The sequence below is a fragment of the Delphinapterus leucas genome, chromosome 1 (assembly GCF_059928025.1).
Source record: "Delphinapterus leucas isolate spDelLeu-1000000601 "Yukka" chromosome 1, BTC_Dleu_Yukka2, whole genome shotgun sequence".
NCBI classification, from domain to species: domain Eukaryota; kingdom Metazoa; phylum Chordata; class Mammalia; order Artiodactyla; family Monodontidae; genus Delphinapterus; species Delphinapterus leucas.
In genome coordinates, this window is record NC_143129.1 from 132,841,180 (window position 1) to 133,112,889 (window position 271,710).

The window sequence follows — 271,710 nt, forward strand, 5'->3', positions numbered from 1 at the left end:
CATTGTTGAAAAGTTATACCATTCGCTGATTCATTTAGCAAAAACATCTAAAGTGTGCTAGATGTCCCTGCCTCACCCAGCCCTCAATGAGCTCACTGTCAAGTGGAACAGACTGACATGTAAACATATAATTCCAGAGCCTCTATAAAGGGGATGCACAAAGATGCAGTGGGAGAAGCACAAAGGAGAGATGTCATTTCTGTGGAGGGCAAGGAGAGGCGGTGTGAAGGAAGGTGCCCAGAGAGGAGATAATATTTTGCCTAAATACTAAAAGAAAAGTAACAGTTCTTCAGGAGACAGTGGAGAGGAGGGAGAGAAAAAGCACCCCAGATGTAGGGAATATGGGAGTAAAGACACAGGAGTAAGGACACAGGAACCCACGTTATTCTTCAGGGAACTGGGTGTAGTTTGATTTAGCTGAAGCCTAGGGAGGAAAATGTAAGGACGGCAGGAGCCATGTCACCTAAGGCCTTGTGGACTGTGTTAAGAATTTCATTCTGTGTGCCAGTTTTTCCTAAGGAGCAGTCAAAGAACACAAGTGTCCCCAGGATAACATAAAATATATAAATCAAAAGATATACGTACAATGGAATATTATCTAGCCTTGAAAAGGAAAGAAATTCTGACACATGCTACATGTGGATGAACCTTGAAAATATGCTAAATGAAATAAGTCAGACACAAAAGGACAAATACTGTATGATTCTACTTATTTGAGATACCTAGAATAGTCAAATTTATAGAGACAAAGTAGAATAGCGGTTTCTAGAGGATGGAGGGAAGGAGGAATGGGGAGTTATTGTTTAGTGGTTTCATAATCTCAGTTTGAGATGACACGAAAGCTCTAGAGAAGGGTAGTGGTTAAGAGTTTCACAACAACATGAATGTACTTAACACCACTGAATTGTACACTTAAAAAGTGTTGAAATAATAAATTTTATATTATGCATATTTCACCATAATAAAAACCAGGTGACGATGGTAAATTTTGTGTTATGTATATTTTACCATAATTTTAAAATATGGAAAAATATTTTAAAGATATAGACAAAATATTTAGATAAATAATTCAAAGTTATTTTTCTGCCTTAACATTAAAATTAGATATGTCATTTCTTTGTTTAAGCTGGTAATAATGATTTGTTTCTCTTATATGACAATGTCTACTGTTTACTGAAAACCAGCTTTATATCCAGAGATGAGGAGATGTAGGCTCAGAGAGTTCAACAAACTGACCCAAGGGCACACAGCTAGTGAGGGGGCATTTCTAGGAAACCCGGAATTGGAACTCAGCTCCTAACACCTTACTGTTTCACCAACCCCCAAGCCACTTTATTATCTTGCTACTTTTTGGATATGGCAGTACAATCTCAAAGACAGTATTGTATGGTGTTTTCTGGGTTCAGAAACCGTAAGAAATCTGAGGCAACGCAGACTGAAATATTGAACAGTTGAATGTTTACTCTTGATCCACATCTGATACTTTTTAAGGGCTTAGGCCCTCTGCAAGAGAGACCAAAATAGCGTTCGAGTGAGGCTAGACGCACGCACATTGTTAACTACTCCGTCAGCCACCTGTTACCGATTGGAGGAGGGTCTGTATTTTGGTTGCGGCAGTTATCTGGAAAATACGGCTCTCAGCCCCCCCGGCCGCCAGCCTCCGCATCCCAGGTACGCGGCCCCCGAGACACCCAGCGCGGGCTTGCGCGCAGGCGTTAGCCGGTCGCTTCCTTCCGCGATTGTGCTGTGCTGCTAGGCATCCTGGTGTCCCCGAGTGGTTCCCCCTAAGCTTCTTCTCCCTCTCTGTCCGGGACTCAGGGTCGCCACTGCCCCTTCTCCGGGCCCTCTCCAAGCCCTGCCCAGGCCGAGCCAGGCGCGGCCCCTACCCTCTGACCCCGCGTTGCACAATGCCCGATCAAAGTCCCGGGGCGTGTGAACCACAGCGTCCCTGCCCCTGGGCGGGGGTGGGCGGCAGCCGCGCGGGGAGCCGAGGCGGCGGCGGCAGCCGGCCCAGTACACCGGCCCCGGTCCCGCGAGTCCCCGCGAGCTGCCGCCTCAGACCCCAGCTCTGCTCGGTCCCGCCGCCCGCCGCTCCCCTCGCAGGCCGCCGCCGCCGCCGCCGCCATGGCGGAAGTTCATAGACGTCAGCAGGCCCGGGTTAAAGGAGAAGACCCCGCGAAATCCTCCACACACAGACATGAGGAGGAGCTGGGGATGGCGTCGGCCGAAACGCTGACCGTGTTCCTGAAACTGCTGGCCGCTGGCTTTTACGGCGTGAGCTCCTTCCTCATCGTAGTGGTCAACAAGAGCGTGCTCACCAACTACAGGTAGGGCCGAGGCGGCGGCGACCCAGGCCGCGGAGAGGAGCGGGCGGCGGCGGCTGGGCGCCGGCTCCCTGGACTTTGCCTGCAAAGTTGGAGCTGAACAAAGTTGGGCGGGAGCCGGGGAGGGAGGGAGGGAGGGCGGGCGGGCGGCTGATACGCGGCCGGGGCGGCGGAGCCGGCTTGCGCGCCGGCCCGGAGTGGGGTTCCCGCTCCCGGCGCCGAGCTCGGGACTGCCGGGTGAGCGTTCGGGGCCGCGTTCGGAAAGCGCCTGCCCTGCCCGCCGTGCAGCAGCCTGGAAACGCTGCCCTTCGGAGAGACGGAGCGGAGTTGCTTCGTGACTTTTTTGACTCCTGTGCACGCCAGGCTGGGAGCCCGGAGAGGGATGCCCGGCCTTCCCCGCAGCCTGGGCTAGGTTCCGGGGCTTCAGGGTTCTCTGACTTCGCTGACAGCCTCTGGGGACCTACGCATCCTCAAGCCCATTTAAGATGATTGTGATGCTGCCACTGGGACCACAAAGGCAGAAACATTTTTTTTTTTTTTAAATGTGTGAAACTGTTCAAGAGATGTATGTCTTCACTTCCAAGACAAGTCCGTTACAGGCAGCCGACTGAAATTGTAGAATCGGACAAGAAGAGACAAGTGGCAGCCCGAGGCTACAAAATCAGCGGTGTTGCCTGACAACTGGCAGGGATTTTTCTCTGATTGTCATTTGGATGAGGGGTAGACGTTGGTGTGTTTTGTATCAAAATGCATTGTAAGGTTGCCGATGTGCAAATTGAATTCACCGAGCTCAGGTTTTTCTGACCCTGTGTTTTTTTTGTTTTCTCTACCATTTTTGTAGATTTCCCTCCTCACTATGTGTTGGACTTGGCCAGGTTAGTTGGAATCTTCAGCATTACGTGGTTTGTGTCGTTAGAACTTCTGAATGTGTCTTTATATGTAGAACAGTGAATCTGTGTTCTCTGTTTACAGATGGTGGCCACAGTGGCAGTACTCTGGGTTGGAAAGGCACTCAGAGTAGTCAAGTTTCCTGACTTTGACAGAAATGTACCTCGAAAGGTAAAAAAGAAAAAAAAAAAGTCATACTTTATGTTCTGAAAAGAAGTCACTATATATATTTTTCATCAGTGCCTTACATATTTAAAAATTGCAGCCTTGAAATCGCCCAATCCAGAGTAGGTATAATGCAGGCAAAGAATAAATATAGTAATATGTGTTTTTAAAAAGTCCCACAGTCTCTTTAAAGTTAAGAAAAAATGCCCCTAGATCTTGTGTTCTGTTTTAATTATTGAACACTTGCTGGGATTACAGTCATTTTGCATTTTCTACGTCCATCTAATCTGTGTATCCTGCATTCATTATTCTTTGGGTTTATTTTCTTATTCTTCGATCTGCCTCTGCTTGACTCCACCTGAGGATGAAATGCCTTTCATTTTTCTGCTGACATCGGAACAATGGGCTCTACATTATCATATTGTAAAGAAAGATGTTGTTGTCCCTTGTGCTTTGATCATATTCATATTTGTGTTTCTTTTTTCCCTTCCATTCTTTCTGCAGAGAGCTATTTATCCAGGAGTAATGTTGTTTGGGTGCTTCATGGGGGCCAAAATTGTGTGTGAGAACTAATCTTGTGTTTTAAGTAGAAAGAATTTGATCATATAAACAAAACTGTTTCTGTTTGAAAAGGACCTTGCTTTAGCTGTCTTTATTATTGAGTTTTGTTATCCCTTTTTAAATTTTCTAGACGTTTCCACTACCTCTACTATATTTTGGGAACCAAATCACGGGACTGTTCAGCACAAAGAAACTGAAGTATGGATAACTTTATTTTACTAGTGAGGTTAATATAATGTGTTCTTAAAATTGTACTTGAAAATGTCAAATGTTTAACACATTGTTACTGATCCTGGAAAAATGAAAGGACCAGAAACTTAATCTGTTAAGTTTGAAGAGAAAGAAGTTTTTTGTTTGTTTGGGGTTTTTTTTTCCCTTCACTTTGTTGATAGAAGTCTTAAAATGTTATAAAATACTGTGATGGGAGATTTTCATTATTTTTCCAGACCTATAATAGTGAAGGATATATGTTAGGCTTCTGAGATTTCAATTCATTAGTACAATTCATAAATAGTATATTTTAGGCAAATTCCACAAGTAAAATTAGATTGTGGATATGAGAACTTTTGTAGTTTTTCTTTTAACATGGGGTAGTTAAAATAGCATCAGATGGAACCCTGATACAAATATGATTAACATTTTACACATGGCCATATGATTTTAGAGGCAGCATTTTCACTTTTAGAAAGAAGCAGTAGCTCTCTACTCCATGACAACGCTTATTATCCTCTAACTTCCCAATTCCTGGCTTTTCCACTTAAAGAGTGTATGTATTAGGTATATGTGATGTTAAAAGTATACACATAGGGAAACCATTTAACAGAAACCCATGGCTTCACCACTGTCACGTGAGCTAAACCTCTGGCTTAATGGGTGATTGTAAAACAGAATGGAGAGATCTCTGAGGGTAGAGACCAAGCTTTTTTCATTTCCTCAGACCCAAGAAACTTGACAGAATGACCACGATGGTATTTCTGGTTAAGGTTCCATGGAAGTCAGATTTATCATGGGTGGGGCATCCTTTTACATCTCATTACCCACTTGGAAAGAAATGCAGACCTGCTGCAAAGTGCTGCTTGTATATAGAGTTTGCTCTTTTTCATCCTTTGTCATCTATCCATCTATCCATTTTTTCACACCCTATCTTTTTTTTTTTTTTTTTTTTGCGGTACGCGGGCCTCTCACTGCTGTGGGCTCTCCCGTTGCGGAGCACAGGCTGCGTACGCGCAGGCCCAGCGGCCATGGCTCACGGGCCCAGCCGCTCCGCGGCATGTGGGATCTTCCCAGACCGGGGCACGAACCCGCGTCCCCTGCATCGGCAGGCGGACTCTCAACCACTGCGCCACCAGGGAAGCCCCCTTCACACCCTATCTTTGATTGCCAGTTAAGTATAAGGCACTTTGGGGTGAGATGAGATAGATTCAGAAATAATTATGTTGCAAGAGGCTGTGTGTTTGATTAGTGCAAGCAGAATGCTCTAGGAATTTAGAGGAAGACAGGATTACTTCCACAAAAGGACAATCAAGGAATGTTTTATGGGGTAAGATTATCACTGATGTTATTTGAAAGTTAGGGGTAGGAAAGGGGTCAGTCTAGAAAAGAAAGACGAGGTCTTAAAGACTAACATGATTACCATTCAGGGTGTTTAACATAATAAGCAGGGTAAAATTAAAAGTGTCTGTTATCAGTTTTTGTTAATAGATGTATGTTTTCTACCATTTTATAATTAGTTTGGTGTTTTTCACTTCTGGTAGTTTTATAAAAGCAACCCTTTCAGGCTTTCAAATACTTTCTAGAGAGAAATAAGGATTTAATTTAGTCACAGATTAATCAGCATGGAATTTCCATAATGGAAGGAAGAGATTAGCATTATTTTAAAATACTAATTTTGGAGAATCAAATTTTATTTTACCTAAATATCTTTGCTTTTTTTCCTGCAGCTTGCCAATGTTTACAGTTCTGAGAAGGTTCTCCATCCTGTTTACAATGTTTGCTGAAGGACTTTTACTCAAGTGAGTTAAATTTCTAATATATCTAGTCTTTAACCAACTTTAATCACCCTGAAAAGGTGCCCAGCATATGTAAGATATTACAATTATTTGTGTTGTTTCTACTTAATCTTTTGAGAAGTTTAAGCAACTTTCTCCCTTTGCTGTAGGAGTTGATAGTTTATGGCTTCCTTATGGAAGCCTGGCTGAACATGAGGTATACTTTCAAGAATTCCTATACCTACTGATGCCACTGGGTGAAGCTGGGTCAGAAGATCAGTATAGGCTTTAAATAGTGTTCATGTCTTGGCTACTTTTACTACAAATGTGTGTGGCCATTTTCAACTTAAAGAAATCTGATTAGCAAAAATTCAAGCTCAATAATAATAATAACAAATGGTAAAAATAAGAAAAAATAAGTATACTTACTTATATAAGAAAGTAAGTTTTTGCTTCATCAGAGGGGTTCTTTTAAATATCCAGTTCCTTGGAATCATTTGTTTACAACTTTTTTAAAGAAAACATATATTTTTTGCCTATGTTGCAGAACGAGTCTTTGTAAATAACTAAAGCCACATGTATGTATTTTTTAATTATTTTATTTTGTAGGAAGACTTTTTCTTGGGGTATTAAGATGACTGTATTTGCAATGATTATTGGAGCCTTTGTAGCTGCCAGGTAAGATGGGGAGCCTATATAAAACCTATGAGAGTACATTAGAATTTATCAATAATTATTGATAATAAATGATCAATTACCAATAAAGAGAATTTTTTTATAGGCTAAATAAGAATCATGTTTCTGAAAAGTAAAAGACTTTTAAAAGTTAAATCTTTTTGGCTGTATGAAGATTAAGGCTAGCAAAATCAGATTCTTGGGATTCTTAAAAGTTAAATTCATTCTAAAAGTTCATTCATTCATTCAGAAGGTTGAATTAGAGTTTATTATGCTATCTTCTATTTATTGAGCATATACCATGTGCCATACAGTACGTTTGGTATTTTTACACATATTATTTATGTATTTTTCACAACCACTCTGAAAGGTATGGGTATAATTTTCCTATTTATGTTGAGAAAACTAAAATCTAGGTTCAGTAGCTTGCTCAAGGTCACACAGCTAGTAAATGGCAGAGCTGGAATTTGAATCTGTGCCTGACTCCAGAGCCTGTGTGCTTTTATAAACCATGTGACGTTCTTTTCCTTTGCATGCTGCTAAAGAAAATAGTGTCTCAGAGAAGGCAAATGATAATAAATTATTTGCCTTATGGGAAATAAATAATAGAATTGCTTTATTGGGTTTCACATTGAGGTATCACAAATGCCGTAACTTAGATATTCTATTAAAGCTTTTTTCCATTGTTCTTAAGTTTTAATTTTAAAGTGAATGGGGAAGATGTATACCCAAAGACTCAGAAAATTGAAATGATGAGTGGAAGCCTTCTACAACATTTTACTCTGCATGTGTGGGTTTGCTAATGCCGCAAATTCTGCCTGACATTGTATTTTCCATCTGGGAGTTCCAGTGTGCTTCTTGAATTGGCTCATTTACCTTCATCATATCCCTGTAGTATAGGTGGGGGGAAAGTACTATAAGTCAGTTCTATTCCACCCTAACTCTCGAAGTGAAATTTCATTCAAAAAAAAAAAATAGAGTAGTTAGTTACTAGAATTTCGTTATATAGCTGACTGCTTTTCCCTCTAGGTAACCTTCCTCCTTGGAGAAAAATTCTATACGAGCCTCCTACCTTTCTTTTTAAAGATGCCCTACTAATCTTTGAAGCATTTCATTGAAGCTGGTGCTATCTAAAACAGAGCAAAACAACAGGAGTTTCTCAGGGCTAACTCTGGCCTGCAAAAAGTTTCTGAGGCAGATTGCTATCTGGTAGAACCTTTTACTTGTGAAAAAAATTTGGAGGAAGAGAGTCTGGAGTTAGAGGTTGTCAGGCTCCTCGGAAGAGGGTTGGGTCATTAGGTAGTTCTGCCCGAAATTGCAGTGGCATAGAGCTCCTCAGAAGTCTGTCCCATGTAGTAGTTTAGCTACAAATAGATAACACCTTTGCAGAATCACAGAATGCAGGGCCCCTGTTTTAGCTAGGGTGCTAAAGTATGCTGAAGGCGTACTTAGATTTTCATTTATTCTGTTCAGTTTACTAAGGTCTTGTGCCTGGTGCTCTGCTAAATATCAGGAAACTTCAGTTTCCCTAATCCCACTAGTTATACCTGGTAGGCTCATTAGGCAATTATTTTAAGTATTTGAGTTCCCACTATGTGCTTAGACACTGATGTAGCCTGATCTCAGAACTAACCACCATCCACACTTCAGAAATTCCACCCAATGGCCCAACCACCTGTGCAAGACAGCCCTACCTTTTGTGTGAACCTTTGAAATATGACGTGTTAACAACTTCATTCTCCTTTTGTTTTCCTTATCTGTGAAATTGAGCTCTGATGCCTTCTGCTTGCTTCGGATATATTGTAATGGTGAATTTGGTTGGTTCTTTCTTGTTGTCTGACTTTGAATTCAGAGCAGTGTGCTATTAACTGACGTGGTTGATTATTGCTAATTTTTTTAAAGATTTTGTTTAAGTGTTAGTGCTTCTCATTTCTGAAGACCCCCTTACTGATTATGAAATTGCAAACTCTAACCAGGAACCAAGAAATACTAGTAGCTGATAAAATGCCTAATACTCACTAGATAAGCATATGTTCTTAGAAATATTGTAGTTCAGACTTACTTAAAATTTAATGCATGTTCTTTAAATGTTAGTTGTTATTAAAGTGTTACTTATGTTTTGCAGCTCTGACTTGGCATTCGATCTGGAAGGATATGTTTTTATTCTGATAAATGATGTCCTGACAGCAGCAAATGGTGCCTACGTAAAACAAAAATTAGATTCAAAAGTAGGTAGCAGTCTCACGCTTCTTTAAGAGATGTTTACTGTTGTTGGGAATGGTCATGTCAATTGATCAGGAGATAAAGTGGGGAATAAGGAAAAATACTTATGAAGGATGCAAAATGCCTGTACCTTGGTGCTCACGTAAGAAACTTTATTTTCTAATTAGCAGTTAGATTTTACTGTTTGCTTTTCTGGAAGGGACTGGGTGAATATTGACTTTGAGAGGGATAGTGATGTAAGTAAGGAGTGTTCATTAGAGAAAAGTGTCATAAACGTTCATGGCTGTGTTCTGGAGGACTTGGCGAGGGACCTGGACAAGAAAGAAGTATCTGGAAGCTCTTGAGCAGATTTCAGAAGTGAGTTGGAACAAGAACAAGGATGGACTTTGCATATTTGTCCTACAAATATATAGTAGTCCCTCAATATCCATGGGAGATTGGTTCTAGGAACCCCCGAGATTAACAAAGTCCTCGGATGCTCAAGTCCCTTATATAAATGGAGCAGTATTTACATGTAACCTATGCACGTCCTCCCATATACTTGAAGTCATTTCTAGATTACTTATAATACCTAATACAATATAAATGCTATGTAAATAGTTGTAATACAATGTAAATGCTGTGTAAACAGTTGCTTGTGTGGCAAATTCAAGATTTGCTTTTTGGAACTTTCTGGAATTTTTACTTTTTTTTCCGAATATTTTCCATCCACTGTTGGTTGAATCCTCAGATGCAGATATGGATATGGAGGGCCAACTGTAATGGGAAACTTAGGCAGTATTAGAATCTCTCTCTTTCAGGGGCAGCACCGAGTTTCCTGGCCTAGATCTCATACACATGAACTTCATATACCCCGCTCTTTTCCTTCAACTGCAGCATGCACATGAAGGCTTTAAAGATATTTTTATTTGTCTAATGTATATGTTGAATATAAACACACAAAATTTTATTTTGAGATCAAGCCAGACCATCAGAAAGCTGAGCACTCAAGCCATATTTTACTACATTATGGTATAAGATTGCATTATTGTAAGGAGAAGCTACATGGAACTCAGCTTTATATATCCTAGGGTTGTTATTGAAGGAGTTGTCCTTTCTATCATAATGGATCCTATGTGAAGACCCACATGAGATCGTTGTCATAGATACCGTCGTAGTTTTTCCTGAGGAGCTGGTGTATTTTTATCTAGTACTTAAGTCTTATAACTTGACCATAGCTTTATCTTATTTTCCTACCCCTGCGTTCTCATCAGTCAGATGACCATATCCGCTTAGCTTTTAGTTGGCCCTATTATATGTACAGTATTTCTGAAACTACTTCAGGTCCTTTTTTGGGGTTCAGATCATAAATACAGATGCCCTACCTGCTTGATAGTAGTATTAGTATAGAGTTTGTATCATCTTGGCTGGTGGCTTTGCCTTCTTCAGAAAGGACTGTAGAATATATGGCCATCCCAGTAGTTCTCATTATTTTGAATAATCTAGAATGTTTATTTTGAATAGCCTGGAAGAACTAGGGGCAGTATAGATCTAGTTTCAGCAAATTTTCTTTGAATATACCCTTTACGTCTTGTTCTCCGTTTATTTGCCTTGATGACTCTGTATGATGATTGCATTTTAATGGAAGCTACTATTAAAAAATTTAATCTTTGTGCAATGGCTAGAGAAAAGTGAACAGTTAGAGCTCTATTTAGTTTTACTCTCGTTTTTTGCTGCTTTGGAAATACGTAGTAATAATAACATTTCATTTCTCCAGTAGCCTCATCTGTCTAAAACAGTACTGTCGAGTACAGTTCTATAATGATGGAAATCTGTTATCTCTGCGGACCATTAATGGTAGCCACTAGCCACACGTAGCTGTTGAACACTTGATAAGTGACGGCACAACTGAGGAGCTGAACTGGTAGTTTAATGTAATTATAATTCAATTGAAATAGCTGCGTTTGGCCAGTGGTTACTGTATTGGATAGCACAATCTAGAGTACATCCTAGAACCTACGAAACAAAGCAAAGGGGGTTTCTGAGTATTTTATTCCCAGGGGAGCCTTTTAGTTCCTCACTCAGAAATGACTTATGGCTTACTTGTATTAGAACTTTTAAGCATATTGATCTGCTTTTCACAGTTCATGGATTAGGAGCAACAATCCTACCTGGAGGCAGAGGCTTATCAGCAATATAAAAGCTCAGCTAATAACAAGAGAAACAGGAAAACTATGAAAGTCAGATGGAACTACTCAAAGATGGACAACACCATATAAAAACACAATACAGTAATGCACGTTAATGATGATGCCCTAAATTAAATTGTAGTCAATGTACTCTGTTTAAGAAAACAGGGGAAAAGATATTTAAAACAGTTAACAAGTGAAAAGAAAAACAACAGTTTGGCATTTGTCGGCTGTCTGGATGGTGTGTGTGTGTGTGTGTGTGTGTAGGCCTCCTCTACTTCCCGGATAACACTCATGTCTCTTGCTGTTGGGGCACCTGATGTTAAAGGTTGTTTTGTCCTACTGTGGCTTTTTTCTTGCTGCCTTAGAAATCAGGCACACCTTTTCATTGATGCTGTGGTGGCCATAAGCAATCAGTTATTTGGTTTATCCAGCAGGCAGTAGGGCCACAATGAGATGCTTTTAATCAGGAGCTCTATTACCTATCATTTCAGAACTGCTTATAATCGTGGTCCTTTGAGCATGAATCACATGACATAAAGACTTAGTGCTGCATTTCAGACCTGAATGCAGCTACTGAATTTAAAACATTTTTAACTCAAAAGAAATCACACAAATAACATGTATTTATAATAGAATTAGTAGAAAACATAGATAAACAAGAGGAAGAAAATATAAATCTTTCTTAATTCCACCATTGAGTGAGAAGCACTGTTTTGGTAGATACCCTTTTGTAAGAATGTGTGTTTGTGTGTATGTGTGCATGTACACACTTAACTATGAGAAAAACTTAAAAGAGTGATGAAGTATAATGTTTTCTAACCTGTATTTTTCACTTAGTACTGTTTCATGAACACTTTCCTCATCAATCAGTATTAAACATTTTTAGTGGCTGCATAATATTGCATTGTATGGTTGTATCATAGTCTAATCAACTAGTTTTCTGTTGTTAGGTATTTGTTTCCAGTTTTTCAAAGCTGCTTTTGATATAGCACAGGGAACTCTGCTCAGTATTCTGTAATAACCTAAATAGATGCATAACAAAGAATAGATACATGTATATGTATAACTGAATCACTTTGCTGTACACCTGAAACTAACACAACATTGTTAATCAACTCTACTCCAATATAAAATAAAAATTAAAAAAAATATATCACTGAAAAAAAACCCTGCTTTTGAGAAGGTAGTTTGACTTTTCATATCACTTGGTGATCTTTCAGTCACAGAAGTTAGGCAGATATTATGCCCCTATCCTCACTATTCCTTTACCCCCCCTTTACCCTCCAAACTCAGGCCTACTTTTTTAGGTGACTGCTTCCTGCTGAATGTCCCAGAATTCTGTGAATCAAAGGTGGACCCACAGTTCTCATAGACTCCCTGTGTTTGAAGATGTGTGTTGCTCCCCAGTAGCTGAGGGCACAACTAGTCATACCATATTTTGGGAATTGTAGGGTAATCTTTTTTAATTTAATGTTTATTTTATTTATTTATTTTTGGCTGTGTCGGGTCTTAGTTGTGGCACGTGGGATCTTTTGTTGTGGTGCTCGGGCTCTTTGTTGTGGTGCGTGGGCTTCTCTTTAGTTGTGGCGTGTGGTCTTCAGAGCGCACAGTCTCAGTAGTCGTGACACATGGGCGCTCTAGTTGTGGTGTGCAGGCTCCAGAGCATGTGGGCTCTGTAGTTGCAGCACGTGAGATCTCTAGTTGTGACGCACAGGCTCAGTAGTTGCAGTGTGAGGGCTTAGCTGCCCCACGGCATGTGGGATCCCAGTTCCCCAACCGGGGATCGAACCCACATCCCTTGCATTGGAAGGTGGATTTTTAACCACTGGACCACCAGGGAAGTCCCTGTAGGGTAATCTTAATCTTCTTTCTTTCTTTTTTCTTTTCTTTTCTTTTTTTTTCTTTTTCTTTTCCTTTTTCTTTTTCTTTTCTTTCTTCTTAATCTTCATTGTACTTCCCGTATACATTTTCAGAAATACTTCACTGGGAAGTTATGTCTGTCTGTGTTGGTCTAGGTGTGAGTCTTTGTGTCTGTTAAATTGCACTCTATTATAGTTCTGAAAAGCCCAAGACTAACTTGGTGACTTTTATTCTGTTCTGGAAAGGGAAGGGCTCCAAGGACGTGTATGTTTGTGTTCAAAATAACCTCTTTTCTCCTTGCTGTTTTGAGGCAGCGAGTTGATGTCATTTTTATTTCTCTGATCTTAAGCACTCAAGGAATTTATTTCAAATAAACTTGAAATCTTGTAAGTTTGCATTTTTTTTTTTTTTTGGAAAGCTTAGGTCATTAATGTTTGCAAGACTTCTGACTTGACTAATTTGCTGTGTATGTTGTGGGGGAGGGGTGCATGTTTGTAATGGGGGGTGGCACTCTGTACAGGGTTGTCTTTCTCTGTCTACCAGAACCAAATGAAACACCTAATTTTTTATTCTCCTAGGAGCTGGGAAAATATGGTCTGCTCTATTACAATGCACTGTTCATGATTCTGCCCACCCTAGCCATTGCATATTTTACGGGAGATGCGCAAAAGGTAGGACTTTCTAATTATGGCTTCATGGTTTATGTTTTTGAATTTTATTTTTATTTGTATGACCAAGAGGTAGACAGTTGGGTTGTTAAAAAGTAATGTTCTTAGTAAGTGACCAAAGACTGAGAATTTACCTTTTAGCTTGCTAATGTCATGCTAACCTTTTTGGATAGTACTAAAATAGCTTAAAATAGCTCTGGCTGTCGACATAAACACAGTGCATGCCAACTAGTGTCCTTCTCTTACGTGCCAGGAGGATAGAGGAAGGGAATTTTTACATTTCTACTAAACTACAAAATAGGAATAGTAGCAAACTATCCTTGAGAAACAAAAAATCCAGAAGTAGTAGAATTCTTCAAACCTAACAAAATGCCTGTTATCTCTAGAAGCTCTCAGTTTTGGTGTACAATTGTCATCCTGGCTTAAATCCCAAGCTGTTTTTTCCCCTCAGGAGATATTTAGCCGTGTGGTGACTTAACCATATAAATAGCAACGAATATAATAGTTTACTCATTTTCTGCAAATGTTTAGCTAAATAAGTCCAGAATAAAGTAGCAAACTAAATCCAGACAAGAATTTTTCTCTGAAACACATATTCATAGGATAAAAATTGGTAACATTTTGTTAGAATTCACAGAATTTTGCAAACTTAATGGAAATCTAGAATTCTGCCAAAGATTTCGGTACCAAGATTCCTCCTAATGATTCCCCTGGCTAGTAGTTTCTTCAGAATAAATGTATTGATTGTTTATTATAATGACAGCGACAAGTTCCCCAAATCAGTGGGGACCAAAATAAAGAAGAGGTTTTTAGAAGTAGTTAGACTGTTAAAAATTGTTCTTGAATCAGAGGTAGGAGAAGACTGCTTATAAAGCTGTTTTGTTTTTTCCATCAAGAACTCTTTCTTTTAAAACTGGCAAAGAACATATGTAAATGTTTTAATGAACTGCGACCTGGCTATCAGCAGGCCTAGAAATGACTCCAAAGCAGGAAACTACTGTAGAGGTGTTGCTCTAAAAATAAAGATGTTGAATGAGTTTTTTGTGGCTGTGAAAAAAGTGGGAAGAGAAACTAACATTTATTGAGTCCCTATTATGTGCTAGTCACTTTTTATATACGATGTAATATAGTCCCCATAACAGCTGTAGGAAGTTTGAATTAACCCTGTTTTACCAAGGTGGAAATAGAGGTTCAGAGAGACTGAATAACTTGCCCAACATCAGACTGTCAGCAGGTGATAGAGTCAGGATTTAAACCCAAGCCTGACTGCAGAGGCCATGGTCTTTTCAGGCCATGGTCTTTTCTGTCTCCTCTAGCTGACTCTGGCAGAAGCACCCTTCACTCTTTAGTTTTGGGGTAAGAATGTAATGTAAAATAACCAGGTACCCCATGGCAGCGCAGATGATTCCAAATCTTGAGGCCAATCTGTACATGAGAAAGTTGGAAGAATTAATGTGATTAGGTATTCTACGGACTCGGCAAAAATGGAATTTTCATTAATTTGAAACTTTGACTAGTAGCTTGTAGCTACTTGAAAACATTGACTGAAGGAGATATTTCTTCATTCCAGAGTGATGATCGTTTAACTAGAAGTTATCTGCCAGGTTGTAGCAAAATTCATGCGTATTTTGAAGTTCACTAACACACTTTCAATTTTAAATGCTTCGATATAATTACAGGTGTTTACGCATAGTGGAAAAAATGACTTTGCCACCTATATTGGGATGAGATTTAGATTTTACTCTTTTATTCTTCTTTTCTTCTTTTTTTAAGCAGAGGAGTGGAATTTGAGTAATCTTTTTGTTTTTTCCAATGAAAATGCCAAGCAAAGGTCAAGAAAGGTTTATTTTGAAAGAACAATGTTTTTTAAGAATGACTGAATTTATCTAAATGCTTTCAAGTTGGGATGATAAACTAATTATGGAGGCTAAACTCATTGCTTTGTGATCAACCCCATCAGTGTTTTGGGTTTTACATAAATGTTTGTTCATCCTTCTTCTTATTATTAATTAATATGCTTCTTATAAAATATTTATTGGGGTACAGATGAACCTACTGGCTGGCAGGCTTACAATCTCATGCTCTTTTTCTTAACATTCTCTCCTTGACATACTCTCTCTCTAACATTCTCGAATAGTTATTAAGTGCTATTGTGTGTCTCACAGTGCTAAGCTCAGGTGATAAGAAAGAAGGATGAATTAGGTGGTATTCTTGCCTTTGAGGACCATTTAATTGTCTTGGGGAGCAGACCTGTCAACATCAGGGTCGTAATTGTTACCGGTTCTGTGGGAAAGGTGTTGGGGTCATTGTGGGTTGGAAAATGGAAGTGGTCAATTCCATCTCCTTGTTGGAGAGGGAATGCCTATCTCATGGAGCTTTGCCTACAGAATGAAAATACAAATGATATGAATAATCAGTATTTTTTGGTAGGTTATGAATTAAATTTGGAACTTAGGAACTCCAAGAATTCTGAGTTTTATTCTGTTCCTAAATTCCTTTCTTCCTAAATTCCTTGTGTGCTTACTACAATTTTATTTTAAGTTCATTTCAGATTCAGTCAATTCAGTATTACTGAGCATCTTCCTTGTGGTAAGAAAGCCCTGTGCTAAGTTCTTTGGGGAATATATGAGAAATACAACATAGTCCTTGCCACACAAGAAAGACATTTGACATGCTACAGAGATGGTGTAAGATCCAGCACCAAAGTGCATGCCCGTCAGTCAGTCAGTACTGTAAGTATTCAGGTTAGGAAGAAACTGGTGTGGGTTAAATATCAAGCTTGGATTTTTAGAGGAGATAGGGCTTGGTTTTCTTACCCACCAACTGCAACAAGTAATGCTAACCTGTTCTGGGGGTTGTTGTTAGAGATATAACTTACAGAAGTGGTTGAATGGTTTGCTTTTATTAATCAGCACAGAAGCAGTCGGTGGAAGCCATAGATGCCCTAGTGCATCCTAGAGGCTCATAGTATCCTACGAGAGGTTGCAGTTGATTTCTTCCACTGGAAGGTTCAGTTTCATAGTAGTCAGTGGGTTGTTTGTCTGAAGTTCTGGCAAAAAGGGTTCACATTATAGAGTGGAATATGTGGCAGGATTTCAGGTAAGTGTTTTCTAGTAAGTCAGGTTCATATTCATTTTGTCTTTTAGGCTTGGGTTTTCCCTTCAAAATACGTGTACATATAAGTGGACAAACATTCATGTATGTGCATGTATTTTTTTAAAGAATGGACACTTTTCTGGCGTGACAATTTATCTTTTTTTTAAAAATTTTTATTTATTTATTTGGTTGTGTTGGGTCTTAGTTGCAGCAGGCAGGCTCCTTAGTTGTGGCATGCAAACTCTTAGTTGCAGCATGCATGTGAGAGCTAGTTCCCAGACCAGGGATTGAACCCGGGTCCCCTGCTTCGGTAGCGCAGAGTCTTAACCACTGTGTGCCACCAGGGAAGTCCCAACAGTTTATCTTTAAATAAAGCTGTTCCCATGTTAACAATTTCAGCCTACTTCTGACCTTCAAGTAATACTTCACCTATAGGGTATGATGCCTTGCACAATGCCTGATAAGATGCTTCCACATTAATCATTTTCCCTAATCCTCATTGTGTACCTGTGTGGTAGGTTGTTATCTGATATATAGAGGTTAAGGACATGCTTGAGGTTACATGGTGGCTGAGTTCAGCACTAGAACCAGTCTTTCTTTTTTTTTGGCCGCATCCTGTGGCTTGTGGGATCTTACTTCCCTGACCAGGGATCGAGCCCGTGCCCTCGACAGTGAAAGCACAGAGTCCTAACCACTGGACTGCCAGGGAATTTCCCTAAAACCAGCCTCTCTGACTCCAGGGAGATCTCTTGCTGTTTGCCTGACCACATCTATCTCCCAAAGCCACTTGCTGCATCCCTGACTTGTTTTTTCCCCCCGTTCAGGACTTGCGTGCATACAGAACAAGCTACTGAATGGGAGAAATATCTCAGATTAGTATTAGAAGTGGAGTCCCTGAAGCTTGGCTTTCTTGTTACTTAATTGTTTACAAATAATTATTTATTTCACTCAGTGAATATTTATTGAGTGCTTATTACGTGTCAGGTGCTGTTCTAAGTTAAAAAAAAAAAGACATGTCTTTGCTTCAAAGGAGCTTGCATTCCAATGGGGTAAGATATACTAAGCATAAATTGTGTGATAAGAGCTATGAAGAGAGATAAAACGAGGAGAAGAGTGATTGGGGAAGTGCTGTTTTGGATAAGATGATTAGGGAAAGCATCTTTATAAGCTTCGTTTGAGCAGACACTGAACTGAGTGGACTGAGAGACCAGTTTGTGTGGCTCTTTGGAGGGAGTAGTCTAGGCCGAGGGAAGAGCAGGCTCTAATGACTGAGGTAGGAGCTTGTTCACAAGGAGCATTTTCTGGAGTGGCAAATATCAGGAGACGTCAGAGTGGGCCTTGGAAGGCGTGGAGGCAGAAAAACAAAAGGTACGTTCCAGGTGGAATTAATAGCGTGGGCACAGGCCCAGCCGCAAGGACCAGACTCTTCCACGTGGTTAGAAGGTAGAAGTCAACGACTTTGGAGCCCTTAGAGGATTCCTTGGAGAGCATGTGGTTCCAGACCCTTATTTCACAAATGAGGGAACTGGGTCCAAAGAGGGCTCAGGGCGAGAGCCCAGGTTTTCTGACTCTATGACTAGTGTCTCCTTCTTCCTGCCGTCCCACAGCCTGCTTCCTTCCAAGTTGGGACTAGTGCCAGACACAGGAATTTGCAAGCTACTCTGCAGACAGTGACACGTCCCTAAGAGTTTGTGACATAAGTGGTACAGTGGAGAGGACTTGGGGCCAGAATGCAAAAGACCAGCAAACTCCAGTTCTGTCTGTGACCACTCTCTGACTTTGGATGAGTCCCTTCTGCTCTCCAGGCCCACTTCGTCATGTGGTAACCGAGTAGGCTGGGTCCACTGAGTCGGCTGGTTCTCTAGGTAGGGCGTGCTTCGGGACTGAGACAGTGTTTCTGAGGAGTAGGACGCACGCCAGTGTGGAGACTGGGCTGCTGTTCTGACAGCTGGCACGAGCCCAGCTGCCTCCTGATAACCTGCGCTGATAAACTGCTCTCATCTGTTGCGCTCTTGGCTTTCCTGACCCAGAGCTTTTTTGATTGTAAGCTCTCTGTGTACTGAATGAAAAGATCTCCAAGATAAGTTGTTGAATGAAGAAGCACAGTGTAAAACAGTGCATGTGGTTTACTAACTTTTGAGTAAAATAAAAAGGGAAAAATAAGAATATATATACACATTCATTTAATTTACTTACTATTTAAGTAAAGAAACTGTGGAAGAATATGCATGAAACTAATAAAGTAACCACCAATTTGTGTGTGTGTGTGAGAGAGAGAGAGAACAGGGTAAGTGTAGAATAGAAGTGGGAGGGAGACTTTTCATTATTTGTCTTCTTATATTTTTTTGATTGTAGAACCATATGAATGTATGTTAAATTACATTTTATAAAAGGAAAATAAGAAAAAGATAAAGGTTTTTTCTATAAGTAATGACTATCCTGTGATGAATTATAAATTTTAAAATAACTGGGGGAGGTGGGACAAATTAATTTGTTCTCATTGTTCAGAGTTGCAGACTCTTGACCCAGGATTCAAACTGAAGCAAAATCAGATCCAAATTATTTTTCTCAAAATCCCACTGTTAACCTTAGTAGGGAGAGGAGGGAAAACTTCCCTCTGTTAGGGCAGGAATCCAATAAGAGGGCTCTGAAAGATCAGCTCCCCAGGGAAGCAGGAGTTACATAAAGCAGTTGATGAGCTGGCACAGCCTTTAAGCAAGAATTGAAGGCCAAGGAAGAAAAAACTAAATTACCATAAAAATTGAAAGGCAAGATGCAATTGAACAACTCATCCTAATGAGCACTAAGGTCCTTGGCAAAGCATTCTGAGAAACCAAATATGTGCGTGTAATTTTTCAAAAAGTTTAAGTTCTCAACGTCCCAGGTTTACCAGAAACGAAGGAACCAGTATATCCAGCATTTAGTTTTTTTAGACACATGTCTTCTAACTTTAAAACATTCTCCTTTTAAAAAAAACCATGGGACTTCCCTGGTGGTGCAGTGGTTAAGAATCTGCCTGCTAATGCGGGGGACATGGGTTTGATCCCTGGTCCAGGAAGATCCCACATGCTGTGGAGCAACTAAGCCCGTGTGCCACAACTACTGAGCCCACAAGCCACAACTACTGAAGCCTGCACGCCCTAGAGCCCACAAGCTGCAACTACTGAGCCCACGCACTCTAGGGTCCCTGTGCCACAACTACTGAGCCTGCATACTGCAACTACTGAAGCCCACATGCCTAGAGCCCATACTCTGCATCAAGGGAAGCCACTGCAATGAGAAGCCTGCACACCTCAACGAAGAGTAGCCACAACTAGAGAAAGCCCACGCGCAGCAACGAAGGCCCAACACAGCCAAAAAAAAACAAAACAAAACTATGTATCACGCAAAAGCCAGCTTACTGTTAACCAAAGATATCTATTTAACATAGATAAAGGCAGAACAAGCATCAATTGACTAATGACTTTCCAAAGGACAGACTGTGTTTAAACTTGTTAGTCGCTGCCTCCAAAAGGGAATGTCTGTAGCACAAAGCCAGTGATTCAGAGTCTCAGGAATTGGAGTCTGACTTTCTGACAGCACACCCTGCTAGGTGTTCTCATGTAGGGATGGGAGAACAGACCCCTTGCTGTAGCTCTCACAAGGCCAGCACTGTAGGCACTGGCACACTGTATAATGTCTTCATTATATCACTGGTTAGATTACACGGCTCAGATGAGTTTTACAGGAAAAATTCCTGCACAGATCATCTACCAGGAGGTGTCTTACTAAGCATTACTACTAAATAATGAATTTTTAGGCTGTTGCTTTAGCCTGTCTAGAGTTATTAATCTTTTCTGGGTCCCTTTGTGGATCATTACAGACTGATTCTCAACCCTGAAGTGTTCTTTCCACATAGAGACAGGACCTTCCGGCTTTCTGGGCCTTGGTATTCTCAAATGTAATACAGGTGGGTTGGATCAGTTATTTTTTTATTTGTGAATGACTAGATCTTTCTCTTTGCCTTTATATTGTTTGACTGACAAAGTAATGTTTTTAGCCATTCTTACCTTTGAGGATATGCTTTTTTCAAATAAGAGTAAGTGACCCCATTGACACTAGTACTGGAGTATGTAGTTTTGACATGGTATGTAGGTTTTAACATAGGCAGTAGAACCTAGCAAGAAGGGGTATTGAAGATCTGTGGGTTCTTATTCCTTTTCTCAACTAGGAGCAGGAGGCAGGCAGATGGTTACAGTAGTGCAGAAGATGGGTTGCTAACTAGGACCACTGGTTGCATGAACTTGTCTAACTTTTCCGAGGTGGGGGGAACCATGCAGATCATTTACACCACTGACATTACCTTCTGCCTTAGCAGGTGTCCTGGCAGTTTACTTTCTAGGCTAAGGATTCAGTTCCTTTCTCAAGAGTTTTTTGGGGAATGAATTTTCAAAATAGAATTCATTAACCTTTTTTTTTCTTTTAACCATGAAGTCCAAAGACTAAGTGGTTTGTTTAATTTTAGTCTTTATAGTAAGCAGGGAGGTATCCAAACATAAGAAAATGTCTCAGTGATGCTTTGGATTTTATTTCACATCTCAAGTAAATTGGCAACAGATTTTCCTGGGAGTGAGAATGGTTGCATCTAAGACTCAGGTACATGTTGAAATTATTCCCTGCTTTTCACTAGATTAGGGTGGTGATTTGGTGCTAATGTGGCATTGTAGACATTGCCAAGTTGTCCCAGCACTTTCTTGCTAAGCCTGCACATAGCCTCAGACTTTTCACCAAGATACTGGTCCAGATAGGCAGATCCATCGATTAGAGCTAGTTGATTAGACAAAATCTGATTGTATCCCTACACTAGATTTTTTTTTCTTTTTAAACTGAAGTGTAATTGACTTACAATATTACATTAGTTTCAGGTGTACCTTCACTAGATTTTATTCATTATGTTACTGATTACTGCCTAATCTTAGTCTCCCTTTCTTTCTTAATTTCCTTAACCTAAGCAACTAAAGAACACATTTTTTTCATTAAAGTTTTTTTCTAAATATTTTTATTTAACTGAAAGTCTTATTTAAACCAAATGCCTAGTTTTAGGAAGTGGTAGGTCCATATGACCTGTTTGCCCATTACTTATGCCACATTCTTTTCATGCCTGTGGTGTGTATTACGTTACACTATCAGCACCTGTAGAACCAGAGGCTTCATTCAAAACAGAAGGAAAGCCTTAGAAAGCACGTTTATATGTTCAGTCTGTAATCACAGCCCGCACTCAGCCAGCACTGAAAATTGCCGGCCTTGTGTCAGAGAGCCCATCTAGTTCTGTGCCACACAGAATGACCAAGCAGGTCATTTTCTTCACAGTGGCTCTTTATCAGTTTTCTCTAGAGGCAGAAGTTTTGTTTTGTTTAAAAATTGAATAACAGAGTACATTCTCACCGTGCCTTCTTTATTTCTAACTTAGGGAGAAGAAAAATTCGCTTGTAAATCTATCACTGAGAGATAACAGTGATAGAAGTTTAAGTGAATAATCTCTCTGAATGTAAATTATGTATACATTTAAAGAGTCTGTATTTTATTCTCTCGATCGATTCTCACAAGAGACAGATGGAGTAGTTTTCTATATTTGTAATATAGGTAGAGGTTTAGCAAGGTTAAATGACTTTATGATGGCCTCATGGAAAATTAATGGCAGAGATAGAGTTAGAACTGTCGCTTTTTGACTCAGTAACCATGTGGAACCATCTAGGAGAAAATTCAGAATATATTGCCTTGTCTTTGGTTTTCCCCAGTAGTCCAGATAGCAGGATGAAGGTTATGGAGCTGAACAGGTATTTACTAGCTGAATAATTTTGGTAAAGTTACTTAATATTTCTGAGCCTAGAGCATAATAGCTTAATAAGCAGTAGCTTTTATTGTTTTTATTATGCCATCTTTATGGCATAATAAAAGGAGAGTGGACTCCTTTGTACTGTAGGACTGTTTGGGTCATATTTATCCTGCAGCTATACATTCAAATGTCTGCTGCTTGCCAAAGATCCATTCCTATGGCAAAGCAGGGGAAGGCAACAGGCTGCCTGTCCCGTAGACTGGCTTTCTCCAGAGACAGGCTGAGTATTTAGGGAAAGAAAAAAATCCCGTGAGAATTATTTTTCTATTTTTGAATTATATATAAATGGAATTATGTTCTTGAGATTTATTTTAATATTCTATATAGTTATTATGTTCCCAAAGGGGACTGTGCACTAAATATTTGGGGCATTTTTCTGAATAAAATTTAATGCTCCGTGTAGAGAACATTGGGCTTTGAAATATGTTAAGTCTACCATGGATTAGCTGTGTTACCTGAAGTAAGTCACTCATTGTCTTCTGGGAATAATAAGGCTTGGCCTTTCTATTGTAGGAATCAAATGACAGGCCATGTACGGAAGCACTTTGTAAACCATAACGTGCTCCATAAATATAAGGTGGTACGTTTTTATTGCTGCCGTTTGTCCCTTCACTGTCAGCAGACTTGACTAAACCATCTTCAGCTTAGTGCTCTGAGGCCTACCATGGGGCCTGGCACATGATCGGAACTTAGCAGATGTTGAATTGTACATTGAAAGCAGTGAAAGACTGTTGAGAAAGGATGAGGAGAGAAAAGAAAGATATAAAAAAAGGCCCAAGTGAAACTTTTAGGGATGAAAAATATAATCAGAATTGAAAAATAAAGCAGAAGGTATCAAACAGATTAGGTACTATACAAGAAAAGTTCAGTGAATTAAACAAATAGTAATAGAAACTATTCAAGATGAAGTTCAGAAAAAAAGACTAGAAGACAGACGAACAGATTATTAGTGACATGTAGGATAATATTAAGGGTCTAACATTTGTGTAAGTATCGTCCTGAAAAAGGGGCGGGGTGGGGGAGAAAAAAAATATTTGAAGAAATAATGGCTGAATTTTTTCCAAATTTGATGAAAACTCTAAACCTATGCCCACAAGGAACTCAATAAACCTTAAATAGAATAAGCATAAAGGAAACTATACCATAAAGAGGGATATTCCATAATGCTAAAAGGGTTAATATTAGTGGGTATAACAGTACTGAGTGTGTATGTACTTGATGAGAGAGCTTCAAAATATATGAAGCAAAAAGTGATAGAACAGAAAGGATAAATAGACCAACCTACGATTATAGTGGAGATTTTAACATTCTCCTTTCAGTAATTGATAAAACAAATTCAGAGTCATTAAGGATAGAGAAGACTTGAACAGCACCGTCAACCAAGCCAACCTAACTGACGTTTGTAGAGCACTCCGCTCAATAGCAAGAGGATACACGTTTGTTTCAAGTGCACATGGAACAATTCACCAAGATAAACTATATTCTGGGCCATAAAACAAGTAGTAATAGTTTAAAAGAATCAAAACCATACAGGGTATGTTCGCTGATCAGCACAGAATTAAACTAGAAATTAGTATGTATTATAAAAGAAGAAAGATTTAAATTCAGTGATCTAAGCCTCTCCCTTAAGAAACTAGAAAAAATAAGAGCTAATTAAACCCAAAGTAAATAGAAGGAAGCAGAAATCAATGAAATAGGAAACAGAAAAGCAGTAGAGAAATCAATGAAACTAAAAGCTGGTTCTTTGAAAAGATCAGTACAGTTGCTAAACCATGGCCAATTGATCAGGACGGAAAGCCAGAATACACAAATTACCGACATCAGGAATGAGAAAGGGACATCATTACCTAGCCTACATATATTAAAAGGATAATAAGGGAATTTTATGAACAATATACCATAAACTCAAAAACTGAGATGAAATGGACAAATTCATGAAAGAAACAAAACTGCCAAAGCTCACTCAAGAAGAAATAGATAACGTGAATAGCCTTATTCGATTAAATAAATTGCTGTATTTAATTAAAATAAGTAAAAGCCCTAGTTTTTAGCCCTATCTTTATTAAAGAAATTGAATTTTTAGTTTAAAACCTTCCGAGAAAGGAAACTCCAGGCCCTGATCACTTCACTGGAGAATTTTACAAGATGTTTAAGGAAGAAACAATGCTAATTCTACATAAAATTTTCCAGAGTATAGAAAAGAACACTTCCCAATTGATTTATGAGGCCAGCATACCCTCTACCACTAGCTGACAAAAAATTACAAGGAGAGAAGAAAACTATAGTCCAAAAAAATACAGCAGTATATAAAAAGGACACTAAATCATGACCAAGTTGTGTTTATCTTAGGAAATAAGGTTAGTTTAAAATTGGAAAATCAGTTAATCAGTGCAATTCATCTTATTAGCAAGAATAAAGTAGAAGAACATGTCGATAGTTTGAGAAAATGTATTTGACAAAAATTGACACCCATTTATGAGTTTATAATTCTCAGCAAAGTAGGAATAGAAGGGAACTTTCTCAACCTAATAAAGGACATCTACCAAAATAATGTATTGCTATTTTACTTAATGGTGAACGACTGAATACCTTTTCACTAGGATTGAGAACAAGGCAGGGATGTCTGCTCTCATATAATGTTCTATTCAACATTATACTCGAGGACCCCATCAGTGCAGGAAGGTAAGAATAAGAGATTATAAAGGAAGAATTAATAATATCTCTATAAAAACCATGATCATATATGCAGAAAATCCTAAAGAATCTAGAAAAGAGTGATTAGAACTAATTAGTTTAGCAAAGTTGTGAGATATACGGTCAGCATATAAAAATGGACTGTACTGCCATATACCAGCAATGAACACTTGGCAACTAAGTAAATAATACCATTTATAAAAGCTTCAAAAGTATGAAATACTCAGGGAAAAATTTAACAAAATATGTCAATGTCTGTACACTGAAAACTTTATAAAACAGTACTGAGAGAAATTTTAAAAGACCGAAATAAATGATTTTTATATTTATGAATGTTTATGAATTGGAAAACTTGATATTATTAATCTGTCAGTTCTCTTCTAATTGATCTGTAGATTCAACACCGTTCCAATCCCATAGCAGGATTTTTTGTAGAATTGCTAAGCTGATTTTGAAATTTATATAGAATTGCAAAGGACTTAATCATAGTCAAATTTGAAAGAGAACAATGTTGGAGGACCTAGTGAATATCATACTAACTGAAGTAAGTCAGACAGAGAAAGACACATATGATATCACTTATATGTGGAATCTAAAAAATAATGCAAATGAATCTATATACAAAACAGACTCAACAGGTACAGAAAACAAACATATGGTTACCAAAGGGGAAAGGGAGTCGGGGGGAGAGATAAATTAGGGGTATGGGATTAACAGATACAAATTACTATTACATAAAATAGAGAAGCAACAAGGATTTACTGTATAGTACAGGGAACTCTATGCAGTATCTTGTAATAGCCTATAATGGAAAATAATCTGAAAAAAACCATATATATAACTGAATCACTTTGCTGTAACCTGAAATTAACACAATATTGTAAGTATACTTCAATTAAAAAAAACCAAAAATCTTTTGGGGCTTCCCTGGTGGCAAAGTGGTTGAGAGTCTGCCTGCCGATGCAGGGGACAGAGGTTCGTGCCCCGGTCCGGAAGGATCCCACATGCCACGGAGCGGCTGGGCCCGTGAGCCATGGCCGCTGAGCCTGCGCGTCTGGAGCCTGTGCTCTGCAACAGGAGAGGCCACAACAGTGAGAGGCCCGCATACCACAAAAAAAAAAAAAAAAAAAAAAATTCTATAAAGAAAAGAAAAATGTTGGAGGATTTATCTACTTGATTTCAAGACTTTTATAAAACTACTGTAATCAGGACGGTGTGGTATTGGATTAAGAGTAGACATAGACCAATGGAACAGAGCAGAGAATCGAGAAGTACAGATAGACCATTTGGTCAGTTGTTTTTGTTGAAGGTAACTAAATAAATCAATGAGGAAAGGATAATCTCTTCAACAAATGGTGCTGGAACAGTTTGACATCTATTTGCAGAAAAATGAACCTTGACCCTTACCTCAGGAAATACACAAAAATTAATTTGAAAAGTATTTTGAGTTGCATTGTGTTGTTCCTCCCCTCAAAGTCATGTTGAAGTCCTACCCCCAGTATCAGAATGTTACCTTATTTTGAAACAGGATCATTGCAGATTGCAATTCGTTAAGATGAAATCATAATGGAAGTAGGGTGGACCCTAAATCTAATATCAGTGGTGCAGTTATAAAAAGGGTAAATTTGGACACGGACAGTAACATAGAGAGAATGCCGTGAGAACATGAAGGCAGACACCAGAATGATGCCTCAGCAAGCTAAGGAACACCAAAGATTGCCAGCAAATCACCAGAAGCTAGGGGAGAGGCGTGGAACAGATTCTGTCTCACAGCCCTCAGAAGGAACCAACCCTGCTGACACCTTGATCTTGGACTTCTAGCATTTAGAACTGTAAGGCAATGCAGTTCTGTTTTTTAAGTCACTCAGTTTGTGATACTTTGTTACAGCAGCCCTAGCAAACTAATACAAAAAGGATCATAGACCTAGAAGTAGAGCTAAAACGATAAAACTAGAAGAAAACACAGAAAAATATCTTTGTGATTTGGGGTTACACTGGGTTTCATAGAAAAGTCATAAAAAGCAAGAATTGTGAAACACAAAATTGATCTTAGACTCCATCAAAATTAAAATTGTTTTTCTTTTTTTTTTAAAAAAAAATTATTTATTTATTTATTTTTGGCTGTGTTGGGTCTTCGTTTCTGTGTGAGGGCTTTCTCTAGTTGCGGCGAGCGGGGGCCACTCTTCATCACGGTGCACGGGCCTCTCTTGTTGCGGAGCACAGGCTCCAGACGCGCAGGCTCAGTAGTTGTGGCTCACGGGCCCAGTTGCTCCGCGGCATGTGGGATCTTCCCAGACCAGGGCGCGAACCCGTGTCACCTGCACTGGCAGGCAGATTCTCAACCCCTGCACCACCAGGGAAGCCCTAAAATTGTTTATCAAAAGACACTATTAAGAAAATGCAAGCCACAGACTGAAAATACTTGTATAATCATATATTGCATTCATATATATTGGGTTGGCCAAAAAGTTCATTTGGTTTTTTCCATAAGATGGCTCTAGTAGTGCTTAGTTGTCTTTAACTTCATTCAAAACAATTCTGTTAGATTGTTTTGTTAGATTGTATGACAGCTGTCATATCAGCCTGCATTTTAAAAAAAACATGGATATTGGTGAATTTTTGTCTAGTCATTTTAATATTGAAGATGGGAAGAAAGCAACATTTTTGGCACATTATGCTTTATTATTTCAAGAATGGTAAAAACGCAACTGCAATGCACAAAAAGATTTGTACAGTGTTTGGAGAAGGTGCTGTGACTAATCGAATGTTTCAAACGTGGTTTGCGAAGTTTCGTGCTGGAGATTTCTTGCTGGAAGATGCTCCACGTTCAGGTTGACCAGTTGAAGTTGATAGTGATCAATCGAGGCATTGAGAACAGTCAACGTTATACCACGCGGGAGATAGCCAACATACTCAAAATATCCAAATCAAGCGTTGAAAATCATTTGCATCAGCTTGGTTATGTTAATCACTTTAATGTTTGGGTTCCACATAAGTTAAAGTGGAAAAAAACCTTCTGGACCGTATTTCCACATGCGATTCTCTACTGAAACGTAACAAAAACGTTCCATTTTTAAAACAAATTGTGACGGGCAATGAAAAGTGTATACTGTTCAATAATGTGGAATGGAAGGGATCGTGGGGCAAGTGAAATGAATCACCACCAACCACACCAAAGGCCAGTCTTCATCCAAAGAAGGTGGTGATGTGTATATGGTGGGTTTGGAAGGGAGTCCTCTATTATGAACTCCTTCCAGAAAACCAGTCAGTTAATTCCAACAAGTACTGCTCTCAGTTAGACCAACTGAAAGCAGCACTCGATGAAAGCGTCTGGAATTAGTCAACAGAAAACGCATAATCTTCCATCAGGATCACGCAAGGCCGCATGTTTCTCTGATGACCAGGCAAAAACTGTTAAGGCTTGGCTGGGAAGTTCTGGCTCATCCGCTGTATTCACCAGACATTGCACCTTCGGGTTTCCATTTATTTCAGTCTTCAGAAAATTCTCTCAATGGAAAAAATTTCAATTCCCAGGAAACTTGTAAAAAGCACCTGGAACAGTTCTTTGCTCAAAAAGATGAAATGTTTGGGAAGATGGAATTACGAAGTTGCCTGGAAAATGGCAGAAGGTAGTGGAACAAGAGAGGGAATACGTTGTTAAGTAAAGTTCTTGGTGAAAATGAAAAATGTGTCTTTTATTTTTACTTAAAAACTGAAGGAACTTTTTGGCCAACCCAATATATATGATTAAGGACTTGTATCTAGAATATATTTTTTAAAACTGCTAATTTAAAACTTAGTAGTTAAGAAGACAAATAACTTGAATAAAATTTGGAAAAGATTTGCACAGACACTTCACTAAAGAAACAGTACTGATGGCAAAAAAGCACATTAAAAGATGCTTAACCTCATTAGTGATTAGGGAAATGCAAATTAAAATTACAGTGATACACATAGGGAATGCTGGATTTGGGATCTGGGTGCAGGTCTGACTTCAAAGCCAGTAATCAGTTTATGAAGGTTTTAAAAAAGAAGAAGAAACGGAACTTATAAGAGAGGAAAGTGCTACAAGTTTCAAGACAAAAGATGTTGGTGTCTGTGTGTGAAATAGAATGTATTCTATTTCTTCAAGAGTATTAGGTCTGGGGACTTCCCTGGTGGTCCCGTGGTAAACAATCTGCCATCCAACGCAGGGGACTTGGGTTCCATCGCTGGTCGGGGAACTAAGATCCCACATGCCGCAGGGCAACTAAGCCTGTGTGCCGCAAACTGCAGAGCCCACGCGCTCTGGAGCCCGAGCGCCACAACTTCAGAGCCCACTTGCCCTGGAGCCCGCGCACCACAACTAGAGAGAGAAAAACCTGCACACCGCAACTAGAGAGAAGCCTGCATGCCTCAACAAAGATCCCATGTGCCGCAACTAAGACCCGACGCAGCCAAAAAAAAGTATTAGGTCTGTAATACCTTTTACTCCGGTTTATCTGTGTGAGTCTTGCCATGCTTCGACCAGGTATAAACTACAATTTTCATGTCAGTGTATAAATATTTTAAATAACCCTAAAACTAACACTTGATCCCCTAGACCAGTATTTCTTAAAATGTTTGACCTCTACATACAGTTAGAAATAATAATTATATTGTGATTCAGTATACACTCCCATGCACACATAAATGAGGCAAAATTTCATGAAAAAATATTTCTTGTTACACGGAATACACCCTGTTTTCTGTTTTGTTCTGTTTTATTTTTGAATGCTATTTGTGATCAATAAATTGATTCATGACCTAAAAAAAATTAAAATTATAATGAGCTACCATTTATTTAATCACTTGGATGGTCTGAAACAATTCCAAATGTATGTATGAATGTAGAGCAGCAGGAACTCTCATAACAGTTCTGGTGGGAATACAAAATGTTATAGCTACTTTGGAAAACAGTTGGACAGTTCATTATAAAATTAAAGATGCATTTACTGAAAGAACCAAGCCATCCACATTGTGTCAAGTGAAAGAAGCCAGATATAAAAGAGTACATACCGTACAATCTCTCATTTATATGAAATTACTGAATGGTAAAACTCTAGTAAGAAAGTAGATCAGAGGTTCCCAGGGGCTGTAAATGGGAGAGGGGATTGACTGTAAAGGGGCAGGAGGGAACTTTCTAGGGTGGTAAATATTTCTTTCTTTCCAGCTTTACTGAGTTACAATGGACATTTAATATTGTGTAAGTTTAAGTTGTACAATGGTTGATTTTATACAGTTATGTATTAGGAAATAATTACCATAGTAGCATTAGTTAACCCTGCCATCACCTCACATAACTGCCTTGTGTGTGTGTGGTGAGAACACTTAAGACCTACTCTTAGTAATTTTCAAGTATATAATATAGTGTTCTTAACTCTAATACCATGCTTATACGTTAGATCCCTAGAATTTACGCATCTTATAAGTTGTAAAACCAACCTCTCACCATTTCCTCCACGCCCCAGCCCCTGGCAACTACCATTCACCCTCTGTTTCTGTGAATTTGGCTTTTTTAGATTTTACGTGTGAGATCAGACCGTGTCTGTCTTTCTCTGTCTGATTTATCTCACTTTGCATAATGCCCTCAAGGTCCATTTATGTTGTTGCAAAAAGCAGGATTTCCTTTCTCATGGCTAAATAATTCTCCATTGTCTGTGTGTCTGTGTGTGTGTGTTTTCCATCTTGGCTGTACAAATTTACATTCCCACCCGCAGCGCACAAGTGCTCTCTTTCCTCCACACCCTCTCCAGCACTTGTTATCTCTTGTCTTTTTGATGACAGCTATTCTAACAGGTGTGGTGTGCTTACTGTGGTTTTGATTTGCGTCTTTCTTTTGATTAGTGATGTTGAGCACCTTTTCATGTACCTGTTGTCCATTTGTGCCTCCTTTTGGGGGAAATGTCTACTCACTTCCTTTGCCCATTTTTTAATTGGGTTGTTTGGTTTTTTTTTTTTTTTTTTTTTTTTTTTGCTGTTGAGTTATATGAGTTCCTTATGTACTTTGGCTATTCACCTCTTATCAGACATATGGTTTACAAATATTTTTTCCCATTCCGTAGGTTGCCTTCTCATTTTGTTGGTGGTTTCTTTTGCTGTGCTGTGCAGAAACCTTTTAGTTTGATGTAGTCCCTCTTATCTTTGCTTTTGTTGTTTGTGCTTTTGGTGTCATAGCCAAAAAATTATTGTCAACACCAGTGGTAAGGAGCTTTTCCCTGTGTTCTCTTCTAGGTTTCATGGTTTTAGGCCGAAATTTCTTTATCATGACTGTAATGGTGGTTTCATGACTATATATTTTTCAAGATTCATTGAATTACATACTTAAAATTGGTGAATTTTATTTTTTATATGTTACGCCTCAACAAAGAACCATAAACAAATTGAATGTCTACTGTCTGTCAAATGCTGTGTTCGGAATGTGATTCAGTTAATTTGATGTGGTTCCTCCCACCAGGGAGCTCACAGTCTGTAGATGTGGTGTAGAAAGATTTGCAGTTCAGAAAGATAAGAGCACTAAAGAGAAGTCCTGATGAGGCACAAAGGAAGGCGTTCTTGATCCGGGAAAGCCCCACGAAGGAGCTGCTTGGCTTCTAGTTTGATGGGTGAGCAGGAGTCAGATGAATGTAGAGGGGAAGGGTATTCCAGGCAAAGGCATGTGAGTTTGAAACTGCAGGTTATGTTTTATAAACCACAAGGAGCCTGGTATTGCTGGAGCCCTGGAGCTGTGAGATTTATGTTGAAGTGGTAAGAGTTGAAGCTGGACAGGTTGGCAGAGAGAGAAAAAGTGGAGCGTTTCTCATATTTGCCTGACAAACTCATATTGCAAGAGAAATTATGTACTTGAGAGACAAACCCTCCCTATTGGATGAGAAATGAGATGATCAATGCACCTGTCATTTCTATTCATTCCTTTGCTTTTGGCTTCAAAACAAACAGGACAACAGAAATCTTGCTTTTACAAAATCAACTGTTTTAAAATAGGAATTCTTCCTGGACAGACCTCAGCTGAATTTGTGTAACTAAGGCTGTACTTCAGCTTTCGCACGTTACAGGGAAGAAATACGTTTTAGGGTTTGAGAAAGCCTTTATTTAATACCAGCCATCTGGGAAAACTGCTGAGATTAGTAGGACATGGCTTGTGCCTTCAAGCAGATATCAGTTTCCTTGTACCAACAGGGAGAAGTACAAAATCTCCCTCACCTTACATATTTTGGAAAGGAGAAAACCTTACAAAACTGCTTGTTGATTCAGCTCCATGTATATTACATTCTTGAACCTCACTCTCTATGCTTGGAGCGATGCAGGGAAATGTATGTATGTGTCAGAGTGTGGCGGGAGCAAGCGCACAGGAGTCGGGTTAATGAGTGGAACGGCTGATGTTGAGAGCCTGCTCTAAAGTCCGGGGCTTTCTTGTGTATTACAGGCAATGGATTTTGAAGGCTGGGCCGACACCCTCTTTCTTCTGCAGTTCACCCTCTCTTGTGTGATGGGGTAAGCCTTTGCTGCCTTGTTAACAGATAGTTTTTCGAGGCAGATTTGTTCTAGTGTCTTTTTGCCTCATTCCTTAGTATCCTGTTCTGTCTCTTGAGTGTGTATCAGCTTAGGATAAACCTCCAGATTCAAGTGGTTTCACCACCCTTGGGAATGTGCCCTCAGGGCTACCAAACTGATCTCAAAGTCATGCTTAGAAGGATGAAGGAAAAAAACTAATATTTACCCAATAAGCTAGTATGTGATAAGCACCACTATATTTCAACATGCATTATTTACTTTTATTTCTACATTGACCATTTGACAGATATTGTTGTCCCTTACCTGTGAGAAAGCAGGCCCAGAATTCAAGTAAATTGTCTAAGTTTGCAGAATTAGTAGGTAGCAGTGGCAGCCTTTGAATTTAGGGCTGACTTCTCCCTGCCAGGTTGTAGAAGGCAAGAGGGTATCTGCAAATGTGCTGTTATCTGCCTCTTCTCTTCACCTCCAAATATCCCTAATGCTTTTTTCCCTCAACCAGTCATTTTGCTCGATATTTGTGACCAGATCTGGCACAGGCTAGGTACATAGTGATTGGATGCTTCAAAATAAAGTTGACGTGATACCTTGGTACTGAGTCAGGCTTCGAAGCCTCATTGTAAAATCTGGGGCTGCTGACTGCTGCCACTTTGTTGTTAAGTGAACTATATCCCCTCTTAAAGTAGTTCTCATTTGCTTTTCTTCCATCCTTAAGAATCTCTCTTGCCTTCACCCTGGTCTGGAATCATATTGGCCTCACAGTGACATGTACACCTGAGCCAGGGTCTGTGAGTCCTGAGCTTTCTATCTGGGTTAGGTGAATTAAGACTATGATTTAAAAAGAGTACTCATGATTGTGAATGGTGGTTTCAAGGTTTTGGTGCGGTAGCTGGGAAAAGCACCTGATCATTAAATGTACATGTGTTTCTCTTTAATGAAATTAAAAAAAAATCTGAAGCTGCAGTATAAGCAGCAGTGAAGTAGGGAAAGCTCACAGTCAGTGGGTGACTAGTAGAATGTACTGGCATGGCCAACACTGTTTCTCTTGGCTACAGGTTATTATAAAATCAGCAGTTGAATCTTACTTATAAGATACCTTTTCCTTCTTTTTTCCAGATTTATCTTGATGTATGCCACAGTACTCTGCACTCAGTATAATTCTGCTCTTACAACTACAATAGTTGGCTGTATTAAGGTGAGTTGAAAAAATACTGTTCTCTTTTGGGTGCCTTCTTTATTTGAAAAGTGTTCCTCTAAAATACATCTGGCTGTGGCCTTAAGCCCCATCATTATTATTTCCTCATGTGTTGCCTTGGTAGTTTGACGACTTGTGGGGTGGTTGCTAGAACAATCCTTAAGAACCCAGGGAAAGCATCATCTCTACTTCCAGGCAACTTAGGCCTGAGGAGTATGGGAAAAGGAGAATGTGTCATCTCAGAGCAGAGGAAGGAGAGTCAGCCCTGTTTCTCACAGAGCAGATGACTAGCTTGGTTCTGATAGCTTTGTCCCTTTAACTCCCAATGAGAATTGTTCTCTGCCTCGCTGAGTTCTGGCTGTTCTGTAGGAAAAGGATGCCTGCCAAAAGCTAATCCAGCGAGTTTTCCTAAGCGTGAGCCAAACCTTAAATGGCCCACTTTTAAAAGCTGTATCTGACATTTCCAGTGATGTCATTTCCTCCTGATCCATTTTATTTGAGGGAGGCTCATTTGTCTTCAGCCAGGAGAGCCAAGCTGACTTGAATATTGAGCTGCAGTTAGTGGCTTGAAGCCTGAGGCCTCTTTCATCTGACTTTGTGATTCTGGTGCTTTAAGATGGAAGAGGCCACAGCATCCCTGAATTCCAAAAGAATTAGTGAGGTAGGCTTGCTTTCTAAGAAAAGCAAGATAGAGGTAGGTCCTGGATCATTTGGAGGAAAGAGTGCAGTTGCCCTTGGAACTTACTTTCTGGTGCCCCATTTGTCAATAGCGACGGAAGGGGTTGCAGAGGCAATGTTTGTACTGTTCTGCTATGTTTCCCTTTACACCCCCAGTGGAGTTGTGTCTGCCTGACCTCATTTTAGAAGCTAGATTTGGGTTAAAACTTCAGAAGGTCTGTGTCTTCAAATCATGGATTTGGAGTGTTTGGTGTGAATAGAATTCTAAATTAAACTATAACAAGTAGTTGTGTGACTTCCCGTGAAAGCTAGAGATAGGCATTCAAAGGCCTGGCCTGGCTGAGACAGTTTCAGCCCCCAAATTAGCTCTCAGCCCTGTTTCGGTTTTTGTAAAGTGAGTGCTTCAAGAGCAAAGTAGATGACTTGCCTTTTCAGAATAAAAACAGAACATGAGAGACAGAACAGTTGGTGCCATGTTTTTAACCAAGAAGAAGGATGGTGAGGGAAAGTTATTTAGCAGATAACTAAACCTATTTGCTTAGAATTTCTTAGTGTACGTTCTTTATCATTATTAGCATGGGGTACAAATACAGTCATGCTCTCATTAACATAAAGGCCAGTACTTTTCTTTTGATATTTCTTCCTTCCCACAGAACTGTATGAACTTAGTCCAAAGGGAGCAGTTTTACTTCCAGACTTTAGAGGGAGGGGAAAAAATGGATTATCTGATTATAGTTGACCCTTAAACAATGCAGGTTTAAACTGCTCTGGTCCACTTAATACTCGGATTTTTTTCAGTAGTAAATATTACAGTACTGCACCATCTGTGGTTGTTGAATCCACAGATGCTGAATCACAGGTAAGGAGGGCCATCCATAAGTTACAGTCGGATTTTCCACTGCACCCCTAACCCCTGCTTTGTTCAAGGGTCAGCTGTGGTTTATAATTGCTGTTGCTTCTCACGGCCATGTGGTTTTGCTATTAAAGGATGTCTTATACCTTCAGACAGATGGGAGTACCCTGATGTCCTTGCTGTTTTGGAGTGTTTCAGGCCACAGTGGAGCTTCTTTCATTAGCCTCCCAGTTACAACCCTTGTAGCTCAGTTACTGTTCCCCAGCAGGCTTCAAGCTTCCTTCTGTGCTTGAGGATCCTAACCCCATAAACCCTTGGGTCAGCATTACTTGTTTCGCCTGAGTGTGGTGGGAAAATTACTTAGGAGAGCTAGTTAAACACGGAAATTCCTAGGCTCACCTCAGATGTATTGAATCAGAATCTCTAAAGTAGGACGTGGAAATCATCAGGGTTTCCAGCTGAGTCTCAGGTATGCTAAAGGCTGAGATTGCGGTCTTAGTTTTGAGCTACCAGCGCAGACTCTTCTGTGCTTCCTGGTAAGTTCTACTTTGGGAACATGAGTGTCTTTTCTGATAGAAAACCTTGGTTAGGATACCCTAATATATACTTGAAGTTTTTCTAACTTCTGGGGCTTCCCTGATGGTCCAGTGGCTAAGACTCCGCACTCCCAATGCAGGGGGCCCGGGTTCGATCCCTGGTCAGGGAACTAGATCCCATATGCCACAACTAAAGATACCGCATGCCAAAACTAAGACCTGGCACAGCCAAATAAATAAATAAATATTAAAAAAAAAAAGTTTTTCTAACTTCTGACTGATTTTGAGCAGCAAGGGTTGAGTTCTCTGTCCTTTCCCTTTCTGAAGTTTCTTGGGCAGTTTATGCAAATTAATCTCTCTTTTCCCTGGATCTCTATTCCAAGAGGTCCTGTTACACATTTTCCCAAGTTGCCTACCAACCTTGTTTACTGTTACATGGTATTTAATTTTATTTTTTTCCTCTCAAATAATAAGAAAATCTGCTCTAAAATAACTTGCTGTCTCCATCCTTAGACCTAGAAGAGGCTGACATAATTTTGAATGCTCTCTCAAAGCGTACTCTATTAAAAAAATAATTTTGAAGTTTGTTTTTGGCTTCTTAAAAACACTGTGGCACTATACTTTCTGCTTCACAGGTCTAATCGGAGAGAGCCCAGGTACTAAAAATATTTGTGACATTTACCGTTTCTGGCAGTTGTAATAGCACAGAGGGAGGCAATGACTTAATGTGAAAGAAGAGAGGTTAGGGAAGAACTGAATAAGAGATGAAACTTTGGAAAACTTTTTTCTTTTTTTTTTTTTTTTTTTGCGGTACGCGGGCCTCTCACTGCTGTGGCCTCTCCCGTTCGGAGCACAGGCTCCGGACGCGCAGGCTCAGCGGCCATGGCTCACGGGCCCAGCCGCTCCACGGTATGTGGGATCTTCCCGGACCGGGGCGTGAACCCGTGTCCCCTGCATCGGCAGGCGGACTCTCAACCACTGCGCCACCAGGGAAGCCCTGGAAAACTTTATATCACCTTTACGGCCTGAGGATAATTAAAAGGGAGCCAGACGCTTTCACTGCCCTGGGCCCAGTCCTATCCCTGGTCTAAGAACTAAGATCTCACAAGCCAAAAAGGGAGTGAGATAAGCAGAAGATGTTTACACCTGGGAGTTTAAGGGAGTCGGGAGAGGTGATTTTAGGTACGCTACTTTGAGATGCCTTCCCCTGTGGTTTTTTAAGGTGCCAAGGAAGATTGCTCTAGAAACAGTCTTTGAGTTGGTAAATTCCCCACCATCCCTTTTTTCCTTTTTAAGAAAGAGGGAAAGATGCTTGCATGTAAGCAGATTTTCCTTCTTCACTCTCCCCTGGCAAGTCAACTGCTACCTCTACGGGAGGAAAAAAGCACTCTTCTCTGAGATTGCTAAACGTGCCTTGGTGTTTTCTGCCCCTAGTAATAGCAGTGCTTTTCTATCTAGATTGATAATGTCAGCGCGTGCCACAGGGCAGGGAAAGTTTGATAATCTTTTTAGTATTCTTCAGTATCGGGTGAAAGCATTTAGCTTTCAGAGAGAGACTGGGAAGAGACTGATGTCATTGTTTTTTAATTAGTTCATGTTCATGCTCATACTACACTCATTTTAGAGTCGTTGGGATTTTGTTATTTTCTGTTTATTTGTTTTTGTATTTTAAGGATATATGTTTGGGTCTTTGTATGGATGAGTTTATATGAATATTGAAAAAGTTCAGTTAAACCTATGAAACAGTATATTGCCATTTTTCTTTTTAGAATATATTAGTAACTTATATCGGGATGGTCTTTGGTGGAGATTACATTTTCACATGGACAAACTTCATTGGCTTAAATATCAGGTAAGTAAAAATATTTAACTGTAACCACTTCGATGAGTGGATTTGGATTGTCAAATAGTCACAGTAAGCTTAGACTGTTTCACAGCAAATTTGTTCATTTATTATTAGACAAACATTTATGGAGTGCCTGCAATGTACTATATATATTTTTTTATTAAAAATTTTTTTTATTGGAGTATAATTGCTTTACAATGTTGTGTTAGTTTCTGCTGTACAGTGAAATGAATCAGCTATATGTATACGTATATCCCCTCCCTCCCACCCCACCCCGTCTAGGTCGTCACAGAGCACCAAGCTGAGCTTCCTGTGCTTTATAGCATGTTCCCACTAGCTAGCTATTTTACCCACGGTAGTGTTTATATGTCAATCCTAATCTCCCAGTTTGTCCCACCCTTCCTTTCCCCCCCACCACCCCGTTGTGTCCACATGTCCCTTCTCTACGTCTCTATTCCTGCCCTGAAAATAGGTTCATCTGTACCATTTTTCTAGATTCCACATATATGTGTTAATATACGATATTTGTTTTTCTCTTTCTGACTTACTTCACTCTGTATGACAGACTCTAGGACCATCCACATCTCTACAAATGACCCAGTTTCGTTCCTTTCTATGGCTGAGTAATATTCCATTGTATATATGTGCCACATCTTCTTTATGCATTCGTCTGTCATTGGACATTTAGGTTGCTTCCATGACCTGGCTATTGTAAATAGTGCTGCAGTGAACATTGGGGTACATGTGTCGTTTTGAATTATGGTTTTCTCAGGGTATATGCCTAGTAGTGGGATTGCTGGGTTACATAGCAGTTCTATTTTTAGTTTTTTAAGGAATCTCCATACTGGTCTCCATAGTGGCTATGTCAGTTTACATTCCCACCAACAATGCAAGAGGGTTCCCTTTTCTCCACACCCTCTCCAGCATTTATTGTTTGTATATTTTTTGATGATGGCCATTCTGACTGGTGTGAGGTGATACCTCATTGTAGTTTTGATTTGCATTTCTCTAATAATTAGTAATGTTGAACATATTTTCATGTGCCCCTTGGCCATCTGTATGTCTTCTTTGGTGAAATGTCTATTAGGGCTTCCACCCATTTTTTTGATTGGGTTGTTTGTTTTCTTGATATTGAGCTGCATGAGCTGTTTGTATATTTTAGAGATTAATCCTTTGTCTGTTGTTTCATTTGCAAATATTTTCTCCCATTCTGAGGGTTGTCTTTTCCTCTTGTTTATGGTTTCCTTTGCTGTGCAAAAGCTTTTAAGTTTCATTAGGTTCCATTTGTTTATTTTTGTTTTTATTTTCATTACTCTAGGAGGTGGGTCAAAAAAGGTCTTGCTGTGGTTTATGTCAAAGAGTGTTTTTCCTGTGTTTTCCTCTTAAGAGTTTTATAGTGTCTAGTCTTACATTTAGGTCTTTAATCCATTTTGAGTTTATTTTTGTGTATGGTGTTAGGGAGTGTTCTAATTTCATTCTTTTACATGTAGCTGTCCAGTTTTCCCAGCACCACTTACTGAAGAGGCTGTCTTTAAACTATACATTTCACGTCTTTCAATAATGCTTTTTAAGAAAGGGGAGACAGTGGTTCCATATTTTATCCACAGTTTTTGGGGAGTCTTTTCTGGAAGTTGAACCCCTTTTATTTAGCCTTCAAAGAGTAATCCTTTATTTATTGTGCTAGATGTCAATGCAGTGTTCTCAAGAAAATTCCAGGCTAAAGAATACCAGCTCTGTTAGAGTTGCTTTATATGTGTCTAACCTTGGACATATCACTGCATTTCTTTAGACTTTATCTTCAACAGTGATGAGGGTGACTTGCATGAAAGATCTTTTTCAGTTTGAGAATTTTGAATTTCATGCTTTTAAACACTATTTATATGCTTTAAAATTCTCAAATTTTAGAGACCTCTGTCCTGAACTCAGACTTTTTATATGTAGTAGCCCACTTGACATCTCTGGCTGACATGTCAAAAACTGAACTCTTTTATTTTCTCCAAAGTCTCTTCCACCTCCACAGTCTCTGCATCTCAGCTGATGGAGCCTCCATCCTTCTAGCCTCTCAGTTCAAAAGCCTTGGAGTCATCCTTGACTCTTCCGTCTTATACCCAGTATCCAGTTTGTTAGCAAATTCTGTTGGTTCTGCCTTCAGAACATCACTTTTCACCATCTGCATAAGCTACCAACATCTTTTGCCTAGATTACTGCCTAGTCTTCTGTACTTGTATCCCTGGTTTAACTCATCCCCCACCCCTAGTCAGTTCTCAAGAGTTGACAGTATATTCCTTGTAAAAGGTAAGTCAGAACATGTCACTCTTCTTTTTACTCCCCTTCCCCCATGTCTCTCCAGGTCCCAAAGTCCTGAGAAGGCCCTACAAGATCTATCCCCTTCTTGTCCTCCAAGTTCAACTCTTGCTTCTCTTCTCCCTCACCTCACTTCATCTACACAGACCTCCTTGCTGTTCCTTTAGAATACAGGGCATGCTCTCTCTTTAGGTGCTTGGACAGGATATTTCCTCTACCTGGAACATTATACTGCCAGATACTTTGCGTGGCTAATTCCTTTATGCCTATAAATTTTTGCTCAAATGTTACCTATTCAAGGAGGTCTATCCCGACCACCTTATTTAAAATTGCAGCCTGCTCTTCCTCTTCTGATACTCCCAAACCCTCTTATTCTACTTTTCTATTTATATTTATATATATTACCTATTTTCTATCTCCCCTGCTATAATGTAAGTTCTGTGAGGGTATGGATCTCTGCCTGTGCTCTTCACTCACGTTTCCCAAGCTCCTAGAATGAATCCTGGTCATTGCTTAATAAATATTTGCTTGATCGGATTGTTGTATATTGCTGTATAGATTGGTAAAAAAACACTTTGGAAACTATAAAGCTCTTTTCTAGAATATGGTAGTATCTTTTTTTTTAATTTGCAAGAAAGTATATAACTTCTCTTGAGCTTTTATTTCTTCAAATGTAAACAAATGATAGTACCTATTCTACCTTTCTTATGAATCAATATGAGAATTTAATATTCAGTACTAATATTATTAATAGGTTAGTAATTGTAAACAAATGATATCTATTCTACCTTTCAAATGTAAACAAATGATAATACCTATTCTACCTTTCTTATGAATCAATATGAGAATTTAATATTCCATACTAATATTATTAATAGGTTAGTAATTCATTGTTTCCCCTTCCCTGACATTTATTTGCCACTATTGTTGTTTGCCTTTTAGAGGAAAAATCATTTTTTATTTGTGGGGTAGGAGTTGGTGAGAGGATGGGTATGTAAGTATACCTGAGGATTGCATATTATAGAAGGAAGATGAGTAGCTGAGTCTCAGGCCTTGGTCAGAGTCACAATTCTGATGCTTGCTACCTGTGTGATTTTGAATGAGTTGTTTATCTTTTCTGAGCTTCAGTTTTCTTATGTGTTTGGGATAGAAATACCTATCTCTTTAGAGTTGTTGGAATGAAATAATCCAGTGAGTGTAAAGTACCTGATTCATCGCTTCACATCTATGCTTAGTAAGTATCAGTCTCTTTCATTAATAGCCGTGAAGAAGGGCCAGGCTGTAAGGATCAACATGGTGAACCAGTTTTGACTTTGGATGTGGCCTGAGTTTCCTTCATTTCTAAAAATCTAGATTAAAGAATCATTATGACACGTTATAGACCCGATTCAGAGATGCCTTGATTTTCTTTTTGTCCCCTTCAAATGAGAACTCGATAGTCAAAATGAAATAAAAGCTGCTCTTTGCATTTTCAGATATCTGCAGTTCAAATCTCTTATAGTATCTTATAAGAAATATTAGGTTTTTGTTTTTTTCACGTTTCAGGCTACTTAAAAAAAAACTTAGAAGTGCCTGAGTATGCTGGAATGTTACAACGTATGTCAGCCTAACATACGTAACATCTTGAAAATTCTTCCATGGAATTTCTTTTTGTGTTAAGTAGTGCATTATAGTTCTGGTTAAACAGTACTGTTTTGCTAGCAAGGTTAGTTGATAATGATGTCATTGGTACTCTTCCCCTCTGTAGTATTTTTAATAATTCCTAAATTGCTTTCACATTTTATTGTAATAAATTTTACATGCCGTATCTCTTCTTTTTTTTTTTTTTTTGCGGTACGCAGACCTGTCACCATTGTGGCCTCTCCCGTTGCGGAGCACAGGCTCCGGACGCACAGGCTCAGCGGCCATGGCTCACAGGCCCAGCCACTCTGTGGCATGTGGGATCTTCCCGGACCGGGGCACAAACCCGTGTCCCCAGCATCGGCAGGCGGACTCTCAACCATTGCGCCACCAGGGAAGCCCTACATGCTGTATCTCTTTAATCTCTGTTTCATTATAAGATTAAGGACAATAAGTGGTATGCTTAGTCACCAGTCAGCGTTCAAATTATTTGCAGAGTTGGGATTAAAATCCAGGTGACCTTCTGTTTCAAATACTCTTTCCATTACAACATGCTTTACAGCATTTGTAAAGGAAAGTATATGTTGCCTTTTTTTCTTTCACTTTTTCTCTTTAAAATGAAAATTATGGTTTTATTGTTTTTTTGACTTATCTTCCACTAGTTAATAAGCAGACTCATAGGTTGTGAATATTACTTCTTTTTTAAATGTGAAAACCAAACTTAAATTGGCTACTTAATAGATTTCACTTTGATTGGACATGGTGTCAGTCCATCCTTGGCTGATTGCACTTTGAAGGAAATCACTAATTAAACTGTACTCTTAAAGGATTCTCTGATTAAACTCAGATGCATCTAGCTCCCCTTCACCCTGCCTGGTTTCTTTGCTGTTTTAAGGAAAGTTTAAATAGCCCCCTCTGATATGATTCAATTCCAGGAAGCAGGAGGTTTGCATTGCTAGCTTCTCAGGCTCCATTCAAATTTGATAGTGTGATTTATGAAGGCTTTTTTTTTTTTCTTTTTTTAGTAGGGCTCTGTGGAGAGCCTGGCTGTCTCTAACTCCCCTAAGTGCCTTTTTCCAGTGGCCAATTAGTGCATGTTCACCCAAGCCCAAAAAAGCAACAGAGCAAGTGGGGAATGAATAGTGAAGGGTGGTGACAGAACACGCTTCTGTACTTTCATCAGAGGTTGGGCTCTGGCCCGTGGCTTTGGCCCGAGTAATGTATCCTCTCCAGATAATGATATCATCATCCCCATAACTGCCCGGGCTAGAATTTGTAGAATCTCTGGAGCTTATCTTTATCTGTGATTCTTTTTCTTCCCTTCCATTAAAAAAAAAAAAAAAATTAGCATATGATTTAAATACAGTAAAATGTCCCCCTTTTCCTGTGCAGTTCTGCAGGTTTGGACAAATGCATACAGTTATGTAACCAACTATTACAGTTATGTAACCACCATATTCAAGGTATAAAATAATTGTATTACCCCCCAAAATCTCCCTATGTCCCTTTGCATTGAACCTCTCTCCCCTTACAAAGATCTGTTTTCTATCCATATGGTGTCCAGAATGTCATATAATGATACATAATGTTATGTAGCTCTTGGTCTGACTTCTTTTGCTTAACATACTGCATGTGAGATTCCGTGTTGCATTTGAGGTTCTGTGGTGTGCATGTATCAGTAGTTTGTACCATTTTACTGCTGAGTAGTATTCCATTATGGATACATCACAGTTAGTTTATGTGTTCATCAGCTGAAAGTTATTTGCATAGTTATCAGTTTTTAGGTGTTTTGTGTTAGCTGCCAAAACATTTGTTTAAAAGTTGTGTATGAACATAAGTTTTCATTTCACTTGGGTAAATACTTAGGAGTGGAATTTCTGGGCCGTATGGTAAGTGTATGTTTAACTTTGTTAGAAGTTGCCAAACTATTTTCGAAAGTGTCTGTACCATTTTGTGTAACCCCCCAGCCGTGTATGAGAGTTCTAATTGTTCCGCATCCTGGCCCTTGGTATCGTCAGTTTGTCTTTGTTTTTCAGATTCTAGACATTCTAATAGATCTGTAGTGGTGTCTCATTGTGGTTTTAATTTCCCTAATGATTCATGATGTTGAGCATCTTTTCATTTGCTTATTTGCCATCTGTATGTATTCTTTGGTAAAATGGCTATTCAAATATTTTGCTCATTTCAAAAACTTGAGTTGTTTTCTTAATGAGTTTTGAGAGTTCCTTATATCGGTATATTGTGGATACATGTCCTTTATCAGATGTGTGATTTGCAAGTAGTTTTTCTCAGTCATGGCTTGCTTTTCATTTTCTTAATCTCTTTTGAAGAGCAAAATTTAAAATTTTTCATGAAGTTTAATTTACCAGTTCTTTTTTCTTTTATGGGTTGTGCTTTCAGTGCTGTGTCTAAGAAATCTCTGCCTAACCCAAGGTCACGAAGGTTTTCTCTTATATTTTCTTCTAGAAGTTTTACAGTTTTAGGTTTTATAGTTAGGTATATAGCCTGTTTTGTAATAATTTTTATATGTGGTGTGAGGTCTGGATGAAGATTCTTTTTCCTGTGTATGTGTTTTTTTAATATAGATATCCAATTGTTCCAGTACCTTTTGTTGAAAATACTGTCCTTTGTTGAATTGCCTAATTCTTCATAACACTCTTTTGAAGTTCTTTTAGTATCACTGTTTTACAAATGAGGAGGCTGGGGCTTAGAAAGTTTGAGTTGAATGGATTCTGAAGACGTGCATTGAGCCTCTTTCTGTGTGCCAGGCATCGTGCTCCAGAGAGACATGGTGCATTCACTCATAGCCCTGCCAAGGTCACATAGCTAGTAAGTCACTAAAGGATTTTAACCCAGATGGGTTGGACTCCAGAGTCCAAGTTCTCACCCCTTAATGAATTATCATTCAGTAAATGACTGATTAGTTGTAATGTAACCTAAGTAAACCATATGTAGCCATTGTTACCTTAGATTCTCAGCTATTTGAGGGTAGAAACCACTTGTCTTATTTATAGTTGTGTCAGTATTTATCAGTTCCTGGTCCATAATAGGCATCCAACCAGTAATAATAATAACAAAATACCAGACAATATTTTTTATGCTTAGGCATTGCCCTAAGTACTCCATACTTAATCTTTAAAACGGCCCTCTGAGACAGATGCTGTGTATATTCCATTTCATAGTGGGGCTGAGAAACTTGCCACATACTACCCAGCTGGTAAATATTCAATCCTTGATTGCCTTCCACATTTTCTTAACTGCAATCTAGTAAATAGTGAATAGATGAATGAATTTATTTTCATATCCCTTCAGGATATGTCATCATACTGGTTATATAACTCTTAAGTCAGCCTCCTTTTGTGTAACACAACCCATTTTACTGTAGCTTATGACACCAAACTAGAGTCTATGCAGTCTTTGGGGTGGGCCATAGTGCAGCTCAGAGTCTAGCTCCAGAGTTAGGTCCTGAGGACTTTGGTCTAGCTATCTCTGCCCAGCGCCTGAATCTACAATTCGTTCATTGTGGACTCCTTTGCCTGTTTCCTTAAAAGGATGTGTTGCTTCCTAGTTCCAGACTTCTCCTCCTGAATAATTCCATCCTAGCAGACTCTCTTCTGGTTCTAGGCTTCTCCTGAAGTAAGGACTTACTTCAAGTAAGGACTGACTGACTTACAAGTAAGGACATGTCCTTACTTACAAGTAAGGACATGTCCTTACTCCTGAAGTAAGGACATTTTACTTAGTAGTTCTCTCATTTGGAGAGAGAGAGGACATGTTTTGTATTATCAGTTGGTTGCTGCTGCTATAACAGTTACCAGGCTTTTTAGAGTTAAATAACTGGCATCTCACTAGAATAACTTGGACTTTTAAATAGGATGTAGGGAGGTTAGCTAGCCCTTGGTTATAGTATAATTCCTTACAGAAGAGCACTGAAATAGAATATAGCCAAAAAATGTGTGTTTTGTTATGGGTACTGCTGCTAGCTATTTATATATAGTTCACTTTTCATGACCTCAGTTTTCATGTGCTCAGTTTTTAAGCTAGAGTTGTCTATCCTAGTTCTGCCACTAAACTTCTCTGATTCACCCTGAGGAAGTCCTGTGAAACTGTGTCATGTGGTCATTAGGTCTAAAGTTATTTTGCAGAAGACTAATGACATTTGAAGGAACTTCTTCCAGGTGTAGGAAACACATAAAATATATTATCTTTTTAAAAGTTCTGATGGGAGTCCTCTACCCTCATTTTAAGTTGTTTTAAGAGGCAGAAAAGAAAAAGGAATAGAAGTAGGGGAGAAAATGATGGAAATGCTTGAGTAGTTTGGACTCAGCCCCGAGTTGGAGATTAGTATCAAAGATGCCATACTGATTTCTTGAGGGAAGAGCAAGTGGAAAGGTCCTGAAGTGGGAGTGTGCCTGGTGTGTTCAAGAACCAGCAAGGAGGCCAGTGTGGCAGGTGGGAGTGGAGTGCCTGAAATGAGATGGGACCGTAGAGGTAATGGGGTGGGGGCAGATTAGGGACAACTTTTTTTTTTTTTTTTTTTGCGGTACACGGGCCTCTCACTGTTACAGTGGTGGCCTCTCCCGTTGCGGAGCGCAGGCTCTGGACGCGCAGGCTCAGCGGCCATGGCTTACGGGTCCAGCTGCTCCGCGGCATGTGGGATCCTCCCAGACCGGGGCACGAACCCGTGTCCCCTGCATCGGCAGGCAGACTCTTAACCACTGCGCCACCAGGGAAGCCCCCTAGGGACAACTTTTAAGAGATAGGAAGAGCGTTGGAGGATTTTGAATAGAGGAGTGACATGATCTGCTTTAATTTTAATAGGACCACCCTGGCTACTGTGATGAGACCAAAAGAGGGGAAGTGTGAAATGTTTATATTAATAGTAATGGCTTTCATTTATATAGGAATCACATAGCATTTATAATAACATTAGGCATTTATATGGCATTAATAATAGCAATGCCGAGGCCCTTTTAATACATTCCCTCAAAAGAGCTTTCCACAGCTGTCCTCACTCAAAGGTCACAAAGTATCTATCCAGACTGGCACCAGTAACAAAGGTTGTGGTAGTCTCAGGAACTAAAATCACACAGAGTTGCTTGGGAGATTTCATAGTGGAAAGGATACTTAGGCCAGGACTTGACCAGTGGGTAGGATTTGGAGAGGTGAGAAAGAGAAGGGTGGGTATTCCAGCCACGCAGTACTGCGTGAGCAGAAGTGTGGGGCTGGAAAGGCAGATGTTGGGTGGAGGCTGGGGAGGTGCTGGTAGGAACTCCAGTACAGCTAGAGCAAGACGTATTTCACAAGGTGAAACAGGCCTCCCTCAGTATTTCCTGGGGATTGGTTCCAGGACCTGCCGTGGATGCCGAAATCTGCAGATGCTCAAGTCCCGTGGTCAGCCCTCTGTATCTGTGGGTTCTACATCCGCAGGTACCGAGGGCTGACTGTGCTAGAGAAGTAGGTTGGTGCCCGAGTGCAGAGTGCCTTGAATGTCTCATGATGGGAAGGATGAATACCCAGCTAGGAAAATACTCTGAGAGTTACTAATACAATACAGATGGTAGAGGGTAGGTCAAGTCTTGCTTACTCATAATACAATTAAGGTCTAATTGGGATGACAAAACCAGGAAGGTTTTACTATACTTAGGACTCCTTGACTTTCTGGATGAATAAATTGGTGTGCAGCCACAGAGATGGGGGAGAAGTGACAACTGCCAAAACCCCTTTCTTCTTTCTGCGTTTGGCAGTATTCGTCCCTGGTATGCCTTAGCATTTTGACTCTTACCCCTATTGGATGTCTGCTGTATGCTGATTAACCTTTTGAAAATGATCTGTTGTCCTATTAAGTCTATAGTTTAGTTATATGGTTTAACATATAATTATATATAACATTGTTATATAAATAAATTATATAATTTAATTCTCACATCAGTCCTGTAAGGGTGGTAGTCTACTCACCATTTCACAAATGAGGAAACTAAGGTTCTGAGAGGTTCTGAGAGTAACTTGCCCCACATTATAGAATTTTGCAAATGTCACAGAGTCCACAGTTAAATGCTTTCTAGTCAACCCTGTGTCACCTCTCTGTTTCCCTTTGTTCAGATAGGAGCTCTGGAAGATAGATGAAGAGGCAGCATAGCTCTGCTTCATGTGCCTGGTGAGAAAGACGAGAAAAGGGTCCCCAGCAGCTCCTGCATGTGGAGTGAAGATGGGGTGTCCCTGGTCACTGTAGGAGGAATGTACTCAGAGGCCCTGCCTCAATTATTTGGCAGAAATTGCATGTATTAGGAAATCGCAGTAAAAGTCAAACTGTCTTAGTTCATAGGTCTTGATATTGGTTGACATATTTTACACATGGAATATGGAAGGCAGGGTCTAATCTAAGAGGCAGAGCTACCTGGCTACACCGGTGAACAGACAAGTCAGCTGCAGGGGGAGATGGAGACAGCCTGTTCCTTCAGACTCTTGTCCGCGGCCATGGAGCTGCTACATGGAGGGGCGTTTTTAGTATGTTTGTAGGATGGATTTCTAATCGTATGAGGCTGGTAAACATGTCCATGGCTGCGTAGGTCTCGGAGAGGTAGGTTGTACTTGCCTGATCTCTGGAAGATCAGAAGTGGATCAGAGCAGGTGAAGTGGCATTTGCCAGCCAGGCTTGTGGCATTCTAGCTAGACCCCTGTCTGCAGGACACTCTTGCTTTGTCTCTTTCTTCTGTTTCTTTCCTGGCTGTGTCTGCCACAGCAGGTCTCAGTGAATTAACAGTTGGTAGTACTATGATCTGAATATTAGGCAGATGGAGAATTGCTTAAGATTTTTAAAAATCAGTGTTTAGGATTGTCGAATATATAAATACCAATTCCAGAGCATCAGAGGTCAACTCTAATTGCATATTTGTAGAGCCAGTGGGTTAATGAGAAGTTTTTTGAAGTAGCAGATTTTGATTCGGAATCACTTGATAGTCATGTATAAAAATTTAGATATAGGCCCTTCCCCCCCAAATTGGGTCTTTTCCCTTTCTTTTCTTAGTCTTCCTCATCTCCTCCTTCCAGCTTCCCCACATTCCCAAAGCTTCTAGGAAGCAATTTACATTCTTCCACAGCATTAACTCATCCTTGCTTTTTGGCACATGGTGTCTTTGTCGATGAATATTTACTTCTTTTCAGGTGATTCAGGAAAGGCCATTTCTGAAGATGTAAACGTTTGATAATGATCAGGTCAGGAATAAAGATGAGATGAAAGCCTTTTATTATTGCCTCATGTTGGAACTTGTGATAACCCGGACAGTCTGTACTCTTTAATCTCCAGAGTTAAGAATAATGGTTTCTGTGTTTTGGTTTTGCTCTGGTTATTTAAACAACTCTGTGGTAACAAGATGCCCTTTTCTTGCATCAGGAATCTTCTTATTATACCTTATCATACCACTGTACCTTTTGTTAACAATGCATCTCGCCTCTAGCCTGTGAGTATTGGAGCTTACATGGAAGTGGGGAGAAGGGAATAAATATTTCCTGATTGCTTACTCTGTGTGCCAGGATTAGGGCCTGGTTCTTTATACGTGTTATCTCATTTATTCTTCAAACAAGTCTAGGTAGATAGTATTATTCTTATCTTTTTAGTACAGAACTAGAATCTCAAGAGAAATTAACAGATTTGCCCAGGGGCACAGAGCTAGCAGTTACATTCAAGATTTGAACCAACACCTAACTCCAGAGTCCATGTTTTTTGTCACACTAACTACGCTAGGGATATAGGGTCCCAGGATCGCCGTAAGGAGGAAGTCCAGAGTGAATTCCAGGGCGTTCTTTGTCTTCTTCTATCCTGCATTGCTCCATTATTTCTATTTAGGTGAAATCGGCTTAACATGAACATAATAGATTGTCTTGACAGGAGAAGTAAAAGAGAGCATTGTTATGTTTTAGGTTGTCATAGGAGAGGGGATCTAGAGGAGGATAGGATGAAAGTAAGAAAGAGCATTCCTTCTACTTTTTTGTGGGGTTGGAAGCAAAGGGAAATTGACTATCATGTAGATGTACATGTGAACCTCAAGGAAGTTTTAGCTTTGATCAGGAAGGCTATGGTAGGCTGTCTGTCTCCTTGGGTCCTAGCCCAGCTACCAAGGAAATCATCTACTTGATGCAGTAGATAAATAAGAAAAGTTTCCAGAAGAGTCGGATCAAATTCTGAAAGGAAAAAAGAAGAAGAAGAAGAAAAAAGAAATGGAAGAAAGCAACCAGATGAAGGAAAAGATGAAGCTCTGTGAACTCTGGCCCAGGGATGGGTTCATGAGGCTCCTTTCTTTGAATGGGGCCATAGCAGATATTCAATTCAGCAGTTATTTAATTGTGCTGCTACAAAGTGCCAGGCCTGTGTAAGGCACTCTGTAGAGCTAAGAGTAAAGCCTTGGGAAATTCATAGGCTGATGGGAACAATATAAAGCCAGGTACCTGCACTATCAAGTGGAGCAGGGGCTATAGGGAGGAAGCCGATTCAGTGGAGAAAATCAGACAGACTTGGGTTTTATTCTGGTCCATCATTAAGATGCTTTGTGACCCTGAGCAAGGTAACTTATGACTTCTGGGACTCAGTTTCTTCATCCCTAAAATGAGCACCTTGAAGGGATATTATAGTGGCAGGAGATGTATGTAAAATGCCTGGCATGTAGTAGACTTCAATAAATGGTCACAATTTGATTATTTAGTACCCTGAATGCCTGATCTTGCTTCCTTATTTGCAGGAGCTATGCAGCTTTTACCCTCCTGGGACCGGGATGCCAAAGTCCAGAGGAGAATAGAACTAATTTCAAATAAGCAGCAAGTTTATGAATCAGGTGGTCAGGTAGAAGGTGGGGGCCAAATCCAGGATGGAGACATCTGAAAGAGTGTAGGCTAGGCTGCCAGCTGGAGACCCTAGGGAGTCACAGGTGGCAGGCTTGGTGGCAGAGCTGGTCAGGGCAGTTTAGCATGTCGGCTCTTGGAGCTTCTCCAGCTTGCTTTCAGTTTAGTGATTGGGGCAGGAGGCTATGTAGTCCAGGTGAGAGTAGACAAGAATAATCACTGTCGCAAAAGAATGAACCCTCCTGCCGTTAGGTGTGGTAGACAAGTGTGAGGGCTAGCAGCAACCAGCTCAGAGTTTGAGGGCTCAGATGACAGGTTCTCTCCACTGTGACCTTGATTCTAGTGGGAGAGAAACCAACTCTGTGAAATCTCCCCAGGGTCTGCATGTTTACTTACTTATTGGGATGCTTTTTACTCTTATTAAAAATAATATTTCTTTTGTCTTGAATGATTATTTTTGAAAATGCAGAAAATACATATAGAAATCACCTATAACCTTACCGTCCAGATGTAACCATTTTTTAAAAGTAAATTTATTTATTTTATTTGTTTATTTTGGGGTGCTTTGGGTCTTTGTTGCTGTGCACGGGCTTTCTCTAGTTGCGGAGAGCATGGGCTACTCCTCGTTGCAGTGCGCGGGCTTCTCATTGCGGTGGCTTCTCATTGCGGAGGCTTCTCATTGCGGAGGCTTCTCATTGCGGAGCACAGGCTCTAGGCACACGGGCTGCAGTAGCTGTGGCACTTGGGCTCAGTATTTGTGGCTTGCGGGCTCTAGAGCACAGGCTTAGTTGCTCCGCCGTGTGTGGGATCTTCCTGGACCAGGGCTAAAACCCGTGTCCCCTGCATGGGCAGGCGGATTCTTAACCACTGCACCACCAGGGAAGCCCCCAGATGTAACCATTGTTAATACTCTTGTTGTGTTCCTTTCAGACATTTTCCTATTATGATGCATATTAATATACATATTCATGTTCATTTAAATAAAATGGGGTTGGACAATACTTAATATTTTGTAAGATTACAAAATACTGTCATTGCCAGTTTTTATTTTATATCATTTAAATGGATGCATAGTATTCTATTGTATGAATTTATATAATTCCCTGTTGTGGGACATTTATCCTTTAGCTAATTTTCTGCAATTATAGATTTTGTGGTAAATACTTTGTCAATAAGTCTGTGAAGATGTATACAATTCATCCATGAAATGGATTGCTAGGTCAAAGGATAAGCCGAATTCTAAGGGTTTTTATTTCAACAAATTGTCGTGCAGAAAGGCTATATAAAATTGGCACTCCTGCTGGCAAGTATGTGCAAACATTCATTTTCCCAAAGCATCAACAGCAGTGGATAATATCATGATGAGGGAAATGTCTCTAGTTTGGTAGATGAAAATGCTATATGTTTTAGTTTTTTGTGCTGTTGACTTGTAAAGGTAGCTCCCGTGCTCACACCACTTACATTTGCCATTCCTTCCTTCTTCTCTGATGGTGGTTTTCTATTTTGCAGCATTGCTGGGAGCCTGGTGTATTCCTACATCACTTTCTCTGAAGAGCAGCTGAGCAAACAGTCAGAGGCCAGTAACAAGCTGGACATTAAGGGGAAAGGAGCAGTATGACCAGAGGATTGCATCAGCTACATAGGCCCAAGTTTTTGATCAGCTCGGAACACTGGCAGTTCTTATACAGATTCTGAGGTGTCTTGATTATGGAGAAAATACCATTCCTTTGCACTTGTACAATCTGAGGATTGATTGCCGCCTTTTAAAATTTTGTGAAAGAGACTTATAATTGACTCTTTTAAATATGCCATTTGAATTAATTTATATCAGACTGGAAACTGTACTGGGCTTTTTAATTTATTTTTCTTCTGTGCCAACAGTGAAACGTCAATGTTCTGAAAATATTTTATTCCATAGTTTGATATCCAGGTGTCCCTGAGAGCTGCGTATATGAAGTGCTTCACCTGGAGCCTCATCATTCACATCGTTGCTGCGTCTGGAGGCACTTGAGCCTTCCTTCTGCTGGAAATGCAGCCAAGGATCTTAAATTTCTCTTCTTTGAATTTTCTTTCTTAACAATTGCATTTTCTTCATAAGGATGTCATCACTCCTTTTGCCAAAGATGACATCTTTGGCGCTAAAGAAATGTGTGCGGCTTTGAAGTGTATTGGTTTCCACGCTGGCTTCCCTAAGAACTCATGGGATGAACAGAGTGCTTTCCTTGAAAATATCCTGTTCCCTCTTTGTTGTGTAGGATGAGGATAATGAAGGGACGGAGGAAGTAGGCCTTTTCTTCATTTATTCGTCTGTCTCTGATTCATTCATTCGACTAAAATGTATTGAGTATGTAGTTATGTGCCAGGCATTGTGCTAAGTGCTGGGGGTAAAGGGATGTTTTGGAGGTAGTTGCCTTGATCTCACTCCTGCTATAGTGACCAAGGGTTAGACAGAGGACTTAGCTCTGTTGATTTATTTAGAAGACGTTGTGACTATGAACAAGTCATGGAAATTTTTTCAGCTCTCAGAAACTGCAGATCTGTAAGCAGGGTTGGAAGCACCTGTCTACCAGCCCCACGGCGATGCGAAACCACATGCTACAGTGTATGTCACATGTATGTGAAAAGCTGCAATTGTAAACCATGCAACTCAGCCTTTCTTCTCTGAGTGAGAGTGGCATGCAGGGGAGGGGACCATCATGTTTCCCCATGCTTCCCACCTCTGGGTTTGGTTGCTGCTCTTTTTACTCATCCTTGAATCAATATGTCTACATCTTATATTTTTGAGTGTATGGTTTGAGGAGAAAGGCTGGTTAGATGTTTCTCCATTGTCGATGCTTGGACTGTCTCTGGCAGTGTCAGTGTTGGAGCCATCACCTTCCTTTCCACTTGAGTGGCACGAGCATACCTATTTCCTTTGGACGCTCCCACCTACATCCCACCTCCCTTGGTCACTTGATGGGCATGCCCGCTTCTCTCAAGACCGGCGCTGCATCCTGGAGAGCAGCTGTGGATGGGCATATGCCTAAATTGCCTCTTTGGGTGGGTCAGGTGTTAACTCGAACACAGTAGTGTGACTTGGCTTAGAGACATCCATTGACTTTGGAGATGAGTGTTTGCTCAGGCCAGCTGTGCAATCATTGTGTAAGAGGCTGGGTACCTTTGTGTTGGTGTACACTCTGGCTTCCATTTCATTAGGTTTGCAATCTACTGGCCTTTGTTGACCTAAACAGTTAGTATTTTGGGGCCTCAACAGGTGACCTGGAAGGTTTTGATTTCTTTTTATTTTTGAAAAAGTATTATATTGAGGTCATTTCACGTTCATATCTTTCCCTTATTTTGTCTTTATTGAAGCCTGGCCGGTGGTGCTGGGTCCCTAGAATTAGCCTCATGGCCAACTCCTGAGTTACAAGCTCCAGGTAAGGGGTCCTAAGGCTCACTTTTTTCCAGTATTATGTGAGCTGAGAAAATTCAAGTGGGAGAATAGGATATTATCTTGTACAAGATATCTTGTTGTCCCTGTTTTATTGATAAGAAAGCAAGACTCAGAGAAAGTTAGGTGACTTGCTAGTAAGTCACAATTCCTGTTTTTTCCACTGAACCATGCTGCCAATGATAACCTCCCTTCTCCTCTGAGGGAGTGAGGAAATGGGGCTGCCAGCTAAGCTAGCTTGAGCTCTTTCAGGGAGGCAATCTGTTGATTGAATTTGGAGTCAGAGAGGAATAGGCTTTGTGAATCAGGGAGAATGATGGGTCAGTCTACATGCCTGAGCTTCTGTCTCACTTCCAGGCTGGCCTCGGTTGATATGCACTTCTGGCTGTGAATGTTGCTGCCACTGCCTGGTTTTGCCACTGGGGACAGTGGGAAGTCGTGGGAGCTAATTTTAGCAGTTCTGTTCCTTCTTCTGTCAGCCACATGGAGGAGGGGACTCTAATGTTAGAAATACTTTGTGTGCATTTAGAGGTGTTGGACTAAAACCCCACCAGGGGTTGAACTGCTTCTTGGATATCAGGTTCCCTTGAAGATCTGTCATCTCTCCAGGTTTATTTGAGGAAATCATGAATGGTTATAACTTCACTAGATGCACATGACCTCAGGGCTCCTGGCCTATGCTGAACTTTCTGGATGCTTAGAAGCAGTAGAGTAGTTTACAGCTTCTGCTCTGTCCATGTTGATTGCTGGATGCCCCCTTCAACTGCCACCAACATTTCAAGATAAGAGAAAGAAGCCTGGAGAAGTTGGAGATTGAATAGACTGGCCAACCAGTTTTGAAGTTTGTTTTCAATTACGTGCAGGCTTGGTTATGGCACACACAAAGAGATTTACCTGGTATTCCAGCATCTTATAAGGCAAAAGTTCTTTGACCTGTTAACTACCTCTTGGAAGAAAGAGACAGTATAGAGTTAAATGCTTAAATTTGCCCTTTGAGACAGATGAGCTGTGGTGAGAATTTTGAAAGCACATTAGTGACTAGTGGCTCCTCTTCCTGAGTCAGTGACAGTGATGTTGTCTTTGGCCAGTCTGTTTTTAAGGCAGTGCCAGATTGATTTGAATAACCCTGGTTGGCCAGGGTACACATTGCTAACATGTCAGGTGATTTTTAATACCCTTATATGGCAGTTGGCTGTATGAGTCAGTCATTTGTAGGATCCAACTTGCACGTAGGTTAAGAAAGAAAAGTATGTTTGCAAGTTTGTTGTTTGTAGTCCTAGTGTATCAGGAATGCATGGTAAGTTCACATCAGTAACGCTGATGTAGGATCTTCGTGGAAAGAATAGTAGAATTTCACTTTTGACTGGTTTGGGAAGGAACCCAGGATTTGGGGAGGGCCTGCCTTTGCTTTCATTATTATGGCGTCATTCAGTGAGCAAAGATTGACTGTTTAATTCCAGGCATTATGCTAAGCTCTGGGGCATCTGAGGTGAAGAGGGCAGGGTTCTTGTTCTCAAGGAATGTATAATTCTTTAGCCAGACCCCGATTGAGATGAAAGGAGTCCGTGATTTATGAGTAAAAGCTGCCTGCACAGTTGTCAGCACTGCTGATCAGGGGTGTCCCACCCACTGCGCTGAATGAAGCACTTTTTTAATCTAAGAGGAGTTATAACTCCTACTAGTCCCCCAGCTCTGAGATGCGTGCCAGGCCATTAGACTTCTGTGACTAGCCTGGGTCCCTCCTCCCTCTCGTGCGTGCATTCTTGCTTCCTCAGAGCTACAGCTGTGTACTACTGGTCCTCCTTGTGAATGAGGCTGTAATTGATTTTTCCCTCCCTGAGGGGAAAAAAAGATACTCAGAATAAATGAGATAACAGATGCAAACTACTCAGCACAACGCCTCCTACATATTAGGCACTCAGCACATGTTGTTATTGTCATTATTTCATGGTAAGACTATAGGCAAAGATTAAGATTCTTAATTTGTGCTCCTTAAAATGCTAGAGGCTGGGCAGTGTATTTCTTTTAAAATGTGACCCTATACTTTCTTGCCTCTAGAATGCTTAGTTTCAAAGAACAGTTTCTGCTCACGGTTAAAGAATGGTTTCTGCTCACGGCCGTCTTTTATTAAATACCTACTGGATATAATTGTGGATATTGTGTGATGCAGGTGAATCCATCTGTTTAAAAAAAAATAAAATTACTTTCGTATTTTGGTAAATTAAAAACAAAAAAAAGAAAGAAAAATTATTTTCTACCTGAGAGGAAGATAATTAGACTTCAGAATGGTGATTCCGTTAAAACTTCCCCAGTTTGTCACCTTAAGGTAGCTCCTGTATAGGTCAGACATTCCTTCTTCCCTTCTCCGAATTAAATGCATCAACTTCATGCTGCCTCTGTGTCCAGGCTTTTGTCAGTTGGTGTTTGTGAACCTCTGGCACCATTGCTGTTTTCTAAACCTACCTTCTAGTTCTTACTGTTAGGGTGCCACTTCATCATGGTATGAGGAGGTATTCTATGGTGGGTTTTTTTTTAAGCTTGCTTTTTTGAAAATACTTTTTAAAAAGAAATCTACTGGTTAGATTTTTTTGTCTCACAAAAATGTTTTTAGAGATTATTTTGTTCATAAATGTTTCTTTCTCATGCTGATGATCAACTGAGTTTGTCTACAAATGTTGGCCTATCACAGTATTTTTTCAATACAGATTCTATTTACCAAATGACCATTTTAGTGTTTTTAAAAGGTACCGAGGATTGAGATATGTAAATCAGGTGACATAATATGAAAATTATGTGCCTAAATATTTTTGTAAAGGTGTCAAATAAATACTTTTTCTTCAACACATGTATTAAAATTTCTTTCTAAGTGCCTACAAAGACAGTCAAGAGCCATAAGTATGCCTGAATTTAAGAGGATGGCATCCAAGTTAGTTAACTGAGACCCAGTAATAGAGAAAATACTGTTTGCCATTGTGATATTATGATTTATAATAAGAAATATACATTTGGTCTTTGTCCCTGTTCCTGGCACACAGCTCCTAAAACCCTTGTAATTTTCTTTTTTTTTTTTTTTTTTTTTGTGGTAAACGGGCCTCTCACTGTTATGGCCTCTCCTGTTGCGGAGCACAGGCTCCAGACGCGCAGGCTCAGCGGCCATGGCTCATGGGCCCAGCCGCTCTGCGGCATGTGGGATCCTCCCAGACCGGGGCACGAACCCGTGTCCCCTGCATCGGCAGGCGGACTCTCAACCACTGCGCCACCAGGGAAGCCCCCTTGTAATTTTCTATAAGAGCTATAGGAACACCTTTTGTTACAGTATTTAGTATCGTTTCCAGTTCCTCAAATAGCTCCAGAGCCATAACAGTGAAATGGGTGTCTTTCCTTAGCATCTTTCAACCATACCTGAGTTTATGTTAATGAGGTGACTTTTGGAAACTCCCTAAGGCTGGGAGCTGGTTGCCCAGGGAACCAACTGAATGATTTATATTGGAACTTTCAACCTCCACACACCCGCCCCCTCCAAGTGGAGGGGAGAGGGGCAGGAGGTTAAATCAATCACTAAATGGCCAATGATTTAGTCAATCATGTCAACATAATGAAGCCTACATAAAAATCCATGAACTTTGAGATCTGGACAGCTTCCAGATTATCGAACATGCATAAGTGCTGGGATGATGATGCTTCTGGAGAGGGCATGGAATCTCGGCACCCTTCTCCATGTACTTGCCCTCTGCATCTCTTCCATCTGCTGTTCCTGATTTGTATCCTTTTGTAATAAACTGGTAGTTTAGTAAGTAAACTGTTTTCCTGAGTTCTGTGAGCCACTCTTAACAAATTAATCCAATGTGAGGAGAGGGTGTGATATATAGCTGTTTGTTCAGAAGCACAGGTAACAATCTGGATTTGTGATTTGTGTCGGAAATGGGTTGGGGAACAGTCTTGTGAGACTGAGCCCTTAGCCTGCAGGATCTGATGCTAACTCCGGGTACATAGTGTCGGAACTGAATTACAGTTCCTGTTACAGGAACCTGTGTAGCAGACTGGCTTGGTAGGGAAAAAAACACACATTTGGTGACCAGAAATATTGTGAGTAGAGCGTTGAGAAGAAGACCCAGGGGCAGTTTTTCTTTTATAACCATTCAATGCTTTGCATGAATAGCACATATGACTAAATAACCAGTGTCTTTGGTGTACTTGTGGTAAGCTGAAAGGGAAAAAAGTGCTGATAACCTCTCTGCTTTTAAAATATTTCATCTGCTTCATCGTGTTTAAGACTCTCAGTAGCTTTATTAGGAAATAACCCCCAAATAAAACATGCTCATCAGGAAGCATTTTTTGGTACTGGCACACTCAACAGAGGTAGAAGTATATTAAGGCATTAAAAAAAAAAAGTGGTAAAACATAAAATTTACTATCCTAATACTTTTGAAGTGTACAATTCAGTCATATAATGTATATTCACATTGTTGTGCAATCAGTCTCCAGAACTTTTTCATCGTAAAACTGAAATCCATAACCATTAAAGAGCTCCCCATTTCCCCCTTCCCCCTAGTCCCTGGCAGCTACCATTCTACTTTCTGTCTCTCTGAATTTGACTACTCTAGATAACTCATATGCGTGAAACCATACAGTATTTGTCATTTTGTGATTGTCTTATTTCACTTAATGTCCTTGAGGTTCGTCCGTGTTGTAGCACGTGTCAGAATTTCTTTCTTTTTTGAGGCTGAATAATTTTCCATTGTATGTGTATACCAGCTTTTGTTTATCCGTTCACCCACTGACGGACACTTTGGTTTCTTCCACCTTGTGGCTATTGTGAATAATACTGCCAAACAAGCCAAGCTGTCACTTTGGGTTGCTCTAACAAGTTGCCACAGACTGGGTAAACAACATTTTTTTTCTCACAGTTCTGAGGCTGGGATGTCCAAGGTCAAAATGCCAGCAGATCTGGCATCTGGTAAGAGCCCACCTCCTGGTTTGCAGATGTCCATCTTCTCATATCCTCACGTGGTGGAGAGCAGAGAGGAAGCAAGCTGTCTTGATTTTTCTTATAAGGGCTCTAATCCTGAGTGTCTCCACCTTCATGACCTAATTACCTCCCAAAGGCCCCATCTCCAAATACCATCTTATTGGGGATTGAGGTTTCAACATATAAATTGGGGGAGGGGGATGGGACACAAAATCTATAGGCGTGGGTGTGCGAATATGCTTTCGATTCTTTTTGGAGTTGCTAGGTCATATAATAATTCTATTTTTAATTTTTTGGGGAGTTGCCATACTGTTTTCCATTGTGGCTGTGCTATTTTACATTCCCACCAGTAGTGCACAAGGGTTCCAGTTTCAACACTTGTTATTTTCTGTTTTATTGATGGTAGCCATCCTACTGGGTGTGAGGTGATATGTTACTGTGACTTGTATTTTCCTAATGATTAATGAGCATTTTTTCATATATTCTTTGGCCACTTAATATACTTTCTTTGGAGAAATGTCTATTCAAGTCCATTTTTTTAATTGGATTTTTTTGTTCTTGAATTTTAGGTATTTCTTCATAAATATCCTGAATTTTAACCCCTTATCAAATATATTATCTACAAATATTTTCTCCCATTCTGGAGGTTGCCTTTTGATTCTTGTTGACGTAGTTTTAAATTTTGACGTAGTGCAATCTGTCTATTTTTACTTTTGTTGACTATGCTTTTGGTATCATATCCAAGAGATAATTGCCAAATCCATTGTCATGAAGCCTTTCGTCTACGTTTTCTTCTAAGAGTTTTATAATTTTAAGTCTCGGATCTGTTTTTAGTTAGTTTTTGTGTATGGTTCAAGGTAAGGATCCAGCTATTTTTTTTTTTTTTTCCATGTGAATATCCAGCTTTTCTGGCACCAGTTGTTGAAGAGATTGTCCTTTAAGGCATGTGTTTTAATCAACTTTTAAATATCATCTTAGAGTTTTTTTCTTTCTAATTTGTGAGATATATGCTCTTTCACGCAGCCCCTTGCTGGTTTATCGTCTCGCATGGCTTCCGCACACAGGGCCCTCGGTTATTGGGGAGCAGCACGGTAGAGGCACTGTCGAGAGGGGCAGAGCGCAGAGCTGGGGACTTTGTGTATCCACAGCAGGTGAGCAGTGACCACGTGCCCCCAGGACTTCTTCCCTGCAGCTCTCATCACATCTGTTTGTTCATCCATCCATCGAGCAAGACTGAGCTCACTGAGGCCAGCGCACAGCCTGTAGCAGAGGCCTGGCACGACCTTGTTTTACAGGTGAAGCTGAGGGAGGTACAGCTGTGCACTGTGGTTGTGGAACCCACATTCCAATCCTGATCAGCCTTTGCTCTTCCCCACGGCACTGGATACTAGTTTCTCCTCGTCTGCTTGTAATATACTTGGTGGTACCAAGCTCATCACCACCATATGCCTGTCAGTTGGCATTCTTCATTCAGAGTTCACACACAGTGGACTTAAAGCTGGCAGGAGCTGGTGGCTGGTGGAGCCTGAGTAGGCAAAGCAGCCATGCTTTTCAGTTACGCTGATGGTGCCCTCTTGTGGCCACAGCTACCACTGGGGGAATCTATGATGGAAAGCAATTTGCTTTCCAGGAAGGAGAAAAGCACTATGATTTACTTATTTATGCCTGCTAAATGCTGTTACAGAGTTAGGCCTCTATCATGCGTTTTCATGGGACAACGTACAAATGGTGGCTTAAACAAGGCTGAGGGATTTGTCCCTCAGCTGATAAACTGAAATCTGGACTTTGATTCCAAAACCTTTTTTCCAAAGAATTCCAGATAACATCCCTGCGTTAGGAGAATGCAGTAGGAGAGTTTCACCAGAGCGCCTCATCATGTCTGCTTATCCTTCAGGTAACTTATTTTTTTCAGTGGATATTTTTGAGGCCAATATCTACACATGATGACAGAATCATGAAATTATCTGAGCTATATGTAAGAATCTATGGGAGGAAGAATGCCATTCTACCTGGGAATGGTAGGAAAAATTTCTTGGGAGAAACTGCCTTTGAGCTGATTCTTGAGGGACAACTAGGATTCAACTGAGAAGCTACTGGAGGGACAGGCCTCCAGCATTCCAGGGCCACTGTATCTGTTTCTGTCTGGAATGCATTCCACCCCTCCCCCCATGTCTTTAGAGCACATGCCCCCATCTCTGTGGGCCTTCCTTGGCCAGCGGATCTGAAATGGTACCCCACCATACTCCCTTCCCCTTCCATGCTTTATCTCCACAGCACTTGTCTCCTCTCATCAAATTTAAGCCTAATGAAGGCAGAGATGTTGGTCTGTTTTGTTTGCTCTTGTGTCCCTGGCACAGCACGTAGAAGAGTGCTGGGTAACATTGTAGGGACACAGTATTTCCTGAATTGAATACATCTAGACAAAGAGTAGCCAATTAATAGCTACATTTTTTGAGCACAGCAAGGCAGAAACATAGCCTCTTCTTCATTTCAGAAAGATTATGCCAGCTGCAGTATTTGGATTGTATACTGTAGACGGACAAATTCAAATCTTACAGGGCCCAGGCAGGAAAGAAGTGTGAATCTGAAAGAATGCAATCAGTACATACAACAGTGAGTGGTAGGGCTTGTGGTACCTACCTGCTTGAAGGCATTCGAATTAAAACAAATCTGCCAGCCAGGTTTGGCCCACTGGCTACCAGTGTGCCTAAATCAAGGAACTGCTATAGATCAGATTTGCACAATAACAAGATCGCTGAGGTTGCTGTGCAGCTTACTGTCAGGTGGTGGTCAAAGAAGGGTGGGACTGTACAGGTAAGTACATCAGCTAGAGAAGGATGCACAGTCCTGCTGAGAAATGATGGGGTCCTAACGCGGTTGTGAAAGCACGGCAGAGAAACAGGATTTGAGTTATTTTAGGAGGTAGAATTAATAGGTGATGATGAGATCTGTTTCTATTTTTTGTTTATAAGTAAAACTGTGGTGAATTTTTTTTTTTTTTTGGCTGAAATCTAATGTCTTCAGGAGACCAAACATGAACATTGTTAAGTATTTATCTTAGGTTTCCAAGTGTTTTCCAAAAAGGTAAATTTGAAGTGTAGCCATGGAACAGAGTACATCCACTACCCACAGTAAAAATAAGTTTACTGAGCATTTGCTACATGCTAGGGAGGCATTTCTTCTTGGCACCTTACATATAAGTACATTCGAATCCTCTAAACTGTCCTTTAATATAAGTCCCATTATTAACTTTATTTTAGAGGTGAGGAAACAGGCACAGGAAGGTCCCATTGTTGGACAGTGGTAATTGTGAGAAATTCTTTGCTGTACAGAATATAAATTTGCCTTCCTGTAAGGCCTACCTTTTGCTCTGAGTTCTTGGAGCTGCAGTACAGTGTAATGTCTGCATGTGGAGGAAATGTCAAATTATTCTTTTAAATCAAATTACATGAGTCCCCATCTTGCCATTTGGCAGGATATTCAATCTCAGTCCTTCTCTAAGGTTAGACAAGATTGAAGGGAGAGTCACCTGGTGCCTAGAATATAGAAGGGGGACATTCTTGTCTTCAGTCCCTCATGGTCACTGCTGAACTCATCTTAATGACTAACTCTAAGGTGTCCTTTGAAGGCAGGTGGCACCACAGATTCCAGACTTCGGCACAGTGATATTTTTTACTCCTGGAAGTTCCAGTGCCTTGAGTGCAGCCTGTCCTACACCCCATGCAGTCATTCCTTTGATGTCTTACTCAACGAGATTTGCATTCCAGCTTTTCCCAGAGCCTACTGACCATCTTTTCAATTTGCGGACTTTCTCCTTTCCAAAACTGACTTGTGGGAAACAGGCTGGGAGAAAATGTCATTTGCAAGCAACGTCTGCTTTTTACCCCAGAACACACATCTTCCCAGAACGCAAAGATCCAACCTGGAAAAATACAAAGTGAACAAAATCCAAATGATTGGAAAGGTTAAGTCTTTCAACTTCTCAAGGTGGCTTAGTTTCCCCATTTGTAAGTTGGGGGAAATATCGTTTTGAGATTGGTTTATGAGTGTTTAGCCCAGTGCATGTAATGGCAATCACTCAATAATGGTACATGTATTATTTGCAATAGGCTTGTTTTAGCTGCCTGATGACCCTGTGATCGGCACATGCTCCTTTTGAGGGAATGGCTCTTCCCCAACTGTCCTAGCCAAATGAATCCAAAAGGAGCTCCCACCTTATGAGTTGGCTAAAGGATGGCTAATAGTATTCACTTCCCTGGCCATAGGGACTGATTGGCCAAGGGTTGAGCCCATGGCCCTAGCCACGCATACCTACTTATATAACTATTAAGTGTCGTGAAAGAAAGAGAGGGATCTGATCTTGTCTAAGAAGCTCAGTCTAAGGCTGTTGAAATTTGGACAAGTGATTTCTCCATTTTGGGCCTTAGGTTTTCCCTTCTATAAAATCAGAGGACTGAGTGGGAGGTTCCAGAAGGGCTACATCTGGGCTCTGGCAGTTTCCTCTCACCCACTTGCTGCTTCATGTACAGGCTGCTTCTTGGCTCTGCGGAAGGACCAGTGTACAGGGTTCTGTTGTGGCTGCCGTACCTAGCAAAGCACACCCTGCTATTTTACTTTCGGCTTCCTGTTTACCTTCCTCTTTGCCAGTTACGTAACAAAGTAAAGGAAATTGGAATCAACTGCCAAGTGACTGCTACCAAATTTGAAGGCTACTACAAGCTTGTAGTTCTGAAATTCACATTGCTCTGAAAACCAAGTTTTTTCTTGAGTTTGTTGGCAAACTCATTTGGCAGCAGTATTTGACCTGAAATTTGTATGAATACGAATACATTTTATTGTGGACATAAGTGTTTTTACCATAGGTTCTATACCCTGCCATGGATCTTTTATAGAACAGATGTATTACCTCCCTAAAATCTGAAAAATTCTGGCTATGGGGATTTTGGGTAGGGGATTATAGACCTGTACTACTACTAGGTCTTTATCTAGTACTTTCTGGGGATGAAAAAAATTGCCCATGTGTGATTTTATAATCCCTGTGATACTGGCACTGTGGGTATCATGCTTATTTTACAGATGGGCAGTTCAGCTGTTTATTTAGCACAATATGTATGACAAAAGTAGTGGCCAAATCAAGAGGGGAAATCTTGAAATATGGCTGAATTTGGATAAGTGGGATGGAAAGAGGTGGCATGGTGTAGAAAAGGCTGTTTGAATAGGAGGATTCTGAATAAAGTACAGCTGACCCTTGAATAGTGGGAGTGTTAGGGGTGCCTACCCCAATCCTGTGCAGTCGAAAATCCAAGTACTGCTATTTCTGCCTCCAAAACAAAGGGACTAGTAAATGACTCACCCAAGGGCAGGAAGCTGAGAGTTTGGATAGAATCAGGACTCAAACCCTAAATTCTTTTGATTCCCTATATTGTGATCTCCAATCAAACACTAACCTTCCCCCACACTTCAAGATATGTAAAATGGAAATACAGGTACTATATTTATTGGAAAAAGATACCCACGTATAAGAGGACCCAACACAGTTCAAATCTGTGTTTAAGGGTCAACTGTGCATATTTTAGACTATCCCTTGGTTGAAATGGAGGTATAATCAGAGATAAGGAAATCGAGTGGGTCAATCTTCTGAGAGTATAGTCAGAAAAGAAACATGACCCTTCCTCTCATGAGGCTTACGATCACAAGGGGGTGATAATCCTACAAAACCAAAATGGCCCCTGTGACTAGTGCTACATAGAAGACTTAAGTCTTTAGTAAGAGCCAGTGTAAATCCACCTAGAAATAACATTTTTGGCATATGGCCTTCGTTTTTCCTAACCATACATATGCATGAAATGTATCCCTTTAACAAAACTGGGGTCATCCTGCTCTTTTCACTTAAAGGTATGACACAGATTGTGGCAGAGGAGAGCGCTAAATGAGCTGTTTCATCCTTTTTGGCCGAATATTAGCATTAGCCACTTAGGAGATTTGTAGACACAGCCCAATTGTGTTTATAGTATGTTTCTGAAATGCAACCGCTTGTCTGCTGAACACTGGAGGCAGATGCAGACAGCAATGCAGTAAGAAGGCCACATGGCAAGGCAGTTCATGGAGCCGGGAATTCAGGCTGTTTGAAAGCTGAGAACCACCAGCCATCCAAACAAATTTCCACCCTCTACAAATATGTGTTCAGAGGGGATTAATGGAGTATTCAGACTCAGAATGACTGGCACCACAGTAGCTCCTAGCCAGAGCTGGTTTCTCTTGTTCACTCAGCTAAAGTACAACTGGTGACAAGGGTAGACTGAGGGCGAGTTCTTTCCCTCAACCCAGATTTTCTGGTCAGGAGTTTAAAGTGGCTCAGGAATTTAAAATGGCTCTGATGCCATTCTCTGCTTCATTTCGTTCAGTTCTGAAAGAAACCACGCTAACTCAGGGTCCAGATCTTTTTCTGCTTAAAAAGCTTAAGTGGGGGGCTTCCCTGGTGGCGCAGTGGTTGAGAGTTCACCTGCCAATGCAGGGGACATAGGTTTGTGCCCCGGTCTGGGAAGATCCCACATGCCACGGAGCGGCTGGGCCCGTGAGCCATGGCCGCTGAGCCTGCGCGTCTGGAGCCTGTGCTCCGCAACGCGAGAGGCCACAACAGTGAGAGGCCTGCGTACCGCAAAAAAAAAAAAAAAAGCTTAAGTGTATATTCCTCACATTAATTCAAGCTTAAGTGTATATTCCTCACATTAATTCAAGCTTAAGTGTATATTCCTCACATTAATTCAAAGTCCATTGTCTTTTGGAGAGAAAGAGCAAAACCATTTTAGAACCTACCTGAACTCACTTGGCAAACATGTTCTAGGTGGTGTGCAGAAAGACACATTTAACCAGCTCTACATTCAGTCAACGATTCATGTTAATGATGATAATAGCAAAAAGTGAAATTGTATAATCAGGCCAAATTTAGATTAGGCCTCACCTCTCCTCTTTCTTTAGGAAATCAGGAGCCTCCCCACCTTACAGTAGTGCTCCCTGGACAGTGAATGACAAAAGGGGTGAGTCCTGCATAATCCACAGCTGTTGTAATCCGCCTGCAGGAAATGGTAAAAATAAATGCTTTCTTACAGGACTCGTACATTTATGTCGCTTAATTTCTAACAAATATACTAAGTTAGAGGAAAATCTTATTTAGAATTATAGGGCATGGAGTCATTAATTCTTCATTTCCCTGAGATGGTGCCTACTCTTCCTCTCCTTGTGCCCTCCTTGTACTCAGCATGCAGTTCTACTGTTGCACTTACCTAATGCCTTCTTGAAGAGGACATGCCACACCTCTGAAGCCATAAGCCAAGCATAGTAGCTTGCATAAGTACAGGCCCAAATATCTGTTGAATACTGTATATGGAAACATGATGAAAACTTGTCACCACTGACTTTAAATGTAAAGAAAACTTTATCATCAATTTGGACAAAGGAGAATTAGAATTCAAGTCCAGTTTATATGGCAGTTCCTCAGTGTTCTTCACAGAATAAGTAGACTTTAGAAGTACATTCGAGTTTACTTCTTAGAACAAGCAAAATGACATTTTAAGTAAGTACAGTGGACCTGTGGACAACGCAGGGGCTGGGGCGCTGACCCTCTATGCAGTTGAAAATCCGCGTATAATTTACAGTCTGCCCTCTGTATACAATTCCTCTCTCATCCAGTGTCCCACGTCCACGGATTCAACCAACCATGGATCATGTAGTGCTGTAGTATTTACTACTGAAAGAAATCTGCATATAAATGGACCCATTAAGTTCAAACCTGTTTAGTTCAAGGGTCAACTGTGTATTATGTATCCTAAATAAGTCACAGAAGCTAGTATAAAAACAAATTAAGATAAAAAACAATCATGTTCGGAAAAGGAAAAACACACATACAGATGTCAAAGATACCAGCACAATGCTAAGGGTAAATAAGAAATAAGGTTATAGAATTGGTATTAGAAGACAGAGATTAATGCAGATACTTAAATACATAAAATCAGTCCATAACTGGGGGGGTATGACCCTTAAGATTCTGCAAAGGATAAACTTGATTATTAAAGAGCAGAGTCGATCTTACGATAAAAAGTTTATAATCAGTAGACTTATGTGATACAGGAAGGTCATTTTTAGGGAGAGAGATTTATACGGGTTTCCACATTAGCACTTTTCATGAATATGGATTATAGTTAGGAAAACCTGTATTTCTGATTTGGTATTTAGTAGTGATATAGAGCTGGTTACACACCCCCTAGCGTCATCAGCACACATCATCTTGCCTATGAAAATTCATCAGCCCCAATTTTCAAAGTGCCCACTCTTAATTTTCCATTGAGAGTAAGTCAAATACTGTGACAAAAGTTTTTTTGCAAATTCACATGTGCCATATACACTGCACTGCAAAAGAAGGAAACAAAATGTTTTTAATTAAATAGTTCAGAGGAAGAGAAACAGGTGAATAGAGGTCCACAGACCAAAGGATCTCTCTGGAGGAAAAAAAAAAGACAAAAATACATCATTCACCCATTTACCCATGAGGTCAAAGGGATCAGGAGCCACCGAAACACTAGTTCACACACTTCGTCTAGGAGCAGAAGGAACAGAAGTTGTATATATTTGCATTGTAAACAGTGTGCATTATACAAACTTAAAATCTATAATTAAAACCTACTCAATCTAATAAAAATCATTCACAAAGCATTATATAGGCAAATATGTTTAAAAAAATATTTTAATAAGCATATTCAGAATGGCAGACAGGGAATAGGGGAAGGGAATTTCCTAATAGTGCAAAATTACTATGCATAAATTTTAAAACATCTAATTCATAATTTTAAATGCCTATTTGAATATTACTTCGAATACATTTGAAAGCTCAACAGATTTGTGTTGAACTGAGTTACAAATTTTGAACTCTTTTGAAAGCACATCATAAAACAGAAAACCATTCCAAATGAAGATAGATAGTGCTTTGCTGGGGGTAGGTATGGGGTGAGGGAGACTAAGTAACTATTAACGAAGCCTTCTTTTCCCAATGCAATTTGTCAAGAGTTCAAGAGTTATGAAATGTACTAAATCTTAAGCAAATTAAATTCATGGTATTACTAAAACTTTTTAAAGTAGTGCAATGACATCAAGTTATAGTGGCTGCATTATGAAGAACAAAGTACTGTGTGAAATACCTGTATAAACATAAAATACAATTAAATATTTCTCTATGAAAAGCTGAGCATTATGTATTATAATAGTGGAATGTCTTTCATTAGGCATACTTTAAAAAGATCAAGAAAAGTAAAATTTCCTAACATGTATACAACATGTGCCATATTTGCAAACATGCCTGAGAATTTATTTAAAATGTTCCTGTAATGTTAGTCTGCAAGAACTTCACAAACCTGCAAACAAAATGCATCTTTCAAAAAAAAGGTGAAAATGGCAACTCTAGTATTGCAACAACTTAAAGTTCATCATCACTATTTCTATAGACCACCTTTGACAAAGAGCTAGGACACTTTGGATTCGTATAATAAAATCTGATTTAGAAAATGGATAGTGACCATCTGCAAAAGCTGCCATTCTGGATAAATTAATGTTCTAGGTAAAACAAAAACAAGAAGTAGTTCACGCTTCTCAACACTTCCACCCAAAACTTTGATTTACTTGGATGTGTATGTAACAACAATGAATCTACATCATATGAAGTCAAGTGTTGTAAAGTGGCTTTTAACACTGTTTGGGGAGAAAAAGTTGTTCACATTGGTGGAGGGAAGCAGTCTGAACATAGGTTAATAGTAATACTTCATGGGGGATAAGGCCTAAACCATAATTTCTCAGTGCAAACCTCTACTCAATTGCATTGGACAGTTGAGCCATTAAAAACAAGACCACAGAAGATTTATTTTAAAAAGGCATTGGCTCTTTGATGGCTGAAAATGAATCAGTAGAAGCATTTGGGGTATGCCCGTGTGATAAAACAAGAATAGTTAATAATCTTTTATAAAAGTTTGGATATAGGTTGGTCTATCAGCTGTATAAAACTACATTTTTTAAACAAGAATTTTGCACTAAAAATAAAATGGCACTATTGCAAGGCTATGCAAATGGATGATCCTATTTGTAATCACACAGAGCAGTGGTTACTGAATACCTTATTTTCATTTTGGAAATACACTATCAAATCTGAAAAGCTGGATTGTTAACTGGAAGTCTAAAAACTTCTAACTTTATCACTTTTTCCTCATAAAATCAATACTGTTGCCTGCCAACTCCTTGTGTGTGCCAACATCTAAGTATCACTTGACCTTTTCCCCTGTTTATTTAATGCAAAAATGGGAAATTTTGTAATGCATATAAAAATAACTGAACAGGATTCTGGTCAGCATGATACATTTAAGCACTTAAGCCAACATTAAACTTTTGTCTTGATTCAAAAATAATTTTGAAAATTATAGCGAATGCAAAACAAACTATGTGATCTAAGTATCATGCTTAATTTGAGTTCTCAAACTATTTGTCCTTAAGTAGAAACTTGAAAAAAACAAATGTTCACAATCCTTTATGAATGCTTTTACCACCTGGATATAAGAAACATGACTTAGTTACTACACAAACACTTAAAAATTCATTAGAAAAACCTTAGCAAAATAAAATGAAAGCTGACAGACTCAGAATATCAATTCCTCTCATAAAAGTTTACCAACTGTACAAGTTAAGAAAATTATACAAGCTTTTGTATTAAGAAAGGACAGCTCAGTCAAGACATATGTACTGTAAAAATCTTCCAAAGGCTACAAAGAATCTGGAAAAATACAGAATGTATTTCTTAAGCCCAGATAAGAATATGGAAAGACATCATTGATGTCAACAATTTTACATATACAAACCTGACTTGGTTTATTTTTAAACTTCTATATATAAAAAAATCATGCTAGCATTAACTTTCAGGATTCATAAGGGTTTCCTTAATAATGATAACTCAATTTGTATGGAGAAGAAAAATGTCATAAAAGACATTTCAAGAAACTCAGAGAAATTGGTGTTAATCAGAAATTTGAACTTGTTTTTTTCTTCTCTGCCATCAAACTAAGCAAAAAGTACCTTGTAGTGAAATTTTAGGATTAATACATCAAATGAGAAGGTACAGATATATCTTTCAAATTTACTAAACTATCTGTTATATATCCTTAAAAGGGCCTTCACAATTTTAAAGTAAAAAGTCTGCAAAAGGCAGAATTATGAAATCTTATTTACTAAAGTTAGGACAATTCAAATTTTAACCAACTGCTTCAAGGAAGTCAGCTTTTTAAGGTCACCCATCAACCCTGAAAACTTTAGTCACACCAGAATTTACTCCAAAGAAAGTAAAATAAGTCTAAAATTTAGTCGTCTGTGTTTTCAAGTTCTTCAAATTTTCCATGTGAGACTGCATCTTGGAAAAATTCAGAAGAACCCGGACTTTCTTTTCCATTGCTGTTCACCCTTCGCCTTTTGGCAGGTCTCTCACTTTTTTCATCAAAATCACTTTCATTTCTTGCAGTCGTATGGGCAATTTTTGGGTCAGTGGTAAGGTTATCTGTTTCATAACCATTAGTATCCATATCTGTGTGAAGTGGTTTCTTACTTCCACCTGTTGGTCCATTAACGTGTAACCCTTCAACTTTCACTTCTTCTTTGTTTAATGTTTCACCTGGTCCGTTAGATGACACCCCTAAGTTGGAAGAAACATGAATGAAACTGCTAATATTAAAAAGCTAAATTTGTAAACTATTATAACACAGCTATAAACAGCTGTAAAAGAACTTTTTATCGAGCAAGTGAGGTATCAAATCTGTGTATACATATGGTTTGAATTCTGGCTTTATTTACTTTAGTAGCTGTGTGACCTTAGGCATGTTATTTACACTCTCTTGTACCTCAGTTTCATCACATATACAATGAAGATAACAACAAATTTATAGGATTGCTGTGAAGATTAAATAAGTTAATAAATGTAAAGGATTAAGAAAAGAATTTGGCATATATTAATAGCATGCTGGTATTATACGTGGCAACAAATAAGCAATGGATCCAGCAGTCTAAATAAGCTGAGTTAAAGCAAAGATATGCATAAATTATTCAGATTTAGCAAAAAGGCCAAAACTTTCTAAAACCATGAAAAAATTATATTCTTTCTTTAGAAGTTTGAGTTTTCTACTGCCGTATATAAAAAGCAGGATGACATGACGTTTTCATTCTTAATGTAAATCTACAGGTATTATGCTTTAAGGGTAAAGATCATATGCTATATTTATCTAAACGGATTTAAATAATCTGTCGTAATGTTAAATTAATTCTTGCACTGTCCAATGTACACTTGAAAATGCTAAAAGTAAACACAAATTCCTTCATAACAGATTGAGAAAAGAAAGAGTATAATTACTCTAATGAAGTGACAAAAGGTCATGTTAGAGTTGACTGCAAAATGGAAATTTTGCAAATACTTAATGTAAAATATAGAATGTGCCACTGGAGATAATTTAATTTTCTGAAAAATATTCACTATAAAGAACGAGAGCCTCAAATACACATTTTGGTCAAATAAAATATACTATTTCCCCAGCTCAAAGGTGCACTCAAGTCATGTATGCTTATGGGATTATGCGCCATATGACAGTGGAGGAGTGATTTTGTCATAGTAAGCACAAGAAGCTTGGTGACACTCTCATTAGGTCAAAAAGCACTAGTAGATTTCAAGACATGAATTAAAGCCCCTTACAAAAAAAGACAGTTGGGTTGCAAAGTTCCTTCCTTTCCTTGAAAAACCTGGAAATCTTAATTGTACCTGATGTGAATGGCTTCTGGGCTGAGTAATTTATAAGTAACTTATGAACACTCTTCCTTGGCTAACTGCATGTTATCATCAAATGGTTAAAAAACAAAGAAGGAAAAGAAAGGGAAACAATTTATTTGGTGTTATCAGCAAATAAGAAAAGACAGAAATACAGTAGTCCCTGGCATCTGTAGGGGATTGGTTCCAGGACCCCCTCGGATACCAAAACCCATAGATGCTCGTCCCTTATATAAATAAAACAGCATGAAAAATTCATATGACCCATGCACTTTCAATCATCTCTAGATTTCTTATAATACCTAATAAAGTGTAAATGCTATGTAAATAGATGTCAGCACAGAGCAAATTCAAGTTTTGCTTTGTGGAATTTTCTGGAATTTTTTCTTTCTTCAAATATTTTTGCTATGCAGTTGGTTGAATCTGCAGATGCGGAGCCCATCGACACAGAGGGCTGACTGTACTACCAACCGTCTGCCTCCCTGAGTTCCCACCCCTAGTCCCAAAGTCAGTCTCAGCTTCTTATTCAGCTTCAGGATGGATGTGACTGGCATTAGAAATCATGTCAATGAACCTTCTTGAATCAGGAAACGGCTGGGCCCTAATATTTGTTTGGCTTGTTCTTAGAGGGGAAGTAGTGAGGGAATAGAGAGGGGTCATTAAATGAAGAAAGTATATTCACCACAGTAATATTAAATGCCAGTGTGAGAGCAAAGATCAGAACAAAGTTAAAATTCTTCACAGTATTCCTCTTCTAGTTTCTGTCAGGGGGAGGTTAGCTCTCCACTGGCCCTCCCCTAAAGCTGTTACATCAGAATGCAGGTGGGCAGAGCTTGTCTCTAATTCACCAGTTTCCTCCTAAAAAGGACTGGAGGATTTATTACTTTCTGCTTAGCAATGGTCTTACTTAAGACTATTTTAATTAAAGTAGAAATCAAGATAATTCTCTGACTAGGTCTTACTGGTCAGCTCAGTGATCCTTGGTCCACTGTATATTTTAAACAAGAACACTATCTGAATCTCAAACATATTAGTATGCTTTTTGCTTCTCTTTTTCATGGACATAGAATGTTTCTGTACAATATTAATGCACAGGCTGACACCTGCTTTATCTTTACTCGTCCTTCAAGGTTATTATGTTATCAAGGAGGAAAATATTTTAAAGAGTGCCCTTGTTATCTGCTTCTTTTCATTTATATGCTTAAATCAGTTTCCTAATAAAGTGTTATAAGCTCTGAAAGTATTTCATAAATATCTGTGTATTTCTGATGTGAAATGGCTGGAGTTTCGGTCTAAGACTTATATCTAGACATTCCAACCTGGTAAGAAAACAGATGCTATTTTCTTAATTTCTTAAAAGAAATGGTCACTGTTGATAGTATACTTTATTATATGTACTTTTTAGTGATATCAATGGGAATTCTTTCCAACTGACTTGTACATATTCTGCGTGTTAGTATATATGTATACTGATACTATGTTTCATCTGGTATTTACAATTATGACTTCAGTTCTGCTTTGGAAGTTTAAGAGACACCAAAACTGAATTTTCCAAGCTACTGAAAGAAAAGTGCCCGTCACTATGAAGAAATCTAAGTGTTCTTTGGTTGCTTACCATTTTGATTACTATTGCTTATAGTGCCATCTTCTTTCTCAGACTGGCTGTTACTACTGTTTGAGGCAGTTGGGGGAGGGGATGGTGCTCGACTAGAAGCAGCACTTTCACTTTCATCTAGAAGACGATCCATGTAATCCCTTAAAATTGAGTAAAATAATAAGACAATTATTTTCTTATATTAAAAACAGCTGAAAATTAAAGTTGACTGAAGTTAAATTTAGAAGGCTTTATTAGCAAATATATCCTAATTTTCACTTACATTTATTCCAGTGCCTCATCTATGACACCAATATCTGAACATTTAAATGGAAAAGCTCCTTTTGGTTACATGTTTGTAGGAAAAATATCTAAGTCCTCTACACTAGCAAATTTTAGAGACCTATAGGAAGTTTTAAAACTTTAAAAACTGTAGGCAAGTGATCAGAGGGGCCCAACTAAAATCAGAAAATCTGTAAATGAAGAGACAGGGATGATGTCAATCAGGAGGAGTACAGAAGAATTTCTGAACAGACACAGGTTGGAACTGTAAAGCTCATAAAGACTATTGGATGGCTACGGCAATACCTGAAGGACAAATTAGGACCTAATAATGAATACCTTCCTGTTACCTTCTATATTACCTTTCTGCTAGAGCTAAGCTATAATAAGCTCACTAAGTTCCTGGGCTTATCTGCCAGCTGTATCTGCCCATATATTGTTAGAGGTGAACTTACTTCCTTCCCTAAGTCATTCCTAACTGTATGGCATGGGAAGACATTTGTGGTAAGTGACATTGGGTTGAGGTTAGAAGATCTGAACAAAATACTTTTCTCTCTCAGGTCTAGTGTCTTTACCTATAAAATGCATGTAACCATACATGACCTATCTACCACACAGGGCTGTTGTATAAGATATGTGTAGCGAAGTGTTTTATGAACTATGAAGTGCTATTAAGTCACTAGAATAAAGGTCAGCAAACTATGGCCTGTGGGCTGGCCACCTATTTTTGTGGACAGTATTTTACTGGAACACAGCCACATCCATTCACTTACACAGTGTCTATGGCTGCTTTTCACAACAATAGCAGAGCTAAGTAGTTGCAAGAGAACTTAACGCCTGCAAAAGCCTAAAACATTTACTCTCTAGCTCTTTACAGAAAAAGTCTGCCATCACCTGTGCTGGAATAGTTCCCTGAAAGCAGGGAGTTTAGTCTGCTTTATCACTGCACCACCAGTGCCTAAGTTGTGCACGGTGCAGAGAAGTGCAATAAAAACCAAAATACCTTATTTATTTTTAAATTCCCTCAGAATATGTATAACAAATAGAAAGGCAAATCTTATCTTTTAGAATTTTGTGAGCGGCGTAAGTAAGAATGTGGACAAGAAGGAAACCATGGAAGGGCTTTTGGGACTTTACTGAAAGTCTGTGGTAACAGTCTAGAACAGACTAGTAACTATAGTTTTAATCTCAAACTACGTGATCACGTCATTTATATACAGGGACATACATTATAAATGTGTAGTTTATAATATAGGGATGTAGAATCTGACCTCAAGAAGCTTCCAACAGGTTAAGAGTACAAACTAACACATATCAAAGAAACATATATGACCACGAACTAATCAATTTAACATTCTAGGCCTTATTTTCCTCATCTATAAATGGAGAGAATGGTCTTTTAAGATCTCTTTGGCTTTATGTCATTCACCATTACAGAACAATCACACAGAAACAGAATGAGCATGATGAATGCAATGCCAAAGGGACTTCAGAAGCCAAAGCTAACAGAAACAGATGATGCATGAGGAATTGTTGGAAATAAATTTGGCATAGTGGGAATGGGTAATGGAGGATGTTAAAAGCCACGCAAAGGAAGCTAGAACTGACTAGATATCAAAATTATTTTAAATTTCTGAATATAACAATGATATTGTGAAAGACTTATTACTATTATTTCTTAAAGGTTAATGGCATCCAGAATGCTTAAGAAAGGAAGAGTCAGGTAGACCGTACAGGAGGCTGGAGCAGCATTCAAATAGTTCGAGTTATGCTGAGTTAATTTTTACTTTGAAAAAAATTATTTGCAAGGCTGTTACAGCAAAATCTTCAATTTGTATATGGCTACCAATTCTTCCAGGTAGGTAGTGAACAGACAGAATCCACAGCAGGATCTTTCAAAGGCCATTTATAGGCAGAAAAGTGGCAATGTGCTTCATTCTGGTGAACAAATGGAAGGTAACAATGTAACAGAAAAATGAGCAAATAACTTTCAGGATAATCTGCTCTTAACTACTGATTCTGACTAAGGAGGAAAATTTTAAAATTCAGTCCAATTTTTGTCTAAAGGCATTAACTTAATGTTTTGTGCGGTCACTTAAAGTGCAACTATTAATAGAAAGAGAAGGTCCTGGAAGCAAACTAGAAAAATATCTTCATGCCTACAGAAAACCACAATTTCTCCCCATCTGGAATATACAGTCTGGTCATGGCTTCTTATAGGAGATTTAACACAGTTAAAAGGGAGAAGCAGGAGTAAAAGAATTACAGTTTTCAGTTAAAAAAACAAAAAACTTTATAAAAGACCCCGGAGGGGATATAACTGAAGCCTACAAAAACACAGTATTCTTGTCTAGGGGGAAAAGCATTTCTTCACTTCCTACCATAACACCAGGGAACATGCTGTTAACTCTTAAAGCCTGAGAAAAGAGAAGATATGGGATTACTTTTAACTGAGACTACTCCACCTACAGAATACTTAAACCTTAAGGAGAATCAAGGTTACAAATATAAATATCTTCAAAAAGTTTTCAGAAGCTACGGAGAGATTATTAGAAAAACTAAAATGTTTGGCAGCACATCCCTACCTAACCTGTTGAGCTTGACATCACAGAGGACCAACTAAGCCAGCCCACAACACTTCCCTTGGTGATGCTTTCTGAAAGAGAAAACTGGATGAACCATGGGTCTGACCCAGCATGGCAATTCTTATGTTCTTACTGCTGATGACGACAGATTGCCTGTAGTTCATGTGTGAACATTATTTCTGAAATGGGTGAAAAAAATGAAAGATGTTACTATTGCTTTTCCCTATAGAATAGCTTGAAAACTGACTATTTTAAGATATACTCTGAAGACTAGATAGCTGTATCTAGTTCTACATCACTGTGCCTCAACACTACCAATAAATACAAATTTAACTCTAAATTGATAACAGTAAGCAATTATATAAAATTTGGAATACTGTTATATATAAAATTCTACTCATTATGAGATTTGAACAAGGGAGAATGAGGCACAGAGTCCAATGTCTCATGACTTCCAGGAGCAATCATACCCATTTATTCCCTTTTAGGTAATTCTGCTTTGGATTTTAGAGTGTTTGATCCTCCAAGGAAGTGACCAGCAGAGACACCTGTAAATGAACATGACCAAGAAATAGTGCAGCCTAGGAGTTTGAAAAGCACAAGCAAATATGCATATAAGCACATCTTCCAAAGGCAGTTATTTGGCCAGGCTTAAGAACTTTAGTGGTGCATGGTGGCCAAATGAAGTCACAACTTTGCATTATTTTTATTCCATAAACATTAGGGAATACTCAAGGTATTGGCAAAGTTAATTTGTATATGGTGAAGTCAATTCCACCACAACAAATTCATCAGCATTTTAGAGCAACTCACGTGAAATGAAGGGTTCAATACTCTATGTACTATATACTTAAGTAACAAATTGCTAGTGGGAGTGGGAACAGTGTTTCATTCCACAGCTAGACTGAATGAAGCTAAGAGAATTTGGTGCATGGGGAATGGATTAGACATATAGGCATTTTGCTTAAAAAGAGGATATAATAAACTATACTCCCTCTATCACTGGGAGTTAGCTAAAGGTACATTACTTATTAAATATTATTTGTTAAAGGAAAAGGTTTCAGAATATTTAGGGAAGTCATCATGCACATGTGCACCTCTCTATAAAAAAATTTGTAATAAAAGAAAATGCAATTTTACCTGACTTCTTATATCCCTACGTCTTTTCCCTTTGATATCATCTATATCCAAATCTGATTTTGGTTCCCAGACTCAAAAATAGATTGGGAAAGGAAAAATATTAATTTCCCTTCCTCTTTAAAGGGCCTCTATTAGGCATATGGCCCTATAAGTTTTAGAAAAGATAGTCTCTCCTATTCTTACTGTTCTCTCTCAGTGTTATTAGATCAAAACTGTATGCGCTTATACTGAATGGAATAAAATTTAACAAAAACATGCCTTCACAGCTGTTCTGATCCATTTCCTCTCAGGAATACTACTGAAAACATACACTCTTAACATTCGCTTTGATAAATCTGCTGTCTCAAGTAAGATGAACTGTAGTTTACAATGTATTTATAATACACTGAAAAGTCTAAATGCCCTATGAAGATGTCAATAAATGGATAAATTGAAACTAATGTAAACTTTTATCCTATCAAGAGAAAGAAGATTCTAAAAATTACAATTTTCTCAAGAAAAATTTAGAAAAGCTTAGCAAAAATATGACTCAAAAGAAAAAATACTCACGTGACACCAGGATGAAGATTATATTTCTTTTTTCCAAATCGCGTTTGCTGAGCAAAGAAATCGTAACGTTCAGATTTTTTCCACATATAATAGAACGCTACACATTCACCAACTGACCTTGTTCGAACCTATAAGAAACAAATACTTGTTTTTAACAAGTATCTCCTCCTTAAAGGAGTTATCTCATGAAAAATACCTGAAGTTTGAAAACAAATTCAGCTGGTCTTTAAGTAATACATAATACCACTTATAAAAGACAACACTGTAGCAGCCGTGTTAAAAATTACTCTTTCTGAACTCCCATTAAGAAAAATAATACACTGGCAACAGGTCTTCAGATATTTAGCATTATGCTTTTTTTTTAACCTTTTAATTTTTTTTAACATTTTTATTGGAATAATAGTTGCTTTACAATGCTGTGTTTCTCCTGTATAACAAAGTGAATCGGCTATATGTATACATATATCCCCGTATCCCCTCCCTCTTGTGTCTCCCTCCCACCCTCCCTATCCCATCCCTCTAGGCGGTCACAAAGCACCAAGCTGATCTCCCAGTGCTATGCAGCTGCTTCCCACGAGCTATCTATTTTACATTTGGTAGTGTATATATGTCAATAGCATTATGCTTTTAAAGAGACTATCATATGTTCATTTACTATAAAATAAATACCCCTTTATTGAAAATGTCTGGAAGTGGCATTTGAATTAAAATATTGTTATAAACAATTTGCAAATACTTTTACTCACAGAACGCCTAGGGAGACTGCCTTTAAATTCCCATTTAAAGGATTCTCTTACTAATCCCAACACTGATCCAGTCTCAGTTACTTACTTTCTAGAAAGGCTGAAAGTATTCCCCAGTGAGTTAAAAGCTATTATAGTAATGCTAATACTTTGTTTACTAAATTACTCCAGTGGCTTACTGTGCTATACCTATTTGGGCAACTGAATGGCTCCCTTTACTAATGTTAAACATATGAGATTGGCAACTGATGTTGACAAAATTCCCTGTTCTGCTACTTTGCTTAGAGCGCTGGTAGGGTTGATGCATATAAAATACTAGGCGTTAAAAAGGTATCTGAATGAGTGCTTGGGATACAAGACAATATGCTTTAACTCATAAATTTCTGATTCTGAAGAAGGTATCCGGTGGGACTGACTGCACCTAAGGTCAATTTTATGACATCCTTATTTTGTTATGCGACATATATTTTTCTTTCTGCCCCGTGTTGCTTTAAGACAAAGCTATCAGGGCTTTAAAAACAAAAACTAAAAACCCAGTCATCTTCTCAAGCCGTTTTTTGCCTCCTTTTTAGAATCTTATTTCTAGTAGACAATTGTCAAGTCAACTGTACGTTACTGAAAGCAAAAATTACAAACACATTTTGTAGCATGCAAAGTTAACATTATTATGAAAAATCCTCAATTAAGTAAGTGTGCATAATACAACCTACGATTAAGATCCAAACTTCAATTTCAGGTGTAAAAACAAAGCCTTAATGTCTTCACTGGACTTCAATGTCTTCTTCTTAAGAATTATTGTCCTCCCTTTGTTCACTGGAACAACTATTGTACTAGGTATATATAGGTCGGATGACTTCTGTAACACTGAAATATCACCATCCCAAATATTTATGAAGAAATCAAGGTCTTATTTTCAATATTATGTTAAGACTTTTTTTGGCTAATAGTTTTAAGTCATCTAGTAAGTTCTTATTCCTTAAAAAAGGACTGCTCCTGCCAGTTACATCAGCTTATCATCCCAAGGGTCCCTCCACAGATAATCCAGCATGGTTTGGTCAATAGTGTTTGAATTCAAGCAGGAATGCTAGAAAACTCTTTCCCACAACGCTGTCCCTTTCAACCATGAGACAATTTGTTTTTTTAAAATCAGAAACATGCATGGCCATTACATGAAACAGACATTAGCATAATGCGCTCCTTTCATAGAGTATTCACTATATTGGAAATTATCAGATGATTTGGATACAACACCTTAATGTTGGATACAACATTAAGATGATTTGGATACACCTTTCACATCAATGCTAAGACTCAAAATTTCTCTTATTAATTATGCCTGGTGTCAAATATCAAAATTCAACAAAATAATCAAGAATAAACTAAAGAACAACAAAATTGAGAAGAATGAACTCACAGGATTTGTAAGCAACTATTTTATTTTGGAACATAAAATAGATACTGTTAAATATGTGTTGAAACAAATCAAGTGAATACCATCGGATCACATCCAGAGGTATGAAATAGGAGAATGTGATGACAGACTATTTAGAGCCTCAGAAGCAAGCCCACATAAGCTCAGATACTTTCAGCATCATCCTAGATAAGCCATCACATATCTTACACACCATCCTTAAGGAAACATGTAAAGCCAAGCTCCTTGTCATTTATATTTGCTAAAAGTGTGATATTTATAAACCTAGAAATTACTTAATTTCCTATATTTACGTTCTTTTTTTTTTTTGCGGTACGTGGGCCTCTCATTGTTGTGGCCTCTCCTGTTGCGGAGCACAGGCTCCGGACGCGCAGGCTCAGCGGCCATGGCTCACGGGCCCAGCCGCTCCGCGGCATGTGGGATCTTCCCGGACCGGGGCACGAACCCGTGTCCCCTGCATCGGCAGGCGGACTCTGAACCACTGCACCACCAGGGAAGCCCTATATTTACATTCTGAGATTTTAATTTTGCCTGTCCTAATATCCCCTAGGAACACATTTTTCTATTCTATGTAATTGTGTAGTTACTGTTAAAAATCCTACCTGATTTCAGTTTAAGAGAATTAAACCTAAAAATAAATTTGCAAGTACTTATGAAGGTTTTTTGGGTATACATTGACACTGTATGATTGATATTATCCATATGGCATGATAAATTATGCTAAATTGTCAAATTATAAAATTATATAATGTATAATAAAGCTGACTTATTGAGATATTCTTCTGGAAAATTAAATCTTAATTAAAACCAAATTAAATATTAAGTATCTGATTTTGGACCACTTAGGACTTAAGCAAATGTAAAAAACATTTTAATTATAAATAATGTCATGGTAAAAATGCTTTAAAGTTTCCAAGTAAGACCCTCCTAAAAAAAATCTGTAACAAGTTTGTGGAAAATAGCTTTAAGTAATTACAGTGTATACACACATCCCATCCAGAAGCTGATGAACATATTTATAAACGTCTAATTCTTAAAGGCTTCCAATATCATACACTGAGAACAGTCACTTGGCAAATACATGCCAGGAAGTCTAGGCATGCTTATTATAATTTTCTAAATACCAGTGTATTAAAATATTCATTACTGAACCTTTAACATTAGAAAACATAATAGAAGATTTAATATAATCTAGGTTAACTAAATTTCTTTTAATAAAAGAGACAACATATATCATCACTTACTTTATTAGCCTGAATCAAATGAAAGTCCTTTCCATAGGCCTTCAACCCTTGTTCAAAATTTCTACACTCTTCCTCTGTCCAAACAGATAATTCCTCTGACAAAATCGGGGGGCGGGGGAAGGAGGGGAAACTGTTAAGCAATATTCTCCCAAATGCTGCATATAACAAACAAAGTTGTAAATAAAAATGTAACTTTCTGGTAACAATGAGGGAAGTATTTTACTCCTGAATTCTATTATTGATGGCTGAAAAAGATAGTGACAAAAACTCCTTATTTAATAATGGATGATTTAGTCCCTGACTCTCCAACCTCAACTTATGCCTTTCCCCTCTATTCTTTTTTTTTTTTTTTTTTGCGGTACACGGGCCTCTCACTGTTGTGGTCTCTCCTGTTGCGGAGCACAGGCTCCGGACGCATAGGCTCAGCGGCCATGGCTCATGGGCCCAGCCGCTCCGCGGCATGTGGGATCTTCCCGGACCGGGGCACGAACCCGTGTCCCCTGCATCGGCAGGGGGACTCTCAACCACTGCGCCACCAGGGAAGCCCTCCCCTTTATTCTTTATGATCCAACTAAACAAGCTACCTTTCAATTCCTTTAATTCGTTATGTCCTTTCTTACTTTAGAGACTTTGTGCATGCTCTTCCCTTTGTCTAGAGTTATTTCCTGCCTCTTACCTCAACCTCCTTTCACCTAGCCAGTAAAAATATCCCTTTGTTCGAGAAGCTTTAACAGCCTCACTCTTTCCCCAACTAGGTTAAGTCCCACTGCAATAAGTTTGGATTGCACCCTCTAATTCTCCTTGGAAGAACTCGTAACTATTTTTCAGCCTCCCTACCTAGGCTCTAAGCACCGTGATGTCAGGGACCTTGTTTATAGTTATGTCCCCACAATTTAGTAGGCCCTCCAATTCTGTTGAATGAATAATCTTTCATTTGTTACATAATGATATATAAACAGTACTCTTAGTGAAGTGGGGTGAGAGCCAGTTTGGAGTAAAAAAGTGAAAAACCTGGATTTTAGTTTTGGCTTCATTATTTATGAATTATGCTTGCCTCAGCTAAGAGACCTCAGTTCTCATCAGTTTTAAAGTGAAGCTAACATCTTTCAGCTTACTTAGCTCACAGGATCATTACCAAGATCAAATAGGAAAATGTTTATAAAAATGCCTTAAAATTGAAAGGCATTATATATTTTTATTTAAATGGCCTTATTTTCCCATAAAGGAAGGGACAATATTAACCCCATTCCCCATAATGCCTTGTGTAACACTTGTGTTATATACAAGTTATTTAACAAGTTATAACAAGTTGTTTTCCAGCAAATATTTACTGAATTCAGAGATTAGTATTATTAAATTTAGGATATACCTAGGTAAATTGAAAAGCTTAAATTTTAAATGTCTGCTATATCATGAAAACAAATAAAAAATTAATATTTATGCTTACCTCTAGCTGCTTTTACATTAAATCTTAATCTTCTTAATGCTTCTTCTGTATCAAAATTGCATTTAACTAATTCATATAATGCCTAGAAAAATAAAAGGCTTCAGTATGTAACCTGGACTATGAACAATTCAAGGCTACAGTTTCTTAACAGAGTAAAGGCTTTTCCAGAATCCAGTGTTTTCATACTTTCTGGAGGACAAGTAATTCTAGTAAATGCAACATAAAGAACACTAAAGAAAAACAAACATAATTCATTCCTGATAATTAACTGCCTCTGAATATGTAGAAAATAATGGATAAGCAAATACTCTACTGGTGGCCATGGTACTCTAGGAATTTATAAATAAAAAGAAATTTTATAATAATCACAAGTCCCTTCTTTTTGGTTTTCTGGGGTTCCTATTCAAAGACAATTTAAAACAAATCAGAAAATAAAAACACTGGTGAAAAAGGCAAGAAAGTATATAATGCTGCTATTAGGTTCATGGTAGGCACTGTTCTATTATATACAGAATAACATTATCCCAGACAGGTATTCCCAACTTGATGATATCCACAGATTCTATGGGATATGCAAAGGAAGTTCAAAAAGCTTAATAAAAAATATATACAGGCAAAATAAAATATCAAAATTTTTATTTGAGCTGAAGTCATACCAATGAGTGTGTCAATACTACATATCTTATGCTGATTATAAACATCAGACTCCCTGTTGATGACATTACAGATCTTCCTCTACTTACAATGGGTCCCCAAAAACACATCCTAAGTTGAAAATACTGTAAGCTGAAAATGCATTTAATACACCTAACCTACTGAACACCATCACTTAGCCTAGCCTACCTTAAATGTGCTCAGAACACTTACATTAGCTTACAGCTGGGCAAAATCATCTAACACAAAGCCTATTTTATAACAAAGTGTTGAATATCTCATGTAATTTACTGAATACTGTACTGAAAGTGAAAAAGAGAATGGTTGTATGGGTACAGAATGGTTGTATCAGTTGTTTACCCTCATGATCACGTGGCTGACCGGGAGGTATGGCTCTCTTACACTGCCCAGCATCACAAGAGATATTCAACACTAGCCTGGGCAAAGATCAGAATTCGAAGTATGCTTTCCATTGAACGCATACTGCTTTCATACAATCATAGAGTCAAAAAATCTTAAGCTGAACCTTCGTTAAGTCAGGGACCATCTGTAAAGGAATTTTGGTGGATAGAATAGCACTAAATGTGACAGCACTTAAACTTATAAACGTTATGTGGTTAATATATTTCGGGAATATTGTAAGTCATTTCTTATTCATGTACCTGTTCATTGTCTTTTATGTGAGATCCTTCAGGAATTGCTTCTACACCTTTCTCATCACCTGTTCTTCTAGATGCATCCTTAAGAAATACAATCACTTTGTCTTCCGGTAAGTACTCAGGGTCCCACAGGAGCTGATCATCATTTTCATATACTAAATTAGTAAAATATAATGTTAAAAATAATGCCAAAAATTGATAGAGTTTGTGTTAAAACATATCACTGAACAAATAACCCATACTTAGAGCCAAAATGTTGAGAACTGAGAGGTAAAGTGTGGTCCCACTACTTGCGTGACTTCATCCTGGGGCAATATTTATAGCTTAAGTGATTTAAACAATCTAAACAGAAGGTACCACTTGATGCCCCTTTCAGATCTAGTCTGACTTAGCTTGACTTTACCAAATTCCAAGCTCTCTTGGTTTGAATAGCAGTACCAACACTTCCTACCTGTATGACCCCAGCAAGTTACTTCCCTTCTTTCTGCCTCATCTGTGAAATGGGGAAAACAATCCTATTATACATGGCTGTAAGGATTTCAAGCAATTTAAAACAATTCTGACACATATTAAATAAGTTTCAGTGAATGTTAGCTATAATTATGATTTTTGAATAGGGATGTCTAAAAGAATGCTCACCAAATGTTAACACTGCTTATTTCTTGGTGGTAGGATTTGGGACAATTTTTTCTTACATCTTTGTACTTTTCCATGATGCTTGAAAATATATTGTGATAAGCATAAATCATTTTCATAAAACAAGTCATTACTTTTTTAAAAAAAACATTTAGGTTTCATCAGAATTTCCATTATAAGATTGAAGCCCCAATTTCATCAAAATTTTATAAGTGAAAGAATGGAGGAGAAACTAAGATGAGAGCCTTGTGGAATCCTAAATGACAGGAAGATGAAAACAGACAAAATTAAGAAGGAACAGTCACAAGACAGAAGAAATATCAAAAGTGTGGCATCATAGCAGCAAAGGGAAGAAAATGTTTCAGAGAGTAATAGATTGGTTAAATGCTGTTAAACAAGCAGGATGAAAATTGAAGAGGTGCACTGGATTTACTAACTAGGAGGGGAATGTTTCAAGAACTGTTTCTGTGCAGTGATGGAAGCCAAAGCCATACTGGAGAGGAATGAAGACGAAATGGAAGGTAAAGAAATAAAGTAGAAAACTCTTCTGAAAAGTTCCATGGTGAGGGAGGAGATAGAGCAGTACAGTAGCTAGAGAGGAAGCATAGCTGAAGAAAGTTTTTGGTTTTGCTTGTTTGTTGGTTTTTAAAGGCATGAGACATAATCACTTAAATGCCAATAGAAAGGAGCCAGCTGGACAAAGACTCTGAATTTAAGAGACAAAGTATAGCTGACAGTGTCAAACTTCCTTGTGTTATGAAAAGGAATTAACAGCTAACAAAGGTACATCTCCTACATACCAGGTACTATGTTAAGTGTTTTCATATAAATTACCTTGTCCCCACCCACTCCCCTGCCACTACACACATACACTTTACATTTTTCCTTAGTAATAAACCTTATTCCTTTTCTAACCTGTTGGTACAATCGTAGAAAAACTCCAAACTGTAAATACAATAAAACTCCCATGATAAAGTGAATTTGGATATACTGCTATTGATTTCTGGTGTGCACTCAGCCTTTCTTTGCCAAAGGGAACACACTAGAGTTCTTATATTCTTGGAGTGGGAGTGGGAGATGGACAATGCCTTACAAGGAAACCCTGATTCAGGAAGAAGACAATGGAGGGTGGGTCCCTGAGTTCCCAGTGTTCTCCCAGTTAGATACCCCATGTTGAGCCTATGAAACAAGCACAAACTACCTGAGAGATACTTCTGGAATCAATCTGGAAGTCCCAAGTCACAGGATACAGAGATATGCTTATTTAAACTGAGTACACAAACATCACCAGATGGCGCCAAATGACAAGCCAGGTCCCTAGAATTGTGACTAGCAGCCAGACAAGCTAACCCTGAGAATATGATACTTCATTTAATGCATATACTAAAAATGACAATGAGGTGAGAACCACTAGCATTCTCAGAGAATAAACCACACTGCCTTAACTGGTTCCAGAAACAGACCAAATCACTTTCCAGTTAAGTTTATACTCTAAATATGACTTCTGACTATGATCTAAATAAAAAAGGCAACACAGCTGATATTTATTAAATATCTATAGAATGACTAAACGCCAAGAGATCATAAATTCAGGAAGAACTCCACCATTATGATAAAACACACGAAAATAAGGAGGAAAAATAATCTCGATTTTTTATTTATCTCTATTTTTTTAATTTATAATCTCTATAAATATGACATGAACCTCTATAAATATGACAGCAACAGAAGGAAAAAACAGTTATTATAATTGTATAGTTTCATGAACATGCTGGATTTTGAAAGATCACAATCACTGAACTGTAACAGCATCTTCTGAAACTATTTCATTCGAATGAATTACCAAGCCTAAATATTAGAACTTTTAAAAAGCAACCATAAATATATCCACCTCATACTACTGAAAGATATAATTTACAAATGATTATAAATAAGTGAAAGAGTCTCAGAAGGCAAGAGCTCGCCTAGTCTATCAACACAGGTTGTTAACTGGGGAAGTGCTTTTTATGGTATTTTAAGTAATCAAAGTAAGTGTGTCAGATAAGCAAAAATGAGTTCAAAATAATTTAACAAAGTTCATTATATGTGTGTTGGGGGTGGGAATGGAGATGACAAATGTAGAAAGCTGAGAAACTACATCACAAAATTAAAAACTTCTGCAATCTGGGAAATTCCTAGTGAGTAAGAATAAACGTGAATAAATAAATGAAATTTATAAACCTCCAGTTTCTGTTAAAAAAAAAAAAGGTGTCATTCCATTTTTAATGCCCAAGTAAAAATTCTACCTAATCAATATATTATGAAAATGAAAATGCTGAAACATAATCAGCAAGGTGTAGTAATGCGGTTTATAATAGAGATTTCCACATTCTTAAAAGGTCACACTGTGATTAATGACATGAATTTTAAGTTGTCTAGCTGAGCTTTTCCTATGTGTAGATTAATTGAACTGCCTGTTTCAACAGTACTATTATCAACTAAGGGTAATACATGTGTTCATTTTTCAGTAAGCAACTTAAGAATCAATAATTCATCTAATATTCATTAGAAACAACAATTCACCTGGTCCTTTGCTATTCACTGCTTCGTAATTCCTAGCCAACATTTACTTACTCTAAAATTTACGTCATGCAAGCATGAAAATTTGAGAATACCTTGTTCCTTTCTCTTGACTTTTTTTCCTAAGTAGCCCATCTAATTCTCAGCTAATCTAGTAAAGGGTTCTCAACCTCAGCACTACTGACACCTTTGGCCAGATACTTCTTAGTTTGAGGAAAGGGGTTCCCATGCATTGTAAGATGTTTACCAAGTATTCGAATTATTTAGTATTATCATAAAGCTGCAGCATTTACTCAGTTTTTAGTACATGGGAGAAACAAAACACCCACGTAACTTTAAAAATCATGTTTTTCATTATGCCCAGCACTTTTTTGGGAATTAGACCCTTTCATACAGTCTGAGCAGGGCTGACACTGCTCCCTGGAGCCCCAAGAGATAAACGAGCCAGGGCAAGCCTGAGTACTCACTCTTCTCTTGGCTCACAGTAATTCTGGTTGGGTAAGACTCAAGCTGAGTCAATAGAGGCTCTCTCTAGGACTTTTGCTGGAGCAAAGGGGGATGAGGAAGTTCTCATTTTTCCTGGTTCCTGGCTAGAATAGTGAAAAGTATAAGTCATGAGCTCCCAGTGGCCATTCTAGCTTGTCTGACAATAAAGGAAAGGGGGAGGAGAGACACCTGACATCATAAAAATCCCGAATCCAGTTTTATTTGAAGCCAGACTAGCCAGAACTTCCCAGTAAAGCAATAAGGTAAATTCTTTTTTGCTAAAGCTAAACTGAACTCAGTTTTTGTCACCTGCAAGCAAAAGAGCATAAATTGATACTTTCCGAAAATCTGAATAATAAAACCTAAACATAAGGGTAAGATTAATCATCTTTTGGATATTAATGCCACTTACTGACCATTTTCTATGTGGAAAACACTATGCCGCTAAGCACTACACGTAAAAACATCACACGTGAATCCTCGCACGAGCTTTATAAATAAATAGGTGACTGCTATTTTACAGACGAGAAGAAAAAAGTAGTTAAGTAACACGTCCATGGCCAAATGCCTAGATACTGATTCAAGTTTACTGACTCCACATACGTTCTGTTTACACTATCTGCACCCACCTAATAACTCAGCTACCAAATGTTTACGAAATGTCTTATGTGAAAAGGATCTCCCAAGGTATTAAGGATACAAAGATGAATAAACAAATGATTATAATATACTCATTGAGTGAAAATGATCATTTACATACATTTAAGAGAAAAAGTTAATGTCTCTTTAGGATACTCAGTAATAGGGTTTCCTTATAGCAATGAAAAATTCTAATCCAACTGCCGAATAATTCCTTACAGTTCAGATATCAAGATATCTTAAGTTTTGTGGCACTGTTATCAAAATCACTCAAACCAAATGCTCTCCTTTTTGAATGTGATCACCAAACTGATGAAAAATACCCTGCGAAACTTTCGCTGTAAGGAAAAAAGGCACTATCCCTTTGACAGTTTTATTTCCAACAGTGTGGTTTACCTAATAGTTTTACAACAATTTGGTTTGTGTGCACAGGTTAACCTAAGTGGAGACGAATTCTTGGTATCATGACCAAAGTTTGAATTCCTAGAACTACAAAGATGAGGAAAGGGCCTGAACCATAGTGACTCCTCTAAGGCAGTAACCCTGGTAAATGCATCTGATCCTCATACAATATAACACGCTTAAATTTCTCAAAGTGAGAAAGCTTCATAAACCACAGCTTTTCTGGAAAAAGAAAGAAAGAAAAAAAAAAATATATATATATATACACACACATAAAATTGCTTTCTAAAATGTTAAAATGGAAAACAGTAAATCAAAATTGGAGATTGTGATCACTTATTCACTGTGATATCTGACAATGCAAACATGTTAAAATAAAAGATAAACATATTAAGACATAATTAAAACCATCTTTAGCCATAATATTAACTTGCCACATATAAAAAAATACAAAAGCCAATGGATCATTCATTTTTGCACACAATTACAATGTATTCACAAACACTGTGCACAGAATTTCAATATACAACAAGGTCACTCCATATTGATACCTTTAACATTCCTGTATGTTGCAGAAATTAACTTGAAAGCTATTACTGTTGTGTTAAAACATTTCTGCTGTCACTAGAATTTACTAGCCTGTGGTGCTCCCTTAACTGCTTCTGATCTGCTGCTCTGCCCTGAAAGCAGGTGCATACTTAGAATATAAATTTTCTAGAGGGAATGCTAAAAAAGAAAACAAACAAGACGACAACTCCCAAAGGCTCTGTATATGTAAGGTGAAGTGCGGAAAAGAAAACTGAAATAAGGAAATGATGAAAGAGTTCTAGCATTGAGTGATGTCACACCGCACATGAAAACTCATTAAACGTGCGTGCGCGCACACACACACTCTCTCTCTCTTTCTGGAACTCTCTCAAAAGCAGATAATCTGAAATAGACTTAAAAAAAAATCTTCAAGTATTCTGTTTTTGTTAAGTATTTATTATTTGTGACTTACCTTAGCACTTTTAGACAAAATAATGAAAAAAAAACATGTAAAATTTAAGTATACAAATTGTTTTTCCAAAGTACAATTTTTCCAAATTGTTTTTCAATACACAAACATCAAAATACTCAATTTTAGTAATATTAGAAGTTTCAGAAGCAAATAAACTTTTTATATTAGTTGTTTACTTGTTTTTTTAAAACCTGTCCAACAGCTTCCACTGAAACAAAATAACCTTTTAAAATATAAATCATAAAGGTTATAAAAGGGCATATATTTTAGAGTACTTAAAATATGAAAAAAATTAAAAGTTGGAATGTTTTAAGTCATCTAATAATCCAATACCAAAGAAGCATTCACTTTTCTTTCTTTCTTTTTTGGCTAGACTTCTATGGACAGAAGTGGAGAAACAGAAAACGTATTTCTTACAGATACTGGTGCAGAGGTCTTCTTTCATAAATCAGTGGGGTAACAAACTGTCATGTTCTTATCCCATTATAAAAACAGTTCATCAATTCAAAAGCATGAATTCAGCTATAAATTAGTAAATTTACTAATAACTCACCTTTTTCATTTTCTTTGTATCTACAAATGCCAACTGGAATCTCTGCTTGAAACATGGAGCCCACCATAATCTCCTATTTTAAAAATAACATAAAACATTAATAAGATCTAGTAACAGATTCTGTATCCATTTTCTAGATTTACCTTCTTGGGTTAACTGTTCCTGGTTTGTCATAAAGCACAGTTACAACCAATTAACTATCTCAGGGGAGTATTGTGAGGATGCATGAATTAATAATAGATAAGACCTTGGATATGACTGGATGAAAATATTAGTAATAATAATGGGGTGAAATGGATACAAACTTTACTTCAAAATATGGAGGAAAAGAAATAAAAATGAATTCTTATAATTCAATTATAAGATAACTCTGAAAAGCAGAAAGTCAAGTTAAAGTATTTTCAAAGCATCCCACTCTAAGCTATGGTCTCTGGATCAGCAGCATCACCAAATGCAAATACTCAGGTCTTACACCAGACCTACTGAACCAGAAACTATGAGGATGGAATTCGGCAATTATTAAGTGTTTTAACAAGCTGTCCAGGTGATTCTGACACACACTGAAGTCTGAGAACCAGAGCTTTAAGGTAAGGGAAATAACGAAAGGGTTTGTATAAAGCTCAGTAGAGGGCAAACAAATGAAACTCCAAACCAACTGGACAGGTAATTAGTGCCTAACTTTCATTAAAACAATACAAGATGAAATCGTACCTTCTCCCAAATGTAATTAAATCTTATTTTAGGAAATCTGGTAATCTATACAGTCAAAACACAGATTAGGGGAAACTGACTGTTCAGAAAGACAATGAGAAATCACCACTGATGAGATTTTACAAGACATAGGGACCAAGATTAATTACATGGGCCCGCTTTTGTCTGTGGCTAAATGTTAATAATACAGTTACTACATTTTCAGAATGAAGGCTTATGCAGGAAAGGTACAAAATCATGGTCTAGTAAGTTTAAATAACTCTTGGGATTTGAAAAGTTTCTCTCTCCTGTTATTGTTTCCCACTTTTGTTAGAATTTCATTTTATCTAGTATAACTTCAAAGACATGTTCTATGTAATAAATTTATTGCTGCACCTGTACAGGAAAACCAGTTAGTTTTCTAAAAATACCACATTCACATTTTCTCTACTCATATATAGGAATTTTCTTTATGTCTTTCACCATAACGAAGATTACTCTATTGTCACTTCTTGTGGCTCTTTTAACTTTACTCACTTATGCCTATCAGAGAATAACTAGTCAAGTTATCAACCCTGGCTAGGGCGCTTCTAAAATATAGATGTCTGGATCCATTCCAGACCAATTAAACTAGAATCTCTGGATGAAAGCCATGGTAATCAGTATTTAAAAGTTCTTTAAGTGATTCTAACATGAAGCCAGGGTTGATAACTTCTCGACTGGTATAAAGATAAGACACTTCCTTTTTCCTATCGAGTTCAGATAACTTCTTTTCACCTAATTTGTTCTGCAGGAAAGGGAAGGAAAACAGCGTTTAGGTGCATTATGTACCAGGTATCTTATGCAAAATTTTCATTAAATCCTCACCAACTTCGACAAGGCTGAATTTGTCATTCCCATATTGTATTTGAGGAGATGAAACTCAACAAAATTAATTTCCTCAGGAACACACTACTAGTAAATTCTGAGCTATAATTTGAACTCAGGTTTGATTTCAAAGCTGTTTCTACCCTAGTTTCTATAAAAATTCAATTTCATCTTACAAGCCTTAGAAGATGAATCTCTGAATCCTGACACTTTTTTACAAATCTCACTAAAATAAGACAATCTGGATTTACTGTGGTCTACGTTATTACATATTTTTCCTGAGGAAGGGACTAATACTCCCTAGCAGTAAAGGCTTCATCTCCCCCATGTTCTCCCTCCTGAGTTTTTATTGCTTCATTAAAAAAAAAAAAAAATTCAAGGCTTAATCAAATACTCTCTTGGGAAACTCCAGATACAAAATCAATTTATACTGGAGAAAAGATAAACTTGAACGTGTGGTAGAAAATAACAGTTTAAGATGACTCCCAAGGTTTCTAGCTTTTTTTCACCTTAATTTCTACATGATGTAGGAATCAGAAAAAATGGATTGAAGAACACTTGCTCAAATAGGTCACACAAATAGTAACTTCTGTGATCCTTTTTTCTGTCTTCAGTCCCATCATTCATTCATTACTCACTCAAGTTAATTAACACATCCGGCACTGGGATAATCTTTCCTTACCACTCCAACCCACACTAATGTCTCTCTCTTCTAAACGTCTCTTTGGAAACCCATAAATAGATCAATTCTGGCTGAAGCCCAGAATCCTTGGGTAGCACAGTCCAAGTTCATTTGAATACTTCATTCTTCCCAACTGAAACTCTAAATATAGAGATTTTCCCTTATTTTAATCCACAAGGAGGTTAGCTCTTTTTAAGTTTGCCCCAGGCATCCCAAACTAGACAACTTTAAACAAACTAAACAAACAAAACACCAGGAAGCCTCAAAAGTATTAACTAATTGAGTAAACAATCATGACTCAAAAAGTGCAGAAAGGCCACTCAATTTGATATTTTGGGCTATTCTGCTTCCAAATAAAAGACGGCTTATGCCCTAAATTAAAAATCAGACCTATGAAAAAGAACACTAAAAAACCTCAATGGAGATTTTAAGAGAAATATCAGGTCACCTATCTCAACAAGAATGACATCATCTCTTCTATATAAATGATTTGCCCTGATCAATTCTATATAACATTTTGATAAATCTTCCTAATAAGTCAACTGCTTTGCAACAGCTTAAAATTCTTCAATTTAACCATGTGATTAACTACACAATGTTATACAATTTTATATTTAAAGACTACATCAATATATTATCTTTAGACTCATTTTAGAAATTAATTATGGATAGTTATACCAAAGCCCAAATCTGTCTCTTCACACAATATACTCGAGTTGTAAATATCGACATTAATATGGGATGGAAAAACTTGTAATCTAACTTATTAAACAAAATTTACTTAACAAATACCAAAGCTTCCACAACTGCTTTCTCAAGTATATTAAAAAAAAAAAAATCACATGTGATACTTTTTATAGTGTAGCTAACAAAAGTGTAATTTGTAGTGGTTCAGAAATTTGGAATTCTAATCTTGCTGAGTACTGGCTTGCTCAACAAAGTCCAATTTTTTCTATACCATTATTTTATTTATAAAAAGGTAAATTATTTTTCTTACCTGGATGTATTAAGGGAAAGTCTAAACATTCATATGTCACAAAAAGACTTACTTCAATTTTATCAATATTTATACTTAGTAAAAGAATAATTACACTTGGCTTTTTAAGTATTTATTTATCTAAGTTTTGGGAAAATATGGCTCTAACTACCTTTTTCCAGTCTTCTGATGGTATATAATCTTCATCTTCTTCAGATTCTTCTTCTATTTCACTATCTAGAATAAGTAAGACAATAGTACTATAAAATGATTGCTTATCCTATCCATTCTTATATCTACCATCAAATATTTAAATATGCCAAAAGGTATTTGCAGAGGTAGGTCAAGATATTTTTAATCAAATAATACCCTGTCAGTTAAAACAAAAAAAACAAAACTCATAAACCTTCTAGGACAATCTTCTTAGACAACTGTATTTTCATAAAATGATTTCCTACAAAAAATTTTAAGAAAAAATCTGATTCAGAGTCAAGATAATCTGTTTCTAAGCCTAATTCTCCTTCCAACAGCTTGGTGACAGAATAAATTATATGATCTCAGTTTCTTCCCTTATAAAATAAGAATTGGGGCAAAACAGTGGTTTCTGAACAGTGCTCCTTAAAGCACTGACAACTCTGTAGCACCACGTTGGGGGGAGCGCATGAAGAGAGGGTATGTATGTCTTCCCAACTCCTGTTTTATTCAGAGCAGGCAAGCTGCTATTTGTTTACATTTTGGACTAAGAATGTATTTACATAAAGGGGTGGGAAATCTGAAAACCATGAGACTGTCAGCATCTTCTCAACTCTAAAATGGCACACAAAATTCAAAAGGGTAATACTGCATACAGAAATTAATTCTTCCTATGGAAAAGCTAAGATAGGCAGTATATTTGTAGCTTCAATGCAAACACCATAACTAAAATACCAGATGTGAATTATGAAATATTATTTTAAGAGGCAGTCACTTAGTATCCCACTTTTGAGCAAACTTTGGCAATGGATCTGCTCCTGGCTTAACTAAGGGAAAAATACCACATTTCCCCCAAACAATTATCTCAGTAACTAATCTCTCTGTGCATTGATATACTTTTCAGTTGGACCATATCTATGATCAAAGTTCACAATAAAATTATTATTAGCAGCCCTACATTCACTTCTAAACAAACTGTGTAACAGAAGTCACTCATACAAAGAAGTAGCCATGTTTAATCAGTTATTACTTTACCACATTTCATGAGAGGTTATTGTTCTTCAACTATTTTCCTTTTTCAAGTATAGAAATTTAGACCACATATTTAAACTAATAACACTAATGTTTAACTTTTTCTTATCTTACTTCCAGAGTAAAGATTCCTGCTTAGAATGAAATATTATGGAGCAGATGAAACAAGCAATTATTCAAGATACATATATTAAATGTTGTCTTGACTACTGGTCATCTCTGACTAGATCATAACTGTAGAAAAATTAGGAGAGTTCTTTGTATAACATATTCCTACCTCAAGAGTCAACCACTTTTTGGACTTGGGAGCCATTGATTAGAGAAAGCAATGCTTATGAATATATCAAGGCTGAGGAGGCAAAGAAAGCAGAAAATGGAAAACTGAGGAAAAGACTAGGAGAAATAAAAAAGATGACCATGAAACAATCTAAAGAACAGTCAAGAGGGAAAAAAAGGAACACACTCAGAATCGGGCATCATAGTGACACAGTAATTACTGTAGTATATTCATGGACAAGAGGGCCCCAGTACTGCTAAACTAATTATCTAGAACAAAATCCCATTACTGATGAGCAAGATTTCAAAATCAATGAATTCAAACAGAGTAGTGAAAAAAAACACTAAAATTTTAGGCATATATTAAGCAGTAAAAATCATATCCAAAAAATAGTAACTAATAACACTTACTTGTATCAAAATATTTACATCGACGTGGACGGATTATTTCCTGGGCATCTTGAGAAGCAACAGATTGTGATGGATCATCATTGGAAGACTGAGTTTCATCCTCTTGACCTGAGGAATCTTTTATATTCTCTTCCTGTGGAATAATAAATTAAATCTCTAAGATAAAAAGAAGATTGTTGCAGATGAAAGGTCATAGTACTCCATATACAACTGGAAGGCTAAAATAAATATACTAAATGGTGTCTTGGGTTGGATCCTAGAACAGGAAGAAGAACATCAGTGGAAAATCTCGTGAAATCTGAATTGTCTGTAGTTTAATTAATAGTATGGTACCACTGTTGATTTCTTAGTTTTAATAAATAGACCATGGTTACACAGATGCTAACATTAGGGGTAGTTGAGTGAAGAATATGCAGAAAGTCTGTACTATCTTTGAGCCTCTTCTGTAAATCTAAAATTATTTCAAAACAAAATAAAAGTGAATACAGAACTGCCAATTAGCCTTTATTACTTAAAAAAAATAGCATTTTTTAAAAAGTTCATACAAATTTATTTAGACTAGGCATTGATAAGAAATCTGGAATGACACAGAGAAAACTATTACTTCTCTGTATTAGACTACAGGGGACTTCCAATTTGTATTACGTATATCTATATATTAACTTTTTAACATTTAAATGTATTACTTTTAAAGTCAGTAAAAACAGATGACAAAAATAAGCAGTCAAAATGAATGTATTAATAAACTTTAACTTCAAGAGGAATAAAAATATATGTGTATAACCTTACTTTATTTTCCCCACTACAGCCACTGTTATCATCATTATCAGCATCTTCATCATCTTCACCTTCTTCCTCCTCCTCCTCCTCCTCATCTTCCTCAGGTAGTCGAATAGTACTATCATAACCATACAGGCTGAGAAGTTCATGAATTGGCATGTCGCCTTCCTAAATAGAACAAAATAAAAAGTTAATTTCTGAATAGGTGATATTTCATATTCCTATAATTCACAAATCTGTTGAGTATACTCTTAGAGCTGTTATGAATTCTCAAATCATAAAAGGTAAAACTGAATATAATTCTGAAACCTAAGAAAATCCTAGGCTTTTACTATTCTTTTCTGCATCAATTCAGTGAATGTACACCAATGTTCAGTTAACACTACGTATGGATGCTCACACTTAGTAAGCGTACCATACATAATTTGGGAGTGGGGAAATAGAATAATCAGAAAATAGACTGTAAACTAAGTTAACAAACCCAGAAAGGGGGATGAAATTCATAGCCCAGCCCAAATAAATTAAAACAGCAATGACATACATGAATGATACTGGATTACATTAGCTATATATTCTTTTCTAGGTTTATGTATAATTGCATATAAAATCCTTTCATGGAATCCTTACTATCCATCTTACAAAACTGTTGTATTATCTCCATTTCATAGATGAGGAAATTGAGGCTGGCAGATTAAGCAATTTCTCCAAAAACCACACAAGTTACAAGTAGTGAAGCCAGATTTCAAGTCTAATTACAAAAGCCCATACTCTTATCATATATATACCAGGCTGCCTCAGCCAGGGACCTGGACCTTCCCCAATCATCACAAAAAACATACCCTCCTCAAGGTGAAATGAAGAAATATCCGTATGTAATGAAATGAAATCAGCTTTCTGCAGAAGGTACTCACTCTAATCAATAATCAAGCATTATAAAGTATCAGGGAAACATGACAGAATTGATTATAAAAAGGAAATTTTACACAGACGCACACATACACACTCTGAAGAAAAATTTAACTGAGTCAGTCAGTTTAGAACCTAGAACAAGGATAATCATGAAACAAGACTTTTGTATTTCTCCAGCAGTCTTGCAGCCTCATTCATGGATAGAAGTAAGTCTAGCCCGTGTATTAAATACACTGTTATAGTGGGCATGAATACGTGAGACTGGACGATATAACCTGGTGACGCTAAATACTTAGATCATACAGTTAACCCCCATCACTCAGAATTCGTGTGTAAAAAGCAACTAATGATTATAATTTGAAAACATTTTCTTATAGAAAGAAATAGGAAGAAAATACTGTTTAACACTTCTATTTCATACTGTAAATGGATATTCTAGTTATAAATCAGCCTGTGAATCAGTTTCTGAAACAGAAATCAATGACAAGCTGGCATACTTAATTGACATCTCGTATTGTGATTCTCAAGGTGCAATAACACAGACAGTGCTTGAAGTGTTCAAGGATCTAGTCCCTGCAGATATCTGGTCCAGTACCAAGCATCTGGTACAGGAGACAGAAATTTGGGAATTAGGAGTCAGGATTTAAGAAAACAGAACTTCAGAATCAAGAAAGAAGTAAAATGAGAAAAAGATATAGAAAAGGTGGGTTATATAAACAATCATAACATAGCTTCCATAAAGTGTCTTCTATATGCCAGGCATTTGTGATAAGTGCTCTAATTCCACTATCTTATTCTCTTTTCTTAACAAAAGCAGAGTGAGAATATTATACTATCTTATTTGATCTTTAAAAGTACCAGATGACAGTGCTACCTTTATATATGTAAATAAGAAAACCAAGCAGAGAGAAACATCATGCACTGACAGAGACTTTACTATAATACCTAGACCTCCTAAGCCCAGCTCATACTTTCCACAAACTTTTGCACAACGAATGAGAAGCAGGTTTAACAATGAAGTCACTTCTATGACCAAGCCACTGAAGTCACTATTATGAATAAGGGCCAAACCAGGAAAAACACTTTAGTGTAGGTTTGCAACTAACATTTACATGGTCCTTGAGAATTCATAAACAGCCTGTTTCATAATATTTATTTCATCTTTAAGACTACCTTAATATGCTACTACTACCTCTAATTTTTACAACTGAGTTAACTGATACTTTGAGAGATCACAAAAAAGAGGTATGATTACCAATCAAATAAATGTCTTCAAGTTCTCTACCTTTGGTCTGTCTTATTCAAGGGCAAGAGAATCACCTTGAGACCTTATTTAAACAGACTGCTGAACCCCACCCCAAAGTTTCTGATCTAGTAAGGCTGAAGTGGGGCCTGAGTATCTGCATTTTTTAAAGTACCAGGTGATATTGATGCTGCTGGTATGAGACCACCTGGAGAACCACTTAGCTCACAGTTCTAGGATAAGATAACTGCAAATCAGCCTTTCCAGTGGGAGGTAATAAAGTGCGATCATTATCTTTAATAAAGCTTATCATTAACAGCTGATAGCTAAGTTACATGTCAAAAGGGTAAGTGATACACCAACTGCATGAAAAGATTTTTTTTTTTTTTTAACCATTTTCAGGTAAGTGGAATATCTGACTTCCATGGTGAGGTCAAGATTTTTGCCTCTTGGATACACATCTGAGAAGTGTGACTTGCTTTATAAAAATTCATTTCTCAAAGAAAAATTTAGCAACACCTCCAATATTGACTAAGCAGAGAACAGAGTAGAGTCAGAAGCGGCTGATCATAGTGCATTTGGAAGAGAAGTGCTTGAATCTGAAAAACAGTAACAGAACTGGAAGAGAGAAAAGTCAGAGGAAATGACAACTGTGCAAGCGTAGAAACAAACAATGAATAAGCAGGTTATCCTGATTAGAATAGAGGGTATCTGTTGTAACCAAAAAAAGTTAGGGCTGGTATTTTTACCTACTTTCTCTAGTTTTACTTAGTTTCTAAAGGGATCTGTTATACTCTACTTTTGATTCATTTGAGAGTAGCTGTTGAACAGTGACTGACCCTATGGAACATCTTAGGGAAAATTATGCACACAACAAAATATTCAAGATGGACTTAGGCAGGGAGAAATTTAGTTTGCTAAGTTGGAATCCACTGTTATTCATATGAGTATAATCAGAGCCTAAACCAAATTAGTGGCTGTGGTACAGAAACAACTCAAGAGACCCTGCAGAAGGAATCAACAGATTTAACCATGGGTTAAGAGTGATCAAGAGGTCCTTGTGACACTGAATCTCTGGCTCCAGACATTCCTTGGACCCAGATACATATTCGTGTGACACCGAAAAAATAATAAAACAATAAAGTTCTAAAGAAGTTCTAACAAACTTCTAAAAAGTTTATTTTCAGTCAAAGTTGGTTTTAGGTGGGTTTTATCATGTGTAAACAAAATATCCTTGCCTATTCCATCAAGAAAATTCTTAATATTGAAAACAAAGACTATATAGTGGTATTATGCTTTTCTTTGGAATTGACTTTTAATTTCTGTTACCCAATATCAAGTTAGTAAGCAACAATCATGACCCACATAGTATGAAAAATATCTTACTTGATCTAAGGTATAAAGTGATGCCCTTACAGAAAACACTGGGCTACAACTACAATAAAACCTCAAATTAACTTTGCTGAGGAATCCCCAGTTTTAAATTCAAGTATCATATCTTGTCTGCTACCCAATCCTTTCTTTCTACTTCTACACGCATCTTTTTCCAGAAGTGTTCTTTCCTCCATTCCAAGCATGTATTTTGATTGAAAGCTTACCTCACGGACCTCATAGTATCTAACCCAATTAGAATCACTGTACTCCCTGGCCATGCATTTGGAATGGGCACATGACCCAAGGTGGACCATAATTTGTTTCCAGAATTTTACCAATAGCAGCTAAAGAATATAGGCTATATCTCAAGTAATAAATCTAGGAGCCTGAAAACTGACAAGATGTGAAGAAAATTAGTCTGAAAAAGGACACCACCATGTAAAAAAGCAGAAACAGAAAATATGTTCTGGTGGCACTTGAGTCCATGAGGTCTAGATATCCCCCTGCCCTTAATGAAATTAACATGAGCCTTACAACTAAATCTTCATTTTGCCTAAGCTAGTTCAAGATGGATTCCTGTTATTTGTCCCCAAATATTTGATATAAAAAGTAATGCTGGGCTTCCCTGGCAGCGCAGTGGTTAAGAAATCCGCCTGCCAATGCAGGCAACATGGGTTCGAGCCCTGGTCCAGGAAGACCCCACATGCCGCAGAGCAACTAAGCCCGTGCGCCACAACTACTGAGCCTGCGCTCTAGAGCCCGCGCTGAGCCCGTGTGCTACAACTACTGAAGTCCGTGCGCCTAGAGCCCATGCTCTACAACAAGAGAAGCCACCGTGATGAGAGGCCCGCACACCACAACGAAGAGTAGCCCCGACTCGCCACAACTAGAGAAAGCCTGTGCACAGCAGTGAAGACCCAATGCAGCCAAAAAAAAAAAAGTAATGCTATCCCGTAAAGCAAATGTTCTTTGCTATTTCCTTCTGAAAAAAGACTAAAAGATGAATAAAATGTGGCTGACAGTACATTATACTAGGGCCCATCAGTCACCTGTTCCAGAGACTTTCTCATTAGCTTATATTGTCGAAGTCTATGTTCTACCAGGTACTAAGGGGCTTTCCCCAAATTGAAACATCACAATAAAGTGTCAAGAGTGTTTTGTTCCCATTCATACAAGAGTTGAGAAATGGAAGGAGCAGATGAAAGAAAATTATGAGTCAATTACAGTGGTTCTCCACTGTTCGGGTGTTACAGATTTCTTTGAGAATTTTATGAATAACTATTAAGATTTATCGAGTGATTATCATGTACCAGACACTGTGTTCAATGTTTTACTTATATCATCCTTGTAATAACACTGAAGCTTAATAATGTTAAGTAACTAGCCCAAAGTTACACACTGAGTAAGTAGTACAGTCTGACTCACTGCTTTACAGTGCCCTTACATACATATGCATATACACTCCCTTCCTCAAAACCTGATCCTAGGTTAAGTGTACATCATCCTGATGGAGAGTGAAATACGATATGCTGGGTTGATAGACTATAAGAAGTAAGGGAAAGTAAGGAAAGAAGCTGATAGACTACAAGAAGGAAAATGGACACAGTACAAGACGAATAAAAATCAGCCATGTGGACTATACCTACATATTGTGCTTTAAAATATAAGTTGTCTAAGCACTGTAACAAAAAGAGGGACAATCATGCCTATATAAGCTCACCGGAGACTAGGTGGAGGTGGAAAGAATATAGACTTTTTCAAAGACAAACATTATATCTGAAATTAAATCTGTCCTTAAACTTCACAACAATAGGGTAACATTACCAATCACCACCACCAGCATTATAAGGTTGGAGTGGTATCCCTCTCCTAGCTGCACAGGAGGTGGCTCCCTCTCCCTCACACCAGGGGATTAGTCATTTAGTAATGACTGCACGTGGTACCAGGTGTTGGCCAATGAAGGGCCATTTGGTGGATGGACATAGTACTCTTTGTATACCTGTTGTGACTTACCAGTAAATACTTACTAAGTTGGGGGAAAGAAGGAAAGAGACTGATTTTCAGCCAGGAAGGCTTAAGAGACCACATCCAGATTGGACAAGAGTGCTGGTTCCTAAGGTAACCAACCTCTTGGGGCTGGGGCTTCACTACAGAATAAACAATGAAGAGATGAAGGCAGTGAACTCTTCTTTATAATCTCCATGCTGGAGTTTCTTTTTTTATCTGTATAATTCATGTGGTGTGTACACTTAAAAAAAACCTCAATCTCTCACATTTTAATCTTTATTCTCTAGCTCTGGAGATCCACTGGGTGAAACGTGTCTAGCACTTTAAAGTGTTAATTATTAACACTGTTATAATGTGATTTTCAAAACTATAAATACATAAAGATATAGCTGATCCTGATCCCTCTTCTCCCAAATAGACTGCTACTGTTAAGTGAGACCATGGGTTTTAAAAGTGCATTTGAAAAACAGAGTTAAACCTGCATATTGCCATTCCCAGCAAACCAAAGTTTACTATGGGAATGATTCTGACACTTCTAAGATCACTAATAAATTCTAACCTGTACATCTAATTCTCTTAAAACATTTAAATGCTGAACTTACCTAAAATACTTTATATTGATAAGATTCATGCATACAAACATAATACACATAAAAGCTAGTTTACACTGAAATTTTAGAATTCATATTGAATGAACTTAAAACTACAGGTTATTGCAGTTACTGATAACTCCTGAATGAATCAACTGTCAAAATTTTGCCCCAATTACATCAAAGGTCCATTTCATGCAACCAAAATGCCAGGCATAAACTACCTTACCAATTCCTGACACAACTATGATGTTTCACTTCTATAGAAGCAAATTAGTAATCAATGACAAAATCATGCTCACCTTTTTAATAAAAACAAAAACCAGTTTGGTTTGGACCTAAAGAGTTTACAACTATAGGAAATCCAATACATTGGCCGTGTAGCTTAGCTCTAGGCTACAGATGAAAGCACTGGTGATTATGTGCTACTTACACCTAAGCCTTAATTACTTTGGGAAAAGTTATAAGTACTCTCTGAGAAGGTTTAAGACTGTCTGGTTGAAAAGAATGATAAAAGATTGGTTCCCCTGTCTTTCTCTCCCTTTGTATATTTTAATTACTTTTTCCTAAAAAAGGGTCATTTGAAAGCAAATTTTGGGGGATTGTAAGGGACTGGGGAAGGAGGTAGAATAAAGGAGAAAATAGGAAAAGACCGTAACACAACCAAAATTTTAGTGAAGCCCACTAGTAATTTTGTACTAATTAAATATAGTAGCCCATTTTCTGAAATAATCATTCCACTTCATAACCTATTTTCACCTGTACTTGATTATCTCTTCTTGAGTAATTACTTACTCAATTGCTTGACTAACACAGAATGTGAAAAAATGGAAAATATAAGATTTTCTTCCTTTACCCTTTATCCCATGGATGGGTTATTCAGAAAAAAGAAAATATATCTAAAGTGGTAAGTTTCTGTGAAATACAGGCAAATAACTAAAAATAACTGCATTTCCACTTTACGAATATATGAAGCCACTGTGACTGATTGTTAAATCAATCATTTCCTCTGATGTTCACCTAGGTTCTGAATCATCCAAGCAAATTATCCCAGTTTTTGAATGGCTTTCCAGCCTCTTATAAAGAATAGTTCTGACTCCAGATTCCTCGTGTTCTTTTTAACTCATCCTTGAAAAGCTTTTATAACAGCTCTACACCATTACCACTAAGATCAATTCTGTTGTCTGGCTTAATAAAATATTGAATTGCTTAGGTATTATGGATTAAGCCAGTTTTAATCACTAAATGATTCAAAATGGGATCACCTGACAAGATTTGACTTAATAATACTACTTTTCCAGCTCTTTAACTGTACACTTTAAAAAGTTCTAGGGCTTCCCTGGTGGCGCAGTGGTTGGGAGTCCGCCTGCCGATGCAGGGGACACGGGTTCGTGCCCCGGTCCAGGAAGATTCCACATGCCACAGAGCAGCTGGGCCCATAAGCCATGGCCGCTGAGCCGGGGCGTCCGGAGCCTGTGCTCCGCAACGGGAGAGGCCACAACAGTGAGAGGCCCGCGTACCGCAAAAAAAAAAAAAAAGTTCTAAACTAAAATTCTGAAACATAATCTTTACTACTGTACAAGTGGAAGAATTCATTTTTCGATGACATTATGTACTCCAAATGCTTAAAGGCTGGCATATGTCTTTTTTCTTACGTTCTTCTTGTCATGGAGTTCAGCAGATTGTATACATAATACCTTTCAATGATAGCATACCAAACTGATTTATTCATTCATTCAAAAACTCTGGGTGACCACTCTTGCTAGGTGCCATGAAATACATTGGTGAATAAAACAGACTATCCCTCCTCTCATGGAACTAAAGGATACAGACAAAAAAGTTAAACAAACATATAATTACAAATTGTGTTAGGTATAAAGAAAGCATTGAATGGGGTACAGTGGTTTATAAAAGCTGATTAGGGGCCAGGAAAGGCCATTCTGAGGAGGGAATATTAAGCCCAGACTTGAGAGGATAAGGAGCCAGACGCAGAAAGCACATACAAGAGAGTGGGAATGAGCTGAAAAGCCTTGAAGTGTGAAAACAAACAGCACATCTAAGAACAAAAGCAACTAGTGTAGCTATACAACTAGTGTAATAAAGGGATAAAGGACCATATCATGTAGGTGGCCTTGCTGGCCAGGGAAAGGAGTCTGGATTTTCTTCTGGTGTAACAGGAAGCCACTGAAGAGTTTTTTAAATAGAAGGCTGATATAAATTGATTTATATTTTGAAAAGATCATCATAGTTGCTGTGGTAATATATTGGAGAGAAGAGTGGTAAAAGAGCACATGAAAAACCAGTTAGGAAGCTACTGTAATAGTCTAAGCTAAAAATGATGGTGACTTGGGCTTGAGGGTAGCAGCAGAGATGGAACAAGAGCCAGATAAGAGATATTTCTGGATAGAAATGATAGGTTTATTTAAGAATGGATATTGAGAATGAAGAAAGATGACTCCCTGGTTTCTGACTCAGGCAACAAGGTAAACAGTAGTACCATTTTCTACTGAGATGGAGAATACAGGGAAGAAACAGGCAGAGGAAGGAGAACATCAATCAATAATTCTGTTTAGACATTTAAAATGTAAAGATGTCTACTGAGATATCCAAACAGAAATGTCAAGCAGGTGGTTAGATAAACAAAACTGGAGACAGGGAATAGGTTAATGCTAGAAAAATAACTAAGAAATACTGAGCATACACAGACACCATGGGATTAAATGAGATCAACCACCTAGCTTAGCAGTGTCTAAACTTGGTGTGCACACTTGGTGAAGACGTAGATTTGAGCCCCCCCCGCCCCGCATTCTGATTCAGTGTGCCTGGGAGAGAGGCATACAAATGCACATTTCTTAGTGAGTCCATGAGTGATTCTGATGCAGCTGACCCTCATACTGTATTCTGAGGAGCACTGATCTACAGAGAGAAGAAAAACACAACCCAGAACTGAGAACTGGGAAATTCCAAATCTAATCCTTGAGGAAAGCAAGACGAGTCTACAAAAGACACTGAAGAGGAACAAGGAGATCGGGAAAACGACAGTGGGTGCTCTAAAATTCAAAAAAAAGAAGGGAATAGTAAATTGTGTTAATACCTCTGAGAGTTAAGTAGAGAAAAAAGCAACCAAAGGATATAACAATAAAATCACTGGTTATCTTGATAGGAAAGGGGCAGAGACAATCTAGAGCACTTTATGGAGTAAGCAGGAAATGAGGAAGACGATGACAACTCATAAGAAGTTTTGCTTCTGAAGGGGAGTAAATAAAAGGTGCAGTAATTGGGGGAAGGCAGAAGGTATGTAAGAGGAAATTTAGTACCCTTTTTTATATATTTTTGACCCAATATCTGTGATGTTTTACCAAAGTAACTACTGAATTCTAATTCACATAATAAAGTTCTTTTTAAAAAATTTCCAACTTTAAATTATCCCACCTATGACCACATAAAATTTTTCAGTATTGATTATATATAATACCACTTTCCCCAAAATAAAGTAGAGAACTAAAATTTAGTGTTTCCTCTCTCCACAAAAAAGTTATAACCACTTCATTCTCTAGCTCTTATTGTTATTTACCCTTGCAAGATCCTCTATTTCAGAACTGAAGTTTGTTTCTCCTTCCATCATTTCTTCCTCTTCTAATGTGCGTTCATCATCAAAATCATGAACCAGCATGTCAGCTGATGGATCAAATTCATGGTCATCTGATGTTGCTGAACCTCCTGGTAAAGAATATTTTAAACAGTTTGGTAAACCAAATTATGTGTATCTTATTAATATTAATTTAATGTATATGTTATCTGAAGCTGGATATGTCAAGTAAAAGTACGAGGGAAAAGCTATGCACAAAAGGCTATGCACGGGAAGTATTATTTGTTGTTTTCTAAAATTCTTGCCCTTACTTATCACCCCCCACAAAATATCTTCTTTAAGGATTATTTTTTACCCTGTTTCACTTCTATATATTTACAGTGACAACCGCAAAACGGGGAGTAGGTGGGGGGAATGTTTGAAGAGTACTGTAATCTTCCAACAAAACGTGAGTTGTAAATAATAAATGGTCATATCAAATAAGAATGATCTTTTGTGTGAGAAAAAGTCAATTCGTAATCAATTGATTGATATTTAATAGAACCAATGAGTATGAATATACAGTCATGTGAAATACACAACCATCTGAATACAGTCTAATGAAAATACAGCTGAACTCAAATATTATTTTATCACATATCCACGAAAATATATTCTAATATAAAGGTAGTTGTCCTTAACTTAGTTGAAATAACTCAAAGATAGAGTATAAAAAGCAAAGTTTATTAAAATTACATATAAAACTCTTATGAAAGGCATTAAAAATAATCCAGTAGGTAACCTGTATAAGCTAATCTATTTTTAGCCTCGTGGCTGGAGAATACTGTACTCAATAGGGTCAAAACTTGTAATAGGAGATAGCAAATGCTGGGCATATATAGTCTATAAACTATCCCCACATTTGGCTATTGCCAAACCTGGACTTAAGTTTACAAAAGCATTGTTAACTAATAAACAAATGAGTTACTTAACACTAAAAAAACCAAAAACAATTAGCAATTTATTTTTATCAATTTAAAGTGTTAAAGGTTATATTACCTTTATATATACCTACCCTTCTATTTCACTCCATTAAGAAAACCAATAAGTAAAACAAAGAGATATAGAGGCTGATTTCTTGAAAAATCAGACAATTAGGAATAAGGGGCACCAAGACTCCAGGGTTCTTGTTACCTCACAATATTTTCTTATGTGCCAAATACTATGCTTAAGCACTTCACATACATTATCTCATTTAATCTTCAAACAATCCTATGAACAAAAAACAAAAACTTGAGGCTCAGAGAGTTTAAATAGCATGTTTAAACTCACAGAGCCAGTAGGTGCCAAGAACGGAATTTTAATCCTGGTTCTGCCAATTCCAATGCCTTTGCTTTCACTGTGCTTCAAGGCTCCTGTAAGCCCGAGTTTCAGAAGCAGTAGATATTCTGCCTCAAAGAATACCTGAAAAGAGCCTATGTTCACAAAGATGAGTAAACTGCAAGCTAGGTCAGATGGCAAAGCACTGAGAAATCAGTATGCTCTCTGAGGAACGTAACAAAATATTGATATTAAATATAAAATAACTAAATATATAATTGCTAAATCAAGTATTATCTTGTTATAATACAAATGAGTTATCAGAGTTTTAGAATGATTTATAAAATAAAAACACTTAAGAAATTATATTACTTTAATTTCTTCTGGAAATTAAGAAGAATGTGGCATAATTTTAGTAGGGGATCTTAGTACTAGGTGAGGGACCTTAGTACTAGGTGAGGGACTAGACACAAGGGTTCTGTAAGAGCAGTTTGAGAATCACTAATTTAGTTGTTGCTTCTTTGTCCCAATCATTCTTCCTTCTTTCTGAGTTTTCAATGGAAATGTCCCAAAACTTTTCGGTTCACACAGCAATCTTCTAGGACACTTAGTCGATAATTATGTATTCCTACAGATGTTGCTATATTTTTCTTCACCCTTGTTTTAGTTGACTTCTTTTTACCTTGTTCTTTGAGACCAACTAACCATCCTATTCCTTTCTGTTAATTACTAAGGCCCAAGATTAGGCTATCTCCTAGGGAAAAGAATCCCAAAAGTAAATTATTAGGGTTAGGGAGTCTGATGCTTTGTGTAAGTATTTTGCTTCAGAGTTAAGGCTAATATCACTGTTTTGTCATAGAATTCCATCCTACTGCAAAATCACTAAAAAGTACCTTACATCTTTGCAAAGACTCAAAAGATAAATTCAGTTTTTAATACATCACGTGCACTCATTTAATCATTTTATTACCTTCCCTCCCCTAAATCCTCACCTCTAATGGCTACTAGATGTAACTGGTTTACATTGGTGGAGTCTATAGACAAACCATTTAGCCTGGTTCACATGACTACTATTATTAGCATCAATTCCAAAGTACAGATGTTACAAAGGACACAGCCTTTCACCAGTGGACCAAAAACTTTTTTACATTAAGTTTTTATTCCTAATTTTTTCTTAATTGCCTACAATTATTATTACTTAAAACAATAAACATTTCCTTGGACAGAAGCCTGATACTACAAATAATAAAATCTAAAAATAACTTTCTTAATTTACAACAACACTCATTTGTTGAATCTTTTATTTTACCTTTCCCTCTCTCATTATATGCGCTAACAGTATTTTTCTCAAATACTCTGAGTTTCCTATACAATCAAATATCTCTAAGCAGTTAATGTTTCCTTTTTAAAAATACACTTCAAATATACTTCAAGTCAAACAGCAAATAAAAACTACACAAAATACATGTGGCAATTCATTTAAAAAAAAGAGAGAGAAAGAGAGAGAGAAGAAACCCACAAATAGTCACGAGGTTGAACTCACAGCAGCCTCACCTGTACCTTCATGGGCAGTCAAATATTTCATCCATTTCTTTTTCCCCAGAGAAAAGAAGCATTCAGAAGAAAAGCAAGTCAGATGATAGTCTAACTCCTCTAACCTTTATGTAACTAATAGGCCAAATGTTAGTCGAACAGAGATTATAAAAAATATAGAAAATACTTACCTGGACTTGAAGACTCAACAGATGGCTGAGTGGGGGAGAAAAGAACAAAAATTAGCATCTTTGTGTAGTAAATCTTTATAAACATTACAGGAATTATTCAATGACTGATATAAACACCAAAAACTATAGTTACGTTTTAATGTCTGAATTGTCTAAGACAAACTAAAACTTCCCATATAATCCCTTCTCTGACATGTTAACTTAAACATAGAGAAAAATCTAAAACGTTCCTAAATCTAGAAACAAAGACAATAACGTGGAATTAGATTCAGATTTTAAAGGCAAACATGTATCTCATAATATATGTGGTTCAAGAGATATGATTCTAGATCCTGGAATTCTCTAAAATATTATTTCCTTATCAATACAGGGAAAACCCAAGGTTTGTTATCAAGCTGGTCTCTGGCTTAAAATGAGTGCGAGAAGGGAGGCAGAAACAATTTAAAACATTGTTTAAAATAAAAATTTCGTTGTAAGAAAGCAGAAGGAAAAATTTAAGTGTTACTTCAGCACCAGACAGTACACTAGGTTAACTTTACTAACACAAAACATACTTTTAAATTACCACAGAATTAACCACCTTTCAAGCTCAAATCTGGGAAGGTTATCTAATGGAAGATCACAAAGATTCCCAATTATAATGTTCCTTCTACTGTACCATTCTACCTCTCATAAATTTAACCACAAGCATCTGGAAAATTTAAAGATAAAATTGTTAGCAACTTATTTTAGTGTTATCACCACTTGACAGTCTGTGGCTGTGTTTTATCTTAATTCAGTTAATTCACAATTATAAACAAGTCATCTGCAAACATCAACTCCTATAAATTCAATAATAGAAATTCAAAAGATGCCTCAAATGACATAAACTTTATAACTGAAACCTTGCCTATTCATTTCAAGCTATCTATTTCATGCTCATTAGAAGTCAGAGATGCTGGAAGTCCAAAAGCACTAGCAAAAAGATAGAGATATTCTAGTGTTTTCCTTCTTTCTAAGAAATGGGGCAGAGAGGCAAGAACAAAATTGAAATGAGCAAAGTGCCCAATTTTTCAAAAGCTAGACATCTAAGACAAATTCTTATAAGGTGTTAAAAGTCCATTTTGAAAACTGTCCACATTATGCTATTGCAGTAAGTATGCCATTCTAGAGTCCACGTGGTGACTTAGATTGTTTTGAGGCATACTTTTTCAAGGGTCCTATTTTTTCCTTTTAATTCTTACAGAAGAATGGTTCTTGCCTACAGCATTGTCTCATTCTAACAAAAGACCAACAGTATTCAGTATTACATATTTTCAAGTGTCACACCACCATCTTTACTTAAAAGTTACTCTGCCACAACAGAGTGAAAACAGTGCTACTGTTAAATTTGGTTCCTCCAATGGGAAGCTGTAGAGCAGGGTAACAAAGAATGTAACCATAACAAGGGTTTCTAGCTTGCTTAACATCTTTTGAACAGTTATACACTTCTAGCTCAAAATAGATTTAACACCACACAAATTATTACACAGCAAATCAGTATTTTAAAATATTAATCCACTTCTACTTCATACTTTATTTCCTAAGTCTAAGCACAACCTCTGTTCAAGGCTACAGCAAAGTTCTATCTTCATCTGGTCCCAGGTTCACTATCCACAGAGTAGCCTTACAATGCTGTTTTTCCTTTTTAGTAAACTTCTGAAATTGGTTTGCATGGCATAAACAAAAAGAACCCAGGACTTCTTTCAAATTAGCTAAAAAGAAATAGCTCTTTGAGCATTTGGTTCTTTTTGAACACTTCAATAATTATTCCGCTTAACAATCTTCTGATTAAAAAGGCTGATTAAAAATAAGTTATTCTACTGAAGAATAAAAGGTACATTTTCACTGATGTTATTAGATATTGGCAATAACAGAGATACTGAATTGCGACTGGCGTCTGTATTTGTATTTGTAAGACGCCTCAGACTGCGCTAAATGCCAATAGACACCACACTGATTGTTGTTTTACTGGTAAATAGTTACCACTTTAATGTTCTGAAAAAGACCTGAAATATCTTCCATTTATTAAGATACCAAATGTTTAGAGGACTGATAGCATTTGTAAGTATAGCTGGCATAAGGTAGAACACTCAGTGCTCAAAGATAGCACTAATCATATTGTGTAAGACATGCTAGAATGTTTTAAAACCGTGATTTGATGGATGGTATATCTAGATTAGAACTGGGGGAGGGGAAGTAGGAATGGTTTGCCTATAGATACATATTTTAGTATTCCATGTTCAAAATAAAATTCTACTGTATCAGTTTGATGAAGACGGGAGACCGGTTTCCTGAAAGTTAGTTATATCCAATTAAATCAAAGATGAGCTTCTTGAAAACAGGCATTTGAAAATAGTGTATACTGTAAACATTACTTTTGTCCAACCAACAAACTAAATGATTATCTTTCAAATGAAATATGAGTTTAGTATCATAATACAGAAAACTTTAGTATGAAATGAGGGCATTTTTTATTTAGGTATTTAAAAGAACAACAGAACCAGCTTATGTTCATAGAGCACTACATATTTTCAAATGCATAAGGTTACCTGATCATAAACCTGACAATAAAACCTGCCCCACCTACCTCATTTTATAGATTAGCAAACCCAGGGAGATAAACTGACTTGATCAAGGTTCCACGGTGGGTGGTGAAGGTAAAGCCTAGGATCTGATTCTTTCTATACTTCCCATGGAAACAACTATGTTAAAAAAAAAAATTATCTTTACCTCTCTCCTCCTTACTTTCTCTTTCTTTTTAAAATGGTTTTCATCTATCCAAAGCACGTTTAAAAATGTGACTGCAAGTTGTCATCTGTCATATCAGACTCTTATTTATGTCACATTAGGAACTGGTATCTCTAACAATACCCTCCAGAAAAACCTGCAACATCTACCGTTAATGACTACAGTAAATTAGAAAGGAAGACGGAGGGGAAAAATAAAACTAAAGCTAAACAGGTAATCATTTGTAGCAATACCTATTTTTAGCAAAAGCTCAAATTATAAAATGTAAGCAGTAAAGAAAATTTTTACATTGGGGATTAAAATGCACTTAAAATGCACTCATACATTACTGGCAGAAGTATGAGTTAGTTTAAGCATTCTGGAGATCATCTTGCCAACATGAACTTACCCTACTGATATGCCTAAAACAGCACACCAAGATACATGTATATCATGTATCACCACAAAGTTGTCTATAGCAAAGAGTTGGGAAAAAATTTAAGTCCATCCTTTAACTAGTTAGAAATGAAATACAGTTTTTCCAAGCAATGGAACATTATTAATCCATTAAAAAGAATGAGACAGTTCTGTTTCTGTTGATTGAGAAAAAAATGCTAAAAAGAAATATATATGTATATATAAGTACATGTATCTGGATAAATAGACAGCTATGTTAGGAGTAAAAAGCAAAGTATAGAGGAGAGAGTAAATTGGGCTGGAATATACATAAAAAGTTTTCCCCCAAAAGGATACACAAGAATCTGTTAACAACAGTTACCTCTAGAGTATGGGTTGCAGAAAGAAGGCTTTTTTCATTTTATACCTTTCTGTACTGTTGGAATTTTTTAACCACTTGCAAGCATTACTCTTTGCTTTTTAAAAAGGAAGTCAGTAAAGACTATCCCGTGGAATTATGAGCTATTTTCACTTTCTTCCTTTACTTTTAGATTTTCAAGAAAACCTAGTATTTGCCTTTTTTTTCTTTTTTAACAAGTTTGTATAATTTTGAAAAATAACCTAGTTTTCTTTTAGGTACACACGTAATTGTTTTATCTGAGATGGAAAACACTAGAGACAGAATATGAATAGGCTAAATCAAATTAAAGAATGAACTCTGTTAACTTATAGCAACTTTTATACTGTCACCCATATATATGATTCAGTTGATCAAGCTGCTAATAATTGTAAAACATTCAATGCCTCAGATTTGTTCAAATGTTTTTCTTCTGTATTTTTCTAGACCATGGTAAGAAATATCCCATATACCAGAAAACTGCAAACTGAGAGATAAAACATCAACTAACTAGAATATCACCATTACTAAAACATAAATAAATAAGGTAGTAAAAACATGAAGTAGTCATTAGACTCTTTTATCCCAGGCAATCAAGAGCGTATTTTTCAGTAAGTATAACTGTCCTAATTGTTCCCCTCAAACCAATTCCACCACCATTTAAGTATTATTACCACCTACTTAGTAATGCAGACACTGAATCACAGATTCTCACCGGGATGAAGACAGAAAGCTTAGGGCCTACTCCAGGGTGGAGAAGGCAGGGAGACTGTGCCAGGGCCCAACATCTCTCTTCCTCCATACACAATTAAATCACTTAACTTTGCTGTTGGTTAACAAAGCCTTGGAGTTAAAACTAGCAAGTTTACCACAGTAGTAGTAATTCAGAGGATGAACTGCTATTACTAAGCACTAGGAATTCAGAGGCCTACTAGGTTCCAGTCTTAATTGTGCCACAAACGGCACCATCTAGGACAAATTGCGTAAGCTCTCTGCTCAGTTTCATCTTCCCTTAGATGAAAAGATTTAGATTTCTTCAAGTTTAGTTCAATTTCCTTTGAGATCTAAGTTCTTTACTTTTATTATGAATTGCTCAAAAGACATAAACACTACTGAGGAGTACTTAGCTCCATGGATGGGATATGTTTAAGATTCTTCTAAATTTTTTTTTAAAACCTAGGGCTACTAGGAAAAAAAGATCTCGATTTGCAAAAAGCTTTTGGGGGTTGCTACTTTATGAATTTCATATCTACATAAACCTAATTATACAAGTCATTCTAAGCCACGGCATAAGTCGAACAGAATGGGTCCCAGCAACAACTGGTATGTGAACTTAATCACTGCAATGAATTTGCAAATCTTTTGAAATATACAGGGACTCCATCTGAACTTTATGCAATAAATTTCTATATAGCTGATTATCTTTTATGAAGAAACACTGAAGTTTCACTGGCAGCGTTGTATTTCTGAATTATTTGGGAAAATGATTAGTCTCAAGAATTCTCTAAAAGAAATTCACTTCTATATTTCCCAACTAATCTTTCCTACCTTATCAAGCACTTTGACTATTACTCCTTCTGAATTAAGCTTTTTAAGACTTTCATGCATTGGTGTTAAGCACTTTGGATAATTCCTTAATAGCTCTGTAAGTATAAACACCAAAAAAAGGTTTTTTTTCATTAGCAGTTTTAATGCCTAAATTCATTGCAGTAAAACAAGTTTTGTTTAGAGTAGAAATTAACACTATCAAGAACAGCAGTCAAGATGATCCCATTTCCTTAAGAAACAAAATTCAAATACCCTTGAAAAATGCTAAACAGGGAGTCTGTTTTTAAGACAAATGGATAGATTGGATAGTGAATAAATAAGATTATGTATTAGTTTTGGAAATACTAAAATACTTTAAACTAATACAGAATAGCAAATCCATTAAATTTTCTTCTCTTTATGAGACAACAATATGGCCTAGGTGAAAAGACAGGTCTTGCACTATGCTGTAGCTTTTTTTCCTTGAAAAGGAAGTCCCTTATGTGTTTACAAACTCTGAAATAAAAAACAAATTGTTCATTCCCAAAGGTCTGTACACCACATTCCTTATAAAACCCAAAGGATCGCCTATTTCTTCCTCTTATTCTCTCTCTCATTGCCTTTATAAAACTGCCACTGCCCTGTAATTTCCTTCCTTTAAGTGTGACTAGGAGAGCCTCCTTTTGGAAGGTTGATTAATAATTTTAAGAGATAATAAACAATGAGAAATATTACCAAAAAGTATTAAGAAAGGAAGTATATGCTATTACTTCTGTATACATTAAGTATGTTTATAACGTTACTACAATTTTAATAAGCATTAAACACATACTTCCTATTATGGACTAAGATGATCAGATCAAGTATGAAAAATTAGTGTTTTGTATTCACATCTAAAGCAAATTGTATTTAAGAATTAAATATTTTTCTGGAGAAACAAGGTCAGGGTCATTCTATGTAGGAAACAACAACAAAAAAGCACAGAAGCATAATACCTACATTTTTCTCTGGAAACTTATTTCTTCAATAACCCGTTTTCCCCTCAGATTTATCAAATAAACACATACTGTCACTTTGCGCTTACTGTTATTTTATCAGTTAGTGTCAATACTCAGGTCTATTTAACCAAAAGTGCAAGAGCACGGCATTTGAATTATTTTACCACATGCTTTGTATTGGCAGCATAAAGAATGAATCTCCTGAGCATTCACATAAAAGTAAAAGCACACTATAATATAAAACAAGCATTTCTCCTTATCTAATTTTTAAAATGACCAGTCTCTAAAATCATTCTAAAAATGTTTTTTTATTCTAGATTTTCTGTAGGAGATGAAGGTTCCTCCACTCTTCCTCCAAATTCACTATAAATAAAACCATCTACAAGTAATGGAAGAATATAAAAGATGAATTTTTAAGATACCAGGTCACTAAAAAAGTGCACTGAAAACAAAATTCAGGTTTTTTTTCTCCCTGAAACTGAACTATCCATGTGTTCCTACAGAATATGAGAGTTCCATTCTCCAAATGATGTAATGTTTAAGCAAACTAAAACATACACTTGAAACTATTAGGAAATGACCAGTGGCTCAAAATATTGCTTTTCTTCTCTTACATGAATGCAACCATCTTTAATTTCTAAAACAAATAAAATGTTAAAATGCTTTTATTTACATATTAAGTTTTCAGTGTGGTAGGCATTTAAAATTTCTGAGTAAGTTTTAAAATTTAAATTTCACCGTATTTTCATACACTAAGATATTTTCCTTCAGTAATATCTTGCTTTAAAATATGACTACAGGACTTAAAGCTCAAACCATTGTGAGCAGCACCACGAGGCAAGAAACCACATCTCCTATTACAACACACTGCTGCTTATCTAATGGGCATGGGATCCAATGAAGACTATTTGACAAAATATATGTAAATCCAGCTACACAGAACCCCTTTCCCTCTTACATATGAAGGAAAGAATCACTTAAGAACCTCATCAAGGCTAAAAACCTTTCAGCCCAGTGAAATAAATCCAGTCACATTTAAGTGAAATACAAAGAACTATGTTTTCTCCAACTCATAATTTCTTGAAATACAATTATTTAACCACAAAGAGCAAAAGAAATTGAAATAAATCCTAAGATCTAAATTTAGTTTTAAATCAGAATATTGAATTTTTAAAAATAATACTGGCAGCAATCAATCCTGCTACAGTAAAATCTCTTCCTCTTTTAATAGCAAATACTCCAAGACATAAATATAAAGTCAGTTTCCATAAAGGGGAAGGAGCACCCTAAGAGCCACTCCAGAAAACTGTTTAAGCTTTAGGTCCCTCCACTCAACAGGTACATGAAAAGGCCTCCAAATTAAGATTCTTTTCCATAACCTATGTTTCTGTATTCCAAGGTTTAAAAAGGAGAAATTATGGTATTGATAAGTGTACTCACCATTGACTTCATTTAGCAAATAATGAAGACAAAAACTGGGGTTGGATGATAAATAAAATTACCTACTTCCTGAATCTGTTTTTAGGTGCCTCTGAGACTATGAAAATGGTAATTCTCACATGAATAAAAATGGCTTTATCAACGTTTAGAGTGGCTCTACTCAAAGAAGACATAAGTCCAAATATATCACCTCTTGAACTCCAGCGAGTAAAGGACAGCGAAATTCTTCAGACGGTAAGGGTAAAAAACGTGTTAAAAAAAAATCAAATATTTAAAGGTTTAAATCAGAGGGAAAAATTTAAATCTCCAGTAGCATATACTAAATTCAAATTAATCGAGAGAGGTTGTTTGCCCACCGATCTGAGGCCCCAAAATGTAAAACAATCGCCACCGAAAAAGGGGGCTTTGGCAACTCGTTTACTAGAAAAAGAGCAAACGGGGGAAAAAAAAATTTTCCCTAAGGGGTAAAAAAGCTGGAAGAGAAAGAAGACAAGAATAGACAGCCTAGATTTGCAAGGAGGGTAAATGCCTGGAAAGTGATGGGGGGTAAGAAAGGGAGAAAGCAACTCTTCTGAAACGTAAAGAGAGTAAAAGAGGTTCTCCGGTGGGGGGGAAAGGGAAATGTTTGAAGAAATGGAGAGACCCCCCCCAACCTAGAGGGATGGATTGCGAAAGACCAGGTTTATTTCTCCACGCTCATCTGGTCACCATCTAGAAAATTACAGAGTTAATCAAAGGCCGTTTTCCCCAACACAGGCAGAATGTCAGTAGCAATCCGACGAGGGTGACGCGGAAGGGCGCAACAGCATCTCGGCTAGGGAAGGAAGAAACTTCGCAAGAAGAGGAAGCAGCAGCTCCTCTCTTGGCCCCTAGCACCGGCCGGCGAAGTTGCGCCACAGGCGCCCCAGCCCCGCGGGCGACCCCTCCCCCTCGCCCCTCTCCGTACGCACGGCTACGCAGCCCTCGACCCTTCAAAGTGCCCCCCGAAGTCCAACTACGCCTCCGCTTTCTCCTGCCCCCGGACCCATCCCAACTAAGTTCCACGGAAAGCTCCCGCCCAGAGCGCGGCCTGTTCCGGACAACAGGTGGGCAGTGGCGCCAGCAGGGCTGGGCCTCCCCTAGCCAGGCCCACTCCACTCCTCCCCGGCCCGGACCTGGGGGCGCCCGGCTCCGGGACGGGGAGGGGGAGCTCACTCCCTTACCTCCGCCATATTTGCCGTACTGACGGGTCACATCTCCGCGGCGGCCGCAGCTGGGTCACGGCCAGAACCCGGATGTAAGACTCGGCAACGGGACTCCAGCCGCCGCCGCCACCGTCTCTGCCGCTCCCGCCGCCGCTGCCTCGGCGGGAACGCGCAGGAGCCGCCCGAGCGCGCCCACCACACCCCACTCCGCCCCCTCGCGGCGCCCGGGCTGAGCTGGACTAGAGGGAAAAGGCCGGAGCGCGCGCGCGCGGCCCCGAGGCAGCCCTCCCCCGGAGGAGCCCAGAGGAGGCGGAGCCAAGGTGGGTGTGGGGGGAGGCGGGCATCTTAGTGCCGGGCGCCTGCCCTAGCGGATCCGCGACTCCAGCCCGGGAGAGGGCTCTAGGGACCAGAGAGGTCGAGGAAACTAGCCAAACTAGCCGCGTCCTGCCTTCATATCGCAGGGGAAAAGATACGATACATTTCACATGTAGGCCTTTTTTGAAGTGCATCTGTTAGAAAACGGATGTTGCTGTGATGCAACAGCTGCAACTAGTGCGCTTTGAAAGCGGTTATCCCTTGACAGATATTTCTCTCGGTTCTTTCCCTACAGGAACTGTAAAATACCATGTACCAAAATCTTAGAGGTCACAGCAGAGATTAAGAAAAGGGATCGTGCTAGGTAGGCTGCCATCCTCATATATCATTTGCTTTTCCTCACACACCTTCTGCAATGCCAGTAGCAACATAATTGTGCAACGGCTGAATTCTGCACAACTAGAGAAATTTTTAAAATGTGAAATATTGAAAAGCTGCTCTTTAATAGATATAAATAATCTCCGACTCGACTGCATAGATGGAGAACTTGCTTATGTGCAACGCCTGAAATGCCTGCAAGTTAAAAGTTTATTTTAATGTATTGGCCTAGAACTCCCAAGTGGCTTTGGTGACAATTCTGATGACTGCCAGAGCCAATGATTGCAAAATAACAAACATGTTTCACCTCCATTACTAAGGCAGATACTGGGTAATGCAAACGTGATATTAAAACGTGCACTAACACATTTTACCAAACCGGAAGTTAGAAAGTCTTATTTCATAAAGACCTGTTTTCCCCCAAATGTTCAAGGGTTCTTCTTATTGCAATTTCAAAAATGACTACCAAAATCAACAAGTTATATATGAAACTCATTCATTCCCTCCAAATAATGTGATGCCAGCACTACAATATATTGCACAAATGTGCACGTATACAATTTTTCTTTAAACTGATACTTAACTTACAAGGAATATGGGGAAGTCTGTTTTAAGTTATTTGTATTCCCTTAAAATTCTAGACTCTATTAAGTAGCTTATTTCCAAAGATTCAACATTAACTTGAAATTCTTATGTCCAATAATAATTTGTGCATGAATATTTTGTGCATTTATAGGTATATGAAGTAGCTGCTAAGTAAGGACATTACCTGGTAATATGACAGGAAAAGAGTCCACAGACAGTCTGTAAACCAATTAAACATAAACATCTGATGCACATTTTCTACTGAAAGAAAAGCAAGGGAAAGAAGAGAAAGGAAAACTTTAAGGTTCCCAAATCTACAAACAATTTTTACCATTAACTGTACTGTACAGTATTTTCATTTTATTTTTTTATAATACTTGTATAAAAGTGTTTTTCAGGATTCCTTGAGGGAATAAATATTTTAGCATAGGTATACAGTTTCTAAGTTACCCTGTTGAATTACCTTAGTCCTTTGGACTCGAAATAGAAATGACTTTTGTATAAGCCAGTTCATATTCAAACACTTTTCACTTTGAGATGCTTGATGGAAACAGCTGTGAAGGCAAAGAACAATGTATGTGCATAGACCTGAGGTGGGTAAAGATAAGAAAAATAAGGGGCCTAGAGGTAGAAACTCAGGCTTTATAAAACCACTGGTTGAAGGAGAATTATCTATTTAAATACTAAAGCTAATATATGAAATTTAGCGGGTTATCAAAAGGAAAATTAAAAAGTATTGTCAAAATGCAAGGTACAGGAATAACTTGCTTAAGCCTGTTAAATCTTTGATTCTTCAGTTAATTCATCAACAAGAATCCCAATTGTGATAAAGAGCTGGGGATCACGGTCCCTTAAGCTACTGAATAAATAAGCTACTGAATAAATTCTGAAATTGTCAGGAATATCGAGGTCTGGGACGTATTTGAATAGATATCCATCTTACTGATAAATGGCTTTTAGGTTTATTAATATTGTGTTATCAATTTTACTATTTTTATGTGGCATTATCGTTTAGGGGAAACATTCCCTCTACATTTTTCTCCTTCCTTTTTTTGTAAATGTGGGTTACATGATTTTTTTTTTTTAGGTTCAGATATTCTAAAGGTAAAAAGAAACAGCTCCAATATTGTAAGTCATTGGTGACATTATTATTGAATTCAGTATAGTTTTACTCCCCATTTTATTCTAGTGCTATACTTCAAAAATTTTAAGAAGCCATCTTAAGGAAAGCAAATTCTCAAAACGCTTGCTTACCTCTTCAGTAACAAATATGTAAAAATTAACTATTCATTAGTCATAGAATCTTAATGTTGGATGGGATCTTAGAGGTCCTTAGTCAATTTCTACACTGTCTAGGTGGGAATCCCTCATTGTTTCCCCACTACCAGGCTTTTCTGCCTAAGCTTAAACACCTCCAATGACTCACTGTCTCATGAAAAGGCTGCTCTTCAAAAAAACCTCTAATGTTTGGAACATTCTTCTTTTTAACAAACCAGAATCTACCTCCTTGTTATTTCCACCCATTACCCTGAGTTCTTCAGCACTTTGGATTAATTCAACAGATGTCTTCTTTGTATTCAAATACAAACACTCAATATTTATACTTGGGTCAACAAAAAATAAATCTTTAAAGCCTACTGATACCAGAGGAGCTGAAAACGGGACATTACAGAGTTGAAAGCATGAGAAAATTCACCGTTGCCTATGAGCTGTTTAAAATTATTACGGTTTATAATCTTTATTTTGTGATATCCAAAATGGTAGCTGTTAGAATTGTGTAGTAAAATGTTTACAGTTAAGCTAAAAGGTGTGGTTAATTCCAATTATATGTGAGGTTTGTGGCTAATGTCCCAAAACAAAAAAATCACTATACAAAGCCTGAATAAATGCCTCTTTAGCTCCCATTCCCCACCTAAAGGCTTCCTTATTTTCAGGCAAACTAACATTAATTTTACCACATAAGCTACTCAAAACTGCTGTTATATTGGGAAATTCTTTTTAAGCAATTTACTGCATACTCCATTAAAAAGTTTTAAACAATTTTATAGAGGCTGCAATACACAAACATACATACATACGCACTCACACACACACACACACACACACGAACCCCTCGAAGTTATTTTGCTATTAACAAAAGCATTTTAAGGTCTCAATTTTTCTTCAGCCAGTACCCCAAACTAACCAATAAGTAAACCTGGCAATTTACACATACCTAAGAAATATAACCTTTTATTCAGGACCAATACCTGATTCAAATATAATGTATACAATATAAACATGTTATGCACTTCAAAAAGGTACCTCTCAAAATGCACCAAGAAGGGCTTCCCTGGTGGTGCAGTGGTTGAGAGTCTGCCTGCCGATGCAGGGGACACGGGTTCGTGCCCTGGTCCGGGAAGATCCCACATGCCGCGGAGCGGCTGGGCCCGTGAGCCGTGGCCGCTGAGCCTGCGCGTCCAGAGCCTGTGCTCCGCAACGGGAGAGGCCACAGCAGTGAGAGGCCCGCACACCGCAAAAAAAAAACAAAAACAACAACAACAAAAAAAATGCACCAAGAAAACAATTCAGACTCTGGGGCTGTTTGAATTAAATAGATTAAAACAGCACATTCAAAACCCTAAAACCAAATTCTGTATCTAACAATTTTCAGAGTCCATGAGTCCCTTTTGAGATTATTGTGTTAACTATTTCCTTAAATTTTTATTTAAGAGTGACAGGCTACACATGATGTGCAGGTGAAAATTTATGGATAACTATACTAATTTGGTTGAAGATAGCTAAATGTCAAAAAACTTCACCTATTTTTAAAATGTGCATTTTAGATAAATTGAGTTTTACCTTTACTCTAGCAGGCAAAATGTAGGTTACAAAGCAGTAATGCATTACATTTGGAAGCCCCACATCTATGACAATCAGCATCATCTTTTTGTTAGTTTGATTTTTATTATTAACGCCACCCCAAAACACCTATATAGCCTTTTGGTTCTTCAAAGAACAGTTCTGGTTTTTCTTTTCATAATTTTTACATAAAGAGTTTTATCCAGTGGCTCCATTTTATCAGATTATCACAAACTGATACTTTGATAGTTTTTATATTGTTGACATGTTATTTTTATCTCACCCAAATTCTGGAAATTATTGGCCCATCAGCAGTTCTCAAACACTGGAAGAGTAATATAACATTTATATTACTTGAGGGAGTTTGGACTTTCCCTCCCTTAATCTCCAAGTGTGCCCCTGCCTACCAGCATCACATCCGTCTTGTCTGCATTGAACCTCAACCAGTTGGTTCTTAACCACGTCCGAAACTCAGCCAGGCACTGGGAGAATCGAGCCACCACACCATCTGGATCAAAGGAAAGAGAGCCTCAGTAGTAAGGAGACTAGAGACGATGATACTACAAGCTCACCATTCGCCCTGTCTCTAATTTTTAAAAAGACGGCCAGGAATTAGGACAGGAATCCCATGACAATTTTAGAAAAACATTAATGAGTCTTGAGTCATGCAATTTGTAACTGATGATAAAGGAATAAACGCGATCCAATAAATAGGTCGCCTCATTCCACCCATGATTGAAGAAAGGTTCACTCAAGTCCGGGTCATCTCGTCTAAGCGGCCTCAGTAGACGGGCCAATCTTGGAACTGCATAAGCTTTTCTGCAAAATTAAGAGTTTTAGCGTTGGAAGAAGCTTTAGGTATAACTGGGGCCCCAGAGAGAGGTAGTGACTCGCCCAAGGTCACACAGCAAACGAGGACTAGAGATGGTCTCCAGGCCAGAGATCTTTCCACCAAAAGCTGAAAGAACAAGGCCATTCAAAGACTAGGGAGGCATCTGCCCCCAGGGATACACCCAAGGCCTGGGAAGACCTCATTCCCTCACAACACCACCCTCTTCGAGCCTCTCTTCCCTCCCTCACTCCCTCCGAAAAGGGCCGGTTTGCCCAAGACCCTGCTCACCACAGGGGGCTGCAGTGGGAGCAGGAGCCTTCCAGGGCTGAGACAGAACCCGGAGATACTGCGGGAAAGAGGCGGAGCCACAGCGGGGCGGTCAGCTTGGCCCCACCCCGACCGCGTTCCGGGGCCGACTGCAGAAAGGCGGAAGCGGACAAGGCGAAGCGAACTCACTCCGCAGCTGACTCCCAGCGCGCCGCGGACGCCGGGGAAGACTGGCGCCGCCGCCGCCGCCACCACCGCCAAAGCAAAAGACCAGTCTGGGAAGGGGGCGGATGGCGATGGAGAGCTGCGCATGCGCCTTGGGTGGCCGGCGCCACTCCGGGAGGGGAAGCGCGCCCGGCGCGCTCTCTCAGCCCCTCCCCGGAAGTTAAGGGTCTTCCGGGCGGTACTCTGCAGTGGGGGAGGGGAAGGAGAGAAAGGGGATCGAGGACACCTCGGGAGCCCCTCCACCCAAACAGCGCTAGGAGAGGAGAGGTGGTTTATGGAGGCTGCACTTACAGCCGCTGCCGCCGCTGCCGCCGCCACCTCCGCTGCTGCCGCCACCGCCTGAAGAAGCCCCATCCATCCGCCTGCAGCCCGGGAGACTCAGAGCCTGGGAGGGGCCTAGGGCCTGGGCCGCCCGCCTCCTTCTTCTAGTCGTCGTCCGGGGCTTGCTCTTGCTCCACCAACCCTCTGTCCTCCCCTCCGCCTCCGCCCTCCTCCTCGGCCTCCAGCCGCCAGCCAACCGCGCGGCCGCTTGTTGAGCCAAGGCTCCACCGTCTCCATGACGCCCGGCAAACATTCCCGTGCCTTAGCCGGAGCCGCTGACGCCGGGGGTTGGGGTACAGGGGCTCCAGAAGCAGCCAGGGAAGGGGGTGGTCGACCACTCCCCACCCAGTCGCCACCATGCCCATCTCTCCGGTAAACAGCCGCAAGCAGCCGAACCTCGGGGTGTAAGTTCCGGCGCTAAAACCTAAGTCCATTCCCCTGGGTCCCGGAGGGAGCCCTTTTAGATCTTAGCACTTACTGCATCTGTGTTCAGTCGACAGCCCTCGAACCTCCGAGGCGGCATTGTCTACTTCGTTGGCCTAGGACTGCCTTTTCCAAAGCTCTACTGCTGTGCTTGGTCGAGAAAAGACTTAGTTTGTTGGGAACCACCCTTCCTCCTAGCACTCCTGTTTTTTTTTGTTTTTTTGTTTTTCCCGGTCTGCAGTCTCCAGCTTGTTGCCTCCAAGCTGTGCCCAGATGTTCAACCCTCTCAGCTTCTGTGAGCTACCAGACCGAACATTACTATGCTCTGTAGTTGAGGTTTTTTTCTGCCTTCTCCTCATACCATTCTGCCTTAAAACTCATTCCAGCTTACAACTTTCTCTGTTTTCTGCAGCAGTTGGACGAGAGGCTGGAGAAAAGCATACAGCTCTACAGATGTCTCGCTTACAACTTCAAATGGTCCCTTAGTCCAGCAATTACACTGAAGTTTCCTAATTCATTCACTCTCCCGCACTTCCAGACCACTTTTGTTCTCTCTTCTCAAACCTTCAGCATCTCTTCTATCCAGTCTCTTCCAGATCAGCTGATCTTTCTTTAGCAGAACTTGTTGAAAAGTTCTTGGGAGAGAACCTTCTGCTCTTTCCTGCATATGGTACTCAGGTTTTTGTCCATCCTATCACTCCACAAAAAATAGCTTTTGTGAAGGTCAGCAATAACTGTCCAGCCAAATACAGTGGCCATTTCTCAGTTTGTTTCTTAACTCACCCATCAGCAGCTTTGATCTGGTGTACCACTTCTTGAGTGTTGAATCACTTCATTTGGTTTCTGGGACACCACTCCTCCCTAATTCTCCCCGTGGTTTATGCCTACTCCTTTTCAAAGTACTTTGCTGGCATCTCTTTATCTCTCCCGTATCTAAATATTGCAGTGTTGATGGGATCAGTAAACCTCTTCACTATTGTTTTTTGCCTTTAAAAGTCACCTATTTACTTATGGTTTACAAGTTTAACTCTGCAGCCAACACCTCTCCCAAGAAAACAGACTTAAAATCAAGCAGCTGTGCTTAAAAGTTAATAGGCATCTCAAAACTTGTATCTAAAACTGAACTTATTTCGCCCTCTAATCAACTCTGCAGTCTCCCATTTCAGTAAATGGCAATTTCCACTCTTCCAGTTACTCAGTAAAAAAACTTTGGGTTACCCTTGACTTCTCAATACCCCACTCCATCAGCAGATTCTACCATTTCTACCTGCAAAATAAGTCCAGACTACCACTCCAATGTAAGTCACTGTTACATTGCAGTAAACACCTAAATGATCTTGCCCTCACCCTCAACATAGTAATCACTGTGGCTCTTCTCAAAAGCCTCCAATTTCTCCCATTTCACTCAGAGTAAAAGCTCACATCCTCACAGGGCCCCACAGAATCTCACTTTGGATTCTTCCCCCTGGCTAATTACACTCCATATTGTTCCACAACAATATCAGGCATATTTTCCCACTTCAAGGCCTGGGCATTTGCTGTTCTTTGGAATACTGTACCCGCTAGTAATTTCATGACACTCATTTTCTTCATGTGTCACCTTATCAAAAAGTCCTTCTCTAACTACACTACGTAAAATAATACTACTCTCCCCAGTACTTCCTGTCCCTCAACTTGCTTTATTCTTCTCCATAAAATTTATTTCTGTTTGATATATACTTGTTTGTTAATCTGTCTTCATCCAAGCTATCATGTACTCCATAATGGCAGAGAGTTTTGTTTTGTTCACTGCTACTGCTTAGAATGAAGAAGACAGTATTTGCTGGCAGCAAACAAATGAGTGAATATGTATTTGAGTAACATTGGTTATTGCTCATCTCGTCTGGTTTTTGTTTTTACTTGTAGGTATGGCAGTCTCAAACTAACATTAAGTTGGTTTCATGTGAAGTTTTAAAAAATCATAAAACTCTCAGAGTACCTGAGAGAGTGTTAGAAAAATTCCCTTCAGGATTTCTTGAATAATGACACATTCATGGGAGATTACCTATTAAGGAAAGAGTGGGGTGGGAGATAGAAATTAATATAACCTTCACTTTTTGAGGTAGCCATATTATCTAATTAAAACAAAATTTCATACACACTAAAGTTTACACCCATTGGTTTGACCTAATGTTTCTCATCTTTCTCAGTTTAAGACTTAATCTGATCTTGGAAAGGATATCATGAAACATGTATTTATCAATTTTTCACTTTCTCACTCCAATTTTTCCTATATTGGGTTTTTCCTATTGGCTTAGCAATACAGATCTTCTTCAACTTACAATGAGGTATGTCCCAGTAAACCCATCATAGGTTGAAAATATCATTAAGTAGAAAATGCACTTATTACACCTAGCCTACCAAACATCATACTTAGCATAGCCTACCTTAAACATGCTCAGAACACTTATATTAGCATACAGTTCGACAAAATCATCTAACATGAAGTCTGTTAAATAATAAAGTGTTGAATAGCTCATGTAATTTATTGAATACTGTACTGAAAATTAAAAGCAATGATTGTATGGGTACAGAATGGTTGTAAATGTATTGGTTGTTTACTCTCATGATTGCACGGCTGACTGGGAGCTATGGCTCACTGCCAGCATCACGAGAGTATCATTTTATAGCATATCATTAGTCCAGGAAAAGATAAAAATTCGAAGTACAGTTTCTACCGAATGCATATCACATTCACACCCCTGTAAAGTCAAAAAATCATAATTTGGGGGTTGGCTGTATTGGACAATCTTCCACTGTGGTAAAAACCACTAGTGTTTCCTTCACTGCTTTTATCTCACTTCTTTGCCCAGTTTCTTTGTTCTTCCTTACGTGTTCATTCATTTCCTTTTGATTTGGGGGGTGGGGAGAGTTTTCATCTGTTCTTGCATGTTACTTTTTCCATTAGGATCCTTAACATATTAATCATAATTATTTTAAATTCCCAGTCTTGCTAATTCCAAAATCTCTGCCATATCTTATTCTGGCTCTAATCCTTGCTTTGTTTCTTCAGACTGTTTTTGCTCTTTGGTATGCCATGTATTTTGTTGAAAGCTGAACATGTTGCATCAGGTAATATGAACTGAGGTAAGTAAGCCCTTAGTGTGAGGATTTATGTTTATCTGTCTAGGAATTAGGCTGTTTGCTGTAGCTATAGGTTTCCAAGACTTCAGTTTCCTCTAGTGTCCTGCTTTTTGTCTCCTCTGGCTTTTTAGGTTTCCCTAGAGACTCCTTCTTAGAGTCTGAGCCTTACAGTTCTTCCCATTGTAATTCAGTTATACAGGAGCCCTGTTGATGTGGTGGTAAGATATGTGAGGGAGGGGGGAAGGGGGAGGGGAGTGTGCCATAATCCTATGATTAGGTCTTAATCTTTTAGTGGGCCTTTGTCCCTGGGCTGTGACCTTCATAAGTATTTCTCAGAATTTTTCTCTTTAGGTGGAACAAGAAGGTTAGATGGACTTCGAGTAGGTTATTTCCCTCCCCCCACATTGGTTAGGCTCTGGTAAAATGGTTTTCCTTGAGGGCAGGCCTTTGTTAAGGATAACTGAACATTCCAGGTATATTTCAAAATGGTTTCTTCCTGTCCCCCTGCTGGAACTATCAGGGAGTTTTACTCTGATCTTCATCCTGAGAGACTGGTGGAGTGTGTAAAGGTAAAACTCGATAAAAGTGTTGTGGGCGGGAGCTCCCTAAGGCTGGGCCCCCAGCAGTTTTTTCTCTTTTGAATTAGTCTACACTCAGTTTCCAGCAATTAGGCAATTACCCTTTAGGTTTTCCTACCACTTGTTGGCTCTAGTGGCAGTTTCTGCTCCCAGTAAGTTGTGATTCTGCTATTCCTGCATCTCAGTCTTTCAGTGTGAGGGTTTGCCTGTAACCTCAATTCTCTGATGGACCTAAGAAGACCCATTGATTTTCAGTTTGCTCAGCCTTTTTCTTGTGAGTACAGGATTGATGTCTTTCATGGCCTTTACATGTCAGACCAGAAACCAGAAGTATCTGTGTTTACCCTTTAACACTTGCAGTCTGTTGTCTCCATTTCTATATGAAAATTACTCAGGTCAATAATGAGTAACCTAAAGGTTTCAAAAGTCACCAAATTCAATGGGCTTTCTCTTTACCTCTCTGCAGCATTTGACAATATCAATCTTCCCCTCCTTAACCCTGAACTAACCCTGAACTGGTTCACTTACTACTGGCAAAGATGCCTTTTTTCTGGTTTTACTTTCTTTCTACCTCCAGTTTCTCTCCTTGGCCCTATTACCTTCTCTTTGTATCTTTAGGTTTTTATTTTGGGACTCAGTTCATTTATCATCATCTCCATGAAAGATTCTCAAATCTGTATCTCCAGTTCTCACTTTTGTTCCCTGAAATTCACTTTCCTCTTGATTTTCAACTGCTACCAAACAGCTCCACCAGGATATCACTCATAATATCTAAACTTGAACATGTCTACAATTTAACTTCTTATTGTGCTTTGGAAATAATGACTACTTTAATCATCGCCTTAACTCTTTGAGGCGGATACTACTATTAACCTTAATTTACATATGAGGAAAGAAACAGATTAAGAAACTTGCTCAAGAACACATAGTCTGTGAGTTATTGGATGAGTTTGGGCATTTAAGTTGACCTCTTTGAGTTTTAAGTTTCTCACTTGTAAAACATGGCAATTAAATATCTCATAATTTATTATAAGCATTGAATTAGGGTGGTGACCGTTTTGTAATGTACGGAAATATTGAATCACAGTATTGTGCACCTGGAACTGTAGGTCAATTATACTTCCATTTTAAAAAAATGAAATAAATAAAAGAATTAAATTACAAATATAGTGGAAGTACTTTGAAGTTTAGATTTTAAGTGGCATTGTTATTATCAATTAAGTCCTGTTTGTTCTGTATCTGTGGTTTAAGGGTACTTGGGGTATGTTTTAATCAGGTACATAGACACAGAAATAACTATCATGAAGGAAGAAGGTTTTTTTTGTTTTTGTTTTTTAAAATACTCATAGATCCCTAGAATCAGGAGACATGGCATGCCGTACCACATAGTGGGGCCACATGAGGAAGCACCAGGGCTGAGCAGGAGGTAAAACTAGCAAGGGGAAAACATGGGCAAGAAGCTTTATTGTGGTTCCCATGGGGAGAAATGGACAAAGCGGAATAAGCAGGTGTAGGAATAGCTTGTTTGAATAATTTCAAAAGGCTCTGGGCATAGGGACTATCCCTAGTTGTCTGGTTCCTGTCCCTACAGTGATTAGGGCAAGTGGATAGTGACCCAGAGAGTGAGATCTCTTTGAGAGCCTGATGAAGGAGATGGTTGAGGGTATGGACTCTGGATTTGTTGGTTTGCGTATAAAAGGTTTGCTTGTAGGCAAGTCCCTTACTATGTATAAGAATTGATTAGCCCTGGGAGGGGCAGTCCCTCCAGGGTTAGCAAGTTCCTAGATATCAAAACATCAAAATACAGAAAATAAAAAGATATGCTTAATACATGCTGTATTTAGCATTTGTTTTATTTCTACATTTGCCACCCCAGGTTAAGCCTTGATTACTTCTCATCTGGCCTGTTTCCATAGCATCTTAACTAATGGTCTTCTTGCTTCTAGTGTGTTCTGAATATAGCTAAATTTTTCTGAAGCATAGTTTTGAGCAGTTAACTCTTATGCTCAAAATCATTCAAAGGCACTCTCATGCTTGTGTAGTAAATTTCAGAGACTTAGCCTGGCCATTTTATTTTTTCAAAGCTTAACTTTGTTTTCCTTCAATTTCCTTCTAATTGAATCATTTAAGATACCCTGTATATACCACATGCTTTCCTACTGTCATCGTTCACAATGATCTTTGCTCAGGGTACATTTCCTGTCCTGTCCTCATCCCTCCTCACCTGCATGTGCATCAGACACAAGCACACATATACATTCGGCCCCGTGTACTTCTTTTGAATTTGACCTACATTCAAGCCTAACTCAAATGCCATCTTCATGATTTCTCTGCTCACTCCTCTTACCCAAGGTAATCTTTACCACAACTTTCATTTCATCTTACATGTAAGTCTTGAGGCAAATACAATTTTGTACTTGCATTGTAATCATATATATGTTTTATCTCTTATTAGATGGTCAGCTCCTTAGGGCCCATATCTGATTCATATTGTATCTCTGCCAGCATGTAGCCTTATGTACAATAAGTGTTTTATGAATAACAGTTGGATAAATGAAAGTAATTGATTGGGTTTAGATTGAAATTTTTACCTTAATCTCATTAAACTAAGAAGTGGCTAATACAGACACTTTTTCTTAAGCCATTCCTTCTTTCCTCTTGTGGTTATTTTTTTCATAGTGAGATTTATGTATGTGTAGCATGCTTTTAATATCATTAGTCTCTTTTTTCATAGAAGTGGTCATCCGGTGCTCATGGTATTCATTCTACAGGTACCAACTGAATGCCTTATATTTTCCAGCTACTGCCCTAGGTACTGAAGACATAGGAGTGAACAAAATAGATTAGGTCCCTGCTTCAGAAAACTCAGGAATGTACAACTACATAACCTCTTGTATCATGACTGTTTTTCAGGCAAAACTTTCAAAGTGAATATCTCCTGAAAGTCATCCTATTTGTTGCCCACTAATTTGGCTCTTTTGATAGCATCTGTTTTTTTAACATAGCTAGATGTGCACCATAAATTTCTAACATAATTGGCTACAGGTACTTAGTTCATTTTTTTTTTTTTAAAGTAGTCTGTACTTTCTGAATCTAATTTCCCACTCTGTCAGGCAGAGTACTAAGAGTTGGGGCTATCATGGTAGACATGGTTCCTTCCCATGAAACTTATAGCCTGAAGATTTGGGAGAGTTTATTGATGATTCTCATAAGATCACAGTAACTACCTAATTGGTAAATGCAACATCATTTGCTAATTCATTTCTATTTGGTCCCTATGGGAATAAAAGAGAGAGAGCTGGTTTATGAGTAAATGTGATATGATTTCATTATGCATCTATTTAGTTTGAGATGTCTAGTAGACATTTAGCTGGAGCTACCCAGTAGACTGGTAAACATTTGAGTATGAAGGTTGAGAGAATGTTTTGAATTGGATGTAATGATTCGGGAATTCATTCAACAATTTTTTATTAAGCAGCTACTGTGTATTGGGTACTATGGTAGGCGTTAGGGATACAGCAGGGAACAAAATAACACAAAGTCCCTAGTCTCGTGGAATTTAGATTCTCAGGGTTGGAGGGTTGGGTGGGGAACATCTAATTCATAAGATAAATAAGTAACAGATATGTTAGTAAGAAGTACTGAGGAGAAAAATAAAGCAAGGGGATATGAAGTATTTGAGGGGTATTTGTCCTTGACAAGGACAAGGTCAAATGTATGACCATGGGAATAAGCAGCTGATATAGTAAAGAGGAAGAATAGAATGGACAGACTGTATTTTGTAGGGATAGTAGGGCAAAGCTCAAGGGAGAAAGAAAATAAGAGTTGAAGGTAATGGTAAAAGAGTGATTCAGTTGATGAATTGTGGATACTGGATTAAATAGTGAAAGAAGAGAAACCTAAAAGGTACTGAGTAATTGGTAGAAAATGGAAGGGTCAGGTAATTAGAGGTCCCAAGGAGGGTGAAGAATAGGAGACAGTTATGTTACAGAAACCAATTTGAGAACTCAAGTTTAAGAAGAAGGGGGAATGGTCAACTGACGTCAGATGCTACAAAGATAAGTACTGGAAAGAGTCCTTTGGACCTGACAATTTGAAGGACAAGACTAGGTGATTCTAATGAAAGTAGTCTCTGCAGTAGGAGAGGAGAGGGTGGAATTAGATTGTAGTGAATTATGGAGCATAAGAGGAGTAAGGACATAGACAGGATTATTGACTAATATTTTAAAAAGTGAAGGAGAGATACAGTAATAGATAGTGGAAGACTAGTAATAGATAGGTAAAGGAAGGATTTTTAAGTTGAAGAGATGACTGGAGTACAATTATATGCTGAAGGGAAAAAGATTGGCAACAAGATATAGGAGACCAAGAATTATTGACGGAAGAGTCCCTGAGATGGGAATTCCCTTGCAGTCCAGTGGTTAGGGCTTAGTGCTTTCACTGCTGAGAGCCTGGGTTCCATCCTTGGGGAACTAAGAGCCCACAAGCTACACGGCATGGCCAAAAAAAATTTTTTTACAAAGGAAAAGAGTCCCTGAGAAAAGTAGTAACAGACAGGTTTCAGAGCACAGGTAGAAAGGTTAACCTTAGATAAGAAGAGCAACTTTTGAACTGAAAGAGGAGGAAAGAAATAAGGATGGATTAGATGAGTTTGTGGGATATGAAAGAAGAATATAATGAAGGTAGAGAAATTTAAGGAATTCTTACCTCATTGATTAATTTGGTTTTCTTGGAAATGTTGGAGTTAAAGTCATTTAGAGACTGAAGGAGGGAGGATAGGGTATGATACTTTAAAAGAATGTAAACTTGAAATAGTATGAATGGAATTCATTTAGTCATTTATTTAAAAAATACTAATAGTGCCCACAATATACTGGGTACTGTCCTGTGTGCTAGCGATATAGCAATGAACAAGACAAAGTTCTTGCCCTAAAGATGCTTACATTCTAGTAGAGGAGTAGACAACAAACAGTGTCAAGTAGTACTAAATGCCATGAAGAAAAATAAAATATGAAAAGTAGATTGTTGTCATTTTAAAGTATTTTATTCTTGTCTGATCTTTTATGAGTAGGAAAGTAAAAGTATTGTTTAAAATGTTTTCTTTGGAAACACAATGCCTTTTTATAGTGTAAGGGGTGATCATTCTTGTTTTATAGAAGTCTGCAGTACAGAGTACTAGAATGAAAGAATGATTAGGTTTTTGTCTTAAGGAATTTAGAGAATTGATCCAAAAGTGAAATCATATTTTTTCTCCTGGATACAAATATTTTGATTATAATTTCTCTTATTAAGAATTATCATGTAATCGTTCAGGCAGGAACATGATATTCTTTCCCAGGTTTTATTACTCATTCTTCAATCTGCCTGCAAAACTGCGCTCTACACTCATTTGTGCTTACTATGTGTCAGGCATTTCCTAACCATAATATAGAAATTAATACATTTAATCCTCATAATAACCAATGAATTAAGTACTATCTTTATCCTCATCTTACAGATAAGGAAACTGAGACCCAGAGAAATAAGTGTAGACTTTTGATCTGACTGCCTGGGTTCAAATTTCAACTCTAGTAAGAATGTTTCCCTCTAAGCCTCTGTGACTTTATATAAAATAATGTTATAGCAACCTCTTAGAATTATTGTGAGGAAAAAGTGACACAGTGCTTGTAAACATTCTAGAGCTATGCTTACACATAATGAGCTCTCAAGTGGCTACTATTTCTTTCTTGTTTATATGTTTAGATTGTTTCCATGTTTCTAAATGAAAATCTACTTTTTTATCATTGGCTAATTTTTCTTCAATCCTGTATCCTCAGTGTTATGTTTTCTTTTCCTGATATAGAAACACTGGCACACAGTCGAAGAGGTCTATTAGCTTTACTGGCCCAGCAAAAGGAGCGCAAATGAAAGGAGGATATACTAGTGCAAACCAAAGCAGAATGGCTGGGTCAAAAACCATGGTGATTCTACCTGACCCCAAAACAGTAGAAAAAATGAATATTTCCTCCACAAAGACAGCCACGCGGGTAATATTCTTTAGAATTCTGAGTTTTTTTTGAAAATGACACTGGGAAGAACTTGATTGAAATGTTAAAGGTAGAAAGTATGCTGCTTTGAAACAATAACTTCTAATACAGGCATATCTCAGAGATATTGCAGGTTCAGTTCTAGACCACTTGAATAACACAAATATCACAATAAAGTGGGTCACTTGAGTTTTTTTGGCTTCCCAATGCATATAAAAATTATTACATTATACTGTAGTCTCTTAAGAGTACAGTAGCATTATGTTTAAAAATTCCAATGTACGTGACTTAATTAAAAAACTTTACTGCCAAACAGTGCTAACCATCCTCTGAGCCTTCAGCAAGTCATAGTAACATCAAAGATCACTGGTCACAGATTACCATAACGAATATAATAATAATGAAAAAGTTTGAAATATTGCGAGAATTACAAAAATGTGACACAGAGACTCAAAGTGAGCAAATGCTGTTGGAAAAATGGTGTCAATAGACTTGCTGGATGCAGAGTTGTCACAAGCCTTCAATTTGTAAAAAACAATATCTGTGAAGTGCAATAAAGTGAAGCACAGTAAAATGAGGTATGCCCGTATTGATATATTGATTTTGTTAGAATCTTTGCCATATAACATATCTTACAGCATAATATTGGCAGTTGGCGCCTATAATTCATTATTGGTAGTAAGAACATTAGAGTGGAGTGAAGAAAGTCTACTCATGACCTTAAGAATTATTTAGTCAGCTCAGGCTGCTGTAATAAAGTACCATACACTGGGTGGCTTATAAACAAATTTATTTCTTATAGTTCTGGAGTCTGGAAGTCCAAGAGTACGGTGACAAATGGTCAGGTTCTGGTGAGGACCCTCTTCCAGGTTGCAGACTACCAACTTTTATTGTATCCTCACAAGGGGGAAAGAGATTTAGCTAGCTCCCTAGCCTCTTTTTATAAAGACAGTAATCTCATTCATGAGGGCTCTACCTTCATGACCTAATTACCTCTCAAAAGTTCCACCTCCCAATACCATCTCACACTGGGATTAGTGTTCCAGCATATGAATCTGGGGGGTACACAAACATTCAGTCCATAATAATTATATACATATTACGTACACATTATATGCATTATGTGTATGTTATACATATATATTACACAGTATTAACAGCACTATGTAAAAGGTATAATGCATCATGACCAAGTGGGGATAATATATGCAAGATTGTTCCAATATTCAAAAGTCAGTACTTTCCCCCTTATTAGTAGATTGAAAAAGAATCCATGTGATTATCACAACAAATAAAGAAAAAGCATTTGAAAAATTCAATATCCAATGATAATAAAAATTAAAAATAAAATCTTTCAACTAACTTGAAAGAGAAAGGATTTTCTCAGGAGCGATCTGTAAAACCTACAGTTAACATCATACTCAGTGATGAAAGGCTGAATGCTTTTCCCCTAAGATCAGGAACAAGACATGGATGCTCACTTTCATCACTTCTATTCAGCACAGTAGTGGATGTCCTAGCCAGAGCACTTAGGCAAGTAAAAGAAATACAAGTCATCCAAAGTAGAAAGGAAGAAGTAAAATTATCTCAGTTCACAGATGACATAATCTTATATGTACAAAACCCTAAAGATTCCACATTAAAAAAATTGTTAGAACTAATAAATTCAGCAAATTTGCAGGATAGAAAATTGACACACAAAAATCTATTGTTTCTATACACTAGCAATGAATAATTTAAGAAGAAAATCAAGAAAAATAGTTTTGTTTGCAATAGCATCAAAAAGAATGAAATACTTAGAAATAAACAACTAAGGAGTTGAAAGATATGTACACTGATAACTATAAAGAGTGCTGAAAGAAGACAATAGTAAATAGGAACACATCCTTTGTTCATAGACTTAATATTGTTAAGATGTCAATACTATCCAAAGCAATCTACAGCTTCAATGCAATCCCTATCAAAATCCCAGTGACATTTTTTGCAGAAATAAAAAAAACCCATCCTAAAATTCATATGGACTATCAAGGGAGCCCAAATAGCCAAAACAATCTTGAAAAAGAACAAAGTTGGAGGCCTCACACGTCCTGATTTAAAAACTTATTACATAGCTTCAGTAATCAACACAGTGTAGTAGTGGCATAAAGACAGACATATAGGGACTTCTCTGGTGGCGCAGTGGTTAAGAATCCGCCTGCCAATGCAGGGGACACAGGTTTGATCCCTGGTCTGGGAAGATCCCACATGCCGTGGAGCAACTAAGCCCGTGCACCACAACTACTGAGCCTGCACGCTAGAGCCCGCGAGCCACACTACTGAAGCTTGTGTGCCTAGAGCCACAACAAGAGAAGCCACCACAATGAGAAGCCCATGCCCACAACGAAGAGTAGCCCTCCCTCACCACAACTAGAGAAAGCCTGCACACAGCAATGAAGACCCACCACAGCCAAAAAGAAAGAAAGGAAGAAAGAAAGAAAAAGACAGACATAGGTCAATGAAATAATATAGAGCCCAGAAATAATAAGGATATCAAGGAAGGAAGGAAGGAAGGAAGGAAAGAAAGGGAGGAAGGGAGAAAAGAAAGAAAGAAAGAAAAAGAAAGAAAGAAAGAAAAGACAGACATATAGGTCAATGAAATAATATAGAGCCCAGAAATAAACCCTCACAATAAGGATATCAAGACCATGCAATGGTGTCTTTTCAACAAAGGTGTTAAGAGAACTGGATATCTACATGCAAAAGAACGAAGTAGGACTCTTACCTTACACCATTTACAAAAGTAATCAAAATGTAACAAAAACCTAAAGGGAAGATCTAAAACTATAAAACTCTTAGAAGAAAATATAAGGGAAAAACTTTTTGACATTGGATTTGGCAATGATTTCTTAGATAAGATATCAAAAGCATATACAGCAAAAGAGAAAATAGATATATTGGACTACATCAAGCATTAGAAACTTCTGTGCATCAAGGGACACAACAACAGAGTGAAAGGCAGCCCATGGGATGAGGAAAATTATTAGAAAATCATATATCTGATAACAAGTTAATATCTGGAATATATAAAGAACTGCAACTCAACAACAAACAGCCTAATTTAAAAAATTGACAAAGGACTTGAATAAATATTTTTCCAAAGAAGATATACAAATGGCTGACAGCACATGAAAAAATGCTCAACATCACACCGGTAATCATTAGGGAAATGTAGATCAGAACCACAGTAAGATACCAGCTCACACCAATTAGGATGGCCACTATGAAAAAAAAACCAACAATAACAGAAAATAACAAGTATTGATGAGGATATAGAGAAATCAGAACCTTTGTGCACTGTTGGTAGGATTGTAAAATGGTGCAGCTCCTATGAAAACAGTATTATTGTCCCTCAAAAATTTAAAAATAGAATTACCATATCGTCCAGCAATTCCATTTCTTGGTCTGTACCTAAAAGAATTGAAAGCAGAGATTTGAACAAATATTTGTACAACGATTTTCATCGCAGCATTATTCATAGTAGCTAAAAGGTGGAAGCAACCCAAGTTTCCATCAACAGATGAATGAATAAAGTGTATGTGTGTATATACCTTTAAAAAGAAGGAAATTTCAACACATACTACAATATGGATGAACCTTGAAGATATTATACTTAGTGAAATAAACTAGTCACAAAAGGACAAAGACTGTATGACTCGACTTATCTGAGATACCTAGAGTAGTCAAATTCATAGAGACAAAGTAAAATGGTGGTCACCAGGGAAAGAATAAAGAGGAATTATTGTTTAATGGGTACAGATTTGCAGTTTTGTGAGATTTTTGTTTTTGTTTTGCGGTACACGGGCCTCTCACTGTTGTGGCCTCTCCCGCTGCAGAGCACAGCCTCCGGACGCGCAGGCTCAGCGGCCATGGCTCACAGGCCCAGCCGCGTCGCGGCATGTGGGATCTTCCCGGACCGGGGCATGAACCCATGTCCCCTGCATCGGCAGGTGGACTCTCAACCACTGCGCCACTAGGGAAGCCCTTTGTGAGATTTTTAAAAAGAGTTCTGGAGATGGATGGTGGTGGTGACTGCACAGCAATGTGAAAGTACTTAATGCCATGAACACTTAAATGTGGTTAAGATGAAAAATGTATGCATTTTACCATAATAACCCCCACTGATGAGCTCTGCCTGGGTGTGGCACACTGAGAATCCTGGGGCCTTCCCCTGGTCCATGAGATCATGTTCCATGTCAGGAGAGGCAAGCTGAGAAGACCTCAGGCTACTGCCCTATTCCCTCCATGGAGCACTCAACACCTAGAGTGAGGTTGTCACTCATGGAGAAGCTTACCATTGTGTCCACTGTCAACCCCAGAGATCTGGTGCAGAGATATTATCTGGGGAGAGAAGCAAGCTGTACAACAGTTCCTTATATCTTCCATAAGGAACCAGCTTTATTTGCAGCAGAGCATGGAGAAGTTTAAACCTATGAACACCCTCAAAAACAGTGGACATAGTGGTAAAAGGCAATTGCAAGGAAATTAATTGATCTAATGAAGATACACCCTAGACTGTAGGCTAGCTAGTTTATAGGGAAACAGGGTATAAGGCAATTCCTCAGCAAGAGAAGCCTTCCTGTAGTGAGAATAAATATTGAACATTGGCATCAGAAACTTCCCTGGAAGGAGCCACAATTTGATTGGATTAGTCCGTAGAGAATTTATGCCCCAGGGCATTGTTGAAAACAATAGAGCAATCAGCTGGCGACTAGTGAAGTTAACAGCTGAGTGTGGTCAGAGTAAGTGTGGAAGAGAGCCCTACCAGTAGCGCTGTCATCGCAGGATGGTTGTGGGCATACCCAAAGCTGCACCTCCCTGAGGAGCAACATTAGTGTGTTAACAGGACTGCAGGGTAGGTGTTGGGAGGGGGCATATTAGTTTCCCAGGAGTGCCTTAACAAAGTACCAACAGCTGTATGACTTCAAACAATAGAAATTTATTGTCTCACACTTCTGGAGGCTAAAAGTCTGAAATCAAGGTGTTAGCAGGGGCGTGCAGCTTCTGAATATGCTAGGGAAGTATCTGTTTCTCTCCTAGATTCTGATAACCCCAAACACTCCTTGGCTTGTAGATCCATCACTCTAATCCTCTATCTGTACATTGTGTTCTCCCCATTATCTTCACAGTATCTTCCCTCTGCCTCTGTTCAAATTTCCCCCTTTTATATAGACATCAGTCATATTGAATTATGGCTCACCCTAATGATCTCATCTTAACTCAGTTAAATCTGCAAAGACCCTATTTCCATAATCTGAGGTACTGGAGGTTAGGACTTCAACATATCTTCTTTTCGGGGACACTGTTCAACCTGCAATGGGAAAACAGACCTCACTAAAATAATCCAGGTTATCACTAAACAAAATATAAACAAGCAAATAACAAGCTCTAGGGAGGAGGGAAGTTCCAGTACCCAGAGTTGCTACAATATATTATCTAAAATCTCTGATTTCCAATAAAAAATTGCGGAACATGTAAAGAAATAGGAAAGTATGACCCATACTCCAGAAAAAAGGCAACAGAAGCTGTCTGTGGGAGGAAGCAAATGTCAAATTTAACAGAGATTTAAAAGAAGCCATTATAAATAGCTTCATGGAATTACAGAAACTATGCTTTAAAGAAGTAAAAGAAGGTATGATCATGTTACATCAAGTATCAATAAAGAGACAGAAATTATAAAAAAGAACTGATGGAAATTCTGGAGCTGAAAAGTACAATAATTGAAACTTTAAAAATTCACTAGAGGAGCCCAACAATGGATTTTAACTGACAGAAGCAAGAATTAGCAAACTAGAAGATAGATCAATAGAGATTATTCAAGACAAACACAGAGTGGGAAAGAAAAGAATGAAGAAAAATGAATAGAGCCATCAAACACCATCAGACACACCAACATATGCATAATGGGAGTAACAGAAGAGAGACACAAAAGGAAAGGAAAAAATATTCAAAAAGATAATGGAAAACACCCCAAATTTAATGAAAAACAATATCCTACATATCCAGGAAACTCAGTGAAGTCCAAGAATGAATGAATGCAGACATATTATAGTAAAAATGCTGAAAGTCAAAGACAAGAAGAAAATCTTAAAAGCAGCAGGAGAAAAACAGTGTGTATCATGTACAAAGGAACCTTAATAAGATTAACAGATAACTTTTCATCAGAAACAATGAGGCCAGAAGGCAGAGGAGAACAAATTTGAAGTTGTTAAAGAAAAAGCTCAACCAAGAATGTTGTATCCAGTAAAGCTATTATTCCAAAATGAAGATGAAATAAAGAGTCTCCAAGATAAACAAAAACTGAAAGAATTTATTGCTTGCAGACCCACCTTACGGGAAATACTAAGGGAAGTTCTTCAGCTTGAAAACAAGTAACTTCAGATGGTAATTCATATCCATACAAAGAACATCAGTGAACACAATTATGTAATTACAACAACTATTATGTCATGTAATTAATGCAACTATTAGTGCATTTCCTCCTTTTTTCCCTCTTAACTGATTTGAAAAATGATTATATAAAATAACATGTATATAATGTATTATTGGATCTATGACACAGAAATGTAATGTGTTATGTATTTGGCAGTAATAGCACACAGGAGGTGGATGGGAACAAAGCTGTAATGTAAGCAAATGATGACAAAATGAAAAGTAATAATTATGGCTCTGTTTTCTTATATTTTGTAACAGTAATACATGTAATTTACATAAAAATAATACCACAAAAGGGGGAAATAGTGAATAGAGCTATATAGGAGTAATATTTCAATATATTACTGGAATTAAGCTGATATAAATCCAAAGCTAATTTTGACAAGATGTGTATGTTAAACCCTAGAACAACCATCTAGAAAAACCTCAAAAATATAATGAAAAGATCATTAAAAAATTAAAATGCTACCTTAGAAAATATTCACTCAATGCAGAAAAAAGTAATAAAGGATGAATAGAGAACAAAAAAGACATGAGACATATGGAACCCATAAAGTAAGATGGGAGATATAAATCCAACTATATTAAGAAAACATTAAATGTAGATAGATTAAACAATCCAAATAAGGGGCATAAGATTGTCAGACTGGCTTAATAAACATGATCCAATGATAGGCTGTCTAGAGGAGACACACATTAATTTCAATATTAATTTCAGACCAATATCTCTTATGAATGTGGGTGCAAATATCCTGAACAAAATTCTAGCAAACCAAATCTAACATATAAAAAGAATTATATGCCTGGAGTGCATTAGTCTGCTAAGGCTGCCATAACATAATATCACAGACTGTATGGCCTAAACAGTGTCCTAATCTACTCTTCCTTTAGGGACACTAGTTGTATTGGATTAGGACCCACCTTAATGGCCTCATTTTAACTTAATTATCTCTTTAATGTCCCTATCACTAAATACAGTCACATTTAGAGGTACTAGGGGTTAGGGGTTCAACATGTGAATTTTTTGGTGGGGAGAGACAATTCAGCCCATAACAGTTACCAAATGGGATTTATCCCAGGGATGCAAAGTACTTTAACATCTAAAAATCAATGTAATACATGTCATATCAGTAGAATAAAAAGCAATGATCATCTAGATCCAGAAAAAGCACTTTTCAAAATTCAACATCCTTTCATGATAAAAACACTTAATAAACTAGGAGTAGAGGGACTTCCTCAACTTGATAAAGAACACTTATGAAAAATCCACTAATATCAACTCAATCATGCAACTGGATGCTTTCCTTTTGACATCAGGAACAAGACAAAATTTTCTTGCCACTCTATTCAACATTGTACTGGAGGTTCTAGATAGGGCAATTAGGGGGAAAAAAAGGCAACCAAATTGGAAAGGAAAAGATAAATCTCTATTTGCAGGTGACATAATGTTACATATAGACACTCCTAAGAAATCTACTAAAAAACTATTAAGACTATTGAATTCCCTGGCGGTCCAGTGGTTAGGACTCAGCGCTCTCACTGCAGTGGCCCGGGTTCAATGCCTGGTGGGGGAACTAAGATTCTGCAAGCCGTGGCATGGCCAAACAAACAAAAACAAACAAAAAAAGAAACTATTAAAACTAATGAATGGATTCTGTTAGGTTGCAGGGTACATGATCAATATACAAATAAATTGTATTTTTTACACTTGCAATAAACAATTTGAAAATTAAGAAAACAATTTCTTTCACAATAACATCAAAAACAATAAAATACTTAGGAATTAATTTAATAATAGAAGTGACATCATAAGCTCTGAAAACTGTAAAACATTACTGAATGAAATTAAGGATGACCTAAATAAATGGGAAAGCATCCAAAATTTATGAATTGGAAGACTTACCATTATTAAGATGGTGATACTTTCCAATCTGTTCTATAAATTCAACACAGTCCTTATCAGAATCCTAGCAGACTTCCTTGTGCAAATTGACAATTGATTCTAAAATTCATATGGAATTGCTAGGAACCCAGAATAGCCAAAATAGTCCTGAAAAAGGAGACTAAAGTAGGCAGACTCACACTTCCCAATTTCAACATTTACTACAAAGCAACAGAAATCACGATAGTGTGGTACTGATTGGCACAAGGATAGATATACAGATCAATGCAATAGAATTGAGAGTCCAGAAATGGACCCATTACATCTATGGTCAACTGATTTCTGATAAGCGTACCATGACCATTTAAGAGGGAAGGGATAGTCTTCAATAAATGGTGCTGGGATGACTGGATAGCCACATGCAAAAGAATAAAGTTGGACCCTTGCCTCACACCATATAAAAATTAATTCAACATGAATCAAAGACATATGTAACAGTTAAAACTAAAAACTCTTAGAAGAAAACATGGTGGTAAACCTTCATGACCTTGGTTTGGCGAAGGATTCTCAGATATGACACAAAAAATATGAACAACAAAAGAAAAAAAGCCAGATGAATTGAACTTTACCAAAATTAAAAATGTTTGTGCTTCAAAGAACATAATAAAGTAAAAAGTCTACCCACAGAATGGGAGAAAATATTTGCAAACAATATATCTGTTAAGGCATTTGTATCGGGAATATATAAAGAATTACAACTCAATAATAAAAAGACAAAATCCAATTAAAAATTGGGCAAGGGATTTGAATGCTCATTTCTCCAAAGAAGGTATACAAATGGTCAAAAAGCACATGGAAAAATACTTGACATCACTAGTCATCAGAGAAATGCAAATGAAAACCACAGTGTGATCTTTACTTCATACTCAGTAGGATGGCTAGAATCAAAAAGTCAGATGACAAGTGTTGGCAAGGATATCAAGAAATCAGAATACTACTGATAGGAATGTAAAATGGTCCTGCCACTTTGGAAAACAGTCTGGTAGTAATTCAGGTGTTTAAACATACTGTTATCATATGACCCTGCAATTCTACCTATAGATATATACACCCAAGAGAAATTAAGATATATTTCCAACCCAGAAACTTGTACATGAATGTTTATATCAGTATTATTCATAATAGCCAAAAAGTGGGAACAACGCAAATGTCCATCCGTGGACAGATGGCTAAACAAAATGTGGTATATTCATACAGTAGAATATTATTCAACCACAGAAAGGAATGAAGTACTGATGCATGCAACAACATGGATGAATCTTGAAACCATTATGCTAAATGAAACAAGCCAATCAAAATACCACACACTATGTGATGCCACTCACATGAAAGTCCAGAATAGGGAAATCTATAGAGACATGAAATACCTACGTGGTTGCCTAGGACTGGGAGGAAGACAAGGGTTAGGGAATCAGAGTTAAAGGATACAGAGTTTCTTCTTGAGGTGATAAAAAATTTCTAAAATTAACTGTGGTGATGATTGCTCATATTTGTGAATACACTCAAAACCACTGACTTGTACACTTTAAAAGCTATTTAAAAAGATAATTATGCAGATTGTGTGTAACTTTATGCCAATTTTAAATTTTGCAAAATTTGCAAATGAATATAAAATGGAAAGATTCCTTAAAAACTTACATTTTACCAAGAGACAAACAAAAATGAAAATTGGAAGATATTAAAGAAATTAATATGAGTAATTTTAAAATCTTTCTTCAAAGATAATTCCAGGCTCAGATGGTTTCACTAGTGATATATGCCAAACACATAAGGACAAAAACAGAACAGAAGAAATGGGTATACTCCAGAACTCATGTTATGAGGCTAGAAATATCTTGATATCAAAATCTGACTACAACAGTATGAGAAAGAAACATTACAAGTCAATATCTCCAAACATAGATGGAGAAATCCTCAATAAAATGTTAACAAAATTCAATAACAATAAAAAGAGATAGTATATCATGAGCTACATTTATACCAAGAAAGATTGGTTTAACATTTAAAAATCCATTAGTGTAATTCACCACATTCATATATAGCTTAAAGGAAAAAACATATGATCATCTCAATACATAAAGTATTTATTTGATAAGATTAAAATTTATTCATGATTTAAAATGTTCTTATGAAACTGGCAATCACAAGGAACTTCCTTAATCTGATTTATAAAATCCTACAGCACTGGTTGTATTTAATGGTAAAGCATTCCTAAGAAGGATCCACTTCTATCCAACATTCTTGGAAGTCTTAGCCATTTCAGTATGGCAAGAAAAAGAAATGAAAAATGTAAGCATTGGAAAGAAAGAAACGAAACATTGAATATCTGTAAATGACACAATTATCTACATGTAAAATTTTAAATCACCTATTAATAATTATCAAATTAATAAGAGTTTAGCAAGGTTATTGGATATCAAATAAAACAACCAAGAACAATTATATTTTTATATACCAGCAACACACATTTCAAAAATTACATATTTTTCTAATAATACCATTTATAATAGCACTAAAATGTATTAAGTACTTGTGGATAAATATAGCAAAGATGCACATACCTATACTGTAAAAACTATAAAATTTTACTGGGAGACATTAAACAAGACCCAAACAAATGGAGAGCTAGAACATGTTTATGCATAGAAAGAGTCAGTATTGTAAGTATATCAATTATACCCAAATTTTGATTTATAGATTCTTTGCAATTTCAGTCAAAATCTCAGTTTTTTTTTATTGTATTTTTTTCAGGAACTTGTCAAGGTAAGTCTAAAATTTATATAAAGCTGCTGAAGCTTAGGTATAACCGAGATACCCTTGAATAAGAACTTTGTGAAAGGACTTGCTCTCCTAGATACCAAGTTTTATATAAAGCGTAACATTAACAAAGGTATAGACAGAGAGCCTACAAGTGACTCAGGCACATATAAACACTTGTTTTATAATAAATGTGCACTAGAAAGTAATGGGGAAATAACAGGATTTTCAAAAATTCTTGTTGAGACAATTGGGTATTCACATGGAATAAAAATATATTGGCTTTCTTCCTCATACTATACACAAAACTCAATTCCGGGTATATTATAGATCTAAACATGAAAAGCAAAAATATCTTCATAATTTCAGGATTGGGAATGGTTTCTTGGTTGAGACATCTAAGGCGTAAACCATAAAGGAAAACATGATAAATTTGACTACGCTAAGATGAAGAACTTCTATTCATTAAAAGACACTACAAGGAAAATTCAGCCATACAGTGAAAGAAGACATTTTCAACACATAAAACAGAAAGGGTTCATAGTCAGAACATTTAATGAACTCTATCATCAATTTAAAAAATTACGGAACTCACCAGAAAAGTGTGCAAAGGACTTGTATGGGATATTTTCCTTCAAAAAAAAGGAAGTCAAGATAGGAATAAGCACATGAAAAGAAGTTCAATTTCATGAAAATTAATTGAAATGAGATACCTGTATACCTATACCCATACTGGTTTAAATTTCTAAATCTGGCAGTGCTAGTTGTTGATGAGAATGTAGAGTAACAGCAACTGTCACAATGCTGGCAATCTTGAAAAGTTTTACAATCAACTTGGAAAACAGTTTGGTGTTATCTAATCAGGTTGACTCATCAATTCCACATCTATATATCCCCTACAGAAATATATTTTCATGTTTAACAGTATGCTTTCACATTAATGTTTATTGAAACAGTTTTCATGATGGCCAAAAACTGGGAAACAATTCAATGTCTGTTAAAAGTAAAAGAGATAGATAAAATATGATATACTAATCCAACAGACTACAGTCACCAATAAATGAATGAACTATTATACATGCAACAACATGGAGAGACACATAAAAGCATACTGTTGAACAAAAGATGTCAGATAATTCCATTATAATATATGGCTATTTATATAAATTTTAAAAACAGGCAAAACTAAATTACATTGATAAACTTGGTAAATATCAATACTAAGTGCTAACCAAAATCTGGAGCAACCAGAACTCTCATACTTTGTTGGTGGGAACCACTTGGGAAAACCTTTCAGCAGTATCTACTATATGTGAACATATAAATAATCCAATAACCAGGAATTTCACACAGGTATACACCCAACATAAATTCATACAGTATAGTCAGCAAAACACACATACAACCATCTTCTTAGTGGCATCATTTGTTTTTGGTTTTTTAAAATTTATTTATTTATTTTGGCTGCGTTGGGTCCTCATTGCTGCTCGCGGGCTTTCTCTAGTTGTGGTGAGTGGGGACTACTCTTTGTTGCAGTGTGCGGGCTTCTCACTGCAGTGGCTTCTCTTGTTGTGGAGCACAGGCTCTAGGTGCGAGGGCTTCAGTAGTTATGGCACATGGGCTTAGTAGTTGTGGCTCGCGGGCTGTAGAGCTCAGGCTCAGTAGTTGTGGCGCATGGGCTTAGTTGCTCTGCAGTATGTGGGATCTTCCTGGACCAGGGCTGGAACCCATATCCCCTGCATTGGCAGGTGGATTCTTAACCACTGCACCACCAGGGAAGCCCAGTGGCATCATTTGTAAAAGCCAAAAATTTGGAAACTACAGAAATGTCCATGAACAATAAAATAGATATATAAAATTGTGATATATTCACACAATGGAATATTGTACAACAATGAAAATGAACCATCTACAGCTATACTTAACAATATGAAGAGCTCTCACAAATATAACATTGAAAAAAAGAAACCAGATACCAAGGGTATGTGCTTCATGATTCCATCAAAGTGAAGTTCAAAAACAGGCAAAACTAATCCATGGAGTCAGTATAATCATTACCTTTGGTGGGAGATATTGACTCTTATGGAAGGAACTTCTGAGATGCTGGTAATTTTCTGTTTCTAAATCTGAATGCTAGGTACCTGGGTGTCTTCCGTTTATGAAAATTTATTAAGGTGTGCATTTATATGTGCACATCTCTATGTATATTTTACTTCAATATAAGTTATAAAAAGTAAGTGCTATTGTTTAGGAATGCATACTTAATAAAACTTTAAAAAGAAGAAAGAAAATAATTACCAAAATCAAGTTAATGATATTCACTGGGGAGGAAGGAGAGGCAGTAAGCCAGAAGAAGCAAAAGCCAGGGGAGCTGCTTGTGATCTAGGAGGGGCAAAGTCTCCTAGAGGTTCTATCAATGTTCTAATTTTTTACTTTAGTTGTGATTATAAGAACATTTGCTTTGTATTATTTAACTATATGGTTATGTTTTAATTATATTTCTGTATGTGTTAAATTTCATAATTAAAAATATTAAAAATTAACCAAAAACAAATAAGCCAAAAATGTGTAATAACTTGTCTAATGTTTATTAATAAAATGTTAAATGAAAAGTTTTGGTTTTTAAAGCTTATACATAAAAAAATTAAATATACCAAATTATTAACAATCTGAATGAATTATCTTTCTATATTTTTGAATTTTCTCAAAATTAGTATATATTTCTTATATATAGGTAAAACATGAATAAGACTTTTTAAAAAGTGTATGCCTCAGTTAAGAAACTTTTTAAGCATAAAATCTTTTATCATTCAATTTTTCATGTTTGTCCTATCCTACAAACATTATATTTATCTTTTTTCTACTATTTTTATCTCTGTTTTTTAGGACCTATCATTCAGAAACCCTGTCTTTTTTACTTATTTTATTTTAAATAACTATTTTCTACAGGTGACTGATATACATGGAGTTGATGTTACTCCCAGACCTCTTTACCATCCAGATCCATATACTGGTACAGCAAAGCCAAATAAACTATTGACATCACAAGAAGGATCACGTACATCAGACTTTATAGCTTCCTATAGCCTTTATCAGAATACAATAAATCCTAGTACGTTAGGGCAGTTTACAAGGTAGTGTATACTATTCTATGATTCTTTTTTTATATCTTATGTATTTTCATTTAAGTTGCACATATGTAACTTAGATGTCAGTTGTCCCCAGTCTCCCAGCTCTGTTCTCTCATCCTAGTGTGCCACCTCTGTGTTCCTCTCATGTTTTAACTAGATGTAGAGCTTGCATGTCAAGTGTTCCCCTACACTTACACCAAAACATTTGTGAAAAAATATACAGATTTTACTCAAGATTTCCTGAGGAGCCAAAAGATGCGACCTAGCATCACAGACATGTTTCTTCAGTTTTCTTCAGTTTCTTTTATGCTGCAGTTTAGGAGCTTTCCTTTTTTTCCCTCCCTATTCTTCTGTACAAATCTTGTTCTCCTAGGGTTTGATTTCTCTCTTGTTTTATAACTTTTTTTTTGGTAAATGACATGTTTTGCATTTACATATATAGATACTTATACAATTGAAAATTTTTACTGCTTCCAATAGAGAAATGCAGTCTTTGCCATAATAAAACAGTACTCCTAAAACAATCTAAAGATTATGGGGAAATACTTTAGTGTGTAACTTTCAATCTGATAAATTAAAAGTTCCAGATGTTAACTAAGCACGAAATTTTAGGAGAAAATATGCTGCTCTAGAGTCTGCCTCCAAATTAGCATACAGAAGCCATGGGAGTTCTCCGCAAAACAAAGGATATTCCAGTAAACTGAACCCAACCTTTTGGAGGGCAGTTGGAACTATAAATAGAAAGGAAAAAAGTATGTAATATCATGGAGTAATGTTAAGTTTCTATGTTTAAAGGAAATTATTTTTGGATTCTTCAGTGTATTGATTTCCCACGAAGTATATAAATTTTATTTTAAATTGTCTTGAGAGGACATTTATCAAATTGAATAAATTGCATTTAATATGGGATTTGAAAAATGAGCAGAAACCTGGTGAAAAATGAAGGGTAGACTACTCCAGGCTGAGGCCCTGAGGTAAGAGAGCTCCATAAGTTTGAGAAACTTAAAAAAAAAGTGGGGGGAGAGAATATTGATAATGAAGATAAGACAGAGAGTCTCGGTAGGTAGGCTGTGTTTTGGATTTTTATCCTAAACATACTGTTGAGAATCCATTGAAGGTCTCTAGGCATAGGTTTGACATGTTTTATTTCTAAAATATATTTAAAATGACTTTTTACTTAAAGAACATTAAAAATCAACTCAATATTTAAAGAACTAGTTTATTTTTATCAACTTTGCTCATATGATTACAGTATATTTGATTTCTCAATCTGATAATGTTTTCATTTATACATTTAATTGCACATAAGGACATCTAAATAAATAATGTTGTTATTCATTATTAAAGGTCAATTTTAGGAAGCAGTACAGTTTCTAAGTCAAGTACATCCACTACTGAATCAATGGTAGAAGACCTAGAAGAACCATCCCTTAAACGGGAAAGGTTGGCTAGTTTTACAGGTAATGAAAATCCAATCTTTTATTTCAGTGACAGTTCATTATTTCTTTAGCAAATATGCTCATTATTTTTTGGGTGCTTGAGGTAGCAGAACTATGGTAATCATTCCCAAATACTGGCCTGTGCAGTAGCTACATGAGAATTACCAGGGTAATGTTTATATATTTTTTAAAATTCTCAAGTGACTTTCTTGCACCACCAGCCTCAGTAATCACAGACCCTGTTTTTTTTGTTTTTAATTTTTTAAAAATATTTTATTTATTTATTTATTTTTGGTTGCATTGAGTCTTTGTTGCTGTGTGCGGGTTTTCTCTACTTGTGGCGAGCAGGAGCTACTCTTCATTGCGGTGTGTGGGCTTCTCATTTCTGTGGCTTCTCTTGTTGCAGAGCACGGGCTCTAGGTGTGCGGGCTCTAGACCGCGGGCTCAGTAGTTGTGGCACGTGGGCTTAGTTGCTCCCTGGCATGTGGGATTTTCCAGGACCAGGGCTTGAACCTGTATCCCCTACATTGGCAGGTGGATTCTTAACCACTGCACCACCAGGGAGGTCCCACAGACCCTGTTTTAAAAGAGCTCAGCTTCTAACTCAGGAGACAAATAATTGTGATACACTGTGATCAATGCCATATTAAGACATGTGCAGAATGTGATGGGAGTACTTACAAAGAAAATATTAACTACTGTGAAGTGGAAAACAAAAAATGAGAGAACGTTCATAGAGAACATTATTGACTTTTGAATTGGGTTTGTAAAGATAATTAGTAATTTGTCAGGAGAACAAAAGGAGAGGCCCATTCCAGGCAGAGGATAAAACATGAGGTAATGCAAAGGATTATGCAAGTAAAGTTAAAAGAATGAGAAAATAATGGTTGACCAAAAGTGCTGGAAGAAGTGGGTACTTCCTTGAGGGTCAGGATGTCTTTTCCTCTAAGAAGATAATGAGGATTAGTGAAAATATTAATAAGGTTGGAAAAGTGCTTGATGGACTCTTCTATTTGGTGTTAGCATATGTAACAGAATGCTTCTGACAAGTAACAGAATACCCAACTACCATTTTTTCCACATTAAAAGAAGTTAAAGGTAGGTAGCTTTTGGCTTTGCTTTTGTGGCTTAATTGTGTCAGAATCTGGATTGGAAGCTCTGCTCTTCTCTTTTCGTAAGCCTTTTCTTCTTCTTTCTTGCCTCATGGTCTCATGATATGTGCCCCAGCTCTGGGTATTATATCCACATTAAAAGCAGAAAGAAGGAGAAAGGCAGTAGCACCAGTCACATCTCCCTCATTTATCAGGAAAGTAAACGTTTTCCCAGAAGGCTTCCTTTTTCCTGTATATTTCTGTTTTAATCTCATTGGCCAGAACTGTGTCACATTGACACCACTAACTTCAAGAGAGGCTGGAAAAGCCACACATTTTATTTCTCAGCCTGTATTAATGGAAAGAGGCCAGGGAAGGGAGAAAGGCTTAGCAATGAAAACTTAAGCAATTAGCAATGTCTGTTGTAGGAAGATGTCCGTCCTCTCAGGAGGGGACAAAGAATTGAATTATTGTCATAAGCTCCCCCAGCAGTCTCTACATATATTCTTGCCACCCTCCAATTTGTTTTTCCAAACTGTATGCAGAATTGAACCTGCTCTCCTTCTTGGATGGGACTCGAACCCAGCCAAAATTCAGATTGGGACTTGAATCGACAGGATGGGACTTGAACCCATGGAATGGGACTCAAGCCCAGCCACACCTCAGACTGGGGTCCCTGACTTAGGAGGGGACTCAGATCCACTGTCTTTTAATTGAAGCTGCTCACCTGGTGTCAGGACTTACTCAAGCTCAGGTTCTTTTTTCTCCTTGCAGAAAGAATTCAGCATGAGGCAAAGCGATAGGCAAAGAGTGAGTTTATTAGCATAGGATACTTGTGAGAGCTACAAGTGGGCAGGCAAGGGAGCACAGCCCTGAGAACAAAGAGCGTTACATTTTTATAATCAAAGAAGAAGTGGGGTGGGAAGAGAAGACCACCTTCTTCCTCAGTTTTGGGTAGACGTCAAGGCTTAAATCACTAGTTCCTCCTTTGACCCTGTATGGTCTAATGGGGACGGTCATGACGCTATTTAAATATGTATATTAGCAGAAGGGTGGTGACATATACTAATATATGGTAATTCATCTCAGGTTTTGGTATAATGTCCCCTTTCACCTACTTTCTTTCCTTTTTCACCTATATTTCTGTCTTGCAGAAATGCTACTCTTCAAGGACTACTAACTCCCTGACTTCATGTAACAAGATGCAGACCATATATCTATTGTGTTTTAACAATGACGTTTGTGGCTTGAGCGTGCCTGGTGCTTGGATGCACCTGGTCTTTCGTCAAGGTAGTGTAGATTGTTGCTAGGTTACTAGATTCTTTTCTTGAGTGGTCAATAGTTTACAACAGTCTCCCCAAACTCCCTTAAAATTCTTTCTGTCTTTAATCCCTTAGTGGGATTTCTAAGCCAACTAATTATCCTACTGTATCCCTATTAGAATGATCTTTTTAAGAACACAATCTAATCGCATTCTCCCTGCTTAAAGCCCTCCAATGGATTTGCACTCCTCTTAAGATAAAGAAGAAAATCTTTATGTAGTGATTTGCCTTGAGGTCTACCTCTATTTGTCTACATCAAAAACAAACAAACAAACAAACGTAACAAAACTTCACCTCCAGAAGCCTTGAAGAATAATATAGATGTTTATATCGTCTTGGCCTGCTGGTGAATTCTAACCACAAAGTCAAGTCTCTAAACTGAGTCACACCCAAACAATTCTACTTCTACCACCTGGTAGATTAGTATTTCTCAGTCTTGATTGCACATTTACATAATCTGGTATATCTTTTATTTTTCATTTTTATTTCTGGCTGCGTTGGGTCTTCGTTCCTGCACGTGGGCTTTCTCTAGTTGTGGCGTGCCGGGCTATTCTTTGTTGCAGTGCGTGAGCTTCTCATTGCTGTCGCTTCTCTTGTCGCGGAGCACGCGCATGGCACCTAGTCATGGTAGTCGTGGCACGCGAGCTCAGTAGTTGTGGCTTGCAGGCTGTAGAGTGCAGGCTCAGTAGTTGTGGTGCACGGGCTTAGTTGCTCCACGGCATGTGGGATCTTCCTGGACCAGGGCTCGAACTCGTGTCCCCTGCATTGGCAGGCGGATTCTTTTTTTTTTTTAAACATCTTTATTCGGGTATAATTGCTTTACAGTGTTGTGTTAGTTTCTGCAGTGTAACAAAGTGAATCAGCTATATGAGTACGTATATCCCCATATCACCTCCTTCTTGAGTCTCCCTCCCACCCTCCTTATCCCACCCCTCTAGGTGGTCGCAAAGCACCGAGTTGATCTCCCTGTTCCATGCAGCTGCTTCCCACTAGCTATCTATTTTACATTTGGTAGTGTATGTATGTCAGTGCTACTGTCTTACTTCGTCCCAGCTTACCCTTCCCCCTCCCTGTGTCCTCAAGTCCATTCTCTACGTCTGTGTCTTTATTCCTGCCCTGGCAAGCGGATTCTTAACTACTGCTTCACCAGGGAGGTCCCCTATTAGGTTCTATCTACTGTAAGATCATTCATTTTTATAATTAGCATATCTGTGCCATAATGCTACTTTAAGGTATATGTAACTAAATCATAGATGAAGATCTGGTGTTCTTAAAGAAAGAAAGTTTAGAGTATCAAGAACCAAAATTTAGGGGCTTCCCTGGTGGCACAGTGGTTGAGAGTCCACATGCCAGTGCAGGGGACACGGGTTCGTGCCCCGGTTCGGGAAGATCCCACACGCCGCGGAGCAGCTGGGCCCGTGAGCCATGGCCGCTGAGCCTGCGCGTCCAGAGCCTGTGCTCCGCAACGGGAGAGGCCACAACAGTGAGAGACCTGCGTACCACAAAAAAAAAAAAAAGAACCAAAATTTCTAGTCTCAAAACTGCCAGTATTCCTTTGTGACCTTAAACTTCTCACTTAGCCTCTCTGTTTCTCATTTTCTTCACTGATAAAAGGAACAGTTTGAACTAGATATATCTTCAGTTGTGTCCATATGGGTAATTCATTTACTTTTTCACTTACCTTATATCTACCTTAGCTAGATTTGCTTATATAAATCATCTCTCCCTCATATTTTACTTTATTTTTATTATTTATTTATTTATTTTTTTGCGGTACGCGGGCCTCTCACCGCCGTGGCCTCTCCCGTTGAGGAGAACAGGCTCTGGACGCGTAGGCTCAGCGGCCATGGCTCATGGGCCCAGCTGCTCCTTAGCATGTGGGATCCTCCCGGACCGGGGCACGAACCCGTGTCCCCTGCATCGGCAGGCAGACTCTCAACCACTGCGCCACCAGGGAAGCCCTCTCCCTCATATTTTAAATTTATTGCATAAATAATAAAAATTAAAGAACATCTTTTAAAAGAAGAATCATCCAATACTATAAAGGATTAGCAATTAAAAATTTTGTTTCCTCAGCTTCTCCATATGCATAAGTATTTTAATTGTTATAACCATAGCATGGGTTTTGTCCTGGATTATTCTGTCACTTTACATTTTATCACAAACATTTTCATATGTTTTTAATGTCATATTTAATTACTAGTTAATATTCGTAGATGAGTATACTATTATTTATTTAGCCATTCCAAATGTTGATGATTGGTTTGTGAAATTAGTAGCTTGTATTTTTTTTAGGTTATAAGGAGAGTGTTTTTCTCAGGCTTTGGGCCTTTTTAAGGAGACTGAGCCTTAATCTCTGGAAAGTGTATACCCTTAAGTCTTGTTTTCCTAAAGCTTTTCAAGCTTTACCCATGTCAAAGCCTCATGTATCCCTGCTTCACATGCTGTTTTTAACAGAAAACGTTGAACTCTGACCTATATACTGTGTCATGGCTCTTTATTACCCATACAACCAAGTCCAAACTCTCTAGCCCTGACACTCCATCCTCAGTGAAATTTTTCAAGAATCTTGGACTTCTGACAAGACTACAGGCTTGAGGCTAACCCTTTTCAGTGTATGTTTTGCATGGATATTGAGCCTCTTTTTCTCCTATATTTAACCACAACTTTCACTGGAGAGTCTTTTTAGCTCTTGGTGAAGATGATTAGAGGTGAGCTGTAATCTAAATCAAAAGTCAACCAGTAAGAAGGACAAACAAAATAAAAGGCTGTTGTAGATATAGACTAGAAATTAGCTTCAGGGCTCAGAGAAGGGTTGCATATTATCTGGGAAATACACTTGCCCATATGTCTCTTGAGTTGTATCAATAGTTGTTCACCCCAATCTCCCTGTTAATATTATAGGATAGATGTAATGGGATGCCCTTGTAGTCATGACTACACATTTGAGATTGGAGTAGGCTTGATGTATCAGCAACAGAGATGGTTTATGAGCCGTAGGATCCAGTTTGGCTTCAGAGGGATTAAATAGACTACATCTCACAACATGGCCTATTCCTGGACCATGTAATGCCACCTGCAATGTATGACTCGTCATGGTATTTTGATGAAATGAAAATTAAAAATAACAATTAGTAAATGATTTTTATTAAGTCATGTATTTTAGATTTACAAGTTATTAGGGCAACACCTGGAAAAATTGTAACAAAAGAAGACCTGGAGAAGACTATAGAGATAATACTCACAGAGACAGAAACGATGAACTTTTTTAACCTACCAACAGTCATGGTTTCTGTAGGATCTGAAGAAGCTGAGAAAGTAAGGTATGTTATTGTTCAGTTGTTTACATTGCTTTTGTAATTTAAATGCTAAATCAGAGGCTCTTATCCTTGTTTCTGTCTTTGGGGATTTCTGGATAAACACTGGTGGTATATGTGCCTGGTGAAATCGTATATAAAGTTACATATGTGCCTCATGAAATTACATGTAAAGTGTTTATGCTGTATGTTTTTCCTAGAAGAGGAACCCATAGCTTTACCATATTCTTTAAAAAGTAGGTGAGCTACTAAGTTAAATAATAAAAGAAATAAAGGAGGCTTCTAAGTCTCAGTATAGGTTTTAATGATTTTTTCTTTTATGCATATATGAATTATTTTCAAGTTAAAAAGAAATGACTGTCATTTTTTATATTTAAAACTTAAAAGGGAAAATATGTTATGGGGAAATGACTGAATTTACTATTGAGAGTAGATTTTCCATTTCTCTTTATTAATGAATATAAATGGATCATTAGTTTTTGCCTCATGTTATTTTGAAACTCTCCTGTTAGGCACATACACATTAAGGATTGTTATGTCTTTTTGGATACTTGACCCCTTTATCATTATGTAATGCCCCTCTTTATCTCTGATAATTTTCATTGCTCTGAAGTCTGCTCTGTCTGAAATTAATACAGCTACATAAATAGATTATTAATATAATTGTTCAGATTAGTTTTCTTCAAGTATAATATGAATATGATTTATAGTACTAAAAAATTCATCACTAAAATAATTTTTATGGTATTATTTTTATTCAAATATAAAATCTTGTAAAATTGTTTAGACTATATAATATAGTACAATTAGATCTCAAATAGCATACTTTTTTTGTTTTAACATCTTTACTGGAGTATAATTGCTTTACAATGGTGTATTAGTTTCTGCTTTATAACTCAAACAGTGTACTTTTAAAGCTCATGAGACATAAGGGAAAGCTCCCAGGACCAGAAAAAGGAAAGGAAAAGAATAACAATGGGATAGATAAGTGATCTGAAATCATAGAGGGAGAGATGCTAGAAGCAAATGTTAATATTAGCACATGGATTTAGAGTCCACCAGTAAGTCTTGGATCCCCCACAAATTGAGACAGCTGAAGGAGAGATTCTTATATTAAACCAAGACCCTTACAAGGATCTCAGTTATCTCATAAGCAAATACAAATTTTCTCTGGAGGAAAGCATATCCCATTTAGACTCTTAAGATTCATTCAGTTTGAGTTTAGTAAAAATACACCAAACCAATAAAGAAACAAGTCATTATGAATGAGAATTTTAAAAATAACAATTCCTAGATCTAAATCCTGAGGACTATGGGTAATGATATTATCAAATATAAAGTATAAAATATATGTGAAATATTTAAATAAAAGATAGAGTTAAAACATCATTAACACTAAGAAGCTATCAAAATGATTACTTATAAGACAAAAAATTTAAAAAGAATTTTAAAATAAAGTATGTTTATAATTGTTAAAATTAAAAAGTAAATATTGATTTAATCTTTGATATTAAATATTGATTTAATCTTTGATATTAAATAGATATTGATAATAGACTAGAGGTCTAACATACACCTAATCAGTTCCGAAAGGGCAGAATAGAAAGAATGGACGAGAGTTACTATTCAAGGAGAGTAAGTAATTCCCCAAACTATTGAAAAACACCACTCCACAGAAATAGGAATAAATAAAAAGAAATCCACACACACACAAATGGGACGCATTGTACTCATACTCCAAAATACCAAATATTAAAAGAAGATTTTAAAAACAGAAGGAAAAATATAAAGAACACATCATCTACAGAGAAACACACCAATAGCATTATTAGGGATAAAGAGTGTGGTTTCATAATGATAGGAAGGTATAATAATTCTAAACTTGAAACTCCTAATAAAATAACTTCTTAATATATAAAGCAAAAACTGGAAACTTGATAAGTATCTTATTAAAGTAGGAGGTATGAATATGCCTCTCTTAATTATTGATAAGTCAATCAGATAAAATTAGTATAGTTATAGAAAATTTGAACCAAAAACATAATTTAATGGTCATATATAGAACTCTGAATTTAACAATTAGATGATACACACTCTTTTCAATCACACATGGAACAATTACAAAAATCATCCATGTACAAGACCATGAAGCAAGGTTTCAAAAATTTCAAAGAAGTAGTGTCAGACAAACTAAATTCTCTGACCACAGTGGAATGAAGTTAAAAATTAATTACATAAATCTCAACTAAAACATAGATGCATATTCACATATGCTTTTGGAAGTTAAAAAGCACATTTTGAAAATTCCTCATGAACCAAAGAAGAAATCATAATGGAAATCAAAGAAATACTCAGAACAAAACAATTATGAAAATAATACTGCAGGATGACACAAAAGTAGTACTTTGAGGGAAATTTATAGCTTTATGTCTATAATCAAAATTCATAAAACCTATGTGGAGATAGTGCTAGGATATTATTGGTGGGGACCGAAAGTTGTAGGGATGTCGGGGGATATAGTGTAAAAGAGTCCTTTGGAGGTAGTTTAATGTGGTCTTTCCCTAAGAAGTGTCTTGAATTTTCACTTCATTTTTTGGTGCAATCCACATTAAAGAAGGTAATTTTAAGAAAAAGCATAATATCAATAGAAAAAGATATGTGTGGTAAAAATTAATTTTTATTAATAAGTTGAGTATATATTACTTTTTATAGCCGGAGAAACAAGAACTATGAGACTCTTTGTCGAAATAGATTAGGCAATGACTTATATGTAGAAAGGATGATGCAGACTATTAATGGAGCACCAAAGAATAAACACGTTCAATGTGACAAAATCATGAAGGAAGACAAAGGTAATTTATGTTTTATTCTGCTTGCTAAATTACCATATTTTAATATATATTCTTTGAGTCTGTCGATTAACAAATCAATACTACAGTATATAAGGCAAAAATATAAATGATTTGGCCAAATCACAACAATAGCTGGGTGCTGTGATCTACAGCTTTCAGAATTTGACAATTAAGTTACAAGCAATAAATAGAAATTTAGAAGATTTGAATAATATAATTATCTTGATTTTTATACAAACTATATCATAGAACTGTATTCTTCAAACATTTATGAAACATTTATAGAAACTGATTGTTTACTGTAACAAAGCATATCGACCATAACTAATAAAATTTAAAACATGCCAAGCACTATTTTAGGCTTTTCACATACAGGCATACCTGAGAGATATTGCAGGTTCGGTTCCAGACCACTCCAGTTAAGTGAATATCGCAATAAAGCTAGTCACATGAATTTTTAAAATGTCCCAGTGCATATAATATACTATAGTCTATTACGCGTACAATAGCATTATATCTAAAAAACCAATGTATATGCTTTAATTTAAAATACTTTATTGCTAAAAAATGCTAACCATCATAGAGCCTTCAGTGAGTCATAATGTTTTTGTTGTAGAGCATCTTGCCTTGATGTTGATGGCTGCTGACTGATCAGGGTGGTGGTTGCTGAAGATTGGGGTGGCTGCAGAATTTTTTAAAAATAAGACAACAATGAAGTTTGCTACATTGATTGACTCTTCCTTTCATGAATGATTTCTCTGTAGCATGTAATGCTGTTTGATAGCATTTTACCCATAGTAGAACTTCTTTCAAAATTGGACTCAGTCCTCTCAAACCCTGCCACTGCCTTGTCAACTAAGTTTATGTAATATTCTAAATCCTTTGATGTCATTTCAACAATCTTCACAGCATCTTCACCAAGAGTAAATTCCATCTCAAGAAACCACTTTCTTTGCTCATCCATAAGAAGCAGATTGCAGCAATTCATTCAGGCTCTACTTCTTTTTTTTTTTTTTTTTTTTTTTTTTTGCGGTACATGGGCCTCTCACTGTTGTGGCCTCTCCTGTTGCAGAGCACAGGCTCCGGACGCGCAGGCCCAGCGGCCATGGCTCACGGGCCCAGCCGCTCCGCGGCATGTGGGATCTTCCCGGACCGGGGCACGAACCCATGTCCCCTGCATCGGCAGGCGGACTCTCAACCACTGCGCCACCAGGGAAGCCCCAGGCTCTACTTCTAATCCTAGTTCTCTTGCTATTTCTACCACATCTGTAGTTACTTCTACTAAAGTCTTGAACCCCTTAAAGTCATCCATGAGGGTTGGAATCAACTTCTTCCTAACTCCTGTTAATGTTTATATTTTGACCTCTTCCTATGAATCACAGATGTTCTTAATGGCATCTAGAATGATGAGTCATTCCTAGAAGGTTTTCAATTTATTTTGCCCAGATCCATCACAGGAATCACTATCTATGACAGCTATAGCCTTCAAAAATGTATTTCTTAAATAATAAGACTTGAAAGTTAAAATGACTCCTTGATCCATGGGCTGCAGAATGGATGTTGTGTTAGTAGGCATGAAAACAACATGAATCTCATAGTACATTTCCATCAGAGCTCTTGGGTGACCAGGTGCATTGTCAATGAGCAGTTATATTTTGAAAAGAATGTTTTTTTCCTGAGTAGTAGATCTCAACAATAGATTTATCATAATTATTAAGGACTCTAGGATTTTCAGAATGGTAAATGAGCATTGGCTTCAACCCAAAGTCATCAGCTGCATTAGCTCCTAACTGACAAGCGAGTCAGCCTGTCCTTTAAATCTTTGAAGTCAGGCATTGACTTCTCCTCTCTAGCTGTAACAATCCTGGGTGTTGTCTTCTTCCAATACAAGGCTGTTTCATCTATATTGAAAATCTGTTGTTTAGCATAGCCACCCTTATTAATGATCTTAAGTAGGTCTTCTGGTTAACTTGCTATAGCTTCTACATCAGCTCATGCTGCTTCACCTTGCACTATTATGTTATGGAGATGGCTTCTTTCCTTAAACATCATGAGCTCTGCTAGCTTCAGACATTTCTTCTGCAGCTTCCTCACCTCTCTCAGCCTTCATAGAATTAAAGGGAGTTAGGGCCTTCTTCTGGATTAGGCTTTGGCTTAAGGGAATGTTGTGGCTGGTTTTCATCTTCTACCCAGACCACTAAAACTTCCTCCTATCAGCAGTAAGGCTGTTTTGCTTTCTTACCATTCATGTGTTCACTAGAGTAGCACTTTTAATTTCCTTCAAGAACTTTTCCTTTTCATTCACAATTTGGCTGTTTGGTGCAAGAGGCCTAGCTTTGGGTCTCTCAGCTTTCAACATGCCTTCCTCACGGAGCTTAATCATTTCTAGTTTTTGATTTAGAGTGAGATGTGTTATTCTTTCTTTCTCTTGAACACTTAGAGACCATTATAAGGTTATTAATTGGCCTAATTTCAATATTGTCATTTCTGAGGAGGTGGGGAGGCTTGAGGAGAAGGAGAGAGATGGGGGATGAGTCAGTCAGTGGAGCAGTTGGAACACAAACTACATTTATAGAATAAGTTCACTGTCTTATATTGACATGGTTCGTGTTACCCCCAAACAATTACAATACTAACATCAAAGATCACTGATCACACCTCACCATAACAAATATAATAATGAAAAAGTTTAAGTACTGCAAGAATTATCAAAATGTGACATAGAGACATGAGGTGAGCAAATGCTGTTGGAAAAATGGCACCGACAGACTTGTTCAATGCAGGGTTGCCACAAATCTTCAATTTGGAAAAAATGCAATACCTGCAAAGTGCAGTAAATGAGGTAGACCTGTATATTAACTGATTTAATTCTCACAGCAACCCTATGAGGTAGGAGCTCTTACTAGTCCTCATTTTTTGGGGGGGGGCGCACCCCCAGGCTTGCGGGATCTTAGTTCCCCAACCAGGGATTGAACCTGGGCCATGGCAGTGAAAGTACCAAGTCCTAACCACTGGACCACCAGGGAACTCCCTATTCCTCATTTTATAGAAGAAGAAACAGGCAAAGAGATGTTAGCTAATTTGCCCAAGGTCACTCAGTTACTATGGTGGACAACGATACTCCCAGACGCTCTGGTTCTTGAACCTGTCCTCTTAACTACTATACTTACTATCTTTCAATGTTTATAAATTAACAACTCTGAGAACACTGCATTGCCAAACTTCTGAATGCTGTGGCCAAAAGGGTAACTAGAAGAAAGGTTATAATCTTAATGGCCTTTGTTACTCAGCAAAACCATAAGCTAATTCTTTAAAAAGATTAAAATAGACAAACTTCTAAGCAGGTGCTAAATCAAGAAAAGAGAAACTTACAATTAGTAGGAAAGCTTTGTGGCATCTTTACTTGCTCTTGTCCCACTCCCCTCCCCAGTAGAGTGGTAGTCTTAAAGATAGAAGCCTGCCTTCTCAGTGTGAGACCCTGGCCCTTGGTTCCAGAGGGAACAGAACAGACCGTATTCTCAAAGAATTTGGTTTGTATGTTTTAACCTGTCTAGGGGCTACCTGGAGGATTGACCTAAGGCATTTGTGGTTTTTTTTGCCTAACCCAGAACTCTCTCAGGTGATAAGCATAATGCATTCTTCAAAAAACTGTAAGGCAGATGAACAACTCACTGCTACCTAAGGCAAAATAATGCAGCTGAGTCAAACAAGAGACACACTGAAAGCCTGGAAGAAAAAACTGGGAGAGACTTCCTTTGGGAAATTAAGGTATTGAAAAAGGCTTGCATATACAGAGGAATTCAGAAAGTCATGCACATGCCTAGGGCAGGATGCATGCTCAGAAAAGACCTGAAAAGATCCTAAACTTTCACTTCTGGCTGATCTCTAGGCTCAGTACAAGTAGGAAGTGAAAGCTGTGGTATAGTTTTAAGCAGCCTGTCTAAGCATTGAAGGAATTCCCCAACATGGAGCCCATCTGCAAAGACTGGGAGGGTTTTTTTCCCCCTTTTTTTTTTTTCTTTTTTTCCTTTCTTTCTTTCCTTTTTTTCTTCTGAGTGGGAAGAAACCCAGGTGTTCAAGGAAATCTCTGTCAGGACACTAACTGACCAAAAGCTAAAAAACAAACACTTATGAGATGATACGTGACAAAGAATACAGACTTACAAAAATAGTTTAGCAAAATCACTTAGCAAACAAACAACTACCACTCACAGCAAACTATGATATCAAATCCTGAGGAAGAGAGTGATTTCCAGAATTACCACATAATTATATTCAAAGTGTTCAATTGTCAAAAAAAAACTGCAAAGGATACAGAGGAACAAGAAGGTATGGCTCTTTCAAAGGAGAAATGAACAGAAACTCTCCCTGAGGAAGTATAGACATTAAACTTACTAGGCAAAGGTTTTAGATCAATTGTATTAAAAAAAAAAAAAGAAGAAAAAAAAAAGCTAAAGGAAGCTAGGGACAAAGAGATAAAATAAACCAGGAGAACAGTGTGTGAACAAATAAAAAATATCAATAAAGATAGAAATTATAAAAAGGAAAAAAAACATAAATTCTGGAGTTAAAAGTACAATAACTGAAATGGAAAAACTCCCTAGAGTTTTCAGTAGCACATCTGAGCAGGCAAAAGAAAGAATCACCAGTTTTTAATAATAGGTCAATTGAAATAATCCAGTCTGAGAAGCAGAAAGAAAAAATAATGAAGTAAAATGAACAGAGCCTAAAGGACCTGTGGGACTCCATCAAGTCACCAACATACATATAATGGAAATTTCAGAAAGAGAGGGGAAGAAAGAGATAAAGGGGCATAAAGAAAAGTTGAAGAAGTAGTGGCCTAAATATTCCCAAATTCCCAGCTAAAAGACATAAATCTGCACCTCCGAGAAGCTTAATGAACTCCAAGAAAGATAAAAATAAAGAGATCCACACTGAGACACATTATAATCAAACAGTTGAAATACAAAGAGAAAATCTTGAAAGCAGCAGGAGAAAAGTAACTCATCATTTACAAAGGATCATCAATCAGATTACACTCAATTTTCAGCAGAAACCATGGAGGCTGGAAGCCAGTGGGATGACATACTTAAAGCACCAAAAGAAAAAACTGTCAACCAGGAATTCTATATTCTTCAAATAGTCCTCATGAAGGAGAAATCTAATTAAATAATTAAAACTGAATATATCCTCATGAAGGAGAAATTAAGATGTTCCTAGATAACTAAAAGCTAAGAGAATTCAGCACTAGTAGAACTGCCTTACAAGAAATGCTAACAGGAGTCCCTTCAGGCAGAAATGAAAGGATATTAGACAGTAACTCAAAGACATATGAAGAAATAAAGAAGACTGGTAAAGGTAACTACATAAGTCAATACAAAAGCCAATATTGTAATGTTGGTTTGTAACTCCTATTTTTTTGCAATATGACTTAAAATAAATGCATTGAACAATAATTCTAAATCTATGCTAATGGGCATACAAAGCATAAAGATGTAATTTGTGACAACATCAACTTAAAGTGGATGGGATTTAGCTGTATAGGACCAGTTTTTGTATATAACTGAAGTAAGGTAGTATTACTTCAAAATAGATTGTTAAAATTTTAAGAAATTAATTTTAATTCCCAAGGCAGTCACCAAGAAATCACTTAAAAATTACAGAAAAAATTTAGAGAGGAATAAAAATGATGCACTATAAAAAAGATCAATTAAACATTAAAGAAGATGGTCAGGGAGGATTTGAAGAACAAGAAAATTTGAGACATAAAGAAGACAGATTAAAAATGGCAGAAGCCCTTCCTAAACAGTAATTACTTTAAATAAATGGATTAAACACTCCAATTAAAGAGCAAATGTTGGTAGGGTGGATTAAACAAAGATAACAAACATCAAAAAAACTGGAAGAAAAAAACCCATGATCCATCTATATGTTGTCTAACAAGAGACTCACTATTTTTTCCAGTTTTATTGAGAAATAATTGACATACATCAATGTATAAGTACAGCATGATGGTTTGATTTACCTATATTGTGAAAAGATTACCACAATAGGTTTAATTAACAACCATCATCTCATATAGATAAAATAAAAAGAAAAGTTGCAGAATATAAGATCAGCACACAAAATTCAGTTGTATTTCTATATATTACCTATGAACAATCCAAAAAGGAAATTAAGAAAGTAATTGTGTTTATAATAGCATCCTAAATAATAAAATACCTAGGAATAATTTTAACCAAGGAGATGAAAGACTTGTACACTGACACCTATAAAACATTGCTGAAAAAAATTAAAGGAGACCTAAGTAAATGAGAAATACATTCTGTGTGTATGGGTTGAAAGACTTAATGTTATTAAGATGTGAATACCACCCAAAATAATCCCAAAGAATTTTTTGCAACAATAGAAAAAAAGTCATCCTAAAATTTATATGGAATATCAAAGGGTCCCCAAGTAGCCAAAACAATCTTGAAAAAGAACGAAGTTAGAGAGCTCATACTTCCTGATTTGAAAACTTGCTATAAAATTATAGTGATCAAAATGGTTGGTACTAGCATAAAGATAGATATAATACCCCACAGAATGGAAAATAAGTACTCAAATATATGTATACAAATGTTCATGGCAGCAATTTTTACCATAGTCAAAAAGTAGAAACAACTGAAATGTCCATCAATGGATGAATGGATAAACAAAATGTGTAAATACATGCAATGAAATATAATCCAATCACAAAAAGGAATCAAGTACATTCTCTGAGCAACTTCCCCTCTTCTACCCTGGAAGATGTCAGAAATTTCTTCTCTGGAGAGGACAAAATAGAGGCTCTTTAGCTGGGGAACACCAGGCATAGATCAAGACATGGGTACTTAAACAAACAAAACAAAACAAACAAAAAACAAGCATACTGAATGCTACACACAGAGACTCCTCTGAAATCCTCTCCTCCGTCATGGACGGCTTGTAGAACATAGGTAGCAAGACTCTTAACCATCCATTATCTGGATGTACCACAGTTAATTTATCCATTTACCTACTGCAGGGCATCTTGATTGTTTCAAGTTTGGGCAATTATCAGTAAAGCTGCTATAAATATCTGTATGCAGGTTTTTGTGTAGACATAAGTTTTTAACTCCTTTTGGTAAATATCAAGGAGCGCTATTGCTGGATTGTATGGCAACAGTATTTTTATTTTTGTAAGAAATAGCCATACTGTCTTGAAAGTGGCTGTACCATTTTGCATTCCCAGAAGCAATGATGAAGAGTTTCTGTGGTTCCATGTCCTCACCAGCATTTTGTGTTGTCAGTGTTCCAGATTTTGACCTAATAGGTGAGTAGTGGCAACTCTTTTTTTTTTTTTTGCAACTCATTTTTGTTTGTTTGTTTTTTGGTTTTCTGGCTGCATTGTCCGGCTTGAGGGATCCTAGTTCCCCAACCAGGGATGGAACCCAGGCCCCAGCAGTGAAAGCACCTAGTCCCAACCATTGAACCACCAGGGAATTCTCCTCATTTTTGCTTTAATTTGTACTTCCATGATGACATATGATATGGAGCATATTTTTGTATACTTACTTGCCATCTGTATGTCTTCTTTGATGAGGTGTCTGTTAAGCTTTTGGCCCATTTTAAAATTTGGTTTTTTGTTTTCTTATTGTTAAGGATCAAAAGATATTTGTATATTTTGGACAATAGTCCTTTTTCAGATGTATCTTTAGCAAATGTTTCCTTCCAATATGTGGCTTGTCTTGTTATTCTTTTGACATTTCTTTTTACAGAGCAGACATTTTTAATTTTAATGAAGTCCAGCTTATCTATTACTGTTTAATGGATTGTGCTTTTGCTGTTTCTAAAAACGTCATTGCCATACCCAAGGTCATCTAAATTTTCTCCTGTTTTTATTCTAGGAGTTTTCTAGTTTTGCTTTTACTTTTAAGTCTATAATGAGTTTTTAGTTAATTTTTCTGAAGGATGTAAGATCTGTGTATAGATTTCTTTTTTTGCATTTGGATGTCCAGTTGTTCCAGCACCATTTGTTGAAAAGACTATCTTTGCTCCATTTGTTTTTTTCCATTCCTTTTACAGAGATCAATTGATTATATTAATGTGGGTTTATTTCTGAGCACTCTATTGTGTTCCATTCACATTGTCCATTGTCTTGATTACTATAGCACTGTAGTAAGTCTTCAAGTTGAGTGTTGAGTAGTGTCAGTCCTCTGACTTTGTTCTTTGTCTTCAATATTGTGCTGGCTCTTCTGGGTCTTTTGCCCCTTCACATAAACTTTAGAATCAGTCTGCTGATATGCACAAAATAACTTGTTGGGATTTTGATTGGGATTGCGTTGAATCTATAGATCAGCTTGGGAAGAACAGACATCATGACAATGCTGAGTCTTCCTATTAATAAACATGGAATATTTCTCCATTTATTTCATTCTTTGATTTTGTTCATCAGAGTTTAGTAGTTTTCCTCATAATAGATTTTGTACATATTTTGTTAGATTTATTACTATTCCATTTTTGGGGTGCTAATGTAAATCATATTGTTTTAAATTTCAAATTCCTTTGTTCATTGTTGGTGTACAGGATAGAGATTGACTTTTGTGTATTATTAACCTTGTACCCTGCAACCTTGCTGTAATCACTTACTAGTTCAGTAGTTTTTGTTAATTCTTTCAGATTTTCTATATAGATGATTATGTCATCCGAGAACAAAAACAGCTTTATTTCTTCCTTTCCAATCTGTATTTCTTTTATTTCCTTTTTCTTATCTTACTGCATTCGCTTGGACTTCCAGTAGGATGTTGAAAAGGAGTGATGAAAGGGGACATCCTTGCCTTGGTCCTGATCTTAGTGGAAAATCTAGTTTCTAGAAGAAAACCATTAAGTATGTTAGCTGTAGGTTTTTATAGATATTCTTTGTCAAGTTAAGTTCCTCCTCTATTCCTAAATTACTGAGAGTTTTTATCATGAGCGAGTGTTGGATTTTGTCAAGTGCTTTTTTCTGAATCTGTTGATATGATCAAGTAATTTTTCTTCTTTGGTCTGTTGATGTGATGGATTACATCAATCAATTTTCCAATGTTGAACTAGGCTTTGTATACCTGGGATAAACTCCACTTAATTGTGGTGTATAATTCTCTTTATATACAGCTGGATTTGATTGCTAATATTTCGTAGAGGATTTTTGCATCTGTGTTCATGAGAGTTATTGGTCTGCCATTTTTCTCTCTTATGGTGTTTTTGTCTGTTTTTGGTATTAGAGTAATGCTGGCCTCAAAGTATGAGTTAAGAAGTATTCCCTCTGTTTCTATCCTCTGAAAGATATTGCAGGGAATTGGTGTAATTTTCTCCTTAAATTATTGGTAGAACTCAGTGGATCTATCTGGGCCTGGTGCTTTCAGTTTTGGAAGATTATTAATTATTGATTCAATTTCCTTAATTGATATTGTCTATTTCTTCTTGCGTGAGTTTTGGCAGATTGTGTCTTTCAAGGAATCGGACAATTTCATCAAGGTTATCAAATCTATTGGCATAGAGTTGTTCATAGTATTCCTTTGTTATCTTTTTTGAAAAATAAATTTATTTATTTATTTATTTATGGCTGCATTGGGTCTTTGTTGCTGCGTGCAGGCTCCCTCTAGTTGTGGTGAGCGGAGGCTGCTCTTCGTTGCGTTGCGCAGTCTTCTCATTGTGGTGGCTTCTCTTGTTGCGGAGCACGGGCTCTAGATCTGCAGGCTTCAGTAGTTGTGGCTTGTGGGCTAAGAGCGCAGGCTCAGTAGTTTTGGCGCACGGGCTTAGTTGCTCCGCGGCATGTGCGATCTTCCTGGACAAGGGAACGAACCCATGTCCACTGCATCGGCAGGCGGATTCTTAACCACTGTGCCACCAGGGAAGCCCTGCTCTAATTCTTTTTTATTTTATTATTTTTCATTGAGATATAATTGACATATAACATTAGTTTCAGGTGTACAACATATCAATTAGATGTTTGTATATATTGTGAAATGGATCATGATCATGGTCATAAGTCTAGTTAACATTCATCACTGTACATAGAAAAGTTTTTTCTTGTGATGAGTACTTTTAAGATCTACTCTCTTAGCAACATCCAAATATACAATACAGTATTATTAACTATAGTCACCACTCTGTACATTACACCCCCATGCCTTATTTATTTTATAGAGGGAAGTTTGTACTTTTTAACCCCCTTCACCCATTTCACCCACCCCTCACTCCCTTGCCTCTGGCAATTACCAGTCTGTTCTCTGTGTCCGTGCTCTCTCTCTCTCTCTCTCTCTCTTTCTTTTTTAGATTCCACATATAAGTGAGATCATAAGGTATTTATCTTTTTCTGTCTGGCATATTTCATGTAGTATAATAATCTTAAGATCCATCCATGTTGTTGCAGATGGCAAGATTTCATTTTTTCATAGCTATATATTATTACATTATGTATATATAACACATTTTCTTTACCCATTCATCCCTCAAGGAGCACCTAGGTTGCTTCCATATTTTGGCTATTGTACTCATTTTGCTATGAACATGGGGGTGCATATATCTTTTCAAGTTAGTGTTTTGCTTTTCTTCGTATAAATACCTAGAAGTGGAATTGCTGGATGATATGGTAGTTCTATTTTTAATTTTTTGAGGAACCTCCATACTGCTTTTCTTAGTGCTTACACCAATTTACATTCTCACCCATGGTGCACAAGTGTTCCCTTTTCTCCACATCCTTGCCAACACTTATTTTTCTTTTTTTGATAATAACCATTTTAACAGGCATGAGATGATATCTCATTGGGTTTTGATTTGCATTTCCCAGGTGGTTAGTGAGGTTGAGCACCTTTCACGTACCTGTTGGCTATCTGCATGTCATCTTTGAAAAAAGTCTATTCAGGTCCTCTACCCATTTCTAAAATTAGGTTGTTTGTTTTTAATGTTGAATTATATGAGTTTTGTGTATATTTTAGATATTAACCCTTTATAAGATATATTGCTTGAAAATATCTTCTCCCATTCAGTAAGAGGCCTTTTCATTTTGTTGATAGTTCCTTTTGCTGTGCAAAACTTTTTAGTTTGATATACTAGTCCCATTTGTTTATTTTTGCTTTTGTTTCCTTTGCCTGAGGAGACATATCCAAAGAAGAATTACTAAGACCAGTGTCAAAGAGCATACTTCCTATGTTTTCCTCTAAGAGTTTTATGATTTCAGGTCTTACATTCAAGTCTTTAATCCATTTTGAGTTAATTTTTATGTACGGTGTAAAATAGTGATCTAGTTTCATTCTTTTGCCTGTGGTTGTCCAGTTTTGTTTTGTTTTTTTGCGGTACGCGGGCCTCTCACTGTTGTGGCCTCTCCCGTTGCGGAGCACAGGCTCCGGATGCGCAGGCTCAGCAGCCGTGGCTCACAGGCCCAGCTGCTCCGCGGCATGTGGAATCTTCCCAGACCGGGGCACAAACTCGTGTCCCCTGCACTGGCAGGCGGACTCTCAGCCACTGCGCCATCAGGGAAGCCCGGTTGTCCAGTTTTTACCCACCATTTACTGAAGAGACATTTCTTTCCCCATTGTATATTCTTGGCTCTTTTGTTACAAATTAATTGACAATATATATGTGGGTTTATTTCTGAGCTCTCAATTTTTTTCCATTGATCTATGTGTCTGTTTTTATGTCAATAGCATACTGTTTTAATTACTATACTTTGTAATATAGTTTCTTTTTCTTTTTCTTTTTGGCTGTGTTGGGTCTTCATTGCTGCACGTGGGCTTTCTCTAGTTGCAGTGAGCAGGGACTACTGTTTGTTGTGGTGCGCAGGCTTCTCGTTGTGGTGGCTTCTCTTGTTGTGGAGCACTGGCTCTAGGTGTGTGGGCTTCAGTAATTGTGGCATATGGGCTCAGTAGTTGTGGCATGTGGGCTCAGTAGTTGTGGCTCACGGGCTTAGTTGCTCAATGGCATGTGGGGTCTTCCTGGACCAGGGATCAAACCCATGTCCCCTGCATTGGCAGGTGGATTCTTAACCACTGAGCCACCAGGGAAGTCCTGTAATATAGTTTCAAATCAGAGAGTGTGATGCCTCCAACTTTGTTCCTTGTTACACAAGATTGCTCTGGCTGTTTGGTTTTTCTTGTGGTTCCATACAAATTTTAGGACAGTTTGTTCTATTTCTTTGAAAAATGTCATTGGAATTTCAATGGAGATTGAATTGAATCTGTGGAGTGCCTTGGGAAGTATGGACATTTAACAATACTGATTCGTCTAATTCACGAGCATGAAATATCCATTTATGGATATTTATTTGTGTCTTCCATTTATTTGTGTCTTCCCATTTATTTGTGTCTTCTTCCATTGCTTTCATTAATGTCTTGTGTTTTTCAATATAGAGGTCTTTCACCTTCTTGGTTAAATTTATTCCTAGGTGGTGTTTTTTTGGGGTGGGGGGATGCATTTGTGAATAAGATTTTTTTTCTTTATTTCTCTTTGTGATAGCTTGTTATTGGTGTATAGAAATGCAGCATATTTTTGTGTATTGATTTTGTATCCTGTAATTTACTGAATTACTTTATTTGTTCTAACAATTTTTTGATGGAGTTTTTAGGCTTTTCTGTATATAATATGTCATCTGCAAAGAGTGACAGTTTTACTTTCTTCTTTCCAATTTGGATACCTATTTCTTTTTCTTGCCTATTTTCTCCATCTAGGACTTCCAATATTACGTTGGATAAAAGTGGAAATTGTGGGCATCCTTGTCTTGTTCCTGATCTTAGAGGAAATGCTTTCAGCTTTTTATTGTTGAGTATGATGTTAGATGTGGGCTTGTCATATATGGCCTTTAATATGTTGAAGTCTGTTCCCTCTATACCCACTTTGTTGACAGTTTTTATCATAAACGGATGTTGACTTTTGTCAAATGCTTTTTGTCCTCTATGATCATATAGTTTTATGCTTCATTTTGTTACTGTGCTATATCACACAGACTGATTTGGGGATAAAAACTTATGCTTGATCTCATTCTAAAGTTCAACATTTTTATTCTCTTTTCCCATCTTATGTTTTTGATATCACATTTAATATTTTTTTATTTTATATATTCATTTACTAATTATTGTCATCATAGCTATTTTTACTTTTAATCTTCATACTAGCTTAAAAGTGATTAATCCACTTACTATATATTTACCTTTTCAGTGAGACTTGTTCTTCCATGTTTCCGTTACTAATTAGCATCCTTTCTTTTCAGCTTAAAGAAGTCCCTTTAGCATTGTTTTCAAGAGGGTATTAAATCGTTTATTGGTTACACATGATAAAGGATGATACACAAGCTTCATTCCCAACTATAACTTTATCTGGTACCATAATTCAATTTAGATATATCGCATAGGATGTGCCAAGAATCATATTAATAACCAAGAAACTCCATGACTTTGCTTGGGTGACCCTTTTAAAGGTGAACTCCAGGTCACAACACAGTAACTGTCAGTTCAACTACACCAAGGTTTCTGAAGACAATGGCTTCTCCACCCAAGCAGGTTGTAAATAAATTTCACATGGAACCTGGCATCACCCTGAAGGAATACTAACTTCACACTGTTGGGGTAGTTTACCAAAATGGCTTCAGAGTAGACTAACTACTTTACATAGCACATTTTAAAAAGACACATTTATTCAGTGTCATGATCAGACTATTACATTTAACAATCAACAACATGGGTGCAAAAAACAAAAAATCTACATTAAAACCCTTTGTTGGAATGCTTTATACTTTCCACAGAACAGAAACTAAAATAACCTGTTATACAATTAGTCATAAATACAGTCCTCGAGATTTTTTTTGCCCATACACATGAGTATTGTCTAAAACACGTCTTCTTTGTAGCACCTAGGCCCTGCCACCACTGTGCTTGGCTGAGTTCACAAATCTGTTGTAACCTGTAGTTTCCCTGTCACTTCTCTGGCTCTCCTCTCCTGCTAAGCTTTGTCTCCTGGCAGCAACTAAAATCTTCTGCCACTGCCATAGCTACTGCTGCTGCTGGAACCACCATAGCCACCTTGGTTTCGTGGTTTGGCAAAGTATTGGCCCCTACCACCACAGGGCCCAGAACTTCTGCCTCCAAAGTTTCCTCCTTTCATGGGTTCAAAATTTGAAGATTAATTGTTATAATTGCCAAAATCATTGTAGCTTCCGCCACCTCCAAAACTGCTTCCATCATTACCAAATCCATTATAGCCATCCCCACTGCCACCATAGCCACCACCACATCTGCCACCAAAGCCACCTTGACCACTGACGTTTCCTCCATGACCAAAGCTCTCATTCCCTCCAAAACCCCCTCGACGACCACCACCAAAGTTTCCAGAAACACTTTGACCTCTTTGGCTGGATGAAGGACTAGCCACCTTTTGCTTAGATAGGGCTTTCCTTACTTCACGGTTGTGGCCATGCACAGAGTGGTATTTCTTTTTTTTTTTTTGTGGTACGCACGCCTCTCAATGTTGTGGCCTCTCCTGTTGCGGAGCACAGGCTCCGGATGCGCAGGCTCAGCGGCCATGGCTCACGGGCCCAGCCGCTCTGCGACATGTGGGATCTTCCCGGACTGGGGCATGAACCCGTGTCCCCTGCATCGGCAGGCAGACTCTCAACCACTGCGCCGCCAGGGAAGCCCTGGTTTCCTCTTATTAGGAACTCTGGGCTTCCTGGATCTGGATGTCTATTTCCTTCCCAAGGTTAGGGAAGTTTTCAGCCATTATGTCTTCAAATAAGATTTCTTCTTTCCCTTCTTTCTGTTCTGTATTTTTCGTCTTTGTTCTCTTTCCTTCTCAGTTTTGGAGATTTCTGTTGAGATTTCTTCAAGCTCAGAGATTCTTTCCTCAGCAGTGTTCAGTGTACCAATAAGCCCATCAAAGGCATTCTTCTACAGTGTTTTTGGTTTCTCACTTTTCTTTTTGGTCCTTTTTTTTATGATTTCCATCTCTCTGCTTACATTGCCAATCTGTTCTTGCATTTTGTCTACTTTATCCATTAGAGCCCTTAGCATATTCATCACAGTTGTTTTAAATTCCTGGTCTGATAATTCCAACATCCCTGCCATGTCTAGTTTTGATGCTTGCTCTACCTCTTCAAAATTTTTTTTTATCTTTTAGTATGATTTGATTTATCTTTTAGTATGATTTTTATATCTTTTAGTATGATTTTTTCTTTTAGTATGATTTTTTTTATCTTTTAGTATGATTTATCTTTTAGTATGATTTTTATCTTTTGGTATGATTTTATCTTTTAGTATGATTTTTTTATCTTTTAGTATGATCTTTTAGTTTGATACATATGATACATGATGTATCAGGTAAAAGGAGCTGCTATAAATAGGCCTTTAGTATTGTGGTGGTAAGGTGTAGAGGAGGCAAGCATTTTAGTCCTTTGATTAGGTTTCAGCCTTTCAGTGTACCTATTCCTGTGGACTATGAACTTCACAAATGTGTCTCAGTTTTTTTCCCCACCCTTAGGTAGGACAAGATGTCTCCAGTGTGCTGGTGCTGGGTATTTCCCTTCCCGCCGGTCAGTTAGGCTCTGAAAAGACCCTGGCAGGCTGTTCTCTGCTGAACTAGTTTATTCTGAGGGCAGGCATTGTTAAGAACAGAGTGCTCTGGTATATTTCAGAATGGTTCCTTTTCCCCCTCCCCTACCAGAAGCATGAGGGATTTTTTTTTTTTTTCTCATACTCACTCTGGGAATCTGGTCCAGCTCCTGGAGATAAAGCTCACAAAATGCAGGGGCTTCCCTATGACTGGGCTCCTTAGAGTTTTTAACTCTCAGACTTGTCCACACTGAACCTGCACCAATTCATCATTTACAGTTCAGGTTTTCCTACCCCAGAACTTGTTCCCACAGCAGTTTCTACTTCTGAGTCTCTGCTCCAGTAAACTGTGACTCTCCAATCTTAGAGGCAGCAGTTCTTTTCCCTGTGTCCTTACCTCTTTTTCAGATCCAAGAAGAGGTGTTGATTTTTCAGTCTGTTTAATTTTTTACTTGTTGTTAGTACAGAATGGCAACTTCCAAGCCCCTTAACTGTGGAACTGGAAACTCTGAGTCCCATCTTCTTAACCTGAGGACAGAATGCTCAGGTGAATCTGCCCAGATCCTTCTCTGTATCTAGCTGGGTTTTACCATTCTTAATATAGTCCCTACTCTCCTTTCCAGTAGGTCTCCTTAGGTAAGTTGAGGAAACTCATTTCACTTCACAGACATGTTCTGTTTTACCATACTCCTGAGAGCAGCAGAGAAGTCATGGTGAACAGAAAACACATAGCAGCCCACTTACCCTGACCATGTTTTCAGTGGACATTCAGTGCCTAGCTTGTCAGGTGCTGTTAGTGGGTTAAGCTCTGTGTTTCCAAGGACTTACTCATGGTCTTACCCTGTGATTTCCCTCTAAGTGTCTCTTATAAACTCTCAAAGAAGCTGAAGTCAGATTATGGCCCAGATAGTTCTGCTTGTCTTCTCTTGGGAGTCCTCATCTAATTGTCCTCATCTAATAGTGGTTTTGTTTTCTCCTTATGCATCTGTGTTAGTGTTTGCTATTCTGTTTTTTTAACTAGACAATGTATTATATAGGTATACATTGTTTGATGGTTGATGGGCTTGTTAATTCCTTGGCAATCCCAGCCTAACTTATGGACATCAAAGTGGTCTTGGTGACCAAAGACAGATCCAAGCAGAGAAATGCAGGTGCTGATAGTTGGGAGATTGGCAAGTAAGAGGTGATGCAGAATGGATACATGCAGGACTCCAATAGCATTTGCCACAGGAGAAAAAAACCTTAAAACAAAGTAAGAGAATGATCAATACAAAAGTTACGCAAAGTGAATACTTCTTTTGGAGGTAGCTCGAAGGAAGGGGCCTATGATGGGAGAGTGTCCAGGGGGCTTCTAAGCATCTAAGGATGTTCTATTTCTTATATTGGTTTGTGAGTACATGGTATTAATTCTTAATTCACATATATGTGTTATACACTCTTCTGTGAAGGTATATATTTCACAATAAAGGTTTTATTAAAATAATGGGTATAGCACAGGGAACTCTACTCTGTAATGGCCTATATGGGAAAAGAATCTAAAAGACAGTGGATATATGTATATGTATAACTGATTCACTTTGCTGTACACCTGAAACTAACACAACACTGTAAATAAACTATACTCCAATAAAAATTTTAAAAATAATAGTACAATTTATATTAAAGAATTTGATACAGACCAAGTAAGTATTGAGATTTTATGGATCAATAAAAAAGCATGTCTTCCTTACCTGATTTTGGTTGAAATTGAAAGAGATTCAGGAGTCACAGAGAAGGAAATAAAAGTAGTACCTTTATTACTGATGAAGTTAATTGAAAAATGTAGCCTTAAATCCACAGCTAAGTGGACTTGCTGTTTTCCCCTCCAGAATAGATCTTACCAATAGTAATTGGCACAGCTAGAAAAGCACAGACCTCCTCTGCATGGGTGAGAACAGACCAGAACGCATGCTTTTTGCAAGTGAGCAGGCTTAACAAAAGAATCCAGAAGTGGCTGAGCTGCAATTCCTTCTCCTAAACTCTCCTATAGGATTAGCCATTTCTCTTTCCCTGGCAATTAGTGAATGAGGGACATAGAGAAGCCAGAAATGTCAATTTAGCTGAAGTTGCCTCTGTAAAGATTCACAAAAACTGAGGAAAAGTTTTCCCACCTAACAGTATACATACAATAATTTATTACAGAAGTGTCACTTCAAAAAAATGGATAATTCAATAAATGTATTAGTGTTCCTGGCTAACTTTTGAAAATACAGTTAAATCCTAAAACTTGGTAGATTTCATAAAGACAGTTTGTTTTCTATGTATATTATACTACAATAAAAATTCTTTTAAAAAAGTATGTGTGATATGAACTCATTTTTATTAAAAAATATGCATTTATATTTGTTCATATACAAACACATATATATTTATGTCAGTCTGGAAGGACATGCATGAAAATGTTAGCAGTTATTATTTCTAGGTGATGGAAATGTAAGTCTTACCTTTTCTTTTACAGTAAGCATGTCTTTTTACTCAGCTAAAATAAAATTATTTTTCTTCCTTTTTTTTTTTTTTTTTGCATTACACGGGCCTCTCACGGTTGTGGCCTGTCCCGTGGCGGGGCACAGGCTCCGGATGTGCAGGCTCAGCGGCCATGGCTCACGGGCCCAGCCGCTCTGCGGCATGTGGGATCTTCCCGGACCGGGGCATGAACCCGTGTCCCCTGCATCGGCAGGCAGACTCTCAACCACTGCGCCACCAGGGAAGCCCAAAATTATTTTTCTATAAATGTTATGTGGCCAATTGTTACTCTTTTATAGTCTGAATTAAACTAGTAGATAGAAACAATGTTTTAAAACTTGTAACAACTTTACACAATCGTACACTCAGAAATGCTCAAAACATACATATAGTAGGGAATACTTTTTTTTCTGATAGTAATTAAAATAAGATTTCTTTAATAGTGTATGACAGTATAAAACTGGGAAGTCACACTCATTATTTGTTATTCTACCTTGTACATGATATTATGGCATGTACATAATATCTGTTTCTTAGGTTTTCTGTTTCTTAGGTTAATTTTTATTCCAGTGAACAAATGTAATGATGTTACCTAAACTAAAATTACCAATGAATGTTATTTGTTATCTTTAAAGAAGAAACAACTTTAAATCACCAAAACATCTTACATTGCTCATTTATAACTTGTATATTTATTTATGTAACAATTATCTTATTAGTGACCATGTAACAATATATTTCTATATGCTCAACTTACTAAACTTTTAGTTAACGGAAGAAAAAGAAGGTTAGGTAATTCAAAATTCAAAGGAATAATTTCTTTCTAAGGTCTTTTACTTTGTGACCATGGAAATTCTACCCTTTTCAATTCAGCAAAATATACTAGGTATTTATTTACTCTGTGCATGACTTTGTTACATACTATCAAGATAAGTTCATTAAGATAGAAATGTTATTATGAGATGTGAATTAACATTCTTACTAATTGAAAAAATTGTTAAACACCAGAGCTCCTTCATTCCACATCATGAAAATAAAAGTTCTAACGATGAAGTAGTTGCATTTATTAGATCTAGATCCTGTTTTGACTTTCAGGGAAAATAACTTTTTATTAAATCATTGTACTTTAACTGAAAGTTTAGTAAGGTTAGCATGTAGGAATATATCATTACATGGTCACTGATAAAATAATTTATATATGAGAATTTCATTGTTATATCAGCAATAAAAGGGGTTGGGCACTTTTTATTTTTATATATTAAAGATAAATAACATTACCAATTTTTGTTTGGAGGCCATTGTTATATTTGCTAATTTGATTAAATATAGATAAATTAAACAAAAATTTAAAAAGAGAAGGTAATAACCATACTAGTCTATAAATTTCCTGAGAACAGAGTCTGTCACTTTCCCAAGTACAATCTTTACACATAAGTATATAGGAAATTTAACTTGATAAAAATGGAATTATATTACAAATAAAAAGTACTATAGAATATAGCATGTTATATGTTAACTTTAAGTAAAGCACCTTAAAACCGTATTATAACATGATTGTCCAGGACCATATCAAGGCAGCCCTATACCGACAGACTAATGAGATTATGTGGCACCAGTTTGGGATAAAGAGAGGAAGGCGTGGGGATCAGAATAGACGGTGAGGATTATTTGCAGCTATTACTAAAACATTAAGGTATTTGTAGATGCTAAAAGTGTAATGGCTAAGGATCTCTTAAGGTGTCCTCTTGATTTATTTCTTTTTCATCGTTATCTACTTCCTGCCATTGTTGGAAAACAATAGTATTTTTTCCCTGAACAATAGATTTTCTTATCTTAGATTTTGCTATAACTCATTATATATAAGCAAAAATATTAGAATTTGGTTCAAAATACTTTGTACCTTTCTGTTTCTTTATTTAGGCATAATGTCCACTGCTTGGGATTTGTACGATTCTTATAATGCTATGGAGCTTTCATCTTTACCAGTAAAAAGATCTACAGTTGATTCAAGTAGTAAAGCAAGCATACCTTCTAAAGACTGGGACCAAAGACTGCCAGGGAGTAATTTAGAAAAAAGTAAGATTTCATTTATTTCAGTTTTTTAAAAATTGGGGTAAAATTGGTATATAACATTATATTAGTTTCAAGTGTACAACATATAATTCAATCTTTGTATACACTACAAAGTGATCACCACCATGTCTAGTTACTGTCACCCTATAATTAACCCACCCCCTTTACCCATTTCACCTACCCCCCAACCTCCTTCCCCTCTAACAACCATGAATCTGTTCTCTGCATTTATGAATTTTGTTTTTGTTTTGTTTTTTACATTCCACATATGAGTGAAATCATATGGTATTTGCCTTTCTCTCTCTGACTTATTTCACTTAACATAATACCCTGCATTTCCCTGATAATTAGTGATGTTGAACATCTCATGTACCATTTGGAAAAAATGTCTGTTTTGCTTATCTGTCCATTTTTAATCAGATTTTTTTTTTTTTTGCTATTGAGTTCTTTGAGTTCTTTATATATTTTGGATTAACCCCTTATCAGATATATGGTTTGCAAATATTTTCTCCTATTCAGTAGGTTGTCTTTTGATTTCATTGATGGTTTCCTTTGCTATGCAGAAGCTTTTTAGTTTGATGTAGTACCACTTGTTTATTTTTGCTTTGGTTGCTTTTGCTTTGGAGGCAGATCTAAAAAATCAATGCCAAGACCAATGTCAAGAAGCTTATTGTCTATGTTTTCTTCTAGGAGATTTATGGTTTCAGGTCTTATGTTTCAAGTCTTTAATCCATTTTGAGTTAATTTTTACATTTGGTGTAAAATAGTAATCTAGTATCATTCTTTTGCTTGTGGCTATCTAGTTCTCCCCACACCATTTATTGAAGAGACTATCCTTTCCGCATTGTATATTCTTGGCTCCTTCATCATAAATAATTGACAATATATGTGTGCATTTATTTCTGTGCTCTCTATTCTGTTTCATTGACCTATGAGTCTGTTTTTATGTCAATACCATGCTGTTCTGATTACTAGTGCTTTGTAGTATAGTTTGAAATTAGAGAGTGTGTACCTCCAGCTTAGTTCTTCTTTCTCAAGATTGCTTAGACTATTCACTGTCTTTTGTGGTTCCACATAAATTTCTGAATTATTTGTTCTAGTTCTGTGAAACCTGCCATTGGAATTTTGATAGGGATTGCATTGAATCTGTAGACTGCTTTGGGTCACATGAACATTTTTTTTTTTTTTGCGGTACGTGGGCGTCTCACTGTTGTGGCCTCTCCCGTTGAGGTGCACAGGCCCCGGACGTGCAGGCTCAGCGGCCATGGCTCACGGGCCCAGCCGCTCCGCGGCATGTGGGATCTTCCTGGACCGGGGCACGAACCCGCGTCCCCTGCATCGGCAGGCGGACTCTCAGCCACTGCGCCACCAGGGAAGCCCCACATGAACATTTTAACAATGTTAATTCTTCCAATCCATGAGCATGGACTACCTTTCCATTTATTTGTATCTTTTAAAATTTCTTTTATTAGTGTCTTGCTATTTAAGATTTTTTGGAATGTTTTCATGTGACATTTTTAACAAATTCTTTTGTAGTAGTTACAATATTTTCTTTCTGGTGGAACATGAAAAATACAACTTTTACTTAGAAATATCATTGTTACTCTTTCACATAGTCTTGAACTTTGAACTGAAAATTTTATTTTTTCTTGGATACCTGTCAAGAGTTTCAAAGATCGTATCTTTCTCTGTCGCTTCTTTACTTGCTCTTAAGCTCTTTTTCATACATGTAGGTTCCACAGTTTTCTCTCTCTCTTTCTATACGTTAGATAACTTGTAAGAAAAATAAAATATGCAAGCTCTGTGACAACATAAAATGGAGATACGTTAACAACAATGGCTTTTAATTGGGGACAGTTTTACCTTTCCTAGGGGACACTTGGCAATATCTGGAGACATTTTTGGTAGTCATGACTATGTTGACATTTTGGGTAGATGCCAAGGATACTGCTAAAATTTCATCAATTCACCAAACAGCCCCACAACAAAAAAAATTATCTGGCCAAAATGTCAATAGTACCAAGGCTTGGAAATCCTGCATTACAAATTTAGCTTTTAGTATGTTAAGTTTTAAGATTAAATGTTATAATTAAAACCAACACAAAATTGTAATTCTCCAGATATACTGCTATGAAAGAATTTTTACAAAGTTCAGTTATCAGAAGTTTGTTAAGTTCCACTTCTGATTATATTGTGATTATATAATTTTTGTCTCCATATTCTGAACTTCTGAGTCTTTTTCTTCTAGAATTATATTACTACATTTAAGGGATGGTCTTTACTTCAGACTAACTATACCCTGGCAAAGTTTTGTAAAGTTTTGGTAAATTTTCATAAATTGAACTCAAATATTTCTACTCTCACTAATTTTGACCCAAAGACAAATGTAATATTTAAAAATAGTAAATCAGTAAATATTTTGAAAAGCCAAGTTTAAAAAGAATTGGTAATTTTCAGAAAACAATGACCTTATTTATAATGACTACATACCCTTCAGAGATACAGATTCATGGAACTTATCACCTTATAACTTGCTCTATCATTGTTTCTCAAGTTTAATGTTAAAAATGTCTAAACTTTAGATGTGTTACCTATATCCTTTTGGTTTTTTTAAATGATACTTACGGTATGTAGACTATATCCATATTTTACTGAAAGTTATTTATAATGAACACCAGTTCATTTTCCCAGAGGAAAGTGAAGGGGAAGAATGAATCATTAGTAACCACTAAAGAAACATTATTTTTTATTATTTAAGTATTAATGTCCATACAGTAGGTTTGCTTTTAGAAGATTCCAAAAATTGCTAGGAAAAAAATCAATCTTAGACTAAAAATTACATGAGACTTCAAAATATATTATCCCACCCCCATTAAAGCCATTGATCCACAAAAAAGTGTTAGTGGAAGGTCCTACAAGGAAAATGGCTCAAATTGCGGGTCTTTTATTTCATGTGCGTATGGGTGTGCTTTTAAAAGCAAAAAGGGATAATATAATTATATTCAATAACTACAATACAAAGTGAAAATAAATTTTATTTTATTATGATAGCCAGTTAGTGGAATAGGAGACCCCAGAACTAGGAAAAGGGAGAAAATAAAACATAGAAAAATGTATGCAACAGAGCCGAATGATCAGATTTATTGAGAATTAAAGTAATTCAGATAAAAACTAGGACTAGGTCACCTCTAAGGTCCTTTTTGACTCCGAGATTTTGTAATGTAAACACAAAGAGAAGAAAGTTAAATATGATCCATATTGCTTTAAGAAGTATTTCTATTCCATTTAAATTTTGAATGTACGGGTTATATTTTAACCTCTGTTATCATATTCAAGGGAAAAATAGGCCAATAGTTTTCATTTTTGAAAGTGTATAAGGCCATAGCTCAGTTCACAGAGAAAAATTATTTTCTCTTAAAGGCTTTTTTTTCCTTTTGCAGTAGGGTTTTAGATTTTAAAAAATGAGTAGGCATTTTAAGCAAAGGTTTATAGAAAAGTTGAGCAGATAGTACTGAGAGATTCATATAACTCCATCTCTGTCCCAACTCCACACAAAATTTCCCCTATTTCAAACATCTTGCATTAATGTAGTAAATTTGTTACAATTCATAAACCCATATTAATATATTATTCTTCATAGTTTACATTATAGTTTAATCCTTGTGCTGTACTGTTCTATGAGTTTTGACAAATGCATAATGACATATTTCCACTGTTACAGTTTTACATGGAATAATTTCACTGACCTAAATTTCTCCTGTGCTCCACCTATTCTATCATTCCTTCTTCCCTATACCCCTGGCCACCACTGATCTTTTTATTGTCTCTGTATTTTTGCCTTTTCCAAAATATCATATAGTTGGAATTGTATAATATACAGCCTTTTCAGACTGGCTGCTTTCACTAAACAATATGCATTTAAGATTTCTCTATGTCTTATCATGACAGCTCATTTATTTTTATCACTGAATAATATTACATTATATGGATGTACCACTGTTTGTTTATCTATTACTTTATTGAAAGATATTTTGGTTGCTTCTAGTTTTTGGTGATTATAAATAAAGCAGCTATAAACATTCATGTGTTGGTTTTTTGTGTGGATATAAGTTTTCAACTCATTTGGGTAAATACCTAGGAGTATGATTGCTGAATCATGTAGTGAGAGTATGCTTAGCTTAAGAAACTATGAAACTGTCCTCAAAAGTGGTTGTACCATTTTGCATTGCCACAAGCAATGAATGAGTATTCCTGTTGCTCTCATTCTTGGCAATATTTGATATTGTTACTTCTTTTGGATTTTTAGCTATTCTTTTTAAAATTTATTGACATATAATGGATATAATATTATATTAGGTTCTGTTTTACAGCATACTGATTCAACATTTAAATACATTATGAAATAATCACCAGGATATGTTCAGTAACCACCTGTCATCATACAAAGTTATTACAGGATTATAAGCTATATTCCTTATGCTGTATATTACTTCCTTGTGACTTATTTTATAACTGGAAGTTTGTACCTCTTAATCCCTTTCACCTGTTTCACCCAACCACCCACACTCATTTCCTCTGCAACCACCTGTTTGTTCTCTGTATCTATGTCTGTTTCTGGTTTTTGTTGTTTATTTATTTTGGTTTCTTGATTCTACATGTAAGTGAAATCATACAATATTTGTCTTTCTCTGACTTATTTCACTTAGGAAAATGCCCTCTATATTCATCCATGTTGTTGCAAGTGGCAAGATTTCATTCTTTTCTATGGTTTGGTATTATTCCATTATATATATACCATATCTTCTTTATCCATTTATCTATCAATGAACACTTAGGTTGTTTCCATATCTTTGCTATTGTAAGTAATGCTGCTATGAATATTGGAGTGCATGTATCTTTTCAAATTAATGTTTTCATTTTCTTCAGATATATACCAGGCAGTGGAATTGTTGGATCATATGGTAATTCTATTTTTAGTTTTTTGAGGAATCTTCATACTGTTTTGCATAGTTGCTGTACCAATTTACATTCCCACCAACAGTGCAGGAGGGTTTTTTTTTCTCTACATCCTTGCTGACACTTGTTATTTATTGTCGTTTCTTTCTTTCTTTCTTTTTTTTTTTTGGGCTGCGTTGGGTCTTAGTTGCTACATGAAGGCTTTCTCTAGTTCCAGCGAGTGGGAGCTACTCTTCGTTGTGGTGCACGGGCTTTTCTTTGTTGTGGCCTGTCTTATTGTGGAGCACGGGCTCTAGGTGTGTGGGCTTCAGCAGTTGCAGCATGTGGGTTCAGTGGTTGTGGCTCATGGGCTTAGTTGCTTTGCGGAACGTGAGATCCTCCTGGACAAGGGATCAGACCCGTGTCCCCTGCATTGGCAGGTGGATTCTTAACCACTGTGCCACCAGGGAAGTCATTACTGTCTTTTTGATGTTAGCCATTCTGATAGGTTTCAAGTGATATCTCATTGTAGTTTTGATTTGCATTTCCCTGATCATTAGTGACGTTGAGCATCTTTTCATGTGTCTGTTGGCCATCTGTAGGTCTTCTTTGGAAAAATACCTACTTAGGTCCTCTGCCCGTTTTCTAATCTGATTATTTGGTTTCTTGATATTGAGATGTATGTGTTCTTTATATATTTTTGATATTAACCCCTTATCAGATACATGATTTGTAAATGTCTTCTATTGTTTGGTAGATTGCCTTTTCATTTTGTTGATAGTGTGCTTTTCTGTGCAAAAGCTTTTGAAATTGATGTAGTCCCATTTGTTTATTTTTGCTTTTGCTGCCCTTGCCTGAGGTGACAGATCCAAAGTTTTCCTAGCACTGCTTATTGAAGAGGCCGTCTTTTCTCCATTGTATATTCTTACCTCTTTTATCAAAAATAAGGTGACCATATGTGTGTGGGTTTATTTCTGGGCTTTCTATCCTGTTCCATTGATCTATATTTCTGTTTTTGTGCCAGTACCATACTGTCTTGATTACTGCATCTTTGTAGTATAGTCTGAAGTCAGGGAGCCTGATTCCTCCAGCTCCATTTTTCTTTCTCTAGATTGCTTTGGCTATTCGGGGTCTTTTGTGTTTCCATACAAATAGTGAAATTTTTTGTTCCAGTTCTGTGAAAAATGCCATTGGTAGTTTGATAGGGATTGCATTGAATCTGTAGATTGCTTTGGATAGGATAGTCATTTTCACTATGTTGATTCTTCCAATCCAGGAACATGGTATATCTCTCCATCTGTTTGTATCATCTTTAATTTCTTTCTTTGTCTTATAGTTTTCTGCATATAGGTCTTTTGTCTCCTTAGGTAGGTTTCTTCCTAGGTATTTTATTCTTTTTGTTGCAGTGGTAAATGGAAGTATTTCCTTGATTTCTCTTTCAGATATTTCATCAATAGTGTATAGGAATGCAAGAGATTTCTGTGCATTAAGTTTGTATCCTGCTACTTTACAAATTCATTGATTAGCTCTAGTAGTTTTCTGGTAGCATCTTTAGGATTCTCCATGTATAATATCATGTCATCTGCAAACAGTGACCGCTTTACTTCTTGTTTTCCAATTTGGATTCCTTTTATTTCTTTTTCTTCTCTGATTGCTGTGTCTAAAACTTCCCAAACTGAGTTGAATAATACTGGTGAGAGTGGGCAACCTTGTCTTGTTCCTGATCTTAGTGGAAATGGTTTCAGTTTTTCACCATTGAGAATGATGTTGGTTGTGGGTTTGTCATATATGGCCTTTATTATGTTGAGGTAAGTTCCCTCTATGCCTACTTTCTGAAGGGTTTTTATCATAAATGGGTGCTGAATTTAGTCGAAAGCTTTTTCTGCATCTATTGCGATGATCATATGGTTTTTTTCCTTCAGTTTGTTAATATGGTGTATCACATTGATTGATTTGCATATATTGAAGAATTATTGCATTCCTGGGATAAACCGCACTTGATCATGGTGTATGATCCTTTTAATGTGCTGTTGGATTCTGTTTGATAGTGTTTTGTTGAGGATATTTGCATCAGTGATATTGGCCTATAGCTTTCTTTCTTTGTGGCATCTTTGTCTGGTTTTGGTATCACGGTGATGGTGGCCTCATAGAATGAATTTGGGTGTGTTCTTCCCTCTGCTATATTTTGGAAGAGTTTGAGAAGGATAGGTGTTAGCTCTTCTCTAAATGTTTGATAGAATTTGCCCGTGAAGCCATCTGGTCCTGGGCTTCTGTTTGTTGGAAGGTTTTTAATCAAAGTCTCAATTTCAGTGCTTGTGATTAATCTGTTTATATTTTCTATTTCTTCCTGGTTCAGTCTCAGAAGCTTGTGCTTTTCTAAGAATTTGGCCATTTCTTCCAGGGTGTCCATTTTATTGGCATATAGTGGCTTGTAGCAATCTCTCATAATCCTTTGTATTTCTGCAGTGTCAGTTGTTACTCCTCCTTTTTAATTGCTAATTCCATTTATTTGGGTTTTCTCCCTTTTTTTCTTGATGACTCTGGCTAATGCTTTATCAATCTTGTTTATCTTCTCAAGGAACCAGCTTTTAGTTTCATTGATCTGTGCTATTATTTCCTTCATTTCTTTTTCATTTATTTCTGATCTGATCTTCATGATTCCCTTTCTTCTGCTAACTTTGGGTTTTTTTGTTCTTCTTTCTCTAATTGCTTTAGGTGTAAGTTTAGGTTGTTTATTTGAGATGTTTCTTGTTTCTTGAGATAAGGTTGTACTGCTATAAACTTCCCTCATAGAACTGCTTTTGCTGCATCCCATAGGTTTTGGGTCATCGTGTTTTCATTATCATTTGTTTCAAGGTATTTTTTGATTTCCTCTTTAATTTTTTAAGTGATCTCTTGGTTATTTAGTAGTGTATTGTTTAGCCTCCATGTTTTTGTATTTTTTACAGATTTTCTCCTGTAATTGATATCTAGTCTCATAGGGCTGCAGTCAGAAAAGATGCTTGATACAATTTAAATTTTCTTAGATTTACCAAGGCTTGCTTTGTGTCCCAAGATATGATCTATCCTGGAGAATGTTCCATGAGCCCTTGAGAAGAAAGTGTATTCTGTTTTCTTTGGATGGATTGTCGTATAAATATCAATTAAGTCCATCTTGTTTAATGTATCATTTAAAGCTTGTGTTTCCTTATTTATTTTCATTTTGGCTGATCTGTCCATTGGTGAAAGTGGGATGTTAAAGTCTCCTGCTATGATTGTGTCACTGTCGATTCCCCTTTTATGGCTGTTAGCATTTGCATTATGTATTGAGGTGCTCCTATGCTTTGTGCATAAATATTTATAATTGTTTTATCTTCTTCTTGGATTGATCCCTTGATCATTATGTAATGTCCTTCTTTGTCTCTTGTAATAGTCTTTATTTTGAAGTCTATTTTGTCTGATATGAGAATTGCTACTCCAGCTTTCTTTTGATTTCCATTTGCATGGAATATCTTTTTCTATCCCCTTACTTTCAGTCTGTATGTGTCCCTAGGTCTGAAGTGGGTCTCTTGTAGACAACATACATATGAGTCTTGTTTTTGTATCCATTCAGCCAGCCTATATTTTTTGGTTGGAGCATTTAATCCATTTACATTTAAGGTAGTTATCAATCTGTATGTTCCTATTACCATTTTCTTAATTGTTTTGGGTTTGTTATTGTAAGTTTTTTCCTTGTCTTGTGTTTCCTGCCTAGAGAAGTTCCTTTAGCATCTGTTTTAAAGGTGGTTTGGTGGTGCTGAATTCTCTTAGCATTTGCTTGTCTGTAAAGGTTTTAATTTCTGCATCAAATGTTAATGAGATCCTTGCTGAGTAGAGTAATCTTGGGTGTAGGTTTTTTCTGTTTCATCACTTTAAATATGTCCTGCCATTCCCTTCTGGCTTGCAGAGTTTCTGCTGAAAGTTCAGCTGTTAACTTTATGGGGATTCCCTTGTATGTTATTTGTTGTTTTTCCCTTGCTGCCTTTAATATTTTTTCTTTGTATTTAATTTTTGAAAGCTTGATTAATTTGTGTCTTGGCATGTTTCTCCTTGGATTTATCCTGTATGGGACTCTCTGTGCTTCCTGGACTTGATTGACTATTTCCTTTCCTATATTAGAGATTTCAACTATAATCTCTTCAAATATTTTCTCAGATCCTTTCTTTTTCTCTTTTTCTTCTGGGACCCCTATAGTTTGAATATTGGTGCATTTAGTGTTGTCCCAGAGGTCTCTGAGACTGTTCTCAATTCTTTTCATTCTTTTTTCTTTATTCTGCTCTGCAGTAGTGATTTCCACTATTTTATCTTCTGGGTCACTTATCTGTTCTTCTGCCTCAGTTATTCTGCTATTGATTCCTTCTAGAGAAATTTTAATTTCATTTATTGTGTTGTTCATCATTGTTTGCTCTATAGTTCTTCTAGGCCCTTGTTAAACATTTCTTGTATTTTCTCCATTCTATTTCCCAGATTTTGGATCATCTTTACTATCATTATTCTGAATTCGTTTTGAGGTAGACTGCCGATTTCTTCTTCATTTGTTTGGTCTGATGGGTTTTTATCTTGCTCCTTCATCTGCTGTTATTTCTCTGTCTTCTCATTTTGCTTATCTTCCTGTGTTTGGGGTCTCCTTTTTGCAGGCTGCAAGTTCGTATTTCCCATTGTTTTTGGTGTCTGCCCCCAGTGGGTATGGTTGGTTCAGTGGGTTGTGTAGGGTTCCTGGTTGAGGGGACTGGTGCCTGTGTTATGGTGGATGAGGCTGGATCTTGTCTTTCTGGTGGGCAGGATCACGACCACTGGTGTGTTTTGGGGTGTCTGTGACCTTATTTTGATTTTAGGCTGCCTCTCTGCTAATGGGTGGGGTTGTGTTCTTGGCTTGCTAGTTGCTTGGCATAGGGTGTTCAGCACTGTAGCTTGCTTGTTGTTGAGTGGATCTGGATCTTATAGCTGAGTTGGAGATCTCTGGGAGAGCTTTTGCTGTTTGATATTATGTGGAGCTGGGAGGTCTCCTGTGGACCAGTGTCCTGAACTCAGCTCTCCCACCTCAGAGGTACAGGCCTGACACCTGAACAGAGCACCAAGACCCTGTCAGCCACATGGCTCAGAAGAAAAGGGAGAAAAAAGAAAGAAAAATAAAATAAAGTTATTAAAATAAAAATTTTTAATTATTAAAAATAAAAAAATTTAGAAAGTAATACAAAAAAGAAGAAAAAAGGAAAGAAAAAGGAGAGCAACCAAAGCAAAAAACAAATCCACCAATGATAACAAGCACTAAAAACTATACTAAACAAACAAACAAACGAACAAAAAAAAGAGACAGACAGAACTCTAGGGCAAATGGTAAAAGGAGAGCTATACAGACAAAATTACACAAAGAAGCATACACATACACACTCACAAAAAGAGAAAAAGGAAAAAAAAATCTATATATCTATGTATAAGAAAACAAAAAAGAAGAGAGCAACCAAATCAATAAACAAATCTACCAATGATAATAAACTCTAAATACTAAACTAAGATAAACATAAAATCAGAAACAAATTGATGCAGAAAGCAAACCCCAAGTCTACAGTTACTCCCAAAGTCCACTGCCTCAATTTTGGGATGATTCATTATCTCTTCAGGTATTCCAGAGATGCAGGGTACATCAAGTTGATTCTGGAGATTTAATCCGCTGCTCCTGAAGCTGCTGGGAGAGATTTCCCTTTCTCTTCTTTGTTCGCACAGCTCCTGCGGTTCAGCTTTGGAATTGTCCCTGCCTCTGCGTGTAGTTCTCCTGAGGGCGTCTTTTCTTCTCTCAGACAGGATGGGGTTAAAGTAGCAGCTGATTAGGGGGCTCTGGCTCACTCAGGCTGAGGGGAGAGACGGGTATGGAATGCGGGGCGAGCCTGCAGTGGCAGAGACTGGCATGACGTTGCAACAGCCTGAGGTGTACTGTGTGTTCTCCCAGGAATGTTGTCCCTGGATCATGGGCCCCTGGCAGTGGCAGCTGTGCTGATAGCCACAGCTCGCGCCTGTCTCTGGAGCTCGTTTAGGCGGTGCTCTGAATCACCTCTCCTCATACACCCTGAAACAATGGTCACTTGCCTCTTAGGCAGTTCCAGACTTTTCCCCAGACTCCCTCCCGGCTAGCCGTGGTGCACTAGCCCCCTTCAGGCTGTGTTCATGCCGCCAACCCCATTCCTCTCCCTGGGATCTGACCTCCGAAGTCCGAGCCTCAGCTCCCAGCCCCGCCTGCCCAGGTGGGTGAGCAGACAAGCCTTTCCGGCTGGTGAGTGCTGGTCGGCACCGATCCTCTGTGCGGGAATCTCTCTGCTTTGCCCTCCGCACCCCTGTTGCTGCGCTCTCCTCCGCGGCTCTGAAGCTTCCCCACGCCACCCCGTCTCCACCAGTGAAGGGGCTTCGTAGTGTGTGGAAACTTTTCCTCCTTCACAGCTCCCTCCCAGATGTGCAGGTCCCATCCCTATCCTTTTGTCTCTGTTTATTCTTTTTTCTTTTGCCCTCCCCGGGTACGTGGGGAGTTTCTTGCCTTTTGGGAGGTCTGAGGTCTTCTGCCAGCATTCAGTAGGTGTTCTGTAGGAGTTGTCCCACATGTAGATGTATTTCTGATGTATTTGTGGGGAGGAAGGGAATCTCCACGTCTTACTCCTCTGCCATCTCGAAGGTCTCTCTAATACTATGTTAAATAATAGTGGTAAGAGTGGACAACTTTGTCTTTTTCCTGATCTTAAAGGCAATGCTTTCAGCTTTTCACTTTGAGTATGATATTAGCTGTGGGTTTGTCATATATGGCTTTTATTATGTTGAAGTATGTTCCCTCTATTACCACTTTGTTGACAGTTTTTATCATAAACTGATGTTAACTTTTATCAAAACTTTTTTCTGCATTTGTTGTAATGATCATATGATTTTTACCCTTTGTTTTGTTAATGTGGTGTATCATGTTGACTGAGTTGCAGATACTGAGCCATCTTTGCATGCCTGGGATAAATCCCACTTGATTATGGTGTATGATCCTTTTAATGTATTGTTGAATTTTGTTTGTTAATATTTTGTTGAGGATTTTTGCATCTATGTTTATCTGGGATGTTGACCTATTGTTTTCTTTTTGTTTTTACTGTCTTTGATTTTGGTATGTATGTTGGCCTTATAGAGTGTATTTGGATGTGTTCCCTCTTCAATCTTTTGGAATAATTTGAGAAGAATAGGTAATAATCCTTCTTTAAATATTTGGTAGAATTCACCAGTGAAGCTGTCTGGTCTTGGACTTTTGTTTGTTGGAAGGTTTTTAATTAGTGAATCTCCTTACTAGTCATCTGTTAGTTCAGATTTTCTATTTTATTATGATAAGTCTTTGTAGGTTGTGTATTTATAGGACTTTATCCATTTCTTCTAAACAACAAATTGGCTGTCCAATTTGTTTGCATGTAATTGTTCATAATAATCTCTTATAATACTTTATATTTCTGTAGTGTTGGTTGTAACTTTTCCTCTTTCATTTCTGATTTTATTTATTTGAGCCCTCTTTCCTTCTTGAAAAGTCTGGCTAAAGGTTTATCAATTTTGTTTATTTTTTCAAAGAACCAGCTCTTAGTTTCATTGATTTTTTTCTATTGTTTTTTAGTGCCTATTTCATTTATTTCTGCTCTGATCTTTATTATTTCCTTCCTTTTAGTAACTGTGTGGGGGTGTTTGTTCTTCTTTCTCTAGTTCCTGTAGGTGTAATTTTAAATTGTTTGAGATTTTTCTTGTTTCCTGAGATAGACCTGTATCACTATAAACTTTCCTCAGAGAACTGCTTTTGTTGCATCCCATAGATTTTGCAATGTTGTATTTCCACTTTCATTTATCTCAAGGTATTTTTTGATTTTCTCTCTGATTTCTTCAGTAACTCATTTGTTGTTTTCTAGCATGTTGTTCAGACTCCACATGTTTGTGTTTCCAGGTTCTTCTTGTAGTTGACTTCTTGTCTCATACCTTTGTGGCCAGAAAAGATGCTTAATATGATTTCAGTCTTCTTAAATTTACTGAAACCTGTACATGGACTAACATGTGATCTACCCTGGAGAATATTCAATGTGAACTTGAAAAGAATGTGTATCCTGCTGTTTTTTTGATGAATGTTTTGTATACCTATTAAACGATCTGGCCTGATGTGTTGTATAAGCCAAATGTTTCCTTTTGATTTTCTGTCTGGATCATCTGTCCATTGATGTAAGTGGGGTGTAAACGTCCCTTTCTATTATTATACAATTATGTATTATTGTTATATTATTCTACGATTATAATAATTCTTGTTAAATTATTATAAAATCTTTCCCTTTATGTGTATTTGAATTTGCTTTATGTAGTTAAATGTTCTTATGTTGAGTGTATATATATATTTACAAGTGTTTTCCTTTTTGTTGGGATGATCCCTTTATCATTATATTATGCCCTTCTCTGTATCTTGTAATAGTCTTTTTTTAAAGTCTATTTTGTCTGATATAAGTATAGTTAGTCCAGCTTTCTTTTAATTTCCATTTGAATGGAATACCTTTTTCCATTCCCCCACTTTCAGTCTTCCTGTTGGTAACTCATTTTTTTTTTCACAATTCCATTCTAATATATATATGGTATTTCTGAGTTTATCTCTTTGTGGAGCTTTTCTTAGTGGATGCTCTACATATTGCAGTCCACTTGTGTTGACATTTTACCAGTTTAAGAGTAGAAATCTTCCCCCCCTTTATATCTTTTCACTCTCCCCTGTTTATATGTTTGCCCTAAATATTTCCTTTAAATATTTAAATGGAGTATTTGAACATTAGAACTGTATCAGCTAGTTATAATTTTTTATATCAACCATCAAACATAAATAAGAAAACTGAAGAGAAGGAAATTGTATTTACCTATATTTTTACTCTCCACATTCTGTTTTTCTCTCTGATATTCCAAAATTCTTTTCAAAAATAATTTCCTTCTTGTTTAGCCATTCTCCTTTAGCCATTCTTAAGGAAGATCTGCTGGCAACAAATTCTCTTAGTATTTCTTCATCTGAGAATATCTTAATTTCACCTTTATTCCTATAAAATATTTTTAGTGGATATAGAATTCTTGGTTGAAAGTTATTTTCTCTCATCACTTAGAATATGTGTGCCACCTCCTTCTGGCCTCCATGGTTTCTGATGACAAATCTGCTGTTATTCAAATTATTTCTCTCTATATATAAGACATCATTTCTTCTTTAATGCTTTCTATATTTTTGTTTACTTTGTTTTCAGTTTTGAGAAATTTGAGTATGATGTCTTGGTGTGGATTTCTTTAGGTTTATCTCCTTTGGAATTCACTGAGTTTCTTGATTCTTTATATTATTCTTTGCTAAATTTTCAGCTATTATTTCTTCAAGTACATTTTTCAGTCTCATCCTCTTTCTGCTCTCCCCAATGACATGAATGTTAGATATCTTGTTATAGTCCCACAGGCCTTTGAGCCTCTGTTCTTTTTTGTTTTTTTTTCAGATTATTTTCTTTCTGTTTTTCAGATTAGGTAATTTCTATTGTTCTCTCTTCAAATTCAATAATTCTTTCCTCTGTCCCCTTCATTTTGCTGTTCAGCCCATCCATTGAATTTTAAATTTTTGATTATTTCATTTTACAGTTCTAAAATTTCCGTTTGGTTCTTGAATTGATTTACTAAGATTTTTAATTTCTTTGATAATACTTTCTATTATTCCATTTGTTTCAAATGTGTTCATAAATGCTTGAAACATTTTTTTGATGATTGCCTTAAACTTTCAGGTAATTCACATATCTCTGTCATCTCAGTGTTGGCATCTATTGATTTTCTTTGTTTTTTCTTTGTTTCATTTAGGTTGAGATTTTCTTGGGTCTTTTTATGATGAGTGACTTTCAGTTGACATTTAGAAATTTTGGGCATTATGTCATGAGAACTGGATCTTCTCTAAACCTTCCTTTTTAGCAGGCTTTGTTTGACACTATTTTGACAGGGGAATTTACTGCTCCATTACTGCCAGGTGGGAGTAGAAGTGGGGTTTTGTAGAAATCCATGTTCTCCACTTGACCTTCAATTACAGTGAGGGAGGGGATCATCTCCTCACTACTGTTTTGCAGGGGCAGGTGGGGAGCTCTGATTTCCATTGATACCTGTATGACTGGGAGGGATAGGAGCACCTCATTACCACTTCCTGACACCATGGATTGGGACTTGGCTTTATTACTTTGGGGCAGTTCTGTAAGTTCTGACTCTACCAGTCCAACTCTGACTATTCTATTGAGGAGAAGAAGGGACATCTTGTTACTGCCAGATAGGTGTGGAATTCCATGTTCCCCAACTGGTCTCCACTGACATTGCAGAAAGGGCAGCACAGTTATTATTATTGTTAGGATTGAAAGTCCTGGCTCCTTACTGATCCTTTTCTGACACCACACCCACTGGAAGGCTAGGAGATTGGGATGCCTTGTTAGAGCCTGGCAAGGATGGAAGTCTAGGCTCCCCACTTGGCTAGTGGAATTTGTGGAATGGGTGGGGCTACAATTTTTTCTCTGTGTTTTTGTCTGGAGTGGAATGGTTATATTCTAAAAGTTTTTTTTTTTTTTCTCTTGCAAGGTTTTTATTTTCCTGGTCTTTTGGCTAGAGAGAGGAGGTTTGTCTGGAGTATATGCAGCAATAAGGAATCCAGGGAACTCACCACTGTGTCATTCCTTGTTTCCTGAGCTCTCTTGTTGCTTTGCCTCCTTTTATCAAAGGTTTTCAAAGGCTTCCTATGTTTGTTTTATATATGATGTCCAGGGTTTTTAGTTGTATTTAGAAAAGGAATAAGAAAAAGTGTCTACTCCATCTTCATGGATGCAGGATTCCCCTTCATTCTGTTATTTTTACTAAGTAATGTGGTAGGCAGAATAATCATTCCCCAAATATATACACATCCCAATCTCTGGAACCTGTGAATAAATTACCTTACATGACAAAAGAGACTTTCCAGATGTGATTACATTAAGGATCTTCAGAGAAGGAGGTTATCCTGGGTTACTGGAGTGGACGCAAACTAATCACACAGGTACTTAAAATTGGAGCACTTTTTCCAGTTCTGGTCAGAGAGAAATGTAATGACAGGAGACTATCAGAGAGATGCAATATTGCTGTCTCTTGAAGATAGAGGAAGGGTTGCTGGTGGCCTCTAGAAGTGGGAAAAGGCAAGGAAATGAATCCTCCTCTAGAGCCTTCAGAAAGGAATATAACCCTATTAACTTTTTTGTTTTAGCCCAGTGAGACCTGAGTCAGACCTCTAACCTACAGAACTCTAAGATAATACATTTGTATGGTTTTAGTCCACTAAGTTTTTGGTAATTTGTTATAGCATCAATAAAAGTAAAATCAATAAAAATTAATTTATTGTTCCTATAAAGCAATAATCAAATCAAACCTTTATCTGAAGACTGCTAATAATTTTATTTCAGTTTGAATAAAAATATATAGAGATACAAATTACCTTATGAGTTATCATTGCTTATTTTCTGGAAAACACACATTTTTTGAGTGGTTAAGAATTCCAAAATGAGATAATTTATGTATATCTTGTATGTGCTTGGTTTGTAAAAGATGTTCAATAAATGTCTATTGAAGTTGTTAAATACCGGAGGAAAACAAATAGTGGTGGCAAAATGTCATTTCTTAAATCTTTAGAATGTACAAACCAGCTAATATTATTTGAATTATTTTAGCATTGCATCATATTTGTATTTTACAGTTAGTGAAGGTAGTTCTCTAATGGATATTGAAAATGTAATTCTGGCTACAGTCCATGATGAAGAAGAAGACAACTCAGAGGCAGTATTGAAATCTGATAAGTTCCAACAGGACTTATTTTTTATGGAACGAGTTATAATGGAAAATATATTTCAGCCAAAACTTGCAGCTTATCGTCAGCTTCCTGTTTTAAAAGGTATTTAATACATTATATACTAAAAATCTTTTGTAAAAAAACATGGTGTTGTTTTGAAATAACGATTTTGTACTTTAAAAAAGGTATTTAAAAATAATCACTTTTAGTTAAGCTCAAATAATTTAAAAAATCAAATGATGTTATTATTTCTAAATGCAATATCTAGACTGAGTTATCACTGATCAGAAGACATTTTTATATAGTTTACAGCACTAAACATATGAGTAGCAAGAGAGTCCAGACCAGGAACCTGAAAGAAAAAGGTGTAGACCTTTACCTTTGGCCCTTTCCTCTCCATTGTCCCCTCATTGAATTATTCTCTCATAATCAGACCCCCCTTTCCATTGCCATTTATACTTTCCAGGTTCTAGCTTTTATTACCTCTCCCTAATTTTATTACATACTCTTATTGCTACAAATCCCATCTCATAGATTCACAAAATATTTTGTAGGATTTGAGAGATTATCTAATTCAGCTTTTCAATTTCAATTCCTAGCTTTCAAGTATGACTTAGGGCCAACTCCTTTAAGAAATCTTTCTTGATCCTTCGAGTCAAAACTGATCTTCTACATCAAAAAATTAGGTTACAAAATTGCGTGTGTGACAAATGGATGTAAACCTTTTTGCTTACTTACATCTAAGAATATTGAGAAACTATGTTTCTTATCTCACATTAGGTTGATGTTTTAAAATTTTTATCATATATATAAATTTTTCATCCCATAATTAGAGTTATAAGATTAAAATTTTACTGAGTACTGTAAATTTTGATGTTTTAAAAACAAAACTGGTGGTAGATCACTTCTTTAAATATATCTGAGAAATAGAAATATAGTAGGAAATTTTTTAATGAGGTAAGATTTACATATAATGAAATACATATATTTAACTGCATAATTTGATATATTTAAGAATGTATAAGCCTATATAACTAATACTGTAATCAAGACAGAAAATATATTTAACAACCCCAAAAGTTCCCTTCTGCTGTTTTCCAGTTAAAATGTACACGCTTATAGACAGGCATTAAGCTGATTTCTATCACTATAGAGAAATTGTTTTGGTATATCATATAAGTGGGTTCGTATAGTAAGTATTCTTTTGTGTCTGGCTTCTTTTACTTAACATAATGTTTTTGAGATTCATCTACATTGATATGTATATAAGTAGTTCATTTTTTTTCTGAGTACTACTCCTTTTTATGAATATACCATAATAATTTGTATATTCATTCACCTGCTGATGGACACCCGTACATCTTTGAGCTGTTATGAATAAAGCTGCTATGACCATTTTTGTGTTTCTTTTTGTGGATATATGTTTTAATTTCTCTTAGATAAATACCTAGAAATGGAATTATTGGGTCTTTGGATAGATGTATGTATAACTGCAAAATACCTTTCCAGATTATTTGTACCATTTTACAATCCCACAAGAAATATACAGGAGTTGCTCCACCTTCTTCTTTTTTTTTTTTTTTTTTTGGCTGTGGTAGGTCTTCATTGCTGAACGGGGGCTACTCTTCATTGCAGTGCACGGTCTTCTCATTGCGGTGGCTTCTCTTGCTGCAGAGCATGGGGTCTAGGCACGTGGGCTTCAGTAGTTGTGGTACACGGGCTCAGTAGTTGTGGCTCACAGACTATAGAGTGCAGGCTCAGCAGTTGTGGTGAATGGGCTTAGTTGCTCGGCGGCATGTGGGACCTTCCCGGACCAGGGCTTGAACCCGTGTCCCCTACATTGGCAGATGGATTCTTAACCACTGCCACTAGGGAAGCCCCGCATTCTTGATAATGCCTGCCGTTGGCAATCTTTTTAATAACTTTTTTTGTCATTTGTATATCTTCTTCTGTGTAATATTTGGTCAAGTTCTTTGCGCATTTTAAAGTTGAGTTGTCTTTTTTAAAAAAAATCAAGTTGTAGGAGCTTTTTTTTTTTTAATATATTCTGGATACAAGCTCTTTGAAAGATACAACTATTTTCTTTAAGCCTATAACTTATATATTTGTCTGTTGTTGAGCAGACGTTTTTAATTTTGATGAAGTCTTATCTATCAGTTTATCCTTTTGTAGTAAATACTTTCCATGTCTTCTCTAAGAAATCTTTGCCTGCCCCAAGGTTGCAAATGTCTTTGTCTTGTTTCTGAACTTAGGATAAAGGAATTCAGTATTTCATTGTTAAATGAGATGTTAAGTTTAGTTTTTTATAGATGCCTTTTACTGGTTTGAGGAAATTTCCTTCTCATTCCAGTTTGCTAGACATTTTTAAACATAAATGGGTGTTGAATTTTGTTCAAAACATTTTCTAAATTATTAAAACAATTATGTAATTTTTTCCTTTAATCTGTCAATGTGGCCAGTTACAGTGCTTGATTTTAAAATGTTAAAACAAACTGAATTCCTCTGGTTAAACTTCACTTGGTTATGATATATTATCCTTTTTATATACTGTTGAATTCAATTTTCTAATACTCTATTGAGAATTTTCGTGACTAGTCTCGTGCAACATATTTTTCTGTAATTTTCTGTTCCTTTGAAGTTCTTTAGTGTTATGATGGACTTATAGTATGAGTTTTGAAAGTCTTCCCTCATTCTCTGTTTTCAAAAAAATTTTGTGTATTATTTCTTCTTTAAATGTTTCATAAAATTTACCAGTGAAACCATCTGGGATGGAGTTTTCTTTACAGAAAGTTTTCAAATTGCAAATTTAATTTCTTTGACAAATATAGGGTTATTCTATTCCTACCTGTATCAGTTTTGGTAATTTGTGAGGAATTTACCCGTTTTGTCTATGTTGTTGAAATTATATGCATAAAGTTGTTTATAATATCCTCTCTTTAAATTCTTTTGATATCTGTAGGATTTATAGTGATATCTCCTGTTTCATTCTTGATATTGGTCATTTTTGACTTTTCTCTCTTTTTTATTAGTCTGGTTGGGGCTTTTTCAATTATAGTAATCCTTTCAAAAATATCTTCTTGTTTCAATGATTTTCTCAATGTTTTGGTCTTTTTAAAAAAAACTTCAGTTATTTTCATTTTTACTTTTATGTTTTTCTTCGTTGAATTTAATCTACTCTTCTTTTTGTAGCTTCTTAAGATGGAAGTTTGGATCATTGATTTTACATCTTTTTTCGTGTCTAAGATAGGCATTTAATACTATAAATTTTCCTGCCTCTTACAAATATTGATATCTTGTGTTTTTATTATTATTCAGTTCCAAATAATTTTTAATTTTCCCTGTGGGTTTTTCTTTGATGTTTAGGTTAGTTAAAAGTATACTGTTTAGTTTCCAAGTTTTTAGTAATTTTTAATTCATCTTTTCTTACTGAATTCTAATTTAACATCGGCATGGTGGTCAGAGAACATATTCTATATGACTTCTACCCTTTGAAATTTATTAAGAATTGTTTTATGGCCCAGCATATGATGAATGTTCCACATTCAAGAAGATGGGGTATTCTATTATTTAGTGCAGTATTCTTTAGATGTTAATTATGTCAAATTGATTGATAGTGTTTTACAAATCTTTCATTTTTATTGAGTTTTTGCTGACTTGTTCTATCAACTAATGAGAGAGTATTTTTAGAATCTTTAATTATGATTATGGATTTGTCTCTATTTTCTCTAGGCTTATTAATTTTACTGTATATATTTGAGAGCTTTATTATCAGATACATTCATACTTAAATTGTTCTATCTAGTCTAGACCCCTACCTTCACACACTTTAGAAAAAGCTAATTTAAAAAGCAAGATAATCTGAACATAAGTTCACTGCTTGATAAAACAAACTTCAAACTGTATTGTTTGGAAGAAAACACAATCTGGTCATTCATGCTGTAAATTTTATGATGTACAGCCTCCAATAAAAATAATTACTAGTCACATAAAGAAGCAGGAAAATGTGAGCCATAACTGAGAAAAATCAGTTAATAGAAACAGATGAAAAGATGACTGAGATGGTGTGAAAGCAGACAAGGACTTTTTTTTTAAAAATAGATCTTTTTTGGAGTATAATTGCTTCACAATATTGTGTTAGTTTCTGTTATACAACAAAGTGAATCAGACATATGCATACACCTGTCCCCACATCCCATCCCTCTTGAGCCTCCCTATGCCACCCCTCTAGGTCATCACAAAGCACTGAGCTGTTCTCCCTGTGCTATGCTGCTGCTTCCCACTAGCTAACTATTTTACATTCGGTAGTGTATATATGTTGATGCTACTCTCACATCACCCCAGCTTCCCCCTCCTACCCCGTGTCCTCAAGTCCATTCTCTATGTCTATGTCTTTATTCCTGCCCTGCAGCTAGGTTCATCAGTACCATTTTTTGTTTTAGATGCCATATATATGTATTAGCATATGGTATTTGTTTTTCTCTTTCTGGCTTACTTCACTCTGTATGACAGATTCTAGGTCCATCCACCTCACTACAAATAACTCAATTTCCTTTCTTTTTATGGCTGAATAATATTCCATTGTATATATGTGTTACATCTTCTTTATCCATTTATCTGTCGATGGACATTTAGGTTGGTTCCATGTCCTGGCTATTGTAAATAGTGTTGCAGTAAACATTGTGGTACATGTCTTTTTGAATTATGGTTTTCTCAGCGTATATGCCCAGTAGTGGGATTGCTGGATCATATGGTAGTTCTATTTTTAGTTTTTAAAGGAACCTCCATACTGTTTTCCATAGTGGTTTTATCAATTTACATTGCCACCAACAGTGCAGGAGGGTTCCCTTTTCACCACACCCTTTCCAGCATTTATTGTTTCTAGGTTTTTTGATAATGGCCATTCTGACTGGCATGAGGTGATACATCATTGTAGTGCTTTTTCTGGTTGTTTTTTAAAATTTTTATTTATTTATTTTTGGCTGCGTTGGGTCTTTGTTGTTGTGCACGGGCTCTCTCTGGTCATGGCAAGTGGGGGCTACTCTTCGTTGCAGTGCATGGGCTTCTCATTGCGGTGGCCTCTCTTGTTGCGGAGCACGGGCTCTAGGCACGCGGTCCTCAGCAGTTGTGGCATGCAGGCCCAGCAGTTGTGGCTCGTGGGTTCTGCAGTGCAGGCTCAGTAGCTGTGGTGCATGGACTTAGTTGCTCTGTGGCATGTGGGATCTTCCCAGAACAGGGCTTGAACCCGTATCCCCTGCATTGGCAGGCAGACTCCCAACCACTGCAGCAGCAGGGAAGTCCCCTCACTGTACTTTTGATTTGCATTTCTCTAATAACTAGTGATGTTGAGCATCTTTTCATGTGCCTTTTGGCCATCTGTATGTCTTCCTTGGTGAAATGTATATTTAGGTCTGCTGTCCATTTTTTAACTGGGTTGTTTGTTTTTTTGATATTGAGCTCCATGAGCTGTTCGTATATTTTGGAGATTAATCCTTTGTCTGTTGTTTAATTTGCAAATATTTTCTCCCATTCTGAGGGTTGTCTTTTTGTCTAGTTTATGGTTTCCTTTGCTGTGCAAAAGATTTTAAGTTTAATTAAGTCCCATTTGTTTTTATTTCCATTACTCTAGAAGGTAGGTCAAAAAAGATCTTGCTGTGATTTATGTCAGAGTGTTTTTCCTATGTTTTCCTCTAAGAGTTTTATAGTGTCTTGTCTTACATTTAGGTCTTTAATCCATTTGGAGTTTATTTTTGTGTATGGTATTAGGTAGTGTTCTAATTTCATTCCTTTACATGTAGCTGTCCAGTTTTCCAAGCACAACTTATTGAAGAGGCTGTCTTTTCTCCATTGTATGTTCTTGCCTCCATTGTCGTAAATTAGGTGACCATATGTGCGTTGGTTTATCTCTGGGCATTCTATCCTGTGCCATTGATATATATTTCTGTTTTTGTGCCAGTACCATACTGTCTTGATTACTGTAGCTTTGTGGTATAGTTTGAAGTCAGGGTGCCTGATCCCTCCAGCTCTGCTTTTCTTTCTCAAGACTGCTTTGGCTATTCGGGGTCTTTTGTGTTTTCATATGAATTGTAAAATTTTTTGTTCTAATTCTGTGAAGAATGCCATTGGAAGTTAAATAGGGATTGCATTGAATCTGTAGATTGCTTTGGGTAGTATAGTCATTTTCACAATGTTGATTCTTCCAATCCAAGAACGTGGTATGTTCCTCCATCTGTTTATGTCATCTTTGATTTCTTTCATCAGTGTTTTATAGTTTTCTGAGTACAAGTCTTTTGCCTCCTTATGCAGGTTTATTCCTAGGTATTTTATTCTTTTTGTTGCAGTGGTAAATGGGAGTGTTTCCTTAATTTCTCTTTCTGATTTTTGTTGTTGGTATATAGGAATGCCAGAGATTTCTGTGCATTAATTTTGTATCCTGCTACTTAACCAAATTCATTGATTAGTTCTAGTAGTTTTCTGGTGGCATCTTTAGGATTTTTTATGTATGGTATCATGTCATCAGCACACAGAGAAAGTTTTATATCTTCTTTTCCAATTTATATTCCTTTTATTTCTTTTTCTTCTCTGATTGCTGTGGCTAGGACTTCCAAAACTATGTTGAATAAGAGTGGCGGGAATGGGCATCCTTGTCTTGTTCCTTATCTTAGTGGAAATGCTTTCAGTTTTTCACCATTGAGTATGATGCTTGCTGTGGTTTGTCATATATGGCCTTTATTATGGTGAGGTAGGTCCCCTCTATGCCCATTTTCTGGAGAGTTTTTATCCTAAATGGGTGTTGAATTTTGTCAACAGCTTTTTCTGCATCTATTGAGATGATCATATGGTTTTTATTCCTTAATTTATTAATGTAGTGTATCACATTGATTGATTTGCGTATACTGAAGAATCCTTGCATCCCTGGGATAAATCCCACTTGATCATGGTGTATGATCCTTTTAATGTGCTGTTGGATTCTGTTTGCTAGTATTTTGTTGAGGATTTTTGCATCTACGTTCATCAGTGATATTGGTCTATAATTTTCTTTATTTTGTGATATATTTTTCTGGTTTTGGTATCAGGGTGATGGTGGCTTTGTAGAATGAATTTGGGAGTGTTTCTCCCTCTGCTTTTTTTTGGAAGAGTTTGAGAAGGATTGCTGTTTGCTCTTCTCTTGATGTTTGATAGAATTCTTCTGTAAGGCCACCTGGTCCTGGACTTTTTTTTTGTCAAAGATTTTTAATTACGGTTTCAATTTCATTACGTGTGATCAATCTGTTTATATTTTCTAATTCTTCCTGGTTCAGTCTTGGAAAATTGTACCTTTCCAAGAATTTGTTCATTTCTGCATGGTTGTCCATTTTATTGGCATATAGTTGTCTGTTGTAGTCTCTTATAATCCTTTGTATGCCTGCAGTGTCACTTGTGATTTCTACTTTATAATTTCTAATTTTATTGATTTGTGTCCTCTCCCTTTTTTTCTTGAGTAGTCTGGCTAAGGGTTTATTAATTTTGTTTATCTTCTCAAAGAACCATTTTTTAGTTTTATTGATCTTTGCTATTGTTTTCTTCATTTCTATTTCATTTATTTCTGCTCTGATCTTTATGATCTCTTTCCTTCTACTAACTTTAGGATTTGTTTGTTCTTCTTTCTCTAGTTGCTTTAGGTTTAAGGTTAGATTGTTTATTTGTAGTTTTTCTTGTTTCTTGAGGTAGGATTGTATTGCTATAAACTTTCCTCTTAGAACTGCTTTTGCTGCATCCCATAGGTTTTGGGTCATTGCATATCATTATCATGTGTTTCTAGGTATTTTTTAATTTCGTCTTTGAGGCCTTCAGCAATCTCTTGGTTATTTAGTAACGTATTCTTTAGCCTCCATGTATTTGTGTTTTTTACAGTTTTTTCCTGTAATTTATTTCCAATCTCATAGTGTTGTGGTCAGAAAAGATGCTTGATATGATTTCAGTTTTCTTAAATTTACCAAGGCTTGATTTGTGACCCAAGGTGTGATCTATCCTGGAGAATGTTCCATGAACCCTTGAGAAGAAAGTGTATTCTGCTGTTTTGGGATGGAATGTCCTATAAATATCAATTAAGTCCATCTTGTTTAATGTATCATTTAAAGCTGTGTTTCCTTATTTATTTTCATTTTGGATGATCTGTCCATTGGTGTAAGTGGGGTGTTAAAGTCCCTTACTATTATTGTGTTACTGTTGATTTCTCCTTTCATGGTTGTTAGCATTTGCCTTACGTATTGAAGTGCTCCTATGTTGGGTGCATAAGCATTTATAATTGTTATATCTTCTTCTTGGATTGATCCTTTGATCATTATGTAGTGTCCCTCCTTATCTCTTGTAACATTCATTATTTTAAAGTCTATTTTATCTGATACGAATATTGCTACTCCAGCTTTCTTTTGATTTCCAGTTGCATGGAATATCTTTTTCCATCCCTTCACTTTCAGTGTGTATGTGTCCATAGGTCTGAAGTGGGTCTCTTGTAGACAGCATATAGATGGGTCTTGTTTTTATATGCATTCAGCCAGTCTGTGTCTTTTCTTTGGGCATTTAATCCATTTACATTCAAGGTTATTATTGATATGTGTGTTCCTATTACAGTTTTCTTAATTGTTTTGGGTTTGTTTTTGTGCGTCTTTTTCTTTTCTTGTATTTCCCGCCTAGAGAAGTTTCTTTAGCATTTGTTGTAAAACTGTTTTGGTGGTGCTGAACTCTCTTAGCTTTCAATTGTCTGAAAATCTTTTAATTTCTCTGTCGTATCTGAATGAGATCCTTGCTGGATAGAGTAATCTTGGTTGTAGGTTTTTCTCTTTTATCACTTTAAGTATATCCTGCCACTCCCTTCTGACCTTCAGAGTTTCTGCCGAAAAATCAGCTGCTAATCTTATTGGCATTCCTTTGTATGTTATTTTTTGGTTTTCCCTTGATGCTTTTAATATTTTTTTGTGTGTTTAATTTTTGTTAGTTTGATTAATATGTGCCTTGGTGTGTTTCTCCTAGGGTTTATCCTGTGTGGGACTCTCTGCACTCCTGGACTTGGGTGACTGTTTCCTTTCCCATGTTAGGGAAGTTTTCCACTATAATGTCTTCAAATATTTTCTCAGTCCCTTTCTTTTTCTCTTCTTCTTCTGGGACCCATATAGTTCGAATGTTGGTGTGTTTAGTGTTGTCCCAGTGGTCTCTGAGATTGCCTTCAATTCTTTTCATTCTCTTTTCATTATTCTGCTCCTCCGCAGTTATTTCCACCATTTTGTCTTCCAGCTCACTTATTCGTTCTTCTGCCTCAGTTATTCTGTTATTGATTCCCTCTAGTGTATTTTTCATTTCAGTTACTGTGTTGTTCATCTCTGTTTGTTTGTTCTTTAGTTCTCCTAGATCTTTGTGAAACGTTTCTTGTATTTTCTCAATCTGTGCCTCCATTTTTTTCCCGAGATTCTGGATCATTTTTACTGTCATTACTCTGAATTCTTTTTCAGGTAGAGTGCCTATTTCCTCTTCAAGTTTTTGGTCTTGTAGGTTTTTACCTTGCTGCTTCATCTGTGACATAATTTTCTGCCATCTCATTTTTTTTTTTTTTTTTTAATGAGTAGGATTGTGTTCCTGTCTTACTGGTTATTTGGCCTGAGGCTTCCAACTCTGGAGTTTGTAGGCTGTTGGGTAGAACTGGGTCTTGGTGCTGAGATGAGGACCTCTGTGAGACCTCACTCCAGTGAATATTCCCTGGGGTCTGAGGTTCTCTGTTAGTCCAGTGGTTCAGACTCGGAGCTCCCGCTGCAGAGCCGGCCGAACCCCCAGCTAGTGAACGAAGATCCGGTTCACTTGGGGGTTCTTCCCATCTCCTTGGGTGTCAGGGTTCCCCACCAGTGGCCAGCAGGTGCCCTAATTGTAGGGAGACACTAACTCGAGACAAGGAATTTTAAAAAACTATTGTACCCAGAATAGCTAACACAATATTGAAGGAGAAGAACAAAGTTGGAGGACTGGAATTACCTGACTTCAAGAATTACCATAAAGGTACAGTAGTTAAGACAGTGTGGTATTGGTGAAAGAATAGACACACAGATCAATGGAACAGAACAGAAAGCCCGGAATAGATACACATAAGTATAGCCAACTGATCTTTGACCAAAGAGGAAAGGCAATACAATGGAAAGAAAAGATAGTCTTTTCAACAAATGGTACTGGAACAACTGAATATTTATGGGAAAAATAAAGAATGTAGATACAGACCTTACAGTTTTCAGAAAAATTAACTCAAAATGGATCACAAACCTCAATGTAAGATGCAGAACTATAAAACTCATAGAAGACAACACAGGAGAAAATCTAGAGGATATTGGGTATGATGATGACTTTTTAGATTTAACATCAAAGGCATGATCTATTGAAAGAAATAATTGATAAGCCAGACTTCATTGCAATTAAAAAGTTATACCATATTAAAAAAAAAAAGTTATACCATATTGATACTGTATGACCCAGAAATTTCACTCCTGGATATATAGCCAAAAAAACCAAAAACACTAATTCTAAAATGTACATGTACCCCAATGTTCATAGCAGCATTATTTACAATTGCCAAGATATGGAACCAACCTAAGTGTCCATCAACAGATAAACGGATAAAGAAAATATGGTATATATATACAATGGAATACTACTCAGCCAAAAATAGAAATGAAAATTTGCCATTTGCAGCAAAATGGATGGATTTGGAGGGCATTATGCTAAGTGAAATAAGTCAGACAGAGAAAGACATGTACTGTGTATCACTTATATGTGGAATCTAAAAATACAAAAAACTAGTGAATCTAACAAAAGAAGAAGCAAACTTATAGATATAGAGAACAAACTAGTGGCTACCAGTGAGGAGAGGGAACGTAGGAGGGGCCGTGTAGGGGATTAAGAGATACAAACTATTAGGTATAGGATAAGCTACAAGAATATATTGTACAACACATGGAATATAGCCAATTTTTATAATTACTGTAAATGGAGTATAATCTTTAAAAATTATGAATCACTATATTGTACATACTTATATAATATTGTACAGCAACTATACTTCAATAAAAACTAATTTAAAAAAACACAAAAAAACTTATGCCCTATGAAAGACATTGTCAATAGAATGAGAAGTCAAGTCACAGACTGGAGAAAATATTTGCAAAAGACATATCTGGTAAAGGACTCATCCAATATATAAAAATATCTCTTAAAACTCAACAATAAGGAAACAAACAACATAATTTTTAAAAATGGTCAAAAGACCTAACAGATACCTCACCAAAGAGATATATAGAGGGCAAATAAGCATGTAAGAAGATACTCAACATTATATATTAAGGAACTTCCAATTAAAACATCAATGAGATACCACCACAAAACTATTGAATAGCTAAAATCCAAAACATTGATACTACCAAATGCTAGCAAAGATGTGGAGCAACAAGTATTCTCATTCAGTGTTGGTGGGAATGCACAATAGTTCGTCCACTTTGGAAGATAGTTTGGCAGTTTCTTACAAAACTAAACATGCTGTAACCATATGGTCCATAACTGCACTCCTTGGTATTTACCCAAAGGAGTTGAATAATTATATCCACACAGAAATCTGCATGCAGATGTTTATAGCAGCTTTATTCATAATAGCCCAAACTTGAAGGCAAACAAATGTTCTTCAGTAGGTGAATGGATGAATAAATTGCAGTATATCCAGACAATAGAATATTATTCAGCACTAAAAAGAAATTACTTATCGAGCCATGAACAGACATGGAGAAAACCTAAATGCATGTTACTAAGTGAAAGAAGCCAATCTGAAAAGGCTACATGCTCTGATTACAGCTGTATGACATTCTGGAAAGGGAAAAAGTACGGAGACAGTAAAAAAATCAGGCGTTTCCAGGGATTAGAGGGTTGGGAGAAATGAATAAGCAGAGCACATAAGATTTTTAGAGTGATGAAACTATTCTGCATGATACATAATGGTGGGTACATGTCATTGTACACTCATCCAAACCCATAGAATGTACAACACCAAGAGTGAATCCTAATGTAAACTATGGACTTTGGGGGATAAGGATTTGTCAGTATGGGTTCACTGATTGTAACAAATGTACTAGTGGTGCAGGATGTTGATCTGGAAGAGGCTGTGCATATATCTGTGTGTGAGTATTTGGGAACTCTGCACTTTGAGTTCATTTTTGCTGTGTACCTAAAACTACTCTAAAAAAATAAAGTTTATTAAAGAAAAAGCTATAAAAATATGCTTAAGGATTTAAAGAAAATAAGAATACAATGAGGAAAGTAATGAAAGCTACATATAGGACCAAACAGAACTTCTAGAGCTGAAATACATAATACATGAAATGAAAAATTTGCTGTTTGGGTTTAACAGAATACTAAAAACTGAAGAAGATCAGTGAACTCAAAGACAAGCAAGAGGAACATTCCAAACTGGAGTACAGAGATAAACAAGGCCAAAAAAAAAAAAATAAGAGCCTCAGTGACCTGTGTCACAAGATCATGTGATTTAATATGCATGTAATTGGAATTGTAGTACTAGAATAAAGGAGAGGGAAAGCAGAAAAATATTTGAAGAAAGAGTAGCTAGAAATTTTCCATACTTGAAAAAAATCTTTAAACCAACAATTATAAGAAGCTCAATGAAACCCAAGCAAGATAAACACAATGAAAACCACATTGAGGCACATTATAAGTAATATATCAAAAAAAAGAACCTTTAAAAGTTGCCAGAAAAAACATGTTACATTTAGGGAAGAAAGCTAATAATGCCCTTATTTCTTAACAGAAGCCAGAAGCCAGTGCAATGACATTTTTACTGTGCTAAAAAATTCTATATGTAGAGAAAATATCCTTCAAAAATCAAGGTGAAATAAAAACATGTTCAGACAAACAAAAACTGAGAGAATTCATTGCTAGCAGACCAGTACTGTAAAAAATATTAAAGGAAATTCTTCAGACTGATGGAAAATAATAATAGAAACCAGAATCTAAACAAAGAAATGGAGAATGCTAGAATTTGAAAATGTGAGTAAAAGTAAGAGACATTTCTCACCATTTTAAATTTCTTTAAAGATAATTAATTGACAATATAACTCTATATTTTATATGGCAAAGCAAAGGACCTAGAATAACTAAGTCAACTTTGAAACAGAAGAATAAAGTTGAAGGACTTACCCCACCAGATTACAAGTGACTACAAAGCTGCAGTAATCAAGGCGGTGTGGTATTTGTCTAAGGATAGACATATAGATGATTGAAACAGAGTAGTGAGTACAGAAATAAACACAGACCTATATGGTCAATTGATTTTTAACAAACATGCCAAGGTGATTCAATAGAGGAAGGCTGATCTTTTAAAAATGGTGCTGAAACAATTGGATATCCATAGGGGCAGAAAAATGAAGATCAACTGTCACCTCATATGTATAAATTAACTCAGAATGGGCCATAGATTTAAATGTAAAAATTAAAACTATGAAGTTCTAGAAGAAGATATAAGAAAAATTATTTGTGATCTTAGCGTAAGAAAAGATACTTAATACACAAAAATCCCAAGGCATAAAGGAAAAAAAATAAGACTTTTGCAAGTTAAAACACCTGCTCTTTGAATAACACTGATAGGAAAAAAATGCAAGGCAACAGACTAGAAAAATATGTTTACAATACATGCATCTGACTAAAGACTTAAGCTTTGAATATGTAATGGACATTTATTTACAGCCCAGTAAAAAGAAGATAAACAGACTAATGAAAAAACAGACAAAAGATTGTAAAGCAATTATACTCTAATAAAGATGTTAAAAAAATTAGACAAAAGGTTTGAACAGGAACTTCACCCAACAAATAGACACCTGAAAATGTACTAAACATAGTCATCAAGGAAATACAAGTTAAAATCAATACACTAGCCGGAATGGCTGAAATTAAAAAGACTGGCAAAACCAAGTGTTAGCAAAAACATGGAGCAGCTTGGGTTTTTCATATATTGCTGTGTGAGTATAAAATTGTACAACCCAGATGTCTGCTAGGAAGTTCCTTAAAATGTTAAACACAGATCCATCCAATGACCCAATAATCCTTTTCCTGGGTATTTACCCAAGAGAAAAAAATATGTCCACAAAAAAGACTTATATAAGAATGCTCATTATAGCTTTATTCATAATAACCCCAAACTGGAAAAAGCCCAGGTATCCTTCAGTAGGTCAATGCTTAAACAAATGCTGGAGCACTACTTAGCAGTAAAACTGAGTGCACTACTTATATACATAATAACCTTGATGGATTTCAAAAACATTGTTAAGTGAAAGAATTCAGACACAAAAGAATGCATACCAATGGGCCCATTTTCATGATATGCTATAACCAACAAAACTACTCCAAGGTTTTAGAAATTAAACCAGTGCCTGCCTATGGTAGATTAGGTTTGACTGGAAAGTAGCATGAGGAAACTTTTTTGGTTGATGGATATATTCTGCATCTTGATTGGATTGTTGGTTACATCAGTGTGTATATTTATCAAAACTCATCAAACTGTACGGCTAAAACCTATGCATGTCAATGATTGTAATTTTTTTCACAATTAAAAAATGCTGTGGTATTTATATTATCTGGGATTCATTTAAAGAGTGATATACCACTGTTATTTTTTAACAGCTTTATTGAAGTATAAGTGACAATAAACTGCCAATGCTTAAGGCATACAATTCAAAAGCTTTGATATATCACCACAATCAATGAATATATACAATTATATATAATGATATATATGTATATCTCAAATGTTTTTTTCATGTCTTTTATAATCCTTCCTTCTTATTCCTCTTTGCCCCTCTCCTATCCTTAAGAAGCCACTGATTTGCTTTATATCCTTATATAGATTAGTTGTTTGCATTTTCTAGAATTTTATATAAATGTACATTATGTACTCTTTTTTATCTAGCTTCTTTTCCTCAGCAAAATTATTAAAAACAAAATTATTATTTCAGATTCACTCATGTGGTTGCATGTATCAATTGTTCACTCTTTTTTATTACTGACTAGTATTCCATTGTATGAATATCCTATACTATGTTTATCCTTTCACCTGTTGATTTATATTTGTTTCTAGTCTGGGGCCATTACAAATAAAGTTGGTAAAAATATTGGTATACAAGTCTTTGTACGGGCATTTGCATTCATTTTTCTTGGGTCAGTACCTAGGAGTGGAATGGGTGGATCACATGTGAGATACAAATTTAACTTTCTTTCTTTTCTCATATATGCTTTCTAAGCAGTGCTTTAGCTGAAACTCATAAGATTTGATATGTTGTATTTTCAGTTCATTAAAATGTATTTTAAAATTTCTCTTGAGACTTCGTTGACCCATGTGTTGTTATAAATGTGTTAATATACAAATATTTTGGAATTTTCTAGCTATCTTTCTCTTATTTCTAATTTAATTCCATTGTGGTCTAAAGTCGTTTTATGGTCCATAATATGGTTCATCTTAAAGAATGTGCTATGGTACTTGAGAAGAACATATATTCTGGTGTTTTTGAATAGAATGTTCTATTAATGTTGGTTAGGTCAAGTTGGTTGATAGTGATGTTCAGGCCATCTGATTTTCTGCCTACTTGTTCTACCAGTTATTGAGAGAGGAGTGTTGAAATCTCCAATTATAATTGTGTATTTATGTCTCCTTTCAGAGCTATTGGTTTTGATTGTTTATTTGTTTCATGTATTTTGAAGTTGTTAGGTACATACATATTTTGGTTTGTTATAATTCTTGGAGAATCAATTGCTGAGTTTGCTAATTTATGCAGGCAGAGATCTGAGGAATATAGGTGGAAATGGGCATTAAGGGTATAGGATAATGATGGAAGGAATATAAAGTCAGACCAGGTCAAAGTTAATATGGTTCCACTGAGCGGAGATTCTGGGTACAGTGTTGTAGTTTAAGGATTAGAGATGGCTTTAAGAATTTTTTATTTGGTTGGCTGATAATGGACCAAAATGTGGCCTTTACTAAGTGGAGCTGAAGTATCAGAACTGTCTTGGTATACTCTAAAGAAAGGTATCCAAAGGCATAGGGACTTTCTAACGTTAGAGCGGACTTATCATGATGACCTGCCTGGTCACTCCAGGAGGGTCCAGATAACATACCTTTCATCACAATTGTGAGAAATAAACTTGTGAGGGAGAGCCCCAACATCCTTGAAGAGCTCTGTGGTCACTCTTCTGTAGGTCAGAATTTATAGTGAGAGCTGCTGCCTCTGAACTGGGGCCTTAAATACAATAAGGGTAATTGGATCCTGAAGGTGAGGGGGCTAAAGGGCAGCATTTAATTGCCAGAGGAAATGTAGGCGTGGTTACCATAATGGGGACAAGGCAGTAATGAGATTAGTCTGACTTGCAGAGACCCAGGGCACTGGCTAGTTGATTATGATGTCCTTAGAAGAGAAATCGGTAGGTGGTGTATTAGTTTGCTAGGACTGCCATAACAAAATACCACAAACTGAGTGGCTTAAACAATAGAAATTTACTTCCTCACAGTTCTGGGGGCAGGAAGTCCAAGATCCAGGTGCCAGCAACATTGGTTTCCTCTGAGGCCTCTCTCCTTGGCTTGCAGATGGCCACCCTCTTGCTGCCTCTTTACATGGTCTTTTCTCTGTGTGTGTGTGCATCCCTTGTCTCTCTTGATGTGTCTAAATTTCCTCTTCTTATAAGGATACCAATCATATTGGGTTGGGACCCACACTAATAGCCTAATTTTACCTTAATCACCTCTTTAAAGCCCTTGTCTCAAAATACTATTACATTCTGAGGTACTACATTCTTAGGACTTCAATATATGAATTTTGGGGAGAAATGATTCAGCCCATAACAGACAGACTTCTTGTAAATTCTTAATCTGTGTAAGCAGTAGAGTTCTAGGTCAAGTGTTTCTAACTTGAAACACTAAAAAACAAAGTCACAGCCCCTTAACCTATTCCTATTCTTGAGCCAGTTTATAGAACCAGAACTTCTTGAATGAAGGGGAGACTGGGTCCCTTTGAGAATGTATCACGCTACACTGCCAAGAATGTATACTGTTAATATTTATCCCAGCTTTCCCCATAGGGATCTGTAGCCTTTTACAAGGGTGACTGTGCATTGCGGATAAGGAAATAATCAGAAATTTCAGGGATTACTGAACAGTGGCTCTGAGTTCACACTAGCTCTGGGAGACCCAAAACATCACTGGAGTCTACAAGTCAGAGTAAGGACTTGTAAAAGTCAGGTGATCTACAGAATTTTAGATCAGGTTCATCTCACAGTGGGTCCACTGAATCATCCTGTGGTTATTTCCCCTGTTCCAGAAATAGAAATAGAAATATTCAGAAACTGGCAGAATCCCCACATGTGATTCTTGACCTGTGGAGTGAGGGCTAATATGGGAGGAAAAGGCGAAGTGGAAGCCACTAGAGCTGCCTATACCTATGAAAATAGTACATCATAGCAATACCACCTTTCTGGAGGGATTTCAGAGATTAATGCTACCACCAAGGACCTGAAATATGCAGGAATTGTTGACTCTCACCATTCAACTCATCTGTTTAGCTTACATAGAAAACACACGGATCCTAGAGAAAAACAGTGGATTATTGTAAACTTAACCACGTGGTGACTCCAATTGCAGCTGTTGTTTCAGATAGGGTTTCACTGCCTGAGCAAATTAACGTATCTCATGGTGCCTGGTGTGTAGCTATTGATAAGACAAATGTGTTTTTTTCCCTCAATACCTGTTGGTAAAACCACCAGAAGCTATTTGCTTTCAGCTGGTCAGGTTAGCAGTACACCTTCACGGTTCTGCTTCATGTCATAATTTAGTCTGCAGGGAGCTTTCCCTTCAGCAGAACATCACACTGGTCCATTACATTGATGGTTTTGTGCTGATTGGACCTAGTGAACAGGAAGTAGACTTAACTGGTAAGACATTTGCATGTCAGAGGGTGAGAAATAAATCTGACAAAATTTCAGGGACCTTCCACCTCAGTGAAATTTCAAAGGGTCCAGTGGCATGGAATATGTCAAGATAAATACCTTCTAAGGTGAAGGATACATTGTTGCATCTGGTTCCCCTTCAACCGAAAAAAAAAGAGACACAATGCCTAGTGGACCTCTTTGCATTTTAGAGGCAACATATTCCTCATTTGGATGAGTCCTCTGGTCCATTTACTAAGTGGTCTGAAAAACCAATAGCTTTGAGTGGGGCCTAGAATGACAGAAGATTCTGCAACAGGCTCAGGCAGCTATTCAGGGTACCCAGTCCCTTGGGCCATATGACCCAGCAGATCCAATGATGGCTGAAGTGTCAGTGGTAGATAGAGATGCCCTTTGGAGACTTTGGTAGATTCCTGTAGGTATAGAGCGCAATGATCTTCTTTTTGATTTGACTTAATTTTAGAACCAGAACCTGAAGAACCTGAAGACTTTTTAGTAGGTGAAAAACTTGAAGAGGTAGAAGAAGAGGCTAAGAAGGAAGAGGAAGAAGAAATAGAAATGGGTTCAGAACAATCAACAATACCAGCCAATTTGGAACGACTTTGGTCCTTTTCCTGTGACTTAACCAAAGGCCTTAATGTGAGCAGCCTTGCCTGGAATAAAAAAAATCCAGTAAGTTATCAAACATTTTAGTAATTCTGTCTCTAGCATTTAAGGGCACTTGTCAAGTATTAATGAAAACTTTTTTTTCTCAGCTATTAGGCAAGGGCTTTAGATGGACGTAACCCCTAGTTTTAAAATTCCTCTAAAAACAAGTTTATGTTTTTAAAAGGGGAAAATGCAAACAGTTACAAAATGATGGTTTTCTCCTTTAATATGAAAATGTCACCATTTTTATTTTAGGAGATGTACTTGGGACATGGCATTCTCTGAATCCACATGAGATATTAAGTGAACAAGAAGATAGTATATATTTATTTAGTTTAACATGGTACCAAACTCATGTGCCCAAATTTGTATTCTCTTTAAAGTAGTCATATTTGGAAGTATATACTTAATCCAGTGACCCTGAACATGTGCAAAATGATTTTGAGATTCCTTAAAATACTATAACTACTAATAGCAGCAAATACTTAAACAGCACCTACTATGTACCAGGCACTATTGTAAATGTTTTACTTGTATTATTACAACTCTACTATTTTCCTCATTATGTTGATGAGGAAACTAAGGCACAGAAAGGATAAATAACTTGCCCAAAGTTATATAACCAGTAAGTGAAACAGAATTCAAACCCAGACATCTGGCTCCAGAGTTCTTGCTTTTAACTACTGCACTGCTAAGAATCATCCTGAGGAGAATTAGATGAATCATCAAGTGGGAGAATGGTATGTTTGCTTGTCAAAAACAGATGATTATAGAGTAATGAGACTTATTTTTTCCTGTGGTTTATAAACTCATTCTGAAGACATGATTCTCCACTAGTAATTTCAAAAATATTTTGTGTAGTGGCACTACCTTTGGAATAAATATTTGGCGTATTTTTAAAATGGTCAAAACTAATTTGTTTAAATTGTCTTGTATTATCCATGTTTTAAGAATTAGCCTTATTATTTTATTGCTACACCTTATAAGGTACTGTGCACAAACATGATAGTTGTTATGGCTATTAAATGGGTGAATGGAGTCAAAAGGTACAAACTTCCAGTTATAAAATAAATAAGTCATGCTGTAATGTGCAGCATGGTGACTATAGTTAATAATACTGCATTGCATATTTGAAAGTTGCTAAGACAGTAGATCTTAAAAGTTCTCATCACAAGAAAAAAATTCTGTAGCTATGTATAGTGATGCATATTAACTAGACTTTTTGTGATGATCATTTCACAATATATACAAATATTGAATCATTATGTTGTACACATGAAACTAATATAATGTATGTCAATTATACCTCAATAAAAAAGTTAATGCTAAAAAAACCTAAAAAAATCATTTTTGTTGAAACCTAAATTACAGAATTCTTAAATTATATATATTATTTTTGAATAAAATAGAATACTTTTAGTATGGATTTGTCTTTATAAAACTATTTGGGAACATCTTGTAGATAAGTGAAATTTAATAACTCAATAATAACCATGTAATAAGTACAGGTGAATCATTTTAAGAAACTGGATATACTAGCATTTAAACATTATTATTGCTATTGAGAATAAGATTAATTTTGAATGAAGCTAAAAAATATATGACAGGTGCCATCTATCATATTTATTAATTCATTCTACAAATATTTATTGAACATTAACTCTGTGCCAGGAACTCTGTTAAAGCGCTGGAGATACAGTAGTAATTTAGTCACACATAGACACTGACCATATAATACTTTCCTATGTGCTTTAATAAAGAAAATAAATGATGCTGTGGGAACATATAAGAGAGGCTTGTGAATGCTTCTTAGAGGAAGTGACGCCTATGCTGAGTCTAGAAGAGATGAATAGGAGTTTGTCAATGTCAAGATAAAAAGGATAGTGGTGAAGAGTATTTTAAGGCAGAGGGAATTGTGGAGACATGATGTTGGCTTGAAGGTAAGGTGGTGGCAGGACTGTGTTTGTAATATTTCTGATTACAGAGAAGAGGCAGGGTTTGGTCGATCATTAAACTTTTGTCCATACATCCTTATACAGTTGATCTTGAACAACAAGGGGGTTGGGATGCCAACCCCCCGTGCAAATGAAAATCCAAGTATAACTTTTGACTCCCCCAAAACTTAACTACTAATGCCTATAGTAGTTGACTGGAAGCCTTGCCAATAACATAGTCAATTAACACATATCTTGTGTGTGATATGTATTATATACTGTATTCTTACAATAAAGTAAGCTAGAGAAAAGAAAATGTTATTAAGGAAATCATCAGAGAAAATACATTTATAGTACTGTATTTATCAATACTGTTAAGCTTATGTCATCTGTTTAACAGATGAATACTCTGTCAGTACCTGCATGAATACTGTTTTATATGATACAAAACACTGTTGATGTTACATGTATTACTAACACCAGACATCAAAAATGAAAATATCATGTGAAAAATAAATTCATATTTATTTACAGGTATAATGATTTATGCATTGATAATGAAGAAGCAGCAATATGATTGCTTAATGGTAGCCTAGTGTAATTGATATGATTGCTTCAGTATAGCCTAGCCTATAAACTAATGAGTGAATTATTATAAAGTTTTTATGACATACAGTATTACAGTCATATTCATAATACAATATTGGAAACACTGTTACATTAAAAAAAAAAACCTACTTACCTGTGATGATAGGCTGATATGCAGTTTCTCCAATTATGAGAGAGAGGCATACTGTATGGTAATGTAGTTCTTTGAAAGCAAAGCTATAAAACAGTAAGAAAACTCACATATTATTAATTTTATATTGAATATCACTTATGCCTATATGAGGATAGACTACTATCTACACATATTTTATGCATTCATGACAAATCTTAATTTTTTTGATATTTCTAGGTTATGCAGTTTGTAAAATTTTCAAATTATCTCAAATCTCTAAAAAATTTTCAATGTATTTATTTAAAAGAATCCATGTATAAGTGGACCTGCACAGTTCAAACCTGTGTTGTTCAAGGGTCATCTGTATAAGCACTTCTGGAAATGACCTGCTATATTAATCAGCTCGAGCTGCCATAAGAAAATACCATAGACTGGATGGCTTATACAACAGAAATTTATTTCTTACGGTTCTGGAGGCTGGGAAGCCCAGGATAAAGGTGCCAGATGAATTTGGTTGCTGGGGAAGGCTTTCTTCCTGGCTTGGCTGTATCCTTGCATGGTGGAGAGAAAGAGCTCTTGTGTCTCTTCCTCTTTTTGTAAGGAACCCAATCCTATCAGGTTAGGACTCCACCCTTATGACTTCATTTAACCTTAATAACCTCCTAAGTGCCATATTTCCAAATATAATCATATGTTATTAGGTGTTAGGACTTCAGCATATCACTTTTAAGGGAAGAGACACAATTCAGTCCATGGCACCTCCCTTTAAAAATAAATGTCTTTTATTTTACATTTGAAATTATTAGGTCATTATTAAAAACCCATAAGACACTATAATGCAATAATACAATTTTTGAAGATCATCTCAATATGTAAAATAGCTTTTCAGCAATTGTTTTTTTTGTGTGTTTATTCTTCAGCCTAAAAATGTGGTTATTTTTACTATTATTTTGCTTATGAAGATGGAAATGTAGAGTGAAAATAGTTGGTATATTGGTATTTTTTAACCTCAATTGAAATGTCATCACTATTTTAACACAGTTCATTAATATGCATCTTTATACATTTGCTGATATTTTTATGCTGTCTTCTCTTATTTTTAATTTTTCTGTTTTTTAGGACCTTTTGGCTGTTGGCTATGGGCACTTTGGATTTAAGGAGCAAAAAAGAGGATTGGCTTGCTGCTGGTCAATAAAGAATCCCATGGTAACTAAAACAGGAATAAGACCTATTTTTATTTAATTAAATGTTCACATAATTCTCATAAAGTAGTTTTATGTGATCATTAAACTAACTCAAGAAAGTTTTACCAAGCAAGACTTTACTTTCTTTGGTTTAAATCTATAACAATAAAACAATTAAAATTTGTTCTTGGGCTTCCCTGATGGTGCAGTGGTTGAGAGTCCGCCTGCCAATGCAGGGGACACGGGTTCGTGCCCCGGTCCGGGAGGATCCCACGTGCTGCGGAGTGGCTGGGCCCGTGAGCCATGGCCTCTGAGCCTGCGGATCCGGAGCCTGTGCTCCGCAGCAGGAGAGGCCACAACAGTGAGAGGCCCGCGTACTGCAAAAAAAACCCCCAAAAAACAAAAACAAAACACAACAACAACAAAAATTTGTTCTTACACTTTATTGGATAAGGTAAATTCATTTAATAAATATTTATTGAAAATCTACTATGTGCTGTTAGATATGATGATCTAGGGCTGAACCATTATTGTTTATCACTGCCTGTTATAAAGAAGAATATATTTGCAAAGAAAAATTCTTTAAAAATTAAGTTTCATTTACTACTGGGTTGTTTCTCAATATATAAAAACTCCTTATCACTTTATAAAATATATTTCTGCTCTCCTCGATAGATAGAAAATAGATTAATATAACTCTCTTACTGCCATGAATTTTTCAAAGAGAACGAACAAGAATCAGTTATGCTTTTTGTTAAACAGCCCTAGTCAACCTGTTACTTTAGTTTAAGTTCACTTTAGCTTTAGTTTTAAGTCACAACTGAAACGTAAAGTGGAAAACTTAGAAAAGGATCAGAAGAGCATATAAAAATGATTAGAGTTTTTATAAATAATCCCCCATCTGTTAGGAAGCTGGGTGTATATAGCCTAAAAGAAAGGAAGAAGCAATTTTAAACGTGTGGAAGGGTTGACATAGGATTCATCATCAGCAGGTTATCTTCTCTTCCATGTAGGTTGTTAGAAACCAGAAAGGAGTTGGATTAGACATCAAAACAAAACAAAACAATAAAAATCTTGACAGAGTTGTAGAAAAGAGTAACTTAGAGAGTTTTGGAGCTTCCTCTATCCTTGTTTAGAATGATTAGATAATACAAGCATCTGAAACAGATACTGGAGGATAGGAATATATGCAGGATAATTTATTTGGTGTCCATTATTTGTATCTTTAAGACGGTGACTTGTGATGGTCATACAAATCCTGCTGGAGGATTACCCAAAATGATAATTACTGTAGAAACCACGTGCTGTATTTCTTAAAACTACTGAGCTCTGAGGATTCATCAAAATAAAGGAAATGGCCAATTGAAGTTTTATTCTCATGTATACAGGAAGTTAGGAAGAAATGAGTAACTGAATGCAGACTAACTCTCCTCATATCCCCACTGCCACCAGCCTGGTCTTCTGCCACCATCATACCCACCTTACTGCGGTCTACAAAACCAAGGTTAAAATGTAATGTAATTTCTTTTTTATTCAGTGGCCAGAACGTACTTATCAGAGTCCATATGGCGTTACTGCTGTGGATTTTTCAACTGGAGCACCTAACCTTTTAGCAGTTGGCTATCACAATGGCACTATTGCGATTTATAATGTACAGAGCAACAGTAACATTCCAGTTCTGGATAGTAGGTGAGAATCCCAAGAATTAGATAAACATAAACCATGTGCTTTTTTTAGGGAGAAGGAAAAAATTACTCTAATCTTATTTAGTTTTGAGTGAATGTTTATATTGTTATTGAGAGTAATACCATTATCCTTCAAGCATTTAATAATTCCTCATAATGTCTCTCCAGCTGGAATGCTTTGCCCTAATATCTCCTTATCATCCTCTCTGCCTCTTCACCAACAAACTTCCTTTGGCTTGATGGTTTATTCTTTTCAAAAATTTTAAATATCTCCAGCTTTATTGAGGTATAATTGACAAATAAAAATTGTATATATTTAGATTGTATGACATAATTTTTAAAGGCATACAGTGTGGTGATTTAATATATGTATACATTGTGAAGTGATCACCACAGTCAAATTAATTAACACAACCATAACCTCACATAATTACCATTTTATGTGTGAGTGGTGAGGACACTTAAGATCTACTCTCTTAGCAAATTTCAAGTATGCAATACAGTATTATTAACTATAATCACCATGCTGTACATTAGATTTCCAGAACTTATTCACCTTATAAATGAAAGTTGTATCCTTTATTGCTTCTGTGTCACGTCTTCCAAGAAACCTGCCCATTCTTTTCTTTTGTGCATCCGATACATACGTTTATTGTAGCCTTTATTGTGCTTTGTATAAATTATTTACATATATAACTCCCTGAGGAGGCTGTAAGCTCTGAGGGCAAGGATTATGTCTTCCTTACCTTTGTATCCTCAGTATGTCACATAATATCAGGCATATAACAGGATTACAGTAAGTGTTTTATTAAGAATGAATGAATGAGACATATTGAGAAAATAAAATGTTAAAGATATTGAAAGATATCTTAGGTTTTTATAATAAACCAGATACCAGTGGAGCAAAATGAGGCGGTATATTTATATTAGTGTTTGCATAAACTTCACAATAACTGGAAATAGGCATTAAAGCAGGTGTTCTTTAGCTTAATTTTGAAATTATTTACATAGTTTTGTAAGCGTGAGCCTTTGTGCTTGTTTCTGGGAAGAGGGTCCATAACTTTTACCAAATAATCAAAGATATATAGACTTAAAAAAATTCAGAACTACTGATTTGGAGAGTTTGCATAAAAAATCAAGGGAGTCAGTACTAGGAACAAAGCAACCCATTAATCTGACAGGAAAGCAGCCAGTAATCTGAGAAGTGATTATAATTCATCATAAAACTTTTAAATCTCAGCCCTAGAGAGAATCAAGCCAGTGGGCAATCCTGAAACATAGGAAGAAGGGTGAGGTAACTATTTACTTGAATAAGACTTAAATGACTTACTCATTTAAGCTATGAAAAATATCCTTATAAAGATGGAGATAGTAATATTCAATGTGTCTAAAATAAATTAAATTTACACAACTAGGAAAAAGTAAATGAATAGAGTAAGAGAAGTAGATTCTAAAAAAAGAAAATGTTTGCTTTTGTATCCCTGATATGATAGCTAATATAACTAAAGGCAATAAAATTTTCCTCTTGTAAGAAATGAGAAAAACACCAGTGAATATTAGCAAAGTGATTTTTTTTCCTGTTTTTCAAAATACTTAAAGTAAAAGTCCAGTTTTGAACAACAAAAGTATCATTCCATGAGTAGGTCATGATGCTTTAGGGAGCTGTCCTTATCACTTATACTCCAAGTCGCTTATACCCCAAGAATTTTAAAATTATTATAAGTATTTTATATTTCGTGCTTTTTCCTGTTTTAGCGAATCACCTCAAAAACATTTGGGACCTGTATGGCAACTACAGTGGATAGAACAAGATCGAGGGACAGCAGGTGATGACAAAAGAGAAATACTAGTTTCTATATCAGCAGATGGAAGGATCTCCAAATGGGTTATACGGAAAGGACTGGACTGTCATGGTAAGAATAAATAAATACACACACAGACACCAAATTATCTTTCTCTTGTTATGTGCTGAATTAAAAATTCCTAGTGAACTATGTATAAGAGGTGACAAATTTAGGTTTGGCTAAATAAGAAAAAAAACTGGGCTTGGTCATTGTTTTTCTAAGCATCTAGCTCTGGTATTTGCTAATTTTAACCTAATGACCTGCAAAGGATGGCAGAAATCATATTCTTTGCAGAAGGGACATATCTACATTATTATTTCCTGTGGTAAATAATATATGTATTTTTTCTTTAAATAAAGATTTGATGCGTTTGAGGAGAACTACTGCTAGCAGCAGCAAAAAAGGAGGGGAAAAAGAAAAGAAAGGTGAAGCTTTGATATCTCGACAGGCTCCTGGAATGTGTTTTGCTTTTCACCCCAAGGTAAATTATTTCAATCTGTTATTTACTATTGCATATAACAACTGCTGATAATTGAAGTGTATTAAGATATAAATCAAGACAAAATGTCATCATGTTAATAAATATTGCGCCTTGTAAATAAAAAAGTCACACACATAGGTATCATAGGTGTCAGCCTAAGGTAGAATGGCACATTCCAGTTGGCTGTCCTTTTTCTGCTTTCTGGAGGAAAGGTCTGTATTTCTGAGCGACTATGGAACTATCTTTACAGCTCCATGTTTAACTTGAATGCCCCTCCTTGCCTCTCTTTGGTGCTCTGCTGCTCTATCATACTTATAGAAACCAAATCCACTCTATAGTCCTCCATATCTCAATGTGAGTGGTGACTCATGATTCTGGGGATCAGGAAGACCACTTAAGATCATGTCTGTCAAGACGAAAGTCAAGTCAGAGCACTCTTAGTAAAGTTCTACTTTTCTAATTCTTTTTATCCAGAGGTCCTTTGGAATCAGAAATTCAGCCACTATGACAGACTTGCAAAAACACATATCCTATTTATTTTCTGATATGTAATATGATTATCTCTTTAGTGACACCATCATCCACCTACTTATTTAAGCCAAAACTTGAGCTCTTACTCTATTCTACCCTATTACCCAAATGATATTTAAGTAAGATTGTCCCACTCCTTCTAGTCCAAGTCTACTACTGCTAATGTGGTTCAGGCCTTTATTACATTTCACTTTTACTACTGCAGTCATATTCTAACTGCCTTCATTCTCAAATTCCTGTATTCTCCTTTTCACCTTGACTCTAGAGCAGTGGTTCTCAATGTGGGCAGAGAGGGGAGTAGTTTCCCATCAGGGACATTTCACAATGTCTTGAGATATTTTTGGTTGTTGCAGCTGTGGGGGGTGGGATGTGGGGAGGAGTGCTATAGGCATCTAGTAGGCAGAGGTCAGGGATGCCACTAAATACATTACAATGCACAAGACAGCCACTGTCCTCCCCTGACCCAAACAAAGAACTAGCTGGCCCAAAACATCAATAGTGCTCCTTTGATTTCTTATTTGATTGATGCGTTATTTAGAAGCATGTAATTTAGTTTCCAAATATTTGGGGCTTTTCCAAGGATCTTGCTGTTGATTTCTAATTCAATCCTATCATGATCAAAGAACAAACTTTTTATAAACTGAATCTTTATGTATTTATTGAAATTTGTTTTAAAGCCCAGAATGTGATTTTTACTTGTAAATGTTCCCTATGCACTTGAGAAAAGTGTATATTCTGCTACTGTTGGGTGGAATGTTCTGTGGATGTCAATCAGTTTAAGTGGGTTGATGGTGTTGTTCAAGTTTACAATATCCTTGCTGATTTTCTGCCGATTTCTTCCATCAGTCATTGAGAGAAAGAGATTGAAGTCTCTGACAATAATTGTGAATTTTTCTTTTTTTCCTTGAAATTCTATCGGTTTTTGTTTTATGTATCTTGAAGCTTTGTTTTAAATGCATAAAGTGTTTAGGATTTTCACATTCTCTCGATTAATCAACTCCCTTATCATTATAAAATGGCCTTATTTATAACTGGTAACATTCTTTATTCTGAAATCTATTTAGTCTGATATTAATGTAGCTACTCCAGCTTTCTTTTAACTAGTATTATCATGGTTTATCATTTCCCATCCTTTACATTTAACCTATTTGTGCCTTTATATTTGGTATGTTTCTTTTAGGTAGCATATAGTTGTCTTGCTTTTTTATCGAATCTTACAGTCTCAGCCTTTTAATTGTGATGTTTACACCATTTTTATTTATTTACTTACTTAAAAATTTTTTTTAACATCTTTATTGGAGTATAATTGCTTTACAATGGTGTGTTACTTTCTGCTTTATAACAAGGTAAATCAGTTATACATATACAGATGTCCCCATATCTCTTCCCTCTTTCATCTCCCTGCCTCCCACCCTCCCTATCCCACCCCTCTATGTGGTCACAAAGCACTGAGCTGATCTCCCTGTACTATGTGGCTGCTTCCTACTACCTATCTATTTTACGTTTGGTAGTGTATATATGTCTATGCCACTCTCTCACTTTGTCCCAGCTTACCCTTCCTGCTCGCCATGTCCTCAAGTCCATTCTCTCGTAGGTCTGCGTCTTTATTTCCGTCTTGCCCCTAGGTTCTTCATGACCTTTTTTTTTTTTTTAGATTCCATATATATGTGTTAGCGTATGGTATTTGTTTTCTTCTTTGTGACTTACTTCACTCTATAAGACAGACTCTAGGTCCATCCATCTCACTACAAATAACTCAATTTCATTTATTTTTTAAGGCTGAGTAATATTCCATTGTATATATGTGCCACATCTTTATCCATTCATCCGTTGATGGATACTTAGGTTGCTTCCATGTCCTAGCTATTGTAAATAGAGCTGCAATGAACATTGTGGTACATGACTCTTTTTGAATTATGTTTTCCTCAGGGTATATGCCCAGTAGTGGGACTGCTGGGTTGTATGGTAGTTCTATTTTTAGTTTTTTAAGGAACCTCCATACTGTTCTCCATAGTGGCTGTATCAATTTACATTCCCACCAACAGTGCAAGAGGGTTCCCTTTTCTCCACACCCTTTCCAGCATTTATTGTTTCTAGATTTTTTGATGATGGCCATTCTGACCTGTGTGAGATGATATCTCATTGTAGTTTCGATTTGCATTTCTCTAATGATTAATGATGTTGAGCATTCTTTCATGTGTTTGTTGGCGATCTGTATATCTTCTTTGGAGAAATGTCTATTTAGGTCTTCTGCCCATTTTTGGATTGGGTTGTTTCTTTTTTTGATACTGAGCTGCATGAGCTGCTTGTAAATTTGGAGATTAATCCTTTGTCAGTTGCTTCATTTGCAAATATTTTCTCCCATTCTGAGGGTTGTCTTTTTGTCTTGTTTATGGTTTCCTTTGCTGTGCAGAAGCTTTTAAGTTTCATTAGGTCCCATTTGTTTATTTTTGTTTTTATTTCCATTTCTCTAGGAAGTGGGTCAAAAAGGATCTTGCTGTGATTTATGTCATAGAGTGTTTGCCTATGTTTTCCTGATAGTATCTGGCCTTACATTTAGGTCTTTAATCCATTTTGAGTTTATTTTTGTGTATGGTGTTAGAGAGTGTTCTAATTTCATTCTTTTACATGTAGCTCTCCAGTTTTCCCAGGACCATTTATTGAAGAGGCTGTCTTTTACCACTGTATATTCTTGCCTTCTTTATCAAAAATAAGGTGAACATAGGTGCGTGGGTTTATCTCTGGTGTTTCTATCCTGTTCCATTGATCTGTATTTGTTTTTTGTGCCAGTACCATACTGTGTTGATTACTGTAGCTTTGTAGTATAGTCTGAAGTCAGAGAGCCTGATTCCTCCAGCTCTGTTTTTCTTTCTCAAGATTGCTTTGGCTGTTCAGGGTCATTTGTGTTTCCATACAAATTGTGAAATTTTCTGTTCTCGTTGTGAAAAATGCGATTGGTAGTTTGATAGGGATTGCATTGAATCTGTAGATTGCTTTGGGTAGTAGAGTCATTTTCACAATGTTGATTCTTCCAATCCAAGAACACGGTATAACTCTCCATCTATTTGTATCATCTTTAATTTCTTTCATCAGTTTGTTATAATTTTCTGCATACAGGTCTTTTGTCTCCTTAGGTAGGTTTATTCCTAGGTATTTTATTCTTTGTGTTGCAATGGTAAATGGAAGTGTTTTCTTAATTTCACTTTCAGATTTTTCATCATTAGTGTATAGGAATGCCAGAGATTTCTGTGCATTAATTTTGTATCCTGCTACTTTACCAAATTCATTGATTAGCTCTAGTAGTTTTCTGGTAGCATCTTTAGGATTCTCTATGTATAGTTTCATGTCATCTGCAAACAGTGACTGTTTTATTTCTTCTTTTCCAATTTGGATTCCTTTTATTTCTTTTCCTTCTCTGATTGCTGTGGCTAAAACTTCCAAAACTATGTTGAATAATAGTGGTGAGAGTGGGTAACCTTGTCTTGTTCCTGATCCTAGTGGAAATGGTTTCAATTTTTCACCATTGAGGATGATGTTGGCTGTGGGTTTGTCATATATGGCCTTTATTATGTTGAGGTAAATTCCCTCTGTGCCTACTTTCTGGAGGGTTTTTATCATAAATGGGTATTGAATTTTGTTGAAAGCTTTTTCTGCATCTATTGAGATGATCATATGGTTTTTCCCCTTCAATTTGTTTATATGGTGTATCACGTTGATCGATTTGCATATACTGAAGAATCCTTGCATTCCTGGGATAAACCCCACTTGATCATGGTGTATGATCCTTTTAATGTGCTCTTGGATTCTCTTTGCTAGTATTTTATTGAGGATTTTTGCATCAGCGCTATTGGCCTGTAGTTTTCTTTCTTTGTGACATCTTTTTCTGGTTTTGGTATCAGGGTGATGGTGGCCTTGTACAATGAGTTTGGGTGTGTTTCTCCCTCTGCTATATTTTGGAAGAGTTTGAGAAGTATAGGTGTTAACTCTTCTCTAAATGTTTGATAGAATTCACCCGTGAAGCCATCTGGTCCTGGGCTTTTGTTTGTTGGAAGGTTTTTAATCAAAGTCTCAATTTCAGTGCTTGTGATTGATCTGTTTATATTTTCTATTTCTTCCTGGTTCTGTCTCAGAAGGTTGTGCTTTTCTAAGAATTTGTCCATTTCTTCCAGGTTGTCCATTTTATTGGCATATAGTTGGTTGTAGCACTCTTTCATGATCCTTTGTATTGCTGCAGTGTCAGTTGTTACTTCTTTTTAATTTCTAATTCTATTTATTTGTGTCTTTCTTTTTTTCTTGATTAGTCTGGCTAATGGTTTATAAATCTTGTTTATCCTCTCAAGGAACCAGCTTTTAGTTTCATTGATCTGTGCTATTGTTTCCTTCATTTCTTTTTCATTTATTTCTGATCTGATCTTTATGGTTTCTTTTCTTCGGCTAACTTTGGATTTTTTGTTCTTCTTTCTCTAATTGCTTTAGGTGTTAGTTTAGGTTGTTTATTTGAGGTGTTTCTTGTTTCTTGAGATAAGATTGTACTGCTATAAACTTCCCTCGTAGATCTGCTTTTGCTGCATCCCATAGGTTTTGGGTCGTCGTGTTTTCATTGTCATTTGCTTCGAGGTATTTTTTGATTTCCTCCTTAATTTTTTAAGTGATCTCTTGGTTATTTAGGAGTGTATTGTTTAGCCTCCATGTTTTTGTATTTTTTACAGAATTTTTCTTGTAATTGATATCCAGTCTCATAGCACTGCGGTTGGAAAAGATGCTTGATACGATTTCAATTTTCTTAAATTTACCAAGGCTTGATTTGTGTCCCAAGATATGATCTATCCTGGAGAATTACCACTTGAGAAGAAAGTGTATTCTGTTTTCTTGGATGGAATATCCTATAAATATCAATTAAGTCCATCTTGGTTAATGTATCATTTAAAGCTTGTGTTTCCTTACTTATTTTCATTTTGGATGATCTGTCCATTGGTGAAAGTGGGGTGTTAACGTCCCCTACTATGATTTTGTCACTGTCAATTTCCCCTTTTATGGCTGTTAGAATTTGCCTTATGTATTGAGGTGCTCCTATGTTGGGTGCATAAATATTTACAATTGTTATATCTTCTTCTTGGATTGATCCCTTGATCATTACATAATGTCCTTCTTTGTCTCTTGTCATAGTCTTTATTTTGAAGTCTATTTTGTCTGATATGAGAATTGCTACTCCAGCTTTCTTTTGATTTCCATTTGCATGGAATATCTTTTTTTATCCCCTCACTTTCAGTCTGTATGTGTCCCTAGGTCTCAAGTGGGTCTCTTGTAGACAACATATATACGGGTCTTGTTTTTGTATCCATTCAGCCAGCCTATATTTTTTGGTTGGAGCATTTAATCCATTTACATTTAAGGTAGTTATCAATCTGTATGTTCCTATTACCATTTTCTTAATTGTTTTGGGTTTGTTATTGTAGGTCTTTTCCTTCTCTCATGTTTCCTGCCTAGAGAAGTTCCTTTAGCATTTGTTGTGAAGCTTGTTTGGTGGTGCTGAATTCTCTTAGCTTTTGCTTGTCTGTAAAGCTTTTAATTTCTCCATCAAATCTGAATGAGATCCTTGCTGGATAGAGTAATCTTGGTTGTAGGTTTTTCCCCTTCATCACTCCAAATATGTCCTGCCACCCCCTTCTGGCTTGCAGAGTTTCTGCTGAAAGATCAGCTGTTAACCTTATGGGGATTCCCTTGTATGTTATTTGCTCTTTTTCCCTTGCTGCTTTTAATATTTTTTCTTTGTATTTAATTTTTGATAGTTTGACTAATATGTGTCTTGGCTTGTTTCTCCTTGGATTTATCCTGTATGGGACTCTCTGTGCTTCCTGGACTTGATTAACTATTTACTTTCCCATATTAGGGAAGTTTTCAAGTATAATCTCTTCAAATAGTTTCTCAGTCCCTTCCTTTTTCTCTTCTTCTGGGAGCCCTATAATTCGAATGTTGGTGCGTTTAATGTTGTCCCAGAGGTCCCTGAGACTGTTTTCAATTCTTTTCATTCTTTTTTCTTTATTTATAAAAATGTGCTCAACCTTGTTAATATCCATATAAATGGAACTTAAAACCATTAGGTGTAAGTAGTTTTATACCTAATAGAATGGCAAAATTTAAGATTTCTGATGTAACCAACTATTGAAGAGAATGTGTGTCAAAGGGAAATTTTATATATTGCTGAATGTAAATCGGTAGTACTACTTTGGGGAAAACATTATACTTTATTGTGTAATTTAAACTACATATGCAACATAACCTAGTAATTGCATTCTTAAGTTCTGGTGTATGCTAAGCAGTGGGTCTCATATTTCAGTGTACTTACAAATTACTTGGGAATCTTGTTAAAATGCAGATTCTGATTCAGTAGGTCTGGGACAGGGCCTGAAATTCTGCCACTGCACAATGCTCCCAGGTGAGGCTGACTCTACATAGTCAGGACTTAGAGCACTGACTTTCAGACTTTTTGATTATGACTTCATTTTAGAAACTACATTTTAAATCCCTATTTGTTACATACATTTAGAGTTAAAAGATGTCTGAGACTCCATCTAGTTCAATCTCTCATTCCCAGCAAGAATAATTTCTTCAGCATTATGTACATAAATTGTTATTGTTAAGTCATTTGTCTTCTCTTTGACTAGTTCAAATGAAAGAACACTTACTATTTCCCTGGATTGTTAGTTCCATTGTCAGGTAGCTCTAAATGTTAGAAAGTTTCTTCCTCATTTTAAGCCAGTGTTTGTTCATGTAATTTCTAGACAGGATACAAATTTCTACCCTTTATTCCAGCAAAGAAAAACGTCTGTATTTTCTTTGCACAGTAGTCCTTCAAGGTAATTTAATTATTGTAAAATCATGATAGAAAGAAAAAGACAACAATCAACTGTCTTCTAGATAGTATTTCTAGTTTGGTTCTTGAATTGTCTCTAAGAGATCTTGAATCATCTAATCTTCTATTTAGCACATTTACTAATATATCACAAGCAAATGCATTTTGATTTTTTTGTGTTATAGGACACAAATATCTATTTGGCTGGCACTGAAGAAGGTCATATTCACAAATGTTCTTGTTCATATAATGAGCAATATCTAGATACCTACAGAGGACACAAGGTTAGTTTAATTATAGTAGGTATGGAAAATTTTATCTTGCAATATTTCTGAAAAAAATAGTATCATTAGGCACAGCATTTTTTATGCAATAATTTACAACTTCAGAGTTAAAAATACCAGCTTGAATTAAGTGCTTTCTTATATAGAAAACACCAATAACATGGGGGTCATTTAATTTGGCTTCTCGGTATCCTTGATTTCTTCTTGCCAGTTGCAGAAGCCACAATTTTTATTTGTTTCTAAGCGACTTTGCTTATGTTGACATGCTGATCCCAGAGTGAAATTGTCTCTGGCATATACCTATTCTCTACATTTTTTATGATTGTTCCAACTATGCTTTCTTCATTTTCTCCCTTATTTCTATTTATTTTCCTTAACATTCCTTATATTTTTAAAAGTAGTATAATATGTATTAATATTTAGTGAGTATTGTAGCAACTATATTTTTATGTTTCTGAATGGCATAATTTAAGGAAGAGATTCAATTTATGGCCTTATTTTCAGCTAAAATAATACCCACACAATAATTACATGGTGTATAAGCTTTTAGAAATCTGAGCATTTTTAATTTGTTGGTCAAGTTTAAAGTATAAGAGGTTAAATCCTACTTACCTATGTATTTTAATTTATTTTTCTAATTCCAGGGTCCAGTGTATAAAATAGCATGGAATCCATTTTGTCATGATGTATTCTTAAGCTGTTCTGCAGATTGGGGCATTATTATATGGCAACATGAGAATCTTAAGCCATTTTTGAGTTTTTATCCAACTACTTATGTTGTTTATGATGTTGCCTGGTCTCCAAAATCATCCTATATATTTGCAGCTGCAAACGAGAGCAGAGTGGAGATTTGGGACCTTCACTTCAGCACGTAAGTGTTAATATTTTTCTTGGAGTTATTTCTAATAGAAGCAGTTCAATCTAAATGATACCTGATAGTACTGACATTGGTTAGAGAGAACTGTAGTTACTTTAAGACAAGTAATAGTTTACACTGTGAGAGTCCTTTGTGAATAAAGAGATATGCCAGGATAATAAATATAGTTTTGAACCTGCAAAGTATTATTTTATTTAAGAAAAACAAGGAATGTAGTATAAAATTATGACATGGGGAAAAAGTTTGCAAAACATTCACGTGGAAAGAAGGTGTTTTAACTTTTCAGTACCCATGTTTGCTTAATTCTTGTCAGCTGTTCACTACTGCTTCAAATATCCTGAATTAATAACTGTACCAACAAAATTCATCCCTAGTGTTTCCACAGAAGACATTAAAATATGAACAAATTATTTTTTCCTTTTCTTCAACCAAAATAGTCTTTCTTAGTCCTTTTTGTGCAAAAATATTACAAGAGCAATTTAAATGGAAACACTGAAATAACATGCCAACATTTCAGAGCACATTTAAAACACCCAGATAATTCTTGAAATTACCATATTCTAAAATAGAATAATATATTAATGTTAATTACTTATACCATATGTCATTTAAAAAATATTTGAATGAAAAATATTTGAATGAAAATAGGTTACCTTACTCCATCTCCATAAACGTTTTGTTTTTGCGGTATGCGGGCCTCTCACTGTTGTGGCCTCTCCCGTTGCGGAGCACAGGCTCCAGACGCGCAGGCTCAGTGGCCATGGCTCACGGACCCAGCCGCTCCGCGGCATGTGGGATCTTCCCAGAACCGGGGCACGAACCTGTGTCCCCTGCATCAGCAGGCAGACCCTCAACCACTGCGCCACCAGGGAAGCCCTCTCCATAAACTTTTACAGGCTGATATAGGATATCATAACTAGCTTGAATCCTTTGTCATTGCCTGGTTTATGGAAGAATGCAGAGAGGCACTGTTCTAATTGTGTCTAATTAACTAAAGACTTTCTATAATAAGATAAAGAAAGGGAGCAAAATAAGTATTTTTTATAATATTTACTTACTCTCTTACCTTGCTTTAAAACATATTTGAAGGGGCATGCATTTAATTAAAATTTCTTATTTTAAGTGTTACACCAAAGTTATGAGAGTGCCATCTAGGCCATCTATCCTTTTTAATATGAAAGTTTATACAATGCTGGAATAAAGTGTTTAATGGTTCTGTAATACTTATTCAATCAATATTTCAATATTGGAAAATATTATAGATCTTTAGGCAAGTTATTAGCAGATGAAGCATGGAAATGCATTCTTGTTTAAAATAAATGACATAAAATTCAATGGGTTTATTATTAATTGCAAACTTTTTCCTAGAGATTAATAATTTAGTAACTGGAAATTTTCATCATGGCTTGTTCTATAAAACAGTTTGACCCCCAAATCAAGGATTACAACACAAAGCAATTTATTTTTGAGTATGAGATGACTAAGGTAGAAAGTGGCTACTTAAATGATCCTACCTCTGATTTTATTTTTTCTAGTAAAATTGTAGTTCCCAGGGCAACATTTCTTCAGAAGTATGCAAGTGACTGCTGCTCTTATTTTATAAGGGTGTCAATGGATTGCTTTGGATAACCAAGAGTAGGAAAGGTTCTTGTTCAGAGAACCTTTGAACAAGGTTTTCAATCTTGTTCAGATTCATTTAATTTAATTTTTAATTTTTTTAAATAAATTTATTTTATTTTATTTTTGGCTGCATTGGGTCTTCGTTGCTGCCTGCGAGCTTTCTTTAGTTGCGGTGAGTAGGGGCTACTCTTCATTGTGATGTATGGGCTTCTTATTGCCATGGCTTCTCTTCTTGCAGAGCACGGGCTCTAGGCATGCGGGCTCAGTAGTTGTGGCACACAGGCTCAGTAGTTGTGGCGCACAGGCTTAGTTGTTCCACAGGGATGTGGGATTTTCCCGGACCAGGGCTTGAACCCATGTCCCCTGCATAGGCAGGCGGATTCTAAACCACTGCGCCACCAGGGAAGCCGGAGATTCATTTGTGTTCCAGGGGTTCATCTGGATCAAAACATCCTTCTGTTAAGAGACGTTTATTATTTAAGGAGTTGTATTAGGGATCTTCAGAGAAACTAAACCAATAAAGAGAGAGAGAGAGATTTAAAAATATTGGCTCACATGATTGTGGGACCTGGCAAGTCCCAAACCGGCATGACAGGCTGGCAACCTGGAATTTCCATCAGAGGAGTCCATGTTGCAGTATTGAGTACAAAGGCAGTCTGGAGGCAGAATTTTATTCTACTTCAGGGACCTCAGTCTTTTCTTTTAAGGCTTTCAACAGATTGGATGCGGCCAACTCACTTTACGGAGGGTAATCTGCTTTATTCAAATTCTACTGATTTAAGTTAATCATATCTAAAAACAAAAAAAAAGATACTTCACAGCAATGTGTAGACTGGTGTTTGACCAAACACTGGATACAGCAGCCTAGCCAAGTTAATGCATAAAATTACTCATCTTGGGAGTTTAAATTATGAGTTCACATCTTAATTGTGAACTGCTTTAATTTATTTCGTTGAAATTAGTTTATTGAAAAAATGAAAGTTTTGATTGAATAAAGAGTCAGAAGCAGTTATTTTGCTTTTGGAAACACATAAAGAAGCTTTTGGTTTTTGTTACATGAAATCACAAATATCTCAGATTTTTCTTAGTCCATATCTAAAAAGAACATATTAACAACAACTAAATTTACAAATAAAATATTTCATTACAGTTTGGACCCTCTGATTGTGAAAGTTGCTAACCCTGGCATCAAGTTCACAACTGTTCTCTTCACTAAGCAAACAGATTGCCTTCTGGTGGGAGACAGTGATGGACAAGTTGCTGTGTATGAATTAAGAAATATGCCCCCTGCTTTGGACTCTAACCGGGTAAGACTCAAAAGTCAAAATTTATGTCATTCTATGATTTTATTCAGTTGTAATTTTGTGGCATGGAAGAGATTTACATTTCTTAAACGTATGTTAAGTGTGGTGCAATGGAAAGAATGTAAGTCCCAAGAGTTGCTACCTACTAGGCGTGGCCCCTACTAGGCTTATTTTCTTTGAGTCTCACGTTCTCTATCTGTAAAATTAAATAATGTTGTTGGGCAGAATAATTATAAATATTATATGAAAGAACTTAAAATTGTCCCTAGTATATGGTTGGGACTGCTTACTGCAAATCTTCAAAGACTTTTACAAGAAATATTTTTAGATATTATCCAGTGTTCCTGAAATTGGCATTTGTTTCTGTTGGTTTAGCATTACCCTCTTCCCTTACTCTGATTTTCAAATATCAAAACTTTGTTGTAAAACTTTGACAAGCAAATCCGTATTACTAGATGCCCATTATTTTAAGAATTATTTATGTAATTATATATTTACTTATTTCTTGTTTTAAAAAAATTTTAAATTGAAGTATAGTTGATTTACAATGTTATATTAGTTTCAGGTGTACAACATAGTGATTTGATATTTTTATAGAGTATACTTAAAGTTATTATAAAATATTGGGTATATATCCTGTGTTGTACATTATATCCTTGTATCTTATTTATTTTATACCTGGTAATTTGTACCTCTTAATCCCCTTCTCTTATCTGCTCCTTTCCCCTCCCCTCTCCCCACCGGTACCCACTAATTTGTTCTCTGTATCTATGAGTCTTGTTTCTGTTTTGCTACATTCATTCATTTGTTTTATTTTTTAGATTCCACATATATGTGAAAACATATAGTGTTTATTTTTCTCTGACTTACTTCACTAAGCATAATGCCCTCCAGGTCCATCCATGTTGTTGCAAATGGCAAAATTTTATTTTTTTATGGCTGAGTAATATTCCATTGTATATATACCATATAGATGCCCATTATTTTCAAGACAGCTTTTCAGTTTTTTCTGTTTATGTTTACATTTCTATTTTAAGGAGTAATCTGGTAATTATTATCATGAATATATCAACATGTTAAAAATATTAAAAATATGTACAAATCAATAAGAAAAAACATTAAGACTCCAATAGAAGCGTGAGTAATGGTCAGGAACAGTTCATTCACAAAAAATGGCTAGTAAATATATTTAAAAATTTAACCTCACTAATAAAAAATTATTAAATTAAAATGTGATACCATTCTCATATATCAAATTAACAAAGTTTTTTTAAATTGGACTACTTATTCCTGGCAAAAATTTGATAAGATAGGTCCTCTCCTATACTGATGGTTGAAATAGAAATTGGTATAACTTCTTTGGAAGCAATTTGGCAATCTGAACCAGAATTGTCCACTTTTGAGACTCTGTCCTACAGAAATATTCATAAGGGCAATCAAAGAAATTAGTTATAGCATATTTTGTGATGGGATGAGGAAAAAAGAAAAAGAAAGAAAATGTAAGAAAAAAAGAGAAAAAGAAAAAAGAAACAATCTAAATATCCAACCAGAGGGAAATATGACCAGGAAAGTCAGATGTGCTGATTAGATTAGGGGCACATGTCAGAGGTGCACTTCTACCCCAACCATATGGACTATAAATGTTAAACAAACAAACAAGCAAGCAAACAAACAGAGAATACCTACCTACATACATACTAGCTTGCTTGGGACTTTGTACTTGTCATTCCCTCTCCCTAAAATCCACACAGTTTGTTCCTCTACCCACTGCAAGTCTTTGCTGAAATGTCACTTTCTTAGTGAAGTCTTCACTGGCCACCTTATTTAAAATTGCAACCTCTACTCTTGCCCACACTCCCTATTCAATACTCTTCCATAACTTATTTTTCGTAGTATCACTTACTTGGTATATACCATATTCTTTATTGATTTATTTTGTTAATTGCTAGTCTTCCACAGCTAGATTATAAGTGCCATGTAAACAGTGAATTTTGTCTCTTTTGCTCTGGGCTATATCCCTGTGACCTAGTACAGTGTCTGGCTTGTAGTAGTTAGTCAATAGATGTTTTTGAATAAATATGCATTGAAAAACTAGAGAAAAATTCAACATATTAGAAGCATTATTTTTTAGGGGTAGGATCATGAATGGATTTTAGTCTTTTACTTATCCATTTTACAAATCATTACACTACATAAAGTAATTTTAAAAATACATTGGTCTCCTTACATAACAATTTTAGTCTGCTCTGAGATGTGCACCCCAATGGCTTATTTTTTCTATATAAAACATTTTAATATTTTCAATTTCTCACACATTCATTGAACGCAAGATATTTTAAGAGGATGGGGATGTTTGTGCCCACAGTGGAACTTGTTTAAGATACACAGCTCAACTACCAAAAGAAATTGAAAGAGAATTCTATTCTTTATTTAAGCCTCTCAAAGAAACATTAAAATGGATCCAAATATGTAGTTCATAGTACTCCTTTTTCTTCTTCTGTCCATATCTCTCAAACCCTAAATATATCTTCAAGGCCTAAATCCATCCCTTTTTGTCTCTGTAATTCTTTCAGTTCTATCCTAGAAGAGCTCTAAGAACTTGTCCACAAGCTCTGAACTTGGGGCAGTGGGCAGGGAGACTTGAATTGTTTCAAAATTTTTCTTAGTATGTGTTGGTGTACTGGTAGAAGGGAATCTATAAGCATTAGCATGTTGATTCTTTTCATCACATATATTTTTCTGCAGGACCTATCAAGTACTACAACAGTTTATCAATATGAATTATAATATTTTGTATACATGTCTCTCTTACTAGTTTGAGCTGCTTGAAAATTGTATGTTCAAGTATCTAGCATAGCGCTAGCACATAATAGGTGCTAGCACATAATAGGCATTCAGCAAATGTTGAACAGATGTGTGAATGAACAAACCTATAAACAAAACGAATATAGTTTCTAAGAAAGAAGCAACATATGCTTAAGAAACATAATCGAGTCATAAAGAACAAAATAAACAAACTCCTATAGGAGCACAGAGCAGGACAACAGTTGACTTTTGAAAGGAGAATAGGAAGAAGAAAAGGAAAAAATAAGAATGTTATGGGGAAGGCTTTCGCACAGGAGATTAAATTTCAACTGTGTTTTGGAGGACTAGGATTTTCTCTTGTAGACAAGAGAGTAGAATTTTTATTCCAGACTGAGTGAAAGGTTTAAGCAAAGATATGGAATTGAAAAGGTCCATGGCACTTTTCATGTGGAAATGGTGAGTAGATTTTTTTGACTGGTAAAGAGATTGCTTGAGATAAAAGCAAGAAAAGGGCCAGTTGGGCCATCTGGGACCAGAAAATGTATGACAGCCATGATGAGGAATTTGAACTTTATTCTATAGATTATGGAAAGCCATTTAAGGTTTACAATTTGAGAAGTGACATAGGGGGGAAACATTAGATCCCTATCTCACATTTTGTACAATGGTGAACTCCAAATGGATTGAAGACTGTGAAAAGTAAACGAACTCCTAGAAGAAAATGTAGGATAATACATTTAAGGTCAAGGATAGATTTTTTTTTTTAAATGACCACCCCAAATCCCCTAATTTTTTCAATTTTTTTCCTTTTCTTTATTTGTAAAATGGGTATAATATTGGTACCAGAATCAAAGGTTGTTAGAAAGATTGAGGGCTTCCCTGGTGGCGCAGTGGTTGCGAGTCCGCCTGCCGATGCAGGGGACATGGGTTCGTGCCCCGGTCCGGGAAGATCCCACATGCCGTGGAGCGGCTAGGCCCATGAGCCATGGCCACTGAGCCTGCGTGTCTGGAGCCTGTGCTGCGCAACGGGAGAGGCCACAACAGTGAGAGGCCTGCGTACCGCAAAAAAAAAAAAAAAGATTGAGTGAATATGTGCAAAGTGGTTAGAACTGTTGCTGGCACATAGTAAGCTCTCAATAAATCTCAATTATTCTTTGTATGATTATTATGTCAAAATTAACATTTTCTGTTCAGGATTCCATATGCCAAGTTAAATGAAACAGATTGGAAGAAGAAATTTCCAAGATATATAAAAGACATTTAATATCCAAAATGTATAAAGAACTCCTACAAAACAATAAGAACTCAATTTTTTAAATAGGCAACGTATAAAATATTAACTCAGAGTAGAGGAAACTAGATTATCAAATAAACTTGTGAAGCAATATTCATTCTCACTAATAACGAGGGGATGTGCAATTAAAGTTATATAAGATACCAGTTCATATTGATCAGATTTACAAAAATTAAAATATTAGCCAATATCAAGTATTAGCAGAGTTGTAGGGAACTAAGAATTCTTTTTTTTTTTTTTTCCTCTGGTACGCGGGCCTCTCACTGCTGTGGCCTCTCCCGTTGCAGAGCACAGGCTCCGGAGCGCAGGCCCAGCGGCCATGGCTCACGGGCCCAGCCGCTCCGCAGCACGTGGGATCTTCCCGGAGAGGGGCACGAACCCGTGTCCCCTGCCTTGGCAGGCGGACTCTCAACCACTGCGCCACCAGGGAAGCCCAGGAATTATTATGCAAGGGTCATGGGAATATGTCGAGATTCTCTTGCACATGTGTACCAGGAGATATGTATAAGGTAGCAATGTGAGTTTTTTTTAATGTTTCTTTTAGACATAGAGAAGATTACTCAGTCTAGATTCATTTCAAACATTCACATTCAAATATGTTACAAAATTTTAAAAAAACGTTAGGTCACCTTAAGCTCTTACATTTAGATTATATATTTTATTATTCTAAGTCTAGGAAACTTTAATACCTACTTTTAAGTGAGTTTTTGTCACAATTAAATTTCTCTAAATTCTTTAAATTACATTTATGGATTTAATATATTGGATTTTTAAGTACTTCAATTGTCTTAGGGCCAACAAATCTCAGATACTTAAGGAATTTTTATTAATTTAATATATTTAAAATATTGAATATGCTGAATCTTAAACTTTCCTAAATGTTTCAATGCTCTTTACAAATTAATAATTTTTAAATCTATGATTACAAGTCTAAATCAGTTATCCAATCACACATTAAAATTAGACAAATTTATTTGTTAGACAATCAAATATGACAAATTCTTTTATATGTAATGAATATTTAAAATTCCAAATATGTACAAATTCCTTAATACAAAAGTATTAAAATTACCTGTTTGATTTGCTACATTATTTCTATACACAACTTTTATTCTTCTCAGGCTAAAAATATGTTTTCCCAATAAAGAAACAAGTGAAACATTCCAGGTAGCTTTGGAGATTATTTTCTCAACTGGCTGAGATGCATATTGACGGTAGATGTTTAAGGGCATTTTCCAGACTACCTTGGCTGCCAGGCTGAGCCCTGTTTTACAGTTGATTTGTCAATGCCCTCCATATGGAATCGTCTCAAAGCCCGTGTCTCCTCAAGTCTAATTATATATTACCAGCATATTCCATCTTCTCATGGAAGGCTGCAACCCTGAATGTGTTGCTGCATTACTTGATTCATTTCAGTTCATTTATTGACTGTGTCATTAATTCTAAATTACTACAGTTTTCCTATCTGGTAGGACTATAATTGTTCTTGATGTTTAAATGACATCTGTTTGGATTCTGTATATCTCCCAGGGCTTTGTTTAATTTGTTGGTAGTGGTCTGAAAGACATGCAAATGAGAAAAGAATGTTCATAACAGCTTTGTTTCTACATTGATAAATTGGAAGCAATCTAAATGATCATCAGTGGGAGACTGGGTAAATAAAATATGGCATAATTACATGAGTGATTACAATACAGAAGTTTAAATGATATATATTTCAATGTGTCAATATGACAAATTTTGAATAAACCTTAAAAAACACAGTGTTGAGTGACAAAAGCAAATTGCAGGAAGGTAAATACAATATGTTATGATTTATGTAATATTATTTAAACACAAAAATCAAAATTATGTCCTTTACTGGCTCTATTTATAGTTAGTAAAAGAAAAGGATATAGACTGGAATGTGAAAGAAAAATGTTTCATTTTTGTTTTGATTTGAATCAGAGACATCTTTTATTTTGAGCAGTATGCTCTGTAAGCAGAAGGCTAAGCTCAGAGAGTCTGAATGTTTTCGACAAACGTGTGTGTGTGTGCATGTGTGTTAATGATTTCAGTGCTGCTGAGCAAAATTTTCTTTTAACAAATATATTCCATACATTAGTAAATAAATACAATTTCCTAATACAAATAAGTTTTTCGTTCTTTTTGGCCATTATATTTTAAAGGTTCAGGGTTATATTTCTGAGAGATTAAACAAAAAATTATTAATCAGGTTTTTAACCACAAGCTTAACTGATACGCTTCCTCCTTAGCTTTTCAGAGAAGAATTATAATCATAAAAGTAATTTAAAGTCTCAAAGTAATTAATGTCAAACCATTATTTCCCATCAAGATGTCTTACTGAGTAACATTATGACCTACAATTTCTTCATTAATTTTAACCAAGAGTTAATCAAAATTTTGGAAGTCATATGATTTCACTATATAGGAAAGATGTACATCAAATTTATGATAAAGGCTGCCTCTGGGAAGTGAAAGATGAGGGAAGAATAGGATTGGGGAAGGGTACAAAGAGAATTTCATCAGTAAAATTTTATTTCTTTTATTAGAAAATATTCAAGGCAAAGATGATGTTTGTTGATTTGGGGTAAATATGTGTTTCACAAAGGCAAAGTACCAGACAGCCCACGCATAAAGTGTACTGGAGCAGGGTTCACTGAGGAAAACCCACGGAGAAGGGATCAATAGCAATTTTAGGACCACAACACCCACTCATATTCTCATTGCCCATCACTTTCTGTGGCCTTGCACAGCAGGAGAAGGACTTTGATCCTTGGGCTGTGGAGGAGGTTTTAAGTGACATAATTTCTGAAACTCTGGACCCTCCCAGTGTGATCAAGGGTCAGAGTATTATTGTGATAGGACATGGCAGAACATTGGCTCTAGCCCTATCCTACTGACTCAGGGCTCATGGTTAAGGGTAACATCAGCCTGATGCCTGACATGAACAGGCAGTTGGGGTCCAAGCCTTGCAGTTATAACTTTGTGATGTAGCTAGCTGTTGACAGGATTTACCGCCAACTCCTCTCCTGGTGTGATGGGGTTTGGTTGATGGGGGCCTAAGTCTTGCATCGAACAGAATTATGGCTTAAGCACTTGGCAGAAGCTAATATCAGTGGCACAAACCAACTCCTTTTCTGGAGGCAGCCTGTAGAGAATCACTCCTAAATACTGTATCTACTCTTATGTTTCAGTATACAAATATTTGCCATCTTTTCCTCTGTACTTTTGAGTGTACATTTTTTCCCAAATTAAAGGGAAAACAAAAAGATAAGTGAAATTGTCAAAAATATAAACACACACACACGTGTGTGTGTGTGTATATATATATATATATATATATGCACATTAATGTTGAGAGACACTGAAGACAGAAAAAATAGACTGTTCATTCAATAAATATTTACTGAGTATACACTATATGACAGGGTCTGTTTTAGGCACTAAGAATACAACTGTGAACAAACTACAGTAATGATCTACTACGTTTGCCCAAGTGACAGACTGAACTAGATTTAGGTGGGTTTGAGAAGCAACTTAGCAACTGATTTGATGTGTCACAGCTTAAAGGATGGGGAAGTACCAAAGAGTATAGTATAGGTTAAAAGACAGGAACTGACTTATGTATTATCTAAGGTGCTTATAACTCTTTAGAGTTTATAAAACACTTTCACCTACATTAGCTCATTCACCTCTTACAACAGTTTTTGGAAGTGGATGTTAATATTTCCATTATGCATTCAAAGAAACTAAGATTCCCAGATATCAGTGATTTCCTCAAGATCACCTATATGTGATAGAGAAAACTCTAGTCTTCTGCTTCCAATTCCCATCTTTTCACTATGTCTTTCTTGAAAACTCACCTCCCATCTTTGGTTTCATTTACCCTTTTAGTACAAAGATCATTATTATTAAATGAAATACAAAATCCATATAGAAATTCAGACATTTTACTCTCTCTAAATCAAACACTACAGATCAACAAAGAGCTTAAGATAGCATCAAGACTAAAAGTTATTTTACAGATGAGAGAACAGATTTAAGCATTAAAGCTAAACAGGAGCTGCCAAAATTGTCCCTTTACTGAATCCTTATAAAATTGTTTTTCAAACTTCATTAAGGGAATCTCTCATAGGAAAGAGCAGGTTCATACTAGGAAGTAAATGTTATTATTTAAACTTACCTTGGTTTGTTTCATTTTACAATCTTATTGGATGCCCTTTATATGTGTATCACTAGATTATAAATTTTAAATGGCATTTTAAAGACTACTTTACCTCTTAATTTGTGTTTTATTGCATTGTAATTGTGTGACCTTTTTTTTTTCTTTTCAGGGAGATATAATAGATACTTTGCTTGGACCCAAGTCAAATCAAAGCATAATTCATCATCAGTAGTATCTTTTTTGTTGTTGTTTAAAGGAACAGTGTTTAATATCCAATAGTCTGGTTTGTATGCAGTGAGCTGGGATTTTGATTATAGAACACAATATTTGATGTATAACTTCCATCTAAATTTAATATAAACTTAATGAACTTTTACTTCAGAAAATGTGATTAGTTTGTGATTTAAGCTAATTGTAAGAGTTTTACTGGGTTTTTCTTAATTTTTAAAAGTTTATTTCTATTCTTTTTCTTAGTCATAGTCCAAGTACATATATGTACTTATAAAATATCCAGATAAGTTAGAAATTGTTATTCCTTTAAAAGCAAAGCTTGGAAAGTATTAGAATTATTTAAACCAGAATCTTTATTAAGACAAAGTTCCATACACTTTTAGATCTTCTGCTTTCTGAGCTGTGTTTTCCAGGGTTTATGAATTTTGCAGGTGTTAGTATTGTGAGAATACTGGATTTTCATACCCAGTTTTAAATAAGAATTTTATACTCTTAGATCTGAGAGCTGAAACTATAGAACATTGTTAGACTATTTGACAAACAAAAGACATGACAATAAATGTCAGAATTGCATTGTTTGGCCAGCAGGCATCATACACTCAATTCAGAGAGAATTAATCTGGGACACATCGGGGCATCCTCCTCTGCATCCTTCAGAATCTGCTCTGGGTTTTAAGCCCAGACTTAAGTGGGCCCAGAGATAAAATAGAAGTCCCTGGTCTGTAGTTTGCATCAGGATGTTATTTTGTGAAGGGCTCTAGAGCAAGCTTGTGGAAATTGGAGGAGTGGGAGGCAGCAACTCCTCCAAATATAGATTGCTAACTGTCTGTTCCATGCTGTTTGTCTTCAAAAGTCTTGCAGTTTGTTAACTGAGACCATAGGACAGTATAGCCTGTTCTATAAAGCATTCTAAGTGGAGAGGAGAGGATAAGGCACTTGAAACTGACTAAACTGTCTGAAAAATAATATTAAAAGTGAGAATGGAATCAGAGCAGCAGTGGGAATTATCAGTGTCCATTTCTTTGGAGCCATCCTTTAAACAAAAGCAAGGCAATTTTTAGGTGGACTGAAAGCTAAGGTCAGGTTATAAGGATTATAAATTTTCTGCTGGTGTAAATCATTAACTCTTTGTCTTTTAAAAAGATTTGGACTTTCCATAATACTTTGTATAACAAAATAAAACTTAATTTAATTGAAAAATATGTGTCTTTTTATTATATATTTTTGATCTTAAAAATTTTTCACATGTTCTATTTTCATTGCTCATCAGGCCTAAATGAAAAATAAAGCTATTTTATTCTTCTTGGATCCTGGGCAACTGATCCTGAACTGAACCTATTCCATTGTATGGAATCATACGATATGTAGCCTTTTCAGATTGGCTTCTTTCATTTAGTAATATGAATTTAAGGTTCTTCCATGTCCGCTAATGGCTTTATAGCTCATTCCCTTTTAGTGTTGAATAATATTCCATTGTCTGGATGTACCACAATTTGTCATTCACCTACTGAAGGACATTTCGGTTGAGTCCAAATTTTGGCAATTATGAATAAAGTTGCTATAAGCATCTTTGTACAGGTTTTTATGTGGAATAAGTTTTCAACTCCTTTGAGAAAATACCAAGGAGTGCAATTGCTGGATCGTATGGTAAGAGTATGTTTAGTTTTGTAAAAAAACAAAACAAAACCCTGAGCCATCTTCCAAAGTGGCTATACCATTTTTCATTCCCACCAGCAACGTATGAGCATTCCTGTTGCTCTACATCCTCGCCAGCTTTGATATTATCAGTGTTCCAGATTTCAGCCATGCTAATAGGTGTGTAGGGGTACCTCATTATTGTTTTAATTTTCATTTCCTGATAACATATAGAGTTTACCATAAAATGTTAAGAATTGAATGAGAATTCTGCCCAGTTGTTAGCCATCTCGTTTTATCTTTAAACACACACACTCACACGCACAAAATGCCAGTGGGCTGGTTAAGGGCCTAAGGAGGGAGTGGTGACCGGACTAACTTTAGGCTCCTATTTTGTGCTAGGTATGCATTTGTGCATTTGGTCATTCTCTGCCAGGCATCTCTCAGAGAGAAGTTAAACTGCTGCCTGAGAGTAAATTGTTAGCTGCTCTTCCAACTTCTGTAGGGAAGGAAGATTGTATTCTCTAGTATATAGTTGTACATCGTATTTAGTGTGTTCATTTAGTTCACCTCTGTGTGGTTACATACAATAATAAATGAGAAGTAGAACATTTAGTATTTGCTGCTTTGTCTCAATAGGAGTCTCTCTAAAAACGTTGAATTGTACTGTGAATAATTGTTATCAACGCGCTAGTAACAGTGTACCTGTTAAAGTTCTTTGCAGTTTGCAAAACATCTTCAAGTCCACTGTCGCATTATACCCTTACATTGATCCTATGAGACAGGTAGGGCAAACAGTTGTATTATTATCATAATCTCTACTTTCCAGATGATATAATTAAGGCTTAAAGAGGTGATATATTTTGCCAAAGATCATAGAGCTGGTGACTGGTCGGACTTGAACTCAAACCCAAGGTTTTGAACAGTTCTTATACATTATCCACTATTGTGTTGTCAATGGTTCATGCCTATATAGTTTGCTGAGGTCTCATACACCAAAACATGAGTACATATTCTTCTATAATTAAGGTTTTACCCCTAAATCATAATGCTAGTAACTTAGTTTTACTCAGCTTTTTTCCTCTGCTATTAGACATTGCCATATGGACCCCTTCTGCTGGGAGTACTCTCCTCCTCTCTCCTCACTCCCCTTCAGTGTGTTAGCTCTTCACTCACCCTTCAGATCTCAGTTCATATCTCATCTTCTCAGAAGAGCCCCTTCTGAGCTCCCTCCTACAGGACCTCACCCAGCCAGGCTAAATTTGCTCCAAGCATCTTGAACATGAAGGGAAATGTGAAGTTTCTGCAGGGCTGGAGAGGAAGGGGAAATGAAGAAAAGACAGAGGCCTGTGGATCCACAGAGCAGAGGGGACCCATGTCCTACTTCTGAAAAGCATTGTTCAGGAAGTAGTAAGACCTAGGAGGGACCATAGTCAACCTCAAAAAACCATTCTCCATGGAATGAGCGATGTGCAAAGAAGCACAGGAACTGAAAAAACCAGGCAACTGAGGATGGTTAATGATCCAGCAAGAAGCAGCGCTTTGGTGATAGAAGGGCCTTGGCACAGAGTAAGATACTAGAATTATATCCTGGGAAATGGAAGAAAACCAACTCTGAGAGATACGGACGTTAACTTTTTGTATGTGTGGTTTATTTCTGCCAGCTGACTGGAATGAAGACTTGGAGTTAGAAACTGAATTATAGAAAATCTATTTCTTGGATACCTAAGTTTCTGAGTTGACATTCATACCTGCTGTGCTAAATATTTCTGTGGCCATTTTCATAGTGTCTGCCTCCAGCCCTAGACTGTAAGCTCCTTGAGGGCAGGGACTATGTGTTTTGTTCAACACCTAGAACAGTACCTCCACAGAGTACCACAAATATTTGTTGAGTAAATGAATTATCAAATTAATGTAAGTAATGTTGGCTCCATGCTTGTCCCATATTAAAACATGATCTAATATTTTACATATGATTTCCTCAGCATCCTAACAAAACGTCTTAACGTCACAGAGGGTAAAAACATTTTAATGGTGGAAAACATATAAAGCATAAAATGAGCCTTAAAAGTTGCTAAACACAGGTCATAGCTCTTTTTGGTTCTACAACAGGATAAAATCCATTTTCCCCCTCAAGACAAAAGCTAAGAACAAATCTATGATCACTTTCTTTAGGTGAGTATTACTGATGCTTTGTGAGATTGTATTCTCACTGACAATTTGGGGCACAGTTTTCGTCCAGCGGAAAGCACTTAGCAAGATGCCTGGTATGAAGTAGTTGCTCAAAAATAGCAGTTCTCATTTTGATTATCCCAGACCACATCCCCACTTCTTGATCTGAGAACCTCTTTGCCATTAGCAGCTGGCTGTGTCCTTGCCAAGGCCCTACTCCTCCTTCAGGAGATATAGACTGTGCTTATGACCTCATTTGTTCCTTTATACAACATCTGGACTTCGTGTCTTGTTTGTTCAGGCCTTCAGAACCATAGAACACTTACTAGGCTATTAGCCTTCATTTGCTTAGGTTGGCATACCTAGCTGGTGATAAAACTAAAAGGCTAACAGTTTACATGAAACTAATTCCTGGGTTAAATAGAAAGCAGAACATGCCCATTAAGCTGGAACACCTAAACACATGGTTATGAATCTTATAAAATGAGCACTGCTTTTTTTAAAACTGATGAAACATTTATGTAGCATCCAGAACAACTCATAAAAAATGTACTCTCACCGTGTCTGTGATTTCTTTGGATAAGCCAGCTTTTAAAAGGTATGATGCCATTATACCAGGAGGAACAAAGGATCCCAGGACACTTTAGGGATCTTACATCACAACTTACTGATAATAGTTTTAGTGAATTTTCTAAATTACACATAGTTTGATTATTTATTGTTTTAATTTCTAAAAGCCCCAAATAACAACAAATGCATAAAAAGAAAATAGCTTCTCTGTCCACACAAAATGAAACTTTAAATATTACTGTTTATGAGATTGTTAAAAACATTTTCAGCTGCTCATTTAATTCTTAATGATAGGGCATTTTAAAAATCACTAAAATGAATGGTAAGAAAATTTTATCCATAAAATTATGCAAAATTATCTAGATAAATGGTATTTCAATATTGGTTCTACAGATAATTGTAGAATAGAAATTAACTGGTTTTAAAGAGGGGAGGAAAAGGAGCTTTAGGTGAAGAAAACAGTATGTGTAAAGGCCTAGAGAGAGAGAGAGAGAAAGAGAGAGAGAGAACATGAACCTTTCAAAAAACTCTGAGGTGTTTGGTATAGGTGGACCATTTAAAGTTTGAGGGTATCTAAGACCTTTGCAAATAGAGGCCAGCTCACGAAAGGTCTTACAGGCCATGTTAAGGGAATTTTGCTTTTTCTTGAGGAAAATAGAAAACAATTGAAGAGTCTTCAAAGTGGGTAATAATCACATGTTTTAGAAAGATCATTCTGGCAGCAGTGTGGAGAATGGATTGATGAAAGATATAGGGCCAAGTGAGAGGCCATTGCAGTAATCTAAATGAAAGTTGTGATCATGGCAGAGGTGATAGAGAGCAGTGGGTAGAATACAGGGAAATTTATCAATAGAAGGTAGAACTGATGAGACTTGGTGATTTAATGGATGTGTGTGTACAGGAGGATTCAGTCAGTGAAGAGTGAGGGAGCATGAGGAGCTGTGAATGACCCACAAGAATAGCTGAGTGAATGGTGTGCCATTGATGAAAACACCCTCCAGAAGCAGTTAGTATGAGTATTAGCCAAGGATGAGCAGTACTAACTCTGTGTTAAAAAAATAATAAAAATAGGGCTTCCCTGGTGGCGCAGTGGTTGAGAGTCCGCCTGCCGATGCAGGGGACACGGGTTCGTGCCCCGGTCCGGGAGGATACCACATGCCACGGAGCGGCTGGGCCCGTGAGCCATGGCCGCTGAGCCTGTGCGTTCGGAGCCTGTGCTCCACAACGGGAGAGGCCACAACAGTGAGAGGCCCGCGTACCGCAAAAAAAAAAAAAAAAAAAAAGACATTCATAGTAGCGAGTAGTGACCCAAAATTACATTTTCTAATCTATTGCATATGACATTGTTAATTTATTGAGTATATAATAAGCATCATATATTGTGTTTTACTTGTGTTAACTCATTCCATCTTCATGACAATGTAAAATGCAGATTATTGTCTCCTCACAGAGGAGGAAACTAAACCTCAGAGAAGATATCCAGGTAGTAACCTGAGTTACAGACAAAATGAGGAGAAAAAGTTGCATTAACCTCCGAACATAGAGGATTAGGGCTCCAGTTAGAGGTATAAGCAACAAACTATTGTTGGTCAAGAGATAGATTAATTTTCATTTTAGTTATCCTTGCTGGTTGGACCTTGAAGTGTGTGGAAAGAGTGATATTTGGGCACCTGAGTGGAGAGCCTTAAATTCCAGGCTGTTTGGATTTTATTCTCCAGGTAATGCCGAGCCACTGAAAGTTTTTGAGGGGGAGTAACAGAATTAGCCAATTATAGCAAGACTTAGAATTTCAAGTTCAAAAGAGTTTTTTTCTTTCTTTCTTTCTTTTTTTTTTTAAAAGAGTTCTCAAGTAATTCAATCCAACTCTCTCAATTCACAAATGGGGAAAACAAAGCCCCTAAATTTGAAGCTCTGCAGCTGGGGCTTTCATTATTGGCAATAGGTTTTTCATCTGGATAACTGACATGGGTGATTAGCTTGCCTCCATTTGGTCACAGCCTGAGCTCAGATCTTGCGCAGGTCTCGCCTGCGTCCCAAATTAACAAGAGTCCTGATGAGGCCTAAGAGCTGGCTGAAGAAGGGACTATTTTGAGCCTTGGGAGATCAAGTAAGGGTGATGGCAGAGTTCAGAGATAACAGAGTGTATCTAACATCTAGGGTAGGGTCATTCCTTGGCTGAATGCTTCTCTCTTGGGTTTTGCAGAAGCCTAACCTAGCCCATAGTCACTGATGACAGCTTTACTGCAGTGCTATGTTAAAGCTGGCATTATCAAGGTGGGCAATATAAGTCTCCAAAGAAGGGAAGAAGTTGGGAATAAATGGCTGAATAATTGCTGATGTTGTGAGTGTGTTAGACTTGGTCATGCAGATGTCCCTCTGGAGTTGATAAATGACACAGATTCACCTGCAGTTTTGACCCATCAAAAGATAAGGTAGCTCTGTCTGATGTCAAAAACATTCCTGCGCCTTTGGTGTCTTTCTTAGCAAATGGGCGCCCTACCTCCCAGCTGTGCAAGGCAGAAACCTAAATACCACTTTTGGCTGCTCTCTCCATTGCCCCTGATGCCCAATCGGTACCAAGCCCTTCTATTGTTTGAATACCCATTTGTCCCATCCTCTCTACCATGACCTTAGTTTAGGCCACCATCATATCTCATCTAAATTATTGCAAAAGCCTTTCTCTGTTTTCCCTGCCTCAAACCTTGTACTCCTTAATCCATTATCTGCAGCCAGAGAGATAAAGAAAGCATCAATTCTTTGAAATAATATGTCTGTTTTTCAGAGTCAGAGATGTGTCCAATGACAGCATCGATTATTTTGTTCTGTTTTCTAGCTTCCCTACAGAAGAACAGTGATGTCACAAATATTAGGGGTGAAATGACATTGATCCACAGGCTCAAGTGACCTTTTTCAACCAGATATCACAAAGATTCAACAAAACCATCTAAAAAATTATTTGTCCAATTTGCTAAAAAGTGATACAATAAGTCTTTAAGATCTCAAACTCTAGAATTTTCAGTTTAGGTAAAAGCTTTGCAAGAGCTAGTGCTTTCAGAAGGTTTACTGCAAGAGAAATTTCATTATTTAGCTATTTGAGATTATGAATTCAGTTTTCTATTATAAAAACGTGTGTTGATAAAGGCATACCTAAGTCATAGTGTGAAGGATAACAAGGAAGATTCTAGTCAGAGAAATTCTCCTGAATTCTAAAGGAAAGTTATCTTTCTACTTTGTCCGGGTGGTAAGGGAAGAAGGCAATCAATAATTATTGACTGTTTATTTTGCCAAGCAAGATGCACATTATCTCATTAGCTCTAGGAAGTAGTTACTATCAGCACAATTTTACAGTGAAGGATGCTTGGGAATGTTAAATATCTTGATAAAGATTCTAGAGCTGATAAGTGGGAAACCAGGATTCAAGCCTAAAACATGAGAACCTGCATTCTTTTTCTAAAAAATTTAATTTTATTTATTTATTTTTTATACAGCATGTTCTTATTAGTTATCTATTTTATGCATGTAGGTGTATATATGTCAATCCCAATCTCCCAAAGAGAACCTGCATTCTTAAGTGTGCATTCTCAATGCTTTGAAATAGATGGTGCTTTCAATACTTACAAATCCCTTATGAGATAGGTTTTCCCATTCTATAGATATGATTATCGAAGCTTAAAATGTTTAAAACTTGTCCTGTGTCACTCAGTAAGGGGTAGGGCTGACACTGAATCTCACAGTTGTCTATTTTCAAAGTCCATGTGTTTTCCACAATGTCTTCCAAGACAGCATCCTGTTAATTGTCTCACGTATGCAGCTAATAGTAAGTGATGATGTTCAGAAGGGACTGAATAACTAGCAATAATCGTAAAAGCTCATTTTTAAAACTTCATGGTGTCACCTATGTGCTTAGCAAATGTTGTTAAAATGACGTATTGACCAATAAAATGTCAGGAAATTTCGTATAAATTGGCCAAGAGTGTGAGGGCAACTTCAAAACTTGATTTGACAATATTCACTATATCAGACTCTCATTAAATTCCCAGCAAAATGAGGGGTTTCATTTTTACTTTGTTTCTCTTCTCTCTCCTGCTTGCCATCTCAGAAGTGAAGAGTGAAGAATCCAGGAAGCTCTGCGGGCTCGAGTACATATGAACTGTCATTTACACCTGTGCCAGCTCCCGGTGGAGAAAGCACCTGGAGTCGATCCCACAAGGTCAGCAAGGTAACATGAATGCATATGACTCCCTCATTTATTATTATTTTTTTAAGACTTGTTTTAATAACTGTTTCTCTAGTTACTGCTAAGCCACTTCTATATCAATCTGGGGGATTAATTATCAAAATAAACATTTTGGCTTGGGAAGGAGGTGAGCTTCCTTTCAAAAAATAAGGACCTTGTTTTCTTTAGTCCCCAGCTTGAAATGATTTGATTGCACAACTACTTCGATGAGCTTAGCATCTATGGCAGGTGCTGGGAGGGTGGGTAGAGAGAAGCATGTGATTTCAAGGGTCATGTTGGAGCAGCAAGATTTTCACATGCAGATAATTATAGAATATAATAAGTTGGCATTCAGGCAGGTGCTAAATAAGAATGGAAGGAAGGAATCTAACTTTTATTGAGCACTTATTACATGCCAGGCAGTTTCATGGGCAACATTTCATTCAGTCTTCCGATAAGGATCCTTTGAAGTAAGTAATATTACCACCATTTACCATTTTACTGAGGACAAATATGTTCACCCAGCTAGTAAGCAGGGTGGTTGGGAAGCAAACCAGCTCTTTCTGGCTTCAGAGCTGAGGTCTCCTGCTTATTCTATACTGCGTCTCAGGTGGGGAAAAGATGGTGGTAGTGTGTTGTAATAAATGACACTACCGTGGAGGTGGTGGTATTTGACAGAGGCCCTAAGGGTGTGTGTAGGGTTTGGGAGTTAGGGGGAGTGGGATGGGAATTCTAGCAGTAGGAATTGTCAGAATTTTAGAATTTTAAGGGTGGGAGTGAACCTAATGTGTTTCAGAAACGGAGAGGGGGGTGACTTCACTACATTTCTTCATTTTCCAATTCAAGTAACTTAGAAGTTGGCATTTTTCTCCTGCTAATCCTATATTAAAGTATGACGTATAACTTATTTAAGATTCTATTTTAATAATTGTGTGTGTTATGTTTTATAATAAAAGTAAAAAAGAAAAACATGTTTACAGAATAAATGTTGCAACCACACATATGATATGAAAACTTTACAGGTTTCAATTTGGTTTAAAATGACTGGTAAACAAAAAGATTTTGGAAAATGACCCAGAGTTTTTGTATTTTGGTGGACTAATGTCTTGAAAAATTATGAACTTACCACTCTTACTTTAATAATGAGAGGCTCATAGTTACTAGATGTTAATAAACAATAAGCATTTTTAATCTCAAGGGAGTAAACATAATTTACCAGATTGACCATATTTTATCAATCTCCGGCAAATCAGAATGCAATAGAAAAAATACATTTTGAATATCTTTAAAATATGTGGGGCAATGGAGTATATGTCTGTATAAGGCTATCTCTTCCGACACCACTAGTCAAATATTTTCCCATACATTATTTATTTGATGCATTACTGGTTTGCCAATCAGCATTCATTCATCTAAATTTTTTCTGGTGGTTGCCAGTGTGCTAAGGTGCTGATAAGTAAGTTTGAACGAAGTTGAAGTGAGACAGGCTTATGCATGGACTTCGGGAACAACACTGATAAAAACAGTTGGGCCCACTTTTAATTTTCAGACATAGAGGTTTAAATCTCCACTTCCTTCCTTACTGATCAGCTTTGCAGGGCATACACAGGATTATTTTTTGATTGTTTTGGTTGATAGCATGTAACTAATACTTTTGGAAGCCGCTGGTCACTGTGCAGAGGTAGCCACGGCAACAGAAGTCAAGCCCTGACTTGGCTGCTAACTGGCCAAGTGACACTGGTTCTGTCACTCCTCTCTGCACCCACGTTTCCTCTTCTGTAAATGAGGAGGGTGGATATGACTGAGTTCTCCCTAAAATATCTAATCTCTCTGAAACCCCAGACCAAAGTTAAAAAAAAAAATCAACTGCAAGATTCAATTTCCTTCCAGAAATCCAATGCATTTCCCCCAGAGTAGAACTTGGTTGCTGCCTTTGTCAGAGCTCTCTAAGGAAGCATTGTTTTTTCCCTTCCATATAGCTGAGAGAGGAAACCGCTTCCAGCTGCCTAATGAACAGATTTCCGAGGAAAGCCCAGTGCAAAACCTTCCAAAGACGGATTCCTCGGGGGAGGAAAGTCTTCAGGGTGAACAGCTGCCCACAGAAGGGCTTCGGAGGTCAAAGAAGTATTCGGTGATGTCAAGACAAGACTTGCAAAAGTTGTGCTGCACCGAAGTCTGTTCCATGTCTGACTTAAGCGCTCTTTGTTAGGACAAACAAATCCCCAAGGGTGGCAGAGTTTTAGCACACGTTTAATCACAGTGTTTTACTTCCCAGAACAATACTCACATTGTGTCATTAAACTAATGTCTTTTGGGTAGGCAATACTTCTTTCCTAAATGTTGTAGATGGTTGGCTAAAACCACAACGAGGTCTAGTTTCTCCCATTGCCAAGGTGAATGCACTGTTCTTTCCAAATTTTAACTAATCCTTTGAAATTTTAAATGCTGTGCAAAATGACAATAAAAATTCCATAAAGCAAGCTTACTGTGATTTTTCTGTTTTTAAAACAATTTTAAAGAACTTTAAAACAGTAAACCAAAAATGTTGATGGTAAAAAAAACCTTAAAAAATAAAAAACTACTATTACCTCATCATCTAGAAATAATCCATTCTTAAGTTTTGTGTTGCTGTATATTATTACTGAAAATTTAAACATCGATTCACAGTCAAGTGTAAGAATCTAAACAAAGTGCTTTTCTCAAGAGTTCTTAGAGTGCTCAATTAATGTTTCCTAATATGCATCTCTTCAATATTATACTTGAGAATAGTTGGGTGCATATATGTATCAAAGAGGGCCCATAAACAGCCCGAATCCAGAAAACGTTTGGGTATCTTAGCTCCTTTCATAGTATGGGCTGCCTTGGTTTTGCCTTCCTACTGCTGAGATAAAAGGACATTCTATTCTCATCCTGGATGTTGAGAAACTAAAATGCAGATAGCCAAGTCATTGTGCCACAATTGGATGTCTTCACAGATGAAAAGATAAAGTAAGATATCACAAAACTATGCTCTTATTTCTAACTCTGTCAGCCAACTCCCCAGTAGGTTTTAACATAGTTAGACTCTGTTCATCTGAGGTGCTGCCTATTAATACTCCAGCCTGTATTTGAAATTCATCGTCTACACATTGTGCACGTAAATTGTGCCAAAGCATTGTTCTTTGCAGATAAAAAACTGAGTCTCCCTAGAATTAAGTAAACGTTTACTAAGTCACACAGCTGAGGAGGTGGTATCACTGATCCAAACTTAGGCTACTTAGCATGAATCAAGGCAGTCACATCAAACTGCACCAGTTGTCAATTACTCTTTACCACGAGACACTCCCTGTTTGTTTAAATCAGTTTCACTGAAGAATGTCTTTTGAAGAAGCAGTAGAAATTAATGATATTAAATCTCAACCCTTGAGTACATGCCCTTTCAATATTCTGAGTGGTGAAATGGGAAGACTGCATGAAGCATGTTTGCTGCAGGCTGAAGTATGATGGTTTCCTCAAGGAAAAGCACTTCTGTGATTGAGTTTGAACTTAAAAGTAGCTGCTTTTTCCAAGAAGCACCATTTTTTAAGAAAAAATAAAGACTGAAAAACTGTGTTTATTCAGATTTGGGTATTAGCAATGAAATGAAATAAGATTTGAAAATGAACAAAGTAGGCTTCAAGGAAAACGACTGACAGTATTGGTTGCTGATGGTAAAGTCCAAGCTTACAAGCAATTTTGGAAAACTTTTACCCACCACCCTGAGCATCAGTGGTGATATTTGATTTTTTGATATTATATGACATGTGTCAACATTTGGGAGATCTGCTATAACTCAATGAACCAATATTTTCCAAATGATCAATGCATGATACTACAAAATCATGAATGGTTAAGAAATCTGCTCAAAGTGCAAAATAAAGATTTTAATCTAGCTACAAAAAATTCATTGGTATCATTTCAGATTTTACATTGCAAGTAACCTTTAATAAACAGTCACTTGCTGAGTTTTGGTATAATATCAAAAGAGAATATATTGATAAAAATGATCTGAAAATGCTATTAAAATACTCTCCCCTTTTGCAACTAAATGTTTATGTGTGGCTGAATTTTCTTCATGTACATTAGCCAACATAACACACAGCAGCAGATTAAAAATGTAGGAGCTGATAGAAGCTGTATTTTATAAAGACAGTCATTAGAAACTTGCAAAAATATAAAACAGTGCCACTTTTCTCACTAAATGTTTTTTGTTTTGTGAAAATATAGATTTTTAAATAAAATATGTTATTGGTGTTAATGTGTGATGAGTTTATTTTTATTTTCAAATGAGTTAAACATTTAAATTTCTCAGTAAAATTCTAATATGATAAATATTGATAAATTGAACCCACATAAACGAAAGCTCTGACATTCTTAATACTTTTTAAGAGTGTGAAAGGATTATGAAACCAAAAAGTGTGAGAATTGCTCTTATATAAGGTTTTGCCACAAATTTTTGAGGTTCCATCAAGAGATGTTTAGGTTGCTGTATTTGTCATGACAAAGATGCAATAAACAGCCTTGTTTATATATCCTTATGTACCGACACTTTCATTTCAATAGGATAGCTTGCCAAGTTGCTAGGCGGAAAAATATGTGTATTTTTTTCAATGTACTTTTAATAGTTATTTTTTATTTGTTACATATTTATTAGTTATTATAAATGTATCTATTCAATTTAAGTACAAAGAGAAACAAAGAAGAAAGATGGGACCTCGTCATTTTTTTTTTTTTTTTGCGATACGCTGGCCTCTCACTGCTGTGGCCTCTCCCGTTGCGGAGCACAGGCTCCGGAAGCGCAGGCTCAGCGGCCATGGCTCACGGGCCCAGCCGCTCCGCGGCATGTGGGATATTCCCAGACCGGGGCACGAACCCGTGTCCCCTGAATCGGCAGGCGGACTCTCAACCACTGCGTCACCAGGGAAGCCCGGGACCTAGTCTTTTTACTTAAATCCTGTAGTTCCTTTTTTGGGGAAAGAAAGATAATATATGTATACGGTTAGGAAACGTAAACAGTCCAGGGAAGTATAAAATACAACAAAAGTCTCACTCTCTTCCATTTGATTCTGAAGTAATAGAACCCTTATTCAGAGTTTCTTGTAATTTCTGCCAGAAACAAAAAATTATGTCTATACTGAATATATGTGGTATAGTTACAGATTTAGTAACTATAGTAGATATAGATAGCTTGCCCTATATCATTATCTATCTATCTACCTACCTATCTTATCTATCTACCTATCATTGTCTATCTATATCTATATCTATCTATATCTATAACAGAGACTTTTAGCTGTCCACTAAAACTTCTCCTCTTCCTCTTGGGCACAGATAGACTACATTTCTCAGTCTCTTTTGCAGTTTCATGTGGTCATATGACTGAGTTCTAGCTAATTAAATGTGACTAGTCCATCAAGTCTCCCTCCCTCTGCCTCAATTTAGCAAGCAATAACCTTTGACGTTTTTATGTTTGATTCTATTTTTTACAGTTGTTAACCCACTCTAATACAATATGTACTGACTCTATCAACCCATTTTACACAAAAAGAAATTACACATACTCATTGCTTTGTTTAATACATCTTGGAAATATTTCAATAACATCCCAGTATAGGTATTATAATTTTAAACACATACCAAGAGAATACCATTTAAAAAGTTTGTATTAATTCATATTTTCACTAGAAATTTATGAGTGACTCTTTCTCTACATTCTCCCCAGTCCATGATGTTATTACACTTGCAAAAATTTGCAATTTTTATAGATGAAACATTGAATATAATTTTGTTGTATTTGCATTATTACAACTATGATTGCCTTTAGTATTTATTGGACATTTTAATTTCCTCTTCTGTAAATTTGTCTGTTCATATTTTTTGCCCATTTTTCGATTGCTATTTATTTATAATAGTTTTCTTATCAATTTTCAAGACTTTTTAATATTAAGGATATTAACTTTCTGACTGCCTTCTTAGTAAAATATTTCCCCCAAAATCTTTGGTATGCATTGATTTCATTTAGGATGTCTTTTGCATACAATGTCATTGCATACAATGTCTGTCTTTCCTTTACAGTTTCTGGATTTCCTTTTTTGCTTAGGCAGACCACCCTTATTGTGAGTAAGGTTGTGAAAAAGTCTACTAAATTATATTCTAATAATTTAATTTTGTAACCTTTGCATTTAAATTTAATCCATTTTATATTTATTTTTGTATAGTATGAGGTGTTTAATTTTTATTTTCTTCCAAATGAACAGAACATTTTGCCTGCATCATGGAACAGCCTTTTCCCATGGAAATTTCATGCCATTTTAGTCATATGTTGTTTCACATGTTTGGAGCTATTGTAGGCCCTTTATTCTGCTCTTTGCTCTATTTATCCTCAGTTAGCACCATACTATTTCGATTGCAGTAACTTTATGGTAAATTTTAGTAGCTCTTAAGAAAAGTTGCCCATCACTATAGATTGTTTAAAATTTTTTCATGGATATTATGAGACATACATCCTTCTATGTGGATTTTATAATCCAGTTTCCAAAAAAATTTTATTGGAATTATAATTTGAATTGCTTTACATTTATACTCATGTAGAAAACATTTATATTCTATGATATTAAGAATTCTTATCTAAAATATATTACTATAATAATACAGCATTTTATTTCTTTTAATAACTTTTTATAATTTTAACTATATAGGTCTGTGTCTTTTTATACTACCTTCTAATTTTGTTACCTTTTTTTTTCATTTTTTTCTTAAACATCTTTATTGGAGTACAATTGCTTTACAATGGTGTGTTAGTTTCTGCTGTATAACAAAGTGAATCAGCTATACATATACATATATCCCCATACCTCCTCCCTCTTGTGTCTCCCTCCCACCCTCCCTATCCCACCCGTCTATGTGGTCACAAAGCACCAAGCTGATCTCCCTGTGCTATGCGGCTGCTCCCCACTAGCTATCTATTTTACATTTGGTAGTGTATATATGTCCATGCCACTCTCTCACTTCATCCGAGCTTACCCTTCCCCCTCCCCGTGTCCTCAAGTCCATTCTCTATGTCTGCATCTTTATTCCTGTCCTGCCCCTAGGTTCTTCAGAACCATTTTTTTTTTTTTTTAGATTCCATATATATGTGTTAGCATATGGTATTCTTTTTTTTCTCTTTCTGACTTACTTCACTCTGTATGACAGATTCTAGGTCCATCCATCTCACTACAAATAACTCAATTTCATTTCTTTTTATGGCTGAGTAATATTCCATTGTATATTACCCTTTTATTTACCATTTTTATTTGCTCCTGTGAATGAGACATTTCCCCCATGTTCATTTCTAAATGCATGCTGTGATACAAAGAAAAATCTTGATTTTTTGTATACTCATCTCCAGCCACCTCCTCCAGTTATTTTATTAAATTTAATGGCTATGTACCTAAGTCTATCTTGGGTTTTCTAGGTGCACAATATTATCATCTACTAATAAAAAGGTAATTTTGTCTCTTTCAATATTTAAACTGATTGCTTCATATTCTTGTCTTATTACATGACTCATTACTCTGAAATTATATATTGAGAGGGTAATGTGCAGGCGTTGTTGTGGGTGCTAAGGATACAACCATGAATAAAACAGACTAAGTGTATATTCTTATGGAAGGCAGACATAAGCAAGAGAAATATTAGATAATGATGGACGCTAAGGAGAAACTATGAAAAGGGAGCAGGAAGGCTTGGAGTGGGGGTGAGGATTGAATTTCAGACAGAATAACTAGGGAAGGTCTCACTGGGAAAGTGACTGCAGCAAGAATTCTTAATGATGATGATGATGGTAGATATCTCTTTCATCTTCCTAATTTTAACAGAAAAATGGTTTCTGCATTCCAGTACTCAATATAACATTTGCTATTCAAAATATAAATAAATAAAAGAATGAATAAATAATAGTCTTTATATTATAGATGCATATATGTATATGTATGAATATAAATAATATTGTTGATTATCTAAAGAGTTTTATTACCTATTGCTTATGAACTTATTTTGTTATAAATGGCTTCTAAATTTTATCAAATATCTATTTAACTTCAATATATAATTTTTTTCTCTTTTGTTAAAGTGAAGAATTATATTGCTAGCTCTACTTATGTTGAAATTTCTCTGTTTTCTCAGAATAAATCTATTTGATCATGGATTTATTAGTTTTTAGTGTAATAGTTTTTCAATACTCAGAAGGACTAAATTTGTTAATATTTTCTTTAAAATTTTTAATCTGTGTTCATAAGTAAAACTGGTCTCTATATTTGTCAATGAAGATTAATATAGCTTCATAAAGTGAAAACGTTATCTGTTCTTTAGAAATTTGGAAGAAAAATGCTATGATAGTATCTTTTGCCTAGTGACTTTAAAAAGATTTGCTGAAATATAATATACATATACAATAAAGTGCATAACTTTGAAGTGAATTTTTGCCTATTTTTACAGCCGTGAATTCCTGGAACAAATTCAGTTATTAATAATTTGTTATTGTTTTTGACGTATCACTGGATTTTATTTGCTAACATTTTGCTTAATATTTTTGCATATATTTTCATGAATAAACTTGTATTTTTCCTATAATTTTCTGTAATATCTTAAGTGATTTCGATATCAGGGTTAAGTTAGCTCTATAAAATGAGCTGGAACAATCCCTTCCTTCCTTCCTTCCTTCCTTTTCTAATCTCTGAATGTTTAAGATTGGTATTATTTCTTCTTTAAATGTTGGAGATTTCACTACTGAAGTGATTAAGGCTTGGCATTTTCTTCATAGAAAGATTTAAAATTTCAGATACAATTTATTTTACAGATGTAGAAATCTCAAGATTTTTACAATTTTTCCTGAACAAATTTAACGATTGTGTTTTTCAAGGAATTTGTCCATTTCACCTAAATAAATTCTTCATAATATCTTCTTATCTTTTTGCTGGGAGGTACTTTTTATATGGTAAATCATTACTTTTCTAGTCTACTTTGTAGTTACTGATCTTTTCAGATTTCTATCATTTTGAGGGTTAATTTAGATAGTTATTCATTACTCAGAATTTCTTCTAGATTTTCAAATTTGCATGACAGCAACCACAAAGCTTTCCTTTATAGTGTGTCCTTGGTTTCAAGAACTTATCTTTAACACATAAATTCCGATCGTATTATCAGCATTTAATCATATTTCAGTGCAAGAACTACTGCTTACCACTATTTTCTCCTTCTTCCTGGTACATAGTTTCTAATCAATAAGTATACTTTGGTTGAATGAATAAAATAATCTTATATATTTTTTAATATTATATATTTATGTTCTATTTGCCCCTTAATCATGCTTGCTGATGGTTGGGGGCAGAAGGGTGTTTTTATTCTGTTACTCTTTTGTTTTTTTTTCGTATTTTATTTTATTTATTTTTTTATACAGCAGGTTCTTATTAGTTATCAATTTTATACACATCGGTGTATACATGTCAATTCCAATCGCCCAATTCATCACACCACCACCAACACCCCACCATTGCTTTCCCCCCTTGGTGTCCATACGTTTGTTCTCTACATCTGTGTCTCAATTTCTGCCCTGCAAACCGATTCATCTGTACCATTTTTCTAGGTTCCACATATATGCGTTAATATACAATATTTGTTTTTCTCTTTCTGACTTACTTTACTCTGTATGACAGTATCTAGATCCATCCATGTCTCAACAAATGACCCAATTTCGTTCCTTTTTTTTTTTTAGATTTATTTATTTATTTATTTATTTATGGCTGTGTTGGGTCTTCATTGCTGTGCGTGGGCTTTCTCTAGTTGAGGTGAGCAGGGGCTACATTTAGTTACAGTGCACGGGCTTCTCATTGCAGTGGCTTCTCTTGTTTCACAGAACGGGCTCTAGGCTCACAGGCTTCAGTAGTTGTGGCTCGTGCACTTCAGTAGTTGTGGCTCACAGGCTCTAGAGCGCAGGCTCTGTAGCTGTGGCACACGGACTTAGTTGCTCCACAGCATGTGGGATCTTCCCGGACCAGGGCTCGAGCCCGTGTCCCCTGCATTGGCAGGCAGATTCTTAACCACTGCGCCACCAGGGAATCCCTCGTTCCTTTTTATGGCTGAGTAACATCTTCTTTATCCATTTATCTGTCGGTGGGCATTTAGGTTGCTTCTATGACCTGGCTATTGTAAATAGTGCTGCAATGAACATTGGGGAGCATGTGTCTTTTTGAATTATGGTTTTCTCTGGGTATATGCTCAGTAGTGGGATTGCTGGATCATATGGTAATTCTATTTTTAGTTTTTTAAGGCACCTCCATAATGTTCTCCATAGTGGTTGTATCAATTTACATTCCCATCAACAGTGAAAGAGGGTTCCCTTTTCTCCACACCTTCTCCAGCATTTGTAGATTTTCTTATGATGCCCATTCTAACTGGTGTGAGGTGATACCTCATTGTAGTTTTGATTTGCATTTCTCCAATAATTAGTGATGTTGAGCAGCTTGTCATGTGCTTCTTGGCCATCTGTATGTCTCCTTTGGAGAAATGTCTATTTAGGTCTTCTGCCCATTTTTGGATTGGGTTGTTTGTTTTTTTAATATTGAGCTGCATGGGCTGTTTATAAAAATCTGGAGATTAATCCTTTGTTCATTGATTCACTTGCAAATATTTTCTCCCATTCTGAGAGTTCTCTTTTTGTCTTGTTTATGATTTCCTTTGCAGTGCAAAAGCTTTGAAGTTTCATTAGGTTCCATTTGTTTATTTTTGTTTTTATTTCCATTACCCTAGGAGGTGGATCGAAAAAGATCTGGAAACAGAAGCTTTAAATGACACAATAGACCAGATAGATTTAATTGATATTTATAGGACATTCCATCCAAAAACAACAGAATACACTTTCTTCTCAAGTGCTCATGGAACATTCTCCAGAATAGATCACATCCTGGGTCACAAATCAAGCCTCAGTAAATTTAAGAAAATTGAAATCATATGAAGCATCTTTTCTGACCAAAATGCTATGAGATTAGAAATCAATTACTGGGAAAAAAATGTAAAAAACACAAACACATGGAGGCTAAACAATATGTTACTAAATAACCAAGAGATCACTGAAGAATTCAAAGAGAAAATCAAAAAATACCTAGAGCCAAATGACAATGAAAACACGATGATCCATAACCTATGGGCTGCAGCAAAAGCAGTTCTAAGAGGGAAGTTTATAGCTATACAAGCCTACCTCAAGAAACAAGAAAAATCTCAAATAAACAATCTAATGTTACACCTAAAGGAACTAGAGAAAGAAGAACAAACAAAACCCAAAGTTAGCAGAAGGAAAGAAATCATAAAGATCAGAACTGAAATAAATGAAATAGAAACAAAGAAAACAATAGTAAAGATCAATAAAAGCAAAATCTGGTTCTTTGAGAAGATAAACACAATTGATAAACCATTAGCCAGACTCATCAAGAAAAAGAGGGAGAGGACTCAAATCAATAAAATTAGAAATGAAAAAGGAGAAGTTACAACAGACACCGCAGAAATACAAAGATCCTAAGAGACTAGTAGAAGCAACTTTATGCCAATAAAGTAGACAACCTGGAAGAAATGGACAAATTCTTAGAAAGGTATAACCTTTCAAGACTGAAACAGGAAGAAAGAGAAAATATGAACAGACCAATCACAAGGAATGAAATTGAACCTGTGATTAAAAATCTTCCAACAACAAAAGTCCAGGACCAGATGGCTTCACAGGTGAATTCTAGCAAACATTTAGAGAAGTGCTAACACCCATCCTTCTCAAACTCTTCCAAAAAATTGCAGAGGAAGGAAAACTCCAAAACTCATTCTATGGGGCCACCATCACCCTGATACCAAAACCAGAAAAATATAACACAAAATAAAGAAAATTATAGACCAATATCACTGATGAACGTAGATGCAAAAATCCTCAACAAAATACTAGCAAACAGAATCCAACAGCACATTAAAAGGATCATACACCATGATCAAGTGGGATTTATCCCAGGGATGCAAGGATTCTTCAGTATACGCAAATCAATCAATATGATACATCATATTAACAAACTGAAGGAAAAAAAACATATGATCATCTCAATAGATGCAGAAAAAGCTTTCGACAAAATTCAACACCCATTTATGATAAAAACTCTCCAGAAAGTGGGCACAGAGGGAACCTACCTCAACATAATAAAGGCCATATTCAACAAACTCACAGCAAACATCATTCTGAATGGTGAAAAACTGAAAGTATTTCCTCTAAGATCAGGAAAAAGACAAGGATGTCCATTCTCACCACTATTACTCAACATAGTTTTGGAAGTCCTAGCCACGGCAATCAGAGAATAAAAAGAAATAAAAGGAATACAAATTGGAAAAGAAGAAGTAAAACTGTCACTGTTTGCAGATGACATGATACTACACATAGAGAATCCTAAAGATGCCACCAGAAAACTACTAGAGCTACTCAATGAATTTGGTAAAGTAGCAAGATACAAAATTAATGCACAGAAATCTCTTGCATTCCTATATACCAATGATGAAAAATCTGAAAGAGAAATTAAGGAAACATTCCCTTTTACCATTGCAACAAAAAGAATAAAATACCTAGGAATAAATCTACCTAGGGAGACAAAAGACCTGTATGAAAAAACTATAAGACACTGATGAAAGAAATTAAAGATGATACCAACAGATGGAGAGATATACCATGTTCTTGGATTAGAAGAATAAATATTGTGAAAATGACTATACTACCCAAAGCAATCTACAGATTCAGTGCAATCCCTATCAAATTACCAATGGCAATTTTTATGGAACTGGAACAAAAAAACCGTAAAATTTGTGTGGAGACACAAAAGACTCTGAATCGCCAAAGCAGTCTTGAGGGGAAAAAATGGAGGTGGAGGGATCAGACTCCCTGACTTCAGACTACACTACAAAGCTACAGTAATCAAGGCAATATAGTACTGGCACAAAAACAGAAACATAGATCGATGGAACAAGATAGAAAGCCCAGAGATAACCCCACTTATGGTCAACTAATCTATGACAAAGGAGGCAAGGTTATACCATGGAGAAAAGACAGTCTCTTCAACAAGTGGTTCTGGGAAAACTGGATAGCTACATATAAAAGAATGAAATTAGAACACTCCCTAACACCATACACAAAAATAAACCCAAAATGGATTAGAGACCTAAATGTAAGACCAGACACTATCAAACTCTTAGAGGAAAACATAGGAAGAACACTCTTTGACATAAATCACAGTCTGTATGTGTCCCTAGGTGTGAAGTGTGTCTCTTGTAGACAGCATATATATGGGTCGTGTTTTTGTATCCATTCAGCAAGCCTGTGTCTTTTTGTTGGAGCATTTAATCCATTCACGTTTAAGGTAATTATCGATATGTATGTTCCTATGACCATTTTCTTAATTATTTTGGGTTTGTTTTCGTAGGTCCTTTACTTCTCTTGTGTTTCCCACTTAGAGAAGTCACTTTAACATTTGTTGTAGAGCTGGTTTGGTGGTGCTGAATTCTCTTAGCTTTTGCTTCTCTGTAAAACTTTTTTTTTTTTTTTCTGTAAAACTTTTGATTTCTCCATCGAATCAGAATGAGATCCTTGCCGGGTAGAGTAATCTTGGTTGTAGGCTCTTCCCTTTCATCTCTTTAAGTATCTCATGTCTCTCCCTTCCAGCTTGTAGAGTTTCTGCTGAGAAATCAGTTGTTAACCTTATGGGAGTTCCCTTGTATATTATTTGTCATTTTTCCCTTGCTGCTTTTAAAATAATTTTTATTTGTCTTTAATTTTTGCCAATTTGATTACTATGTGTCTCAGCCTGTTTCTCATTGGGTTTATCCTGTATGGGCTCACTGCACTTCCTGGACTTGGGTGGTTATTTCCTTTCCTATGTTAGGGAAGTTTTCGACTTATCTCTTCAAATATTTTCTCAGGTCCTTTCTCTCTCTTCTCCTTCTGGGACCCCTATAATGCGAATGTTGTTGTGTTTAATGGTGTCCCACAAGTCTCTTAGGCTGTCTTCATTTATTTTCATTCTTTTTTCTTTATTCTGTTCCACAGCAGTGAATTCCACCTTTCTGAATTCCAGGTCACTTATCCATTCTTCTGCCTCAGTTATTCTGCTATTGATTCCTTCTAGTGTAGTTTTCATTTTAGTTATTGTATTGTTCATCTCTGTTTGTTTGTTCTTTAATTCTTCTTGGTCTTTGCTAAACATTTCTTGCATCTTCTCGATCTTTGCCTCCATTCTTTTTCCGAGATCTTGGATCATCTTCACTATCATTATTCTGAATTCTTTTTCTGGAAGGTTGCCTATCTCCACTTCATTTAGTTGTTTTCTGGGGTTTTATCTTGTTCCTTCATCTGGTACACAGCCCTCTGCCTTTTCATCTTGTCTATCTTTCTGTGAATGTGGTTTTTGCTCCACAGGCTGCAGGATTGTAGTTCTTCTTGCTTCTGCTGTCTGTCCTCTGGTGGATGAGGTTATCTAGGAGGCTTGTGCAAGTTTCCTGATCCTGTTAGTCTTTTGAAAGAAAAAATTGTACTTTTTTACTAGCTTTTAAATTTTTATTTAATATGTTTCAATTTTTGTCTGTAGATATCTCCCTATTTTTCTATGTAAATCTCCCTTTTATTTGTTTTGTTTATTTTGAAATGCTTTCTTAATTATTAATATTATCTATTTCCTTCCTTTTTAACTCACTAATGTGTTTAAGTCTAAATATATATGTCTGAGTATATCTTCAGCTATGCCCCGGGTTTGATTATGAAGCGTTTACCTTCCTATTATGTTCTAAATTCTTTTCAGTTTTAGTTTTTTCTTCATCTTTGACTTAAGGAATTATTTGGGAGTGTTTCATAATTTCAAAATAATACAGTTTTGTTTTCTTAGTCCCTGATTTTTGATTTGTAGGTTTAGAAGTTTATGATCACAGATTAAGTCCTGTAAATTCTCTAATTTTTGTAATTTATTAAAGTTTTTCTGGGAGCCAAAACAATAAAAAAAATGTCCAGGTACATAATATATAGTTTATGTTGAGAGTATTGGCTGTTAATAGCTCACAGTTTTCCCCTTTTTAGAGAACTGCTCTGACCAAATGGAGGTGACTCACCAAGGAGGTTATGTGCCTCTCTCTCTGTACCCCCCTCCCCCACTCACGGATCAGCAACAGGTAATGACTGACTTACACAGAGTACAAAGGACCAGCTCCCTTTTGTCAAGGCTGAACAAGCAATATGGTGCACCTCCTGCTCCAGGGCTCCAGGATGAACCTAAACTCCAGCTGAGAACACATGCTTTGCATAGTTCCTTCCTGTCTGGCTTTCCTTTCTTTATTCCTCCTCAAAACACTCCCTCAATGTTTCAGGCCCTGTTCTGGGGAAGCTAACTGTTTCAAGAGCTGTCATAAAAAACTGCCACAGGCTGGGAGGCTTAAAAAAGCAGACTTATATTCTCTCATGGTTCTGGAGGCTAGAAGTTTGATATCAAGGTACCATCAGGACCACGCTCTTTGAAGGCTCTCGGGGAGGATCTGTTCCATGTTATTCCCTGAGTTTCTGGTTTTGCTTGCAGTTCTTGGCATTTCTTGACTTGTAGACACATCACTCCAATTTCTGCCTCTGTTGTCACATAGCTATGTTCTCCTCTCTGTATAGGGCTGTCTTGCATCTCTTTTTCTCTCCTTATGAGGACATCACTCATATAAGCTAAGGGACCACATTACTCCAATATGACCTCATCTTAACTTACATTTTAATTATATCTGTAAAGACCATATTTCCAAATAAGGTCAGATTCACAGGTATTAGCGGTTAGGAACTTTACATATCTTTTCTGAGGACACAGTTCAACCCTAAACACTGACCTAACACATCAGATGAAAATGCGTATTATCTATTTTAGGGCATGTCCTTCTTTCTGCCTATAACTGCTAAATCACGCTTTTAAAAAATATTATTAAAATTCTCCATATCTTGCTTATTTTTTGCCTTTTTTAAGACTCTGTAAAAGAACCATTAAAATCTCTTAATTTAATTATGATTTATCAGGTTCTTTTATTTTTAGGAATTTTTCTTTATGTATGACTGTGACTATTGGATGCATAAAGATTTACTGTTGTTATACTCCCTTCAAGTTCTATCTCTACTATTAAACAGTATTTTTCTTTGTTTTATCTAATACTTTTAAACTTGGAAATCTGCTTTTTCTTATATCAATACTGCTTTACTTGCTGTTATTTAATATACAAAATTTGATGATTGTTTTACCTTCTTTATGAACCGTATCCTTTGTTCTTATGAGAAATTGTGTTAGCTAGCTCAGCCTGCCATAACAACATACCATACACTGGGTGGCTTAAACAACAGTGATTTATTTTCTTATAGTTCTGGTGGCTAGAAGTCCCAGATCAAGGTCTGGAAGGGCTGGTTTCTGGTGAGAGCTCTCTTCCTGGCTTGCAGACTGCCGTCTTTGGTCCTCATATGGCCTTTCCTCAATGTGTAGGCCTGTGGTGGTGGTGGGGAGGGGCGGGAATCATTCTCTTTTCCTCTACTTATAAGGCCACTAATTCTATCAGATTAGGGCCTTACCCTTATGACTCCATTTAATCTTTTTTTTTTCCTAATGTATTTATTTTATTATTTTTGGCTGCGTTAGTTCTCTGTTGCTGTGCGTGGGCTTTCTCTAGTTGCGGTGAGTGGGGGCTACTCTTTGTTGTGGTGCACGGGCTTCTCATGGCAGTGGCTTCTCTTGTTGCAGAGCATGGGCTCTTGGCGCCCAGGCTTCAGGAGTTGTGGCTCGCGGGCTCTGGAGCGCAGGCTCAGTAGTTGTGGCACACGGGCTTAGTTGCTCCACAGCATGTGGGATCTTCCCGGACCAGGGCTCGAACCTCTGTCTCCTGAATTGGCAGGTGGATTCTTAACAACTGCACCACCAGGGAAGCCCTCCATTTAATCTTAATTACCTCCAATGTCCTAATTTCCAAATATAGTCACAATGGGGATTAGAACTTCAACATATGAAGTTGCGAGGGGACACAATTAAGTCCATAGCAGATATCATTCCTTTTCTATTTAATGCTTTGGGCCTTGAAATTTACTTTGTCTAACATTAGTATTGACTTTGTTTTTGCTCATATTTCTGCGGTATATCTTTGACCAAAATTTCAAACTTAACTGAACTTTAACTCCTACTTTTCTTGTCTTTTGGTTTTCAGTGTGTATTCTCAAAGTCACATGTAGCTGTCTTTTATTTGTTAAACAAGCCAATTCATGTTTAATGAGTGGTACTTAATATAGCTGATTATATTCTATACAGCCTAGTATTTATTTTAATTTTTTTGTTTGCCTGACCAATTCCCCTTCCTCACTTGTTAATTTGGAAATGTTACTGTGCTTTTCCATTTCATTGCTGGTTACTTTCCACTTTCTATTAGACGTATAAAACTCTTGACTTCTCTCTTTTATAATTCCAATTCCCCTCCTCCACTAAGAGAATCCTTTACAACTAGGGCGGTCAAACCATGGCCTTGGGGTCAAATCTGCCCTACCATCTGATTTTTACGGCTCACATGCTAAGAAGGGTTTTTACTTTTTAGATGGTTGATAAAGAAATCAGAAGAAGAATAACTTTTCATGATATATGAGAATTAAATAAAATTAAACTTTCAGTTACATAAATAAAGTTTTGTTAGAACACTGCCACACTTATTTTGTTAATTATTGTCCCTGACTATTTTTGTACTTTGGTGGCAGAGTTGAGTAGTTGTGACAGAGACTGCACGGTTTGCAAGGCTGACAATATTTACTGTCCAGCCCTTTACACTTTGCTGACCTATGATTAAGAACATTCTAATATCCTCTGGTTGACCCAACTCTCTAGAATGTGTCCTTAGAAGGCTTTGCTTGTGCTTGTAAACTGGGATACAGATAAAAAGTTTAGCTGTATTTTTAATTTTTTAGCTGTCCTACCAAAATATAGTTCTTACTATGGAATAAATTTCCTCAAAGAAAAAGATAATGTATTTTCTATAATTAATATATAGACTATTTTTCTTTATTTCCAAAATGGAATGACTCTCTAAGGTTAATATTTCTCATATGAATTTAAAAAATGATTTCTCAGCACTCTGCACAAATCAGTCTGGATATTCTGTTCTTTCGATGGTTAGATGATCCACCCTCATCATGATCTGTGGGAAGCAACAGAGTTTCTTTTTTGATTATGAATGGTAAGTGCGGCTTAGTGCTTCCCATAGTGGTTATACTGGTTCCCTGCCTTGCTAAGTAGGAAAATGGCCTAGTGGGTGGGTAGAGAACCACAAGTTTCCAGTTATGTCCTGCGCTAAAATAAAAATATAAAAAATTGTGCATGGTAGTTAAATTAGCAAGGAAAGAAACTGAGAAGAAATTTCAGGAAACTTTAGTCAGACACTTAGCATAGTTAAGCTTTAATAAACCTTCTGGTAGTATGTGTTCATGTATGCGAAGAGGGGAAGAGAACATGTAAATTCAAATGGACACTAAGCCAGGAAAAAATAAGTAGATAAGTAGAGTAAGCAAAAATATTAAAAGGAACTACGTAAGTCCTAAAGTGGGAGGCAAGACATCTGATCAGAAGAAGTATAAAAAAATAGGCAGAGGTTAGCAAAAAGAGATTAAATTTGGGGATGAATGGTATTTAATCATAAATGTGGACTTGAGAAATAATTCAGTGTCTCTGACTCAAAGAAGGCAGAAACAGGTGATTAAAACTTTTAAAAGAAAAAAAAATAATCTAGGGAGTATAGTGGAGAGCAGAAATTGCTAAAATATATGCTCAATTCTTTAGGAAAACAGGTTCTGCATAAAGAAGTTGGAGGTGGAGAGGGAGCTTTCCACGATGGGTCAGATGTTTTACATACACTTTCCCTTTCAGTCTTCACAGCAACAACAGAAGTAGTGATCACTGATCATTGATCAGTTATAAGTAGCAATCAATGTTACAATCATTTTTACTTTTGAGAAAACTGAGGCTGCAGACACTAGTCACTTTGCCCAAAGTCACACTGCTAGTAAGGTCTAGAAGCTAAAATGAGATATATGTCTGTCAAATCTGCAATTTAAAACAAACAAACAAGCAAACAGTCAAACCTATATCACATTGCTGCTCAAAAGAAATGAATTCAGAAGAGAACTGAGGTGGAATGCAGCTGGAGGAATGTTTGGCACATTTGGCCCCAGGCACCACTTCCAGTGTTTGTGAAAGCAACATATTGGTGGGGCTGAGATCTGGATTGCAGGAGGTGGAAGTGAGAGCAGCAGAGAAAGTCAGAGGCCGTGGGGCAGGCCACTTATTTAAGAATTTCAGGAGCAAAAAGCACAGTAAATTATCAATACTATTTAATATTGAGTTTTCTTAATTCATTTTTTGATAATATCTAGAAAGATAGGTCAAGTCATGATCCCAAAAGGAAAGTGTTCACTCTCTAAAATGGCTAGATTTAAAAGTTCTGATTTCTCAACTGTTTTGTAAACCCACCCATGTACTGGATAATTCCCAAGAGTTTCTAAAGAATCAATGAGCTGAGATAGCTCAATTTCCCGACAGGTAATCTGTAAGGGCCTTTTATTATGTGTTTTCTAATTGACCCTTCTATTTAAGGTGCTGATGTATTTAGGACTGAACCTTATATTTCTTGTGGTGTCTGACAACAGAAGCCCATCATATAGTATTTTTTTTTTTAATGAAGGAAAGAAAGAAGGTATCATTTAATTTTGATTTTGGGAAAAATTTCTCTATTGATTTTGGTGAAGGTTTCCTGCTGACATTCCTAGAGTTAACTGAATTTTCAGTAATTTGCTACTAGTACTGACTATACTTGCTGAAGCTGCTGCTAATGAATATTTTATAAAGCAGGAGGAAGATATTAGGTCTCAATTTGGATGTCTGTCAAGTTTAAATTTCTCACCTTGATGTTGTAACTTAGCTCCAGTCCCACTTTTTCAGCTGCTTGAGGCAATCTCCAACTGAATGTCCCATTATTAACTTAAATTCAACAAGTGCAAAATCAAGCTTAGTATTTTAGTCTTCAAATTCTTCCTGCTGACTTTATTTTTGCTAGGAGGACCATTGATCTGGTTACTCGGACTCAGACTTTGAACTGCAATCATAGGAGCTGCAATCATAGGGCTTCCTTTTAGGCATGGTGCTGTGAAGAGCTTAGCTAACATATGGATTTAATTCTCACCAAAACCCTGTGAGGTAGGTACCAGAACTATCATTACCGTACTTTAAGATGGGGAAGCTGCAGCATAGTGGGGTTGTTGATTTATTTAAGATCACTTAACTAGTGACTGGGATGGAAGGACTCAGACCTGAGGCTGCAAACATCAGAGCTTGAAACTTTCAACCACCTTTTCACTTTGCCTTAATTACCTCTGACTCCTTCCTCTTTGCCTGATTATGTAGACTTTGTCCCTAAAATGTTCATACAACTGTCTTCTCCTTTCCATTTCAATGGCACCGCTGAGTTCAGCCCCTCATTACCTGTCACTTCTCCTAAGTGGTCTTCCTGCTCTTTACTGATGCATTCATCTTCTTAAAGAGTCAGTTCATGTATACAATCAGGCTAATGAAAAGCCTTTGATGGCTACCCATGGTCTGAGTGTCATTTTCATACTCAGACATTCAAGTTACCAATCTTAGTTCCAACCACTTATCTTCATTCATGAACACTGTGTTTTATCCAGTCTAGACTTCTTCCTGTATTCTGAACTTCTGTGTCTGTTGAAATTCTACTTGTCACCTTCATAGTATAGATAAGTGCTTCTTCCTTCATGAAGCCTTCCCTGATTCCCTTAATTATATAAAGATATTCTGGACTTTTCTTATGAAAACATATTCTAGCCTGTACCATGGTCACTTGTATACTTATCACCCCTATAGGATCCTAGGTCTTCTAGGGTTGAACTCTGTGTCCTATTACCTTTTTGGTTGGTAATTATGTAGCATAGTACTATCAATGCTTGCGATTCTTTCTTGAAAAGTTAAGATGTATTACATTTTATTCTTAGGTGTTGTCAGGATATGTGGTCCATATACTCAAGATATTTTCAATCTAGTAAGGGAAACAAAGCTATTATTCAAAACTCAGCTAGAGAAGAATCAGGGGCTCAGCCATGAGAGTGATGAAAGAAGAGAGAGGATGGGAGGGAAGAAATGAATGGAGAAAGATTTAGAGAAAAGGTGACACCTGAGTTTAATGCTGAAAATTGAAGGAAGCTGCTCTAAGTGGAAGGAGGGTGTTCTGAGCTAGGCACAAGCATGAGTCAAGGCTATGAGGTAGGGATGGCACTTTAGGAACATCTATTGAGAAGAAAAAACACCAGGAGAGTTCAGTGGATTTCAAAGTAAAACAATTCCCTCAAATTTAGTGTCATTTCTTTTTTTAAAAAATGTTTATTTTAAAATTGAGATATAATTGACAGAACAGTGTATAATTTTAAGGTATACAGCATGTTAATTTGATACATTTATTGGTTGGAATAGGTGTTAGCTAATATATCTATCAAAATTTCCCATCACAAAGCTTTTTTAAATAATCAGCATTCCTCCAAGTTAGTTACAATTAGTAAGTTTTTACTATATATTTTTATGCTGTTATTTAATTGCTAGAATTCATCATT

At 36.8% G+C, this 271,710-nt stretch overlaps 4 protein-coding genes and 1 non-coding gene across 21 annotated transcripts; 3 read left to right on the plus strand and 2 right to left on the minus strand.

Moving 5' to 3' along the window:
- Positions 1–2,004: 2,004 nt before the first annotated feature.
- Positions 2,005–56,856, plus strand: SLC35D1 (solute carrier family 35 member D1). Of its 3 annotated transcripts, XM_022581147.2 has the most exons (12): positions 2,014–2,327; positions 3,166–3,199; positions 3,297–3,383; positions 4,069–4,136; positions 5,879–5,950; positions 6,536–6,604; positions 8,727–8,829; positions 13,434–13,526; positions 32,633–32,700; positions 33,835–33,913; positions 37,750–37,832; positions 52,095–56,856. In XM_022581147.2, exons 1-12 carry the CDS (start codon positions 2,125–2,127, stop codon positions 52,201–52,203), a joined length of 1,068 nt encoding a protein of 355 aa, XP_022436855.1. In that variant the 5' UTR covers positions 2,014–2,124; the 3' UTR covers positions 52,204–56,856. The 3 variants fall into 3 exon arrangements, with proteins under 3 accessions (XP_089777441.1, XP_089777433.1, XP_022436855.1); XM_089921315.1 differs by lacking the exon at positions 13,434–13,526 and having other exon boundaries at positions 2,005–2,327; XM_089921307.1 differs by lacking the exon at positions 6,536–6,604 and having other exon boundaries at positions 2,011–2,327.
- Positions 56,857–67,398: 10,542 nt separating this feature from the next.
- MIER1 (MIER1 transcriptional regulator) lies at positions 67,399–123,786 on the minus strand. Of its 15 annotated transcripts, none has more exons than XM_022581162.3 (16): positions 123,489–123,786; positions 122,281–122,381; positions 119,217–119,290; positions 109,065–109,089; positions 108,895–108,931; positions 106,027–106,172; positions 96,339–96,497; positions 95,550–95,682; positions 93,811–93,875; positions 90,424–90,496; positions 84,152–84,303; positions 82,836–82,917; positions 81,389–81,483; positions 77,970–78,097; positions 73,435–73,574; positions 67,399–70,700 (listed from the first exon to the last, which is right to left on the minus strand). In XM_022581162.3, the coding sequence occupies exons 1-16, from the start codon at positions 123,769–123,771 to the stop codon at positions 70,372–70,374; spliced, it is 2,022 nt and encodes a 673-aa protein (XP_022436870.2). In that variant the 5' UTR covers positions 123,772–123,786; the 3' UTR covers positions 67,399–70,371. The 15 variants fall into 15 exon arrangements, 12 of the variants coding, with proteins under 12 accessions (XP_022436870.2, XP_089777409.1, XP_089777407.1 ...); XM_089921283.1 differs by lacking the exons at positions 108,895–108,931; positions 123,489–123,786 and adding exons at positions 84,600–84,641; positions 122,157–122,198 and having other exon boundaries at positions 81,389–81,543; positions 119,217–119,293; positions 122,281–122,940; XM_089921281.1 differs by lacking the exons at positions 108,895–108,931; positions 123,489–123,786 and adding exons at positions 84,600–84,641; positions 121,337–122,198 and having other exon boundaries at positions 81,389–81,543; positions 119,217–119,293; positions 122,281–122,940.
- An 89-nt stretch (positions 123,787–123,875) lies between these two features.
- On the plus strand, positions 123,876–243,215 carry DNAI4 (dynein axonemal intermediate chain 4). The gene is made up of 17 exons (XM_022581148.3): positions 123,876–123,922; positions 133,485–133,668; positions 147,788–147,972; positions 149,317–149,429; positions 154,988–155,144; positions 157,851–157,990; positions 177,991–178,146; positions 194,840–195,034; positions 213,396–213,604; positions 217,355–217,441; positions 218,957–219,108; positions 220,860–221,017; positions 221,308–221,429; positions 228,999–229,097; positions 229,742–229,968; positions 232,745–232,901; positions 241,335–243,215. The coding sequence occupies exons 1-17, from the start codon at positions 123,876–123,878 to the stop codon at positions 241,395–241,397; spliced, it is 2,451 nt and encodes an 816-aa protein (XP_022436856.2). The 3' UTR covers positions 241,398–243,215.
- On the minus strand, positions 160,945–161,016 carry TRNAE-UUC (transfer RNA glutamic acid (anticodon UUC)). The gene has a single exon. It is a non-coding gene; the product is annotated as a tRNA-Glu (tRNA).
- Positions 243,216–249,817: 6,602 nt separating the features above from the next.
- INSL5 (insulin like 5) lies at positions 249,818–252,545 on the plus strand. Its single transcript, XM_022580899.2, is given in 2 exon segments — positions 249,818–249,992; positions 251,969–252,545. Coding segments are annotated over 2 exon segments (405 nt in total). The 3' UTR covers positions 252,199–252,545.
- Positions 252,546–271,710: the final 19,165 nt, after the last annotated feature.

What these genes read in the sequence shown, in the direction of transcription:
- SLC35D1 (XM_022581147.2), top strand. Translation starts at nt 2,125, where the DNA reads ATGGCGGAAGTTCATAGACGTCAGCAGGCCCGGGTTAAAGGAGAAGAC. An exon ending in AGCGTGCTCACCAACTACAG is followed by an intron (nt 2,328 to 3,165) that starts GTAGGGCCGAGG and finishes CCATTTTTGTAG; the next exon opens with ATTTCCCTCCTCACTATGTG. An exon ending in CAATAGTTGGCTGTATTAAG is followed by an intron (nt 33,914 to 37,749) that starts GTGAGTTGAAAA and finishes TTTTCTTTTTAG; the next exon opens with AATATATTAGTAACTTATAT.
- MIER1 (XM_022581162.3), bottom strand. Translation starts at nt 123,771, where the DNA reads ATGTTTGCCGGGCGTCATGGAGACGGTGGAGCCTTGGCTCAACAAGCG. An exon ending in TGTTGAGTCTTCAAGTCCAG is followed by an intron (nt 108,932 to 109,064) that starts GTAAGTATTTTC and finishes CTGGGGAAAAAG; the next exon opens with AAATGGATGAAATATTTGAC. An exon ending in GCTGTAGTGGGGAAAATAAA is followed by an intron (nt 95,683 to 96,338) that starts GTAAGGTTATAC and finishes ATTATTCCACAG; the next exon opens with GAAGAGAATATAAAAGATTC.
- DNAI4 (XM_022581148.3), top strand. Translation starts at nt 123,876, where the DNA reads ATGCCCATCTCTCCGGTAAACAGCCGCAAGCAGCCGAACCTCGGGGT. An exon ending in AATCATGAAGGAAGACAAAG is followed by an intron (nt 157,991 to 177,990) that starts GTAATTTATGTT and finishes TTCTTTATTTAG; the next exon opens with GCATAATGTCCACTGCTTGG. An exon ending in GAAAGGACTGGACTGTCATG is followed by an intron (nt 221,018 to 221,307) that starts GTAAGAATAAAT and finishes CTTTAAATAAAG; the next exon opens with ATTTGATGCGTTTGAGGAGA.